The following is a 288,358-nucleotide window of genomic DNA, read 5'->3' on the forward strand; positions in this document are numbered from 1 at the left end:
TGCCATTAAGTGGGAGATATTTCAATTTCATCGGGTAATTACATTAATAACGACGTGTTTAGTGGTTTGTTTACTGTGCTGTGACTACAAAACCAGTTCAGCGGAAAACTCTGGTGCAACTGAATAGAAAAGAATTGTAGGTGCTTTCCTGGGAAGCTCTGCTCTGCTCTGCTCTGCTGAGTATAACTTTCCCCTTTGTCTGCATTTTTAAAAGGGATCCACCATAATATTAATATATATATACGGCTTCAAGAGGCGTAATCTGTTGCAGCAAAAGTGTCTGTTGCGGAAGGCTTAGACCAGGGGTGGGCAGAAAGTAGAGCTTCAGATGTTTTGGATTCCCAGAAACCCCTGTCAACATGGAATGCTGGAAGTTGGAAGTCTGAAACATCTGGAGATGTACCTTCTGCCCACCCTTGGATTAGGGAACACACCACTCAGAAAGCTAAACAAGCGTTTTATTATCACTTCCAAACAAGTGCAGAACAACCACAGGAAACCACTGCCAATATCCAGTCTTATGGCACCTTGAAGATTAACACTGAGAGCCAGTGTGGAGTAGTGGTTAGAGTGTTGGGCTGAGACTCGGTAGGACTAGCCCTGCCTGCATCATTTATGGGGTGGGGGAAACCATAGTTCAGTGGTAGAGCAGGTGTGTTGCATACAAAAGGTCTCAGGCTCAATCCTCAACATCTCCAGTAAAAGAATCAAAGAGTAAGTGATGGGGATGTTCTTGCTGAGAACATCAAGACCTACTGCCAGTCAGAATAAACACTATTATTATTATTATTATTATTATTATTATTATTATTATTATTATTATTATTTATATAGCACCATTAATGTACATGGTGCTGTACAGAGTAAAACAATAAATAGCAAGACCCTGCCGCATAGGCTTACATTCTAATAAAATCATAATAAAACAATAAGGAGGGGAAGAGAATGCACCAAACAGGCAGTATAAAAGTCAGAGCAAAATCAAGTTTTAAAAGCTTTGTTTGTGGTTGTTTTTACTTGAACCCCAAGATCCACCAACTGGAGCCAGGTGAAAAAGACAATTCAGAGCCCAGGAATTTGTTTTATTAGCAGAATTGAACTTCTGTTCAAAAATCTACTCCTAGTTCTACAAGCATTCTTCATCTCAGCAGTGTAATTTGGGTTTTGGGTGGGTGGGGGTGGTAGCGGAATCATTTTGTTGTTGTTGGTATTGTTACATAGTTCAGAATCATAAATCTTTGCCAATCTATTGCCATTTACCTACAGATCTGTCAGTAGCCCCCAATCTACCTGCTGCCTGGTCCTGGGTGAGATGAACAGTTTGTTTCTCAACTTTCTTTAAATCAAATATAACCATAGTTCTCTGGGCTATATACAAAATTAACAAGATTTAAAAAACAAAACCAAAAACAGATGAAAGGGATCAGAATAAAAACAACAACAGAGAACAAAGCAGTGAAAAGATCTAAAAGCACCAAATCAATCTTATGAATTGCTTGGAGGAATTTAAAAGGCTTTCACCCAGCACCAAAATTAGAACAAGGTGGGCACCAGGCAATCCTTTCCTGGTAGGGGATATTTCACAAGTGTGTGTGGGGGGGGCATCACAGAAAAGGCTGTCTCTATTGTAGACACCTGCCCTGCCACTTTGCCTGAGGATACCTGTAGGAGGACCTCAGATGATGCTTTCAGGTCCAGTTAGGTATATTAGACCCTGACCAAGCAAAAGGCCTCATTCTGTATTCCTAATTTATTATCCCACCTTCCTTTGTTCCTAATTTATTCTCTTCACAGTTCTGTCATGGTGCACAATTTGGGCATTATTGATGATCCACTGAAAAACAAGCATCCCTCTTTCCTGCTATTGTGCTGGAAGGATGAGCAAGGCGGTGCCTTTCGTATTCCCGGTTACAGTGCAAACAAGGACATGATACTGACTGGTGATAGCAGAGGGGTATTTTTTAATCCAAAGAAATGATTAACTAGGACTGCTGATCTTTTTGGAATATTTGGAAATCCCCAGGTGTACCTTTTGCACAAGTTTGGGGGGTTTCCAAGCCCCAGAATATCGATAGATAAAATGCAGAAGTCTAGTCTCCAGCAAATGGAAGGTAATAGAATTCACTACTTATGCCAGCTATCAAGGGCATTGGGTGGAAGGAGTTTGGGTCAACTGACCTCTGCTGAACTAGATATACAGAGGCTGCTTTATAGAAAGCATTTCCAAGGGGCTCTGCAGAGTCAGTGAAGCAATTGAGAATGAGTAGAAGATTACATATACAAACACACAAAGGAAATACAAATAAATATATTCATTTCTGTACTGCCCCATAGCCAAAGCTTTCTGGGTAGTTCACAAATATTAAAAACCATGAACATATATTATATAAAGTATAAAAATATGTTTCAGGTAAGGTCATAAAACAGATTGCACACACAACGACAACCTATATTGAAAACAATTTTAAACAATATTTGCAAAAAGACAGCATATTGGAGAGGAAGAGACAGAGGAGTCCATACAGAAGGAAGTATAGAGGGAGATTAAGAAGATGTGTTAAGCCACTTCACATATGGCATTTGTCTTACACCTCTTTTACAACCCAAGCTCTCTTGGAAAACCACCCAGGCCTTGGGAAGGTTTATTACTTCCAACAGCCTTCCACAACCTGGTGCCTCTAGATGTTTTAGACTGCAATTCCCATCAGCCCAGGTTAGTGTGCTCGATGGTCAGGGATGATGGGAATTGTGGTTCAAAACATCTGGCAGCTGCTGACCTCGCAAGTATGATGGAGACCTGAATGAGGGAAGAGGGGGGAGCATGTCTCACCCAGCTCTGTCCACCAGATCATTCCATGGCACAGCAGGCACAGGCTGGGCACCAGGAGGTGGCGTGGCAGCAGCCTCACTAACCAGATGTTCCACCCAACAGTCTTCTCATTTGGAGTGCATGCTGCTGCTGTGGTTGGGTGTCAGGCACAGCGTAGAGGTTCTGTTGGTGTATTGTCCATCCTGCTGCTCAATCGTCTCCCTTCCTGAGCTACCTAGGACAATCTTGGGGCTTGCACTGGAACATATATAGAAGTAAAGTAGGACACATGGCCACCATAACAGCAACAGAATATTCATAACCTTCATAAAACTGTTCTCACCTAAGCAGGCCAACATGAGATCCAGTTAGAGCAGACAAATAGACATTTGTGTTCTCCTGCTCACATTCCTCCAAATGTTGAGTTGGATTCAGAGTTAGTCATGCTTAGAGGAGACCCATTGAAATCAATAGAATATGACCAACTTATCTCATTGATTTCAATGGCTCTGTTCTAAGGATGACCAAATCATGATCCAAACGTTTATATACAATATGCAGTCAAGACTCATCATTCTGAAGCTGATTGGTGGGAGTACTTCTTTACACAGGAAATACTTCACACAGCGCATAGTTAAATTATGGAACTCACTACCACAAGATGTAGTGATGGCCACCAATTTGAATAGCTTTAAAGGGGGGTTGGAAAAATTCCTGGGGGTGAAGGCTATCAATGGCTACTAGCTCTGATGGCTGTCTGCTATCACCAGTATTTGAGGCAGTAAGTCTGTGTGTACTAGTTGCTGTGGAACATGGGTGGGAGGGTGCTGCTGCACTATGTCCCTAGTCGACAGCTGGTTGGTCACTGTGTGAACAGAGTGCCAGACTAGATGGACCCTCAGTCTGATCCAGCATGGAACTTCTTATGTTCTTATTCGCTGGAAATATGTTATAGGACAGCTTTGCCCAACCTTGTGCCTTCCATGTGAGTTGGACTGCAACACTTCCCATTATCCCCACCCAGAACAGTGTGACCAAGTTGGCTTGGGATGGTGGAAGTTATAGGCCAACACATCTGGAGAGTCCCATGCTGCAGAAGGCTGATATATAAATATTTTTGCCTTTCATTTCACATGATTTGTCTTCCCTTTGGTAAAACTACTGTTGTTGCTTCAACCATCGCAGCTGATCATTCATGTATCTTTTGGACAACTCTTGGGTCTGTGATTTTTCTCATGCTGTGCCATAAAATAACATTGCAAAATACCAATGCAGAATCTGTGCTTAGTTCTGTCTCTTTCTGCCATGAGAATCTATTTCCCAGGCTAGCGAGCTAAACAAAAACTGAACAAAAGGGACCCTGAACGTGTGTTGGTGTAACTTAGATCAGAATGATAGTTATGAAGACAAGATTAGAATAATTCTATTTTGTAATGGGAAACTCCATTAACCTTTTAGCAAAGTTCCAAAATATACACAGACATGTCTTCTGCATTGCTTCCCCACCCTCGCCCCGTATGAAACAATGTCAAACTTTGTAGAGTTGAATCTGTGAATTCTCTGACCCTTTTGTCTCATTTCTCTTTAGCCCTGGCATCAATAATAATGACCTCAGAAAGGCAAGGAATATTCAAATTTAAGGTAGCCTAGACATATAACTTTAAGTGGGGCAGGAAGGTGGGAATGTCCTTCCTCTAAAAAGTTCAAAGCAACTAGTACTGCTTGCTTGATTTAATTAGAAAGAGGCAGTGTAATTTTAGCAGGTTAGAATTTGGTTGGTGGTTCTTTTCCACCCCTTGCCATATTTTTTCAATGAATTTATTATTTATTTATTTATTTATTTATTACATTTTTATACCGCCCAATAGCCGAAGCTCTCTGGGCGGTTCACAAAAATTAAAATCATCATAAAACAACCAACAAGTTAAAAATACAAATACAAAATACAATATAAAAAGCACAACCAGGATAAGAGTAACATCATTCTTGGAAAGGAGGCGTTTTGGCAATAAATGTGTGTTTAAAAACACACACAGACCAGAGTCAAAGCTACAGAATGTGTCACACCCTCGAAACATGTTACTATCCCCAGATGATTGTGTACTGGAACTTTCCCATAATGATGCAAATCATAAATCAGTTGTTCAGCCTTGTTCCTGACAGATTTCAGAATCTCTGGGAAGTGCAAATAGGTGCTAAAATCAGCCCCAAGGGAGCAAGTCACCATGAAGCCTTTGAACACCTCTTGCTCCATGTGAACTGGTTGATGGGGTGAATCTCCTCTCTTGATTCCTTCAAAGACCCAGTTTGCACGTAATGAGAAGTCACTGTGGGTGAATTTCCCTGCAGGAGTTCACGACATAGCAGTGGCCACCATTTTGAATATTTGTTACATGGCAGGGGCATGCTGTAGCTTATCATGGGTGAACCCAGCCTGGGTGGGTTGTTGGGGTAGTTAACAAGCTACCCACAATCTTAAGACAGTCCATGGGTTCTGGAAGGCTTGACAACCACTCCAACAACCTACCCTTGCCAGGTTTGCATGTAATGGCAAGCTAAGGCATCACAGTGGCTTATTTCACCCGCCATGATCATGTGAACCAATCAATATGAAAGGTAGTCTACTGACCTGAAGCATCTTGGAAAGGAGCTTTCAGAGGGGTAGTTGAGCTAATCTGTTGTAGCACAAATAAGAGTATTGCAGCACCTTCACAATTCACAAATGTATTGTGGCACAATAAGCTTTTGTGGACTGCAGTCCACTTCATCATATGCATGAGGTATTATGTTAAGTTACACACATGGTTGGTAGTGGTGGTGATGGTGGGGATTGTAAACAGTGAAGTCAGAGGAAAACGAAATGCAAAAAGTACAGACAGCGACAATTGCCTTATTAACAGTGGACATTCACAAAACAGTTGTTGGGTGATAAACGCAGGCATCCTTCCTTGGTAAACTGATTAACACATGAGGTGCCATGATAAAAAAAAAGCAAAAGCAAAACGTGTTCAACCCACAGGAGACAGAGTCAAACCGCTTGATGAATAGTTTCAAATGAAATTGTGTTATTTATTTATAGGAGCCATTTATATATGGCTCCACATCTAAACAGGGTCTGCGGCAGTGAACAATAAAAGGTAAAAATAAACTAAGCACCATATTAAATCATTTTAAAGAATAAAACAACATATTCAAAGTTTTTTTAAAAAACAGAATACAAAAAAAAAAAAAGTTGGTCAATCAAGAAAGACTTCTTGAAATAAAGATGCCCTCAGCAGGCACCAAAAACAACACAATGTTTGTGCCTGCCTGACCTCTAAAGGCAGGGAGTTCCACAGAAAGGGAGCCACCGCAATAAAGGCTCTACTCTGGCTACACTCCAACTGGGGGATAGGTCCATGCGGAACATTTTTCTCCCTCTTTCATAATACTAGAACCCAGAGTCATCCTATGAAGCTGATTGGTGGGAGGTTCAGGACAGATAAAAGGAAGTATTTCTTCACACAGTGCATGTTTAAACTATGGAATTCATTACCACAAGATGTAGTGATGGCCAGTGTCAAAGGCAGTATGCCTATGTACACCAGTTTCTGAGGAACATGAGTGGAAGGTTGCTGTTGCACTCATGTCCTGATTGTGGGTTTTCCATAGGCAGCTGGTTAGCCACTGTGTGATCAGAATGCTGGACTAGATGGACCCTTGGTCTGATCCAGCAGGGCTCTGTTGTTGTTGTTGTCGTTGTTGTTGTTGTTGTTGTTGTTGTTACTATTTCATTTCTATACTGTCCAGTAGCTGAAGCTCTTTGGGTGGTTTACAACAAACTATAAAAAGACAAAGTACAACATAATAAAATAGTCTAAAAATTGTAACATAAAAAAGTTAAAACAATGTAAATAGTTGAAAATAATGTAAATTAACAATGTTTTTCCTAATAAACCTGTTTTAAATCAGCAGACATCATATATCATTAAATGCCTGGGTGTAGAGAGTGGTCTTTACCTGGTGCTGAAAAGATGACAGTGTTGGTGCCAGGCAGGCCTTAGTAAGGAGCTCATTCTATCATGGGGGGGGGGGGCACCACTGAGAAGGCCCTCAACCTTGTTGCCACCTTCTGAACCTCCTTGGAGTTGGTACTCAGTGAGGTAGGAGGGAGATGTTGATCACAGTGTACAGGCATATTCAGATTGGGAGGAGCATTTTGCCAAGTATTGCATACCTAACCTGCAATTATGTTCTTAACCACCATGAGTGTCCCATCAATGACCTCAGTGATTGGGAAGGTTGATAAGTTCCTTCCGTCAAGAATGGCAACCTTAACGTTGGTGTCAGTGCCCTGTTTGGTTGAAATCCTGCCCCACCCCGGTCTCCAATCCCGCCATTGGATTCTGAATATCACCATTTCTGATGTTATTTGTGTCAGATTCTTTTGCATAGAAACTGACCTGTTTGTCCTACATAGAATGTAAAAGGGCATTGTTGACAGATGATGGCATAGATCACCTTGGGAGATGAGCAGGTGTATGAACCTGTGATGCAGTGGATGACATTATTAAGCCCTGTAATCGTGTTGCAGGGAAGATATGGGGACAATGTTGGTACCTGGATTGGTTGCAGGGTCTGATCCTTGTGTTTGTATCCTTGTTCTTAGTAACTTGTTGTTGTTGTTGTTTTGTTGTTTGAGTGTGTGTCTGTAAGCAAATACAGGTCTACCACCCAAAGAGAAGTGTTATTAGGTTGGATACAGATTTTGGAACATGCAACTGAACTGGTTGAAGTGGATTCCTCCTGATAGCAGCTCCTGCAGCCCCCACCCACCCCGGCAATGCTACACAGAGGGTTGGGGGGCCCTACAGAATGGGATGGACTGTGGTGTGGGGGCAAAGTGGTGATATCCCCAAATCAGACAGAGGCACCTTCCATTAACAGAGCTCCACTCACAGAAGGTGCTTGCCCAATATTTGGGACACCCGCCCCTCGGCGTCACAGCCTAGCCATTTCAGCAAGATCTCCTGACCCTCTGTGTAGCATTGGGGGAAGGGGCTACCATGGATGGGCTACCATGGGGATGATGAGGTGGGGGGAACCAGTTGGATGTGCCTAAATATGGTTCCAACCCAATACCCAGGTTGTGCTGCAGCTCGTTCATGATATATTTGACTGGTTTTAGCTGATAACTGCATGTAACAGGAAGTGGTGGCTTTTTGTTGTTTATTCTGAGCCTCTCCTGTAGTGGATTATTCCCCGGGTATCATTCTGGTCCTGTTGATGGTGGCAAATTGTCTGAGAATGAAATTTATCATACTAATGGCTTTTATGTTATTTGTTGTTGTTGTTTATTCGTTCAGTCGTTTCCGATTCTTCATGACTTCATGGACCAGCCCACACCAGAGCTTTCTGTTGGCTGTCGCCACCCCTTCCCCATCTCTTTATTTTTGTTTGCCTTTAAACTGCCCAGGAAAGGGGACCTAAGTGGTTTATGTGTGAAGGAGCAGTTTTGTTGGTCAATGTTAAACAGGATCAGGAGGTGAGGTCAAATCTACATGAAAAAGTTATCTTCTGATGAAGCTTTTACACTTGGAAATTAGATGTTTTCAGGTCTATTTTCTTCTTATTGTGATGGGCTTTAATTTGAATGGCAGAACTTTGGGGTGGGCCGATTGTTAGCTATTCAAATGCACTGAAAAGGATTTAGCTATCTACCATTGGGGGGTGGGATGGAGAGAGAATATTTACTAAGTGTTATTGTAACTGAAATTGCAGGGGCTTGGTTTGTTGTCAGAGTTAAATGATTTTATACCAGCCCTTAATATTTTAAAAGAAATATATCGACCTATCTTGAGCCAAATCTATTATTTTGGATTATGCGTGGTACCTACTAAAATTAATAGCCATTTGACCTGATCATGGCTGCATCTTGGAGCCTCTTCACATCACATTTTTCTTGCAAGGGCTAGGATCCAAAGAACCACAAAACTACTTTCAGTGGACCAAACCAGCTTTAGACTTGCTCTTTCTTGAACAGCAGCACCCCATGCTGCCTGGCAATCTCCTTTGGAAATTGAAGAGCCTTGCAAATGAAATTTGCATTAAGGTACAGGATGTCAGCAATTCAAAGGAGGGAGGGAAACAAACTCTCCTCTGGGCTACCACAAGCCCTTTGCATGAGCCTAAGTAGCTCTTTACATCCAGGCCCAGGTTCCTGGATCATGCAGGAGGAAGAGATTTCCTTTGTATTCTTTGTTCAAGTGTGAGATCCTGCCTACTAACCAGAAATGGCTGCCAAAGGAGCCAGGTACCTCTTCCAGTTTCTAGCTCATGTGGCAGCAGATGCAAGAGGCACTGGGGGTGGGGGAGGTGTTTACATTTGTGAAAAGACAAGGGCACTAGGTAGGGGACAGAGGACTGTTTTGAAGGTGTCAAAGTCTTGGTTAAAGTTAAAGAACCATCAGAAGGAAGCACTGAGCCTTGAAGTGGTCCATCAACAGTGGGCACCTGGACAGCAGACTGAGTAAGGCGCATACATCGCCTGGTCACAATTTTCCACACTATGGTGAGATGTACTGTATTTTGATTTATATTATTATAATATGCAAATTTTATGCAAATTGGTACCCTCTTTTATCTTCTTTTTTGGCGATTTGTAAGTGGCCATCCTGTGCAAGGGTGTTGTGGAAAAATGGTATGCACACTGTTATACATGAAGGTCACATCCATTGCTGAGCGTGCATTCATTCCGAACCTCCTACCACAGCTCCCACTGCGTGTAGACCTGGGGTGGGCAACTAATAGCCCTCCAAATGTTTTAGCCTATAAGATCTCTTGCCTCTCACTATTGCCTAAGCTGGCTAGGGCTGATAGGAGCTGTAGGCCAAAACATTGGGAGGGGCGCAAGTTGACCATCACTGATGTACACACTGAAAAATAGATCTTCAGGGATCACACATTTTGCATACACTTCACATTCTTACAGGCATGTATATGTCAATGTAAGAAAATGGAGTATGTGGTCCGAGGGTTTTGATCTGAGGTCTCGACAATAAAGGGATTAGTGCTGGTTGACTCATATAATGTTCTAAGGAGCTTCCTGTGATTCATAGAGCAGACCTTTTCCTTCCAGGTAATCCAGGTACCAGCCTGCAGCTTCGTAGCAGGTAAGGGCAATGACAGGTTGCCTTATTGCTGTTTATATACATACAGCTTATTCAATGACTGGCCACATTGTTAATAGTTTGTGTTTTTTGTTTTGTCTGTGTCTGTGTGTGTGTGTGTGTTTGCCTTTACTAGATCCCACCTAAGGGTATGTCATTTTCACACTTTGGGTGGAACCACAAAACTCAAAATTTGGGACACAAAATAGCACAAAACTTTGGCACAGTTTTGGAGGTGATATAACAATGTTGGGTTTTAACTATGAACTTGCATTTGATGTATCAGTATACAGTTGTGGGTGGTGAAACAAAATAGTCATAAAATATTGGCATATGTTTAGAGGAAATGCTATTTTGGGGGTTTGTAGTTAACAGAGCTGGTTTATCCATTGTTAGTCTAACTAAAAAAAATCCTGTTCATTTCAGCAGGTCTACTCTAAGTAGGACTAACATTGGATACATTTATCTATCGAATTCCCTTGAACAGAAATGGGATACATACACTGACATCTTGTGACTGGCAGAAGAAATGCAAGTTCACATCGCTAAAGCAGGGCAGGGCAGACTTCAGGCTTGTGGGAGCAATGTGTTTAAAAAAGAAAAAAGAAAAAATAGAGCCCAAAGGGCCAACCAAAGCCAGGTGCAAAATGGCAGTGCAAGGAGGCGGATGTGCGCAAACATACATTTAGAATTAAGGAACAGGGTGCTCAGACCATGTGCCTGGGTCAGAAAATTAGTCTTAATCCTAGGACTGAAAGTCAGAGGGGTTGAGCAGATTTCAAGCTTGTCAGATCTACTTTGTTTTTAAGGAGACCCCCAAAATCTAGGTGAAAAAGACATAGAATTAAAAACAGGAATTCTGAGCCTGGAATCTGTTTTCAGTACCAGAAGTGAACTAAATGCACAGTCCTTTTACACAAAAGTCCACTCATGGTTTCCCCAAGCTTTCTTCATTTCAGCAGCCTAATTTAGATGGAAGAATCATTTTATTGTTGATCTGAAACAATTGGGAGTCAGAAGCTCTTGATGGTCTATGTCAGATCATCAGAAGATCTAGTAGATCCTGATCCACCTTCAATTCAACCCTTTTCAGGGCTGCTGATCTCTCCTCAAACTATTTTCATTATTGTTTTCCTAGTAAAAGGGGCCTCCAAATATCTCTTCAAGGGTAAATGCTTGTCTAAAGAGAATATGCATTAGTGACACTTTTTTTTTTTAGCTCTTGGCTGAAAAGTATAACACTTATGGGATTTTTGTCCCGTTAAATTTGTGGCACTGACTGAGATCATCTTAATCAGGAGTGATTGTGTTTTCATGCACGCAATTGCTAGTTACTGCCAAAGCATTACGACTTCAATAGTGAAACGACAATCCATCTGGATTGTGATTAGTTCCAGCTCTGAGCTGTCACTCTTAGGTCATGCCTCTCCAATTGGTTCTTGCCACTCCCAAATAAAGGGCTATTATATCTTGACAGGACAACAGCCCCACCCACGAACGTAAAGCGCCACATTATGAAATTGATTTCATATGAATTCTACTTACTAGTTCACTTAGCAAATTTTTGTTGTTGTTTATTCGTTCAGTCGTTTCCAACTCTTCGTGACTTCATGGACCAGCCCACGCCAGAGCTTTCTGTCGGCTGTCGCCCCCCGTAGCTCCCCCAAGGTCAAGTCTGTCACCTCCAGAATATCATCCATCCATCTTGCCCTTGGTCGGCCCCTCTTCCTTTTGCCTTCCACTTTCCCTAGCATCAGCCTCTTCTCCAGGGTGTCCTGTCTTCTCATTATGTGGCCAAAGTACTTCAGTTTTGCCTTTAATACCATTCCCTCAAGTGAGCAGTCTGGCTTTATTTCCTGGAGTATGGACTGGTTTGATCTTCTTGCAGTCCAAGACACTCTACCCAGCTAAGGTGAAAACTGAGAATCCTATACATCTTTCATAGGGACTCAAGGCCTGCCCTGCCGTGAATCATTATAGTGATGGCGGAGAGCTTCATACCTTCTGCAGCTGCCACAGACTTATCGGTAGTGACAGGACCAGTTGTGCTCCAACGAGAACTGCACAATCCTGAATGTTTGCTCATAACGATTTTTCACATATAAGTATAAACATGTGTCAGGACTCGAGTTTAGTCCTCTACAGAAGTGGCTCCCTGACCAAAGCATTCTTTTATGTCATTAGTGACAATTGAGCATGAAAGGGTTCGTTTTAACAAAGGGGGAATTTTTATCTTTCTTTGTGGCTGGTTCACATATGCATGTAAACACCACCACCCCACCCTTTTCTCAAGTTTTGATGTCTCTCAGTTGGATGGGTAAACTAACTTTGTTTAAAAGGACGGTAGATATGAATGTTCACTTTGTGGTGGCTCATTCACACATGAAAAGTCACAGAGGGGGCAGGACAGACACCAGCTTTCCCAACCTGGTGCCCGTTGGATGTGAAGGATTGCAACTCCCATCATTCTCATGGTGATGTTGGCTGGGAATGATGGGAGTTGCATCTAACAGACTTCAGGCTTGCAGGTTCTACTAAGGGCCTGTTCAGACAACACACTAAGCCATGATTAGGCTGCTAACCATTTTGCAGCAAATGGTTAGTGAGCATGTTTAAACCGTTGTTACGTAGCCACCATGGTTAGCAATGGTTCACACAACATGCTAAATCATGGTTCACACGACACGCTAAGCCATAATGTTTAGCTCAAAATGCTTAACCATCATGGCTTATTAGCATGTCATCAGAGCAGGGTCTTTGTTTTTTAGTAGAACCCTGAGACCCACCAATCAGAGTATTGGTGCAAAAGACATAAACTTAGAAATGAAGAATGTGGTGGACTTGTGAAGCTATTCAGAGGTTTTGGCAAATAGTATTTAAAGAGATAACTGATATAATGGGATGGAAGGTACTGGCCAAGGATAGCACTGTTATTAATATATGAAGGGGTTAAATGTACACAAAATAGTAAAGAATTAATAAACAACTTATTAACTGCAGCTAGATTAATAATTGCCAAGAATTGGAAGGAACAAAGGAATTGTCAAATAGAAGAATGGTATAAAGAAGTCTGGGATATAGCTATTAATGACAGACTCATGAGTAGTATTAAAGTTAAGAGAGGACTGCTGAAGCAAAATGACTTTGATGAGGTTTGGAGACCATTTTTTAAATTTATATTAGGGAAAGGGAAAGGGAGTAAACCGTCGAAGGATACATTTCAATTTTGTAAAGGAGAATAAGGGTCCAGGGGGCGGGGTGCACGAGATAGTATTATATTATTTCAATAAGTTCTTTTATAATTTTATTATTGTGGTATATTAAGTTGATGTAGTGTGATTATTGTATGTGTTATAAAATTCAAATAAAAATATTATTAAAAAGAAAAGAAAAAAAGAAAAGAAATGAAGAATCTCAAGCTCAGGAGTTTGTTTTGAGTAACAGAATTAAAAGGAGGTCACAATCCTCAAGTGTTTCCACACAAAAATTCACTCTTGGTTACCCCAACTCTTTTTTCATTTCACAAGTATAATTTTTTTTGGGGGGGAGTAATTTTGTTGCTACTATTGTTAAACCGTTGGCAGTTAGAAATCACTCAGAGACCTACCAGTAAATCCAAAGCTACCTTCTGTCTACCACTGGCATAAGACGTAGTGCCCCACCGATCAGATGCCCTGTCTCTTTGAATAGCATTTAGGATGCCAACTTTTTTTTTTATTTGTCCCTGCTCTGTGCATTGAATAGCAACTTTTAACTGCAGCATCAGCCCGTGACAGTGTGCATCTCCATGCTGTGAGAAGCTTTATTTTCCGATTTGTGCTAATCAATATGGTTTTTAAAGGCATGAGAGGATCTTGCTTGTTTCTTCTGGCCAGTTAGCAAACCTAATCTTACTACAGGGTGCAGGTAGCTGCTTTAAGAATCAATCAACAGACACTGTGTTGTTCAGCCCCTCCAAAACCATCAAAAGAAGCAAACCAGCCCTGCCACATTTAAAAGAGTGTGCTTAACAGCCTTATGGAGACTGGTCAAGTGACTGGATAAATATAACATAGGAACCAGTGTCCAAACAAAGAAATGGTGATTTATTTTTTGCATGGTATATCTTGTATTATTCTTAATGTTCCAGAGAAACATTAATACAGGGTGCTGGATGGAGAGTATAGGGAAAGCTACTAAATCTGATGAGAATTGATTACTAGGAGAGGCAGAATAATATGCAGATGATCCTACAGAGTTTTGCCTCCCAATACCTCCACTGATTTCAATGGGCTTTGGGGTATCTTACTCTGCACAGGACTAGGCTTTGCTACTACTACAACCACCACTACTTTGCTTGTGCTGAAGGTAATAACTGCAATGCTAAATTGTATGCTTGTTTTACTTTGGTTAATGCTTTGCTCATAAATTTGAACCGCATGAAATGAAGCTTTCTGAAGTTTTAAAACACTATGTTCACATCACTGTGAACAGTTTTTTTTATTGCACTATGTTTTGTAAAATGTAAAGTAGCGTCTTCCCCCCATAAACCCACCCCATAAACCAAGAGGCAGAATATCAAAGTGCTCATAATAATAATATTTTTTTAAAAAAAACAACTTTAAGGCTGCAATCCTATACACACTTACCTGGGAGTAAATCCCACTAAAGCCAATGCAATTTACTTCTGAGTAGGCATGTACAGAATTGTGCTGCAAATATAGTGCATTTTCAAAGAAAAGGGGGAAAGTGATATAACGTTTGAGAAAAAGAACATTTAAAATTGAAGAGCATGGATAATTTTTCATGCTGATGCCATCAAAGTCAAAGTACAGAAATAGAACACAGTAGGTTGGATCCAGGATCTGCCTTCTGTAGACTGACTAATGGAGTTGGAAGAGTTCATGGAAGGTGCCTGCACCCCTGAGTGTAGGGGATCCTCCCTCTACCTGACACCACAGCTCATCCCATTCAAAAGGGCCCCCAGATCTTCTGTGCAGCAGGGACTGGAAGGGCTGCCGCAGGAAGGAGGGTGCCAGAAGGTCCACTTCCAACAGCCCAGTTTCATGTGCTGGAATCTGGATCCAACCCAGTATCTTACAGTTATCTTTACCCAATACATCTTAGATGACAGTGAGATTCTTCGAAAAGAGCCCCCCCACATTGTGTTTCAAACACAAGTGAAGAAGAGAGTTACAGGCATGGCAGGTGACCTGCTTGCTTTGGTCATTACGTATTTGGTCCGGAGGTGGGAGCTGCCCAGCCTCATTGCACTGTCTGCTTTAAAAGAAAAGCATCTTCCTTAATGAGCTGAAAATGGATTCACAATCTTCATTGACAGGTAGTTCTAAAAAACAAAAACACAAAAAAAGGGGTGGGGAGTGGGGGAGTGGTCAAAACGCATTCGAGACATTTATATGCACAGAGTAATGTTAGCGGACAAGTATTTTATTTCACAGTGGTGCTGTTTAGCTAACCATCCCCTATCCAGTGACATAGCTTTCTCAATGCAGATTAGTATTGAAAATGCAGCTGTTTTGGGACAAATTACTGTATCCAACCTGATCCCTATCCAAAATATAACAAGTAATCCCAGAACAATCTTGCTTAGAGATGCAGTGAACGGAGCAGAATGCATGTATTTTTATTTGTTTTTAAAGTAAGCTTCTGTAGCACTTGTACGCCTTAGGCAAGCCACATTGGCTCTGAGCCTCTGCCAGGACTGGCCCACCCATGGAGCAGAGTGAGGTACCCACATCAGACAGCAGAGTGGGAGGAATGGCAAATTGTGCTGCTAAGCTGTCCCCACCAGGAAGCCCCCCCCATCACCACTACCCCACCAGCTGCTCTCCAGCGATGGCATTTGCCACAGCAAGCCAAATGGCTGGCAGGGCTCTCTGGAACAGCCACCTGCCCTCTGCTCCCCTTGTTGAGAGCTGCACAGCTAGAAGAAGTTCACCTGGGTCACATGAGAGCTCACTTGGATCTTGTGAGAGCTGGGCAACACCTTGTGAGACCCCGGGCAACTGTTGCTTCTGGCCATGTGGCTCTCCATAGAGATAGGTCTTCTCTAAGTATGACCAAATCTGGATCCAGCCCACTGCCTATGGGGTACTTAATCAAGCCTAACATTTAAAAATTATAATCAATATTTAAAAGCTGCAGAAAGTTTTGTCTGTGGCCAGGAGCACCAGTCTATATCCTGAACACAAGCCGAACCAACTTCAGCCCCAAAAGATGCGATGTCACAAGCAAGGAACAATATTAGCAATGTTAAAAAGCATACCGGCAATGAATACAGAAGAATGGCTAAAAATAAGAGCACAATCAGAAGGATGAGGATTCCAATGAAGAGCCACTTAAATCTGCGCCACACAATAAATTTCATTGTCTTGCATGGATTTATGAACCAAAGGAAAGATGTTTCTGGCCGGCTATATTTTGAAAGGGGAAAAAAAAAAGGGATTAGTAACATGAACAAATTTACATCTTTATTGCTAATGGGCTGCATTGTCCATTTCTGATTTGTAGGAAGAAGTTATGGAAAATCATACACAGCACCTCACGGTGACAGAAAGCAGATGCTTTTGAATGAGGTTGGCTCACATTCTTCTGTGGCCCTGACTGAAAATGCTTACTGCCCTCCACCCCCACCCCAGAATCCTGTTTACAGGGGAGTGGGGAGCTTTCAGTCTACATAATTTTACGAAGCTGGGAAAATGTCTGAAGTTGGAAGACTGGTGGCTCCAGTTTTGGTTAGGCTGTGAATACATTACAGGTTTCAGTCGGAACTCTAAAGGAGCTATCCAGGGTGCTGAACTTCAGGTCTAGCGTAGATTCAGCACCTTGGATAGCTCCTTTAGAGGTCTGGCTGCTTTTGGCTAAAACCAGGAATGGATTCTCAGCCTCAACAAAATTGGAGCTACCAGACTCCACTAGGGTAGGCATAGAGAGAAAGGGCACATGTACCACCTGCTTCAGAACCAGGATCGGCCTAAGATATTTTGGTGCCTGAGGCAAGGAATAAGGAGGTGCCCCTCTCCTATTCTATGTACAAAAGCTGACTGCTATGGCAGCTGAATCTTTCTTCAATACAGGTAATGGGACAGTGCCCACCACTACACCTGAAGGCAGCAGGCTATCTTAAGGGGTACAGGGTAGGCCATGTGGAACATCCTTCTCTCTTCCAGCAACGTGCTGCCACCTCCCAACATTTGACATCCAAGGTGACTGCCTCACTCTGCTTCATGATAGGGTCAGCCCTGCACAGACCCTGTTGTCCCAAAAGCCTGGACTGGGGAGACATGAGTTTCTCCCTTAAGCATTTTCCTAGTTACCTGCTGCCCTTGGAATTTTGTCGGCACTGGCAGATGCAGCAACCATCTTTTGCATTGGGCCAGACTTGCTTCTGAACTTTCCACAATGCTCCTCAATTTCCCCCTTCATCCTGTTCTTCCATGTGGTCTACCTTCCTTTTCTCCTTAACCTCCCTCCCTTGATGCCATTACCTGTCCTACACTGATGTCACAATGAGCCAGAGACGTCAGAGATGTCATGGTCCTCTGGCTGCTATTGCCTAATCTACTCTGATGTCACACAAGGGTTAAACAATCCAGAACTAGGTAAACAAATACCAAGGGGGATTTGAAAATCATAGAATTTGAGCATCAAGTTTCATTAACAAAGTCTGTTGAAGAAACTACATTACTATTCCTTCATGTTGTCATAGGCTGTTGACTGACACCTTGCTGGCAAATCAGCAGAATGGGTCTTAGTAGAAGTCAGTCAGATGACACCTGCTGCTTATGGATAAAAAGTTAAATTCTTTGGGGACTCACCAAAATCTAGCATTAAATATCTCATATTTATAAAATAAAATAGACAGTTCAGATTTTTGCTTTTAAGTGCTGCAGGCACTGACTATATCATTGATACAGTCTATATAGCATCCAGCACATGAATGCTAGATAATGTTTAAGAACAGTTTATATAAGTGGGCAACTCATGTTCCAGTCCATTGCTCCTTGGAAATAATGTCCCTTTCTCTACCCCAAACTTCCACCGCCAAATTCCTAAAGAACTTTATAACACAGTCCTAAAAAATAAAATAAAATAAATGCTGGCATGAGTATCCTTGGATAAGGTTTGCACAACCACGGGCGTGGAAGGGGCACAACTGGTCCTAAGCCCCCAGAGATATTTTGCACTGACAATTGGAGGTGAAACAGCTGTAGGAACTTCCCCACACAGATGGCCTGATTATCTTGCTGCAAGGTACGGAATTCCCCCAGCTACAGATCTGTAGTTCTGGTGGCTGCCCTATCACAACAGGGGTGGGGAATTATAAACAAATGACATCTTACTGCACCTAGCAATTCCCTGATCTGTAGATCGAACTATTCCTGGTTAGCAAAGTTCAGTTGACCACTGGCAGGAGAAATAAGCATGTATCCCACTGAAATCAGTTGGCAGTCCTGTTTTCAAGTTTCTTGGACACATGAGACTCACAAGGTTGTTGGGGGACCAATCCACAAGACATCAACATTAATTCGAAGAAACTAAAGTATCTTACTTTGGCATATCCAACTTAGGGTTCATATTTGGTTCATCTCTTCCTTTACCAGCCGGCCTTTCTTCAACGTCCTTTTCAGCAAGGACTTCCAGAGTCATCTCAACTTTACCCTTCAAACGAGTCAAAAAATTATCATTTTTTAACAATAACTTGTGGATTTAAAACACACACTCACACAGACACTATAATTAAGTTTTATAATTAAGTTTTAATATTTGTATTTTGGTGATCAGTTATCTCAATATTCCATCCAGTTTTACATCTCTGCTACTTTGGCAAATGTGTGCTATGATATTTGTAGCAACATACACATATCAGATAGATAGACGGGGAGGATATATCTCTATATCTATCTAGCTATATATGAATGTGTGTTTGTATATATAGACACACACTCATGACAATTCCTTAGGTCTGTCCTTTATCACACTCTAGTGTGACCAAGAAACAGAGCCCACTATGGGCAATGGATACAGATAGAGGCTGTTCACACAATACACTAATCCATACTCAATGATTGAGTGTGGGTTGTTTTGAACCATGAGTTGTTTGTTGAGCCATGGGTTATCAGGTTGACTGAACACACCAAGGGTGGCTTGCTAAGTATGCAGTGTAGCTTATTTTCTCAAACAAGCCACCTTGGCAACCCATGGTTTGTTGTTGGGTTGTTCAGAGTGGTTAACAAGTCACACTGCATAATTAATTAGCCACCCTGGCTGCGTTTAGACAACACGATAACCCACCCTGCGAAATGCATGCTGAGTTCTGACAACACGGTAACCCATGGGTCAATACGGGTCAACCCTCAGTTCAAAACAACCCACACTCAACCACTGAGTGAGGCTTAGCATGTTCTGTGAACAGCCTCATAGCATGGACTTTGTTCGTAATGGTTCCCATTAGTTTTTATGAAACAAATATGAAAATGCGTACATATAAAATTCTTGGAATTATGTGCTGCAATAAAGTGCAATATGCTACAATGCACTAATTATGCTGCTGTACCAAGCCATGTAAAGTGGTAATCCTGTGAACGGAGCTGCAGGTCACAGCCCTTAATCAGGAAATATTATAAATGTGCTAAAATCAATGGAAGATTTGCCATTGATTTCAATGGGTACTGGCTGCAATTACTGAGCCTCTTTGGTCACATCTGGGGCAGGAATCGACCTATAATTATCAGTGCAGATATACATAACATTAGGACAGGTCCATGACTATTTAGCAGAGAGAGGGGTAATGAAAGTGTTAGAAGGCAAAATAAAATCCCAACAACTAATAACGAGTTCGTGCATATTAATGGAAACATACAGCCAAAACACGGGAGCCATCTTTTTCGACGTAGCACGGCCACCATCCCCTCATAGATTTCTGTTCAAAGAGTGAAGCAGTCTTAGGAGTCTTGAGAGCGTTTGTTGGCTTGTACTCTGGAATCATGTCTAAAGTGCACTTTTCCGGCACCTTTGCTGGCATAATGGCATTGTGTAAGTCAAGTTCAACAAAACCTAAAGAAAAAGAGAAGCAGGGTGGGGAGAGACCATCATGAAATCATGTACTCTGTTGATCTCTCAAGGACATCTTGCCACAACTCTCTCCCTTTGGTAGGACTGTGCACAAAACCATAGTAGTTAAAGCATACCCAGATAGTCATCCAAGGAAAACTTATCGTTGTCCCATATCTGAATAAGCAGCTTGGGTGGAATTCTGAATTCAGTATTGTCAAGACTCCAGAAGTGCTCCTAAGAAGAAGAACAAGATCAGTAAAAGGAAATGACTTTGCTCCTCTGCATTTCAGTGTAATAATGTACATTACACTGAATAAATAAATAAAATACATTACAAGGCAATGTGGTATTGTGTCTGCCTGAGCTCATCAAAGCCTTTGTTGCACCCAATGTAGAGACATAATTCCCCCGTCACTAAAAAAAAATGTTTCAATGGTTGCAAAATATTTTTTCAAATCCCTTTACTGTATAAAATGTTATTATGATTTGTTTTGAAGTTTTTGACCCAAAAGAATAGAAAAATGCAAAAAGCATGGCAGTGTTACTTATTGGATCAGCCAAGGGCCAAGAGTCTTTTGAGCATCTCAGAACTTTGCATGAGACAGAATGGGAGGCAATAATAATCAACTCCATGCAATTAGGGATGCAGAAGGGAAAGTAGAAACAAATGTGCCAGCTTGGAGAATGGGTGTGCTAGCCCCATCCCCTCCAACCCCTCCTCACCAGCCATGTCTCTCTTCACGCATTTGAGGATGAACAACTGTAGCATCTCCTCCTCCCCTGGGTGCCTGAGATTTAGAACTCTGCACATTCACTCTCCAACTTGTAGAGGCTGACAGGGCATGCAATGGAGGGGCCCGGGCCCTGAATCTATTTCCCATGGCCCCTGATCTATTCCCCACAGCTGTACATGATATCAATGGAAGGTTTCTTTTTCACCTTAATTGCCATGCAGGGGGCAATTTTCAAGGTTAATTGCAGCAAGGAAGAGAAGGGTTAGCTCTCCCCCTTCATGGCAATTACGTTTTGAAAAAAAATTTCCAATGGTGCCACGGTGGGGTGAGGGTGGGGATTTCCAGGGGGATCAGAGCTGGTGAAGGAAGGCTTAGCCCTCCTTTCCCTGTGCTGTGTGCCCCCTCCACATGACAATTAAGCTCATGGGGGGTGGAATACCACTGCTGTCAAGAAAAAGATTAGGCCCCAAATCTTTTCAGATTTGGGGCCTTCTATCTCTCCAGCATGCGCAAGGTAGAGGTTTTGAAAAAGATCACCTCTGCCCATTAATCAGCCAACCAGCTATCATTCAACTATTACTACTATACAATATTGAAGAAAGGTCTGCCTCACGTGATGCCTGCAATAGTATCACGTGAGCCTGGTCTTCCTCTCTGAGATTGGGCATCTCACTCTTTCTCTGGTCTTGGGGGAGATTTATAAAATGCTATGGCCCCTGGGATGCGCTCCCAGGGCCACACATAATGTATGTGAGAATGGACATTATATAGAATACAGTGAGATACATGCAGGGCCAGGCCAAGTCATTTTGCTTCCTGAGATGAAGGACAAAACAGCACCTCACCCACCATACCTAGGGAGGTCTTGGGCTCTCCCACACTAGAGGCATTCAAGAGGCAGCTGGACAACTATCTGTCAGGTATGCTTTAGGGTGGATTCCTGCATTGAGCAGGGGGTTGGACTCGATGGCCTTGTAGGCCCCTTCCAACTCTACTATTCTATGATTCTATATGATTCAGTGCCTAGCAATGCCTCTGGAGGAGAAGAGCTAGCACACTTGCTCCTCCTCTTCCTCATGCGATTCTAATCACATAGGGGATTTGAAGACCTGTAAATCTCAGGTATAATCACATCGCATCACAAAATACTGGCATTTTAAAACATTCAGAGAGAAAATTGATTAGCTGGCAAGATGGGACAAACACTTTCCAAGAACCCAAGAAGGATTTTCTGCTTGGAGGCATAATGTTGCTAAAGTTTCGTATCTTCCTCTATAATAGGCCATCATCTGACCCGCCTAAGGACCAAACCAGACATTAACTGGCAGGCACATATAACATTTTTCGGAATACTGTGGCTGGTGTCATTGTTGTTGTCTATTCCCAGGTAATTGATGGCATATGATGGGGTGTTTAATGCATCAATCAAATTGCTTATGTCTGTCACTGATATTTTAGTTGTTTTATGGATTGGTTATATTTTAATGGATAATTGTTGCTGTTTTTTGTGTATAGTTTAATTCTATCAAAAATCGCTTTGACTATTTATTTATTTAATTTAGAGAAAGGCATTTAAGAAATAACAGCAGCAACAACAACAACAAGAAGAAAATAGTTGCATGAGATTGCATGTTTCAGTGGAAGAACTGGAACGCTAGCTATTTCCCACTTTAAATCACACACACCAGCTGCTTTTACACCTAGAGAGAAAATCTAAATACTGGTGTTATTTTTTCCTCTGTGGGTGAAAATGCAGCTGGGCAGGGGCCAGAAAATTTTAGCAGAGAAACCACAGGAGGGGAAAGGTTTAAAAGGCTCTTTCCTTCCTCCCATCCCACATGACTCTACCACGACAAACTGCATTCTTCAACGCAACGTTAAAAAGGGCGGGGAGATGTTAGAGAAAAACTACATCCAACTCAGTGTCATGTACAGTTTGGCCATTAGTGACCAACGTTAATGCTTATCTTTCACATTAACAGAGAAAATCACCTTTTTTGAAACTGTGCAGAGCTGTTCGGCTGGAAAATACTCAAAAGGAAAAAGAAATCTCCAGTTGAAGTTCCCTTCCCCATCTAGGGACCTATAATGCACATCTGTTTTCTGCTTATTTTCTTCATAGCCAGGCATCCATCTGAAAGTCAGAAACAAGCAAATTTTGGCTGGCCACAATGAACAGATTGTTGGCTGTCCATAATGCCACACCACTTTACAGCAATTGCATAGCTGCAAAGAGCTAGAAACTGAAACCACTAGACCATTTTATTTCATTCCGATATTGCCAGCCAATCTTAATGTGAAGTGGCTCAAGCTGCCAGTTTAATCCAAGAGCCAGTTTTCAGTCCTAATGCCCCCATTAAACACCCGTGAATCCAAGAGCACACAAAAAGTCATGTGTCAACATGACAAATGGCTCCTCCTCCCATTAATTCACTTGTGACAGTTGTCATATGATCCACTCTTTGGAACTCATAACAAGAATTGGACTTTTAAAAATGATCTAACAGGTGTGTTCCTTGTTAAGATAACTGATAGAGCCCCCTTTACCCTTTGACGTAGATATCACTCATTTCCTCTCCTGTGATACTTTTTTCATCCAAAATGACATCCTTTGTGTTCCAGACCACCACCCGCAGTTCGTACCTGTAGTATAGGTTATAGAAAGAATGAAGAAGTTAGGGTTGTCCTTTTATGGGTGCATCTGGCAGAGTACACATAAATAAATAAGGCTGATGTATTCCAGGGGTGAAATTGGGCAGGAAAGGACTGGGAACAGAGTCACATTCATCGCTGGGCTTAGCAGATTATTATAACTGGCTGAGTGGGAGATAGTTTCCAGAAAAAGGCATGCCATTTGCCTTCATTCTGGCTTACTTACTTCTTGGCCTTGCGAGGAGTGATGTTGAAAGGAGGGCCAGGGGGCCCCAGGCTTTTGGGGAAAACGTCCACCCACATCTGAAGCTTTCCCTGCATGGGTAAGACAAATCACGTCAGGCCATTTAAAAAACAGAATAAACACCTATTGCGTATTCCAATTTGATAGCATGTCCTGGATTCAAAGAACCATGGAACTCATTCTGCAGGCAGTGGATTCCTGTAGTCATGATGGTGCTATGATTTGACTTTAAAATGCAAACTGCTCAGAGTATTATTTTTGTTTGTTCATTCTGGGTTTTTTGTTCTACCATATCCGAAACATAAAAGGCTTGTAAAACTTGGAATGTGGGTGGCAGAGGGCAGGGAGAGAAATGTTAGTTGTGTGTTTTACGCGTGACCATCTAAAGGGAGCCCATAATACCATTTAGTCCAGTGTCTAAAATTACCTAGGTGCACCACTGTCCGCAGGCCCAAGAAGGCTTTGCCTTGAACAGCAGCCCCAACTTATCCCTTATTTGCCATGCCACATGGCAAACCCTGGTGGAAAACCAAGGGGACTTTATAATAGGTAATGGTGGTGGTGGTGATGGTGGGGTGGGAAATGGGGTTGCTTCTACTGCTTCAAAGGGAAGAAGTCAGAAATTCTGGCACCCCCAAAGCAGCTCTTGGGATCCTGGTCTATACATTTGCATAAGAACACTACATGGAAGTGCTATGAGCAGAACATCTAGACCTGATGTCCACAGTGACCCCAGAAGCAGCCTTCTCATGCTACTTCACGCAATGACAAACATCTGCTTAACTTGCATTCTTAGCAACTGGTTGGCAAAAGGCTAGATCTGTTCCACCTTAACAAAAAAAGAGGAGTTTCTACTTAACGGTAGCAACTATGAATACAAAATAAGGTGGTGATAGTTCTTTCCAATTAGTTAACACTGGATCATGATCCAGCCAAAGTAAGGCACTTCAAAGTCCTATTGATTTCAATGGGATAGCTAAGCATTCATTTAAAACTCAGGGATTGAAATCATGGGTCTCAAGTCCTTATCTTTGGCTGGACTGTGGCCATAGAGTAACCATCTTATTAATGGGGTATTACAGATTGTATGCAGAGGACGGCTCAGACATAGACAGGGTGTCCCATATGTTACTCCTCACTTTCTCTACCATAGCCCCCACAATAGCATTTATTCAGTATATCTAGCTATGCCAAAAATTTGCATCTCAAAAGGAAAAGTTAAAAAATTATATAATACTTGTGAGATGTTTGGTTGGAAGGTACTGTACAGCGTCCTTGTCTCAACATGCTCAGGCACCAAGCCCTGAGTCCTGAGAATGTGAAGGGCAAGTCGTTCTTCGCCAGACCCAAGGTGTTCATGCAATTTTTTGTTGGCCTCTGAAGTAAAGAGAAACAATGTAAATCAGTCGGAATTCACAGCCACGTACTGAAATTAGCAAGTGTCCACATCAGCACATTTAAACTAATATATACCTTGATTCAATGGATTTATTTGGGACTTACAACCCATGCTGTCTCCAGGTTATGGTGGGCCTTTGGGTAAGACACCCTCATTGAGCACCCTCCTTCAGTGAGTCTACCATCTCACCATCATTGTCACCAGCTGTCCTTCCTCCTCCTCCTCTTCCTCATCATTGCTAACATATGCTTACTTAACGGGCAGAAAGCCAGTGAGCAAGAAGCCATGGCATCTACTGCTCCTCCTCCTCTTCCTCCCCCATCACCATTGACTGGGCCAGAATGAGAGGTAGGTGGTGAACAAACACATTGCAATGTTAAAGAAGTCCAGGAGGTCCTATCAGTGGGCCCTCGGCAGGTGCCAACTATGCCTACCTTCAACACCTGCCCTGCATGATCTTTTGGACGGTGAGTCCCTGCTAGCTATGAAAAGGCAAATTTCACTCATGTAAAAGTGAAAGTCTCTTTCACTTTCATATAGGCTGGAAAGACCCGGATGTGCATGCTGCTCTGGTCTTCCATATCGGAGCTATTGGCTACAGTTTTAAATTTTAAAATGCAATATAAAATGCTACATTCATATAAATATAAATGTTCAAGGAAGATGCAATGAGGTCAGGACAAACACAAATCACTGAAATTCAGAAACTGTGAGAGAACTCACCAAATTCATCCAAAGTGTAGTCTCTTCCTCCATAACTAATCCGCTTTCCATTTTCAAAGAGGACTGGAGGACGATTGCCTTTAAACCTGGCTATATTTTGCAAGAGTTGTGTCGGTTTCAGTTGGTCTCTCCAGGTATTGATACCTGAACTTTTTAGGAAATAACGAACACTTCATAATAAATGCACTGTATGTAGGCTGTTTCTCGGATATACATACATTGTTTTATTAGTATATTAGCATAGTCTTGAATATTCTGAGTCAGTGGATGGAATTATACTGAGTTTAAAAGTGGAACTGGACTTTGTAACAGGATATTTTGCAGAACTAACACATGTATTGTATGCTGTTCATTGCAAGAAGAATGTATTGCCGTCAATCAAAGCATCACATGAAGGAAGATTGTTTCCTTCTTAAATATGTTTTCTTAATTTGTTTTAATCAGTTCCCCTGATTTGTAGGTTTTCTTATTAAATATGTTTTCTTAATTTGTTTTTAATCAGTTCCCCCAATTTGTAGGTTTCTTGCAGGCATTGAAACTCTGAAGTGTACACGGAACTATTCACAAAGGTACCTGGTAGGTGGAGGGTGCAATTTATAAACAAAAGTTATTTATTTACAACATTTCTATATGCTTGACATCTAAAACAGACCCCCGAGCAGGGAACATAAGCGCAAAACATTAAAAATATAAAAAGATTAAAACACCAAATTAAAATGGTTATTTTTAAAACAGAGTACAAATGAAGTATCTATAAAAACTGTGCCAGGTCAGTTAAGGAATGCTTCCTGGCATAGGACTGCTTTCAGGAGGTGCTGGGAGGAACATAGGCCTCATCTACACCAAGCAGGATATAGCGGTATGAAAGTGGTATATGGTATGTGTCAATGGGCCCCAACAGTTGTCAGTGCACTTCAATACTGCTATAAAGCAGTAGTGTGGCTCCTGCCTTTTATTTACAGCTTTCATAGTGCAATATCCTGCTTGGTGTAGATGAAGCCAGTGTTGGCACCTGCAGGGGCAAGGAGTTCCAAGCAAATGGGCCACCACACTGAAGGCTCTTCTCCAGGTGGACTCTAGTCACAACATAGGTCTGGAGAACCATTAGGCACATGCCCTCTGATGCCCTCAGTGACAAGGCAGGTTGGTAAAATAAATATGAATTATTTTCACAGATGAAGCTACCCCACAGAAAGGCCCAGTTATGCAGGACTTTTATGGGCACTGATATGAGTACAAGATTCTAAACTGGGCTGTTTGGTGTAGCTGATGCTTTAGATAGGCCAAATAACGCCTATCCTATTACAGTCACTGAAAATGCAGCTAATATGAGGCACAATTGAGATGAGGCATATGTTTTTCAGTAGGCATTGTTTTAAAACATGTGTTTAACAGCTGCCATGTTTTTATAGGTATAACAGAAACTTACACGCAGTATTGCTGTGGTATTCCACAGTGAGATCCAAAGCGGGAGAGGAATCTATTTTCCAGATCAATGATGGTTTCTCCAACTTTTTCATCTCGAGTCAGCATATCATAGTCATAGACAGAAATTTTCAGATCCTTCTCTTGAGGTAAGTAGCAACTCAGTTCATACATTCTAAATACAGAAATACCCAGTAGATTTCAATTCCAGAAAACTGACCGCACTGAAAACATTAACAACACTCACAACAAATATTACCAATATTACACATATACCATTCAGAAGTGGCAATAGGAATTTCTGTTTCAAAGTACTTCTCCCTCATTCATTGCATTCTGAAATATGATTTGCTTGTAATCATGGCAGAAGTCTATCAATAGCCACTACTTGGAAGAAAGTGAAAATTTTAATCCTTACACTATTGAATAGTGTAAGGATTAAAATGTCCACCTGCCAAAATCCCCCCCTTTTAAACTTATGTAATTCTAGGTTATTTATTATTCTTTTAGTAGCATTAAAAGAACATATAAGCATTTGAAATAAGAGCATTTTCTGCTTCAGTAATTTGGGGTGATTATTCTATCTCCCTCACCCCATTGTATTATAATCTAATCAACGATGCTCTCTGGATAGAAGTCAACAGAAGTGTCAGAAAACAGCAGAACCACCCTCTTTCCTCACCCTGCACTCCTTTCTTTTTCATAAGTAAAGAATAAGCCCATTTAGTGATTTCCTCAAGACTTTAAGGCTACGATAATGCCCTACTAGTACTCCGTAAGGGAGTTGGGGACATTCTAATTGTAAACATCAACAAATCAAATGGTAGGAAGTTTGTAAAATTACCTGCCAAAAATTGGATTGAGTGTGTTAGGAACATAATGGTCTCTGTCTTCAATGACTTTTTTGCCTACAGTGATTTTAATATAAGGGTCACACTGTTGGGGAACAAGGATATATTTAATTAATGTAAGATGAAACCATTATAAAGAACACATTTTCTACATATCACTATTCAGTGGTCCACATGTGCTGTGACATACATAAGGAGCTCCTATCCATGGACATTTTCTCAGTCAATTCAGTGGAAGGAGCAGGTCTGGGGACACACCCTTTTGGGCCCATAGTGCTGGTTCTTCCATTTGTTTAAGTAGCAGGGGAACCACATTGAAGCTCTTGCTAGCAGGGAGCTCCGTTTCTGCACCAAGTGACTGCTGCATCCATGCTTTAATAAGCAACATGTGCTGCAATCCTTATTCCATTCCTTCCCACCACCCCACTGGGAGGCAGATAAAGATTATTATTGACATTTTATATAAATCGGTTCATCATTATTTTAGAAAACATTTCAGAGTTCCTAGTGCTTTATATCTGCCCATTCCGTTGTACCACATCCCTATTATTATCTTTCCCCAAACCAGAATCCTGGTCCAACAGTGTACTCCAGTCACTGGATCACAGTGCTCTAATCAAAATGAACTCCTAGACACATTCACTCACCAGTCCATTGTTATCCTGAGGTTGGAGTTCTAAGCCTCGGGCAATATAAATCCGTATAATACACTCTTGAGGCACACTGTCTGGTAACTCACGGAACTGCCGCGGAGGAGGAGGTACGGTAGGATCGTCTGGTAATGAGTAGATCCTAAAGGAGCCCTAAGAAATACAATGAAAGCTAATACATAAGCCAAACCAAGCCGTTTTAATTGGTCACTATGTACTTTTTCTGCCTTTCATTTTTTAAAGTTTTTTTGTTTTTTGTTTTTACAAACTCATCAACCTGAGTAAATTACTTAAGTTTTAGTCTATCCTGTTTACCCTGACTTTTTGTGATCTGCCCAGAGAGTTTTGGCTCTCGGGCGATATAGAAATGTAATAAATAAAATTATTTACTTCAGAAATCATTTTGACAAGAATAATTAACTCAGAAAGCAACTTTTCAGAAACATTATTTTTGATAGACCAGGGTTTAAAACAGGGCTGGGGGACCTTTTTTCTGTCAGAATTCACATTCCCTTGGGCTTATCTGTTAGGGGCTGCATGGTGGCAGTGGGCGGGGCTGAAACCAGAGGTGGGTGAAGCCAGATCCAAAAGTGAGCCTTTTTTATCACTTTCTGTCAACCAGTGGGTTGATGAGGAAAATCTAGATCACCTTTGCCAGAGTGGGTTGGAATTAGGCCGAGGGCCCCATGAAATTATGCCTTACCCGCTTTAAAACATTAGACAATGACCCTGATCTAGAGCAGCTAAACATCTTGCACTATCAGCTATGAAATAACTTGTATGTACAGATCCTTCTTTTTCCCACAGCCACCAATAGCATGAGATTGTTCATATCGCTGATGGGTCAATGTCATTGACTTGACTCTCAAGTTCCCTCTCTGGAAGTGGAAGTTTTACTGATTTAAAGTCCATCTGCAGCAGCATTTAGTTCCTGGAAAAACTGCTCTGGATGGTCCCATGTCCCTCTGGAGTAAATTTGCAGAAGGCTAACAGTGGTGCGAGGTGAGGGGGAGGGCACTGGTGAATGGAAGTGCCTTCTACTTGCGGAGTGGCATTTTTAGATCCAAGCCCTTATCTCCAAAAGGGTGCAATTGGTTAGCTCTGAGAATGCATATGCATGCTTTAGTGGATTCTGTTTTATTACTACAGCATACAAAACATGGTCTCACGAGGGGCAGAATCCAACAGGGCCCTTATGCCTCTGCTGATCCTCCTGTGCCTTGCAGAATCCCTTCTGCAAATGACTCCCTCAGCTTACACGAGGGAGATTTAGTGCTTCCGGGACCAACCCAAAACAAATGGAAATCCTTGATTCTGGAAGAAGGCAGGTTGGCACAGCTCGCATAAGAGAGTTCCAGCGACTGGTCTCCTTCCAGAAACGAGTGTTTCTGCTTGTTTCGGGGATCCCTCTAGTATGTGCCAAATCTCCCCTGCATAAGATGTGGATCCCACTTGCACAACAGCATCAGCGAGACTCACCACTTGCGGAAGGGAATCAGGGGGAGAGGAAGCGCTCTGCTGGATTTGAACAAGGTGAGGACATAGCTCATTCTTCCACCAAATAGTAGAAGCATGGCTGGTTGGGGATACTGGGACCCATAGTCCAACACATCTGGAAGACATTAGGTTGGGGAAGGCTGGTGTAATTTAAGGGATGGGTGTGTGAGTTCCTGCTGCTTTTACCTTAAATTCCCCTACAACAGTAGGGTCATCATTTTCTTCAGATTTTCCCCGTTGCAGCTTGAAAGTTTCACAGAAATCTCTTAAACCCCTAAAATCGGGTACATTTTCCAGTTCACAGTTGTAAACCTTCAATAAGTAGTTGAAAAAAAGAAAAGAAAGAATTTACGCACAAATTAGTGACAGGCTTTGATAAATTTAAAATTTTGAAAAATATTTATATTTGTTAACAGGTTTTTAAAAGGAATGCAGTATTTGGAGGGAAATACTCAATTATACTTAAGAATTTTGACATTTGATTAAGATTCAGAGTGTCTGGGATAATAAACCAGTATGTAGCAATGTTATAGCACGCAATTTATTATTTCACATTGTCATTACTGTGCAGACAAGCATTTGTAGCACTTCTGGAAAAAGTGCAAATTATAATGTCAGAGAAAATGGTCAGTTTCAAGTGTTCCATGTGGCAGTTTTGGAGTTTTTCACATTAGGCCTATTTCAAAAGTTTGCCCTATATAAAAACAACATTTCAAAGTACCCAGGTAAGGGACTCATTACATGGAAAAAAAAATAGGGAGGGTGAGTGAGTTGGGCCAAAACAAAATTGATCTAAAGTCCAGTTATAATTCAAGTTGATGGCACTGTAGAAAACATAACCAACCAATGCTGGGTGTGTCCATATCTGAACAAATACCTTTAGGGTATCATATCCTTTTTGAATGTATTGCCCACATTTTTCAGTATCTCCTATTGAAGCATAAAACTTGCTCCACCAATCCACAATTTCTTCTTCCTAAAGTTTGTCGATAAAAAAAGATAAGGTTAGGTGGAAACAATGAACTCTAAGATGATTATTCTAGCCCTTATATGTGGGTGCTGAGCAGGACAGGCCTGTGCCAGAATACTAGTCCTCTCCTCCTGTAGAATGCTGGTCCCAATATGAATCAGGACCATGCACAGGTACACTAAGGTAAAACAAAACGTAACCCTCGGCTATGCACTACATGATTAGCATAATGTGTCCATGGGCTCTCAGCCTCTGTAAGGCAGTGTCTAGGTAAGACTGGGACTTTCCCTTAGGAGAAGCATAAATAAGTATGAATATTTCACGGAAACCAGACTCAAACCTTTGAATAACATTGGTTACCTATACAGCAAAAAATTTTATTCAAAATTATAATTTACTAAGGCAAAAACAGATATATGTGGAAATGTATGTACTACATCCTGTTTTAGTAGGGGCTGGTGTGAAGCACTGAAGTGACAGCGCTATGTGCTTAATCCTTTCCCCTCCCAACACTTTTCCACTCTAAATGACCTCTCCGCCTGCTTTCCCTCCCAGAGGATCCTCCTTCTGAAGCTGCTTTTTCAGAGAAAATGGGTTGTTGGGACTATGCTACAAGTAGTTCAAGTCTTATATCTTGTTCTTCCTGCAGGAAACTCACAAGGCAGGTTTCCCAAGAGCAGACAATCTGACCAGCCTCAGACTGCTTAGTTTGTACAATGTAAAGGGATTATGGGTTTTATCCAATCGGATAATTGGATTTTATCCAATATCCACATTTATCCAAAAGTCTCTCCACTGACAGAATGTTTTTTGAGCCAGGGAACTCTTCCATCAGTGGAAGGGGAAAAGGGAAATTTTTCGCAACTCCTTCTCTCCCTACAGCCCCTGCACACACACACAAAATCTGCTTGGGAGGGATGGGGGACTCTTTGGAACAGTGTAGTAGATGGTGCAGGGGGCCGCTGGGGAAAGGGGGAAATCAATGAAAATGTCCTCCCTTCCCGTTCTTCTAGATCAAAGAGCATTGAAGCCGCTGCTGTTTCAAAGATCATCATAAAATTGGATACATTCAACCATATGTTCTGTATTGCCACATCTTTTAGAAGAAGTTGAGTTTTTTTATTATTATTATTTGAACAAGAGCAGTAGCTCTGATAAGGACTCCAAGGGAGTTCCTGTATGAACCAGCTTCACCATTCAGGTGAAGCTGAATTAGCTCTTTGCACATGTGAAGCTCCCCCACCCCCAAATAAGGATGATCAGGAAAGTGCTTCTCAGTGGGGCAATGCACATCAGACACTCTCATGACCACAAGTAACCCCTGGATCAAGTATCAATAACCAAAATCCCATTCAATTGGTTCAATTACCTTTTCTGTGAGCTGCTCAGAAAGACACATCCAAAGGCCAGGGGTGGGGGGAAGAAAGTAAAAGCAAAGCAGAACAATTAAAGTTTAGTCAAACATCTAATTCAGTATATTGAATAAAAATTATACAAGAGAAAAATGGTGGGTTTTCATGGATATGTTATATTTGCAAATAACACATTTTTATTTGTGTCTCTTGATGTCACCCAAGTACTTCTTTGTGGGATATGTTCATATCGAAATCATCAAACCTGTCATACTCTAGCGGTTTGCTACTCTTGTCAAACGAGGGTAAACAAGAAACTATCTAATGGAATGATCACAAGAACCCAGCCTGATTATTCCGTGACAGTCAAGAACTCATTGATTTGTTCAGAATCTCCACGTAATTAAAATGACTGGTTATTTGCTCCAAAGGCAAATAATTTTCATTTATTACTCCTAGAAAAAATAAAATAGAAACTTTCCAATCCAATCTTATGTATGCCTGCTCAGAAGTAAGTACTGCTGAGTTCAATGGGACTGACTCCTAGATAACTGTGTATAGGACTGCAGCCTTCATTTCTGTTTTGCAACCTCAATACCTATTTTGGAATTTTACTGTGCTTTATTAACCTATCACACAGTTCATATGTAGCAACAAGCCATGGGTTGTCAAGGCCATATGGAAGTAGCTGAGTATGCTTCCTACTGCCTATTTGGTGTTTCTGCTTTCGTTTCTGGTTTATAAAACAACCCAGGAATGGAGGGGTGTTCTGTGATGTGCAAATTTGGAACTATGGGTTGCTGAGAGGGAAACAACCCAGAGTTTTAATCCAACAACAAACCACGGATTAAAACTGTTTTCCCCTCAACAACCCAGAGTTCTAAGGTTATTTCATAAACCGCATCCTGTCTCCCACATTGGCTTGTCAATATCAGATGCTTCTGGAGAGCTTATAAGCAGGTCATGAAGGTAACTCACTTTTTAAATGGATACTGTTGTTTTTATACTGTTTTTATGTGTGTGTGTGTGTGTGTGTGTGTGTGTTTTTAAATTGTATACTTTTAATGTTTACTATTTTTAAATGTTGTAAACCGCCCAGAGAGCTTCGGCTGTGGGGCGGTATATAAATGTAATTAAATAAATAAATAAATAAATAAATAAATAACTCCTCTAATTTCATGACCCCATTATCTGGTATTCAGAGCAATCAGAACATCTGGACTGTGGTTTTCAGTGTGGTAGCTATATGAATGTCACACACAACATGTGAACCAACACTCAGTAGTTGAGTGTGGGTTCATTGGAACTGTAGGTTATTTTGCTGTCTGAACGCAGTCAGGGTGGCTTGATATCAATGCACGTGTGGATTATTTTTCTCAAACAAGCCACCTTAAAAACCCATGGTTTATTGTTGAATTGTTCAGGGTGGTTAATAAGCTACACTGCATGGTTAAGGAGGCACCCTGGCTGCGTTCAGATAATATGCTAACCCACAACAAACAACCCATATTAAGTAGCATGTTGAGAATACAAACAGAGAAAAAATCTCTGTTTTTTTCATGCTGGGGAATTCATTCCTTTTACACTGTACAGCTTTTAACAATGTGAAGGGAATGTGAAAAAAATGTTTATATTTGCTCTTTTTCACCAAAATGTCAAATGCATTAAAATTGGAGAAAATGTAGCAGGAATTAAAATGTCCCTGCTACAGTTCTCCCTTACACCCCCTGGCAGTATTTTAATAAATGTGCTGATTACTTTGCAAAATTCCTTGAAAAAGTTCCCAAAGCAAACTACAATCAATCTCTAGCCATGAATGCAAATGATGATACTATCCACATATAATGATTATGCACCAAAAGCCACTCATTATTTATAATACGTATTATATATTATAATTTTAATATAGCAGACAACTTGAGATTTTGGAGAAAACAAAAATGGTCAGCACCAATTTTCATTAAATATCCAAGTCTTTTTTTTTAAAAAAAAATCTTGTTATATATCTAGCAAGCAATAAGATTTATCAGATCAAATTAGCAAACAAATCCAGACTCCAAATGATCTGCCAATGCAAGTATAGAGCTACTGTGAATGCTGTTTTTCCCATTCTCAAAAGAAGTTGCTGCTCTGGAAATGCCTCACTTTGTATCAATGGAAATTTAGTTCTAAATCATAATTCTGCTTCAATTAGACCTTTCGTTTTTCTCCAAAGCCTCCCTGCAGAAGATCCAAAAGAGAAGTAAATGCTCAGTGACCCACAGCGCATAAGGCCCCAGGTGAATAGTGCTTGCTCATGCATTTTTTCATACATACATACATGCACCGTTGTTGCAGAAGCCATTTTGGTGAGTGCTGTTGACATACTGCTTAAGCACTAAAAATTGGAATGTAGTTTATGAAAGTTCTATATTGATTACTCTATAGCCTGTTCTCTGCACATCCTTATTTTATGCTTGTTCTAATAAGCCTTTATCTGACATGCTGTTAAACCAAGAATGTGGAACATCTGGCCCATGGGGCCTCGGGTGTGATCCCACCCAGAAGCCCTACCCCTCAAAGGCAGGAAGGGATGGGAGAGGGATTGAGCAGCCAATCACTTTGCACTTGACCAGAACCTCCAAGAACTGGCTGAGCCCTGAGGTCAGGGTTCAGGTGGCTCCTGAAAGTGGCAGCCAAGTGGGCGTCACTTGTCCCTTGCCTTCCCCATGCAGCTGGCATTTCCAGGAGCCAACTGAGTCCTGACATCAGAGATCAGCTGAGTCCTGGAAGCACTGATGAGGGCACTTTGCTTATCCTTTGCCTTTGCCATGTGGGGAAAGTAAAGGACAAGTAAAGCCGCCCACCCCCAACCCCCACCCATAGCACTGGCTGAAGATCTCCAGCCAGCACTTTGGTCTGGGATCTGATGATGTCAGGGGACGGAGCTCTGCTCCCTAACATTATCTGTCTATGAAGGAAGGTCCAGGGGGCAATCCAGTCCCAATATGCCCCCCCCATGCTTTAAACATTGGGATATTACATATTTAAAGAAATATTCATCTCTGAATAAAGTAACATGAAAATATACAGAAGTACTTGAGCACCCACTCAGTTTTAAACACTTTTGAAAACTAGAGTCTAGAATTCCATATTTTGATTGGTCACACTTAACCCCTGGTTCTTGGCTAAATACCAACTGGAAAATTCCACATAATATACAAAAATGTAAGGGCTGATTATAGCTACCCACCAACAGGTTAAAGCTATGGACACAGCTGCATGTCTAGGTAAGATGAGAAGTTAACAGGTAAGATATTAAAAGCCACAGACTCTATACCATGCTACAGTCTGTATTCTCGCTGATATTGCTCAACAGTAGTAGTGAATGATGACCTCAAATTACTGATGTCAGATGGGAAGAGTGAAGGCTACAATGAGCATACATTACTAACTGGAAGGACATGGACCTCTGTAGTTTACTTTACCATCGCTCAATGCGTTTGCTCATCTAATTGGCCATCTCCATATGGTACAATTAAAGGGCAGCTACACTACATCAAAGACTAAATGGGATGGCAGTCAGAAAGGGGGTGGATTCTCAAAGCAAGACAAACAGGGTTGTAAACAACCTGCAGTTACAAGGGGTGGGGGACACATAAATCACTGTTCAAAAACGTTAAAGGTTCCATATTTGGCTGATGAACCTCAAACATTTTTGTCACATGCTGCAGAAGCATAAAAAATGCTTTAATCATCAGTATTTGGACTCATATTTGCCTTTGATGAATAACCTTGCAGATCAATTAACTGGCTGGAGTTGGCATGGCAGTGTTCAATTTACAGCGAATAATATGGAATATTTAAGTATTTATAGAACCTCCTAAATGCACATTTCCATCTCAAATTTTTGCTATGTGCATATAGGTCAAACTACTGTTTCCATGCAACTGCCATGCAGAGGAGCAGTTGTACTCACTCTGATCAATTGTCAAATATTTCAAAATTTGAACCTCTAGAACTGCAAGTAAACCAAATATAGCTCTAACATTATTCATCTTTTTATTCACTGAATAATTTTGAACAGCAAATATGTTCAAAAGCTGTTGGCAGACAATTCTCACACAAGATACACAGGAAAGAGAGGATCATTTACACAGATAAAAAATGTTAAGACTGGAAGAATGGTGAAAGCATTATTTGGTTTGTGTTTTCTGCCACACAACCAAAACCCCAAACAACTTTTACAGACATTTTACCTGGTTAGGCTTACGTCCAGTAAAGGTTGTATGCTAAAAGGCAAACCAACCAGCCATGAAAAAATTTAAAAGCAAAATTAAGAAAATTACCTGCGCTGTTAGTAAGGGTTGTGTGTCTTCCACTTCAATTACCACATCTCGCCGAGGTGCAGCTGCTAGAAGACTCACTGCAAATCAAGCATTTTGAAGAAGCCGAGAAACGTGTGAAACAAAAATGTGCAAAGCCAGAACTGTCATAATTTTAGCCTGTATTTTCCCCAGTTTCTTGCTCTTTCTACATCTCCCTTCATATGGAAGAGCTGGAACCTGAATTATATCACCAAAAGCCCAAGGACAGAAAAGACACACACACATGCACATATAACCATATGCACAGATTTATATCCTTTGTGGGGATTTTAATTGTAAGCTACTATGGGAGCCAATCTTGGCTGAAAGGTGGGGTATAAATATAATAATCAAGTGCTCATTTTTTTTTAGCAGAGAACCAAAAAACATTGTGAACTGTGCAGAAAGCTTCAGCTATTGGGCAGTATAGAAATGTAGTAGATAAATAAATGCTGTATTTCTGATATTTAGAGTCTGACTGCTATTTCTTACATAGCCAAAATGGTGCCACCTGGTATTAGAAAGCTTGGAGGAATGCCAAGGTTTTCAGGAATGCAAAAACTCTCAGGGACAAAAATATCTGGGTGGGGGAAACTCCCCCCAAAACAACCCAATGGGGATTGAATGTGTAGAATGCTGCCTATTCAGAAACCAAGGTGGTGGTGGTGGTGGTGGATAGGAGAAATGGAATGGAATGGCTGAAATTTTGAACATCAACACTGCAACAGTTTGTTGCAGGCTCTACTTGTGTACAATTAATTGCCTAACTCAGTGAAGAAGAATTAAAATGGTGGGACTGAGTCAGAGCAGAAGCACCCACATTAATTATTTCCCCACATTGCAAAATCATGATTTTTGTTCGTGTCCTTGCTGCATCTCTCTCTTCGTGAATAATCCTGGTTCCTTAAAATTGGTACTACCAGTGGCATCAGTCAGCTTCAAAGCCTGGAGCACAATCCACTGAGAATATTGCCTCCACAAGCCCCACAAAGAAATGGCAACCGCACAAAAGTTCCGTTGTGCTCATTTATTCCGAGGGGGCTTGTGTTGGAGATGTTGTCAGTGGACTGTGCTGATGGCAGCAAGGCCTTAATCTGATAGGAGAAACACCTTTGTTTTTATGGGAGCTCTACCTTTCATCTGGGGTGCAATGTCTTCTGTAGTAGTATACGGATCACAGCGAAAATGCTCCAGTAAATCAATGGTACATTGTCCCACGATAGGTTTACGGCCAAATTGCCTGTGGTCTATCACTTTAAGAACCAGGGATGGAGTGTACAATTCCTCCTTGGGCAACAGCTAGTAAAAAACAAAAACACCGTTTCTTAAATGAAAAGGAATGAAACTATACAGTTCATAAGGTTCCCCACTTTCGGACGCACTGCAAAAACTGACCTGTTTTTTTTAATTTTTTCAATGCAGGTCTGCACCAATCACGTACAAAGTCAAATGTGGGTGGCCCAATTTTAACAGCAAAAGGAAGCACATTGGTGAGGCACCCCAAGCCTGCTCAAACCCATAACTTGTTTTTCTGCAGTCTGTTCCTCTCTTCCCTACCACTTATCTTTCAACTGGATCCAATAACAGAAGCGGGAACATTTTCATTTTTACCTTAAAGCAGCCATCGGAGACCCAATTTTGACCAGACCAATGGCACTGGGAGAGAGGGCTTTAACCCTTTCCCTGCAACATCTAAACTGGTCCTTCCCTGCAAAGCTGTTATTAGTTAGCAGGGGAAAAGCGTGCAGTGGTGTGTGTGTGTGTGCGTGCCAATGTGTGTGCTGCTGCTGTATGACTAATAACACCTTTTGGGGAATGGGGTTATTTAGACAGTATGAACAGTGGCTAGAGAGCCAGTGTGGTGTAGTGGCTAGAGTGTCAGACTGGGAGTCCGGAGATCCAGGTTCTAGTCCCCACACGGCCATGGAAACCCACTGGGTGACTTTGGGCCAGTCACAGACTCTCAGCCCACCTCACAGGGTTGTTGTTGTGAGGATAAAATGGAGAGGAGGAGGAGGATTATGTATGCTGCCTTGGGTTCCTTAGAGGAAAAAAGGCGGGATATAAATGCAATAATAAATAAATAAATAAATAACAGTGCAGGGTTAACTCCCTATCCAAATACTACTGCTCCAATCAGAATCAGAGCTTAGTTTCTCTAAGATCACAAGGATCCTGTTCAGACAACATGCTAAGCCATGGTTAGGCCGCTAACGCTTTTGCAGCAAATGGTTAATGAGTGTATTTCAACCGTGGTTATGTAGCTACCATGATTAGGCATGCTTCATACAACATGCTAAGCCATGGTTCACATGGCACACTAAGCCATAATGTTTAGCTCAAAACGCTTAACCACCGTGGCTTAGCAAGTCATCTGAACAGGATCAATGAAACTCCAGCCACACAACTCCTGTGTCTTGTAGTTTGGTCCTTAGAAGAAATTTCAAACTATGCATATATTGTCTCTGTCCATACCAGTTTATTTGACCTATAATATTCTGAATAGATGTGTAGATGGAAAAGGAGACTGTGTTATGTCTGCAGGTACCCAGTGTGTATGACCATGTGCAGCATGCTTGCACTAAGTGCTTTGCCTGGCACATGCATACTAGTCACAGAGCAGAAATTACATGCTAACTTTATGTATACTATGTGTTTGTCACCCCAACACACATACTTTTTCACCTGTCCCTTGATGGTGTGCAAATACACGTCCACAACTGATGTCTGTGACACTTGACATGGTTTTCCATATGTAATACTAGTGGCACACAATGCCTTATTGCACACAGGGATCCATGGAAATTTCAGGGCAAATTCAATTAGATTGAGTGCTTTTACTTGATTATCAACATACACACTTATTCTATTTTTTTCTTCCCGCTATCAATACCAAGTGTGTTACATATTTTTTCTATATGAGCATATCAGCGCCGTACCACTTTCATGAAGAGAACAGATCCAGGAAAATTTGGTGTCTTCTTTAGATTTTTGATCACTACAGATTCCACCATTTCACCTCCACACTCTATAATGAGACTAGGGGAAGTAACAGACGCCATTTGGTAGTTCTTCATGTTGCGTAATCCCCAGGCAAGGATCTGTTAAAAAACAAACAAACCCAAAGTCATGATACCACAGACATTACTAAAAGAAAACTTAATCTACTGCAGAATCAACTAAAAAAACACTACTGACAAAGATAAGCAACCTCTGCATACATATTTATATTGCTATAGACATAAATTATTAATGGACTTTTCCTAAAAAATAAATCCAGCATTCAACTACTTATTTTGTCTAACTGGCTAAAATATTCCATTTATTTAAAGTTATAATAGGTTGGATGCAGGATTCGCCTTCCATTGACAGAAGGGCTCTGCCCAAGGAAGGTGCCTCTGTCTATTTGGAGGGGGGGGATCCTGCCCGCACAACAGATCATTCAGTAGGGTCCCCAGACCCTCTGTAGCATTTTCAAGAGGCTGGAGGAGCTGCCATGGGAAGTAATGGGGAGGAAGGTCCACTTCTTCCAGCCCAGTTCCAGGCACCTAAATCTGCATCCAACCCATTGACTTATAGACATAGTTTGAACATCTAAGAGTCTGAGTAAAAATTCAGCAGTATCTACCCTACTACTATATTGATTAATAGATATATGGTACCCATAGTATGCTAGACAATATATAAAACCTAATGTAAACAGGAAATGAGGAACAAGAATAGGATAAGAGTTTATAATGAATAGTGGGACTGGGTTAGGGGAAGTGGAGGAGCCACTAAAGGTAGGGCTACATTATTTATCAAATCAAATAAATTTAGTAATACTGAGCACTTACACAAAACTTAGAAAAAGTTTTGTATAAATGCAGAATATTTTGCATATGTTATTCCATGAATTCTCCCAATAGCCCTGTATGACAGGCCAGTACTGTCATCCCGACGTCACAGATGCGGGACGGAGAGACTTTGGCTAACCTAAGGCCAAGCACATGAGTGAGGTTAGATTTGAACACATAATTCATCTATTCCTCGCTCAAGCATCCAACTACTACATTGCAGCCCCATTCATTTGGTAACCTAGATGTATTTTTATTTTATTTATTTAAAATCATTTTTAGGCCACCTTTCAGGGTTAAATCTAGTAAAAAGGGTAAAAGACTATCACACAGAGATCTTTTCTTTGGGCAATCAACTTGGAGGAGAACCTAACACAAAGAAAAGAAAATATTCAGAGATTTTGTTCCGGTTGCTGAAGTTCGTCTTGATCAAAAGCAGCAGCCATTGGTTCCATGGCTTTGTGTACATGCAAGTGTCTATGAATCATTAAGCATGTGGTCCTTGGATTTCATCCATTTTCCATCAACAACCACAATACCTCAACAGCAGTCAGTTGAACCACAGGTCTGATTCCTTGTGGTACCATATAGAGGTTTGGGGCTCTTTGTGAAGGAAGAATTGGAAGGTTGGTGCCACCCTGTTTAGAGACAGAGAGACAGAGGTATAATTTATATTAAGCCTGATACATGCATAGCAATTGTCTCATCAAGAAGCCTTGAAGTCTGACAGAAATGCCTTTGGGTTATGTTACCTTTTCACGCAGTATGAGCTCGGCTGCTAAGAGGACATCACCACAAGCCTTGCCCCCATTCAGAACAGGATACCAGAGAAGCTTAGGAGTGATGTCAATATCTGGGTTCAGTTTCACCATAGGAGTGCAAGTGGTTCTTCCAAGAAACTCATCTTTGCCCTGAACAAATTGACAAGTCCAAACGGGTGAATCCTTACTAACATTCTGCTACCATTCAAAAATAATGCAAGACAGAAACATGAAAAACCTGCCACCTACCACTTGGTCACTGTCAAAGAGTTCAACCACCACCTCAGGAGGGTTTTGTGCTACCATTTGGGGATCTCCGTAGATTTCAATTTCATCAAATATGACGGTTTGATCCCATGTTGGGTTGAGTGTTGAGTGGATGATCTCAGTTGTTTTGCTTCGATGGAGGAAGGAAACATGAGCATATGGATCTGAAAGAGTATAAGGTGAATATAAATAAACACACACACTTTAAAATTCTGGATTTTTAAATTGCTTTCCCTTCTCTCTCTTAAGGCAGCCCTATCATTAGGCAGAGTGGAGCAATCGCCTCAGGCAGCAAACGCTAGGAGGCAGCAGCGGCAGCGCCTTTAACCATTCCTCTTGAACTCTCTGGCCATCCCCCAAACTCTTGAAGGAGAGAGCTGTTGGGTGCCACACAACCTGTCCTGCACCCCCTAAACATGCCTTCTGCCTTCAGGTGAGTTGGAGGACCCTACCACATTTCAAGTGTTGAAGTAAGGTCCAACTGCTCATCTAGACAGCTTCAGTGTGTGGAATAGAGGGGGCCAAGTAAGAGTGCACAACCCTGGTTCAGACTGGGATTAGTGTGCAGCAGGGAGGGGAGGATTCGGGGAGGGGTGCTAGTGGGGATTTTAAAAAGAAATTGGGGCTGTACACAGATACTCTAAAGTTAAAAAAAGAATAGGCTCAGCCTCACACTATGCAATTAGCAGGTAGGTTGACTCTCACTGCTGTTAGACCAGCAGTCTGGGGTGACAATCTCCATCTCACTCCTTTGTAAATCTTTGCAAGCCATCAAGACTACCTTCATTAACCCTTTTATGGTTTTGCAAACATTTTTACTGCATACCATGAAATTGTCAGCCCAGAAGCGTTAGTGCTTAGCCTTTGCTGAGGAGAGTAATGTATGCAGTGCATCATACAAATCTTACATTGTGAATGAAAACCAGATGCGATTTTTATTGTTTTTACGTTTCAAAATTGCCTCAATGCATAGTAACCAATCCTTAATATCTTTGCTGAGCTCATAACAAATAGAAAGGGATTATTCCATTTGCAACTAACATAATACACTCCACAAACCTAACACATAGATCTGGCACGAGTCTGAAACCTCCTTATTTATGGTCTCCCCTTCTTCTGAAGTAGTGATGAATGATTAAAGGGTTCTAGGCCTACTATTAGAAAGACCTCTAAATCACTGGGGCCTCTGAAGGACGCCTCTGATGATGGTTATTAGCATTTCCTGTACAAATTGCTATTACCCAGGGGCCTAAGCTATTTAAAAGGTTATCTGGAGGTCATCTTCACCAGCTCCCCTAACAAGAATTGGATTGGGAATGCTGCATACTTTTATTTAACTTTCTTCGTTTAGTCATCGATAAGCATAGTAAGAAAAAAAAAGCTTTGGGGTTTAAGTCCAAGTGCATCTGCTATTATGGTGACAGTTCTGGTTTTGCACATATGAAACCTAGTTTTGTCCTAACAAATACTTATTGTTGTGGTTCCCTGAGAGAGGCTGCAATCTGATGGCAAAACTATCATGGAAGTTTACCTAAATGGGGAAAAAAGATGGCTGAATGGGCCATGGTTTTTAAAAATCAATGGAAACTCCCTTAGTTTTGATCATCAGCTAAGCGGGATGTTTTATGCATTAACATTTTACACATCCTACATTGCATACAATGCAATATTTTATATATTAAACCAAAAGAGACACACGAGGCAACACACTGCAGAAGTGAAGCAGATTGACGTTTTTGTATCGATTTGAAATAATCAACCAAATCTTTGTCCGCAGGCCTCTAGTCCTAAAAGATTGAAGGAGATATCTTCAACTACTACAGTCACTAATCAAGCTATCATTCACTATAGAAAAGCAATAACTTGTTTTTAGTGACGCAGGGGTTCTCTGGATTTAATAGATCCCCAGCTCCACCCCCAAATACCTGAAAAGCTGTCTTTGTCCAAAGCCATAAGATTTCTTGCTTGATAGACATAACACCGAAGGTGGTAACTGTAGACTCCTAAATAAATAAATAAATAAATAAAGTCTAATAAATGAGATGGGCATGAATACAAAAAAAAGCAACACTACCTTTTCTGCTATAACTTCATTTTCCTCACTGTCACTGGATTCGCCTCCCCCCCCATCTGTCTTGTCTGCCTACTATAGTTTGTCTGTCTACTACAGGCTGAAAACTTTCTCCATAGGGATCACGCCAATCCTGACTTCTATTTGCATTAATCCACTGTGCATTAATTAAATCTGTAACATTAGGAATGAGAAAATGATATTCTTATTGGTTGGCTGCGCTGAGTTTCTAGCTGGAAACTTAAATCATTCTCATTATTTTTTCCTCTTTTAATTTTTAATGTGGTACAACAATAGATATAAGAGAAATTTTCCAGTAAAAATCATTCTCACTCTTTGTAACAAATGCTAAATGTGACAATGTAAAAATATGGTTCAGCTGTATTATATACACTGCAATACATATAAATCTGGAGACCCAACAGCTATGGCTTCTGTTGTGCAGTCATTTGATCAGCAATGGGCATCATCCAACAAGTGTTTCATTGCACACTCATTACTGGGCACTCACAGATTTTTGTGGGTCCCTCTCACGATGATGTCTGCCTCCCGCACGCCTCCCACCCTTTCTAGCCTTCTTCACGTGACAAAAAAAAGAACCCCTGGTAAGTCTATATTATTTTTAAAGCTGGAAGTTGCCGCTATCTCCTGCTGTGTGCAGAAGTGGTGCAATAAAGATGACCCTGAGTAGGCCACATGCACGTTGTTTACTTCCTCTTTCCCCTCCCTGAAAGAGGAACTATTGATCAACAAAAGTGGGGGCGGAGAAGTGATGGTAGGCAGGCGTGATTTCCCCGTCTGATGGAGCTCAATGTCTCTTGGTTTGAATCCAGCGGAAGGAGCAAATGATGTGCTTCCCTGAAAGAACAGCCAATGTTCTTATAGGAATTAGCCATATTTTTCACCCCACCCACATGATTTCCTGGGTTCAAATGTCACCCGTAGTGTTGTAGGAAGTTGCCAGGAAGGAACTGCAACCATGACAGACTTGTAACACAGGAACTGGTCCTAAGACGGATTGATACTTTATGAAACATTCATAAGCTTAAAGCTAGTGGAGAAGGCTATGAATGGCTACTAGTCCTGATGTTTATGTGCTACCTCCAGTATAAGAGGCAGTAAGCCTATATACACTAGTTGCTGGGGAACTAGTGTATATAGTCCCTGGTCGACAGCTGGTTGGCCACTGTGTGAACAGAGTGGTGTCTGATCCAGCTTGGCTCTTCTTATGTTCTAGTTATGTGCTCCACGATATTAGCTTCAAGTCTCCCCTTGTATTTTATTTCATCCAGGTGGGGCAAGGACAATACTCGATGCCTTTTGCTTTGATCATATGAACAGGGATTACGAAAAGAACAAAGGAAGATCTCTGCCAAAGAACAAAGTAAACTCAAATAAGAATTTCACATGAACTTACTGTCAAAGTTGCAGGAGACTATTGGAGTGTTTGCCCCAAATACCCGTGTTGCTGTATCTTTGGTCTTCTCAGAACTCTTGTCTCCATCATCAGTACTTGTATCTGCTCCCTAAGATGATGTGCATATCGTTATTTACCAGTTATAAAGCACCTAGAATTTATTAAGCACTGTACACAGATTAAATACAAGACAGTCCTTGCTCTCAGGCTTATGATCTAAAAAAACACAATACAAAAAGAAAAAAGGATGGGGAAGAAAAAGGGGGGGGGAAGCCAAATGTAGGGGCTGTCTTCACGGCGCCAGGTCGGCACCGCCTCTCTCTTCAACCCCATGCTTTCCCTTTCCTGGGGTGGCGCTGGGTAGTCCCAATGCCGAGAAGTGAGCACAGGGTTTCTGGGCAGCCACCTGAGTCCTGGAGCCGCTGCCCCTCCTCCTGGTGGAAGGCGACCAATCATCAGGGTCCACCCCCAGGTTGACCCCGGATTGGCTCTGGAGCATCGCCATACAGCAGAAGCGCCATACTGACGTTGAAGCTGAGTGATAACAAACAGGTCAGTCAGTCAGGTTGTTCATACTTACAAGAGCTCCTTCAAGCTTAAAGATGGCTGCTGCACCATATGTGTCTGAAGGAGCCATTTTCCTCCTCCAGCGTCTGCGTCGGAAAGTATCAGAACTGCGCTGCTTCCAGTGAAACTTCCATCCAATCAAAGATGCAAATTCCCATCCTTCTTGATCCTCATAGGAAGTGGTTCCCTGGAAAACAATGCAAAACAGAATCCACAGTAGCTAAACTGTAGGGTTAATTACATGTAATTTATTTATTTCTTATTTTCTGATTCTCCATTATTTTCCATCCCTCCTCCCCAATGACTTGAAACAAATTCCAGTGTTTGGCTACAATGTCTATTTAGTTGTCTTACCCTTGGTGTCGTTGTTTGGTTTGGATCTTTTCTGCGTTTTCGAACCAGCCTTCTTCTTCTATGAGTATGATACATTTTCTCTGCTGCAACCCAGGACTTTGGCTTATTGTCAGGAGGAATGGTAATCCCATATTCCCAACCTAAAACAACACATGTAAAATACATAATAGTCACCATAACTGGACTCTGCCTCTACGACCAATATGGTAGCTATTTATTGAAATCCAAACCCAATTGACTCACAGCCTCAAATGATTCAAATAGCTTATTCTTATATGATGTAGCTCCCAATCAGTGTAATTCTGTGGAAAAGTATTCCCACTTATCCCAACACTATGTTTATCTCCGTGCTTTGCACATTTCCTAGATACCTCAAGCAAATGAGCTTATCTTGTTTTTCTAAAATATTGTTATCTGTTCCTTTGCTTATGAATAAAGAAGACTAAATGCCCACACGGCTATTTTAGGAGTGCCCAAAGTTTTGCATTCAACCAGTGGTTTTTTGTTTCTTTTACTTTTTCAATAGCTGACATGACCACCCACATACCTCACCTCACGCCATCTTCCTAGTTGCTCTGGAAATTCCCTTCCAACTTCAATACAGTTTGCCTTGCAGCCTAGGGGGCTGACAGAAATTCAAAACCACCTTGGGCTGCAGAATGAGTCTCCTGATATTAGCCCACGTGTTAAGAATTTGGTGTGTGTGATTAACATTTTAGTGAAAGATTTCTTTGATGGTATACATAATCGCACAATCCCCATTTCTCCTCTCCCTCTTTCCCTCACCCATTAACTGCCTCTCCCCTGTAACACCCCTGCACGCACAATTTTATGAAAAACAAATACAATATAAAAAGAAATAACAAAATAATGAAAGGAGAAGGTATGTATGTATCAAAAATACAGGGATAGCTACAATTCACATGATAATTATCCTCCACTGGTTTGGTCCAAGTGGCATCTAATCTGTATATAGCTACAAGAATCCACCCCAAATGAGTTTTTCCAAATTTCTTCATCTTCACCACATGGAAACTGCTTGTGTTAGCATGTGACATGCAAAAGCATCCTGTAACTTCTAACTCTCACCTTTTTCATCCACGGCTCGATTGATGTCATATACCCAGGCATCATCATCCCACATCCAACCTGGAGGACAGGATATTTCACCTGGTGGAGGTGCTTTTTCTCCATTCTTTGAAACAAAAAAGGGAACACACACACACATGCAGACACAGCTTGTGATTCTTACAAAGATGTAACGATTGTACAACAAGCGTAACCACAAGTCTAGACTTAACAATATTTCATTAGAAATTAGAACAAAGTTTTGCACTACTTTAAATATCAGTTTTACTACCAGATGTGAAGTGGATCTAGTTCACAAAAGCTTACATCACAATAAATATGTTACAGTGCAGTCCTTTACAGAAGTAAGGTCATTGAGTTCGATGGAACTTCGGACTCACCTACACCAAGCAGATATTCCACTATGAAAGTGGTATGAAAGCAGTATATAAAATGCAGGAGCCACACTGCTGCTTTATAGTGGTATTGAAGTGCACTGACAACTGTTGGGGCCCATGACACATGCCATATACTGCTTTCATACTGCTTACACAGTGCTATGTCCTGCTTGGTGTAGATGTGTCAATGGGCCCCAACAGTTGAGTGCACTTCATTACCACAATGGCCTGGTTCGGACAACACGGTAAACCATGCTGCTTAACCATAAAATGGTTAAGGGAGCATTTCCTTAACCATTTTGTGGTTAAGCAGCATGGTTTAGTGTGTTGTCTGAACCAGGCCTATAAAGCAGTAGTGTAGATCCTGCAGAGTACTTCAATATCACTATAAAGCAGTAGTGTGGCTCCTGCCTTTTATATACCACTTCCATAGTGGAATATCCTGCTTGGTGTACAGTCATGTGAAAAACAAAGTACACCCTCTTGGAATTGTATGATTTTACGTATCAGGACATAATAACAATCATCTGTTCCTTAGCAGGTCTAAAAATTAGGTAAATACAACCCCAGATGAACAACAACACATGACATATTACACCGTGTCATGATTTATTTAACAGAATAAAGCCAAAATGGAGAAGCCATGTGTGAAAAAGTAAGTACACCTTATGATTCAATGGCTTGTAGAACCACCTTTAGCAGCAATAACTTGAAGTTATCGTTTTCTATATGACTTTATCAGTCTCTCACATCGTTGTGGCGGAATTTTGCCCCACTCTTCTTTACAACGTTGCTTCAGTTCATTGAGGTTTGAGGGCATTTGTTTATGCACAGCTCTCTTAAGTTCCGCCACAGCATTTCAATCGAGTTGAGGTCTGGACTTTGACTGGGCCATTGCAACACCTTGATTCTTTTCTTTTTCAGCCATTCTGTTGTAGATTTGCTGGTGTGCTTGGGATCCTGTTGCATGACCCAATTTCGGCCAAGCTTTAGCTGTCAGACAGTTGGTATGAGGTGATTGTGCTGATATGCTGTGTTTGGTTTTCGCCAAATGTGGCGCTGTGCATTATGGCCAAACATCTCCACTTTGGTCTCGTCTGTCCAAAGGACATCGTTCCAGAAGTCTTGTGATTTGTTCAGATGCAACTTTGCAAACCTAAGCTGTGCTGCCACGTTCTTTTTAGAGAGAAGAGGCTTTCTCCTGGCAACCCTTCCAAACAAACCATACTTGTTCAGTCTTTTTCTAATTGTACTGTCATGAACTTTAACGTTTAACATGCTCACTGAGGCATGTAGAGTCTGAGATGTAACTCTTGGGTTTTTTGCAATTTCTCTGAGCATTGCACGGTCTGACCTTGGGGTGATTTTGCTGGGACGTCCTCTCCTGGGAAAATTGGCAACAGTCTTGAATGTTTTCCACTTTTGAATCATCTTTCTCACTGTAGAATGATGGACTTTAAATTGTTTGGAAATGGCCTTATAACCCTTCCCAGATTGATGGGCAGCAGCAATTGCTTCTCTAAGATCATTGCTGATGTCTTTCCGCCTTGGCATTGTGTTAACACACACCTGGATGCTCCAGACCAGCAAACTGAAAAAAATTTGGCTTTTATAGAGGTGGTCATACTTGCTGATGATCAATAATCACGGGCATTTGATTAGCAGCACCTGTCTGCTACTTAGCATCTTAACTCCTATGGAAGCAGTAAGGGTGTACTTACTTTTTCACACATGGCTTCTCCATTTTGGCTTTATTTCTGTTAAATAAATCATGACACGGTGTAATACGTCATGTGTTGTTGTTCATCTGAGGTTGTATTTACCTAATTTTTAGACCTGCTAAGGAACAGATGATTGTTATTATGTCCTGATATGTAAAATCATACAATTCCAAAAGGATGTACTTTCTTTTTCACCCAACTGTAGATGAGCCCTTAGTTCCAGGTAAGTGACAATAGGATCTCTGGAATGAGAAACATTCAGACAGGACATAAAAGAAGTCTGTCGCACAAGAAGCAGATCATAACATGTTTCGAAATCTTCTACATTAGGGCTGTGCTCCGCTTCAGTTTGGTTCGTAGAAGTGATAGTGGAGCGGCCTGAGTCGCCTCTGCCAAAGGCAGAGACAGATCGGGTCAGGGGAGCTACGGATCAAGATGAAGCGGATCAAGACAAAGCGGATCCTGCGCCTCGATCCGGAGCTCTGAAAAAAGGTAAGTGTGGGGGGAAGGGGGCTTACCTGGTGCTGCCACGGTCCGTGTGGTGACGGAGGCAGAGCCAGGTAAGGGGGCAGAGGGGAGGGGGCCTTACCTGGCTCTGCCATCCACCGCCGCTGCGCTCCGTATGGCGGTGGACGGTGGAGCCAGGTAAGGGAGGAGGGGGACTTATTTGCCCCCCATTTTGTCCCTCCTTCCCCACTTACCTGCCATCCACTGTGGAGGGAAGTAAGTGGGGAAGGGGGGGCAAAATGGCAGGCAAATCAAGATCCAACCCTTCGGATCTCGCTCCAGGATCCGATCCGGAGTGGGTCAGAGGAGGGTTGGATCGGTGCGAACCAGTTCGGGCCCGAGCCGAAAGTGCACAGCCCTATTCTACATTGTTTCCAAGACTGCAGCACGGGGTGGGGTGGGGATGTATCCTTTTCTACAAGTACAGTCTTCTATTTGAAAGCGTCCCATATTCGAAGAGCGGTCTAGTCCAAGTCCAGCTTAAAGATAAGGAATATGTATCAAGAAGGGGCCTTCAAAATGCCTATCAATTTTGCCAGCAGACTAAGAACACACACAGGTTGCAGTCTTCCCCACTGTGGTGAGTTGTAAACTATTTCTAAATTTGCATTGACACCTATACATTAGCATATGCAATTTTTATGCAAATCAACACCTTCTTTTGCTCTCTTTTTTGGTGATGCCTAAGTGGCAACCCTAACTGTAGGTCAAAGTCACTCATAGTGCAAGCTAACACCAAAGCACTGGCGGGGTGCTCTTCCACACGATCCTCTTCTGAGAATGTTCCTTCGTTCACTCCTTTTAGCAGCACTAATCTGAATATTGCATTTCATTCTAATACTTGGACCACTTTAAAGATTAACATTTTGGACTGTTGTTTAGTCCAGGCTGAGTGCAGCTAAGTGAAAGGTTGCCTCAGCAGTAAGGGAAAATAGATCGCACCTTTTTACAAAAAGCATTCTTCAAATTACCTTACAATTTCCAAGAAATGTGCATTTTTATCTGCCCAAAAGATCTGCCCATTTAGCCAACAAGAAGAAGAGCAGCTAGTCCTCATATGTTAGAATTTAACTTGCCATTCAGAATTTAAAGTCTTTTACAATCTAATTTATTATCTTTTCAGCATCTGATTAAGAATCTATTAACCCAAGGTATCTTGATTTACGACACTTTGCTTTCTGCCTTTGTAATGGAATTTATTTATCTTTTGCTCGCTTTAACTGTGGCTGTTGGAGGTTAGTTTGCATTATATTATTTTTTTTAAAAAAATATAATAAATACTGTACATTGCCCTGTAAGTGCAGTAAGGAAACGTTTTCAATAAATCAACAATTTACTCAAGCGTAAACAACATGCCACTCACCAAACCAAAAGCAGCTCACCAGCCATGTATTACGGCCTGCCCAGAAATGCCAGACTCACTAGTTTTATTGAGTCCTGGTGGGCCTCCATATAAGGCTGGTAGGCTGAATTTAGTTTGGTGGGTCACAAGGTTATACGGGCCTATTTTATGGATATGTTGCTGTCCTTTGTACAATGTGGGAGGTTGCTATCAAATTTTAATTTCATTTTCACATTGGCTATGCTTGCATATAACAACAAGCCAATTGGATTCCTGGCTTATCTGGCTTACTGCAAACCAGCAATGTGCTGGTGAACACACCCCATTCACTCCGACTTTGCTCCTCCTTTTCTGCAAGCGGGCAAAACCAACCATGAAGGGATAACTTCTCACAATGTCTGAATCCAGAATCCTGGTTTGTGCTCTCAAACAAGCCAGGATCATAAGTGAGCCATAAACCAGCTTTATGTGTGAATGCGGCCATTGTATGCTCAGCTCCTTCCAGCGTTTACTTTAAATTTAGTGATGTGCACTGTGTTTTTATCCTGCAATTTGGATTGTATGTATGTTTTATAATGAAAGCAAAGAAATACTATGGCTTAGATCCAGATATTTATTTATTTATTTATTTATTTATTTATTTATTTATTACATTTCTATACCGCCCAATAGCCGGAGCTCTCTGGGCGGTTCACAAAAATTAAGATATGACTTTGTGCATGCAGAAAGGAACCTCCATTTATGCAATGCAGGCCCGATGTATTGTCCCTGTTTCCCCATCCTGCTGCAGCTCCTCCTGCCATCATACACCATTCCAGAGGATCTCTTGACCCTTAGAAGTGGCTTTCCGGAGAACACAGGGGGCTGCAGAAAACCTGTAGGATAAGTGAATTTCTGCTCGTCTATCTCTGCATCCAACCCACTGACTTGACTTATAAACGTTGCTGCTATCTCTAAAGAGAAACTATAGAAGTTAAAACGATTGGCTCATCAAAAACAAGTCTTACCACATCTGTATAACTGTCTTCAGCTGCTTTCCATTCTCCTCCAGGATAGCGGCTCTCATTTTGATATACTTCATCAGTAAATTCAGAATGACCAGCATCTGCTTCTGTCAGCAAGCTATGAAGCCAGAAGGAGATCTTTTGTTAGGTACGGAAAGGTGTTAACTGGACACAATGCACTGACAGCTTGAATCTCTGGTATCACGCCACACCGTTATTCTTTTACTGAACAGAAATAGAAATTCTTTAATAAATTATAAAAGGCCATGCAGTAGGAAAATTTGGGACATATGAATGGATGTTTTAGACCAGGAAGGCAACTTTGGGGTGGGTGCATCCTGGGGGCAATTTCCACCCTCAATAACCCAACTCCCCTGCAGGGCTCACTCCTACGGCGGTGGCAAAAATATATACGGTGGTACTGCAACAGAGGCTGAAAATACTCTGCTGTGGTATGCTGCTAAAATCTGGTTCCAAACTGTTGCTATGGGGACTGCTGGGAGTTGTAGGACTTTTTTCTGTCTTTTTTTTTATTAGTTACATTACATTAAAATAAAACAACAGTATACCCATCACCAGGATCAACTACACCTTCATCCCTTTTCCAAAAATTGCAATATTGCAAAATTGCAAAAATTGCAATCCAGTCAAATGCTATGCATCCTCAGCGGCTCTTTGCGTCCTTCAATTCTCTTCTGAAGCCTAATCCACCATCTCTCCCCGCCTCTCTGTCTGCCAATGACTTTGCCTCTTTTTTCAATGCTAAAATCCAAACTATTCGCTCTGATCTGGCCAGCTGTTTCTCTTCCAGTTCCTGTTCCTCATCTGTCGGTTCCTCCTGCAAATTTCTCTACATTTCCTTCAGTCTCAGCTGATGAACTGTCCACAATACTGCGCTCTTTGAAGCCTTCCACCTGTTCTAGTGATTCCATTCCTTCCCGCGTCTTTATTAATCTTATCCCTGCTATCCTCCCTTCCTAGCTTCATATTATTAATTCTTCTTTGTCCTCTGGTTCATTTCCTTCTGCTTTTAAACACGCTACAGTCTCTCCTATTCTCAAGAAACCTACTCTTGATAGACTATCTCTGTCTAACTACCGACCTGTCTCTTTGTTGCCTTTTGTTTCAAAGATCCTGGAGCGTGTGGTCTACTCTCGTTGTCTTGATTTTCTTTCTAGTAACTCTGCTCTGGATCCTTTTCAATCCGGATTTCGTCCTTTGCATTCCACTGAAACTGCCCTTACTAAGATTACCAACGATCTTCTTATTGCCAAGTCTAAAGGCCTTTATTCCATTCCTATTCTCCTTGACCTAACTGCAGCCTTTGACACGGTTGATCACGATCTTCTTTTAGATTCCCTTCATGACCTTGGATTTTGTGGCTCTGTCTATAACTGGTTTGCCTCCTATCTAGTGGGTCGCTCTTTCAGCGTGTTGGCTAACGGCAGCTCGTCTTCTTCTTTTCCCCTTTCAGTAGGGATTCCCCAAGGCTCGGTGCTTGGTCTGCTGTTGTTTTCTTTATACATGTTGCCCTTGGGTAATATTATTCAATCTCATGGCCTCCAATATCATCTGTATGCCGATGATACACAATTATATCTTTCATCTCCGGATCTTTCTCTTGATGTTCACGATTGTATCTCGGCATGTCTTTCAGATATCTCAGCTTGGTTGCTTCATCGTCGTTTGAAACTTAATATGGCAAAGACTGAATTGCTTGTTTTTCCTCCTAAACCTTCTCCTCATCTCTCATTCTCTCTTACTGTCAATGATGTTACGCTTATTCCAGTCAAGGAAGCTCGTAGTCTTGGCTTTATATTTGATTCCTCGCTCTCCTTTATTCCTCATATTGAGGCAGTAGCTAAATCCTGTCGTTTTTTCCTGTATAATATTGCCAGGATTCGATCATTTTTGTCTGTCTCTTCTGCCAAGACTCTTGTTCATGCATTGGTTATTTCTCGGTTGGACTACTGCAACCTTCTTCTCACTGGCCTTCCTTCTTCTCACATCAGTCCGTTGGTTTCTGTTCACCACTCTGCTGCTAAGATCATCTTCTTGGCTCGCCGCTCTGACCATGTTACTCCACTTCTGAAATCTCTTCATTGGCTTCCAATTCACTTCAGAATCCAATATAAACTTCTCCTGTTGACCTACAAAGCTTTTCACTGTCTAGCTCCTTCCTATCTCTCCTCTCTCATCTCACACTATTGCCCCGCTCATGCTCTTCGCTCCTCTGATGTCATGTTTCTCACCTGCCCAAGGGTCTCCACTTCCCTTGCTTGGCTTCGTCCATTTTCTTCGGCTGCCCCTTACGCCTGGAACGCTCTTCCAGAGCATTTGAGAACTACAAGTTCAATCGCAGCTTTTAAAGCTCAGCTAAAAACTTTTCTTTTTCCTAAAGCTTTTAAAACTTGATTTTGTTCTGACTTTTTACTGCCTGTTTGGTGCATTCTCTTCCCCTCCTTATTGCTTTATAATGATTTTATTAGAATGTAAGCCTATGCGGCAGGGTCTTGCTATTTATTGTTTTACTCTGTACAGCACTATGTACATTAATGGTGCTATATAAATAAATAAATAATAATAATAAATATTTCTTGTACAGGTATACATCCTTTCCTTCTTAACAAAACAAATTCCAAAAACGGTTTCCATATAATCTCAAATTTATTATAATTGCACCTTCCTTTTTCTATTTTAATATTACATGTTAATTTATCATTGATAGCTATATCCCATACTTCTTTTTACCATTCCTCAATCTGATATTCACTTTGTGTCTTCCATTTCCTAGCTATTATTAATCTTGCTGCTGTTAATAAGTTCGTAATCAAATCCTTAATAGGTTGTATGCAGTTCACCCCATCATATAATGACGACTTTTCTCTATCTAAAAATGCATTGTGTCCTAAATGAAGCAAATAAGTTGCAGAGCAGGGAGCGATCAGGTGGGTCTCACAACCAGCACCATGGGAATGTCCCATGTGATCAGCACCTGCTGAAGCAGGTGGATCATTTGAATGTTCTCCCAGCCACTGGGATTTGAAACCAGCTTGGTTAAGTGGGAACTCTGCAATTACAGCTAACATTTCTACCTATGAAAAAATAGGAGAAATTAGAGAGAAGGAGAGGGAGTTTGTTTCGACGGGCCAGAGAGCAGGAAAGGCAGCATGTACTCCTGATGTCCATCACAGTTAAGAGTATGTTTACAGTGGCTGGGAAAGTTTGGTGTGATTTTTCATTTTTACCTTCTTGATCCATTGACCTGTGCTAGAGGAGAACATTAGGTGAAGAGGTGGCTAGATCAGATGCCCTCATAGGCCCACTTCACAGGCCATTGGAGTAGTGTGGTAGCCATGAGGAACCCTGACCTGTGTAGGAGCCTTTCTGTGCTGTTAACTGATTGGGTAAAGTCATGCCCATGTGACTCAGGCGACCAATGCTACACTTTATTTGGTCAAAAGGATGCTTCTCTGGCTGGTTAGACTTGGCCCAAGTCACGTTGGTAGTTCGTGGGTGGCCTCATTTCCGCACTGTGGGAATCAGCAGCAGCTTTCACATTTTTTTTTAATATTTTCAAATCACAACACTTCTCTAAAGTGTTGAAATCCACTGCTGCAAATGGGAAATGATTAGTCCTTTCCAGAAGCAGATGCAGCAAATCAGGAGTGGGAAGCGTTTTACTGTCAAAGGCCACATTTCTTTGCCATTAGTGTTTCAGTGGGCAACATGTAGGCAATGAGAAGGGCCAAAGCCAGTGATTGGTGGGGCCAGAGCACTCCTGGCTTCCCCTGCCACCTTTTCTCTCTTCCTTTCTGCCACCCCCTATCTCTGCCACCCACCTTTCTCTCGATCTCTCTTCCTCCCCCTCCTCCTCTTCTCCCCACCCCCCAGCCAGTTGCAAGGCTGCTGGGAGAGGGACAGATCACTTGCAAAGGGCTTTTGAAATTAGGTCGAGGATCATCTCTCTCTCTCTCTCTCTCTCTCTCTCTCTATATATATATATATATATATATAATCTCAAAATATATACGACCTGTGGTTAAAAATGCTAAATCATTGAGAGAAATCAGCTGATAGCTGGTTGGTATTTCAAAGAGCCTATAACTGTTCAATGCTGCCATCTCTTGGCCAAATCACATTTTCTTTCCAGTGAAAGGCTATGCTAGCTCAAGTGTTGATAGGTATTTTTTCCTGTGAAACTTACCTGCCTTTAAAAAAGCATTTGAGAGGCATTTTTTTTAATGCAAATAAGCGTCCTGGCTAACACAGATTTTGGATTTGCACTACAAACTTGATCGAAGCGAGAGCTTCTTTAAGTCTTAGATGTAAAAACATCCTAAAGCTGCAATTTTGCCACATAATCAGGCTTCTTCAATATCATTGGGCGTTATTCTTATGGCACGCTTCCACCCCACCCCATTCCCCATTCCCAATATGGAAAGGTGCAGGCTGGACAAAGCTTCCCCAACCCAGGTGGCAGCTGAGTTTGCCAGGCACGCCCTCAGCAGGGGGTGTTTTGCCACTTCGCCCACACCATGTTCTCCCCAATGGGGGAAGTGCAGCATGGGCAAGACCCCAAGTTCTCATAGTGCACGTTGCCCCCATGGGGGCGGCACACAAACAGACTTGGCCAGTGCTGGGAGGAACTGGGAGGAGGAGCCCCCCTCCACCACCCACATTCCCACTTTTATCTCCGAACTGAGATCAGAGATAAAAACACTGATTCCTCTGTGCCTTCCCTCCTCCCCATCTGTGATTGGACATAGCAACAGATAAGATTCTTCCAGGGGGTGGGGCCTGCCAAGCCCCACCCCCTGGAGGAATGCAGGCTCTGCAGGCCAGAGGTTCTCCATTCCTCCATTGGGAAAGGCATCCGTTGCAATCACGTTTCCTCCCCGCCTTCTACTTTCACCTCCTTTTAGGAGTCTCATGTATTAAAACAACTTCCAGCATGATAGTAAACCAACTGCGTCAGAAAAAGCACATATCCTGTATGATTATGATTTCCAATTTGGGTACAAAGGAACAGTGGGACACAGCCAGGAAGGGGGAGGGAACAGTATGAAACGTCTCTCCAATCCAACTATGTGAAAGTTAAAGATGTTGTTAGCTCTCTTTTTTAACTGATTTTTGTTAAACTGGAGCATAATAAGTGGTGCATCCTGGGACACGGTATAGCCTGGCTCACCTCTTCACAAAAATCAATAAGAGGTTGCACAAAAAAATGAACAGTGTGGACATATCTTAAGCACTGACTCTATAATGTTCCTTGTCTTGACCATGAACAGGTTCACTCCAGAGTTTTTAATGGAACTGTTTTGTAATAAAAACTTGGCATTCTATTGTCTTCCTCTCTTCCTGCAAAAGTTGTAAAATTTCCTCAGTGATAAATTATATAAGACACACACACACACACACACACTCCCTTTGTCTTATGGTAAGAAGAATCCAAACAAAAACCTGACCTCCTTTCAGGATCTACGAACCACTCGTCTTCCCACTCCCACCCTTTGGGAGGCAAAAAGTACTCTCTTTTCAGTTTTATTTTTCCTGTGACATCAGAAAACTTGTGGCGGCCAACGAGTCCTGAAGTTCCCCACTTTCCAAACATGAGTGCCTGATTTTCATACTGTCAAAACAAGAGAAGAAGAGAAGAAGAATGAAGCCACTTTAGGAGATGAAGGAAAGTCTTATGCTGGTCCAACTTGGTAGGTTGTCTTACTCTGGCTCTGCAGGGTCTCAGGCAACATGTGGAGTTTGAATAATGTGAGCACATGAGCATGCACATCTATCACACACCACTGAGTAGCGACAATCAGACCCTGCACCTCTCATTTTGGAAATCAAGCACTGGGCTGATCTCAGGCCCGTCCCTACCATTACGCAGAGTAAGATGATCACCTCAGGCAGCAGATGCTGGGGGAGGGGGTAGTGGTGGCAGCCTCCCAGCTGTTCCTCCTGAACACCCCAGCTATTCCCCTCTGTTTGAGGACAGAACTGTGTATGCCCACATAACCTGTCCAGGGGGCCTCTAAACTAACCTGCTGCCTCAGGCATGATGGAGGTTACACCCCATTGCTACTGTTGAAGTGAGAGTCAGCTGCCAGTCCGGCTGGCTCCTGTATATGGGGTAAGAACGGTACACCATCTTGTCCTTCGCCTCAGACAGCAAAAAATCTTGGTCTGTGCCTGGCTGATGCAGTTCACCACATAGAACGAAGGTTGGATAGATGGCCTTCTGACCTGTGCAGCCATGGGGCTCTACAAAATTGCTTCTTACTTTAAAGTGTTAGGTTCTACCCAAAATTGGAAGTATATCATCCTGCGTGACATCAAGAGGGAAATCTGCAGTATCAATCTTGGCACTATTAATTTAAAGATCAATGCACTAAATGATGATAATACTGAGATAAAAAAAAATCTGTTTGATGGAAATGCTGGGACATAGGTTCCTATGTACATCTCATCCAGCATTTTAGGGCACAAAGTATTGAATGGTTTTCTCCACGCATGCGTCATTGAAATGAATAAGAGTTGCACAAGCATTATTGAAGTGGGCATGTTCCTGTATAGCTCCCATTCATTTCAATGGTGGTTGTGTAGGGAACTTCCTGGTGGATTGTAACCCTTACAACTCCTGGAGGGAAACGTAAAAACAAAACAAAACCCCAGAGCCTTGTCTTGGAGTTTTAATGTAAGTATGAGTGGCAAAGTTCAAGCTCCAAGAAAAATATTGCAATCATTTGTACACGTACCATTTCAGCAAAGACACTGAATGTTCCTTCTGCAAAACTATTGAACTTCCTTTCAACTGCACTCAAGCCAAGCCAAAAGTTAACTCGCAACTGTACGGGTATTTTGATGCCATTGTTTCTGTCCTGTGGGTACTGAAACATATATACAAAAAAAAAAAAAAGGAACAGTTAACCTCCAATGTGACATAAAGCATGAAGAAAAGTGTGAATGCCTTGTGCCTCCCTGGCAGCTTGTTGCCATATATGTACCTGCCCAGCATTTTCCTAAACTTTAAAAAAGTGGCAAAACATAGCGGCATTTCGAGTACAGCAGTACCCAAAAAACAACTTTGTCCTTGATTTGCCAATGTGCAGGAAACAAACATAGCCAGATTGTTAATTCTTTTCCTGTTTTCCCATTCCCAGCCCTTGCCCAACAATGCATTTGCTCCTGCCCAATTCTGAGAACTTGGAGATGCTAATCAGTCTTAATATTTCCTTGCCACGAGAGGCTTGAATATCGGTGGTGTTATGTGATGTGTTTCTGCTAATACTAATAGATGAGACATTTCCCTTCCCGACCAGTATTAAAACAGGAAACAGACTTCAATCATACCCCAACAAAGTTGAGTTTTAGTGCAGGTGTGAGGAACCTGTGGCCCATTAGACATTCTTTGACTCCAACTCCCACCAGTCTCAGTCAGCATGGGCAAAGGTCAGGATGATAGGAGCTGTAGTCTAAAAACATCTGCTTTAGATTGTGAAGATTACAAATGACATACTTTGGGAGGAGCCTGTTCCTGAGCTGGTCAACTTTTTTGACAACACCTCCTGATTCCAAGGGGTCAACCCAAGAAAAGCTGAAGGCCCGAGAGCAGGTAGAAGTGCCTGATTGCTGGGTAGTGGCAGTAGAAGTAGTGAGTGCCTCAGCCAAAGCTGTGCAACTATACGGTTGCTGAGTAGAGTGTAAGACTCAAAGATATCAGCAGCTTGCATCCATGCTGGGGTGACTGCCCCCCACTGCAAATCCAGCAACTGTTTTCTTGCACAGTGCAGGCAATGGCACCCACCACCATCACAGCCACCCAGAGACAAAAAGTAAGGGCAAGAAGACCCCTTTTCAACCATGTCGCCACACAGCTGCCAGAGGTTTTGCCTAGAAAACAGCCTCACCATACACCACTGATTTGTTTAGTAAAGGTCGGTCTGAGCAGTCAATCATAGGCCCCATTCAGAAGACACCTTAAACCACGGCTTTAACCACTGTGGTTAAGCCAGAAAGCCAGGCCTTGTTCAGAATTGTATATTGGGGTTTTTAATATTATTGTGATGTTTTCTGTTGTGCTGGTCTATGACCGAAATAAACTAAACCAGCCAACCACCTTAAACCTTGGCTTTAACCAAGGTGAATAAGGCTTTCTGGCTTAACCACCATGGTTAAAGCCGTGGTTTAAGGTGTCTTCTGAACACAGCCCAGCTTTCTGGCTTAACTATCATGGTAAAAGCTGTGGTTTAAGGTGTCTTCTGAATGGGGCCATACAGAGGCCTGTAAAACCTCCTCTACAGAGGGGTCCTGTGGGCCAACTGAAGCCTCTACTTATTTATTTATTACATTTCTATACTGCCCAATAGCCGGAGCTCTATTTATTTATTTCCCACGCCATGTGTCTTGGGAAATACTGGTCTGGGTAAATTAGATTCATACAATCACTGTAAAGTTGTACACACACATATTATGCATTTACTTATTTAAAATATTTTTGGCTGCCTTTCAGGGCAGAAGGGGGCTTACAGTCGGGTGACCATATGAAAAGGAGGACAGGGCTCCTGTATCTTTAACAGTTGTATTGAAAAGGGAATTTCAGCAGGTGTCATTTGTATATATGGAGAACCTGGTGAAATTCCCTCTTCATCACAATAGTTAAAGCTGCAGGAGCTATACTAGAGTGACCAGATTTAAAAGAGGGCAGGGCACCTGCAGCTTTAACTGGTATGATGAAGATGAAATTTCACCAGGTTCTTCATATATACAAATGACACCTGCTGAAATTTCCTTTTCAGTACAATTGTTAAAGATACAGGAGCCCTGTCCTCCTTTTCATATGGTCACCCTAGCTTACAGCACTAAAATATATAAAAACAGTTGAAATGTTAAAAGTGATAAAAACATGAACACAGTAAAATGGCAATAAACCCAGCAATAAAAACCAACAATAAAACCAGCAATAACAGCAACAACAACAGTCAAATCAAGAGAAGGCCACGGTAAAATAATACGTTTTCAATGCCTTCTTAAAAGCCTACAATGATGGAGCATGGCGGACCTCCGATGGTAACTTGTTACAAAGGTGTAGGGCCACTGCAGAGAAGGCCCTCTCACGTATAATCACCCACCTAACTACTTTCATGGGTGGGCAAATGAGAAGAGCCTCTCTTTTTTAAAACAATATTCTGTTCTTTTTCTTTCCAGGCATAAGCATTGGGGCCCTACATTTTCAGCAGAAATGCATACGGATAGGCTTACGTTACCTTTAAAAAGATGGTCTGGGTCTTTCCGCAATATTTTCCAGATCCTCCATCGCATGTCGTGGAATATAAAACCTCATGAGCAGGAATGCGTGCATAAGCGAGCCTCTTTTCTCCCCGGATCATCCAGATGATCACATCAGGCATGCTGTTTTGAGGCTGTTGTTGTCAGTCAGGGAGAGAGAGAAGAATGAAAACAGATTTTGTAAAAAATGTGGTACTATTTTCTACTAATAATTTCCAATATTATGAGAAAAGAATTCCACAAGTAGGTGCTATCAGCAAAAGAGCTATCCCTTCCAGTTTCTACCTGCCTTACCTCAAACACCAGGCGATTTGGAGGGGAGCCTCTGGAGATTAGCTCAGTACGTACATACACACATATACATGTGTACACTCACTCACACACACCCCTAACATATACAATTCTCCAAAATTATGAAACAGTGTGTGTGTGAGTCTGAATGCATGTATACATGCACACACACGCATATAGGTAAAGGGAAAGACAACAAACCTCTTCAGATAGTAGTGTTAATCTATCCAGCCAGTCTTCAAGTTCAGTCAGGGTGGCCTTCACATCCGTGGCTTCGTTCCTCATCTTTACAGCTGCCTCCTGAATCTGGCCGAGCGATTTGAGCCGCAGTTTGCGGATCTGTGTATCAAGGACTGTCACGTTATGCTTGTTCTCTAGGGAAGGGAATTCCTTACTGAAAGAAGATCAAAAGTCTTAGCATTTCTTAATAACAAAATATAGTTCAATAGGCAGCTTGTGGAAATTGCTGTGGAATGAGGCCTCAATTTCCCAGTAATATCACAAAAGCACTAGGGTGCAAGGCCTTTGGTGCCTCAAATCAGTGAGGAACTCTGGCAGTGGGGTTCTGGAGCCTTGCTCCCTCCCTGAGAAATTGGAACACTTTGTAAGCAGAAGGAACTGCTGGCTTGATCTCTGTAAACAGCAATACTGATTTGGGGGAGGGATTTGTGGAGAGGAAAGAGAAGGAGCAACTTACCTTAAGTCCTTCAAAAGTTCATCAATTAACTTCAGCCATATCTCAGCCAGCTGGTTGTCTGACAGCTTCCCCTGTATTCCTGATTTTAAAGTTGCTATGTTTGTTTGCTGTGGATTTAAAGAGTTGGATATGCTGATATGAGCCAGTCATTTGGATGCATTGTTCATTATGATCTGCTCAGTGTTATAGAGAACTTTTTGTAAAGCATTATCACGCATGTATACAAGTTTCAGATACAGTGAGCAGATCCCTGTAGAGCAGGTGTGCAGAACTTTCAGGCCCAGGGTCCAAATCTGGCCTGCCCAGGGCCCCAATCCGGCCCTCTGTGTTTCCTCATAAGGCCTTTCCCCTGACCACAGATCATTTGATGGTTTCCCAGTTTTTATGTTGTATTTTCGCCATTCTAAAAGGTTGAATCACCTCTCCCAAGGCTTTGTTACTGGCACTAAGAGCTTTTTTTTAAAAATATTTTTATTTTCTACACTATATAAACATACAACATTACAATAATAATGATAATAAAAAAAAACATCAAACAACTGCTACATACATATTGAATAAATGTTGAGTACATATATGTTGAATATGTATTACCTATAAATTATCATACTACAACATAATCATTCTTAACATAAAAGTGCACCCCCCACCTCGGGATCTATTCCTGAATCCAAAATCTTATCATTTCTTCTGCTGGCGGTTTCCCACTTCCCTTAGTAAACAAAAATATTAGGAACTGTTTCCAGATTCCTTCAAACTCATTTATTTTAGTTACGCCTTTTCTCCACTTAATATTACATGTCAATTTATCATTAATGGCTATATCCCATACTTCTTTATACCATTCTTCAATAGAATATTCCCCTTGAATCTTCCAGTTCCTGGCTACCATCAATCGTGCTGCAACCAGCAAACTCGATATCAGCTCTATAGTTTCTTTTCCACACTTTATATCTTCAAATAGTGACAGTAATGCAATCTTTGGTGTTTGTTCTATTTTCATTCCCACTATTTCTTCAATTTCTAAAAACACCATCTTCCATAATCTTTGTACATATTTGCATTCCCACCACATATGTAAATACGTTCCTTTTTCCCCACAACCTCTCCAACAATTTGCTGAATGCTGATCATTTATCTTATTCAATCTAATCGGGGTTAGGTACCACCTCCACAAAATTTTAAAATAGTTCTCCTTTATTCTCACTGACAAACTTCTCAACACTCTTTGTTTCCATAGTCCCTCCCATCTCTGTCTGGCACTAAGAGCTTTAAGATAAGTCATACTGGTATTTTGGTCCCACCCTTCTGCCTTTTACTCTGGCCCTGGCCACCACTGGAACACTGCACTTGAAAGCTTTGAATACAGCACTTGAAACTGAATTTGGCCCTCAGGCTGAAAGAAGTTCAAAGGCTCCTGCTGTAGGGCATACACACATGTTAAAGATCTGCAGATCTTTCATCTCTAGAAAATAAATCTTCATGGACAAGTAGAGAAAGAGGCAATTGGAAAGATGACATCTGGAACACAGGTGCATAATTCAGCACGGATGTCAAACTCAAAGCAAATTCAGTTGTAAGAGGGATTTTATCAGAATGACAAGCCATGGATTGTTTCAAGTGAATTTTCTTCACAGAGTTTCCCACTTATTGAAGGAACCTGGAGAGACTGCAGGACTTATGCTCTCTTAGGATTTTTTTTTATATACTGCCAATTGTTATTGTTTATTTTATTGTTTTTAGGATTACTTTAATTTTATTCCTTGTTCGACAGCTTTCACATCCTTAAAAAAGTTGTGTTAATTTTTTATTTAAAAGATAAAATTGTCAAGGAAATGGATCAACTACATGCTAAGCACTTAATGTAGCATGTAGTTTAGTCGTGTGAGAAACCAGAAGTTCAGTTTCACACCATCTCTTTGCATGAGGTCAATTATAACATGTATTCAAGGAGACAAGCTTTTCTTACAAAACAAATATAAATTCAGTTAGAAGGATGATGTGTACTTAACCCTTTTTAGGTAGTCACAGCAGTTGCTTATATGGATTACATAAAAGAGAAACAGTCATGAATAACTTACCAGTTTTTCCATCATGCCAAGAATAAGGTTTAAAGGATCCAATCTGTGATTGATGTCTTCCCAATATGAAGTCAGGGTCACTACTGGCTTTGTGTTTGCCCATGGCAGATAGTAATAGTAGTTTCCTGAGGTGAAACATTAACGTGTGAACAGTTATTCTGCAGGATTTATCCTCATATTAAGGGACATATATACCATCTTGGATTTCAATGTCTTATTCATGCTACTTTGATTAGGGCTGGCAAAGGCATTTTAGCCTTTTCTACATGAGGTTTTTAACCCACCACTTTACCCAGGCTTCTGCTTCCAGATTCTTTGTGTGATTAAGATTGGTTCCTTTACAGGTGTTTTTCCCAGGGTTTTTCTTTCTCTGCCTTTTTATATGTTCCATTACACAACCACTAGGTGGAACTCTGGTATAGCAGAATTGTGAAATACACCAGGGTTTCATGCTGCCATTCACAGAAATGTCAGAATTTCTTTGTTAGACCCCGCCCCCCATAATGGTTGCAAAGCAAAGGAGAGACCCTGGAGGATAACAACGTTGTATAAAGCAACCACAAACTACTGTAAAAGAGGAATTAGGAATTCACAATGAATGCCACATGTAAAAAGGCTCTTTGTTTCCAAAGGCAGAAAATCAAAATGAATGCCTGTGACAGGGTTAAAAACACAAAAAGAAAAGAACTAATTTAGGGTACAATCCTATTGGATCTGCCCTGGGTACTCGTAAGCCTCTGAACTTTCTCTTCCCAGTCTGCATCTCAGCTAGATGGGCATAGCACAAATACCCAAGAGGAAATCACACATTATTTGGCCATTATAAATAATACCCCATTTTCTCTGCTCTAAAAAAAACTCGTGGAAAGTGCTGTTTAAAGCTGAAGTGAAACTGGAGAGCCACATCATCGTCTAAAGAACCTGTAAACAATTGTGAGTAGGGAATGATGAGCACACGACAAATACCTTACATAGAAAAGCTTTAAAGCACAACTGGGCAGCTAGTCATGAAAGGCTCCATCATGATTTGAGAGTTGGGGAAAAGGATTATTTTCCTTAGGATATGGTTGCCTTGGAAGTAAATGCCTGAATTCTATACAACAAATAAGCAATAACTAGGTATCTGTTGTGTTATAAATTGATTGTCTGGAAAGACTCCAAGTTTTTCTCCCTGCTGCCCACTGACAGAGCAAACAGCATCATATATACCCTTTAATTGATTGATAATAAGTCTTTAGAAAAGTACATGTTATTGCTTTGCCCAATGAATACAATGATCATTATTACTGATTTATCTAACCCAGCATTCACCAAACTGGTGACTACAGATGTATTGGAGAACAAATTCCCACAATCCCCCAGGAAGCATAGTTTGTTGGGGGATTGTGGGAATTGTAGTCCATCTGGAGGGCATCAGGCTGAAGAAGGTTGATTTAACTTCTTACAAAGGGACATTATACATTCTTGGATTTCAGCAGCCTTATTTATGCTCAGTGTCCAGCATTTTGCTAACTAAGCAAGGACTAAGAGCCTTGCAGGAAGCATGGAAATTTTTTTAATGAATTTTTTGATATGATTTCGCCTATCATGTTTTTCAAATGTACTAAAAGGACCACATTTAAATCTACATTCATAGCAGTGAAACTTTCTTCATTCAGTTTAATTTTGTGGCTTTAAAAAGAGGAATCAAATAGAAAGGCTTACAGTAGAGTTATAAATTAAAGACACACACACACATTATTTTTGGTCCAAGTTCCATAAATGCAACTAATCACATGGCTTTTTCTCTCTCCCTCCCCCTGCCAAATATTACTATTGCTAGTTTTGTGCAATAACAAAACTCACCATCAAATACAGCACGGCTGTACTGAGTAGTTGATGCCAGCGGTTTACAGGTGGTATCAAATTTATTGCCATAATTCCCAATGCTAACTTCAAACTGGATAGCCTCGCCGATATCTTGCAACATGGTAGCAGAATGAAACACAGCACTGAGGCTGTACTGTCTTCTGCGCTGATACTTCTAAAGGTTCCAACAAATATGGTGACATAATTAATAGTGGCATTTGTAATGTAAGAGCCCATCTAAAAACACATCTATATACAGTTACCATTAAGGAAGCAGGGAATCAAATGTCTAATGAAATCATACATTTGACGTGGTCTTCTAATTACCCATATTTCAAAAAGAAATGCAAAAGTAATAGTTAAATCCAGGAAGTTGACCATTTCTTCCACCCACTCCAATGGTATCACTAAATAAATGCAATCGTATTTTCCCAAATGATCTCTTGAGGTTTGTTCTTAACCAGCTGACATGTGGTTAAGGAAGGCACATGGATTCCCATGGCCACAGTACATAAGGGAATATCATCATCATCATCATCATCATCATCATCATTTTTGTCCCATTCTTAGAATGTGGAGAGGCCAATGGCTCATCCATTCTACTTTGATGCCCCAGCAGCCCAAAAAGAACCATGCTTATCTTGGGGCTAATTTACAGCTGCAGCCCTTTCACAACAGAAGAGGCATGTTCCCAATAGGAACTCTGTCGAATATGCGCTCCAACGCAGAGATATGTTTGTATTAAAAAAAACACTTGGTGGTAAAACACGTCGATACCCATGCACACGCCCCTCACAGCTGATTGGCTGTTCGCAGAGCCTGAACAGCAACAACCTCGGAAGGAGGGGGCACATCGCAAACGTTCTTCGCAATGGAAGCAAGAGAGCCGGAAAAAACATGACGAAATATTCCGGGAACTATTCCGGGAAAAGTGAGAAGTGGAGCCAAGACCACTGCAGGAGCAGGTAAATGTCACCATGTACATTGATGGTGCTATATAAATAAATAAATAAATAAATAATAATAATAATAATAATAATAATGTGCCCTATTAGTGATGACTGCGATACAATCCTGCAATAAACTCCACCTAGATGTAAACTGCATTGATTGCATTTCTTTAGAAATGTATGCTTAGGTTTGATGATATTCACAAAATGATATTCTTACAGCCTTTACCCCGAATGTCTACACAGCTATATACACAATAGTATATATACCTGAAAAATGGGGATAACAGTTTGTGCATACGATGGAGTAGGCTCAAGTTCATAAAAGATTATGCCATAATAAATGTGTCAGTCTTTTATGTGCTCTTGGTTGTTTTTGCTGCAACAGATTAACATGGCTAGCCTTCTGGAAGTTATTCAGATGATCAGTCATTTGGAAAATGAGAGTGATGGTTACACCAGTTAATTGGAATATTTGATACCTTAATTCCATCTTATTTCCCAATGGTAGCAAGCCTGAAATATTCCATATTTATTTATTTCCCATATTGTTTGAGAAACAAAATAGCACTTACTTCCACAACGAGTATGTCATCACTGGGTATCATCTCAATCTTCTTACTGAGGGGTTTACTGTCAAGTAGTGTAGATAGTTCAACTAGGATTCTGCCTCTATAAGCTACTCCTTCTCCCTGTAAATCAGACAGGATACTTCAGCCTACACCTAGCCATTTATGCCTGTAATGTTGTGTAAATTGTTGCTTTATGGTCGCCATTTGTGCAAGATTTGTGCAGGCGCTCACAACAAGTCCAGGTAAGGAGCAGGGGGCACAAGGGAGCACAAGTGGGAACAGCAGCTTGGTGGCCACTCAGGAAACCGCAATATCTGACCCACTTTGGATATCTGAATCTCACTTCAGAGCTGGATCCGAAGTGGGTCAGACTGCGTCTGAAGTGGGCCAAGGTTCTGAACTGGCCTTTAAAGCAGGTTGAGGGGGTCAATGCACAGCCCTAATAAAGCATGCTTCAGCATGAGTCATCAAGTACAGAACTGTAGCCTTTAATCACATTGAACTTGAACATGTTTTAAAGAAAATGGAATCGCACCAGTCAAGTGTTTGGCAGGGAGGAGGGAGATTAAATTCAAGCCCCTGTTGTACCTCGCAAACAGTTTATTGGTGCAATCCCACTTCCATTACAGAGCTCTGTACACACAGTCAAGGCCACTGAATTGGGCTACAGAAACAGGCAAGTGGCAGCCATCTCTCTGTGTGAAACATGCTTCTGCATACTTATAAAGTCCAGTCTATCGAGAAAACATATGCTCTGTATATTGTAAAGAGATATAACTATTGCTGGTTTTAGAGAAATCACAATGTTAAATATTTAACACTGATGCAATTTGGGAATTATATTTGAAGACTGCAACAAGTTGTTTCAAGATCTGACACTACAATCACTTGGGGGAAAACAATTTTCAATCAATGCCTTTTAAAAGTTGTATGTACTTTTGTAAGAGGGGCTTAAAAGGGAAATTCATTAAAGATTCCCCTGACCTCACCCCTTTCCCCAGCCACTGATCATTAATCTATAAATCGCCCAGACAGCTTCGGCTATGGGGCGGTATATAAATGTAATAAAATAAATAAATAATAAATAAATCCCTGTGGGACCCCACTATTTACTTCCCTCCATCAAGAGAATTGACCATTTATTCCTACTCTGTTTTCTGTTCTCTAACCAGTTACTTTGTTTACTTCCTCTTTTCCCTCCAGGCAGAAGAGGAAGTAATGAGGGACAAACACGGGGGCAGAGAAGCGATGTTAAGGAAATGCAATTTCCCCTCATGTGATGACTCTCTAAGGCTCAGTTTGGCATTTTTGGAACCACCCTTTTTGACTTTGGTCCCACCCACCACTGGAATGCACACAGACCCCAAGAAGGTATCTGAAATGGAATTCAGACTTAGGACTGAAAGAGGTTCTGCCACTTCCATTACACCTTCAATGGATAACTCCCTATCACCATTCCTTCTCCTGTCATTACTGTGGGCTGGACATTAGCAGTTTGTTGCAATTTTTGGATATTAGCCCCATTAAGGCTGAAATCCTTTAAAAATATAATATGACTGGTGCAGAAGCAATAATCAAGTAATTACCCTACAATGAAGCTGTGAAACAGGGCTATTTTTGCAGACTTATATAATAATAATAATGTATATATAATATATGTATAATATATAATATAATGTATTACATTATAGTCATACTTAATAAACAATTTTGTATCCCAGACTTTTCATTGAGTTTTCTTCACACCACCTACAATTTCAGAATGTCCACTGTCCAAAATTGGCATGAACGCACAGGATTATAAGAAATTTGCTATATATTAATATTATTGCTTCAATAGATTTTCCTTTTCACATTGAATTTGATGGAAAAAATCAGTGAACCCACATGATGCTCAGCATAATATTTTTTTTAAAGAAATGAAATAAAATAGTGAAGCACTCTTTTCTGGATAAACCTTTAAATCAACTGTTCTGATAGGGGTGGTGGAAATCAGATCTTTTAAAATAATACATTACCTTTGTTGAAACAGAGCTGCAAAAGTATATTTGATTGGGCGGAATCCACTGTAGTGCAAGTGAGCTTCCATTCATGTTACACAGAGTGACGATATGGAAAGGAGGACAAGGCTCCTGTATCTTTAACAGTTGCATAGAAAAGGGAATTTCAGCAGTTGTCTTTTGTGTGCATGCAACACCTGGTGAAATTCCCTCTTCATCACAACAATTGAAGCTGCAGGAGCCCTGCCCTCTTTTGTAGCGTGACTAGATACAAAAGAGGGCAGGGCTCTTGCAGCTTTAACTGTTGTGATAAAGAGGGAATTTCACCAGGTGCTGCATGAATACAAATGACACCTGCTGAATTTCCCTTTTCTATACAACTGCTAAAGATACAGGAGCCCTTTCCTCCTTTTCATATGGTCACCCAGGACTTTCTCCTCTGGCCATGCAGTCTTCCTCTCCCCGAAATCTGCTCTGGGTGGTCCCCCAACCCTCTATAACAGATTTTGAAAGCATGCAGGGGGGGCTGCATAGGGAATTATCCACTGATGGAAGTAGTTCCATCAGTGAAAAAACTTAATTCAATTTCCACCATTGAGATGCATTCAAAAAGATAAACTAACCTTTCCAGAATTTAGCTCATCATATGGATCTGGGAATCCAGTGTATTCTCTTGGACTTCCGTAAAGGTTCAGGTAACAAGGCCCAAATGTTGGTAAGAAACCCACTTCAGTCTCTCCGGTATTTACTGGTAGGCAAACATCATGATTAGAACATACTGTAGCTATTAGGGGGTACTAGGGTGCTAGCATTAAATCTAGTTGTAGCAAACTAAAATGTTAAACGTTAGTAGAATAAGAACATTTTATTCCATGGGTATGAAGAAAGTTTAAATGCCATGTAAGTGATCATTTCCATCCATATATTCACTCTGATCCATCAACTCTTCTACATGAGCATCCTCCAATATGTGCATTGGGGCCTGCTTAGAGAGTTCTGGTTCCAAGATACAATATCAATTTCAGCTTAGTCAAAACTTATGGGAAAAGAACCCCACGGAATAAATAATAGGACTGAAAAATGTATGCTCTGTATATACAATCATTGTCTAAAATCCAAAGAAAAGGTGTGCACGCGTAGGAAAGAACTGCATGTACAACCAGAACTTTGTTGGCTGCAGTCAAACAAAAGTTCCCACTGCTGAATTGGCAGCTCCCTTTTTTAAAACTGAGAAACTGCAGCTAGAAAGACACTGGCTACACTCATAGTCCTCTCGCCCATGTGCCTTTCCTCCCTTTGGATCCTGACCATGAATATTTTATTGAAACTACTGTTATGATAAAAAGATATCATAGGTGAAAGGTTAGTATTCAGCAGCTCAGTGCTGTGATAATTAAAGGCTTTTAGTGCATCAGGTGTTAGAAGGGAGTACTAGGATGGTCAGTTACAAACGATGACAGGGACCTACACTTTTAATAGTTGCATAGAAGAGGCAATTTAGCTACAGTTGCTAATGTTCCCTCTTCTGCGCAACTATCAAAGGCACAGGAGCCTTGTCCTTTTTTGCATCTGGTCACCCTAGATCAGTTGCTATGAAATACTGGAAACAAATATTCAAACAACCTCCCAGGCTCCTAAAGTCACAATTCCAACTGCTCCCCAAACTACAAAATGTAGATGTCTAAGAAGTGAGATAACTGGTGTGGAAAATGAACCCCAGTTTTCCACACATATACACACGCACACACAAAGCGTTGCTGATAGATTAAGGTAATTTCTTAGAAAATATAACAATATGATCTTTTCCCCCCAGCTTATTTTGTTTTAGGTGTAGTCATAGTTGCACAGTTAAATTTAAATGCTGTTGAGCACAGAAATGTGAAAATACTTTGGCTAAGCAGTTCCTGATTTTCTTAGTAAGTTGTGCTTGGGGATCTGTGCTGTGTAGTTTTAAATATATTAGATGAGAAAGCAAAGCAATTATGAGGACAAACTGGAGTCCTTCAGAGGCAATTGCTTTATATTGAGTTCACGTATATGAAACATGTTTTAGTGAATTTATTTGAAAACAGACAAAGAACCTGATACAAAGGCCAATCTTTCAATAATATACTGTGTCAGTTTTCATATATAAGAGCTGTTTATGAACTCTCATTAAATCTAGAGAGCCATTTCGGGCTCAAACCACCAAGCACTGTTCCCGTAGCCTCTGCAGCAGCATATATCTTAAGTATTGCAAGTTAAAGTATATAATAAATTAAACAATTACATGCTAAATTCTGAAATAAAGCCATGCAAAAGCTGGAAACCATTGCAATCATGTTCCAGTGCCCAAGCTGTACAAAATGATGATCATAAACATCAAAAGCATTGTTGTAGCTGTTCACATATACATTTAGGCGCATGGTTTAAATATTTGAATCTATAGGAAATATTAGTTTGGGTAAAGGACAGAGAATCATATTACATTCCAAGATGTGATTATGAACCTTCATATGATGAAGCCCCAGCTCCCGAAGATGAAAGCTCTATGTATTATAAAAAGACAACAGATTACTTGACACGTAACAGAACATGTAGTAAAACTATATAAAGCATTCTGATCGAAATGAATCTTAAAGGAGTCTGGAATTTAACTTAGAAAATAAGTTGTGGCCTGATCCTAAGGCATGCCCTCTAAGTATGTAAGTGCTTAGAATGAACTGTACCATCAGCGTGGTCAGCATGACATGCCATAACAGAAATTATACCAGTATTATAGGGATACTATAAAAGCAATTTTTTAAGAACAAGATTACATTCACACAACATGCTAACCCACACTCAGTGGTTGAGTTTGGGTTGCTGTCGAGTTGTGGGTTAGCATGTTGTATAAACCCAGGACATTTTCTGCAAGGTGACTTGTTAACCATGCAGTGTTGCTTATTTTTCTTGAACAAGCCACTTTGAGAACCCATGGTTTATTGTTGGGTTGCTCAGCATGGTGAACAAGCCACACTACATGGTTAACAAGCCATCTTGTAGAAAATGTCCTGGGTTCAGACAGCATGCTAACCCATGATTCAACAAACAACCCACAATTCAACAACCCACACTCAACCATTGAGTGTGGGTCAGTGTGTTGTGTGAACAGCCCCCAAAGGTGCCCGTTTAATACAGCCTTCAAAGAGAAAAGTCCCCCAGGCTCCCATTTTCTCAGAAGAAAATGTAGCACTCTGTACTGTTGAATTATCTTTTCAAGTAAAGAACCTCAGGAATTTTGCAAGAATCTATGGTGTGTGTGTGTGTGTGTGTGTGTGTGATACCACGCTGTGCTATTATTATGAAAGATATAATGAACTGATCCAGTAGGGGCACTTTTAAGGAATAATAACCATTCGTCCCAAGTGTAGGAAACTTCCCTTGAGAGGGCCAATACATTTTTGTCAGGACATGAATCATATCCACAGTGAGAAGTTGACTGTCAGTATGGAGAGCGAATAACTAGTCTACGTGAATGGTCCATCCAGACACATGGCACTAAATGGCTGCATGATTGATTAATATGAAAGTCAGAAGAAATGGAGATTTCACACAACCAGAATCCAATAGAATCCAATAGAAGAAATAAAGTGATTTAATTGTAGGCAGATTGAAATGAACAAAATGGGCACAAATAACAGGAAAATCCTGAGCAAGTCATATTGAAATGAATAGGATCTGCTCAAGAGTAGAGAGGACCATTTATAAGCAGCTCCCATACAGCTTTCACATACACACACCTACCTTAATAGTATACCATGCGATGTTGTTTTAATGCCTTGACTATTAAATTAAACAAGTGAGAAATTATGCACAACTCTAGAGCCAAGCAATAGTTGCACACTGAACCATATATTCTATATTTGTGGTTTTTACAATCTGTCAAATTAGTTTTTATGCCTCTCAATTTTGCTGTATTGAAGTTTAGGTTTTATATTGTTTTTATTGTAGTGAATATCTGAATCTTGTGTATACTGCCCTAAAATCCTGTTTTTGATTAAGGCACAGCCTATATTGTTTTAAAATAACCCCACCACCACCAAATTAATAAATATTCTGATGTAAGTGTTATCAGGCAACATTCATAAAATGCATAGTTTTTAAGACATAATTCATTTCCCCCCATAATTTCAGACAAATATCACATTGCTAACTTATTGTACTGCTTGTGTGGCAGAAATAACATTATAATGATTTAATGTTTGGATGTTTCTGTGCATTCTACAATGATACATATTTAATTATGCCTGTTTATTTCTACTTAAAATTGCCTTTATGGTTTAGAACTCCAAGCCTATTTCGTTCTTTCATTCATTCTATCCCTTCCTGAAAGGATTATTACTGTAGGACTTGTAGAAAATGTTATTGTTTTACCAAAAAGGCTTATTTCTCTTATATAATAATGGTTCTAGACCCTAGACTCTAAACTATGTTTTTGCCACATAAACATTCAGAAGTTCAGTCATTATAATATATATATATATATAAAAATATAGGGCACCTATTTCAAATCAAGCCTCCTATATTCCCCCACAACATATATATATATATATGACTTCAAAAAGAAATATTTCAAGGAGATAGGAACTTTTGTATGTATTTAATCTATTTAATTTTATTTAGAAAGATGTACCGCAAAACCATTAAAAATAATGAAAAAGCAATACTGACATTAACATTAGCAGAAATATAAAAGCATTACCAGCAATATAGATAGCTAAATGAAGTGAAAAGATATCATTAAACACTGCTTTGAAATATTGGAGGATTGGGCTCCACCATGTTTATTTGGAGGAGTTTGATAATATGGGGCCAAAGAAAGTATTTAACGTCCTGACTGGTAAACTCTAGTGCAAAGCACTTGCTAGTAGCTTTAAAAGCCATTTTTCACAGGGAAGGAAGTTTTTGCACTTTTTGCTCTTTTCTTGGGGACTGCAAGCCCGAGCCGGAGCTCTGTGTCTGTAGCCTCTCCATGTGGGTGCCTAGCTCAGGGCTGGCTCCTGCTATCACTGCAGATGCAGAAGTTGGAGTATTGTATCAAAAATCTGTGATCATATCACCAAATAACATTCCATGCTCTAATTGCAAAGCAACTGGTAGTCTAATTTGATTCTGTGATCCTCCTTCAGAAATAAGTTCCATTGAAATCAACCATCCTTTTCCCACATACATATTTAGGATTCAAATGCATATTCTATTGACCTCTAAAATGGATTTAAGTTAAGAAACCCAAGAACTCCAGATAAATTGATTTGAAATCAAATATGAAACCTGTGGAAATTCAAACACCATTTTCAGCTGAAAGACTGGTCTATTATAAAACTGAAGTCTTGTGCCATTATCTCTTGGTTATGACCAACATGGTATAGATGTACATAAGTATGCTAATGTAGGCATTGCCATAAATTAGATTAGCTCTGAATTAGGCATGTTGGAGAAATGCACAACGCATTCAGGTTTCTATGAATCTGACCTGCAGATTCTGCAGCAGACCAGTTTTTTCTGAGTCATGCAGATTGTGTGGATTTGCAGACCTTTTTTTGTTATTTATTTTGAGGGTGGATTGCTAATTCGCACTGGCACTAATGCACATTAGTGCAAGTGGAACAAAATTCTCATACATCCCTAAAAAAATTCAATTCCATCGATGAAATGAAAGATGCCCGGTAATCCACGAAACGCAGACAGAACGGATTTAACTAAAGCCGTACATCCTGTTCTGGATGTGTTGGGACTAAGTTCGGAATAAGTGATTTGAGTATTGTCACTCTAACTCCATGCAGCATACATCAGTAGCATGTAGGTGTTACATGTGGGGATGGACTGATCCATGAAATAGGCATGAAAAAATTCACTGTAAATGAGTATGATGATCACTGGTGTCATTGCAACAGTGTCTACATTCAATATGTCAGAGCATTTTTTGTATGGCATTGCCCTGAATTGCTTAGTTCTTGAGTGAAGAAATACAGTCTGTCTCTGTCCTCTTAGCCACCTGCTTGCTTTCTTCTGTTTTGAACTTGCAGGAGTTCCTTTAGAAAAAAAACAACCCATTATCTAACAAGAGACTAGCTTACCTTCAACTTCTCCCCCAGAAGCAGCAATTTTGGAGAGACTTAAGTATGTGGTGCCCACAACATCGTTCCTTGTAAGGCGATCCCTGTATGAAATGTAATTAAATGTATCAGTACTCATTTTAACTATTTGCTAGTGTCTGTGGTTTTTAACCATGTACTAAATCTGTAGTACTGCATATATCCTAATTTTGCCATGTACTGTATTTGAATATTGGGAGTGATGGATGTGTCAATGATATATTTATTATTATTACTGCTGCTGCATTATTTACTGCATTTATAAAGGCCATTGGAAAAGTTAGCAAGTTCTAAAAGGTTATCCTATTGCTCTAGTGTCCACATATGTCTGTGGCAGGAATTCAGTTCCACTGGTGGCCATCAGGTGGTGCAATGCGCACTCCTCAAAAGGATGTCAAAAGGAAGTGCATATATTTTTACAACCTTTTAGAATGTATTACCTTTCTGTATTTCCCCCTCCCACTACCGTCTGACCAACCCTAACAGGAGTAAACCTAATGGCCATAAACAACTACAAAAACAGTTCTAATGATGTCTATAATGATACAAGCTGAGTAGCTAAGGAGTGACAAGATTTGTCATACTCTGTAGCAATGGCAATGAATAAGATCACAAAACCATTATTACAAATAAAGGGAACATCGCTCTGTAAATAGCATTTGATTAACTCCATGGTTCCTCATACAATGCAAGAAATCAACATCTGTTGGCACTTCATGTTAAAACAGTTTTCTCAGCATTGTCATTGTTGTTTTGTATGTGACTGTACACATGGTAAGGAAGAACTCACCAATCATACACCATCAGTCTAATTTTTTCACACATTGAAGGGAACTAGGGAAAAAAAGATTACTTATTATTCAAAGTCTTATTTCCAAAACAGAATATAAGGGCGTAATAGTTTTTGGTGCAACAAGAAACAGACCTTGATCTGGAGATTAACAAGTTGATTCCACTCTGGGTTAGCATTTTTTTCAATTATATTTGTGCAAACCTGCAAAACAAAACAAACAAGACCTCATATAAGACTATATATATATATATATGAGCAGAATCTAATGCTGCCTATCTGCTAGCAGAGCTGGCCACCAATTCCGGTCCATGCACAGCCAGCCTCACCAATTTTGTCCTGCAAGTGGCCCCATCACTTCTGAAACAGCGATTTAGAGCTTCCAAAGGTAAGCCCCCAAACAAGTAGAAATTCTTATATTCTGGAAGGCGAAAGGTTGGCAGAACTCCCTTATGCAAGCTCAGACAACCTTCCCCTTTCCAGAAGCAAGCATTTTCACTCATTTTAAATTGTCCCCCAGAAGCACTAAATCACCGTTGTGCAAAAGACACTTGCAGTACAGAGTTGGCAGGGTGTAAAAGAGTCAACCATAGGCATTCTGTTGGATTCTGACCTATGAATTCAGTTGCTGGACGTATTTGCTGCAAGTTACCAAGGACAATCCATATGAAAGAGGAGGCTTCATGCACAGGTGGCAGCTTGGTGCTGGTTGCTGGAACGGGGCCATGAACCTGCTACCAAAGAGATGGTTGGCGTTGTCTATAAGCACCGCACCAACCACCAGTGTGCAGAGTTAGGCCCAATTCTAGGCACCCCCTAATCCATCCTGCAACGAAGCTGGCAGCACCAACCATCTTTTTGGAGAGGGAAATCTTATGCAGCAGCATATCACCTACACTACTGTGATGCACAAGAATGAGAGAATGTGTATGAATTGTGTACACTGTCTAAAACTTAAAGCATCAGAAATTATATGTTTTTATGTTATTTTATTATTTGTCTTCAGCAGCTAATTTATCAGTTACACAATGAATTCCTGAAAATAGATTAAAACTAAATAATAATAATAATAATAATAATAATAATAATAATAATAATAATAAATAGGTGCTTCATTCATTCTTGTGGCTACTGTAATGTAATATTACGACAGCCACTAGAATATACAGCACAGATTCTTGTTACTTAAACCTACGTGCAAACATGTTTATTCAAAAGGAACTGTCTGAAACTTCCAGCCGGGACACTTTATCATATAGTTCTGTTATTAGCACAGAATACCTTTTTCCCAGCAAAACAAACTTCCACAAATGGATCCACAAGGTTTTTTTTGTCTGCTTCTCCTCCAAATATTTCCTTTACAGTCTGTGCAAAAGCATCATCCACTGGACAGAAATAATAAAAAAGAGAATAAAATTCTCCACAATCAAAATCTTGTAGCCACAAGGTTTTTATATTTCATGAACATACCACATTGCAGTTGAGTGCTGTATTGTGCAACTTAAACAGTATGATAAAAAAAATCTACTCCAAATCTCATCTTTGGTTTTCCTTTCCTTTTCCTCCAGCAGTCTGTCAGCATTCTAAGAGCCCTGAGATTGCTCAATACTCATTGGGCAGTTTTTTGGGGGGGAGTTCTTCATTTGGGGGTTTTAAGTAGGTGGGTGTGGACACACTTGTGCCCAATCACAGCTATGTTAAATTCTTTGAACTCTCCACTGATGTCATTGGGCAGCTCTCACTTTAGTCTCTGGGAACATTTTACAATACCTTCTCAGTGTGAATCAGAAAATCACCTATCCAGGCAATGAGACTGTGCTGCCTAACCATTTTATATCTATGTTTCCCTTCTTTCTTCCTCCTTTTCTTGCCACTCTATTCCATACTACCCTCCCTCTCCCCGCCCCACCAATTGTCCCTGCCACTCAGTTTTCAGGTTTTCTTTCTCTCAATCTTTCAACATTCCATGCTACAGAGTTTTTATAGGGTGTTTTCAGAGTTTCCCTCCCTTTAGGGTTTTTTCCCCTTAAGATTTTTTTGTACTAAATCCAAGTCTCCTGATTATTTATTTATTTATTTATTTATTACATTTATATCCTGCCTTTTTTCCTCCAAGGAACCCAAAGCGGCGTACATAACCCTCCTCCTCTCCATTTTAATCCTCCTCCTCTCCATTTTATCCACACAACACCAACCCTGTGAGGTAGGTTGGGTTGAGAGTCTGTGACTGGCCCGAAGTCACCCAGTGAGCTTCCATGGCCGAGTGGGGACTAGAACCTGGATCTCCTGACTCCTAGTCTGACACTGTAGTCACTACACCACACTGGCTATCCCTCTTATGTGTGGATGGTGCTATTTTGACTATGCTCATGTGAGCAAAAGAAGACTTGAATCAGTATTTGAAGGAATGATGACTGAAAACTGAAACCAAGAAACCAGGGATGACCTAATTAACCACCCAATTAAGAACTATGTTTTAAACAATCTCCAAATCTCTCTCTCTAACTCTCCAGCAGCTAACAGTTATAGGGAAAAATGCAGGTACATACATTTCCAAGTTTAATCACACACAACACAGAAATAAAAAAGTTTATACTCTGAGGAATATCTTCAGCTCTGTAGATCTTAAGAATAAAAGTGACCCATCGGAGTACTATCCCAGCTGGTAGCAAAAGATTACTCTCTACGTCATCATTTTCATTTTCCCGTTCTCTATTTTCCACCTGTTGGAGACACATTCAAACATATTATCACTTTGCCCACAGCAAAGGTAGCAAATAATATTTATATAATGAACACCTACAAACATTGCAGAGTGAATGCAGAGTTGTTTTTCCTAATCTGAGTTGTTTACACACGGAATCCTAACCTCTCCCTCCCCACTTACTTTTGCAGTTCTATTTATTTCTAAGTGATTTTCCTGTGTCTCTGCACAACTGTAGGCTGCCGGGGCGGATGGGTGGGCTGTCTATGTGCAGGGAAAGCCTTGCAGTGGCTGTGGAACTGCGCCCCATCAGTTATATGACGCAGGCACAGGTTCGCAGCCACCGCAGAGCTTCCCCACGATGCTGCGTTTTGAAAGGGAGCAACGTCAACATGGGACTTCCGCCATGTAATGTTGCTCTGTGGCCAATCTGGGACCAACCCAGGGGCGGAGCCTGGTGGAAGGTGAACAGTGATTGATTGTCTTCCACCAGGAAGGGAGGGCAGTTCCAGGACCCAGATGGCCACCCTGAAACCCCGCACTCCCTCCTCGGCGTCAGGATGACCCAATGCTGCAATGAGAGAGGGAAAGCACAGGGTTGAGGGTGGGGGTGGCACCAACCCGGAACTGTGAAGACAGTTCCCAAGCTGTGCCTTGCACAAAACAATAGAATGTTGGGTTATGGGCATGTACTGGAATCATGCAGGCATTTATGCCTTAGAAGACAAAACCCAACTTCTAAAGGTGTTTTCACACATGTGACTTAGGTTACCAGCCACCTCACATTTCTAAATGCCTGGCTTTTAGGAGGTGATGATTTGCATAGAAGCAAAAGTGAGCAAAGATGCCACCTGCTTTCCTCTTGCATCTCAAATGTAGCTGGAGGAAAAGCAGCTGGGGAAGGAGTTGCAGGTTGAAAGTGACAAGCTGGGAAAGGGTTAAGCACCCTCTTTCCTTCTACGATGTTTCCCCTGAAAAGGGGTCCCACTCTAACCTGTCACTGTCAATTTGTGTGACCACTGTGATCATTTAAGGGGGAGGGAATGCAAGGGAAATCAAATGTATTTTAAGACTTCCACTACATCATTCTTCCTGACCATGTCAATTTAACTTCTCATCTGAAATTGACTTTGGTTCTGGCCACTGCAGAAGCTTCTGTGGTTGACTTTGTAGCATATATGTGCTTTTATATTATATTTTATATCATGTTTTTATACTGTTTGTTTTATACTTTGAATGGTTTTAGTTTTTGTGAACTGCCCAGGGAGCTTCGGCTATTGGGCGGTATAAAAATGCAATAAATAAATAAAATATAAAAGTGATAGACAAAAAAATAAAATGTGAGCTATTAGTGGATCACACTGAACACTGTCAGATCTTTTAACATATGGATCTCAAATAATTACATAGTACTTAGCCACAAAAGGTGCATTGGACCATTTGCCACCCATCCAATATGCTGTCATCCTCCCAACACCACTTTAGACAGTGGTAGGCAGTTGGAAATGAACGTTGGCTTATAAGATATAGTTCAGGCTTTAAATGGTCTTTTCTTTAAGTCAATCTCTAATGTAGATGTACAACGTCCATTGGCAGGAATGGATGTTTTACTGCTCTTCTGCATTCTATCCGGCATTATCAACACACATACTGTATATGCTATAAATACTGTACAAGAAACTCAAAAGCAATGCTTAGTGTCTCTTGTAACAATGAGGTCTAGAAACAAAGCCCTATGAAGAGAGACTGAAAGAACTGGGCATGTTTAGCCTGGAGAAGAGAAGATTGAGGGGAGACATGATAGCACTCTTCAAATACTTAAAAGGTTGTCACACAGAGGAGGGCCAGGATCTCTTCTCAATCCTCCCAGAGTGCAGGACACGGAATAACGGGCTCAAGTTAAAGGAAGCCAGATTCCGGCTGGACATCAGGAAAAACTTCCTGACTGTTAGAGCAGTGCGACGGTGGAATCAGTTACCTAGGGAGGTTGTGGGCGCTCCCACACTAGAGGCATTCAAGAAGCAGCTGGACAACCATCTGTCAGGGATGCTTTAGGGTGGATTCCTGCATTGAGCAGGGGGTTGGACTCGATGGCCTTGTAGGCCCCTTCCAACTCTGCTCTTCTGTGATTCTATGAATGGTCTAAGTATTGGAGGCAGTGGCGTAGCGTGGGTTGCCGGCGCCCAGAGCAAGGCAAGTATTGCGATCCTAATCCGTGGACCTTTAGCACTCCCTGAGTCCCTTCCACCAGTTCAGTATTGAACCCCTTACCTCCCCCCCCCAGCATATGTATTATATTTTAAGAAAATACTGATCTATTTAAAGTAAAATTAATTTAATACTAAATTAAATTAAAGGGGATGGAAATACTAGTATACCAGTACTTACATTTATTTAAAATCGCCTGGTTTTAATATGTGCAAATTTTTCAATAGTATTCAAATCTTCATTGAAATCTCTCTCAATTGACAGTATTGCTAAGTTACTCAGTCTTTCTTGGGTTGATATGATAACAGATCACCTTGCAGGCTGCATTTCCTCCCAAACGAGCCTCTCTAGCATACGGGTCCTGGATGACTTAGAAGGTAGACAGAGCAGCCACACGTGTGCTAGAGAGGCCCGTTTGGAAGGAAATGCAGCCTGCAAGGCCTTCCTGACCTGTGCGCAACAAGAAAAATGCTGTAAAATGTTACATGGCAATGTCTATTTGCCCCGTCTACATAGTTGGATCTACACAGATTTTAATTTTTTAATTTATTATTACTACTTTCTTTCTTTTTTGACATTTTTGTGCCTCTAAGAATTTTGCACCCAGGGCAACCGCCCCTGAGAGGGAGCCCCCATGCTATGCCACTGATTGGAGGTCATAGTATTGAGGGAATCTTCTATTGAAAAGACAGTTTCTACACACTACCCAACTTTGGTTCAAAAATGTGACATTCAACAGTATGAATACATAACTTGGCAGATCTACTGCCAATTTTGACGTTATCTACATAATTAATTATGACATTTCATATTTACTGCAGGACTACATAAGAAAAAATATACAGCTTTGAACATTTCCCCATTTTAATAACACTTCTAAGGATATTTGTGAAAAATAACGCCTTGGTCGGATCTACACAACTGCTTTAAAGCGCTTTATAACAGTTTTGACAACTGTATATGGAGTGTGTCATGGGCCCCAACAGTTGTCAAAACTGTTATAAAGTGCTTTAAAGCGCTTTAAAGCAGTAGTGTAGATCCTGCCCTAGACTGCCTTTTTTTTTTTTGATAGAGAGGGGATGGAAATAAATCAGACAAATAAATAATAAATGTACTGTTGTGGGGGAACAGACATTCCCACAAAAAAAGTCACAATCTTCTCTGTGACTTATGAAACATCTGAGAACAGCAAGAAAAAGCAGTATTATTAGCAAGGAGAAGCTACACCCAAAAGATGAGAAACAGGAAAAAGCTAAGAGGAGATGTACCTTTGAAAGGCAGCGATGTAGAAGGCCATGGAAGAGAAGCACTGTGGCAATAAGATGGAAAGTAGCGGAGCAAGCAGAACTGGGGAAAAGAAATACACAGTAAGCCTGGTCACTCATCCTGGTTACTTCTAATGCCAAATACAATTCCTGGCATGGACATTAGGATGAACTAGCCAGTGTAAGCGCATTAGTGGGGGAGGGGTTGGGGATCCATTTATTCATTATTAAACTTACTGGTGGCTCATCTCCTGTTCCGAGAACAAACATGCTGACTTTCAAGTACCCTTTGGCACCTGAATTCGAATCTTCGGGATCATTTAGAAGGAGCCATTTTCTCATGACTGTGTGTCCTGGAAAGGGAAAGATGAAGCAGACATTCAAGCAAATAATATTCTAATCCTTACACATAAGGTGCGATGGTTTTAATTTTTGTAAGATGGAGTCACCTATAGGTTGCGATGATGGTGGGGAAAGGGTGTGTGGGTACTTTGGTGTCAGCGGGACCACAGAACGTGGAGCTGGTGTGATGCAGCATAGCAGTACAGCCCTGTTACAAAGATTGCAGTTGAAGCTACACTAGTAGTACCTGCCACTTGCTATGCTATCTCAGCTACATAAATATTTAGAATTGTGATGTTACTTATACCAAAAGCTGAACATCTGTAGGTAATTTTCATTACCATGCTATAGGTTGGAATGCCTTCCTAAGTGCAATCCTATACATGCCTACTTATATGTTCCATTGATTCCAATGACACTTCCAGGTAAGTAGATATAGGATTACAGTTTTAACTGCCTCCTTAATGGCCATCGTGTCAAGAGATGTTCTTTTTTCCTGAGGTAGGACAATACAAGTGGCTGGATCCAGATTTAGTTATACTTAAGAGTAGATCCATTCAAATCCCATTTATTTCTCATACTCTTAGTATGACTAAATCTGGATCAATGGTGTAATGAAGTGCAGGCACTCATCATGACAGTCCCCATATCTATGTGTGTGTGTGTGTGTGCATGTGTGTATGCATACAAAATTTATTAGGACTAGCTCATGGTCATAAAATTGTGAGCTGATAATGTATTGATTAGCATGTTGGGGAGACCTGAGACTGTAGAAGAAAGCAGAAGAGAAGAACACAAACAGCATAAGACAACCAGCTCAAGATTTTCCAGAAACATTTCATCTCAAAGCCAAACAAACCAGGCCTAGCAGTTTTAATCTCCATCAGGAGCAGGGCTGGTGCCAGACGATTTTGCGACCTAGGCAAGGCGAGCTACTTGCACACATACACACACCGAAAAAATTGCCAACTTCAATTCAGCTGTTCAAGAAGAGTTTCTGAACGATTATATTTTCCTTTTATTATGTTTTTTCTTAAAAACAGCTAATTTGTATAAAACTGTGACCCTTAAAGGGCAGTACTGCACCACTCTGAGGTCAGCGCCCTAGGCGGCTGCGTAGTTGGCCTAATGGTAGCCCCGGCCCTGGTCAGGAGCAAGTCTTTTGTAAAGCTAATGAGTCTTACTTGCCCATTCAAGACCAAACTATCCAGGAATACTTTGTATTACAACAGGGATAGCTCATAACAAATACATTATTACTTGAAAAACTCATTCCCCTCCCCCAGCTACAGTGAGTGTTACAGCTAAGCTCAGAGAGAACAGGAAAGTTTGAGGGAGATGTTGTTGGCATATGACATCACGGTTCCTGCTAATCAAAAAGTCCAGGTGCTTCAATCCTGTGAGCCCTACACCACTGGTCTGGATCCAATGCAGGAGACTGTGCCTAAAGAAAAAACACTTACCAGGTTCATCGTAGACATAACCAATGTCAATCTGAAATATTATAATTATTAGAATATTATCTCTCCAGAAATAACACACTATGTTCACAAAAATAGAATATGTATTTGGCTTTATGGTCTGCTTGCTTTCAGTCACATAACCAAACCCACCCATCCCCATGCTGTCTTGTAATGAATGCATATTCCTCCATGTCCACTTTTAAACGGGCTATTAAGGGTGATGTTTACCCAGTAGACATGTTTTAGTGAGGCTTTGGGATTATATGGTTCAGTTTGCTGTCCACTGCTGTATTTTCATTATGCTTTATTTTTCTTACTGCTATGTGTTTGTTTTATTGGCAGGTTTGTTTGTAATTGATAGTGATTCATTCCATTGAGAGCTGTAATTATGTGCTTCCTTATTGTTATGCTATTTTGCTTCTCGATGTTGTATTATTTAGCTTCTCTGAAGTTGTGTTATTTAACTTCTCTAGTTTTTAGAGAAAAAAACAGATACAAAACTATAACTCAGTGATAGTTTGGCAGGGTGTTCTCACAGGGAGCTTTCAGATCCTGCCCAGGATAACTTGGGATTTTTCCTTCTTCATGGAAAAGTGGCCATAATGGAGGAAAGGGGGGTGGGAGCTATTACTCCCTGACTTTGCTGGAAAGGGGCAAAATTGAGCTGGTGGGGTGCTTTCATAAGTAGCCTTCAGACTATGTCCAGGATCACTGGGGATTTTTGCTTTCTCAAGGAAAATGGAGCAGTTTCCCCCCTATCACCCCATTTCTCCCTCTTCAACCATTGCCTCTACTCCACTCAATTTTTTATTTTTCCTTTGTACATTTCTGCATTTCCGAAAGTGTACACTTCCAGAGTCACAAATAGGGAGCTTTTATTCCTTCCTTTGCCATTTCACAGCTGCACATTTCCAGTTTATCGAATTAGAGGTCTGCCGCAGGACAGCAAAGACACCTGTCACTGTATGCAGGGAGAAGTGGAGAAAAGGGGTTGGAGCGATACTTTTTGGAGCGGGGCTTATTTGTGCTTACGGGGGTGCTCCCATGGGACCCAATATTGTGGATTAATTACTTCCCATTCCATTCATAAAACTATAGCAGTGGAGGAGGTTGGAGATGGGTGGGTAACAAGCCTCTCATTGATGTTGGTCCTACTTGCCCCCCACCCACTTCCCCGGAAGTATGCTTTTTCCCTGCACTGAAAAGCCAGGTTTTAGGGACAGCTGGCTCCACAGTGTGACACTGTCGAAGCAAAGCCAATTTCTTCATACTGCGGAGAAAAACAACAATCCGCTCTCCTTCCATGTCCGTGAAGCTGGCCCCTATGTGTTCGCCTTCTCTCACACTATTTGCCCAATATCAAAGTTTGTTTACATTCCAATGGGAAAAGGGTCGACAGAGCACCAAAAACGTTCCAAAGCGAACATGTGGTGGAACATCAAGAATGCTTACCTTAAATTCCCCCATTAGACTGTCAGCACGTAAAGAATAGGAGTCGTACACCTATAATCAAATGAAGGGGACAGAATAATGTAAAACTTTTACACAACAACAGTGAGGCAGTTAAAATGAACATTGTGAGTTTTCCTTACCCGAATGCTTATGGTTTCATCAAAGAGCTCTGAAGGGGTCATGTGGACATTGTAGAAAAATATCTGTTAAGAAATGGGGGTGGGTGGGGGAGAATAACTTAGATAATAAGTCTGCAGAAAGAAGGTGGGAGCAACACAGAACACCTTAATTGCAGCTCCATCAAAGCAAACAAGATTTAAGTGTATGGCTAAACTCTTCAGTGCCACTGATTTAAAGTCAATTTCATTTGTTCATCTCGCTTATATCCCACCCATCTTCCCAGAAACTCATTGGCATTCTGATTTATCCATCCAACTCCAGTCCATTCATTTCTGCCCAACCGAACCACAGGACGGTTTTCAGAAAAATATTAATAAAAACTATAATAAAAAATAGTGAAATATTGTATCAGACACCAAGAGCCAAACTACATATTACTTAAAAGACATAGCTAGCATAGTTAGATAAATTTTCTTTCTTTTTTACTCTAATGCAGCAAAGGGGATGGAATCAAGATTGGGACTTGGTCATGGGGGTAGAGGGACCTTGCTCCTTGCTATGATCTGGATTGGGGACACTACCCCTGCAACTTAGGCTGCCAAGAAGTGATCCATTAGTTTTCAAGGATCACTTTTTCTGGTCAAAATTACAGACACAGGAGAGATTTGGATTGGGTCCCCTGCACTTATCTTAGAGGGTAAAAACTAAAAGAAGACTGAGCTGCTAGTTGTGTTTAGCATAGCATGTAGTTTGGTATAAAACCAGCAACCCTATATCCACATACCTGGGATTAAGTCCAACTAAACATGTTAAGACCTTTATCAGAGTATAAATCCACACATTTTTTTTAGTTTAAACTACTTGATTTGAAGATATATTTTTGCTTATATGGAAGGCCTTATCATTGCTTGAGCAAAGAGTTTATTTCCAATCATGCAGCTGCATATGAATATTCATAGAAATACAAGAGAGCAAGAATATAGATGAAATGAGGAAATTTGTCCATGACGAAGAAAAATGTTTGAATCCAACACACATCCTTTTGCTCATATGACTTTTATTCCAATCCAATCAACATCTTAGGCTACAAACCTATGGTCATTTACTAGGGAGTAGGGTCCATTGAACTCTGTATGAGTTAGGCATATATAGGATTGCGCTGTTAGTTGCTTTTTTTCTCAATCTGTTTACTCATTTATTCATGATTCGGACCTAATCATGTTGAACTAGAAGTAAATCCAATAGATTTCAATAGTGGTGTAATGGTTAGAGTGTTGGACTGGGAGTCAGGAGATCCAGGTTCTAGTCCCCTTTTGGCCATGGAAGCTCACTGGGAGACTTTGGGTGAGTCACAGACTCTCAGCCCAACCTACCTCACCGGGTTGTTGTTGTGAGGATAAAATGGAGAGGATGGGGAGGGTTATGTATGCCGCCTTGGGTTCCTTGGAAGGCAGGATACAAATATAAGAAATAAATAGAATAAAATTTACTTCAAAGTCCACATGTTTCCATACCTATCATAAAATAAGGCATCTAGACTTATGTCATGCACTGCAGTTTTGTTACAATGTTTTTACTGAAATTGCCTAGCCCACTTGGTTGTTGTTGTTAAAGAAAGAAAGGCCTTTTTATTATTAAAACAGTTCTATTTCTTTTCAGGTTAAAAAAAGACACCTTTAACCTAGACAACTGGCAAAGGATGCATTACACTACTTACCTCATCAAAATAGGGATTGTTTCCTCTTTTGATTCTTGTTCTGTGTGTCTGACCACAAACATGTACTTTTACAACTGGCTTTATGTTATTCCCATATAACTGACGGCCTTCAATGACCCTAACACGAATCTGACACACACACAAAGAGAGAGAGAGAGAGAGAGAGAGATGCAGATATTAGATCAGTGATGTTTTCCATCTATTAGCTGCCTTTCATTGTATAAACCAGCCTTCCTCAACCTGGTGCCCTCCAGATGTTTTCGACTACAACTTCCAATACTACAATTCCCATCAGTGCCAGTTAGCATAGTCAATGGTCAAGTGTGATGGGAGTTGTAGTCCACCAATGTTTCTGCAGCACAATTTTTTCAATCCTGCATTACAACTTAGTGACTATTTAGAGAGATTTGCATCCTCATTTTTAGCACAGCAGCTTATCAAATATTGCCTAGGTACTTAAAAAAAGACAAATATTTCCAGACTTTACTCTTAGTCCTGCAATTTACTCCTACCACTCCTTTGTTATTATGAACTGGAGCCAAAGCCTTTACACCAGGGAAAAGAGTCTTCCAAGATTTAAACAAGAGCCTCTGAAAGGTCTGGAGATGCCTAAACACAAAAGTAAATCTGTTTATCATGCATCAGCTTTCCTTCTAGCTGACATTTACAATACAATCCTATGCATTTTAATCAGGAGTAAGTATCACTGCATTCGGTAGGGCTTACTCCCAGGTAACGGTACGTGCATGGTATTGCAGCCTTAAATTATTCTAAAAACTAGCACAACATTTAGCCTATTGTGCAGTACATAGATACCACACAATACATTATCCTGCAGTTCTATAACCTGGAAGTCTTGAGGTTTGTTCGACAGCACTCTCCGACTTTTCTTTCCTTTGGTAATACGATGAGCAAACTGAGCTTCACGGGTGCCACTTGGACCACTTTGGGGGAGAACACCGGTTCCGTTATCAGGTACATCCTCATCACCTCTGTCTTCTTCTCCATCTATCAAAGACACACATCTGTATGTTTAGTAGCCTTACTTGCAGGAGAGCTAGGAAGGAAGAGCTGGTGAATCCCAATAGACAGCGTACCAGAAAATCTCATCACAGCTATGGGCTTTGGTGAGTGCTGTCTCTCAGTCTCACTTCCACAGCTTATGATAAAATTGTCCTGCTTATAAAGCTATTCTGAGGAGGAATGGGGGTGGCAAGGTTTGCAAAACCTTTTGAATGTGAAAAATAGGTCTGCCAAGGAGGAAAGTCATAGGTATGCCAAGGAGGCTTAATCTATGCTATTTGAGACTATGAAAGATAACTAAGCAACCTTTTTAAAAGAAGGACAACAACATGGCGTTGAACCCCTTGCAATTATTTCTAAACGGTTTTTCTACCTGCCAGATGTTCAACAGTTAATAGAATTTTAAAATAAGTCTTAAATTATTATTATTATTATTATTATTATTATTATTATTATTATTTATTTATTTATTTATATAGCACCATCAATGTACATGGTGCTGTACAGAGTAAAACAGTAAATAGCAAGACCCTGCCGCATAGGCTTACATTCTAATAAAACCATAATAAAACAATAAGGAGGGGAAGAGAAAGCAAACAGGCACAGGGTAGGGTAAACAGGCACTGGGTAGGGTAAAACTAACAGTATAAAGTCAGAACAAAATCAGGTTTTAAAAGCTTTAGGAAAAAGAAAATTTTTTAGCTGAGCTTTAAAAGCTGCAGTTGAACTTGTAGTTCTCAAATGTTCTGGAAGAGCGTTCCAGGCATAAGGGGCAGCAGAAGAAAATGGACGAAGCCGAGCAAGGGAAGTAGAGGCCCTAACAGGAAAAGCAATGCATACATAGATATTATTTCTTCAAATCTGAGATGCTTGAGGAATTCAATTTTTTGTACAAATTGATCTGATCTGCAATTGCTTGACTAATGTGCACATAGAACTTACCTATCCACCATATTTGCACTATTCTGAATGCTGTTGTCAGCTGTTTATCAAATACATTCAGAAATACATAATTTGAGAGAAATGTGTTTTAAAAGCTATTTAAATGTGAATAGTTGTATAGAATTTTTTAATTGCTGCAGATTAATGCAGAAATTATCTTGAGAAGTATCGAACACTGCCCATTTCACCTGCAGGAACCACAACTAGCGTAACATGAAGCTAACAGATCCTGAGGTAAACAGAAACAAGCAGAAACAGTTGTTTCCTGACCTGGGCAGGTCAGCAGAACTTGTAGAAGGGAGCTCTGTTGACCCATTCCATTCTGGAAATGAGTGTTTCCACTCATTTTTGGGGTTGCCTTAGGTAGCACTAGCTTCCTGTTTCATTAGTGGTGGATCCTGCTGGCACAATAGAACCAAAAGGGCTGCAGCAACAGTATTGGATACTGCCCACAGAATGGACTTATGAGTGAACACATGCAAAAATTACATGGGACTGTAATAGACTGATCTGCCAATCCCTACCTCAAACTACATAGTGTGGCACTGACCTAGACACAATTATATTGACTGCTTGAAGTGTTTAAAGTACTGCAAAGTGGAATTAGGCATGAACCTCACTTATTTATTTGTTTTTCTATAAGAGGATATTCATCATGGTTCACAGACAAATTTTAAAGAAGTCAAAGACCAAAACACTATAATCAATGCATTAAAATGACAATTAAAAAACCTTATACAGAACTACAGCAAAAGTAGCTTCACACATTACAATAAAAAAACACAGCTGTTTTTGATTAGCAGACACAAACACCAAAGTTGATTGGAATAGCCTTGTCTTCACATGGTGGGTGCGCCTCCTTTAGGAGGGTTTTCCACAATGTGTGTCCCACAACTAGAAGACCCTTTTTCTCATGTTCACTTGGGGTGCAATCATGTGCATGTTTAGATAGAAAATAAGTCCTACAATGTGTGTGTGGGGAACTGCTGGAACTTGTAGGACTTTTTTCTTGTCTAAACATGCATAGGATTGCATCCTTAAAAACTTCCAATGGTGCTGGGAAACAGAGCAGGGTCTCTGATATTGATCTCATGGTTCCAGTAAGTTCATACAAGATGACATGAAAACCCAATCTAAGGTCATTTAAGAATACAAGAAGAGCCAACAACAGCACCTTGAATTGGTCTGGAAACAAACCGGCAACCAGATAAGATGAAATAATAGCAGAGTGGTGTGATCTAGTTAGCTAGCAGGATCCAGTCAACAATCTGGCAACTGTATTTTGAACCAACTATGGTTTCCAAACTGTATTCAAACTCAAACACAGCCCCCAGAGAGCATTTTACAGTTCTCTCTCAGGCATGAATGACAATTGCAAGAGCATTGCAAGAGCATTGCAGCAGCACTCCAGGTGAAACCATTTTACAGCACAATCTGATACATATCTTCTCAGAAGTTAGTCCCATTGAGTTCAATGGGACTTACTGCCAAGTAACTGTGTATTGGACTGCAGCCTTAATGAGAGTAGAGTAATGAGAGTAGATTGGTCTTCAACACAGAAGTATAATTTACTTCAGGATCCTCTCTCTTTGATATAAATCTGATATTGTTTCATCTTTAAGCAGGAATTGAAACTGTAAAGTTCACTATGGCGAAATAATATTTGGTTAATCTTCAGAAATGTGAATTGCAAAACTTTACCACAGATAGTGACATCGCAAAGGGGTGTCTACCATAGTGCCAATACATGTGCTTCCTAAATAGAGGATTCTGGGGGGAAAAATAGTAACCAGTACTAAACTGTTTCAAAGCTGAACTCAAACTTTACAGTTTTGTGATTACTTTCTCTCAAAGTATCTTCCATCTTCAGATTCTCCATCAATCAGAAAGCAAATTGTTTTAAAAAAACAAACACCTGAGCACCTGTTTATAAAGATACAGGTGTCTGACTTATAACTTCTTAGCCTAAACAAATAGCTGATCAAATGATAAAACTGTTCATACACTGCACTACTTCAAACTACAAAAGCTGGGGTTGCATGTTGTGCTGTAAAAGTGGAATATATATAAGAAATTCTGTGCCAAAGGGCTAAATTTTGCATAAACTATTATTCTGGTTTTGAGGAAATTAATCAAACTTTTCCTTTGTTTACACTCAGCTCCTACCTTACAGCCTGTTCCATGCCTGGTTAAAAAAAAAACACCATAAGAGCCTGGTAGATTCACTTTTTACAATACAATTTAAAGTTTCAAGGTGACCTTCCCTCATGAAAACTGGAGGAACAAGTTTTTGTAGCTTAGGGGAAGGTTACACCCTAGCCTTTAAGCGTATTTATTGCTAATAAGAATCTCCATTCTTACCTGGGAGTTAAGGCAGTATAATTGTACAGCACTTTTTTTGAAAACTAACAAATCAGTTTTTATGACATAAACAGCTAACATTTGGGAGAGGCTTTAAATCATAACAGCAACTGTCTTGGGCAATATTTACTGGAACTGAGAGCTTTAGGCATTAACATGATTTACAGAGGTGTGAGGTGAAAGTGACTAGCCTCTTTCATACCTTTAAGCAGCAATTGTGAGGCGAAGGCAAATGGCCAAGGAGCGTGTGTCAGGACCGCTCCCTTTGGGTCTCCTTTTTACCTCTTTCTATAAAGGATCCCAACCATGGACCCAGTCGGAATATTGCTGCTCACTGGTTCTGTGTTTCACTGACCATTCTTGACCCCACAGCAACCAGCCCAGCACTCTGTGCTCCACTCTATTCACTCTTTTACTTCACCACTGCCACCACATCTCCCAGTACCTTACTTCAGGTACTTTAGGAATCCAATCCAGTTTATGAAACAAAATAATTTTTATTTAACAATAAATAAGTTCATGTGGTTTCATTTGTTACAATAGTTTGTTACAATACACAATATCTCATGCATCCTTGCCTACTCTACCCACTAGTCAAATCTATCTCCCCTTGTTCCCTCTTTCCCCAAAACAATAAAACATTTGGTCCTCCTTTGATCTAAACTCTTTCAGCAGACAAACCCAGATCCTCTCTCCCTCTGTCAACTCTCCAGACACAACTCTCAACTGCTTCTAACTGCTGTCACACACTTGAACCTCACAGCCAATCAGCATCCACTCCAAAATTCCATGCACTCACTCCCCATCCCAAACAGAATTAACCACTTACCATCCTTACTATTCGAAGTCCAAACAGCACTTACATCATAAACACATAACAATAAAGGGCCAAGTAGCATGGCAAACCTGTTTGTTTAAATCCCAGTCATAAGAACATAACAGAAGAACATAAGAAGAGCCATGTTGGATCAGACCAATGCTCTATTTAGTCCAGCATTCTGTTCACACAGTTGCCAATCTGTTGTTGACCAGGAACCCATAAGCAGGACATAAGTGTAACAGCACCCTCCTCTCCATGTTCCCCAGCAACTGGTGTACATAGGCTTACTGCCTCTGATACTGAAAGTAGCATAAATGCATCAGGATTAGTAGCCCTTGATAGCCTTCTCCTCCAGGAATTTGTCTAACCTTGTGTTAAAGCCATCTAAATTAGTGGCTATCACTATGTCTTGCGGTAGTGAATTCCGTAGTTTAACTATGTGTAGTTAAACTATGTGAAGAAGTATTTGCTTTTATCTGTTCTGAATCATTCACCAATAAGCTTCAAGGGATGACCCCGGGTTCTGGTATTGTTTTCCTATCCACTTTCTCCACAACTGTGCATAATTTATAGGCCTGTGCAAGCCTCGGATTCAGAAATCCAAATCCCAGAGGCCATTTTCTTGTACAGGCCTAGGCCCCCATACAGCCTACAACTCCCAGCATGCAGTGCCTGGCAGGGCTGTACTTACCAGGGCCCAAGAACACAGGGAATAGATAAATTCGCTGCTGCCATCGCCAGCTCTTCTGCATGATCACCAGCTTCCCAGCATGATCCCCAGCTTCCCAGGATGAATGGCCGCTGACCAGGACGATTGGCCACTGCCACCACAATTTGGAAGATTCCATTGACCCGAAGGGGTCCACATGACTTCCGCAGGCGTCATGCAGCCTCCTGCATGCAGGGCACCTGTAGAAGTCATGTGAACCCTTTCAGGGTCAATGGAGTCTTCCAGATTGTGGCATCAGCGGCCGATCGTCCTGGGCAGCAGGCGATCGCGGCAGCAAATTCATCTATTCACTCTGTTCTTGGGCCCTGGTAAGTACAGCCCTCCCAGGCACTGCATGCCTGTGCAAGAAAATGGTGCATCCACCATCAAATGGCCTCCGTGATTTGGATTTCCGAATCCGCAGCCTGAGGCTTGCACAGGCCTACTAATTTATACGGTGTCATATAGAAAGGGGGAGGCAGCAGAATGTCTGCATGTAATTTTAACAGCAAAAAGGTCACAGAGGCCCCTCCGCCTACTCGTAGCCAATCACAGGCTGTCCATCCTCACATGTGCTTTTCTACTTGGCCAAGCTCAGCTCTGTTGAGGAAAAATGTCTGAGGAAAAGGGCTGTGAGATGAGGGAAGCAATGAGGTAGTGGTAAATTTTAAAATGCAGGTGCTCATCATGACAGCTCCCACAGCCACGCCCCCAAGGAGGGTCCAAAAATCCAGGCAGTGTTGACCCATATCAACAAACCAGTTCTAGCACTTTTATCTCCACCAGGAGCAGGGCTTTTGTAACATGATGGGGTCTTTTGCCCATTCAAGACCAAACCACAACAGGAACAGCTCAAAACTATAAATTGCTGAGAAAATTCATCCCCCTGCCCTGCCCCAGCTACTGAGAAGATTGCAGCTAAGATCAGAGGGAAGCAGTGAATTCTGAGCCAGGTGGCAGGTGACATCATTGTCTCTGCTAATAAAAAAAGTGCAGATACTCTGTCCCTATGAGCCCAGGTTCCACTACACCGCTGGAGGGAAGGATCCCTTCCCTTCATCCATATGCCCCTTTTGCTGCAAATATTGGACCCCACCTTGTAGTTATATATGACTAGGTCAGGCAGAGGTTTACACAAACACACCAGCATCTATCATGTGTCCTGTATAGGGCAGGAGGACCACCTTAAAAATAACTTAAGATAATCTTTTTTGTGTCATTGGACCATTTCAAATGTAATGCTAAACTTATGATGTAGCATTACATGCATTAGCCTGCAGAAGCCTTGTGCTCACGCATTTCCCCAACACCACTCCCTCCTTCTCCGGCACAGTCACAAGGATAACAGAAGTATGCACTTCCGCTTTTAAACTGGCCAGCGTTCCTTGTTACGCCCAGGCTCAGGGGAACTATGATTACTATAAACTATGGTTAGTTCAAACAATCCAATATTAAACCATGGTTTATGGGCCTGATTTGTTCACTAATCAGAGTTTAAATTAATTAGAGTCCCCCACACACCCCTGAGTTCAGATGTAATGGATATTTCTAGTTAGCTTAAACATCAGAGATGCTTCCAAACTCCTCATAGCTGCATCAGATGAGGAAAGGGGACAGGGTAGTATACAAGTTCTTGCATGTAACACTAACCCATGTTCAAACATGCTTATCTTTCTGGTGGATAATTCTAACTAATCTTTGCCTGGTACTTTAAAAAAAACCTTGTGGGAGGACAGAGAGGATTCTGAAAAGTTACGACATACCTTCAGTGCCTTGTGCATTTGTTCCGCCTGGGTCATTTGGATTTGGTGGTCCAGCGGGTGGTTCATATCCTACCACCAAGTCAATAGTTGCCTAAATTAAAAGAAAAGAAAAATCACATATGTTGCCCAGGATCTAAAAACCTACTTCAGTTCATGCAAGGGCTTTGTACCAGACTGGTGGGCATGAGCTCAGAAGTAAGCATAGGGTTGCAAAGCACAGTGTGCTGTTTTAGACTTTAAAACAAAGCTTCTGAGTGACCACACTATTAAAAGTGCTTACTCAGAAGTAAGTATCTCTATGTTCAATGGGGTTTACTCAAAAGTAAGCATGTATCAGATTTTAGTAAGATTTGGATGAAAATGCAGTTGAAATCAATGGGATTTACTCTTGAGTAAGGGAACCAGCAGATCTCTATTTTATGAACTGGAGAGGCACAGCTTTGCATGATCGAAGTAAAAGAAAATAGATCCTTCGCAAATGCAAGGAGGTGGAATTTCGCATTGGTGGAGTATCAGGGAAATGGTTTAAGGGGGGATTTAAAATTCCTAAAAAATCAAGGGATGAACCAATCTGATTCAAACTTGGCATGCTGAAAGCTCTACTTAAAAGCTCTTAAGGTCCCAAATTTCTTCTCCTTATTTTTAAAAATGAGGGAGCTGTGGGCAAGGAAAGTGGGGTTGGAGCAGTAAAAAGTTCATTCATTCGAACATTGGACACTGAATGCTGACGGAGGAAAACCGCCCTGCCCTCCCCTTTTGTCAGCAAGACTCCATTCAAAGCACACACACCCAACAAAGGAAAAAGCCAGGGGACAGCATACACGGAGGCTTAAGGGCACATTAAAGTCACTTGAGGAAAGTAATCCAGACTTCCCCCCCCCCCCCAGCACCAAACTAATATGCAAAACAAAGGAAAAGAGGTGAAATGGGTGCGGGACAGGGCCGACGTCATGTGAGTCCCGTGCTGCAAAACCAGATCCCAGATATGGGATCACACCGCTGGTGTGATGGAGCTCTCTCTCTCTCTCTCTCTCTCTGTGTAACATTTTTACCAATCTTTGCAGCTTTCCTATGCAGATACATTGGTCACATGTTTCCTATGCTGTTTGAAGATTTTATCCAGTAAAACAATACAAATAAGGAAGTTACTCACTCCAGAGTCCAGTCCTTTTTCATTTAGCAGGGGAACAAGCTTGTATGGAAGTGATCTACTCTGGGTGCCTACCAGTTCCTTGAGTGCAACTGATGCTGTGCCAATTAACCTGAAAGGCAAGAGGGAAGTTACCCCAAGTGTATGCTTAAAGCACTAAATAAAGAGAAGTCCTTTCCTTTGATCAGTTGCCAGTTCGTGTCCGATGCCCTTGAGAAAAAAAACATGTTGATTGTTAAAAGTCACTGTTGAACATGCATATGGCCCCATCTGTATTCCCTGTTTATTCCACTTCCTTTCCATTTCTGTGTTGTGTCTCTATTTCAGTTATCGATTGCAAGCTCCTCAGTACCGAGACCCATCCTTTTGTTCTCTGCAAGACACATCATGCATATTGGTACAATTTCCACAAAGGTAGCCATCTGTTGCAGAAAAAACAACAGAGATTTATGGAACCTTAAAGACAAACACACTTATTCTGGCATAAGCTTTTGTAGCCACCTTCAACTTCATCAGATGCAGGAAGCGTAAAGCTCAAAGTAGCAGATTTATATCACTGGCCATGCTAGCTGAGAGTGATGGGAATTGCAGTCCTAAACATCTGGAGGGCACCAGGTTGGGGAAAAGCTGTTCTAAGAAAACCCTAATACCCATTGTAATGGAATTGCTCTGTTTGGCTTTAACAATTCCCCGGCGGAGAAGGGGGGTCTGACTCAGCCAGCCCAGACACACGCCCCTTCGCTGCCGCTTGTTAACCCCTTACAGTCTAGGTTCTCAAGGAAACCACACCACAATGCAGAATATGGACCAAAAGGCTTTTATTCTTTACACACACACTTCTATAAGGGTCCAAACATTAGGATTAACACTTAAGAGGTTTGGGGGAAGAACACGAACAAAGGAATAACACACATAAACAGCAGAGACTAACACTCTTCCCTCTCAAATGCTCAAGCTTAACAAACTTCACACTCGCTCCCCGCTTAACCACCCCCACCAGCCGTTACTCCAGCAAGGTCCCTTGCCCCAAAATTGTACCCAAACCTAATCTAAAATAAAACAAACACCTAATTTCTATGACTCAACCTTTGCTGCTCACCCCGACTTTGCTTTTCGCCACTCAAGCTAAACTCCTTCCCTCAGCAGCCGCGTGGAGCCTCCGCCATCCAGCTGGTCCGGCCTGGATGCCCTAACTTACCACGCACACGCTGGACTCCTAATACCCACAGGAAAGAGGCCGGACCCTTAGGTGCCTAAGCCTTTTATCCCTTTCTGGAACCCCCTTGTCACCAGACCCACCTTGACCAATAGAAACCCCATAGCAACCCACACCTCTCCCGAAGGGAGGGGTGAATGCTCCCAGACATTGCACAGCTGCAACTTATTACTCTCCCCGGTTCCAGCCTGGGGAGGCATTATCAGATGCCAGGCACTTCTCACCCAGCGTGGCCTTGGCATTTGGACCTACTACTCCCTTTTCAGAGACAAGAAACTTTTCTTCTCCCTGGGATGAAGCAAAAGATGTTCTCTTAAAGGGACCATGGGCTCAGCCCATGACACCCATGAGATAAGAAGGCACTTTATATAGGCCTGGCTTACATTATCGTAGAATTTAAGTGTTGCTGAAAATGTAGGCAACATTCAATTAATTTCATAACTTGAATTTGGTTAGAGAAGCCCTCATCCTCTGAGGAAATGGAATCACAAGTTGGAACATTTCAAAACTATTCTCATTAGGAATCTTCTCACAGAGCTGTCATAAGGTACAAGGGTGTGGTTGTTGAAACTGTCAACCAGATGAGACGACTCCATCGTTTTGAACATTGCCTTCCAGTAGCATGTTCACATTCACAGATGTAGAACTGATGTAATCGTTTTTAATGGGGGGTGGGGGGTGAAGAGAGAAATCATTTCAAGTGCTCCAAATCGAGCTAGTATTTATATCAATTATACAAGAAAAAAGAAGCCCACATCCTCTATAGCATTCACTTGAGGTGTAAGGGGAAGTATGCCAGTTTCACTTTTTCTTGCATTCATTTTTTAAAATCTCAGGTTCTTTCCATTCTCTGCATGAAGAAATTTGTGAATTTTGGTAAATAGTAAAAACAAACCAACAGATTAGCATTTCAGGACACATGACGCAGCTGCCCATTTGTCGCTGTGCCGGGTTTTTAACGCCATAAAGCACATGTCTAAGTTTGCACTGCATTAGAGTTGTGTGTCCTTGGGGAAGTTAAATCGTATTTTGACATATGGGCATAACTTTGAAGGCAGGACAAAGTGATTGGCTGATTTCCCGCCTTCCCACCTATCGCGTCCTCTGGCTGTGTCGATCCTTCCTGCCGTTTTCATGTCTGGAGATGGAGCTTTTAAAATTAAAACAAAGAGGGGGGAATGGGCAGCGAGAGGAAGGAGATGTGTTCAGTCCCTCTTTCACATCCTCTACTGCCTCGTTCCTTTAAGCTCTCAGTTTTCCTCATCTATGAATTTGCAGAGTTCCGCAGATAAAATTTATAGCTTCACTAGTCTATACTCCATAGCATCATATGTGCAATAATGTGATAATGTGCAGGTACGCATTAATAACTATACTTCAAAAAAAATTCAGGAGATAAATCGCTGTTGCTGTTGCAGTGTGACGCTCGTTACCTAGATTCGAATCAATGAAAATTCAGTTTTATATTCAATGAGGAGCAATCCCGTTGTCATATAGATGGGGGACAGGACAGTTGCCTTCTGAACAAGCCCAGAAGGTAGAAGTGGCTTTTTTTCTAAACTGGCCTCCGAATCACAGAACTGAGTCAAGCTATTTCTCAATGCTCAAGAAACTTGTACATCTTGCTTCACTTCCTCCTTTTCAGAGCAGGAACTGCTCTTTCCATTTTGGGAGAAGATTGTTTGAAATTTTTGAAGATGCAAATTCCTGTCAGTGTTTATCACGCCACTGTACACAAGGAAGTGGGGAGGGTTAGTGAGAGGAATATATTGGGTTTGGCTGGATTAACTGACTCACTTCACATTATGCATTTCCTTAGGTTTATCTATTGGTTTTCCGCTGCAGAAGTGAAACCCAATTGCTTATTCCATTTTACAGTATAATTACAGCTACTTAATTATGCTTTTAAAAGGCTGTGTTTCTAAGAATCCACTTCAAACAAGGGGAAAAAACATACTGAAAAATGAAATTCTAGAATGGAGTCCTAGCAAGGGATGAGAGAGAAATTAATTCAGTTTGAACTGAAATGCAGTTATCCTTGCTCTTTTCCAAATTTTGAAATACAGTTTTGCAATCAAAAAAATGCATACAAAAACATATATTAAGGGGGAAATGGGCACAAAAATGTGTTTATTAGTGAAAATAATGTACAAATGCATTATATAAGGTGGAACTGTTTGCAAAAAAAAAGTATATTAAGCAAAATGAATACAAAAGTGCTTATATTCTTCAGTTAGGAGAAATCCACATTAAAAGTGCAACATTTTTAGTAGATTTTTTTTAAAAAAAAACCCTGCAAACTTGTGTGGAAACATACATAACGTTGGAAAAATGGATAGATTGATCCTTCCCTGGTTTGAAACTAACTACTTTAGATATAGCTTTCCCCTAGGGCTCCAAGAGCAGCAGCTATTTCAAGGAAATTCTTTTAAAGCTGTGATCTTATCCTTGCTTACTTAGGAGCACGCCCCATCAAACTCAATGGGACTTATTTCTAAGTAGAAATGTATAGGATTGCACTGTCAGCTGCATTCCAGAGTTGTGTATGTCCATTTGTTTCAGAAACTGTTCTTCAGGAAAACTGCTTTTACGATTTAAGGAAGAAAAAAAAAAGACTTTAAGGCCTTTATCTAATAAACACAGCCTATCTAATAAACACAGCTTATTCCTCACAGAAAAGAATAAACTCTTCCTTAAAGGGTATATTTTGTATAGCCTTGTTTTATTCGGCTTGCAATGTGTTGGGCCTCACATTTGTCCCTTCCCTGCCACTTATTCTGCTTGATACTCATCGGTCTGAGGCAATCACTGCGCCAGTAACTTCTAACCTATTTTCCTTCCTGCTAATCAGCTCGTGTCCCCTTTGCCCTGTAGCTGCATGCTCTAGATTATGCATAGGCAGGATTGATTTATCTATCATATTCCAGGCTGGGCAGTTGGTTTAAAACAGTGTCTAGCATAATAGTTGCATTCTTGTAAACCTGTTGAAAATAATAAATGTCCTCGGTCAAACCATAGAGTCACATTGGCTTCTTGGCATGCTGAGGAGCCACAAGTGATGAAGCAGCAAGGTCAACAGCTAGGATGCAGGTGGCAGAAGACTCAAAGCAAATATGGGCCGATGCTGTGGTCATGATGGTGGCAGGAGGAAGGGGAAGCTTATTTCCACCACCGTTGCATCTGGACAATGGGTCAGCAAGTTGTGGAACCTTCAAAGACCCGTTGTGATTTATTTGCATTACATTTTGCCAATAAAATTGTTCATACCTGCTCTGACTTGGATGCCACGGTTTTGATGCAAACAGAGATGGATGTACCCATAGCACTGTTTGGTCCTGTTTTTCTGGATAATTTTCAGCTTGTGAGGCCTGAGGATGTTGACAAACTGCTTGGAGGACTGAGGCCTACCACTTGCTTTTTAGACCCTTGCACCTTCTGGCTAATGGAATCTGCCAGGAATGGGCTTAAAATATGGATTATCGGATGTGGTCAATGCCTCATTAATGGGCACAGTAGTTCTGGTGGTCCTGAATGAGGGAGTAGTCATGAAGCCACTGGTGCAGAAGCCACGTCTGGATCTCTTGGCTATGGGGAATTAGTGCCCTGTTTCAAGGCTACCATATCTGAGCAAGAAACGAGTGAATCATGCCAACTCCGGGCAGCTTTGGATGAATCATATTTAGTTCCATTCTAGTCTGGCTTCCAGTCATTTATTTTGGACTGCATTTGCTGTTTTAAACAATTTAGCTGCAACTCCATGTGTATGTCTTTAAACTGTAATTGTATTTTCAAGTGTTCATAACCTTCTAAGCCACCTTGAGAGGGCAGCACACCCTGAAAGGCAACTTTAAACTCTTTTAAATAATAAATAAACAAATAAATAACAGAACCATCATGACAAAACAAGTAGGAAGAAGAGGATGATAACCGCTCAGTACAAAATTCTGGCTATAAATAGAGATGTTGGAGGAATCCGTCTAGGGAGCAAAGTTTGCCAAGCTTTTATCAGCTCAGTCCCTTTGGATCTATGCTCATTGAGCTAGGCCAACTCATGGATTTTCATTCCTCCTCCCTCCCTCCTTATTTCCCAGTTTTTTGGGGAAAGCCCACAGCTCGGCTCACAAATGCAAGCCAAGCCAGGGCTCCAGGGAAATCCAGCAAGCCCCCAAAGGGCCAGATTTCTCCACAATGGCCACCCCTAGCTATAAGTGGCATTAGCAATGTTCATTTTACGAGATTTTCATTCTCAAAAGATTTTGTCCATTTCAAACAGGCTGAATTTAAACCAGCCTGCCCAAACCTGATACCCTCTAGATGTTTTGGACTACAACTCTCGGCAATCCCAGTCACCATAGACAATGATCTAGAATGACGAGATTTGTCATCCAAAAGATCTAGAGAGCCCTGTGGAAATCTGATTTAAACTACGGCACCTTGTACCAACATGTGCCTACTCCTGCTGCCTCATGTTGTCAGGCAAAATGTTTTCCTCCTACCTCCTGCAGCCTGTGACATTAAACAAGTAGGAGAATATCCCAGGTAAGTAATTCATATGGACAGCCAGGGCCAGCATCAAAAATATGCATGGTCAGGCTCCTGCCAAGGCCTCACACCCAGGCAGGGGTCTAGTGACAATACTTGCTCTTTCACTTCATTATTGCAGACTTTTTGTTCACCTGCCTCTTTCTCTAGCTCAGACAACGGTGGTGAGAAGAAGGAGAAGTAGATGCCACAGCCTTTATTACTCCTTGGCTCTGTGCCTGCCAAGCAATCAAGGGGTAGCAATGAGGAGAAAGAGGATGAGGAAGAAGAGGAGCAGGTGGAAATGGTCGTGAGAATGTCACTGAGGGAAGGCCCCCATTGAGGTTGCCTCACCCTCAAAAACCTGGTGCTGGCATTGAGGACAGCAATAGCATAGGCCTCTCCCATTCACCCTGCTATTTTCCACGTGGTTGACGATGACAAAGGATTGCACTAAAACCAGCCCTTATTAGAGCGAATAGAAAACAGGCTCCCGTTAGGCTCATGTTCTGTATTCAGATCAATGCCACGTGGGCCTAGTGACTGTGAATTGTGCTGAGAAGGGCATGGGCTCAGAAGTACAGGGACACAATTGGTTTTATAGAAGAGAGCTCTTTAGGGAGCAATGTGTATTACTTCAAAAGTGGTGGTGTAGTGGTACCTTCTGAAGCGCAGGCATTCATTATACTAGTCCCTATAGCCAAGGAAAGTCCAAAGATTCAAGCAGCTGTGTGGCTCCATAGCAAGAAAAGAGTTCTAGCAGTTTTCATCTCCACCAGAAGAAGGTCTTCCGTAAAGCTCATGGGTCTTAATTGCCCATTCACAACCAAGCAACCCCAAAATACTTTGCATTGCATTGCATTGCAGGCAATAATATATTGTTGTTGAGAAAATTAATTCCCCCCCAGCCACTGTGAGAACTGCAGCCAAGCTCAGAGGGCACAGGGAATTCAGAGCGGGGTTGCAGATGATGTCAGCATCCCCACTAATAAAAAGAAGTGCCAGCACTGTGTCCCTGTGTGAACCCTGGGTCCACTGCATCACTGTTCAAAATGTGATAAGCCAGCCCTGCTCCATTCCCCATTCTTTTGAGTGGAGCGGGTTTTCAGTCTCCACTGCATAGATCTTTCCCCAACAGCCTACATCCCCCTAGAAGATATAAAGAACTCCATGTTAGGCATTATAAGAAAAGGAATTGAGAATAAAACGACCAGTATCAAACTGCCCTTATACAAATCGATGGTGCGACCACACTTAGAATACTGTGTACAGTTCTGGTCACCACACCTAAAAAGGATATTATAGAGCTGGAAAAAGTGCAGAAAAGGGCAACTAAAACGATTAAGGGGCTGGAGCATCTCCCCTATGAGGGAAGGTTACATCAACTGGGATTGTTAAGCTTGGAAAAAAGGAAGCTAAGGGGAGATGATAGAGGTGTACAAAATTATGCATGGTATGGAGAATGTGGATAGGGAGACATTTTTCTCCCTCTCTGAGAATACTAAAACCCAGGGTCATCCCTTGAAGCTGGCTGGTGGGAGATTCAGGACAAATAAAAGGAAGTACTTCTTCACACAGTGCATAGTTAAATTCTGGAGCTCAACACCACAGGATGTAGTAATGGCCACCACTTTGGATGGCTTTAAAAAAGGGGTTGGATAAATTCCTGGAGGCAAAGGCTATCAATGGCTACTAGTCCTAATGACTCTCTGCTACCTCCAGTATCAGAGGCAGTAAGTCTGTATGCACCAGTTGCTGGGGAACATGGGTGGAAGGGTGCTGTTGCACCATGTCCTGCTTGTTCATCCCTGGTAGATGGCTGGGTGGCCACTGTGTGAACAGAGTTCTGGATTAGATGGACCCTTGGTCTGATCCAGCATGGCTCTTCTTATGTTCTTATGTTCCATCAGATGAGTGTTTTATTACACACTTGTTACTGGGCACTCATGGATTTTCGCATGTCCCTCTCATGATGTCATCTGCCTCCCACGTGCCTCCCGCCCCTTCCAGCCTTCTTCATGCCACAAAAAAACCCCAACCCAGTAAGTCCGACTTATTATTAAATATGGATGTTGCCGCTATCTCCTGCTCAGTGCAGGAGAAGCAGCGGGATCAAAACAGCCCACTGAATGGGCCACGTGCAAGTTGATTACTTCCTCTTTTAAAAGAGGAAGTAATGAGGGACAAACGCGTGGGCGGAGAAGTGATGGAAACAAATGTGATTTCCCCCTGCGTGGTGACACTCATAATGTCAGATCAGGATTTCTTATTAAATATATATGGCAGAAAGAATTGAAAATTATTTTCAGTTGGATCTGTGTACAAATCTAAGGCTGCAATCCTATGCATACTTATTTAGCAACAAGTCCTATTAAATGCAGTGGGACTTACACTGGAGTAAACATAGGACCAGGGCTGCGCAAGAACTGCAGATGTTAGCTGCAAATCTATATTCCTCACTGGAGTATTGCCAGGTTTCTTAAATAATAAAAACTGGCCTACCACTTTTCTCCTTAGTTGCTAGGTTACCAAACAATTTGATGTCTGGAAAAAATGTGAAATCTCTCCTCCCACATAGGGAATACAAGCACTTCACACAGACTTTGGTGGTGCAACTTACTTCCTCTAACATGAGAATGTATTCTAAATACATAGCAGCAAAAGACCATATTCTTCAGCTATTACACTTTCAACATTTTGTAAAGAAATGGTGCTGTTGTTTATAAAAAGCTTCAGTAAAATCAGCGACATCAAAGACTAAGCTAACATAACAGAAAACAGATGTCTGCCCTCTCTCCCCTCTTCCTTATAAGGGAAAACTTAGCCATGCAGTTAGTCATGGGGGTTGTGCCTCCTGCCCCGATTCCACTAAACATTATGCAGTTGTAGAGCTTTTCAAAATACTTTTCCAGGGGGTTTAAGCCTTTGCTACAGCAACTGCACATTAAGCCTAGTCTGATCTGATTGTAGGATAAGGTTTCTGCAAGTCAAAGCAAGTTTTAGTTCAATGAGAAGTGGAAAAATACGCAGTGCGTGTTAGCTGTACAGACTGGGACAGGCATGCCACAGCAATGAGTAGTCTGCTGGCAATGAACAGCTGTAAGGAAACTTCAACCACACTTATTCTTCTAAAAGCAAACTCAGTGACTAAGGAAGATGGGGGAGAAATAGGAATTGAATCCTTCCCATCCACCCATTCTCTCTCTCTCTCTCTCTCTCTCTGGAATCCCTCCCTATTTATTTTACTTCAATCACAAATGTCATTTGCCTTTTACCTGGTATGTTCCTCCTTGGCAGCCCCACTGAAGTAAGGCAGTCAGATACAAAAGAGGGGGGATGTCATTTACCCTTAATAGTTGTATAATACCTCTTCTACACAGTTATGGCCATGCTAGCTAGGAATGATGGGAGTTGTAGTCCACCACATCTGGAGGGGACCAGGTTAGGGAAGTTCTCTCCCTTCCACATTACTAGAACTTGTGGTCACTCCATGAAATTGATTGCAGTAGATTCCAGACAAGGAAGCCCTTCACACAACATGTAACATATGGAAGTCACTGCCACAAGAAAAAGGGGATTGGACAAAATTCCAGAGGAGGGGCCTATCAAATACTATTAGCTAGAATGACTGTATGGCTTCTCCAGTTTCAGAGGCAGAATACCAGTTTGGGGAAGAAATGGCAGGAAAGGGCTTCCTGGTAGCACCTTCTTGTGGGCTTACTGCAGGCATCTGGTTGGCCACTGTGAGAAGCAGGATGCTAGACTTGATGGATCCATGATCTGACCCAGCAGGGCTCTTCCTTTGACAGCCCCTCATTTTGTTTCAAAAGTTTCCTTTCTGTTGAGATCAATTTTCTGAGATGTGACATTAAGCATCTATTTCTTCCATAAAGTCCATACTAAACATCTGACAAAGGGTGGTTTGGAGGAGAGAAAGGAGGGTTAGAAGAGAGTTCCTCAAGTCTCCCCATACCTGCTCCTCCTCTCCTGAATTCCTCTCCCCCAGCTGTTCCAGCCTCATGGACAGCACCCTGAAACTTTAATAGTTGTATAAAAAAGGGGACTTCTGTAATTGCTGAGCTGAAATTTCCTCTCTTACAGAGTTACTAAAGGTGCAGGAGCCCGGTCTTCTTTTTCGCCTGGACACCCTAGTAAACAGTGAACTATGTAAGATGGGAGTTCAACCTGTACCAATCTTGTATTGCAGGTGTTTCCATCTCAAATGCTACATTGCTCAAGCACATAGGCCATCCACATGAATTATTAAATGTGCAAATAAGTGACTGAACGTTGTAGCCAACATTAGGTTGCTTTTCTAAGAATTTAGTAATTCCATATTTTGTGTAACATAGAGAGGAAGGAACCTTTGGCTGTCCACGTGTTTTTGACTACAACTCCCATTATCCTTGACCATTGGCCATGCTGGCATGGAGTTATAGGAGTTGTAGTCCAAAACATCTGGAGAGCCACTAGTTGCTTACCTACAGTAACAGAATTTGACAAGACAGAATTACAACGCAGTTCTATGCACACTTAGAAGTAAGCCATAGTGAATTCAATGGGATTTACTTCCAAGTAAACGTGCTTGTGATTAACCTATTAGATAAGCATTTTGATACTAACCATTTGCCTTAAGGGAATGACACCCACCAACTGCAGTTTTCTAAACTCATAATGAATATGTTCCCAGAGGAATAAATTAGGGGAGCACTAGTAATATACACTGCCAGAGAACCAGAGGTGCTGGTTATGGTTTTGCTCTCTCACTACCAGAGGTGATATAACACCCATTAAATGGTTATGCATATGGGCTATTTGTTACCATTAGTGCAATCTGAATGATCATAGATATGCTTTCTAGGAAGCAGAGTACTTACAACTATCATGCCATTTAGTTGTTATCATCTCCTGACAGCACTTTGAAACACCAGCAGTGTTATAACTAAGATTGCCAACTTTTTTGGCTGCCCCTCTTCCTGCGTCTATAACAACAGTTTGCTGTGCAGACAGAACAGGTGAAAATGTTTATTTTTCATGTTATGAAAAAAAGTCAGCTACAAATCAAGTTGCTGGTGAAATCACTACACCAGGCCAGTATATGTTTATCCCCCCACGGTTCACCTCTGATCAGTTGGCAGTCCTAGTTATAACTACTGCAAAAAGAGAAAACAAACGAAAAAAGGGGGGTTCTACGAGAGGCTTAAGGAGCAGTGGCAAGCCACTGTTCGAAGGAGGTTTTATTTGTTCGCTCACTATTTGTACTTAGCATGGATAACTAGAAGCCAACTCCCCACTCATAAATAAAAGAATCAATATTTGCAATGATCATCAGCACTGGCTCGTTATGTGAAACGCAAATAAAAACACAGCAAATATCTGCAAACACACCACTAGCCTCCTGTTTGGGAGATCTGGTTTCAGATGAAAACAAGAACCACCTGAAATGCTAGCCCAGATGTTAAACTCTACACCTGTTTGAGAGTTTAAACAAGGATCAATCTACCTTTTGGGGATCTCATGAACATTCCCCCACTCTGTTAGTCTAGTAAGCACGTGTCTGTATTTCTCTCACCAGGCTGAATACACCCCAACAGGGCTTCCGTGAGATCTGACACACAGAATTACATTCCAAGTTACAGGGGAGGCTGAACCCTGCCTTCAAGGTACAGTGTTGGTGCTGTTCTCCCACCAAACCCCGTGGTATCGCTGCTGCAGGCCCGACCCCTGCCCCTCACCCGGCTTCCAGTGACCAATCAGAGGTTGCCTTCTGCCTGGGAACGCCTCTGTGAAGAGGTTGCCTACTGGCGAAAGAGCCGTAGTGACTTTGCTCTGGCAGGAAAAGTTGGAGTAAGTCCCCAAGTTTTGCAACGTGCAGCTTTGCAGGAAAAAGCCATGGTGACTGTGACCACACAGCCACCATGGGGCTTTTAAGACGTAGAGACAGCCCCCTGGTAAATCAGAAACCCTAGAGGGATTCCCCCATCCTGGCTGGCTTCACAATGTCACAAGTAGTTTTTATCAGAAGTGAAACAGGGGGGGATGTCTTGACGTCTTCTTTGCCCCGGGGTGGCTCTGAATGTGCACGGTGTCGGTTAGATGATGCAGCCGCAGATTCAAAGCCACCCTGGAGCAAAGAGACAAAGATGCACAGCTGAAAAGTTGGGGACTTACCCAGAGTTTTCCAGTGAAAGCGAGGGCGGCCCCCAGGTCTTGCGCTGGTCTGTCCTCGCTCCGGAGCTACTCTGCAGCTGCTCCAGGGACATTCCCAGTGGATGGCAACCCCTAATTGGTCGCTGTCCACCCAGACAAAGGGTGGGCTGGCAGGCCAGTGGGCAGAATGGCCGCCGGAATGCCCCATGCTGCCTTGCCACTTGCCGTGGGGACAAATTATTTTCTTTCCCTGAGTGGCCGCTACTGCCTTGTCTTCCTCCTCCTCCTCCTCGCTCTACATTGCTTTTCATCTTTTCTTGTATCAGGAAGAGTCAGGGGAAGGGACAGATGACCTCCATAAACCCCACACTTGCTTCTTGGTGTGAGGATTATCTGGGGCAACCCTGCAGGAGTGAAAGTGTGGGGTTTGGGAGGAATGGGACACCAACTCAGCACCGTGACGGTAGCCCTAGGAACAAGGTAAGAAGTTAATGCAAGGAAAGTTTCCTGTCTCGTTCTTCTCCCTGCTGCAGCTACCTCACCCTGGAGAGTCAGAAGGGGTTGGAAGTCCTGAACAGTTTTGGATGGTGTGTAGAAGAGAGAAAGAAACAGCAAACTTCCCTTCTGTAATAAGCAAAACTGGTAGATGTGTTAAAAATACAGATGCAATGAAAAATATCTCCATGTCTGTCCCCATGGATTATAAACCTACAAGTGCCTTTTAATCCCAGGGATTAAGAGCCTACAAGTGCTCTTTCGTAAAAAAAGGCATTTTGTAATTTAGCTCCGTAGCAGCAAAAATGTATGCAGTTTGCTTGTATGTTGTAAAGGGAGTGACAGACAAATAGAAAATTGCTTGCAGGAAATGCCTTTCCAAATTAACTTTGCTTGGTCAACTTTTAACAATTCCTAGGGACAACATTTTTATGTATGACTCAGAAAGTAAACAGCACAAAGTGAGCAGGATTCGAAGTAGCCATCTGTGCTTTCACTTCCTGAATTTCTGAAATGAAATGAGCACTAAACCCACCTGTATTGCACACCTACTCTGACATTCTGAGATAACAATCACAAAAATTTATGATGCCTCTAGCATTGTTTAAATGCACATCACCACAAGGGGTGGAGTGGAAATATGAAGAAAAGGACATTACACTGGTGGCTGTGTTTGGCTGCCATTCTTCACATAGAGCTCCATCACACCAGCAATTTATCGCACTCTCACTATGCCTGGAGGCAGGGGAAACCATGGACTCAAAGCAGGAGAAAAAAGTAGAGGCGATGGAGCTCATAATTTGGTTGCTTAAATTCTCTTGAAGACTCTTCATGACCTCGGCTAGTCTGAGTGAATATCGAACAAATTTATAACATGAATCATAAACAAAATAGTTTGTTTACTTCTATCTGGGAAAGACATCCAGCTGTTACATCTACAATCCTGAGCAAAAATATACTGAAGAAATTTACCCTAGCATAGCATTTTCTCATCTTCCAACTCTTTTTGTTACACATATGCTCATCAACTTTGGGGCTGCATCTATTATGTGACACAGAAGCCATCACGCAGGCATCCCGGGACTTCCTGAAGCTCCAAAGCAAAAAAGTTGGGAACTTACCCCGACTTGTCTGGAGTGCAGCAAGGACGGCGCATTGCCATCTGTTGCCATGCTCCAGGATCATAGCAGAGGCGTGACCCCTGATTGTTTTGCCATCCACCTGGGCAGGAGGGTGGGCCAGTGAGCCAAATGGCCACCGGAACGCCCCTGCGCTGCCTCTGGGTGGAGAGAAGAGTCTCCCTTTTCCTGGGGGGAAGTTTTCCCTTCCATTGGCTTCAATCCCTTGCAAGGTAAGGGGGGGAAAGCTGGGAAGGGATGGGTAGCTGTGGCTCCCCCCGCCCCCGCTATGATCCCTATAAACCTTGCACTTGCTCCTTGGCATGGGGATAACATGGCACAACCCTGGAGGAGCAAAACCACGGGGTTTGGGGGGCTCACGGCGCCAATGCACCGTCGTCAAGACACCCCCCTTCTTTGTTGACTTTCCATCCCATTGCAATGCCTTCCTTTGTAAGTAAAAGAGCCTACCCATCCCTCTCACAACTTATTTCTTCCAAAGTCTGCTTCTTCAAAACCTCTATTGAAGCATCATAGCCTCACTTTCTCTACACTTTTTCAGTTTACTCCCTTCTCAGTTACCAATTAACTCTCCACTGACTCATCCTTGCTACAACTTCATGGAATCGAATCTCAGCATTACTGTCGCCTTGGTCCCTTATATTATAAGATTTCTGGTGTGGGCTACATGACTATCATGTGGAGTACAACACCCAGGACTGTTGTGATGATAAATAAGAAATGCAAGAATAGAAAAACAGATTTACAAAGCTTTTGTCTTCACACAATTCAGGTGATTCCAGATGAGGCTTTTATCCCACAATTTCTCTGCCTCGTTCACAGAATTTTACAGTGGAACCAGGGGTCATTGCCATCTTTCACCTGTAACCCTCCCATGTTCCCCCACCAACACTTCTTCCATCTAATGCATTAAGGAGGAAAAGAAAGAATCTTTGGATTGATACTGCTAGGAGCTGTTCATCTGGAAGCACCCCCAGAAGATGAAAGGCCAGTTGAAGTACAAAGCAGAAGAGCCAACAGTAAATAATCCTGTAACATATCTGAAGGGTTAAATATGTAGTTATTGCAAAATTATTGGACTTAATTATTAAAACTCACTTTTTACTTAAAGTAAAAAAATGCACCAAAGTGGGTTTAAAAAAAAGAAAAAAAAAGAAATCAACATACTTGTTTTGCCCTATAGTTTCAAAGTCTTTCACAATAATCTGCAGAGATGAAGAAATATCCAGAGGTATTCCTTTCAAATCAAATTCAAGAATCTGTGCAAAAAAGAATTAGAATAACCATTAAATCTGGAATAACAACTGAACAGCACAACTTAAATGAATGTACATTTTTAAACATTTTAGGAATAAGCATTTTAATCAGTAACACAATTATATAGATATGTGCAGACATTGGGCATTATCCAACTATGCCATTCCGTGAACACAGTGTCATTCCACTAGCAGAAACTACGTTCTGAGCCATGCACAAAGGGAGAATCCAACTAAAATTCTCTTGCACAACTGCTGTGCAAGAGGTTGGGCAATCACTTTCGGAAAGGGGCCTTGGGCTCCACTTGCACAACTGATTGGGAGGTGCTCTACTAGCGCCATTTGAGTTTACGAAATAACACTCTTGGATACTGACACAGGGCTCCTTCAGACAGGCATTTTTCATGCGATCATCATTGTTTGGCCACCAGTTTTCCCGCGAGCTTCACACAACACTTGCCATGCAGCTCTTGTCTCACATCTCCCCACCCCCTTTTCCCGTGTTATTTTGGTACGGGGAAAGTGTAGTATTTTGTGGTCAAGCAATGAAACTGCCATTGTCTCCCTCTCTATTCCTCCCATCATGCTACGTCCTGCTTTGTGTATACTGGTGTTGGGCGATGCAGTATTGACATTACTACTGAGGAGGATCAGTTGGAAGTGTCTCCTCCCACACCTTCTTTGACCTCCTGCCCCTCTGCCATTCTGCTTCTGGGGACAGCACTAGGAACACTGGAGGTACAGCCTGCACGCGTTTCACTAGTACAACATGCTCAGCTCCACATCTCATGGATGCCTAAGCAGATTGGCAACAGGGAGGGGGATGGTGATTGCAACTGCCCCTACATGATACAGGCAAAACGTGAGCACATGCAGCCCTCTGCAGAACTGAAGCGAAGCTGAAATGAAATATCAGTAGAAGGGAAATTCAATGCTATCCACCTACTGATATAGGGCTTCTTTAGTTTAAGGGAAAATCACATTGCTTCCTGTTTCTCTTGCGCAATTGTAATGGACTGCATTACATGGGCAGAGAGTGGTAACCATGCGGTCTATAACTGAAAACTTCCCCATCTCATAGCTTTGAATGGAACAGTGCCCTTTAGTGGGTGCTTTGCAGTGCAACTTTGGCTGCACACAGTAGGAAATCCTGCGCTATTTCAGAAGGTGTTTTTTTAAAACAAAAAAACAAAAAAACACCAGGATTATTGGGGGAAAGTGTGGGAGATGTGCAGGAGGATGACATCATTGTCAAAAGGACCTGCAAATTTCTGTGAGTAGCCAGTCACAAGCGTGCCATATTTCACTCGTGTGAAGTATGCCATAAATAAATTAGGAAATGCATATGCCTCAGGTGACACACATCCGTGGAGGTATCCACATGCTCAAAACAATTCATGTCATGTTTATTTACGCATCTGCTCACCATATTTAACACCCCTTTAAATTATAAAGCATTTCACTTTCCTTCCCATTCCTGAAGTAGCTGCAGAAATAAGGGAACACAGGGAGAAAAGAAAGCTCAAGCACTTTCAGCATATCATTTGAAGCAGATGTTTTGCATCCCCTGTTGAGGTTAAAAATGCTAGCTCTTCCCTGTCTTACATGTCTCACATCAAAACAGCCTTCCCCAACCTGGTGTCCTCCAGATGTGTCCAACTGAAACTCCCAGAATCCCCCAGTCAGTTTGGGGAAAGCTGCCTTAACGAGACATGCAAAAGTTCTATTCCTGGAAGCACGTGGAACAGGAAGCCGTCGGCACCCATATGTGTTTCTTGTTGTCAATAATAATAATAATAAAATATCCAGCATAATATATTAAAATATGTTTTCATGCAACCAAGCAACAAGAGCAATGGGTTGAACTGTGCTTCCATACACTATCCTTTATCATATACTATAGAAACAAAAAATAAGAGCAAGTCACCTCATTCCAAACAGGGTTGAGTTCACTATCAATTTTCTTTGTTTTCTTTTTTTCATCTGGAAATAAACAAAAAAGCAATTACTTACGTGAAAAAATATTTTTGAAATATATCAATCACAATAAATTAAACTATATTTTTCACGCAACCAAACAACAAGGCTGAATGGATTTATTTTTTTCCTTCCCAACCCCAATTTTTATTGTGAATATTAACAAAACAGAACAAAAAATTAATAGTGAAAAATGAAAGAAAAGAAATATTTCATATATAGGAATATTGTTGCTTTTTCCCATCAAATATACCACTTGTTTTTTGAAAAGGGGGGGGAGTTATGCATAGGTGTCAAGGAAAGCAGACCAAATATCCATGTATTTATCCACTTGCAAGTTGCACCGATATAACACCCGTACAAATGTTGATAGCGTTCTCAGTCCATTACATTATGGGAGGTGAGCATTCATCCTTCCAACATGATAGTATAAATCTTTTAGCTGTCATAAGGGATCTGAAAATCCATTTACACTGACAATGTGTTAACTTCCATGAAGCCGGTAGGTAATTTAGGAGGACATGCACATCGTTCCATATTAAGGATTGTTTCAGTACAAAGTTTATCCTTATTATAATCTCCTCCCAAAAGGGGACGACTACTTGGCATTGCCAAAACATATGAATTAAAGAAGCTTTAGGTGCATTACATCTCCAATAATTGTGCAAGTTAGACAAACCCTTATTGAAAAGGCGTTGGGGCTGAATGGATTTATACAGATGCCAGCCAGGGTGTCTCTATAGTAAGATGTTTTTAAAATATTTTAAAAGTTACAATACAAGCATGCCTTCCATGGAATCATAGAATAGCAGAGTTGGAAGGGGTCTATAAGGCCATTGAGTCCAACCCCCTTCTCCAATTAAGAAGTTTTGGTTCTTAGGGTACTATCCAATGGTGTCATTCTGCAAACTCAAATATTGTTACTGGAGCTCCACCAAATCTTAGAATCATAGACTAGCAGGGTTGGAAGGGGCCTACAAGGCCATCGAGTCCAACCCCCTGCTCAATGCAGGAATCCACCCTAAAGCATCCCTGACAGAGGGTTGTCCAGCTGCCTCTTGAAGGCCTCTAGTGTGTTCTGTTGTACAAGTTGTTGAGCGTTATGCTTGCACAACAAGTTGCACAAGGGGTTGCACAACATTATGAAAGCATGATACTCAACTGCTTGCACAATTGGTTGCATAATCCATTGTAAAATGAATTGCACAATGGGTTGCACGAGGATAATGCGCAACCAGTTCCACAACAAGTTGCAGACCAGATTCTGAAGTGGGTTGCACAAGTGTAATGCGCAACTGGTTGCACACGTATAATGCACAACCAGTTGCACAAGGGGTTGCACAAGCATAATGCATAATTACTTGTGCAAACACACTTGCGGAAGTGTAAGTTTTTTTGGATTCTAGCCTTGAGCATAGTTCTTAACCTAGTTTCTATGAGCACAATGTCATTTCCACTAGCAGAATAGCACAATTGGGTACTGCCATTACTGTATTACCAACTGCCTTCACACATGCAAACACCCCACCCGTGCCATCTATCTAAGCTGACATTTTGGTGTATCTGTGGTGAAGCTACTGTCAGAGGCACACTCTGATTTAGAGCTTCATCCCACTTACCTGTTTCCCTTGAATTATCCCCTACAGCACTAAGCTGTCACTATTGTCGTTGTTGTTGTTGCTACCAGGTGGCTAGATCCTTTGCATACCAGGAAATGGGTTTAAGGGGGGAAATGTTAAAAAATCATAAAAAATCGACGGATTACTCAATCCGATTCAAATTTGGTATGCTTAAGGCTCTCCTTAATATCTATTACTGTGCCAATTTTGATGTCTTTATCTTTAAAGCTTACACAGATGTAAGCATTTGTTTAATTTTTCTTCAAATCCTGCTCATGCGCCCCAGTGGCCGCTCGGAAAACAACAAATGATACACTCAAAAACTATAGCAAAATATTGCACTTCTTTTGGTTAAGAAGCGCAATTAAAGCAGGATGCATGGGAGTACTTCACAATAAAAGCAGATTATAAACTGGAAAACTTCGGAGTCCTTTGCACACAATTCGCAGTGATTGCACAGTATAACGCTGGTGTGATAAAGCTCTTAAAAGTCACCAAAAACAATCCGGTGGTAGTGTGTTGTGTAAAGGTGAGAGCTTAGTGGTGGAGCTACTCAATGGTTGCGTGCGGAAGGTCCCAGTTCAGTCCTTAGCACCTCCAGGTAAGGCTGGGGAAGACTGCAGTCCGGAACCCTGCCAACCAGTCAGTGTTGACAACACTGCGCTAGTTGGACCAGTGGTCTGATTCAGTATAAGGCAGCTCCCAATGTTCCTATCACTCTCTTCCTGTCATTTGAGAATCAGATTACTCAGCCTTCCCCAACTGGTGCCTTCCAGATGTTTTGGACTACAACTCCTAGCACTCTTAACCATTGCCCCATGTTTGTCTGGGGCTGATGGGAGTTGAAGTCCAAAACATCTCGAGGGCACCAGGTTGGGGAAGGCCGAGATAATTGCCTTACCCCAATTGTGCCTGAATCCAGGTCAATGAAAAAGTTCCACCCAGATGTACGCTGCCAATCATGCATCTAAGAGCCATACGAATTGCCCCTCAGTCTGTTTTTCCATGTGATTGCAGTGCCAATACCTTGGGGCTAGATCAAGAATTTTACATCACACCATCTACTGTGGCTTCTAATTATAGTAATCATCGCTTTCTGATCATCTGAAGGGTTTGTCGTTTGCTCTTGAGGAATGTAAGATTAACTTAAAAATGCCTCTTCTATGGGAAAAATTCATGGAAGTTATGCTCATTCTTAAATCTAATACACACTCTTAACACGTACACTCTCTGGCAGAAATATGCAGAATCAAATGTGTTAGCATTTACATTGCACTGAATCTCTCAAAACACATAATGATGAATCATGATGGATTTTATAGATGGTGAAAACAAACGACATGGAGCATCATCACACAGGGAAAAATCACGATTGCTTACTGTTACTTCTACACCCGCGCATTTGTCCCTCATTACTTCCTCTTTTGAAAGAGGAAGTAAACAATGTGCTCGTGGGCCATTCAGTGGGCCATTTTGATCCTGCTGCTTCTCCTGCACACAACAGGAGATAGCAGCAACTTCCATCTTTAAAACTAAGTTGGACTTACTGGAGTGTTTTTTTGTGGTGCAAAGAAGGCTAGAAGGGGCGGGAGGTATGCAGGAGGCAGATGATGTCAAGAGAGGGACCCGCGAAAATCCATGAGTGCCCAGTAACGAGTGTGAAATAAAACACTAGTCTGATAGAGCTCATGGTCTCTCATCCCCCTTCCTTCTGACCCATGTGTGAATCAGAGCTCCATCACACCGGGGGGGGGGGGGACACGCTCTCTACCGTCGCTTCTCAGCCAGTGTTTTCGTTCCTCAGTTACTTCTTCTTTCAAAGGAGGAAGTACACAATGAGCACGAGGCCCGTTGAGTCGGCTGTTCTAATGGCGCTGCTTCTCCGGCACACAGCAGGAGAAAGCAGGAATTCCATGTTTAAAAATACATCAGACTTAACCAGGGTTTTTGGTTTTTTTTGTCGCGCAAGGAAGGCCAGAAGGGGCGGAAGGCATGCGGGAGGCAGACAATGTCATGTGAGGGACCTGAGCAAACTCCGTGAATGCCCAGTAACGAGTGTACAATAAAACGCTTGACGGATGGAGCTTTCAGTCTGCACAGCTCTGATATATTTTGAGAATTCTTCTTGCCGGCTACATGGGAGAGGCGCTAACAATTAGCTTTTATGCCGGGGTTGGGGAACTGACTCACGTTCCTGTAACTGTAACAGGAATTTAAAAAAAAAAAGGGGGGGGAGAATTAAGTCTACACAGGATACTGACTCAGGACACAGACCACAATAGATTGCAGACCTGCAACTCTCATAGGAAACTATTGACTATCATGCTTTTGGCTCAAACCGAACCATATTTTAATTCTGTGTGCTTTAAGTTTAATAATATTTAATCATATATTTAATATTCCCATATTGGTACCTACAAACTAATTGTCCCCAATATTTTTCTCAACCCACCCTGAAAAATCGAATTGTATCCTATCATGAAAAGCTACTGTAATAATTACTGTTCTTTCTCTGAAAGGCTTTGTGGCTATTTAGCTAATTCTCCTAGTTTTAGACGGCAATTCTATAGACAATTATCCGAGATTAAGCCACATTGAACTCAGTGGGACTTAGTTCTGAATAGACATGCACAGGATTGCATTGTTGGGCTTAAATCCAATGCCATGCCATGCCACTTCGCCATCTTCCACTCTGCACCTCCCCTTTACTCATCTCTGCTTCAGAGGGTCCCCTAACCCTAACCCTACAGAGCAGATGTGAGGGGTGTATAGGGGAGCACTGTCTTCTGTTAGAGGTTTCCATTCTGCTATTGTAACAACACCATTGGATCCAAGCCTTAAGGCACAATCCTCTGCATGTTTAGACAGAAAAAAATCCTTGTAAACTCCCAGCATTCCTCAACCAGCCATGAAGGACATTTTCCTATCTAAACATGCATAGGGCTGCTCCCTTAGTGTTTCATCAGTTTGTTTTTAATTCTTTCCATTTAAATATTTATTCGACTTGCCTTTATTTTTAATTGTGTTTTATTTATTTATTTTTATTTATTTAAGGATTTTTATGCCGCCATTGAGCCAAAAAAGGCTCTCATGGCGGCTTACAAAAGTATTTCTTGACAGTCCCTGCCCACAGGCTTACAATCTAAAAGACATGACACAAAATGAAAGGGGATTGGGAGGGAGGAGGAGGAGGGGGGAAAGGAAAGCAAATTCAGGCACTACAATCTCAGTTGGAAAGTTCAGCAGTTACAGGTGACAGCAGGAGGGAGGGGGCTCTCAGCTGGAGCTGGACCCAGGCACGGTGGAGAGGTGCCTGGCTGCTGCTTCCTCTCTCACTGGTGGCCTCTGCAGAGACAGTTGGTAGCAGGAGGGAGGGGGCTCTCAGCTGGAGCTGGACCCAGGCACGGTGGAGAGGTGCCTGGCTGCTGCTTCCTCCCTCACTGGTGGCCCCTGCAGAGACAGTTGGTAGCAGGAGGGAGGGGGCTCTCAGCTGGAGCTGGACCCAGGCACGGTGGAGAGGTGCCTGGCTGCTGCTTCCTTCCTCACTGGTGGCCTCTGCAGAGACAGTTGACAGCAGGAGGGAGGGGGCTCTCAGCTGGAGCTGGACCCAGGCACGGTGGAGAGGTGCCTGCCTGCTGCTTCCTTCCTCACTGGTGGCCCCTGCAGAGACAGTTGACAGCAGGAGGGAGGGGGCTCTCAGCTGGAGCTGGACCCAGGCACGGTGGAGAGGTGCCTGGCTGCTGCTTCCTTCCTCACTGGTGGCCTCTGCAGTGATAGTTGGTAGCAGGAGGGAGGGGGCTCTCAGCTGGAGCTGGACCCAGGCACGGTGGAGAGGCGCCTGGCTGCTGCTTCCTCCCTCACTGGTGGCCTCTGCAGAGACAGTTGGTAGCAGGAGGGAGGGGGCTCTCAGCTGGAGCTGGAGCCAGGCACGGTGGAGAGGCGCCTGGCTGCTGCTTCCTCCCTCACTGGTGGCCTCTGCAGAGACAGTTGGTAGCAGGAGGGAGGGGGCTCTCAGCTGGAGCTGGAGCCAGGCACGGTGGAGAGGCGCCTGGCTGCTGCTTCCTCCCTCACTGGTGGCCTCTGCAGAGACAGTTGGTAGCAGGAGGGAGTGTTAAGAACATAACAACATAAGAAGAGCCATGCAGGAACAGACCATGGGTCCATCTAGTCCAGTACTCTGTTCACATAGTGGCCAACCAGCTGTCGACCAGGAACCCACAACCAGGACATAGGTGCAATAGCACTCTCCTGCCCATGTTCCCCAGCAACTGGTGTATATAGGCTTACTGCCTCTGATACTGGAGGTAGCACATAGCCATCAGGACTAGTAGCCATGGATGGCCTTCTCCTCCAGGAATTTATCCAGCCCCCTTTTAAGGCCATCCAAATTGGTAGCCATCACTACATCTTCTGGGAGTGAATTCCATAGTTTAACTATGCATTGTGTGAAGAAGTTCTTCCTGTTATCTGTCCTGAATCTCCCGCCAACCAGCTTCATGGAATGGTTCTGGTGTTACGCAAGAGGGAGAAAAATGTCTCCCTATCCCCTTCTCCACACCATGCATAATTTTGTACACCGTTATCATGCCTCCCCTTACCCTCTTTTCCCCCAAACTAAATAATCCAAGCCATTGTAGCCTTCCCTCATTGAGGAAATGCTACAGCCCCTTGATCATTTTAGTTGCCCTTCCCTGCACTTTTTCAGTCCTACAATATATTTTTTATTCTTTACAATATCAGTTTTTAATTCCGGAAGCCATTGTTGAACATGCTTAATAAAAAATAAAAATAGCCTCATGAGTACCCATTAAGACATTGAAAACGCCATTCCCTTTCTATAACTGCCAATCTTTCATTTCTTTTAGCAAATACTGTACAATAATCTTTAGTATATTCATTGGTCAAGGAAACAACACCAATGCTTTGCAGAGTTTCCATTCCAATTTTACAGCAGGCAGCTGCACTTTACTAATGAGATTTTTCTAGATACCCAGGGGTGCCAACATGCTGGCTAGTGCTCAGGTAAGGATATGTAAGAGAGGGAGGGAGTGGAGATCAGAGGATCATTTGCGTCTTGTCCCTCTGTAGAAGGAGCTGATGGTAGTACCTTTTGCAGTTCTGCTGCCCTTGATGTACCCTTCACTTATGCCTCTAGCCTATAATTACTATAGGTAAAAGCTCAAGCTACAAGATATTCCTGCTAGTATTAACATGGGGTGCAGGGAGAGCTCAAGGAGGATTTTCCCCGATTATTAGCCACAATGTTCCCACCAGATGTTCACTACGTGTGTCCCCCCACAGTCAGCATTTTGGGACAGCCATGGCTCAGTGGTAGAGCACCTATGCGGCAGGGTCTTGCTATTTACTGTTTTACTCTGTACAGCACCATGTACATTGATGGTGCTATATAAATAAATAATAATAATAATAATAATAATGCTTGTCATGTAGAAGGTCCCAAATTCAATCCCTGACATCTCCAGGTAGAGCTGGAATAATTCCTGTCTGAAACCTTAGAGATGTGCTGCCACTCAGTGTCAATGGTACTGAGTTAGATGGACCAAAGGGTCCGACACGGTAGAAGCCAGTTTCCCATGTTCCTATGTGATTACTGAATATCCTTAGTTTTTACTGCACTGTTTCGGGACAGTGTTTGTTTGTTTTTGGACTTCTGCCTTGTGCGTGGACAGTGCTATTTCTGCTACATAAGGATCTACGCAACTCTAAGCTTCGGATTATATTGATGATGATGATGATGATGATACTGCTTCTAAAATTCTATTGAAAGATTACGCATCCATGTTTGTTTCTTAGAGGATGTTCACCTGGTTTTTTAACATCTATCTCGTTTACTCTTCACTTCTACTCAGCTGGCTTCTACTCACACATACTTTTGGCTCTGATCCTGTAAATACCGCCCACATCCCCGTCCCTTTGCAGCACTAGAATTATTGCAACTTTGAACTACTTTGCTTCTTCCCTGCCTGGAAAGTTTGTGCCATTGAAGCCATTCAATTAACGTGTTCTGGGAGAAATATGGCATTTGAGGATGAATCATATGGTAAACTTTTGAACTTTCTTCCAAACATCTGCTCCAATAATCCAATTCAAATTTACACATGGAAAACAAATTGTCTGACCAGTTCACCATAAGCACAGAAGTCCTGACAGCCTGAAATTCTGTAATTCTTTACATAAACCCAGGAGTGGTTCTATCTTCTTCTTCTTCTTCTTCTTTTTTTTTTGGGGGGGGGGGGAGAAAACTCATGCCTAAAGAACACTGAAAACCTCGTAAACAGGCCAGTACATTTATGCTGCTTGGATTTTCAGTGTCCCATTTTCAGCTACACAACTTTATATGAAGAAAAATAATAGAAACCTATTAACCTATTTCAAACAGGATGAAAACATTCACTACTCCATTAAGGATATTTAATAATTCACTGTCTTCATATGCTTTTATATAAACTAGAGCAGTCTGCCTAGCCTTTAATCTATTACCAACCCATCATGGATGCAAATGTTCCATTCCTGGGCAAGGTCCTTGAGCGGGTGGTGGCGGGCCAGCTCCAGACACTCTTGGATGAGACTGATTATCTGGATCCATTTCAGTCGGGTTTCAGGCCCGGCTTTGGCACGGAAACAGCCTTGGTCGCCCTGTATGATGACCTATGTCGGGAGAAGGACAGGGGGAGTGTGACTTTGTTGATTCTCCTTGATCTCTCAGCGGCTTTCGATACCATCGACCATGGTATCCTTCTGGAACGTCTGGCTGAGTTGGGAGTGGGGGGCACTGCATTGCAATGGTTCCGCTCCTACTTAGCAGGACGGCTCCAGAAGGTGGTGCTTGGGGGACATTGCTCGGCCCCGTGGACTCTTCAGTATGGAGTTCCGCAGGGATCGGTCTTGTCCCCCATGCTGTTTAACATGTACATGAAACCGTTGGGTGCGGTCATCCGGAGTTTTGGAGTGCGCTGTCATCAGTACACTGACGACACGCAGCTCTACTGCTCCTTTTCATCCTCATCAGGTGTGGCTGTGGATGTGCTGAACCGGTGCTTGGCTGCGACAATGGAGTGGATGAGGGCTAATAAACTGAAGCTCAATCCAGACAAGACTGAGATGCTGCTGGTGGGTGGTTCCTCTGATCGGATGGGGGGTGTTCAACCGGTTCTGGATGGGGTTGCACTCCCCCTGAAGGAGCAGGTTCGTAGCTTGGGGGTTCTCCTAGAACCGTCTTTGTCACTTGAGGCTCAGGTGGCCTCGGTGGCACGGAGTGCTTTCTACCAACTTCGGTTGGTGGCCCAGCTACGCCCCTATCTGGACAGGGATAACCTAGCTTCAGTTGTCCATACTCTGGTAACTTCCAAATTAGATTACTGCAATGCCCTCTACATGAGGCTGCCTTTGAAGACGGTCCGGAAGCTGCAGCTTGTGCAAAATGCGGCAGCCAGATTGATAGCTGGAACAGGGAGGTTTGAGCATGTAACACCGATTCTGGCCCGCTTGCATTGGCTGCCTATATGTTTCCGAGCCCAATTCAAGGTGCTGGTCTTAACCTATAAAGCCCTACATGGCTTGGGACCACAATACCTGATGGAACGCCTCTCCCGACGTGAACCTACCCGTACGCTGCGCTCAACATCTAAGGTCCTCCTCCGAGTGCCTACTCCAAGGGAAGCTCGGAGGATGGCAACAAGGGAGAGGGCCTTTTCAGTGGTGGCCCCCCGACTGTGGAATGATCTCCCCGATGAGGCTCGCCTGGCGCCAACATTGTTATCTTTTCGGCGCCAGGTCAAGACTTTTCTCTTCTCCCAGGCATTTTTAACAGCATTTTAACAGCATTTAACAACGTTAAGTTTGTTTTTAATGGACCCCACAATTGTTGTTTTTAAATGGATACTGTTGTTTTTATACTGTTTTTATGTGTGTGTGTGTGTTTTTAAATTGTATACTTTTAATGTTTTCTATTTTTAAATGTTGTAAACCGCCCAGAGAGCTTCGGCTGTGGGGCGGTATATAAATGTAATTAAATAAAATAAATAAATAATAAATGCCTCCAGACAGAGGGCTCCTGCACTACCAATCAAACAGCATTATGCTGTTCTTTCATTTCCCCTCCTTAACAGTTTTTGTTTGTTTGTTTTGTTTTGGTAGTAGTAGTGGTAAGAAAAAGGAAGAAGGAAAAAACATTGTGAATCACAGGACAGTTAGAAATGGAAGATGCCATCTGCCACCCTACCTCACCTGTAAGATACCATATTTGGGACAGGGCGATTGCACAATAACAGCCTCATCTGGAAGCATAATAACCACACAATATCATCACTGAAAGCTCTCCTCCCCAAGCCGGAAGCACAGAATTACATAGAAGCAGCACAAGGCTAATTATCCCCAATATTTTTCTCAATTCACCCTGAAAAATCCAATTGTATCTTATCATGAAAAGCTGCTATAATAATTATTGTTTGGTCCTTTGCCCTCCTGTAAAGCCATCCCTATACAGAGTACATCATACAAAATCCCAGCTAGCTGAGATTTTAAGAAAATCCAATACAACTTGAAAACAAGGCTCGTGTGAATCATGAAGGATTCATAAATAAATTACAAATATCATATCAGTCTGTGTCTTTCCACAGAGTGAAGTCCTGGATTTTGAAAAACAAGAAGTCTAGAAACATGCAGGGCCGGCGCTTCCTTAAAGGCCAGTTAGGCGGTCACCTAGAGCGCCAAGTTCGGCGCCCCCGGAAGTCGCCCTCCCACTCCCAGAGCCGCTCTGGCCGAGTGAGGGCAGCTTCCGGGTGCGCCGTTCCGAAGCCTTCCGCCCTGCTCCCCAGCGTCCCTGGTTTCGCTTCAGCTGGACGCCCGCCCAGCAGCCGAAGCCAACCTGGAACACTGGGGGGCGGGGGCGGGCGGCTCCACGTTCTGACATCTGGCGCGCGCCGAACGTCAGAACATGGAGCTGTCTGACCGCCCTCCCCCAGCTTCCTGGCTTGGCTTCGGCTGGGGGCGCCCAGCCAAACCCAAGCCGGGACGCTGGGGGAGGGGAAGGAACGGCTCCACGTTCTGACTTCCGGTGCATGCCGAAAGTCAGAACGTGGAGCCGTCTGACTGCCCTCCCCCAGCTTCCCAGCTTGGTTTCAGCTGGGGGCTCCCAGCCAAAGACAAGCCAGGACGCTGGGGGCGGCAGCGGCGAACAGACGGATGGAATTGGAGCTGCCTGCCCACCCCACCGCAGCGTCCCGCCAAGCCAGGAGGATTTCAGGCGAGGGACAGGTAACCTGTCTCCGCCTACCTGGGTTGGGGGGGATACGGTGTGGGGTGTGTGTGAGAAAGCAGCTCACCTTGCCTAGGGCGCAAAAAAGCCTGGCACCGGCACCGGAACCATGTAGTTTAGCTTCTAACTTCTGAATAAAGCAAGGAATAAAACCTGTTTAGCTCACAGCCAGATCTACACCAAGGAGGATATAACCCTTTGAAAACAGTATATATAATGTGTCCTGGGCCCAAACAGTTGTCAAAACCATTATAAACCCTTATAAAGCAGCAGTGTAGATCTTGGTCATTCATCCAGGAATTCCTCTTTCACAAGACATTTAAGAAGACTCTTATGCGGATGTTGAATTGATGGATTGCACTGAATGTCCTAACCAAGGCAAGTAGACAGAAACTTTACAATGCCAATGCCACTTAAATCTTCCAGTAATCAGTTTCCAACTGCCAAACAACAAACCAATTCTCTCATTACACTGTAGAAACTATTGTAAACTCAGGCCCCTGCAGCTATTTGTCCACAAAAACTCTTATGACATATTTCCAGTTCAGCACACATTTCCAAGTAATGATGCTCTCAAGAATAATATATTTAAACTTCAAGTCATGTTCCAACGTGACACACTTAATGAGCAATAGGGTATTAGACTCTTTCATACCTAAATGTAACAGTACTACAATCAATTAACTGTGTGGAAAGGGAACAACACAACCTGAAATCCATTGCAAAATTTACACCAAAGTAAAGTGAATTTCAATGTAATGATAAATATAAGCGAACTGCTTTTGTTGGCTCCCTCAAGCTGTGGTTGTTAATATGCTAAGCACAAAGCTTTATTCTAAAAACCAAAAGGAAAAAAAAAGGAACCTGTGGTAATGTTGATAATCAGTGTTGAAAATGTTTTTAAATATGAAAATTTTAAGACAAACAGTAAGTGGAATTCCTACTTTCAAAAAGGTCTTAAGAAAGCAAATGGAAACTAAGCAATCAAAATTACTTTCAGCTGTTGCAGCCAAATAATTTATAAGCAAAAGTACAGCTCAGTTGCATCTTCACCAAAACTAAAGGTGAGTTGTCTTATCTCCAGGTGCAGATAAGACAAGCCTGCACAGGAGTTTTGAAACAGGTCCTGAAAATGCCAACATACTACTTTTCAACATTGTTTTAAAAAACAAACACGTCGTATAAAGGTTGAAATTTGTTTCTTCAGATGTTTTTCAAGTGCAGTTAAATCACAATTGTAGTAAAAATTTTTTTTTTTTATTGTGCCACCTAGACAGACAGAAAAATATCATCTCTAAAACAGGATTTCACAATTTAGATTTCCTTACCTTTAAAAATAATCGACACAATAGGGTCTGGTTTCCCAAACTTATGTTTAGGTATATTTGCAGCTGATTCCACAATTACACGAAGCATTGTTTGTGGCACTTTTTAAAACTGCAGCAGTTTTCCAAGAAGAAACTTCAGTTGCTCTGCAGCCTCTAGGCTGAAATGCCAGGAGGAGGAGGCAGCAACAGGGAATGGCTCTATTGCAGTGAAATGTAACTAATGGGTGGATCTATGACGAGTTAGTTCCAAAGAGTTATGCGTAAACTGACACCCACAACTCCTGTGGCATTAGACAAAACTGGTATGAACTTGTGGATTCTGGCATACATAATAGTTTAAAGGAGAAAATTCCCTCTTCATATAGCTTACAGGAAAGAAATACGAGTGCACATACAATATTGACCATAATTCTAGTTAAAGCACATCACATCGTTTTCTTCTTTATTCCTACTGAATGTAACTAAATTAGTACGACTTTTGCAGTGAAACGTAATGATGTTCTTCCTTCTTTTTTTCTTCCTCCTTTCTACGTGTCCTCAGTTATTATATTTCTCATCTTTTCCTTTTTAATTCAGGAACTCAATCAAAACAGTCTTAGATTGCCCCCTTCTGTAGAAATAAAAAATAACCTTCTAAATAAATGTCTAAAACTATATGCATTTTTTCTGCAGCTAGCGTTTATATTCTAAAAGGGTGGGAGGAAAACCACAAAATTTTAACCCAATAGTTATAAATTGTGAAACAAAGAGCCACACCAGATCATATCAGTGAAATAAATAAATAGCACTTCATATTAGTGTAACATCCTATGTGAAGCAAGAACAACACATTTATTTATCCAGGTTGGGTGCCATGGTGTCAGAGTTCCAGAAAGCTCAAAACAATATTGAGTTTGGGGTTAATTGAAATGACCTTTTAAGGAGTCCTAACAAATCAGTTGTTCTGAATGCAAAGAGAGTCAGGATTCCTTCCAACTCTTTAATTCTTGACTCTAGAATTTCTGTAAGAAGCACTATCATGCAGATGTTGGAGGGGAAAGACTTAAGCTCTGATGAAAGACTTTTAATAACCAGTAACATTCTGGTGATGCGTTTTAATGGGAGCTAGGATAACCCAAGAAGGCACAGGTGATGGAAAGATTACTTGTTTTTCTCCCCACCCAATAGACAAGGACGGGAGGAGCAAGGTCTGTGCACGTTGCAGGAGCCCATCTGTGCTGGAACTGGGAGCATCATCACACGGGACGGGGGCACATTTCCTTACCATCGCTTCTTCGCCCCCGCTTTTGTCCCTCATTACTTCCTCTTTCTGCCTGGAGGGGAAAGAGGAAGTAAACAAAGGCCATGTGTCCCATTCAGGGGCTGTTTTTATTGCACCACTTTTCTTCAACACAGGAGATCACGGCATATTCCAGTTGCTTTTTTAAAAATCAGATTAAAAGGAGTCTATTTTGCGATGGAAAACAAATGGGAGGAGCAGGAGGAGAATGCGAAGCAGACATCATCTAAAGGACGCATGCACATCCGTAAGTGGGCAGTAGCGAGAATGCGATAAAACGCTCGTCTGATGAACTTCTCTATCAAAAATGGAGGCAGAGAGCTGATTTTGCTCTCAACAGGAGATCCTATGGATTCACATGGGTTTTACAAGGAAAATCCTCCAAACCACACACACACAAAATCATGGAGTACATCTGCCACCACAGACTGAACCATGAAATTACAGCTCTGCCACTTGTGGGCACCTTCACAGCACAAAAACGTAGATATAAGACCCAGATCCTCATCGATTCTCATGATTTTTATATGGAAATTCCCCCAAACCATCATCATATCACAAAGCACATGTGGATGTGCCACTTGGCACCACTGCAGCACAAAAACATGGATCTGAGGCATGGCTCCATATGGCTCCTTTTGGTTCTTATAAAGGATTTGTCCCAAACCATCATCAGATCACAGAACACATCATTCTTTATGGATTGCACAGTAAAACCACCCAGGGAGTGCTATTAAGTGGTATAGTAATGTAGTAAATAAATAAATAAAACTCACAAATTCACTACGTCATAGCACCATCATGGCACAAAAACATCCATGTGCAAAATAATGCATGTATTTTACAGATCTTCATGAATCCACATGATTTTTACATGGGATGCATAAAAACACTCATCTCTCATATCGCATGCACAGCCATAGATCAAACCATAAAATCACAGGTCTCGTATTCATGGTGCCACTATGGAACACAATTATGGATTTCAGGCATAATCATCTCGGATCCTCTGGACTATATCTGTGTCAACAACTGAACCATAAAAAAAATACAGAACCAGTACTTCATGGAGCTAGCAGAGAACAAAGACATGCATCTGGAACATGGAGCCTCATGAATCTTCTGGATTTTTACAGGGATTATCCCCAAACTATAATCAAATCACAGAGCACATCCATGTCAAGGGAATGAACCATAAAATCATAGATTTGGGGCTTCATGACACAATCATGGTATAAAAACATGGATATGAGGAAGAATTCAATATGGATCCTCTGATTTTTTATGTTGGATTCCCCCTCTCATCAACTCCCAGATTTGCTGCTTCACATCATGGTGTGAACCATCTATGGGAGGCATTGATCCTGATGGATCCAAAATCACAGCTGATTCACAAAGTACATTGATGTCAGTGGCATAGATCCTATACCGCTTAGAGGTAGGATGGCAAAAAACAAACAAACATGGATTCAAGACACAGATCCTTATTTGCCGTCTGGATTTTAACTGAGTGTCCCCACAAATGCACCATTAATTCACAGATCATATCCATGGTCTGAATACATATACAATATAATCAATTGTGAGGTAACCCCACAGCATCCATTACAGATGATTCAGGACAATGCATCTGGGACAGAGTTGGCATCAGGGATTGGTACTGTAAGGAACCTGCTGAGACCCATGTCCCAGTAGGGCACCCAGTGGTTCCAATCTCCTTCCTGGACATGCGGCTTCTTGTCACTGCTGCTGCCGCCTGTTAACCTGCCCTCCGAAAGCAAGCAAGGAGCAAGAGAAGGAGCAGGGACCTCCTCCACACGTCTTGTCCTATCCCTCTGGAAGGAGGTCCAGATTTCGTCCCAAATTGCCCCCGCCCGCTCTGGGCAGCACGGGCGCACCCTGGGACGGGCTCCCACCGACAACACCCCACCCCCACCCCCCAGACCTGGAACTGATCTTGGAGCACCGCTAAGAGGTGGCAGACCGAGAAACTCAGTGGCTAATCCAGTCGGTCACTTCGATCTAATTTAAAACCGACCATTCTGTTAATTAGAACTGCCAAGGGAAGGGAATGCAGCTATGGGAGCTCGCAACCCGCGCCCCGCCCTCTGGTTCTCTCTCCTCCCATTCGTCCTGCCGCCAAGTCAGCTTCGCCGTTTTAAGCTTGACCCCTCACAGCCACCATAGCTTGGCAACGAAGCGGAAATGGCGTCAACTGGAGCCGCGACATTCAAACTCCCGGAAGCAGCGATCGACCGGGGCTGGGTTCGAAAAGGAGCGGTAGCGCCGTTGCTTCTTGCTAGCCCTTCGGGTCTGTTGCCGCTCCTCCCTGCGCGGTGGAAGACGGCGGCGGCGCGACTGTTGCCGCCGCCATCACCACCCCCATCCTATCATCTTCAAGCTCCCTTCCCCGGCCGAGCCCACCGGTCGCTCCGGCTTCGGGAGCACCGATGAGCACAACCAGGTGTGTGTGGGGTGGGGGACCCCGGGTGGTCGGGCGGGGGCATATACTGGACCCCATAAGCACAATGTTGTTAGGAAGGACCCCTTGAGCCCCTTCAGGTGTACGTTATGGGGTTCTCATCCATGCCCGCTCCCTGTAATACGTAGCTGGTGGCGAGGGAGGAGATAGAGGGGAACGTGTTGAATAATTGCCGCTGGTACGACGTTTGGGGCTTCTAGTTACCGAACTGAGAGGGGCTTGTGTTCTTCTTTCTGTGCAGCTCAATAGGTAATTCTGCATCATCCAGCTTCTCTGTAGATGGTACTATATCTCTCTTCCCAGTCCCCCCTCGCTTCCCTGCCCTGCAATCAAGTCATTGGCACCATTCAGAAGACACCTTAAACCACAGCTATGGTGGTTAAGCTAGAATGCCAGGTCGTGTTCATAAGATACTTTAAACTAAGGCTTTAACCACGGTGGCTAAGGCAGAAAGCCTTATTCCCTGCTGTTAAACCCATGGTTTAATGTGTCTTCTGAACACGGCCCAGCTTTCTGGCTTAACCACTGTGGTTAAAGCCGTGGTTTAAGGTGTCTTCTGAATGGGGACATTATTATTGTTGTTGTTGTTGTTGTTTGCCATAATTTTTCAGCCACCTCAGCTTAAAATAAAATTATTGGCCAAACTGAGATCTGATCGCCTGACGTTTGGGGTTTTTTAAAACTGTTATTAGGATTTCAGCTGATGCTTACCTGATGGGGAGAAATACAGATACCTGTAACTTCCTCTCTCCAGCATAATCAGCAGTTGGGGAGGGCTTGATTAGGAAATGAGGGGAGTTCAAACCCTTCCTCTGCTATTGCTCCCTAGAAATTTTCCCTGGCTGCATTTCAGGGTTTGCGTGTGTGTTTTGTTTAAGCATTTGGAGAGCCAGTCGTAGATTTCCTATGCAATATGTAGTTTGGTCCTTGGATAACATAATCTGATTTAAAATACTTAAATTCTGTATTTTTATGTATTTATTTTTCTATTTTGTTCACCACTTGGGAATCTTGTTAGTCTCTCTGAGACAGGTCTCTTTTCTTTTCTGCATTTGGTTTTATCTGCTAGTTCAGGACCTTTGACAGCTACACATACTGTGCTGTCTCTGCTTCCTTCCTTTCAGGTGCCCTGTCATCAGGTCTTAGGGAGCCTATATGTCTGCTAGTAGTATTTTTAATATAATCAACTTTAAAAGACTTTGTGAATTCTCTTACATTTCCTGTTTCCTTTGCCATACCACTTCTAGCTTCGCATGATGATGTGGTAGAAGGAGGTGCATTTCATATAAATTCTTGGAAGTAATAGTTGGCAGATTGGCTATTTCATTTTACTGCAAAATGGACCTTAAACACTTCAGAATTATTATAACAATTGTGCTGTTGGTTCTGAGGAGTTACATTCACTTTTAATTTTGCTACTGTTACATCTGAAAAGAGTACCGCCTATTTTATAAAAACATCCTGTTGCCTTTGAAAAGGGATATTATTTGCTGTTCTTTGGCTTATTTGTGAGTTGGAGTGAGGTTACAGTCCTATGTGTACTTACTTGGAACCAAGAGCCTGTTCAGATGTGCACAGAGGGTGGGTGGGGACGGGGGACAGAACCATGACAAATGGACCCACTGCACACTCGTGGAACCACACCATGCTCGTAGTTCCGCTACACAGTTTTACCCCACCTCCTGCCATTGCCCACTCACTGAACGGGTGGCTGGCAACTGCTATGTTGGAGAAATTCTGTTAGCCATAGAAATGTGTGCGGCGGCAAAAGCATCACTGGAAGTGTTGGTCACTCTTGCCGGTGGACTCTATGGTTGCCACTATTTTCCCCTCCTCCCAGTGAAATGAGCTGAAATTCCCTCAGAGTTCCCATCACATGACACGGGAACCACCATGGAAACTTGCTAACCACCTTACAGAAGATGGGTAGTGGGCGTGGTAGTCTGCCCACCGTGGGGAGCAAAATCTCTTGCCACATGACACTCTAATCCATCATGGATCATGTTTTTGAGTAATCCACGGTGGGTTCGCATGTCATCTGAACAGGCCCTAAAACTGTAATCCTAAACATACCTGGTAGGACATAAATTTCATTGAATGCAATGAGATTTACTTCTGATGTCCTATCAGATTTGTGGGTGGTTTACTTCTGACTAAGCATGCATAGAATTAGGCTATAAAACTTTGCTTATCACATAGGTGAAGAGACCACTTCTTCAAAAGTCCTTGATGATTTTCTAGAAAACCTGACGTATGACATAAAAGGCCAGCAACAAGATGAATATTGGCAAGTGGGGATTAAAGTCTTGTGATTCCAAATCTGAATCAGAATTGCAGGTGTATAAGAAGGAGAATGCAGCCCTAAAAAAATCCTTGGAAGAAATCATTAAGGGCAAAACCAAAATGACACCTGAAGAAAGGAACAGGCTCCTGGAGGTGATATCAGCATTTCTATATTTAAACCTTCCTTTCTTGAATTGTTGACTAACAATAGGTCACCTAAATATTTGACAAGTGGAGTGGCTTTTGTCTTGCATCTTAATTAAAATCTGAATGTTAACACTGGGCCTTTAAGGGCAAAATACTTTGAATGTTTAGACAGAAAAAAAAAGTTCTACAACTCCCAGCATTCCCCAGCCAGCCAAGCTAGGAGTTGTATGATTTGGGGAATTGTTAATGGGAGTTATAGGATTTTTTCCTATTTAAACATGCATAGGATTGCACCCTAAAGGGTCTGTACACACAAAAGCCTCCTGTTTCAATTCAATCCAAAGAGAATTTTTTTTATTTGCAAACCACAGAGCAAATTTAAGCTTATATCCTAATTTCTACTTTAATTACTATTCAGATATCCAGTTGCTATTCAGATATTGCTGTTCTGTTTTATTTTATTGACATTTTAAGGGTGCAATCCTTTGCATGTTTAGACAGAAAGAAGTCCTACAACTCTAAGCATGCCATGCTGGCTGCAACACGCTAGGAATTGTAAGACATTTTTCAGGCTAAACATGCATAGGGTTGCACCCAGAGTCTCTCTGATTTCTGAAAATATTCTGGTCAGCTGTGGCCTTTGTGTTTTGTTTCTATTTAAAAAAAAAGTTTGCTCAAATATATACATTCTGGCCTGTCTATTTTTTGCACCTTCAGGCTATCTAGGCAGACTGCTATTCTAGGCACACAGCCTATTTGAAATTAGAGCTTCATGATGGCCTTGACGCTGGTGATTAACTAGTTTCCAAATCAAAATAATCTTCATAAGTCATAATTCTGTAGATTGTTGTTACTAATAGTTGTAGCCCCATCTGTACTGTCCTATAAACCCTAATTTTACCATTCTGCTTGATAATAGTTCCCAGCATGTTTAACCTTCCTGTATAGTTCAGTATATTTGACATCAAAACTGTCTAGCTTGCTGCTGTGGTAAAATGCTTACTTGTGCTTCATATAGAAAATACTTGCCCTTGAAACTGAAACTGAAAAATATAAGAATATCCTTGGAGAGAGGGACCAAGAAATCCAGGTCCTGAAAGCCAAGCTGAAGAGCAAAAGCAAACATGGTGACATTGCTACTCTACTTGGTCAACTAGAGGAGAAGACAAAGGAAGTGGCAAAGAAAGATCAGCAACTTAATTCCCTCTCAGAAGAGGTGGATCGGCTGAAAAACATGTTATCTGCAATTTCTGCAAAATATTCAGACCTTGAAAACAGAACCAGTAATGTCCAGGCTTCCCAGGTAAGTTTGCATTAAAAAAACCTAATATGTTTTATTGTTTTCGTTAATAGCATGCTCATTGTGCAAGGTGTTTTTTTTTTTGCAAATAGATGATCTTCTCCTAACCCTACTCCCTCTAATACAATTTGGAAGCAGTAAAGGGCATAGCTTCTCGTGGAATGGATTCCAACTCAAAATAAATTAAATTGGACTCATTTTATGTTGAGACATGGATTGACTCATTTAAGCTCTGCACTGATTTGAATTGGGCTGCATTGCTACCCTAGTCCTCTTTGCTACTGTATCTCATTTCCCCCTTGCATTGTTGAGTTTGTGAAAGGTAGGACTGGTGGCAAGGAAGGCTAACATAGAGGGATGATGGTGGTGAACTGAGTGCCTCCTGAATTGTGGCAAATATCAGCTCAGGACTCATCTTCCCCCTGCTACTTTTACCAGTGTATTGCCAGTGAATGCCTTGGTTATTACCAGAAGGCACAGATATTAGTACTACCGTCATAACCTAGTACAGCAACAACAAAAGGAATAACAGGTTTGCTGTTGCATGAGAATTCATTAAACCCACTTCATCAGATGCACAAATACATATCATAGCTAAAGAGAGAACGTGTAATCAGCTAGTCCAAAAGGCAATGAAATGCAAGTTGTACGTACGTTCTGTGACACTTCCATATAAAGGTCAATCTTGTACAACAGGGGTGGGCATGCAGCCCCTATTGCACTCGACCATTGAAATATGTGGTGGCAGCAAAAAACACACCTGGTAGTTTGTCACCAAAATTTGCAGCAACCAGCTCCGGAAGGCTAAAATACATGGATTTAGTTTGGGCACAAGCTACATTTGGCGGTGGCAGGGGTGCAGCCTGGTGGGGGAGGGTTGAAAGTGGCCCTGGATTCCCCAAAGTTGCCCACCTTTGTTAGACAAGTTAAGTATAAAGGCCGTTGTGGGCTCTGTTGCACAACAGTGGTAACTGGAAACAAATTAGCAAAGTCAAGGAAATTATCACCAATTTCTGCTGTTGTAAATGGAATGAATAGTTTATTTGTTTGTGGCACAAAGACCATTACAAAATGCAAAGTTGCTAACATCGCAACACACATTTGTTTGTGGCCAGGGAGCCGGGAGCCGGAGACGGTTGGGTTTGAGTGAGCTCCGTGATTTTGCTTACTTAAATTCCTTTTGTGTACGTATTTTCTTTTCTTCCCACCTTACGTACTTTCAACTACCTTATCTTAATTACTTTATCTCAGGGACTGGTTACCCTGAGCAACTCCCACTGAAAACTAAGATAACCGTTGTTGTTTTTAACGCGTATAAATAATTTTTATTTTGGTGCCTCTGGTGGAAAGGAAATTGAAGGGCTAGCTGTTGTAAATGGAAACAGCGTGTTGGCTAATGGCAGCTCGTCTTCTTCTTTTCCCCTTTCAGTAGGGGTTCCCCAAGGCTCGGTGCTTGGTCCGTTGTTGTTTTCTTTATACATGTTGCCCTTGGGTAATCTTATTCAATCTCATGGCCTCCAATATCATCTGTATGCCGATGATACACAATTACATCTTTCATCTCCGGATCTTTCTCCTGATGTTCACGATCGTATCTCGGCATGTCTTTCAGATATCTCAGCTTGGTTGCTTCATCGTTGTTTGAAACTTAATATGGCAAAGACTGAATTGCTTGTTTTTCCTCCTAAACCTTCTCCTCATCTCTCATTCTCTCTTACTGTCAATGATGTTACGCTTACTCCAGTCAAGGAAGCTCGTAGTCTTGGCTTTATATTTGATTCCTCGCTCTCCTTTATTCCTCATATTGAGGCAGTAGCTAAATCCTGTTGTTTTTCCTGTATAATATTGCCAGTATTCGATCATTTTTGTCTGTCTCTTCTGCCAAGACTCTTGTTCCTGCATTGGTTATTTCTCGGTTGGACTACTGCAACCTTCTTCTCACTGGCCTTCCTTCTTCTCACATCAGTCCGTTGGTTTCTGTTCACCACTCTGCTGCTAAGATCATCTTCTTGGCTCACTGCTCTGACCATGTAACTCCACTTCTGAAATCTCTTCATTGGCTTCCAATTCACTTCAGAATCCAATATAAACTTCTCCTGTTGACCTACAAAGCTTTTCACGGTCTAGCTCCTTCCTATCTCTCCTCTCTCATCTCACACTATTGCCCCGCTCGTGCTCTTCGCTTCTCTGATGCCATGTTTCTCGCCTGCCCAAGGGTCTCTACTTCCCTTGCTCGGCTTCGTCCATTTTCTTCTGCTGCCCCTTATGCCTGGAACGCTCTTCCAGAACATTTGAGAACTACAAGTTCAACCGCAGCTTTTAAAGCTCAGCTAAAAACTTTTCTTTTTCCTAAAGCTTTTAAAACTTGATTTTGTTCTGACTTTATACTGTTAGTTTTACCCTACCCAGTGCCTGTTTACCCTATCCTGTGCCTGTTTGCTTTCTCTTCCCCTCCTTATTGTTTTATTATGGTTTTATTAGAATGTAAGCCTATGCGGCAGGGTCTCGCTATTTACTGTTTTACTCTGTACAGCACCATGTACATTGATGGTGCTATATAAATAAATAATAATAATAATAACAATAATAATACATTTTTTGCAAAGAAACGTCAAAACTGTACTTCTTGCCGTTTGGCTTCACGGTTTACATCCCGCACCCCCACCCACCCCTGTGTATGTGCGCGTGTCTGCCTGCGTGCCATCAAAGGCTACAGTTCATACTTCTGAAGGAAATGGGTTCTGTTGCACAAAGCTCACCCTATAATGAATCTGTTTCGTCTTTAAGGTGCCACAAGACACCTTTTTTGTTTACATTATCAATTATTTGTTTGGCGATAACAATTTCATTCCTGTGTGTGTGTTGTTGTTGTTTTTAAAAAATCTAATTAAATCACATGACTGGAGCCAGTTGACACAATCAGAAATCCTGGCAAATTAGGATTCCCCACCCACCCCTTCACCTCTTATGTCTTGCCAAAAATGACTGTGTAAGCATATTAGTTGTTATCCTTGGATATGTAGGAGTTGCTGGAATGCAGAGTTTTTTGTGAACACAACCTGTAACTTAAACAGGGAAGTCATTAATGGAGTAAGTGCTACAATACTTTGTGCTGAACAAACTAGATATGCTCTGGTTAATCTGTGAAATACAGAGAAAATGTGGGTGGTTGACATGATTTCTTCTGAGCAACCTGTCCTGTTTCATAGAGCCCATTTGCTCCTTGGTATACACCTGAGCTGAGGGCAATGAAGCTAGAATGCAAGTGGAAGAAAACCTGTAGCAAGTACAATCGAGCACAAGTAAGAGTTCAACCCTTTCAGCTCTGGAGTGTTTTCCCAAGGGCAGCTTACCTGGCGGCCACACTGCTATCTTTCCCTCACCAGGCTAAGACTTACCTGTTCTTCCTGGCTTTTTTTTTTAAAAGGAAGTTTTCAGAAGTATCTTTAAATATTTTAGTATTTTATGTTTTATTATTTTAAGCCCTGTAATATTTATTAAACTAGTACAAAATATGGCAGCCAGGTTGGTCTCTGGCACATCCCATGGAGACAATATCATCTTTACACTAGCTGCCAATTCCTTCCCAGGCAAAATATTATGTTCTGGTTCTTTCCTTTAAAGCCCTACATGGTCTAGGCCCAAGGTACTTTAGGGAGCACCTTCTCCCCTATGTTCCAGACCGCCATTTACGGTCCCCAGAGGGTCATCTGCTGCAGCTGCCTAAAGTGTGATTGGCAGTCACACACCAGAGGAACTTTTCCTTTGCTGCCCCTCAGCTGTGGAATGACCTACCGGATAAAATGTGCCTGCTGATGTCTTTGAATGTCATTAAGCAGGCATTAAAGTCTATGATTCCAGCAAGCTTTCCCCTTTTTAGAATCTTATTGCTGATATACTGTTCTTATATGCTGTATTGTTTTATTGATTGATATATCTTTTTAAATTGTTTTTAACATTTTATCCTGCCTAGGGTATTTTATTGTTTTATCTTGTGCCTAGTGCCAGTTTTGAGGCTTTGTACCTTGTCCTGGGCCAAAGAGACAGAACAGGTATGCTGCTGGTGTACTGCCCACCCCGCTGCCCAGCAGTTTCCCTTCCCGAGCTGGCGAGGGTGGTCTCAGAGGTGGTGTTGGAGAACCCGAGGACTGTAATTCTGGGGGATTTCAATATCCATGCCTAGGCTATCCTGACAGGGCCCGCTTGGGACTTCATGGCTACCATGACAACCATGGGGCTGTCTCAGTACATCATTGGCCTGACACATGTGGCAGGACATACCCTTGATGTGGTTTTCACTGTTGGTCGGATGGGGGATGATCTGGTTTTGGGGGGTGGTTTCAGCAATCCCATTGTCATGGACAGATCATTTCCTTGTGAAATTTGGTTTGCCGGTAGCAGATCCTCCCTGCAGGTGTGGGGGACCCATTAAGATGGTCCGCCCCTAGAGACTTATGGAATCTGAAGGATTCCTGAATGCTCTGGGGGATTTTCCGGCTGATAGGGCTGGCGATTCGGTCGAGGCCTTGGTCTCAGTATGGAATTGTGAGATGGGAAAGGCCATCGATACAATCGCTCCTAAGCGCCCACTCCGGTGCTGTGGAGCTCGTAATTCACCTTGGTTTACAGAAGATCTATGGGCAATGAAACAGGCTGGACAACAGCTAGAGTGCAGTTGGCGTAGGTCTCGGAGTGAGTACGATCAAAAATCAGCAAAGACTCTTCGTTGTGCCTATTACGCGGCAGTGAGGATGGCAAAAAAAATCTTACTATGCCTCCTCAATTTCATCCTCAAAATGCCGCCCAGCAGAATTATTCCGGGTGGTGAAGAGCCTGTTGAGAGGAGGCTCGGGCTCTGGGAAACCAGAACTGGAACCGTCGGTAACCTGCTGTGATAAATTTGCTAGGCACTTCGAGGAGAAAGTTGCTCGTACTTGCTCGGAACTTGATGCCACAGTTATCACAGAGTCTGGGGAGGTGTACAGTGCCCCATCTAATCATGTTTTTTGGGATCAGTTTCAGTTGTTGCAGTCTGATGATGTGGACAAGATGCTTGAATCGGTCCGTCCCACTACATGTAAGCTTGACCCTTGCCCATCCTGGCTAATTCGATCTAGCAGAGGTGGATTGGCTGGGTGGGTCCAGGGAGTGGTAAATGCCTCCCTCTCTCAGGGAGTGGTGCCTGCTGCCTTGAAAGAGGCTGTAGTGCGCCCTCTCCCGAAGAGGCCCTCCCTGGACCCAGAGGTATGTGAGAACTACTGCCCTATTGCTAATATCCCCTTTTTGGGCAAGGTGCTTGAGCATGTGGTGGCTGGGCAACTTCAGACATTCTTGGAAGAAACAGATTATCTGGACCCATTTCAGTCTGGTTTCAGGCCAGGGCACGGCACTGAAACAGCCTTGGTGACTCTGACTGATGACCTACTCCGGGTGAAAGACAGAGGGAGTGCTACCCTGTTGATCTTCCTGGATCTCTCGGCGGCTTTTGATACCATTGATCATGGTATCTTACTGGGTCGGCTCTGCGAGATGGGAGTAGGAAGCACTGTGTTACAATGGTTCCGCTCCTACTTGCGGGACCGATTCCAGAGAGTGGTATTGGGGGATTCCTGTTCCACCCCATGGCAATTAAGCTGTGGGGTGCCACAGGGTTCTATTCTGTTCCCCATGTTGTTCAACATCTATATGAAGCCGTTGGGTGGGGTTTTGGGGTTGGGTGTCATCAGTATGCTGATGATACTCAACTCTACTTCTCCTTGTCGTCGGAGTCAGCTGGGGCTGTGAAGGTGCTGGACCAGTGCCTGGAGGCTGTAATGGGCTGAATGAGGGCCAATAAACTGAAGATGAATCCTGATAAGACGGAAGCTCTGTGGATTGGTGGTTCCCGAGTCCGGAAATTGGGTAAGCAACCTGTTCTGGATGAGGTGGCGCTCCCTCCAAAGAAGCAGGTACGTAGCTTGGGAGTACTCCTTGATGCATCATTGTCACTGGAGGCCCAGGTGGACTCTGTGGCACGGAGTGCTTGGGGTCAGCTTCGGCTGATCCGCCAGCTACGGCATTTCCTGGACAGGGACAACCTAGCCACAGTAGTGCATGCACTGGTAATTTCCCGATTAGACTACTGCAATGCACTCTACGTGGGGCTGCTCTTGAAGACGACGCGGAAATTGCAGCTAGTGCAAAATGAAGCAGCTAGACTGCTGGCAGGTACATCTTACAGAGCTCACATAACACCGGTTTTAAAGGAACAGCATTCTATTCTGTTCCCCATGCTGCCTATACGCTTCCAGTCGGAATTCAAGGTGCTGGTAATGACGTTTAAAGCCCTAAATGGCTTGGGACCTTGATACTTGAGAGAGCGCCTCTCCTTATATATGCCTGCCCGAGACCTTAGGTCTGTTGGAGGAGCCCTTCTCCGCATCCCACCAATGCAACATGATTGCATCCCACCAATGCAACAAGTGCTGATTGAAGGAATGAACACCCATGCTTTTTTATAGTGGTGCTGTGGGAACATTAGTATTGTTGTTGAGTGTTTTCTTTGTATTTGTTTATTGTATTTGTCCTTACTTGAAAATCAATAAAAATAGTATTTTAAAAAAAGAAAAAAAATTATTCTAGTCCCAGATATGTGATATTGGCGGCGTTCAGATGTCATGATAACTCAAGGTTCAACAAACAGCCCAAATCAAAACAAACTCAACCACTGAGTGTGGGTTAGCTTGTTGTGTGAACAGCCCCACTGTATTTTATACTGTGTTGGCATATTTATTATGTTGTTCATTAGTTCTATATTATTGTGATTTTATTTCTCTTTTTATCATTATTGTAAAACACCTAGAGAAATTTATTTTATGAGGCATTTAATAGATCTAATAAATAAAGTGGGAGACTGAGTCAGGGTTTTCTGATTTGATCTATAGCAACCAAGCTACAGTGTTCTAATCAATACATAGTGTTGATTTGTGAGCAGAAGTCAACTGTAAGTGTCAGGGTGTATCTAACATGGAGAAAATACTTCTTTCTACTCACACTTGTAGAAGCTACCTAACCAACCTATAACAGTTCTGAAGCTAAAAATCCAGATTTGGGCATTACTAGTGTAAATTCACAAATAACTCTCTAATAATCCACAAGTTAATGAATGGGGTGTCTGCTAAATCTGATTCCATGGACTTTTGATTAGATGTAGAATATTGTGGAAGACAGTTGTAGCAGTTCCACTTGCAGAGGGCAGGTGGCAATAGAATATCAGCAGTATAATGCATAAGACATCAAATATGAGTGACAGGCTTGTTCTGTGTGTTCTTGATAGTCTAGCATTTACAGCCTAGATTTTGTTGTGCCAAAGTAGTGACACTTTAAGGCCTTGTTCAATCTACAGTGTGCAGTACTAGAATCCTAACACAATCCAATGTGGTGTTAAGTGCAATTAAACCTGTTGGGCTTTAGTTCAGTGGGCTTAAGTTTATGTAGGATTTTGCCCAAAGAGTGTGAACATCGAAAATGTCTCTTCAATACAGACTGCATACAAAGTTGTAGCATCTTATATGTCTGGAACAACTTTCTCTCGTAATGCACAATATATTCATTCTAATAGAATTGGAAGGCTTCCAACGTTATACATGTGATGTTTAAATTGATAGTTCCTGTTGGAAATGGTGTCTGATACTTAGACTGCAATAATTTTGCTTAAGCATTTTAGCAGGAGCTAAAGTAACATAGTCTCAATGACTCCTTGTCCTTTAAATTAAAGGTGTCAAAAGCTCCATATATTACCATTTGAGTATGGAGCTACATACTCTTGTCTTGAATGTATATAACGTTTCAAAATACGCAGCGTGTTATGAGATAATCCAAGTAATATATGTGTTTCTGACATATTCCTATATGCTAGAATAGTCTAGGAATAGTTAATCAAATAAGACCTTCTTTTTAGCCATTAGCTCAGTACACCTTTTGATCTACAATACAGAAGAAAACAATTTGGCAGCAATTTATGTAGAGGTAATGCCATGTGCTCTCATCTTAAGAAAACAAACTGTTTTAAATGTTCTTGTTTTGCAGGAAACTATTGCAAGCTCTTCAAGAACTACAATAAATGTAAATGAAGTTGAAATCCTACTGAAAGATGTAAGGCTTTCTAAAATATAAGACTCTGTGTGTGTGTGTGACCTACACTACTGCAGAAAAATATCTAAATATAGACAATTCAGACTGATTTTATGTGTATTTACTTGGAAGTAAATCTTACTGGCTTGAACGGAGCTTTTTCTTAATAAAGGTGCATGGGAAGCTGTCTTAACACAGTAAACAAAAAGGCATAAGAAACAGAAAAAAGATGTGGGTTCAGACCAAAGTCCATAATCTAATGCAGTTGGCTGGTCAAAGAATGACACATTCTACTGGGCAGAAGCCTTTTGCATGGATCCAAGTAGTTTTTTTGGATTCTGGCCAAAGTTAGTGAAATAAAGGTGAAATCCTATGCGTGTTTAGACAGAAAAAGTCCTATGTGGCTGGTTGGGGAATGCTGGGAGTTGTAGGAGTTCTTTCTGTCTAAACATGCATCGGATTGTGTGCCCTTAATAGTCTTCTCAGATGGCATTTTTCCAGATGCTGACAGTTCAGGCTGCATATGTAGCCATACATTTTTATAGGTTTGACTATAAGAAATTAAACTTCTTGTCAAGTTTTGTGACTGCCTTGCATATCCATGAACACCTTTGCAGCTTGATCTTGTTGTGTCCATATTTTTCCTTGACATGCAATATAAGCATCTGTAAAGTTAGATGATCAAATAATGAAGCGTAAAAGTACAAAAATGGTTTCTTTAGGAAATGGTGTCTCTCTATACTGGTGTTGCATCTTGCCTGAACAAGATCTTTAGACACGTGGTTTCAAAAATTCAATTTTCAAGACCTTTCCAAGTTTCATGCTTTGGAGACAGGAGACAGGGCTATCTGCCACTTCTCCGAGACGCATGTCAATCCAAGAACAAAGAAGCAAGTAAGAGCAGGCATCTTATGGCAGGCCAAGTTCCAGGAATTCTCAAATTTCCTGGGTCCTGCCCTTTGGTCTTTTAGGGCGATGGAAAAACAAACCCTCTTTTGGAACTGGGTCAGTCTGACTTGGGCACAACTTATTTAGGACCAAGCTTGTATTAGAAGTTGGCATTGCTTAAGTTCTCTGCTTTTTGTGCAAAAGAAAAACTTGAATTAAGAGCTCTTGAAGGGTTGAGCTGGACTAGGAAAAATATAGCAGCCTTTCTCAGCTTATACCCTCTAGACTATAACTCCCATCTTCCCCAGCTAGGAGGCACCAGGTTGGGAAGCGTGAAATATAGGAACACTATAGACACATCCACAATATGAAAGTGAGATAGGGGAGTATTTGAGGTTCATTTCCTATAAAGGAAATGAAACACAAGCCACCAGAGTGCTTGAGAATGGGTGGGTTTTTTTGGTTAAGTTAGAAATCATGCCAATTTCCACCACAGTGCTTGCTTGTCCAGCTTATACATCCCGTTCCATTAACTTCCTTAGTTTATGTAGCCTCTGGGCCTGTTCAGATGACCCACCAAGCCATGGTTAGGCAGTTAACCCTTTTGCAGCAAATGGTTAATGAATGTTTTAAGCTGTGGTTATGTAGCCACCATGGTTAGGAATGGTTCACACGACCTGCTAAGCCATAATGTTTACTTCAAAATGCTTAACTTCTGTGGCTTAGTGTGTCATCTGGACCGGGTGACCGAGAGCTCAGGTTAGAGAAATGGTGTGAGCCAAACACTCCAATTATAAACACATTTCCTTGGAAGTCTCTTCACTTACTTGGTAGAGGCTTTCCCTTCACTAAATGTGCCTCATAACTTAAAAGCAGGTCTCAAACTCTCCTTTGGCTAAAATACTTCTGTCTATTAACCACATTGATACAATGGAACATTTCAAACTGTTGTAGAACTGGTTAATAGTGGATGAAGATCATGATAACCAGCTCTCACTATGCCAAACAGAGGCAAATATACTAGATTTTGCAGCTCACAAGGCCTTTCTTTTAGAAACACGTTTAGAATACGAATATAAGAGGAGTCTTGATGGGTCAGACTATAGGCCTATCTAGCTCAGCATTCTGTTCTCACAGTAGGGAGCCATATGCCCATGGCAAGCCCACAAGCAGGACCTGAGCACAATTTTACCCTCCTGCTCATGCCCCGTGAGGGTATGAGCAGGAGGGTAAAGAGAGCTTCTTCCTCTGATACAGGAGGCAATGTATAGCCATTGTGACTAACAGCCATTGAGGTGCATTTCAAGTACTGGTAGCAGCATGATTTACTGAAAAGCAGGGTATAGAACTCAAGTCTTACTACTTTTCCAATTCTCTTCACCTTAAAGGCTTTGGAGAAAAACCAGCAGTGGCTAATGTATGACCAGCAGCGGGAGGCTTATGTTCAGAGCCTCTTGGCAAGGATCTTTGAAACGGAGCAGCAGCTGGGAACTGTTAACCAACAGCAAGCAAAAGAAACCAGGGCAGAAGGTATTGGCTGACTACTATTCAAACTGAGCAGAATTCACAAAAAATAGTTTAAATTCAGAAGATTGCCCAGATCGGTTTTCTATTTTAAGTCAATGAACACTTAAAAATGTGAAACTGTGAAATCTTACTCTTTGTCTGATATGTGGACCCATGCTGATAGAAAAACTCTACTAATCATTGTTTAACTACTATGCTGCCAATCATGGAAGTGTGCGTGTGGAGGAAATAAATTCACGTTGATTTGGCTTGTCATTCATTCTAATCAATTGCTCAAGATACCCAGTGTTGAATTAGCAGACATGTAAAAGTTGTTTTTGGGTGTGGATTTTTAAACACACTTCATTTAAAAAAAAAAAAAACCTTTCATGGAGCTGTGTGCATCTCCAAGATCTAACTACTTTAGTAGTGCAGAAAATTCTGGAGAGACTTTTTGATAACAAGTTCATTGGGGACTTTTTACTTACAATTTGTTTGCCTGTGTTGATTGCCTAAGCCCATTAAATATCTGGTTTGCACCTGGACAACTACCAGTATTAGTACAATGTATTTAAAAGCTGATTCTTGCTATAATCCTGCAGGTGATATGAGCTGAAGCACTCTGAGAAATTCTGTCCCATTATCTGTTCCTCTGTGGTCTCGTGAATCCAGACTTCAAGGAGTTGAGAGTTCATAGAACCACCTCTAAAGGGGGGAGTATAGCAGAAGAAACCATGTTTTCAATTTCATATGCGATGGGGATGGCCTTTCACCCAGTCAAGTTGTTTGGAAGCTAGAGCCTGCTCCTCCCAGCTTTGTGATGTCATCATTGCTATCGAGCCTTAGCAGCTTGGCTAACAGAGCTTGGAGCCTCCAAATTGCCAAACCTCGACAGCTCCTTGCCTCCCAGAAAAAAATTACAGATTTCTCTCAAAGGCATATGCAATAATGCAATAGATTCTGGGGTGATTTCCCAATTTAACACTGGAAGGGCAGCCAAGAATACTTATGTGCTGCTCTTGGATTAGCTAGCCGGTTCTCTGAGCCTAAGGGAGTAAAGCTAATTGAGCTCAGAAGTGCTGCTTCTCTTTGGGATGCTGGTTGCCTCTTCCATAAGGAAATTGCCCCACAGACCCGTGCAATGATATTGCGACCTCTGAAGCAATCTGGTATTTCCCAACAGGAGGGGCAGACAATGGCAGTCACTGCAGCCCACCATGGCTTATTTAATCCATAATGGGTTGCACCAACTCCTGGCCACCCTTTTGAATATTCAAGCCATAGTCGCCGGTCGCGGTGGCTTATCATGATGTCTGAACCCAGCAAGGGTAGGTTGTTGGCATGGTTAGCAAACCACCCAGAACCCATTACTTGTTTTAGGCTTGTAGGTGGCTTGTTACCACAAAACAAACCACCCTTACTGGGTTTGGATGTCCCCATAAGCCCCGGTAACCACTCACCACGGCTTGAATATTAAAAATGGACATTTATTCATTTACAATATTTATATACTGCTCCCCATTCAAAATTTCGGAGTGGTGTATAAGATAAAATCAAATAAAAACAGAATAAAACACGTTAAAAGAGATTTTAAAAGAAGCAAAATGTACAGTGAACCGTGGCTGATAATTAAGGAAAGGCTTCCTGGAATAATGACGTTTTCAGGAGGCGCCGAAAGGAATACAAAGTTGGCGTCTGCCTGTCTTCCAGAGGCAGGGAATCAGCACGCGCCACAATTCACTGTGGTTTAAATAAGCCATGGTAGGCTGTGGTGATCATACAAATAGGCTCTGTGGCCTTGCCTAACAATGTTGCTTCCAGGGAGAAGTAATAGTCCACTCTATTCTGCACTGGTCAGGTCGCATCTGCAGTTCTGTTTCCAGGATTGGGTGTGATATTTTAAGGAGGCAATTAAGCTGAGGCATGTCCAGAGGTTGTTTGGACAGGATGGTGAAGAGTCTGGAAACCTATAAGGAGCAGTTGAAAGAGCTAGTTATGTTTTAACTAGAAGAAAAGATACATGATAGCAGTCATTAAATATCTGAAAGGCTGCCATGAAGAATATGGAGGAGACTTTGTTTTCTTTTGTTCGAGAGGGCAGGACTCAAACGAATAGTTGGAATTTACAAGGAAGCAGATTTCAGCTAAACATTAGGAGAAATGTCCTAATGGTAAAGACTGTTCGACAGTGGAATAGGCTGCTCTGGGAGATGGTGGACTGTGCTTCACTAAAGGTGTTTAAGCAGAGACTGGACAGCTATCTGTCAGGGATCCCTTCTGTCTCTAAAACTCTATGATACTACTGAGGAAAGGTTTCTGGCCGGCTCAGAAGCAGCATACAAACAGTACCTCTTACATGGGAAATGAGATAATCTCTCATTTTCTATTCAGAGGTACATGTCTGGTAAGAAGAAGCATCTTGTACGTCAAAAACTGTTGACACTGATTGGTTTTGGTGACTTGTACTGTAATTGTGCTCCACTAATGTCAAAGGAGTCTTGTTTTGTACTTGAGTAGCAGTAGGATGGCACCCTTGGAGTGTTGTTGTAAAATATGGGTAATGTCATATTGGAAGCTATAATGGGTGTTGAAATAAGGATTGATTACATATCAATGATTTACATCTTAATTAAAATCAGCAAGAAAATGGCCAATTTAAATCAAGTTTTCTACTGATACTATTTATTTCCTAAACAATGGTGCAAATGTGACCACTCCACCTTGCTAATTTTGAGCTATAATATGTACGCTGTACAGAAAGGGATACATTCTATAATTATTCAGGTAACCAGATGTCTACTAATTTAGAATGTTACAGAATACAACACTGCTTAACTTTGCTGGTTACCTGTAAAGCAAACTGCAGTTCCTTAGGGTTAAATTATTCAGATTGTATAATATTAACCAGGTTATTATTTTAAGAAAAACTTAGTATTTGTCTGTTTTAAATCGAAATCCAATTTAAAGTTTTTTTAAAAAATCATGGATTTTTATCAACCGTGATTTGAAATGACTGTACTGTTTGAAATGACTGTACTGTACACACAGGGGATGTGTACTGTTTTATGGATGTGAAGCCATGAAATAGCCCTTGAGGGGCTGCTGTAGCCATATTTTCTGGAGTTGTTCTGAAGTTACACAAGCATGTGAAATTGTAGTGTTGGCAACTTCTGGCAAAACTGCCTTAATACTTCTGAGGTACGGTATACAAATTTGCTGAGCATTTTTGTTGAAATATTCTCTCCCGTCACCCCATTTTTCCATTCCATGTCTCTCTGCCTTGTGTGGGGTTCCTGAAGAAGACAAGCAAAGATATTACGAAGAGCTGTTGGCAGCTGCCAGGAAAGCTCTTGATACAGAAAGGCATACTATAACCCAGTTGCAGTCTGACCTTAATGAATTCAAAAGGAAGTACGATGAAGCCAAGCAAGAGGTGTTGAATTTAAATGGCCTGGTGCAGCTGCACAAGCAGGTTGATGTTCAGACTCTTCAGGATGAAAACCAGATCAAAGGGCAGTTATTACAGAGGCTCACGCATGAAAATGAAACTACCCGGGGAAAGCTGCATGATGAAAGGAAGCGAACACAAGCTCTCTCGTCTCAGGTGAGCATAGGATGGTTGCTGAGATATTTATAAACTCTCATATTTATAAACTGTGTCTGCCTGAAGGCTGAAGATGCAAACAGAACAATTTTAAATTGTAAAACTAAGAGCACAATAACACTGCCGTTACGAACGAGCAGTAAGAGAGGCTGTTATAATTAAACCAGCAGCATAAAAGGACCCAAACAATAAAAGCCACAACCCACAAAATCCCTCAACAGTAACATTGGCCAGCGATAAAACATGCAATAAGAGCAATTACGATAAAAGTGGTAGTAGTAGTAATAATAATAATAATAGATCCCTGTAGAATTGTAATCAAATTAGCAATATTTCATTATAATGTAACTTAAATACACCCATGGAAGTATTTAATATTGGTTAGTGATCCAAATATAGTTGTGTTGGCACTTTTGGTGTTTTAATGTCCAAGACTGGATGGGCTGCTCCTCCCGATTGCACATCTATGTCGACCTCTCTTCTAGAATATCAGACTAATGACAGGCAAAACGTTCACTGCAGTGTGCCCACCTTATCTAGGCCCACCATGGAAGGCTGCATTCATGTCTGGATCTCCATGTTTGGATTAGGCATGGGGACTGGGGGAGAGGGGAGAAAGGGGGGGAATTGACGTCCTTTTCCTGTAGCAGAAGAAGTCTTGCATGGGCTGCTCCACCCGCTCGTTCCGATAGACAATTTACAAATTAGGCTTGAAGCACACTTCCCCTAGTGGCGGAGCAATTGACTTCCAGTTTCATTCCCACTGAACTGTGAGGCACATGTTCTAGACAAGATCCTGAGACCTCTATCAAAAGAAACCAATTTCTGAGGAGATTTTTTTAAAAAACGGATGATGAGCATGTGTGACATTTGGCTTTTGATCTGAGGAAAATCTTGACTGGGAAAATACAGCCTAGGAGGACTGAGAGGAGCCTAGCTAAGAGGCTTCAGTCCCCCTGTGCGGGTGCGACCCCGCCCCTTCAGAGCTGCCAGCCGAGACCTCACCCCCTCTGTCAAGACTATTTCCCACCTCTACACATCTGGTGTAGCCCATGGGAGCAGGGTGGTACTTGTGGAGAGACAGTTTCCCATCCAGGTTGAGACCATTTTGAACACTTGTCATGGATCTATGCGTATTGGTTACTTGGAAGCTTCTTATGCAATTGTTTTGATATAGTCTTCTGCATGTGTTTACAGGTTGAACTACTTCAAAAATCTTTGCTAAAACAGCATGAAGAACACACAAGGTTAGCAGCTTTGGAGCAGCAGGTACCAAATTACACTGAGCTATTTTGGTGGCACATTACCATTCCTGTCATTTTTCAGTCTGAACTAAAATCCATAGGCATGCTTTTCATTGTAATACGTAAAAAAAAAAATCTTATGCAGCAGAGACAAATTAGTTGTTTTTCCTACTATTGAGATAGGTAGTGCACACTTCTGATGGCAGCAATTTATCTTGGTAGCAACTGCTGGTTATTTAAATTCTGAACAGAGTATAAATTTAAAACACATTAATCAATGTATTGGCGTATAGCCTTTCTCTATTTCTTTTATCACCGAATTTTAAAATTAGTTCTTTAGAGACAAAAAGGGCTAAGCATATGTAAATATTGCCAGATATGTATAGAAGCCATCAGTTTAAAAAAGGCGTTGCACAAGCACTTTAAAATAACCTTTATTTATAGCATTTGTGAAGGAGTCCCTCTCATTTTTCACCCCATGCTTCTTGCCAGATCCAGGCCTGCACATCAGACTTTGAGAATGAAAAGCTTGATCGACAGAACTTACAGCATCAGTTGGATAAAGTCCTTAAGGAGCTGCGCAAAGCACGGGACCAAATAACTCGCTTTGAACCCTCAGTGAGTAGTACGGTGTTTCTCAATGTATTCTCTCTTTTCATCAATAATGTGTCCTATTGGAGTGAAGTGTTATATCTGCTCTTGTTCTTGAGCTAGAATTGTATATTCTGCTTGTCTCATGTTTCTGTCTGTGGCCATTCTCTGCTCCCTCAACCAACATGAGCAGGCATGTACACATGTACACATAGCATTTGGTTATCCGCTGCAAAATGCACTATCCTGAGAACCTTGACCTTCAGTTTTAAAACAATGTCTTGTGGATAAGTTTGAAAACATGTTGCTGTAACTGAACATTCAGGCAAACTGCTCTTGACAGGTCACCAATAGATGGAACTTACAGTAGATGTCCTTGTGTACACACTAGTACTACTACTACGAACTCCAGTTGTCCCTCCTATATCCAACTACAAACCTTCCATCCATGCTGCTGTCACTGCTGCCACAGTGGGAGTCCACACTCTTTGAAAATACAAGCACTGTAAAAGTACATCTATGCAATCATTGCCAAAGTTATCAGCTCAGTTGAGCTATTTTGGTGTTGCTATGTACCCAGCCCTTCTCACAGGCTCTCCTGTTAACTCCATTTAGCATCAAGAAAAGCAGGTGTATTTACCAAATGGACTTGATTTAGTTTTGAGAACAGTTTGCAAGGTCCAATAAAATGGTAAATGATGCCAGTGATCCTTTTTTTCATTCTAAAAAGACTTATAGCAGGGGCAGACTTATATGTTGTACAGCAGATTCCATATAGTTGTCATTCATATTGTATGCCTCTCTATAGTCTTGTGGTTTTATTAAATAACTTAACCTGATACTAGGGCTCCATCTAAGCTTCATTTTAGTTGAATTTGAAATGCTAGCAAGGCTTGTGCTACTCAGAGATGTTTCCTTCTAGAATGTGTGTGTATCGATTGCTTTGTCTTTATGTATATGTAACCATTGGCTATTTACTTGAAAAGTATCTTCTATTTTGAATAAAAATTAAGAGGAGCAAAGTAATTTATACTATTCTGGCAACTTGTAGCCTGTTTAATAGCGGATTGTGGACTTGCATCCCTAACTCTTTGTGAATTCCTGACATCCCAATGCGAACGCCATAAAGATGCAGACACTTGGTCTGCCTTCCTGGAATTCTATGCATCACCTTCCCTGATGAAAAAGCAAGGACAGGCAATTATAGCCTTGGGCATTTTCACTCTTGCGTATCTAGCTATTTTATCCTATAAACAAATACTGCAATTTTGCATTGTAATATACATATAATATGCACATTTAACTGCACCAATTCAAGTTGGATTTTTCCTCCTACAGAAACTTCCAGAACGTGGAGGATGTATAGAAGTTTTGCACAACTTCCAGTCTGCCTTTGAAGACAAACTGATAATAGAAGACAAACGTTCTTCAGCAAAACGTTCAGATCTTCTTGATGAAAGTTTCGTGGAGTGCCCCAAATGTAAAGCACAATATCCTACAAACAAGCATAGGGAGTTACTAGCCCATATTGATTTCTGTGCAGATTAAGTACATGGTCAAACCTGTAGGTATGTCTTATTGCACCCAGGTATTTTAAGTTAAAATAGTGGCACTTCAAAAATAACTGAGATTCTAAAGGATCTTATTCCAGCTAAAACATTGTACTTCCATTCATGTTTATAAAAAGAACTAGTTTTATCAAGGTCCACAAAGGCTGTAGACAATTTTATTTCAGACACGGTATCTTGAATTCTAAACTACTGATTGTATTTGCACTGTCAGAGCCAGCAGAGATGTTCAGTTGGTTTGATTTATTTTCCATGACTCAATACTCCATGCAAATATTCAACAAAATTACTGCCAAACACTCCTGTTCCAATCTTGATGATACCTGTAGCTTATTTGACTGGATTCATATATACTGCTTTGTATTGTCTATCCACAGAAAAGCATTTCTGTTTTTCAATCACTTGAGGCCCTCGTAACATTTGCAGAAAGGAAAATGTTTTTAATATAGGACAAATTGTGAAGATGTAGTCCATGTGAGGGAACGTGTGGTGACAATATAAAAAGAAAGTAGAAAATGTGTAAACTAATTCAATTTCTAACTTCCGTCGAACTTTTTTTTTGTGTAGAGAAAAAGCACACCCAAAATTAAGAGCATCAGGATTCCTCTTAAGACTTTTTTTTGCAGCCATTTTGTTTGAAGTACACTCTTGTTTGCACTCTGTCATCCCACAGCTAAAAGCTAGGGATATAACTTATCAGGGAATCTGTATAAGAAAATGCTTTTTAAAATAATAAAATGGAATTGGCTCTTTTTTAAATAGTTTGCGGCTGACTAGGCAAATCAACTTCTCTCTGTGTGCAATGGTGTGTTCCTCAAACCTCATGAAATCATGCTCCCTCCTAAATGTGCTTGATCTCCTGTGCTTCCCCTCAGTACGTAATCACCATTATGCCACTTCTCCAGTCTGAGGTAACTTGGACTGCAATCATCATTTCTCACTTTCAGAAATCACATCTCACACTTTTGGAAGCTCTGTGTCTTGATAGTTTGTAGAGCTACTACCAAATTAGACATGCAAAATTGTTCTCGGCTAACCACCTTCCAGGTATCTCATGTCAATCTGAACGTAAATACTGCTGCTAGAGAGGAGGGGCATTCCAGGGCCTGAGAATGAAGATCTGTCTACCTCCTGAGCAGTACTTCAAAGACCTCGTCACCAGCACACCTGTAACTGAGCTCCACTCCTCAACCAGCCCACTCTGTATCACCTCTATAACAAACAAACCTGCAAAAAGCAAAATTTTGGATAACTTTACAGATGTGTTGGTTATGTTGCTGTATTGGTGTTCATATTTTGTTTTTAATAGATTTTGAATTGCCTCACTTTAGATGGAGGGCTCCAACAGCAGAGCCCTCCATCACCCAAAACCCTACTAGCAAAAGACATGTGGGACAGGTGGAATGATGGAGCTCAAACTGTGGGATAGGCGACTGAGAGGCTTGTCTCTCCCCCCCTTCCCCCTTTTCTCTCTTGCTGACCCTTTTCCAAGGTCACAACAACGACCTTGGAAGAGGAGCCATCATGGAGCTTTCCATGGGGGCGAGGGAAGATCCCCAAGCCATTGATTTCCTTAAGAATATAAGCACAGTGAGGACAGAAATATTAATATTTAGAAAAACTGCTATGAGCTCCTGGGTGAGAGCAAGATATAAATTAAAGGAAGTATGCCATCTAAGTAGCAAAGTAAATAGTAACAGTACTCCCTACTAAAGATTGATTTCATGAATTGATTCTGTATGTCTGTTGTAATACCTGTTGTCAGCATACAGAGACTCATATTAATCAGAAATGCAGCATGGCTAGTAGGCTTTTTTAAAAAATCTAATGTAGTGGGACTAAAGGACTACTCGTTCTGGTGTATTTTCAACTCATGCTTCTCTGAAGAAAGATGGGACACTGAGATTTTTGAGTGGAGCTAGATTCTTCAAACATACATTGAGGTATCAATTCTCCCCAGTAGAAATTAAATCTTTGACTTTAGCAGGGGATAGGGAACCTCTGACCCAGGACCAAATCTGTCCTCCTAGGGTCCTAATCCAGCCCTCTCTAAGTGCCACACTCCCTTTCCCTCTAGTACAGCTAAAGTTGCTTGAGAGAGGAAAGTTTCCTGATGCCCCATTTCTACACCCAGCAATGAATCTGCTTGTTTCCAACCTTAAGAGATGGGAACACCATTTGGTGTGGAGAATTGTGGCATGTATGAATTGTGTGTGAAACTTGAGCACATATGAAGGTTTGCTTTGTCTACATGAAGAGCTGTATGCCACCAGTCTTTATTTAAAGTGAACTTCTAGGACAGATTTTGTGAAACTCCAGTGCTCTACTAGGCTTCTGATTCATTGTTTTCTCACTTTGCTCCTCATTGCAACAATTACTGAAGTGAACTCATGCAGCATCTTGAAAATTGACCCGAGTATGTCTTTGTTTTTTCAGCAGGTGGGGTTCTGGTTGTGGGAGGGATTCGGGGTTGTGTGGGGGTGGATTTTACATCCATCTGTGTATAATCAATGTTCTCTAATGCTTTCTTGCCAGTATTGCAATAGCACTCAACTCTGTTTCAACTTTTACACAAGGAAGTATACCTCTGTATATCAGTTGCTGGGAAACCTGAGTGGGAGGGTGCCGTTGCGTTCATGTCCTGCTTGTGGGCTTCGCAGAGGCATCTCCCTGGCATTGTGTGAACAAAATGCCAGACTAGACAGGCCTTTGGGCTGATCCAACACAGCTCTTCTTATGTTAACTGTTATAATGCAGTGTTGTGTTCATTTTGATCTTCCCTGTGGATTGTTGTTAACTCTTTATTATGCCCTTTGAGCAACAATTTGTGCAATATCCTATTTGCTTTAGTATTTTAGCCCAGATGCTAAACCTCATTTCGCCATGCTTCCTCGCTTTTGTTCATCTGTGATATTTTGAAGATTGACTGGAGGCATAGCTATTGTTTGCTGGTTCTAGGTGGGAAATTTGCCTTGGTTTTGCACATTTTATTATTGTATCCCATCCCATTATTTCTTGCAATCATTTTTAAATGCTTCATTAATATAGCATTAGAGAGGTATAGCTTTGTCAGTCCATTGTGACAAAACATGTTTTGTCGCACCTTAAACACTTAACAAATGGACTGTAGCATGAGTTCAAAAGTGTGCATTTGCCTTGCTCAGGTTGGACTTCTAGTGTGCAACACTTTCTCCATTTGTAAGTGTGCAGACATCCTACGCTCTTGTGACTAGGATTTGGAAGAAAGACAAGAAATATGGCAGTTCAAAATCCAGCTGCTGTGACTAACTGGGACCAGGCATTAGGAATAACTTTGCCAATGCTTAAACAGTTGTCTACTGGCTTCCAAGTCATTTCTAAGCACAATTCATTTACCTTTTAAAGTCCTACACAGGTTCGGACCTGAAGGAACGCTTACTGCCACATCAAACAGCTTGCGCATGTAGGCCATCATCCAAGACCCTTCTCCAGGTCCTGCTGTCTGAGATGAGTGCCAACTTGAGAGACAGCCTTCGCAGTTATGGTGGCCAGTTTATGTAATTCCCCACTTCACCTCTGGGAGGTTTACCAGGCCCCTATTTTGACGTCTTTCCAGATCCAGTTAAAAAAGCCTTTGTTTTTACCCAGGCCTTTTAACTACTACTGAAAATTTCAATCTGTTGTGTTGTTTTATGACTATATTGTTTGCTTGTTTTAAATAAGCCACCCTGGAAATATTTCTATGGAAAGGTGGCAAATAAACAACAGCTGAGACAGCAGGCTGTCGGTCCATAAGGCTGAGGTGAGACAAGTGTCTCATCTTAATACTGAAGTCAATCTGCCCGTAATTCTTGATCTAGGTTGGCCAAGCTATTTAGTCTAATAACTCACGGCCTTTTAAAAACATCTGAACATAGCGTACCTTCAAAGGAACTTAAAGAACAGAGAAATCTCAAAATCTGGTGACCAGAGCCTCCCACCCTTCAGCGGGTTTGAAGTTAACCATCACTGACTTTAATTTCGGTCAGGCTGAACCTGTTTGTGGTTGTGTTTTTCCCCCCAGCCAAGCAAACAGCACTAGTGGGTTACTAATGTATGTCATTGTGCAGCGCAGCCCTAAAAAAATGTTTAGGCCTCTAAGATGTAAAGTAAACTTTCCTTTCTAAAACCATCTTGAGGGAGAAAAGCATGCTCTCATCTTCCATAAAGCTTTCCCAGCTGAAACACCCTTTCTTTAGGAATGTAAATAAAGATATTTTGTGTAGAGCCCATTATGATGAATGTACGTTCCATCTTTCAAAAGACAGAGCACTCCCTATTAACAAATTATTAGTTGTATTTGAAAGTAATCCATACCATTCCCTTAGTAGAACTTTAATGCAAAGACTGTACTTTGGAAGGGTGGGTTGAAGAAACATGCACAGCTTCTCCCAAGCAACTAACTGTAGGAGAGGACACACTCATTTCCCCTCTTCCTATATTAGTGAGCTCCTTATTTTCAAATGCAGTCAGCCCACCCCAGTCACCATGTCAACTGCTAGCCATCTGCTTCTTCATTTAAACCTATCTCTGCCATCTGTTTGCCTAAACATAGTGAAAAGAATTAAGTCTGCTCTTATTTGCCACGTGCAAATAAGAGAATGAATACCTTCGTGCAAGCAATGCAATAAACAATTCACAACTGATCCGTTGGGCTACAGCTGAAAAAAATCACACTGTCTTCCATATGGGTCGAGTTTAACAACTCATACCGCACAGCACAAATATTTGAAGATGCTGTACGTCAATACTCACCTGTACAGGAATGTGAAAACACAAGAACACTGTGTCTTCAAGGGTTCAACAGACTTATATCTATAGATAAAAAGATAAAATGGAGGCTGTGATCCTATATGTACTTACCTGGCAACATGTTCCATTGAACTCAATGGGGATGACTTCTGAGTAGGAAGCACTGTACAGTTGCAAATGTATTCTGTATCAAAGGGAACCCTTTTTATATCAAGAACCAAGATCTCCCAGGGCTAAACTGTTGGGGGCTCTATGATAGCAGCAGGCAGAGCCATTCTTGTGTCACTCTCTTTTTCTATCACCCCCTTTCTCCTCCTTCTTCTCCACCCCGCAAGCAGCCAAGGTAGAGCCAGGGCTTTCTTGTCATAGGTCTGAACTGATCACTTACAGGTCTTTTGAAATCAGGCCAAGGGCTGCCCACTTATCTGGGTGTAAATCCCATTGAACTCAATGGGGTTTGATGAGTAGACATGCATAGGCTTGTACTGTAAAAGTGTGTGAATAGTTCATATTAACTTGCCGTACACAAGCCCCTTCATTCGTTTCCACACTCTTTAAAAACACTTTCCTCACAACTTTGCTGTAAGAGAGAAGTAAGAAAAAATCCCCCACCATGAGCCTTTTAGCATTTAAGGTTGGCTACAGAGTGGAATGTTTCAAACTATAAAAACATAAGAGCCCTGCTGGATCAGACCAAGGGTCCATCTAGTCCAGCTTTCTGTTCACACAGTGGCCAACCAGCTGTTGACCAGGAATCCACAAGCAGGACACAGGTGCAACAGCACACTCCCACCTGTGTTCCCCAGCAACTGGGGTACATAAATGGCCATCACTATATTGGTGCTATAACTACTACATGTATAGCACATTGAGAATATATTTATTCTAGCTGCTTCAGCATTCTCATGGAATGTTATATTTCAAATGTTTGGGGAGAGAGGAGAATTGATATTCACAGTAGGGTTGCCACCTTTGTTTTTAAATGCTGTAATTAACTGAGTAACAAGATTTTTAAAAAACAAATTCAGTGGTGTTCCTTAAAAAAATATCTTGTAAGGTAGGCCTGGAGAAGAATTTTGAGTAACTTAGAAGTTTTCTTTTTTTTATTCGAGTCAATCCCAGGTCAATCCCAGGTAAAGGTTATCAGCTGGTAGGGCTGGGAAAGAACTCTGCTTGAGAGGCCTTGGAGAACAGCTGTCAGAGTAGATCAGCCTGGAGCCATCCAGATATGTTTGGACTACAACTCCCACACATCTGGAGGGACCCAGGCTGGGGAAAGCTGCAGTAGATAACACTGTTTTAGTGGAGGCTGGTGGCTCCAATTGTACTGGGGCTGTGAATTTGCTCTGGATTTCAATCAGAACCAGCCAGAGCTCTAAAGAAGCTATCCAAGGTGCTGAAATCAAACCCCCCCCCGCCTTGGGTTCAGCACCTTGGATATCTCCTTTAGAATTCTGGCTGAAGCCCAGAGCAGATTTACTGCCCCACCAAAATTGCAACCACCAGCCTCCACTGACAACATTACTCTAATAAAAAGATACTGCTCTTTTCCTCTGTTTCTCAAAAACTAAATTGTTAATCTTAACTGCTTTCTGAGTGAACTCTGTTGAAGCCTCTCTTGCTATGACTAAAAATCAACATCACAAATACAATGATGAAAAAACACTTTGCAAACATTAAATGGCACCACACACCTGTTAAGGTGACAACTCTTATGTCAACCTATTATATGATTGTCTTAATCACACAGGGTTGGGTGCAGTAAAAGATATGCTTCCGGTCCCCAAACGATAGAATACCAAGATTACCTATTCTTGTAAATGCCACTGATGATAATGTTCAGAGCTGGTGTGGCTTCATGCTGATCAAGCACTCAGATCAGTTCTTCAAGCCAACTACAAAAGCTGAATGGGAAAGGGAGGGGGGGGGAGGGAGATCAAAGTCCTTACCTAATTGTATTTTTAAGCTTTGCAAAATTTTCAATGACATAGAACTAGAATGTTAGGGGACACAGTACAAACGAGTTTGGGGTGGTGGTCAAGCTAACTTCAGCACCCCAGACTGCAGAACTGCACCACCTTGAGAGCTAAATGAAGGGGCTTGAAAAATTTGATGGTTGGGTAGAAAGCTTAATGCTGGGATAATCTGGATCCGCTGAAGGTAAACAACACAAATTCAAGGTGTATATCAGGGTACACTTTGTGTGTGAGCGGATAGCCTGGATCTAGCAACCTAGAGTCAACTAAGCAGAGGAATGACAAATTGCAATTGGTGATATTATTATTATTATTTATTTATTTATATAGCACCATCGATGTACATGGTGCTGTACAGATAACACAGTAAATAGCAAGACCCTGCCGCATAGGCTTACAATCTAATAAAGTTGTAGTAAACAATAAGGAGGGAAAGAGAATGCAAACAGGCACAGGGAAGTGTAAACAGGCACCGGGAAGGGTGAAGCTAACAGTATAGAGTCAGAACAAACTCAAAGTTTAAAAGTTATAGGGAAGAGAAAAGTTTTTAGCTGTGTTTTAAAAGCTGTGATTGAGTTGGTAGTTCTCAGGTGTTCTGGAAGAGCATTCCAGGCATGAGGGGCAGCAGAGGAAAATGGACGAAGCCGAGCAAGGGAAGTAGAGACCCTTGGGCAGGCAAGAAGCATGGCATCAGAGGAGCGAAGAGCACGAGCGGGGCAATAGTGTGAGATGAGAGAGGAGAGATAGGCAGGAGCTAGACCGTGAAAAGCTTTGAAGGTCAACAGGAGAAGTTTATATTGGATTCTGGAGTGAATTGGGAGCCAATGAAGAGATTTCAGAAGCGATAGTAATGCAGTGCTCAGAATAATTCTTTGCCACATGTGCACTTGAATGTCAGTTCTCCAGCTGGATAGAAAATGTGATTCACCACATATAAAGTAGGATCAGTCTGGAAATTTGCCTGGAAGTGTCCAATATATGACAGACTCCAGTCCCACTATGCTCGAACTTGAACTGAAGTGCAAAAGTTTCACCACATAATGAGAGAACCTGATCCTAAATGCATTGTAGTCAGGGTTGGAGTGACAGTGGCTAGTGTGGTACAGGGCTGCAGAGTAACTGAGCAGAGCAAAAGGAAACATGATCAAATTAATAACCCTTGAAAGTAGATGGGACAGAGCTCCTCACAATACTTTGTATCCTTATTCCATCTTCTCCTTAACAGATTTTCCCTCCTGGTAATCACACCTAGTAGTGAGACCCATTGAACGAAACAGGGCTTACTTCTGAAATGGAGCATAGGATTGTGCTGTAAATATCCCCTTCTGTCCGCAATGTTTCACCTCATTTGGGGGTTCTGCAATTCCGTTGAACTTCCCTATTTTAGATCACCTTTCCCCAGCCTGATGCCCTCCTCCACATGTTGAACTACCACTCCTGTCATTTCCAACTAGCATGACCAATGCTGGCTGGGAATGATGGGAGTTGCAATCCAACACATGCGGAGGGCAACAGTTTGGGGAAGGCTGGTTTAGTTATCACCAGCTCACTTTGTTGAGGACTGGCGTTTCCCTCCCTTCCTCTCGTTGGCCATTCATCCCACGCCAGTCCATCATTAGCATCCTCTGGAAACGTTCGCCTCAAGCCCATTTCCACGGAGAGTCGGTTGCGGCAGTTTATGGATCGCAGCTAGGAGGCAGCGATGCCTTCCTGTGATTGAGTCACTAACTCGTAAAAATCGTGGGTTGTGGAGTTTTTTTGTTCGTCGCGGGACAATCAGCCTTATTTATCCTCCGCAGCCTCCTGCCACTTCCTCCTTCGTTGCAGAGGCAACCTCAAACAAGCCAGGCAGGTGCTCGCGCCAATCCCAAGTTGCTCCCGGGGAAGGAGGAGGAGGCCGCGCTGCCGCTCGTCGGGCCTGGAGGTCGGGGTCGTGCTCCTTCGCCTGGCGTGGCCGCCTGATGCCCTGGACGCCACCATCCCGATGCCCGGGCCTCGGGCTGCCGGCTCCGAGAACTACACGCTCTTCCCCTTCTTCTCGGACTTCAAAGGCTCCAACCGCGTGGTGAGCAGCGCTCTGGAGACGGCCGCGCTAGCGTCGGTCTTCGTGCTCGCCTTCGCGGCCAACGCGTGCGCCATCCGTCTGCTGGCGCGCCGGCCGCGCCGCTTGCGCGCCGCCAGCTGCCTGGTGCTCAACCTCTTCTGCGCCGACTTGCTCTTCATCAGCGCCATCCCGCTCATCGTGGTGGTGCGCTGGACCGAGCGCTGGACCCTGGGCGCCGCCGCCTGCCACCTGCTCTTCTACCTGATGAGCCTCAGCGGCAGCGTCACCATCCTCTCGCTGGCCGCCGTCAGCCTGGAGCGCGTGGTCAGCATCGTCCGGCTCAGGCCCACGCGGCCCTACAGAGGCAGGCTGGTGGCCGCCCTGGTGCTGCTCATCTGGGCCTTCTCGGCCCTGGCCACCCTCCCGCTCTGCCTTTTCTTCCGCGTCGAGAGGCTGAACATAACGGGCCAGGTGGGTTGCAAGTGGTGGGGGTGGTGGTAGTGTTGATCCCAGTCAACTGGCAATAGGAGATGGCCAAGGTGGTCACTTGCGTTGAAGGGGTAAAACGGGGTGGTTCTCCGGATAGTTTGACCTACATCATCCCTCACTATTGGCTAGCTGGGCTAGGGCAGATGGGAGTTGTAAGCCAAAACATCTGCAAGACCACAAGTTGCTCATCCACTCCTCGGAGTAAAAGTGTGTGCCATTATTACCCAGATCCTAAGCACTTTTGCTCAAAAGGAAGTTCACTAGGTTTTGTTTTTTTACTACTTACTTACAATTATACTGTTTTTATTTGTTTGCATCCTGGTTTTCCTCCAAAGAGCTGAAGATGGTGTTCATGGTCTTCCCCGCTTCCAATTTTATTTTCACAACTCCTTAGCTTTCCTTTGCTGGAGCCATTTAAGCAAAGGGTGCTCAGCCATTTGTCAGTGATGCTATAGCAGTTGCATCATGCATTGAGTCTTGATGACCTCCAAGACCCCTTCCAGTTCTATGATTCTAACATTTATAAAATCAGGATGTGCATCACTGTAAAGACTATAAAGATATTCATTGATTTGGAATTAATAACATCCCAGGCATCATCCTGACTAGCAAGAATGTTCACCAGACTCTCTCAATCACCCCTAAGCATGCATTGAAAGGGGAGGGGGGAAATCCACCTGATAGTTAGTACCTTGGAGTGTTTAAATGGGTGTTAAAGGATAATTGATCCATGATAAGGTATTCCCACAGATACCTGGATTTATTGATTTAGATCACAGCCTATCTAAAGGCTCAGAAAGCTTAAGTATCTAATTAAAAACACAATGAAATTCAGTTGGATCAGAATACAACTAAAAGTGCACCATAACCTCCCAGATCCCAACTGATTAGGTAAGCCATGCAACACATCTGAAAAAAGTATTCAAATTTGGAATATGGAGAATCTCCGGAGGAGATGAAGAGTGAGCTCCAAGGCAGCATCTACACTACTGCTTCAAAGCGCTTTATAACAGTTTTTGACAACTGTTGGGGCCCTGGTCACACTCCATATACAGTTGTCAAAACAGTTATAAAGTGCTTTAAAGCAGTACTGTAGATCCAGCCTAAGTAATTCAGTTTTGCTATCCTTGATTCCCGGCTCTCGTCTTCACGACAAGGATAATGCTGCACCTCGTGGCGTGAGCCGCAGCACAACTGCATTGACGCTCCTTTTGACCATCTACATCAGAAGGAGTGCAGTTGCGGGCTTTCCCAGTGCTGCTGCACTAGCCCACCCCAGCACGCACGCAGCTGGTCCAGGGGCGCCTGGGAGCATCCATGCCCCCTCTTCTAAGGGTAGAGGGTGTTTTTTTCCTTAATGGGACTGACTTTTTTGTTGTTTTGTTTTTAAAGCTGTAAATGCGAAGGATCGCATTTACAGCCAACTGGAGGGGAACACGGGAGGAGGAACGGGGTGCTCCATCCCTAGTGGGATTTCCAAACCCACCCACCCTTATTTATTTTTTTCTTAACAGGGCTCCGCAGAGGTGTGGAGCCTTGCTCCAAGCTAAAAAAGTGGGGGTAAGTACCCGACTTTTTTAGTGCGGAGCTTCGGGGCTTTGCCCCTGGATTGCTTTGGATTGGCAGCTGCATTGTGTAGATCACCTACCACCACTCCAAAACAATCCAGGGGCAAAGTGCCTATGTAAATGAGCCCCTGGCTTCTTTTTACATATGAACCAGCAGTTATGGTTTAAAATAAACTCCACTTTGTTAAAGGAGCCAGATTCATTATCCCATGGTTTGAATTTGGCTTGCTTAGCAATTGACTAGATTGTATTTTAAATCATGATTCCTGGTTTATACATAATGACAGGCCAAGTATTGAAGGAAGAGTATCTAGGGCTGCTATTAAATCTCTTTAACTCTGTTTGTCTTCTAACTGGTAAATCTTCCATGGTGTTCGCTGAGTTTGCCTATAATCCCATGCAAACCCTCCACATGTGAATGGCTACTGGGCTATGTTAAATATATAGTGTGTGGCCAATTTTAATAATTTTGTTTATTTTAGTATAATTACATCCAGGTTCAATCTACACTGGGACCACTGTGTGTGAGGAGGGGACCCAACCATTTCCCCCACCCCAAATCACCACTATCATGGGGACTTAAAAAAAGAAGAAAAACCTCCATTGGTGCCAATGGAGCCCCCACCCCCAAATCTTTTTTAGTCCCTATGGTGGGGAAGAGCAAATTTTGAAAAACAGAATAGCTGGGTGGGAAGGTTTAAACCTCCCTTATCTGCACACAGTGGTTCAGATTGGTGGCCCATGCATTTACACTAAGGTTACACAAAATAAGCTCTCTCCCTTCCTATCTTGTCTTGTGTGGCTGGCTGGGTGGAGGAATAAACCAGGATTCAGTTTCACTTCCCCAATTTCTGGCTTGTCATCATATACAAATCAGAAAACATTGTTTAAAATAAATTCTAGCTTGTTAAACAAGCCCAATTCATAACCCATGGTTTGAGGTTGGGTTGTTTAGCAATTGATTAGAGTTTATTTTAAACCATGATTTCTGGTTTGTACATAAAGACAAGCCTGGAATTGGAGAAAGTGAAGCTGGATCATGGTTTAATTTCTCCTCAGACTCAAGCAAAATATAGGGAATGAGGCTCCAGGAAGTAGCTGTTCAGGCATTGCAAAGCCAGGTGTGTGTTCTAGAAAGGTGAGGCAGGTGTTGGTTCTTGGAGTGCCTCACCACAGAGCACACGGTGTAAGCATATCAAAAGAGATTGTGTAGGCTGAAATGTACTTATTTTCATGATTTTGAATGATGCAAGCTGCCTTGAACACTTGGAGGGACAGCATACAAGTGGAGCAAGCCATGGTGAGAAATTAAAAATATATCTTGGGTTGGGGGTTTGGTGATGCACAGCAATTTGAAGGAAGACCTATGGCTTAGAGCTGGAAAAAAACTGCAACGTTTTGTAGTCCAGCCTCTTGCTGCAAAGCAAGATCAAGTAAGCTGGAACCCCACCATCCAGGTCAATTTATGCCAACTAGAGAACATCATAGCGTGAAAGGGTTTGAGCAGGTGGACTGCAGGTGCTTCTAGGCCCTGCAAGCAAAGTGAGACACATGCTGCAAAGGCAGTTTAAATATAGCCATCTCCCATTTGGAGCCATTCTGATGTGTTGGACTTGGGGATGTCAGAGGAATCCATTTTGGTGGTGGACCTCGGCACATTTTTGCCACCTTGGCCTCCTGGATGCCAGTATGCAGATCCCTGGGCTGGCTCAATTCAGCGCGTGCTGAGTCAGGCAAGCTTGCAGTTTCTTGCTTTTTAAAAAAATGTCTGCAAATCACGATCTGTGCAAATTCGAGGCTGGGAACATTTACAGAAATTACAATTGGTGAAAAACCGTGGCCATAAATAGCAGCATTTGTGCAAAATTGCATCCGCAGATTTGCGCAGATCACAGCTCATGGATAAAAAATAAAGACTTCAGCTCTTGCGGGCATCCACAGACCATCTGGCAGCTTGCCTTGCACGCACGCCAGGGTCAGGCAGCCGCTGGGAGTCCGGCCAGCAGAGAGCAAACAGGACATGGGCGAGTTCCCCTGTCCTTAGTTGCACTACAACTCCCATCCCAGTGCTTTCTGTTGAAAGGGCATTTACAGTATCTGAGTAATCCTGAACAAGCTGTGTACTAGTTCAGCCCATTTATACCCTTTTAGATACTAGCCAGCATCACCAGGAATCAAAAAGATTCCCAGCTTTGCGATCCTGGCTTGTACAGAGCACCACAAGCCAGAAACCCAGGTTCAGATGGCATGGCAAGCTTTTAGTTCCTAGTTAGTTAGCTGGTCACATTAGCAGGAGGAACCAAGCAGACCAAATTCGAACTAAATTAACTGCTGTAATGTCTGCCGTAATTCTTAACTTACATTATTGTTTTTGTTTAACTGACACCAATATTGTTTAAACTTGGGCTTTGTTTGCAAAAGGAGAGCAAAAAAGGTTCCTTTCAACTTCCCTGTTAAGCTTTTTTTTCCCAACTTTCAGTGACCATGACAAAACACAGTATGGGCAAAAGTGTGTTTATTGATGATTTGGTGATCAGCCTTTTTTTTAAAAAAAGTCTTCATTTCCCAATGATGCAGATTGCATCATTCACATGTGGGATTACTCAAATGCTGTTGCAGCCATGCACTGTACAAGAAACAGACGTATACAGAAATTCAAGTTTATGTGTAGACCACAGGCGATAATAAGAAAATATAATCAGAGTATTGTTTTGGCATTCCAAACAATGTGAGTTTACGTAGCCTTTATTTGAACATGGTCCAGATTGAAATAATAAAATATATTTTGCTTATTAACGATTTCCAATAGTTCCTGTTTGGTTAGTGATGTTCCGTTCTTAGAACAGGCACCAAGCCAGACTAGGAAATTTAATGACCAAAGCAAATATCCAAGCTAAATGCTTACGGAGGTTTTGTTCTTTGCTTACAGACAGAGAGCATCTGCACCTTGATTTGGCCCAGCGGTGCAGAAGAAATTGCTTGGGACGTCTCTTTTGTCACTGTGGTCTTCCTAATACCAGGATTGGTCATTGTGATGAGTTATTCAAAGATTTTGCAGGTATTTCTCTATGGTTTCTATGAATATTTTTTTAGCTATATTAAGAGAATTGCCCACAATTAAAACTCAAAACAGAGATATAGCAAATGGATTTTTTAGTTCAAGGGTGGGGAACTTATTTCAGCCCAAGGCTGAATAATTCAGTTTCAGAGACGCTCTCATACATTCTAGTAGTAGGCAAGGCTGAAAGCAAAGGGGAGAAATGCTAAAATACAGAAAGTACTAGCTTAAATCTCTTGCTGTCAGGATGTAAGCCTTAGGAGAGGCATTTCAACCTTTTAGAATGAGGGAAAAACTGCCCCAAAGTCAGAAAACTACAAAACTAGGCTGACATCTGTTACCCAGAGGACCTTTTCTTCTGTCGCCCCCAGATTGCGGAATGGCCTGCCGGAGGAGATTCTTAAAATTAACTCTCTCTGTGATTTTAAGACAGCTTTGAAGACTAGCCTTTTCTGGCAGGCCTACCCAGATGAATGTGAAATCAAGAATTTTTAAGATTTGTTGATTCTTGTACTAATGTTGTTCCCCGCCTCGATCCAAAGGGAGAGGCGGGTAAGAAATAAATAAATAAAATTATTATTATTATTATTATTATTATTATTATTATTATTATTATTATTAAAATGATTGGTGGGTGGGGCAAAAGGGGCGCCTCACCTCTGTTTTATAGACATTGTCCCTGTTCAGACGACATGCTAGGCTGGGCACCTTGGATTGCTCCTTTAGAGTTCTGATTAGTTCTGACTGAAACCCAGAATGGATTCACAGCCCCACCAAAATCAGAGCCACCAGCCTCCACAGAGTAGACAGGTATCTGTTTGTACTGTGATTGTATCTGATTGTTGTTGCCAGTGGCCAGGACATCTTTTGTCCCAGTACATACTGGAAGATATAGAATTTTATATGAGTTGCATTTATTTCATTTCATTTATTATATTCCTATACCGCTCCCTAGCCAAAGCTCTCTGGGCAGTTCACAAAAATTTAAAACCATTAAAACAGATGATACAAAGTACAAAAAAAAAGCATTTACATAAAAGCATATAAACAAATAACACAGACAACATATATCTATGAACAATTTGTTAAACCAATCCAAGTACTCAATCCAAGTACTCATTGTATGCTGCCAAATGCCTGAGAGAAGAGGGCAGTTTTAACCTGGCACTGAAATAACCATGTTGGCACTAGGCGGGACTCATCAGGGAGATAATTCCAGAGCTGGGGGGCCAACACTGGGAAGGTCCTCTCCCTTGGTGCCACCATCCAAGCTTTCCTCGGAGGAGGCACCCATAAGAGGGCCTGGGATGCTGAACGTTATGTTATGAAAAGCAATAGATCGCCCGTATAATAGCAGTTGTTGTTATAGGGCAACATGGTGTGAACCCCCCCTCCCAAATCAATCCCCACAGTCAGGACCAGCAGGAGATAGCTGACTTTCCATGGTAAGCATCTTGAGGTGCGGGGGGAGCAAGGCCGAGTGTACTTTCTATTAAATTCTGTGCCAAGAAATGCTTCGTTTTGCAACATGTCATATTATTTCAAGCCAACACGTGTTGCTCCTTTTACACATGTCATTCTGCTTTGCTTTGTTATATGGAGGTACAAGAAGCTCTGTAGCACAAATCCCACGCCCTGATCACTAGAAATCCTACACATGAGTATAAGCAAGCATTTGCGATTCGACTAGGCATTGCCCCTCTGTGAACGCTGGGATCCTCTGTGAACGCTGAAATCTCTGAGTCCAGAATCAAAATGTACCCTTGCATGGAATGCATATTGCCCTGAGAAAAAGCCCTGCTCTTGCCTGTGCGTACTGCAGTGGCCAGTCAGGAGTGTGAAAATCTGCTGTCTCGGAAGTACATTGGCAATATTCAACATTCCCATGATAGATGGTGCTAGAGAGCCATGGACAGCTTAAGTCCCCCCCCCCCCCCAATGGCCACAACACTTCGGCCTTCTTTGTAGAACACTTTGGAAGAGTTAAAAGGAAACAAATGTGTTTGCAATGCAACAATTTTCTGTGGATGTGGTTAGCAGGGCCAGTGCCAGACTATTTTGCGCTCTAGGCAAGGCGAGCTCTGGGCGCCGGCAGGGAGGGGAGGCTCCCTCACGGTGGTGTGTGTGAGGGAGTGTCACTTGCACTGTCCCAAAGCTTATTGAGGGGCAGCCCGTAGGCGCCACTTCTTCCACGCCTCCCAGAGGGCCACCCCCCCTTGCCCAGCTCTGTAAGGGCAGCCCGTCTGAGCCTCCTTTGGGGCGCAGCAGCAAGGCCGGGCACACTCCTTCTGCCCCCAACCATGCAGCTGCTCCTGCAGCTCTGAGTGCCCTGCGAGGAGGGGCTGCGAACGAGCCCTGGCTGGCTGGCTGGGCTGTGTGTGTCTCTGCCCCGCAGTCCCCACTTGGTATCCAGTGGCTGCAGCCCCCAACGGGGAAGGCAGCATGCCAGGCTGCCACTGCTCCATGGGGGCTGCCTGTCTCTGCATCTTCCTTGCCTGCCTCCCCAGCCCACAGAGTCTTTGGCTGTCCCCCGGCCCGCTCCTCTTCCGTCTCCGAGGGTTTTGCAACAAGCAACCCACCCACCCCCTGCGGACAGCGAAAACAAGCGACACTTCTCCAGTGCCTCTGATTGCAGCTGCAGGAAAAGGCTGGCCACACAGGGGCACACGCAAGACAAGCCCCCACCCCCCAAAACCTCCAACCCCAGGAGTGTGGAGAGGGGGCAGTCTGCACTCCTCTAACGTCTGCGCCCTAGGCAGCTGCCTAGTTGGCCTTAATGGTAGCGCCACCCCTGGTTAGGAATATACGGAAACGGTTTTATACCTATCCTAGTCAGACCATTGGTCCATCTAGTATTGTCTACAACAGGAGGTGGAAAACCTCATGTCCTGCCAATCTGATCTCAATCAGGAAAGATATTTGGACCAGGACTCTTCTGAGGGTATTGGTATACATGGAGGCTTGTGTGGGAGAGATAGTGACCCTTTATGTAATCTGGACCTATTTAGGTTAGACTCTGCATTGAATTGTGCCCCAAAATTAATTGGCAGCCAGTCCAGTTGCGTTAGTGCTAGTGTATTATACAACCTTCAGTTTACACTTATAATGAATCAGGCAGCCAGGCCATCTTCAGAGGCAGCTTCTCTGCACTGTGGTAGCATTCCACAATAGTCCAGCCTGATGGTTATCAAAGCATTTGTCATAGTGACTGGGTCGTCATAATCTAGGAGGAGCCATAGATGGTGTGCCAGCCAAATCTGATAAAAGGCACTTTGCCACAGCAGCCACCTAGAAATCCAGAAGGATACTGGGTTCAATGATAACCACATGCTACACACTTGATCCTTCCTCCTGACCAGATCTGACCCCATTGAGACCAGATCGCACCCCCATTTTGTCTGCCTTGAGCTTTAGTTATTCACATGAATCATTTCCATTGCTGTTCTGAGGGTTTCGTTCAGTGTTTCCATCAGCTCACCCGGTCCTCTGGAAAAGCACAGATGGAACTGAATGTCATCAGCATAGTGATGACACTTAGGGATGTCCTGTGTGTCTCTCTCTTCCCACCACAGGTCAGGCCCAGAGTCAGAGCAGGCGGTCTGCTCTTTGTGGACTGTGCTCACCTCAGTTCAGCTCATTATAATTTGAGCAGAGGTGCTATCATAGTTGACACCTCAACCCAAACTACTAGAATGCCCCTCCTGGCTATACGTAGCAGTATACAAGACAGGACTGAACCCCATGGAACACCTTTGGATAAATCCCCAGCAATCAACTAGCAAATCCTAAACACCACCTTTTGAGATCTATTTGGAGATAGGAGTTGAACTACTGAAGCACAGTGCCATCAACTCCCAACCTAGCCCAGCAATCTAGAAAGATACTATGGTCAATGGTAGCGCAAATTACTGACTTAGCATAATCACAGACCCCTGTCTATCCTGTGGAATAAGTCATACGACAGAGTAGCCAAGGCAGTTTTTGTTCCAAAACTAGGCCTAAAGCCAGGCTGGTAAGAACCTAGGTAAGTTTATATTCAAAGGCGAAGGAGGCAGAATGACCAGTGATAACCAAGTGTTAGATCCATCATACATTAGTACCTAAATTACTTTAACTCAATAAAAATGGGTTGGTGTAAGAAAACTTGTGGATCTTCATTTCATTCTTGAGGGCAATCTGAATTGTTGCCAGATGAGCAATCAGAGAGCTGTTTCTGGCGCTACAGGCCCTAGGTAAGTGTTGAACCTGCACAGATGTGAGCTAAAGATGGGGGGAGGGAGCTGGGGGGGGACACATGCCAGCCTTACCCCCATTATATGCAAGCATGCAGGCAGCTCTAAAGACCTTCATGTGTTTAGCACTAAGTGGTGATATTGGGGATGGAGCTTGCATCTGAGTCCTTGCCCTCACCATAAATTTAACTCTTGCACATTCAGGTTGAAACCAGCAGAGAGTTAATGTTTTCAAGCTGATTTTGAACAACCACATTTTCAAGTTTATACCAGGGGTGCTGAACTCCTGGCCTGCAGGCCTAATCTGGCCCAGCAGGTTCCCTGATCTGGCCTGCAGAGCTTCTGGGGTTCCTACAGGTAGCAGGGCAAGGCCTCATCTCCTGGAGGAACCCCAACCCCGAGACGGAATCCTCACTGTTATCTCCAGTCTGAGACTGGAGATAACAGCAGGGATGTAGGGGATTCTGCCAATGCCTAGCAGCTACTCTTTCCCAGGCTGGCAGGATTGATTTGTGCAGTGCACGCTCTGGGATGCCAGGTCCCATGTAAAGCCCGGGAAACTGCTGGTGTGGGAAAGAGCAGTCACAGAGCCCCTTTCTCTGTGTTGAGAGAGGAGAAAAACTAAAATGACAACGCACACACACACACACCCCAAAAAGAGGTTCTGCACTCCTGGTTTAAACAAATGTTGTGTTCTTTTCTCAGGAAAGTAAGAGTGGAAATTGAAGAACAATGTGATTGATGCAAGACAAATGAAAAGCAGTTTTTTAAAAAACTTTTCATAATAGTCAAACAATATGCAAATTACATTTCAATGGATTTAAACATTTGAATTCCCAAGAGGAAACAAAACTGCCACTTTCTGTATGATGGAACTGGGAAGCATTTTCCACTTGTTATTTATTTTTTTACTCTCTTTCAATTCTCATTTGAGAGCAAGAGCCTAAATTTGATTTGCCTTATTGATTGATTGTAAGCCTGAATTCTGTGTCCCACATTATCGGATAGATTCTTCTTTTGATGCTTGTAAGTAAATCTGCCCTTTTCTGTATCTGGTCACACTAGGTGTAGGGCTCCTGCAGCTTTAACTGTTGTGATGAAGAGGGAATTTCACCAGGTGCTGCATGCATACAAATGACACCCATTGGAATTATATTTCTATACAACTGTTAAAGATACAGAAGCCCTGTTCTCCTTTTCATATGGTCACCCTACTCCAAGGATACCTGGTCATCTTCCTCCTCTCCATTTTATCCTCATAACAACTCGGTGAGGCAGGTTAGGCTGAGAGGTAGTGACTGGCTGACAGTGACTGCCCAAAGTCACCCTGTGAGCTTCATGGTCAAGTGGGGACCCAGATCTCCCAAGTCCTGGTCCAAAACTCTGCTACACTACGCTGATTCTCTAATTTGGCTTGCTTAGCACCTTGATTTGGACCTTGATTTGGGTGGTAGATGGGGTGGGTGTGATCCATTTGCTGCTTTGCCCCAGGCAGCAAAATGTCTTTGGCCAGCCCTAGAATCTTGTTTAACAAGGCTGGGACCGACCTTGAAACTCTGTTGTCCATTAAGCTGAGATTATTAAATAGGTCAGATAGGCCAGTGGACTATGTTCTACTATCCACTCTACCCGTGAAGACTTCCAGAGGAGATTCCCATACTCATTCTAGTCTGCTTTTTTCATAAACATTTCTAATGTTTAATTGATACCTAACTTATTGTGATGTAAACCTTGTTGACATGTCACAGTAAGCCAGAATTGCTGAGAGCTCTGGCTTACTGTGACCAAGAATGCTGGTGTTCCTGCCAGTCAAAGCAGGAAGCTAAACAAACTAGGGAGTTTCTGTCTGTGGCTGGTTTACTGCTATGTCCAAACTGGGATCTCTGGCTTGTTCCACTCCTAACAAACCAGAAACATGTCAGTGTTTGTCCTTAGCTTATGATTCTGGCTTGTTAGAAAAGCTGATGTACACCATATGTAAAATGGGTAAAGACAGGCTGAAAAAATATAGGTGCTTCATTCCCTGATAATATCCCACACATATTATGTGTCGTGTGTCTTTTGGTAAGATTGTGTGCTTGAGTTATTGGCTCTGCACATATTTTGTATTCTTTTGTGCTTGTGTGGCACATGGTACTGGTCTGGATTGTGGTAGATTGGTAGTGGTGGTCTCATATCAGTGGGATGCCTACGTTCTTCTGAGGTTAGAATTCTTCTCTCAGCTATTCATTGTTTCTTCTTCATTCCACTTCCATCCTTCATCCTTTGCCATCTTTGTAGTTCTCCTCTGAAACTTTTTCTATTTGTCAGTTATGTTATCTGAAATGTGATACACTTAGCACTGAGCATCATATTCCAGAAGATGGTCTTACCAGGACACATGAAGCCATTGTGACTGACAGGGTTGAGGGCCTTCTCTGTGGTGGTCCCCCAACTGTGGAACAATCTCCCTGACGAGGCCCACCTGGCGCCGACATTGTCATCTTTTCAGTGCCAGGTCAAGACTTTTCTCTTCTCCCAGGCATTTAGCAATATGTAATGACCCTGGGAACCTGGGTCTGGTTTTTGGCTCATCTTTAAAGTTGTTATACTGGTTTTAAACGTATGTGTATTTTGCTTGTTTTTGTGAGTTTTTTAAAAATCTTTGTAAATTGTTTTTAAGTGTTTTTATCTTATGTGAACCGCCCAGAGAGCTTTGGCTATGGGGCGGTATGCAAATGCAATAAATCATCATCATCATCATCTTGTTGAATAAAGCCTTGTGGACTGAGTTGTCAATGTGTTGCTATAAGTCTCAGACATGTTGCTAACACATATTAACATGGTTGCTATGGTTGCAGTAGTGTGAGCTGAATTTTTTGCTCTTGTGCATCCCAGTAATATTACTCAGGAAAAATGGTTTCAATCTCAATGTAAAGAAAACAGATATTGGAGGTGGGGGTGAGGGTGAGGGAACCATAGCCAGTGTGGTATAGCAGTTAGAGCAGCCTTCCTCAACCTGGGGCGCTCCAGATGTGTTGGACTGCATCTCCCAGAATGCCCCAGCCAGCTGGCTGGGGCATTCTGGGAGTTGTAGTCCAACACATCTGGAGCGCCCCAGGTTGAGGAAGGCTGAGTTAGAGTGTTGGACTGGGACTCAGGGGATCTGGGACCTAGTCCTCACTCGGCCATGAAGTTCACTGAGTGATTTTAGGTCAGTTACTGACTCTCAGCCTAACCTACTTCACAGGATTGTTGTGAGTATAAAATGGAGAGGAGGCGGAAGACCATGCAAGCAGTTTTGGGTTCCTTGTAATGATAAATTTAAAAAATGTGAGCGGGGGAAACCCCACACAACCCCACAAGGGTTGTGAACAGATAGAAAAATATCACTCTATTGTTGAGAAATCTTAAGCTTGAAATCAAAAATATCATTTTTATTAGTCTTTTAGAGAGAGAGAAAATGTAATATACACAATTTAGCTTCCAAAACTTTGTAAAATTCTTGACTGAAAAGTTATTTTATCATAATGTTTTTTTAATGCAGATTGCAAAAGCGTCAAGGAGACGTCTGCATGCTGGCTTGGCTTACTCAGAGAGTCACCACATTCGAATTTCCCAACAAGACTTCAAGCTGTTGCGGACTCTGTTTATACTGATGATTTCTTTCTTTGTCATGTGGAGCCCAATAATCATCACCATTCTCCTCATTTTAGTGCAGAGGTTCAAACCAGATGTGCAGATTTTGCCTTCTTTTTTCTTTTGGATAATGGTCTTCACATTTGCCAATTCAATTGTCAATCCAGTTTTATATAATGTAACCCATTTCAGACGTGAGTGGAGGAGAGTCTTTTTCTGTTGCCCAGGTCCTCCAGGGAAAAAAGAGACTGTGACAGACACTACTCTGAGACAGCAAAACCATGGACATCTCAACGTGTCTGTCATTTCCAGATAACCGTGTGGTGTTCCTGATAAAGATAATCTCACCTGCTCTTTAATGCTGTGTGCTAAAGCAAGCAGTTGGGAAACAAAACAAAAGAAACTATCATATCCACAGATTGAGCAGACCTCGTTACTGAATGCTGAAGTCTTGGGAAATCAGTTAGTGCTGCAGAAAATGACCCTGCTACTCTCGCCATAGTAAGATACAAGGAATACTAAAAGTGATTGTGATAAACAGAAGTTAAAGTATAGTTGAGAGCAAAACTGAGCCCTGCATTTTACCATCTTATACTAATTAAAATCTTTTTTCATGATCTTCAGCACAGGTGGGAGCTTTCTTGACCATGAGCCAAGAGGCAGGTTTTAGAAATACAAGGCTAGATAGGTAGAGCGTAGCCAAATGTTCACATGTGATTGCTGGGTCCATAATAAAACATATACAAGTAAATGCCACCTACTGGGATACTCAGCCATTCAAACAGTACCATTTTTAAAGTACATTTTGAGCATGCATCTGGGGACTTCCTCTCACACTCTGGCCTAATCTACACCTACCACCTTTTTGCAAGGAAGGAGGGGTGGTTGCGAGTTTTCCCTGCTTGCGCGATCGTCGCTCACAGGGCACACGCGAGGGAAGTTTCCCGCAAGTAAAGGAGAGCCGTTGCGGGAGATCGTGTGTCCCCTGACGGCGCTTCCACATGTAGATCGGGAGAGGTGGGCGGGGATACGCAGATGCCGCGGCTATGGGAATTTTTTTTTTTTTTTTATGAATCGGGAGGGAGGTGCACAAACGCAAAATCACATCTACGAGTGAGGTGGATAGGAGGTCCAGCAATTATGCAATGCTGCACAGAGATACATTTGGTGTTTTTTTTTAAAAAAAATATACACATGGTTGGCGCCACAACACGCTGATAGCCAATCAAAAACTCTGCAGAAAATGGGAGACGGTCCACTCCCGCACACCTCCAAAACAGCTGGATAAGCCCCTGACAGTGGGTTGACTGTTTGCCAAGCGGGGAGGTTGCTCCGAACAGCACCAGCTTCGCGAAGGAGAGACACGCCAGCCATGTACGCCAGTTTTGTAGCGAGAGAGCCGGAATAACCGCTACCAAAGCAGTCAGTGATATTCCTGAATAACTGAGGGGTCAACCCGAGATCACAGCAGGATCATCTGTGCGTCATGTGGCCTGTTAGGGACGACTTTGATATTATTTAGGAATAAACGGCTGGTGTAGATACAGCCTCTGTGCTGGCTCCAGGTTTTTGAGGGCCCTTGGGACAAGGCACCCGCAATGTACTCTTTCCCTCAGTGACTCTACCTTCTCACCGCTATTCTCACCAGCTGCTCTTGCTCCTCTTCAGCCCTCCTACTCCTCATCCCCACTGCTGTTGTCTGGGCCAGAGACAGATGAACAAGCAGGATGCATGGTGAAAAGGAGGAGCAGCTCCAGGGGGCTCTTGTCAGCGGGCTCTCGGCTGGTGCCCAACCATACCTACCCATGATGTAAGCCCTCTTCTGGATATATGCCTAGTATACCCCCCAGAAGTGCAGAAATAGGGTTCCTTCTGCAGATCTCTATTGCCAGTGTAAAAAGTTGCCAGGGCACAGGGAATGCACCAGGGCAGCACATGCAGATGCCTAACATGTGGTTAGCACTGGTAGAACCCCATCCATCACCTGCTAGTCCAGGAGTGAAAGGGAGTGCACGAGACTTTGCCTAGCCATCCTTTTTCCCAACCAACATTTGTACAGGTGGGCAGTACATGCTGTAGTACCCTTAAGGAAGCAAAGCAGGCCTGGATCTGATCAGAGCCTGGATAGGGAATTGTCTAGGGTGACCATATGGAAAGGAGAACACGGCTCCTATATCTTTTAACAGTTGTATAGAAAAGGGAATTTCAGTGGGTGTCATTTGTATGCATACAGCACCTGGGGAAATTCCCTCTTCATCACAACAGTTAAAGCTGCAGGAGCCCTGCCCTCTTGACCAGATACAAAAGAGGGCCTTTAAAGATGCAGAGGTTCTGGGTGTAAGTTAAGGGGTGTAGATATAGGGTATGGGTTTTTTTAAAAAAAAAAAACACCAAAAAAGATGCTCAGTATAGAATATGTGATGGGTCACTGTGGCCTTGTGGCCATTGGCATGGGAGAAATGCATGTCCCCTGGGGAGGCTGCCATTGACTCTACAACTTTGTGCCAGTATGACAGTATTTGTGGATCACTTATGAAATTTCAAGCCATTGCTTCAGTTTAGGGAGGGGGAGCTTTTAATGCCACTGCATTAAAAGGATTTGTTGAAAAAAACAAAAACAAAATATATACTTTGCATTATTTATTTTATTTTTAAAGCAAACTTGAAAACCTGAGATTTGTAAATTGGAAAAATTTAGCACTTCAACCCCAAAAATCAATATAAGCAGGGATTACTCATGTTACTACAATTTGGATTTATAATTCTAAACAATCTAGTTATAGAATGTTTTGCTTATACAACATGTTTATTATGTAACTTATGTGCACAAATACATGTCTGTAACACAAGCAATATGCAGTTCCACAAATCTCAGTTTGTTTCGTTCCACTTACTTGCTGGCAGGGTAAATGCAACAATATATTCAAAATTGAAATGAATCTGAAGGACTTTCCACATAACAGTTAGTTTATAAATTTTACAACTACAGAATGGTTCCCTTTCTTCTTAAGGACAGGGTTCTAAAAGAAAACAGACAACAACAAAAAGTTGATTCAAATTTATAAGCCAACATTAGAAAATCGTTGTAGTTGTAATAATATAGTACTAGAAAGGATTGTAGCCAAAGAACCAGCAGGCTGGTTCAAATCAATATCTGAAATTAGGCCAGCCTTGTGTATCAATTTAAGGCCTATAATCTAAACCAAGCAGGATATTGCACTATGAAAGCAGTATATAAAAGGCAGGAGCCACACCAAGCAGGACATAGCAGTATGAAAGCAGTATATGGTATATGTCAATGGGCCCCAACAGTTGTCAGTGAACTTAAATACCACTGTAAAGCAGTGTCTTTTATATACCACTTTCATAGTGCAATATCCTGCTTGGTGTAGATTAGGCCTAACTCTCACCATAGTAAGCAACATTACCAATTGCTTCTTGGTCTCTTTGTTCTCATATCAAGAGTTGCCAAATTACAATCCTTCGGTGACAGAATTCAGAACTGGCAAAATTCCGTTTCTATGCAACTCTAAAAAAAATACATTAATCCACCAGGGTCTAGATAAGGGGTGGACAACACACAGGTCTTCAGGACGCATGCAGCCCCTGCCAAACCCCTGCTGCCGCTGTTACATGTGAATTGGGCCATAGAAATAATATGGAATAATTAAACATACTGAACTTCTCAATGCTGGCAAATAATTTTACAAAACTTTGCCAATCTGTTTCTTCTAATTGAATTTTGTTGTTTGCTCCTTGTATCCAAAACCTATGGATATGTGATTGAAGACTGGACAATCTAGGCTATTGCATCTAACAGAAATAAGATGTTAAAATCTATTGCATGTATTCCACAATATTTGGTCACTCAAGCTTTCAATATTTTAATTATTTTGATGCACTAAAACAGCAGCCATTGGCTGGGGAATGCTGGGAGTTGTAGGACTTTTTCCTGTCTCAACATGCATAGGATTGCACTCAATTTCTAGACCACTTGACTATATTTAAAAGACATCTCAAAGCAGTGTACAACATACATTTTAAAAATTACTTTTAAAAGAGAGTTAAAACATTTAAAAATAGAATATAAAACATCGCTGTTAAAACATTTGAAATAATAAAAAAATAAACATCCCCAATGAAAGCATTACAGTAAGACAGCTAACAATCAAACTGGGCAACACGGTCAAGGAGGGTCTGGTTGAAAAAGTAAGCCTTTAAATGGCGCTTAAACCATGCCACAGTTGGTGCCTCCTGCATGCCTAGGAGGAGGCCATTCCATAAAGTGGACACTACCACAGAGAAAAGCCCTCTTCTAGGCTGCTGCCAGATGGCAGTCTGCAGGTTGTGGCACAACCAGAAAGCCTCTTCCAATTGTGTTAGTGTTTGAAGAGTTCTATGTTGGGGAAGGTGATTCACCGGGTAACCTGGTCCCAAGTTGTTCAGAGCCACGAACCCTTGAATCTGGCTTGGGTTTCCAACTGCCCCTTTTTCTACCCAGCCACCCTGACCCAGCTCTTCTATAAAATTCTAGTGAAAAATGCCTTACCGTCATGAGCTATCAGCTTGTATTGTCTGTCTAAGCAGAGTTCTGTTTGCTTTTGCCTGACAATTCTTTGGTCTGATTGAGAGAGCCCATACGGAGATCGGGAGAACACAAAGGAGTAGCTATCAGCACAAGTGCCATCGTCATTGAGCCTACGGCAGGAGTAGTGTAAAGCGAAGTTCGTATAGTCTGTAGCTATTACCCAGTGAGGATCATCTAGGAGAAACCATATAAAAAAATCAAGAAAACGCAGTCTCACTGCTGTGCATTTCAAAGGCTGTTTCACATTTTATTTTTCTGTGAAATGAGAATTGATCTTTAGAAAGATCAGGACACCTGACAATCTGTATAAGGTGAACAAGATGACCCATTGCCATTCAAACATTTAAAAATACAGAGAGCATCTCTATATTAAGAGGAAATCACATTGCTTACCTGGGACTTTAGGGCTTTCTGCTGTTTGGTGCAATTGTTATGGGATGCATTGAAAGGCTGGAGAGGGGTGATCACTTGGTTTAAATTGGTTTAAACACTTCTTCCCCCCCCCCATTCACTTCAATGGAACAGTGTCATCTAGTGGCAGAAGATCCCTTTTTTCTTCAGAAATTTACATTTTAAAAGTAGTTCTTTTCATGTAGGAATTTCCAGGGGATACCACAGGACATATCCTGGTCATTGACCACATCTTGTAAAAGACCAACAAACTTTCATGAGTGGCCAATCACGAGCGTGCAATAAATCACTCATTTAGAGGAGCCCACAGAGATTAATCTTCATATTGTAAAGTGTTGATTCAAAAAAGCTGTTTCATAGCTGTTTCTTTAGATGTACATTTTAGCTTGTGTTTAAGTGTATATTAAAAATGTAAGTGTAAAAAAAAAGAATTGGCACAATTGAATGGGGATCTGTTTAGACAAACATGTACTATGTACATAATTAAGCCCACTGTTGAGTGTAATTTAATTGGCAACTGGTAAGCCCAGATGTGTCACTTCATAATATGTGAAGAGGAACCCTGTGATCCACAAATAAATAAATGTTGAGTAGCACTCTCTTGTCAAAACAGGGCCAGTGCAAGATATCTTGTCCTTTGCCTGAGGTAAAGAACAAAATGGCACCCTCCCTGACATTAATGGCAGTAGGACAGGCAGAGAGGCATGCACAGTTCTGTGCTCCAAGAGAGGGGAACAGCTAAGGGCTCAGGTGGAATGCCGTTCCACACACAGCCCTGTTCCAAGCCATCAAAAAGAGGTAGCTGTTTTTAGAGCTTCTTCCTTCACAGAGGCATCCTGCAAAACTAGCATTTGAAAACATCCAGTACAAGGGATTCACCAAATTCAGGTATTTAATGTTTAACATAATGACATAGATAAGGATAATGGCCCTTTGGACTCTTGAGTCTTTGGAAAGCTGGGTATTTTGATTTCGTTGCAGCCAAAGGTTGAAAACCTTGTGGGAAAAGGGGGGGGGGTAACTTCCCCCAAAGATATGTTACAAATTCCAGATTTAGACTGTTGAAGCCCCATCTCCACTCCCAAAAACAGATCTGTTGTGGCATAAGCTTTTTATGGGTAAAAGAATCTGAAAATTCTCAATAATAAGGTGGAGGGTGAAAATTATAAATATGACTAATCCACCAGGTTATTTCTGAATCGAGGAAAGCCCTTGTCCCATGCCTACTCAATGTTAACAGATAACATCAAAGGCCCTTCATGCAGGCACTGATTGGGCATATCTTACAAATGCTACCACTGCTCAACACTCACTGAGCAACTGTCATGGTTCATCAGAGTTCCACCCAATCTTCCATCTAAATGTCCATCGCAGAGGAAGCGTGAGAGAAGCCCTCCTGGAGGGACTTTCCAGAGATGAGTTAAACCAGAGGTGGACAATCTTTTCAGGCAGGGAGGACCACCTTTCTTTCTTTATTTATTTAAAGAATTTATATCCCGCCCTATATCATTAAGATCTCAGAGCGGGGTACAGATAAAAACATACAGTATAAAACAATAAATACGCACAGTTAAAAACAAATTAAACGTTGTGGAAAAGTGGCTAAGAGCTAATATACCAATGGTGGTGTGCAGAGCCAAAGGCAAACGGGGTTGGAGGCAAAGCCAGAGCGGGTGGGATAGTCCCTTTTCTCTTCCTCTTCCTCTCTGTCTTTCACATCCATCCATTCACACAAGCATACAAGCATTCCCTCTTTCATCCATCTATTCATCTTCTCTTCATTCCCTCATATACACATACATACATTCACACAAATACATAAGCACAAACATCCTTTTTTCCCTTCATTCACCGATTATCTATTAATAGTCTTCCATTCATTCTCCCTCCCTCCCTCCCCCCTGTCTCTCTCACACACATCAATTCACACAAGCACACACACACACAAGCAGAAGATCATACACATCTTCCCTCGATTCATCTATCATCCATTCATTCTCCCTTTTTTAAATGTTAAAGCAAATATTACACATCACTGGGGTTCCATCCAATTTTCCCTCCTTTTTTGGAGGTTAATATTTTGGCCTTTTTAGGTAGAGCACCATCAACACAAAGTAAACTAAATAGCAATCTGAAAACTGGTTCTCTCCCATGTAGCAGAATTTGACATAAGCAACAAGTCAAAAGTAATAATAATAATAATAATAATAATAATAATAATAATAATAATAGTAAAGGATGCTGTGTTCTCTAAATGGAAAACAGAAGAATGGAACCCAATATTAATATGCCTATAATGTGGGGTCTACATATGTATGAGAATGAGGTGCCACTCGAGCGGATAGGTTGAGATATAACTTTTGAATGCTCCCATACACATAACCAAGTCCCTGAAAATTAAAAGCTCGTAGGGAGGGAATTTCTAACAGCAATTTCCTACTATGCCAGTTTTCTATTTGCAGGGAGTTTTTAACACAGGGGAGCATTCAAAATTGAGCCCCCTTCACTGAGTCCATTCAGTGAGTCAATTTCACCACCCAAGCATTCTACTATCTCATTCTGATGCATGCATAGGCTAGACCCGAGTTAGTGACAGGTGAACTCTCCAATCAAACCAAAAGAGGAAGTTCAAGCAGTGATAAAGTCTTCCCGCGATAGCCTAAGAAAAGTAAATTTAGATCTCTAGAAAAAGAAAAAAAGAAAACCACAAAAAAAAAGAGGCAAATTATTTCTGAATATGTTATGGAGGAGGCCATGACCTTTGCCAGCAAGTACACTCCCTATTTGATACATCTGAGGCTGCTATCCTATACCCTAGGAGTAAGCCCCATTGAATTCAGTTGGGATGTACATCTGAGCAGATTGCGTCTAGGATTGCGCTGTTGGTTCCTTTTCTATGCTAAAAAAAGCTGATAATGGACTTACATCCTTTCTGGAGAAAGGCTGCTGTACCGTGATATTGCATCATGAATTTGGCAGGATCTTCTGTGTCCATGAAGGTGCCCAGCATAGTAACACACATGACCTGGCCTCTGAAAAGAGGGAGAGAGATGGATGCAGTCAGCTTAGTAGATCTGAGCAGATCTGAGGGTGTGCTTGTGCTTACAAATGGGAGAAAAATTGTCAAATATGTAAGTAATAGATATCCAAGATCCTATGCAGCAGGGATGCTGAAGACATGTATCTGCATCCGGTGGAACAGTAAATGGTGCCTTCAACCCCAACCCAGAGTCAAGGGTACATAGTACCCAGGTCTATACCCAAACATTTTGCTGCTGGAGGTGCAGGACAAGATGGTGCCTCCCAATTCCACCAACAGAAGCCAATTGGACAGGCAGGTAACCCTGGTGATGGGACAACATTCCACCTCACCAGAGGGCAGCAGATTAGCTTAGAGGGCATATGGAATGCACAGTTCTGTCCTCCAACAGAGGGGAGCACCCACGAAGCTGCTGCTGCTACCCCCTCCACACTACCCTTCATCTGCTACCTGAGGCGACTGTATCTCTCTGCCTAATGGTAGGGCCGGCCCTGATAGTACCCAAGGCCCTGAGTAACCAACTTATTTTGGCACTTGAGTTAGAAAACCCACAAGCACCTGTACCCCACCTTGGCAGTAAAAATACAGCAATAATACAGTTTAGAAATGAACAACTTGCTGCTGTTTCATAACACCCTCAGCTGCCTGAAGTAGTCACCTAACCAGGCCTAATGGTAGAGCTGTGAGGGAAGCAGCAGAAACAGAAAGAGGCCAGTTGACTCACTTCCAGACTTCAACTCTACCCTTGGCAATAGCAGTAAAATTCCCACTCTCATCGGCAGAAAACTGGGCTATCACATTGCTCTGAAGAAACAGTCCTTCTGGGTCTTTCTTGGCTATGGCATACCAGACTCCGGAGTACTGCAGAAGGAGAAGGAATGTTTTTATCAGGCCTGCTTAGAAAAAGAGGTTAAAAGGAAATGTGATGTGCGGGAAGGAAACACATGTGCAACCTGCTGGGATCATGGCTGCTGCAATCTGTCCTCAAGTTCTAGAGTTGGCAACAAAATTTAATCAAACAAAAGTAGGAAGCAAATTGAGGGGCAGAAAGCCTTCCTGTAAGGAAAGGGGATTGCTGGGACATGTGCCTCTGTGTGTGTGTGTGTGTGTGTGTGTGCATGTGCATGCATGCATGTGTTTATATGTGCATGTGTGCAGATGTGCAGCTCCCAAATGCCAAGCTGGCATCACATTCAGTCCTCATTGCTGAAAGGGTTGTTCACCCCTGTTGTAAACGGAGAAATGACACAAATTGTCAACGGACTCTATATGAAAAACAGATGCGAGAGTGTAGGCTAAGGCCCTTTCTACACCTAAGGATTATCCCAGGAAAATGGAGGGATCGTCCCTGCCTGCTCCTGGGATCCCCTGTGTGTTATTTGCATGCACAGGGATGATCCTGGGACGATACCTGGAAAAAAGGCAGGTGTAGAAACGGCCAAATATGAAGCCCAGGCTACTTGCTTGTTCAACAGGGTGGGTGCTAAGAAGGTCAGTGGGGGTGAGGAGGGCTTGAGAGGAAAGATGCGAACTACAGTCATTGACATGATGATGATGATGATGATGATGATGATGATGATGATGATGATGATGATGATGATGCATAAAGGCAGCAAGAAATGTGACCTGGAGTGAGGGGGGCAGCTCAGGGGTAGAGAGGCAGTCTTATTCCCCTGTGTGGAAATCTCCAGAGATTTTGGACTGCAACTTCCATCAGCCAGTGGCTGGGAATAGGAGGGAGTTGTAGTCCGAGACATCTGGAGCGCACCAAGCTGGGGAAGGCTGGACTTGGATGTCATTTGCACAGAGGTAGCATTGAAAGCAAGGATGTTGTGGAAGCATTCATGCTGGCATCAGATCACAAACACTGCCTGGCTTGGCTTCCATTGCCCCAGCAGAGAGATCCCTAAGGGAGAACAGCCTTTGCCTTCCTGGTACCCAACACATGTTTTGGACTACAACTCCCATCATCCTGTCATGCTGTCTGGGCTGATGGGAGTAGTAGTCCAAAACATTTAGAGGGCACCAAGTTGCAGAAGTCTGAGGTAGAACATGGAATCTTTGGTAGAATAAGAGATCTTTCAATCCAAATTATGTTTTCAAACATTTAAATCAGCAACATCCAGTTTTTATAATATATCATTTTATAGTTTACTAGCTGACATGCTCGGCGTTGCTCGAGTCCGTGAATAATGTTTATAAAATTTATTTGATAAATAACACATTTCTTTTGTTCGGGCCGCCTAAAATATATGTCTGTGAGGTAATCATCTTCAAATTACAGGCAGGTGCTAGGCCTGTGAGTTAACCTTTAAACAAATTAAATTCATTTCTTTTTTTCCTCTCTTACCCTCATGACAACCCTGAAAGGTATTTATTTATTTATTTATTTTATTTATTACATTTTTATACCGCCCAATAGCCGAAGCTCTCTGGGCGGTTCACAAAAATTAAAACCACAGTAAGGTAGGCCGGTGCTAAGAGTTAACCTTTAAACAAATTAAATTAATTACTTTTCTTTCTCTCCAGGCACTCTCTCTTCAGGCCCAGGATGGCGAGCCACTTCCAGATGATGGCTGTCACAGCCTGATAAATCTTCTCTTCCACCCAATGTATGCTGGGAGTTGTAGGCATAAGCCTAGGTCCCTGAATAACATGTTAATCTTTGAACACCATCTGAGGTGTGGTGGGAGACAACTGGCGAGCTTTGCATTTACAGATTTTGAAAAAAACCTGGGGCAGGGGGAAGGAACAGGCTCCGTTCCTCTCCCCCACCCCATTTTTATTTTTTTTTATTTACAGGGACGTGCGTGGCTCTCCTGAGCTCCCGGAGGTCCGCCCCCTTCCCTGTCCAACTGACCAATCGGGGGGAGGGGGGTGACATGTCTCCGCAGCCAAAAAAGTTTGGGCAAGTGACCAACTTTTTTTAAGCAGAGTTTCTGGGGTTTGCCCCTGGCTGGCTCCTCAATGGCAGCTGCGCCACGTGGCTGACCTGCCGCTACTCCGATTCCACCCCGGGCAAACCCTTCATCAAGACAAGCCCCTGGATGCCTTCTGCTCTGACCATGCTAGGAACTGAAATCCCAAAAGAGTGAATTATAGGCAGGGTACAATACTGACATGCAGGGATTGTAAGAGGAGGAAAGAGGGGTTGAAACACCTACCTGGTACTTGTCGAAGTGTAACTGCGGTTTGAAATTTCTCACTCGGCAGTCGCGCTGCGCTTGGCACGGGCTGGCCAGGAATGCCAGGGCCACCAGCAGCAACCAGGCAAGGACTCCCCTTGCATGACCCATCGTGCTGCTGTGTGCCTGCAACAAATATGAAATGTCAATTGTAATAGAGAAGAAAAGGAAGCGTCTCTCAACACACTCTAAAGGAAAGGGTGAATGACGCATTCTTTAAAGCTGCAAGGAGTAGGGCTCATAAACCCCTTTTAGGACCTTAGCCATGGTCCTAAAAGCCTTGTAAAATGACCCCTCTGTGGAGGGGAAGACACGCTTGGGCCTCCAAGCTGCTGTCTTCTTTCTGCTATAAGAGTCATAATCACCAAGAAGTGGGACTCAAAGAACTGAAGAGAATTCTTTTCCGTCTGGGAGTAATGTAGATCCAAACAGCCAGGCTCCGCTACAAATGGGAGAGGAAGCAGGGGGTATGTGTTTTATAGCACTGGGTGGGCGGAAGGAGTTCTTTGCTGAACCCAGCAGGCAAAAGATCAATATTGTTAGGGGGAGGTGGCGAGAGACAAGAGTTTGATCCATTCCAGCTGCCGCTCAAGCTCTTCTCACAACAAAGTTCTTGCATAACTCTGCAGAAGGGAAGCAGAGGGAACTGGAGTGATCTTTGATCTCGGCCGCTGGCTTTGGGGGTGGTGTGTTGCAAACACATGATCCTCCCTGGGTTGCTTAGAGCAGATGATGCTTCTCTAGTTTGCGTAACACAGACTGAAAGATACGCAAGGCTGAGGAGGCAAGATCGGCCCAGTGCTCGGAGAGTGAGAGAGGCCAGCAGGCTGAGGGAGGCTAACAAACAATCCTTTCTGATGGTTTTTGTTTGTGAGTTCTTTCTGCCTCTGTAAAAAATAATTAGACTTCACTCTGTTAGGGCAGAACTTTATTCGCTAGTTCAGTCTTCGCCAATCTGTTGCCCTCCAGATGTGTTGGACTGCAGCTCCCATGATGCCCAGCCAGACTTCCAGCACATTTGGAAGGTGCCAGGTTGGGAAAGGCAGCTGTACAGTAAATTATTATCCTCAAATTGCAGATGATGGCCTGAGGCTCAGAGGAAGTGGCTTGTCTAAGACCACCTGATGAGTTAATATTATAGGCAAGATATGAACCCAGGACATCGCCAATCATAATTCAATAGCTTCACCATTAGCTTTCTAGTCTTCTGTGATATCCCTTTTAGCCCAAACTGACATTTATGATCTTCTTTTGCAAATGTCTTTCTGAAGTTCATAACCTATTCTGAAAAATATTTTTTCTTCATTTCTATAGGGTTTTTTCAATGGATAAGCGCTTTCTAGACAATTCATTTATTCTTCCAAAACCTCTATGAGGTAGATTAGGCCTAGGGATAGGATGCCTCGTGACTGAGGGCTGCTTTGTCCATGCCATTCTTCTAAAAAGGTTATAGCATCCATGTAGGAAAACCACATGTGTGTGAAGTTTATACTAGTGTTTGTTTTGCTTTATGCTGCGAAGCTAGCAGCAAACATCAACAACACTCACACAGGGGAATTCACTCAAGACCCCTCCCCATGTTGCATTTTCACATGCAGTAGTAAGCAGCCTCTCACTCTGGCCCTGACACATGTGCCAGGATTGGGTGTGAAGGAGTCCACAATAGTTGAAATGCTGATTACCCAGGATTCTTGCCCATGTGGAAGAGCTGCTCTGTGCATACTGCTGTATGTAGGGTGGCTCCTTTACACTGACACAGAATGCGCAGCCGCTGGGGATGCTCCCCACTAACGTAGTCATGAATGCAGGAAGCCATTTGTGTGAACAGACCTAACATCTTTCCATCTCGTGGTGAACTTGTTTTCTTTTTCCTGCATGAGGGTTACCTTCAGTCAGCTGTGAAGTCTTACATATAGCAGCCCAGGCAAGATATTTCAATGAGGTCTTTCACAATTAACCCTAACAGTGTGGCTTGGCAAAATGATGTAGTAATGGAATGGAGAGTCCTGAATGCACTGTATCATTTCAGACTGAGGAACTCAGGCATTTTCTTTTGAATCCCCGTTGTTACATAGATGAGGAAACCATTTTCAAGTTTCTAGTCCGAGCACTCAGTTCAAGTGAGAACCAAGTTACGTAGATGAATAACAAGTGCAGCTAGAATGTGGTTTTTGCTCCAAGCCTCCAGATACAGGAAGAATATAATGTATCATGGTGGTACCCTTGATCAAACTCTTTTTATTGTTATATAAAAGGTTCATCCCCCCCTTCCCTATTCAAGCAATTTGCATTGCCTCATAGCCAATATTTGTTCTGAAGTTTCAACATCTCTAGGAGCATTAGAGAAATTCTGTTAAATATTCTCCAAATATATAAACCAGGACAGGGCAAGATGACAGTGCTGGTCAGGCTGAAACAAGATGAGTGCTCAAATCGCCCCACCACCTTCCCGCAGGTAAAAAAACAACTTAGGGTGGGGGTGATTTTGCAAACATAAATGGTCCGATGGGGGGGGGGATTTGAGCACTCATCTAGCACTTTTCTCTATTCGACTTGACAGAGAACCACTTTTTACAAGAGAACTGACAGGGCCTTCCATATGAAGGGATTTATCCCCTGGATCCAGAGAAGAACTTCCATTTAAAAAGCAAACAACCCCCTGCTGATAGAGCTTTTAACAGCAGTTTGAGCTGCAGACAATAAGAAGTGATAATGCTTATCTCTATGTTCACCCACTGATCATTGCACATCAACTTGCTTTTACAGGACCAAGAACAGACCAACTATGTCTTTCTGGTCAGTTGACAACCTGGGTCTAGGGTAAATAGAGTCCATTAGTGTCTTCCTTAGAGGCTCCCTAAGTCTACTAGAGTTGAGAATGCCCATCATTTCTCATCAGAAAGGGGAAATGAAAGCTGTCCCTTGGAACGCTGTTTGTTATGAGAAAGGTAACTATTAATTATTCCTAGGAAGGAACGTAAACCACCAGGATAACGGTATCTATCTTCATTTACACAGTTCTTGCAACATTGCTTACAAAAGGATCAACTAAGGAGACAGAAGAGGTGACACTGTGATTTCTGTCTGGCCAATAAAAACAAATACTTAATACATGTGTAGAAATGGCTTTGGGGGAGAAATGTTCAGTATAAAGGAGGAAAAATATATCATAGAGATCAAAATAACTTCATAAATCACCATGAAGCAACTCTTGGTCTCCCCACCCCACCCCCGCAATATCTCCTTAATCATCTCTCCAATCTAAACATGCTTCAGAATGGTCTGAGAGCACTTGGGTGATTATGCTGCTAAAGCCAAGCAAGTCCCTGGATGGGAGAAAGCCTGGCAAACCCTGGGTGGTGAGACCTTTGTTATGAATGTAAAGGAGACTGGACCCAGCCAAGCTGGCCTTCCACTGGTTTTTGCACAGATCCCCGGAAAAACGCACACAGCTCACAATTTGGAGGGTTAAGCCCAATTTATTTTATTAGGAAAGAGACAAGCAAACAGGATTAGCAACTAAAACTATGAATACATGCAGATATATATTGAACCCCAAAACCAGCAAAACTAAAACGATGTTACAATATCATACGTCACCCAGCCATGGAGTCAGCCAGCTCAGGACAAAGAACCTATTTCAAAAGTATCCCTTTATAGAAACTATATCCACTCTTCCCCCCACCCTTCGGTTCTCCCTGCGATGAGGTCTTTCACACTTCTCCTGAGATGTTAATTTCGCTCAAGGTCGCCTGGCCTGGCCCCGAGCGGTTCCAGGATGTACCCGTACGCCCACATGCAGCTGGCCGATTATCTCCCCGCTCCTAAAAATCATAACAATGGGACACTTTAACATTTTTACATTTTTTAAGAACAGCCATTCCATGCATGATGTACCCCTTCCTTACAATGAAAACCTCCCTGTACATCATCGTATTGGATAATTTTGTTCGGAAAACTTCCCTGAACATCACCATATTGGATAATATTGGCCAGTCTTCCATATTCCATTTCTAAGCAAAGTAGTGGAGCATGCGGTGGCATTTCAGCTCCAGGGTTCATTTAGAACCACTTCAATCTTGCTTGAATCCTAGTTTAGTGACAGAGACAATTTGGTCACCTTGATGGACAACATACACCAGGAACTGGAAAGAGGGGATGTGTCCGTGTTGGTTCTGTTAGACCTCTCAGCAGCTTTTGATATCATCGATCATAGTAACCTTCTGAAGTGTCTCTCTGGGAAGAGACTTGGAGCCACTGGCTGTTCTTGGACAGGCAATTTCAGAAGGTGTGCTGGGGGATTACTGTTCAACACTGTAGCCATTTGCATAAGGCGTTCCTCAGGGTTAAATTTTGTCCCCTATGTTATTTATTTAATATATACATAAAACCAGTGGGGGAGGTTGCCTGGAACCTTGGGGTTTGTTGCCACAAGTATGTTGATGATCCCCAATCTAAATCCAAATAAATTGTTCTAGTTCTAAATCAGTGTCTGATGGTGTTTATGGAAGGGATGAGGGAGAACAAATTGCAGCTTCATCCAGGCAAGACAGAAGTGTGTCTGGTTAGTCAAAAGGCAGATCAGGGAACAGGGACTCATCTTGTTCTGGTTGGGGTTACACTCACCTTGAAGACTCAAGTTTACAGTGAGGGCTCACTTGACTCAGCCTTGAACCTGGATACCCAGGTTTCAGTGGTAGCTCGGAGTGCAAAAAATTCGCCATCAAAGAGGTGATGTAATTTTGGAATTGTGCTATATTGTAGAAATCTTGCAGCGGCATCTACTGGTTAAATAAATGAAACATATGGAGCATGCCCACAAAGGAACCAGGAAAAACAAGGGGGGCATGTGTATTGTGCCCATTGTAAAGCCGCAAAGACTCAGGAAGACGAAGCCCTGGTAAGGCTGCAGGATTTTTCTGGAAAATGAAGCCCGATATCATTGCATTAGCACTTACCCACTCATCCCAATTGACAGCCGATGAAGTGAGGTGGGGGCAGGGAAATGCTAATTCTATGACATAACATTTCATATGATTTTTCAACTACATATTACCAGTGAAGAACAGGTATGTGTCACACCAACACATCTTCCAGTTATCTATAGTTAAGGCTTCAGTGTGCCAAGTTTTCTCGTTCAAAACTAGGGATATTAGAGAAATTTGCAACACATTCAAATGTGTTCAGATTTCTGTGAATTCTGCAGCAGAGTGCTTTTTTATGAAATACGTGGATTCTGTGGACTTGCAAACTGGTTTTTCACTATGGAGGGGGATGTGTACTGATTTGTATTAGAATTCATGTGAATTAATGCAAGCAGAATGAAATGCAAGCAGAATGAAAAAACAAAGATAAAAAACCATCCGATTCCAGCAACGAGTGGACAATGGAATAAAAGACACCTGCGAAACACAGATGGAATGGATTTAACAAAAGCCATGCATCCCTATTAAAAACCTATTTACATGGAAGCTGTGGTACTGAATTTAGTGGGACTTATTTTCATACATATCTGTGTTTACAATGTGATATTAAGTGAAGCATTCCCAATTGATCAAAATTATTGAAGTCTACAGTTAAAAATTTGTTACAATTTCAAAATGACTTAATTTCCTACAAAACAAAAAGTACAGAGCAAGGTAGACACCAGCTTTCTTCAACCCAACACATTGTATAAAAGATTATACAGAAACCAGTGTAAGTCAAATGCTCTCATTCAGCATTTTGAATATAATTAATAGTCCCCCTCAACGTTCTTTATTTCTTTTATATATATATCAGTCTTTTTCTTAAGGATTTTTATTATACACCAAACATAACAAGAAAAGATATCACATAATAGGAAGGGAGGTCACATGGTGTAAACTCTATGACACATATACATGAGATGCAAAAGAAAATCCAAGATATTATCTAGGTGTATCCTTTTCAAACTGTAGATAAGGTAAAGGCAGTTTAGGAATAAAAGGGTCACTCAGAGTTGCTCAGTATTTCTTGATTAAGCACATCAACCTTATATACTTTGACAAAAGCTGCACAAATATACCATCGCCATAGTCCACAAACTTTTCTTCTATTTTTTGGGGTGATAAGTCTTGATGAATGAGCAACATCACGAAGAAAAAGCTGTTATCACCATGGCTACACTCAGATGTAAACACAAGGCTGTACAAGTAGAACCTTATAAATACCTTTGGCATTTACATGCTACTTCAATCTATTTAAATAGCCATATGTCTGTCAGTTATCCTTCTTAGGAGTTTCCATGTACTGTAGAAGCTCAAGGCTGGTGTATTACGAAGAACTATTCCATAAATAGCTGTATTTGCTGTAGTAACTGCAAACGTCAAAGGAAACCTACGTCATGCGTGTTAAAGTAACAAACCATATGTATGTCAAAAGTACTCTGAAATAGCAACACTCACATCAAGAAAACACACACGTAGTTCATCACACCTATACAATGCATTCATATTTAAATAGAAGAGAAATACTAGCTTCTCCTTTTGTGCTGACCTGAAAACAAACAACTAGTTACTAAAAGTTAATTTTTATTGTACATTTCTAAGAACATGTTCATAAAATATTTGTTCACTACTGCTGCTTATTTTATTTCTTTATCTATTTTCATTGCTGCTTTTAGTTGCACTATTATTCATTTAAAATTGTTTGATTATATTGATATAATTGTTGTATTACATTGTTGTAAGTTACCCTAGGAATCATTTTGGCTATATAGAAGTGTACTAATAAATAAACGCCTGGGAGTGGTTTCACTGAATTCAGTGGGACTTAGATCTGAATAGACATTGGATTGGGCCATTGGTGAAAATCTATAAATACAGATGCAACGTGTAAAGTAATTTATGAGAAATTTATGAAATATTGTGTATGATCATGAGAAGCTATCCTATGTTGTCAGACCATTATTACATCTTACACGGTATCATCTACAGTAATTGGTGTCAGTGCTTCAATTTTTCTGAACTTTTTGAGATTTGATAACTGGAGACGATAGAAATTGAACCTGGGTCCATCTACATGCAAAGCAGACTTCCCAAATCTGGTGTCCTCTAGATGTTTGATACTACAACTTCCATCATTCCTGACAATTGGCCATGTTGGCTGGGGCTGATGGGAGTCAATATCCAAAACATCTGGAAGGCCCCAAGTTGGGTAAAGCTGATGTAAAGTATGTATTTTATCAGTAAGCCATACAGAAGCATCGCTTTTGAATATCAGCTTACATGGTTTATTTATTTATTTTTATTTGGTTATTATTACATTTATATCCCACCTTTTCTCCTCCAAGGAACTCAAGGTGGTGTACATAATTCTCCTCCTCTCCATTTATCTTCACAACAACCCTGTGAGGTAGACCGGGCTGAGAGTCTGTGACTGGCCAAAGTCAACCAGTGAGCTTCTATGGCCGAGAGGGGACTAGAACCTGGATCTCCCAACTCCCAGTCCAACAGTTCTCGTCACCACACCTAAAAAAGGATATTATGGAGCTGGAAAAAGTGCAGAAAAGGACAACTAAAATGATTAAGAGGCTGTAGCATCTCCCTATGAGGGAAGGTTACATCAACTGGGATTGTTTAGCTTGGGAAAAAGGAGTCTAAGGGGAGACATGATAGAGGTGTACAAAATTATGCATGGTATGGAGAATGTGGATCGGGAGACATTTTTCTCCCTCTCTCAAAATACTAGAACCAGGGGACATCCCATGAAGCTGATTGGTGGGAGATCCAGGACAAATAAAAGGAAGTACTTCTTCACACAGCGCATACTTAAATTATGGAACTCACTACCACAAGATGTAGTGATGGCCGCCAATTTGGCTGGATAAATTCCTGGAGGCAAAGGCTATCAATGGCTACTAGTCCTGATGGTTGTGTGCCATCTCCAGTATTTAAGGCAGAAAGCCTGCGTGCACCAATTGCTGGGGAACATGGGTGGGAGGGTGCTGTTGCACCGTGTCCTGCTTGGTGGTCCCTGGCCGATGGCTGGTTGGCCACTGTGTGAACAGAGTGCTGGACTAGATGGACCCTTGGTCTGATTCAGCATGACACTTCTTACGTTCTTATGTTCCTAACACTCCAGCCACTATACCACACTGTTCTGGATTATGCTACCCTAAGCCAGGACCTAGTGAATATGAAGTACTAGGATTGTATTACCGGTGTAGTTGGCACAGTGTTCTATATATCATCAGATGAGATTTGTGAAAAGAAGCTTTATTGTCTTCAGTCCCATCCATGACTGGAATGTAGCTCCCAAAAGCTTCTCAAAAATTGAATTTGTCCCTCTTGCTGAAGTTCCCCTGATTTAATGCTTCCTTAAATACCCTTGAACATTTGAAATGAAAACATGTAATAAAAATAGTACATGAAAGGCGCAATCCTATGCGTGTTTAGTTAGAAAAAGTGCTATAATTTCCAGCATGCCCCAGCAAGGATTGTTATGCTGAATTGTATTTCAACTGAAGAACTTTTTAAACGTCTGTTAAGGAAGCCCAAAGTATGTCAAATATATACGGGATGTTTCAAAAAGGGGAGAGATGGCATGATTGGCTTTTAAAAATGGAAAAGCTGCATGCAAATCAACTGATGAGGATGATAGTCATTAGGCAGTACCTTTATACTTATAGGCCACATTCAGACAACACGCTAAACCATGCTACTTAACATTCCATTAACCATTTTGTGGTTAAGCAGCATGGTTTAGCATGTTGTCTGAAAGGGGACAATGCGTGCTTCCCTCTTTTTGTGTTCTGCATACACTGACATCTCTTCCTCGGTATACCTTGCTTACAGTTATGCTACCCTGTGTCCTGATGCAACAACATCCCATTTATTTCAACAGCATTCCAAGGCACAGTCCTTGAAAATGTAGGTCTGTTGGTTGTGAGCTCTGAGCAGGCTTCATCCTCCCTTAAAGCTGCCTGTGACATAGCTTGCCTGCCAATAAAAGTGTGCCAGGATGACTAATTCATATATCCTGGCATGTACTTGCCAAGCCTGTTTGAGAGGCTGTGTGTTCAATCTGGACCCAAAATGTAATTGGAAAAAGCCAAGTATGTGAGTAGCTCATTATGAGCACAAACTACCATTTTGTATGCTACAATCTCAACCTGATTCAGGGAAGGAAGAGGGTTGGTGGTGTTAGAAATGCGATTTGAAATAAAGATTCAAGGACAATGGTGAAAGCACTTTGTTCCTTTTATTGATACAGAATTGCAAGTCTGGGTGTCCTAGCAAAGTAGGCACACCCTCTAAGCACATGTCAAGACATCTTATACCCTACACCCGCCCGAAGAGGTCCCTCCCCGTCTCGTTATTGGTTAGAGACTTGAGGGGTTACAGCCTATCCCGGCACGCAGCTTTGTCCCGCCTTTGTTGACTTGCCTTTTAATTTCATTTAATATTCCACCCATCCCTATTTACTTATGCCCAAATATAGGTTTGATTTATCTGGGCCTACCCACTTTATTGCTCTTGATCATCCCTCCACCCATCAGGTAACCACAAAAGTCATGAGTTTAAAAACAACAGATGGACATTTCAGTTTTGTTCTATTTATCACCTTTTCTGACCATTAGCCCAACCGCAAATTCCGCTTGGTTCCTTTACACCTGTTTGGGCCTTTCCCTTATTAATTATGCTTCAGCGAAGATCACAGTGCTTTCAGGCTGAAGCTATTTTCAACCACATATCTTCAGTAACAAGACCCTGCCCCATAGGCTTACATTCTAATAAAATCATAATATACATTTTGGCATTAGCTTTATTGAATATATATTGGCATTAACTTTATTGAAAAAGTAACATATTTCTCTATTTCTCACAATCCCTCCCCTTTATTCACCCTGTGTTATCTTTTTCACCACAGTATATAAATATGTATTCTTCACTGGACCACATGTTCTTAGACCATTTCTTATCTCTATGCACACACTCTCACTGTTAAAGAATGCCATGGCGTTGTCTTAAGTCGTTTTACTTTTCGTTGCGAGGATTATTATGCCTCGTTATCTCAGGAATATCTCTGATCTGAGTTTACGAAGACAGCCATGCTGATTGACCAGATGTCGTTCCATGGAGGGGGCTCTTCAGCACTCTCCTTCCACTGGACACCTGTCTTTAGTGCTCACAGGGGGCTTTTCAACTTCCTCCTGGCAGCTTGCTTCGTCTTTTAACTTCTGGATCAGATTTGGACAACTCTCAGTCTCTGGTACAGATGGGTCATCTGGATCACTTCCATGACATCCAAGGTTTAGCTTTTCACATATGTTGCTTGGACTTTTTAGATTTGGGCTATCAGTCTGTGTAGGCTTAGAACACAACAGATTATTTCTTCCTTGATAGAGACAGTCTTACAGCTATAGATTCTCTAAACATTTCTATATGTGTTGGACAGTCAAATACTTGCCAGTTGTTCATGTGCTTTGAACAATTACAGTGGTCAGTCAGGAACAAGGGTCCAAACTCTCTTGCTTCTAGCTCATAACCTTTGTTGTTTTAGTTTGGCATCAGGCAGCAGACCTGTGGCTTCTAGGTCTGGTGCTGTGAAAAACCTGTGAAGAAATCTTCTTGCACACTCATTAGTTTGGGATTTCTCGTCGAACAATCTTATGGTTCTAATTATAAATCACTCTGTTTTCTATTCAGTCTATTTTTAAGACTTATTAATACTCAGGAAAGAATTAAAACTAGTTTATACAAAGGTGGTACAAAAAAAAATCACTTTATACGAAGGTCTCCCCCCCCCCCCCCCGTTGGCAATGTAAGGGAAAAGGCTCAGAACAGTGCTTGTTTAGATCGTCACAACTGATCCTTCTCTCTGCCCTCCCGACATGCCCAGATGGGTGAGTGAACCCATCAACCTTGCAAACTTCACCATCACATGATTCTCCTAGCAATGAATCTTGAGACCTTCTTGTCACATACTCCACCATCCTCAACCAATACCTGTTAACCACTCCCTCCCCGGTTTCCCTTTTGGGCGCTTGACTTTCTTTCCAATGGGCAAGCTTCCTACCTCTTATTTCTCTTCCTGGTTTCTCACTGAGCTGTGGGGAAGGAGAAACAAGAGGTATGTGTGTGTGTCAAGTGCCTGGTGATTTAACCAGCAGCTAGGGCCTGTCCCCAACCCTGAGCAACCGACCCCACCCAAATAGGCAAATGGGACCCCTCTCTCCCACCTGGGAGCAGGGGGTCTATTTTATTCATTTTAAATCACTTAGAAATAACCCAAGGGTGGCATTTTGGGAAAGGGAAATGAGGAATCTTGGAAGAAGGATGGGAGAGAAGAGATTGGGCGAAGGGAGTAGTGGGAAATCAGTTATTTTACCATAACAAAGGTAGTTAAGGTAATTGAACAGTCAAGTCTCTCTACAGCATTAGTAAATTCAATTACTTTTAAAAACTCTATACATGTTACATAATTCTTAATTAAGTCTCAGGATGCAATTGGCTTAACACCATAAGATATCCACACACTATTTTTCCATCTTTCTTTGACAACTATATTTTTGAAATTAAAATTCTTTCAAACAATTTCTCAATAAGAGGGCTATTTGGCCATTGGGCCTCCCACAGCTGTCTTGAAATTCTTGGGTTTACAGATTAGTAAAAGGAACATTAAACATTAGTGTGGATATTTATAGATAAGCCCTTTGCTTTATCAAAAATAATCTATTTTATGCTTCACACCTGGGACAGAACAAACACAATCTCTATTAGGGAGGTTGTGGTCTCTCCCACATTGGAGGTATTCAAGAGGCAGCTGGACAACCACCCGCCAGGGATGCTCTAGAGTGGATTCCTGCATTGAGCAGGGGGTTGGACTCGATGGCCTTGTAGGCCCCTTCCAACTTTGCTATTCTATGATTCTCTATTACAAGTATTTACTTCCTCTTTTCTGTCAGCTTGAAGAAACCACAACATTTCCTGCTGTAATTTTTTTCTCTGGGTATGCTTTTTGCAATCTGGTGTTATCAAGGCAACCTCAATCCTGCCTGGGAGTGGTTTTTAAATTTCAACTTTTCAATCATGTGGATCTCAGATATGTTGCTCTCAACAAAGAAAACAAGATACCTGGATTCAAGGTAACAGATTTATCTGGATTCTCCATGCAATATCTATTCCTATCAAGTCAATCTCTGATTTGATAAAAAAAACTTTTTACACACAAAGCAGATGCAGCACCTGCTCCCAGACAAGGCGGAAACATGCCACTGGCTGCTGCTGAACAATCACACCGCAGCCATGTCAATAAATCATTCTCTGCAAGTTGGTAAGCTCAATGTAGGGGTTTGGGTTGTTTTATTTCAACTTCAATTTCACTTTAACCCCGTTAAATGCTAATACTCTAAACTGGAGGGTGTAGTTTTTGGGGTTCGGGATTATTCATCTCTAGGCTCTGGGGCTTGTGTCTCAGGACAGTATTTACTTTGACCCCACTTCTCTGCCCCAGCCAGCACTGGTTTTGGAAATGGCTTTTCTTTTTACACTAATAACATTTAGGTCCATCTCCTTGGTTTCTTTGAGGCCCCTCTTTCCTCGCATATCTTCCCAGCACCTGGGCAGGATCGACACCACTACTCCAAAGCATTCTAAAAGTTCTCCCTAACAGTTCTGACAACTGCTGGGGCCCAGGACACACTGCACATACAGTTTTCAAAAGAACGTCTCATTCAGGAGCAAATCAGTTATTTGCTTGATAGCGCATTTCATCCAGATCTGTTCTTAGATGTACTTTCATCTTTAAACCGTTTTGTATCTAGTCAGGGCTGGTGCCAGACTAATTTGCGCCTTAGGCAAAGAGAGCAACTGGCAACCCCCCCACAATTGGTAACTTTGATTTTTAAGAACAGATGTTTTATAGAAAAAATAAAAAGCACAACATTTAAAACATAAGAACATAAGAAGAGCCATGCTAGATCAGACCAAGGGTCCATCCAGCAGCACTTCTGTTCACACAGTGGCCAACCAGCTATCAGCCAGGGATGAACAAGCAGAACACAGTGCAACAGCACCCTCCTACCCATGTTCCCCAGCAACTGGTGCACACAGGCTTATTGTCTTGAATATTAGAGATAGCACACAACCATCAGGGCTAGCAGCCATTGATATATTATTATTATTATTATTTACTTCCAGGAATTTATTCAACCTGCTTTTGAAGCCATCCAAATTGGTGGCTATCAATACATCTCGTGGTAGTGAGTTCTATCCTGGATCTCCCACCACTCAGCTTCATGGGATGACTCCACTGGGTTCTAATATTTTTAGAGAGAGAGAGATGTCTCTCTATCCATATTTTCTATACTATGCGTCATTTTATACACTTCTATGCTATCTCTCCTCAGCCTCCCCTTTCCCTTTTCCCTTTTCTAACTAAACAATCCCAGTTGATGCAACCTTGCCTCGTAAGGGAGATGCTCCAGACCCTTCATCATTTTAGTTGCCCTTCTCTGCATTTTTGGCAGGAAACATATCAGGGGAGCAGGCATTTCCTTAGTGGTGTCTACTTTATTGAAAAAGTAACATATTTTTCTATTTCTCACAGTGGGCTGAGGTTTTGGTTTTTTGTGGTTTTGTTTGTGTTTTGGTAGCATGCAAAAATTGAGTCTGTGCATCATAAACCATTTGCATGATCAGTTAACTTCAAAGAAATGTTGAGCCTTTATTGAACATATGTGAGTTTGTTGGAAGTGCACTGGTTGTATAGCAAGGCAATGCTGTGCCCGACTTTAAAAGCCTTCTGAGAAGACTGGGAGACTATACAGCTCTGTATCTACCCAAACTCATTTTCCCCAATGTCTGTACCAGACCTTCCTCTGAGTCCTATACAATGCCAATCTCCAGTATTGCTTCAACACAGTCATGGGAAAAAGATAGACATAGGAGGTATTTGTCCCAATTAGCTCTCGGTTATCAGAGTTGACAGTTTCCTGAAAAAGAAGCTGTCACTCTTTAAATTAATTTATAGAAGCATTGTGCCTTTTATAGCTGTAATAACTGTAATCAACAGGTGCAGCTTTTCCTGCCATGCAGTTGTAGTAATGGGAAGAGCATTGCCTATTAATAATAATAATAATAATAATAATAATAATAATAATAACAACAACAACAACAATAATAATAATTTATTTCTTACCCACTTCTCCGATTGGATTGAAGTGGGGAACAACAGCAAGCATAAAATACATAAAATACTAATTAAAAACATAGTATACAGTGTTAAAAAACATTCTAAAATTCTACTAAAAGTATCCTAAAATTCTACTGGATAGGCCTGACATGATTTCTGTCATACAGTTGATAAACTTAAAAAAAAAAGTAGCAGTCTTTTCCTTCAGATTATTTTAAGAGTATTGTCCCACAAAGAATTTCATTATAGGTTCATTTTATTTTGGAAATTCTGCTTTAAGGTACAGGGCCAGTGCTGCCATAGAGGCAGCTCAGATGGTGGCCTAGAGTGCCAAAGGGGGAGCGCCAAACGGTGTGCCCGGAAGCCGCTCTCCCACAGCGGCTCTGGGAGAGCGGCTTCCGGGCGCGCCGTTCCGAAGCCGCCCCCCAACCCCAGTGTCCTGGCTTCGAAGCCAGGAGCGGCTTCCGGCCGCTGGGGTTGGGGGGGGGGCCGAGGGGCTTTGGAACAGCACGCCCAGCTGGAAGCCGCTCACCTGCCTAGGGCGCAAAATAGTCTGGCACCAGCCCTGTTAAGGTAATAGTCATATAGGAGAGCCAGTGTGGTGTAGTGGCTAAGGTGTTGGACTGGGAGTCGGGAGATCTGGGTTCTAGTCCCCACTCGGCCATGGAAACCCACTGGGTGACTTTGGGCCAGTCACAAACTCTCAGCTCAACCTACATCACAGGATTGTTGTTGTTGTGAGGATAAAATGGAGAGGAGGAGGAGGATGTACGCCACCTTGGGTTCATTGGAAGGGAAAAAGGCGGGATATAAATGCAATAATAAATAAGTAAAATAAAAAATATAGGAGCAATTATATAGGGTCCTTTAAGGGATTTTCTACATGCGGCTTTACTGCTTTACCAAGGCTTCTGCTTCTGAATTCTTTGTGGGATTAAAATTTGTTTTTTTACATGTATGTTGTTTTTTGCTGGAGTTTTTCTTTCTCTTTCTTTCCATATGTTCTATTACACAACCACTAGGTGGTGCTCTGGTATAGTGGAATTGCACATATGCACTGGGGTTTCATGCTGCCATTCAAAAAAATACTAGACTTTTTTGTTAGAGAATAAATGCCACATGTAAAAAGTCTCCCAATGTTCAAAGGACTTCCCATACATGCTCTCAGTAACTCTTGCAATAGCCAGTAAGGTAAATCAGCATTATGTTCATCCCCATTTTAAGAATGTGGCATACCAGATTTCCTAAAGCATGGCTCAATTTGTACCAGGAACTTCTTCCCACTACACTTTTGTAAACCGCCCAGAGAGCTTCGGCTATGGTGTGGTATATAAATGAAATAAATAAATAAATATACTATGCCAGTTATCAGTCATGTGGGGTAATGTAGCATCAGGCTGATTAGGGGTGAAATTCAATTACGTTTTCCCACTGATGGTCAGTGGAACAGGGAAGAAAGCAATTGTATCCCTCCTGCAGCCCCATCAAGTTCTGTTCCAGAGGTTGGGCAACTTCTGAAGCAGATTTTCAGTGAGCTGCAAGGGAACACTGAGATCAAGGCCTTTGCTAGACCTACCTGTTGTTCCAGGATGGATGAGGGGAGAGCCCACGATACAACTATTGCGGGATCTCGCCCTCGTTTACACATGAGGCGCGACGAGCTTTGGAGAAGAGCCATCGCGCCCGCCATTTTTCTTTACATTTTTAAAGGGGAAGCAGCACAGGAGCACTCCAGTGACTGAAGGGTGAGTTTGTTTGTTTTTTTAAAAATACTTTCCCCGCTCCCCCCACCCTGCACTAGATGGGCGCAGCTCCCAGCTACGTGCGAGTAATCGCGTAAAGCCGGGGAGAAGCCGCTTCAACGGGCCACACACTCATGGTCTCGGGCTCAGCCTGAGACTGCAGGAAAAACCAGGCCTAAAGTGGTGCCCATTATCCCAGGGCCAGGGAGGGTTGATCCCTGCCTGAGCCTGGGATCCCCTGTGTGTCATCTGGATGCACAGGGGCGATCCCGGGTATCAGCCTGGGATAACCCCTCGTCTAGCTAAGGCCTAAGAGAGCCCCATTGCATAAGTCATCTTCCATTTGTATGGTGTTGGCCTCTACCCTAGGTTTGCTGCATTTCAACCAGGACAGAGCTTCTGTTTGTTCTCGTAATGAAAACAGACTGGAAGCCTAGAGCACTTGTTCCTTTGGAACAATTTGGATTTTTCCACTAAAGAAAAAGCTTCCACTAAATTTGTCAAGCTTTGTCAAGCTTTTTAAAAGAAACTTGGGGTCACAAACGTTTTGTGAATAGCAGAAGGTGGTTTTGAAGAAACCTGTCTTTCTTAAACAGTACACCCTCCTTTCCCAACCCATGAGGAATTGCTTCTGAAAATAAAGGAGGAAGGAATACAGCTGTCCAAAGGACAGAGTGGGTGGGTAAGGTTTCATGAAGCTAGCCCTGTCCATTGCGTGAACCGAAGGAAATCTTTGGATCCTGGTTTATAAATTTATATTTAATTACCAGACTTTTAAAAATACATTAATTTCTGTTACTCTAGGACATTTTGATAATAATAAATTGCACAATAAATATATATTACTGAAATTTCCATAATACATTCAAATTTGATATATCCCCTTTCCTTAATATTATTATAAATACCAATTTCATTATGACTAACTATTGGTGAATTGGAAGTGCATCTTTCAACATTTTGTATTTCTGCTTTGCTGATGATACCAGAAATAACTTCTCTTTCTTCTTTCTAAACAGAATATATGCCAATGGGCTTCTTCAGAGGCTTTTTATCAGGCTTCTGCTTCCAGATTTTTGTGGAATTACGATCAGCTGTTTACATGAGCTTTCCTTGTCCCCCACCCACCCTTTTCTCTTTATCTGCGAGTTCTATATGCTTCATTATGTATTCACCAGCCACTGTTGTTATAATGTCACATTCTCTTTACATGGACAAACTCAAAGTGATTCAAACTGCTTCTTTTTATTACTTCATTATTTCAATTTCAAATTAACCTGTGGAAATGGTTGGAAGGCACAGAAGAGGAGCTGAAGGTTGACAACATCATGTAAAGGACGTACAAATTTCCATGAGTAACCAATCTCAATTGTGGGATAAAAGCCGTATGAAGAAAAGCCCAATATCATGTCTGTATCTACAGGTAAAGACATGCCCAGAAATTTACTCATCTTCATACTTTAGTCCAAATAATGATCATTATTGTGTACATTGACCATGTTTACAGTTAAATTTATGAATCACACTCCTTACAATTTCTGCAAGTATATTAATTATTCCCTGCAGTCCCAAAAAGGTATTATACCATTGCATTACTATCTTGTATTGCTTTTCAATTAGCTTACCATTTAAACTTGTTTTCATGGCTGTTTTCATATACCCTTACATTTTTCTAGTTTTACTGAATCAAATCAAGTCTACTCAGATATGAGAGAGGGAGAGAGAGAGAGTATATGTCTACTCAGATGTAAGTTCTATTAAATTCAGTGGGTTGGTTAGTCATGCTTAGAGTAGACCCACTGAAATCAATGAGGCAAGTTATTCATGACAAATTTAAGCCCCATCGATGTCAATGGGCTTGCCCCAAGCCTGACTAAGTCGGGACCAAACCCCATGTGTGTATAATAGAATTGCATTTTAGTGAGACTTCCCCAAAACTATGTCTCACTGAGTGGAAGCAGTTCATCTGTGTGCATAGATGTCACTATTTGATCCATTTTACACATTTGTGCTACTATGTTTACAGATATTTAGTTTTTTTTCAGCACCAGTCATTTATCTTGGAGGAGAAAAGCATTTCCAAGCATTGAGTGGCTTTCCAGCATGCTGCCGTTTATCTAAGTCATAAGTATTATTTATACTGAAGAGTGTGCATGTGCATGTGTGTGCACGTGCAGGCATGTGAAGTACTTATCTGTATACCTATGGGGAAGGAGAGAGGCTTAAGAATTCCCCACATTTCATGTCCATGGAAATCCAGCATGTCAAAAAATCATAAAGAGAAAGACCATAAAAAAGCAAGTCAGAATGTATATGTACACACTTTCATGTACATTTTCTTTTACACTGTTGCACAGCATAGGAATTGTTGGGGTTAGTTTATTATCATGCTAGAAAGACTCCCTTTGGATTTATGAGCTAAGAATGCTCAAGGGTTTAGTGTCCTGACATCTCTTTAATTAGCAGTCTGCTGGATCCTTCACTAAGAAGACATTAAGCCAGTGGACTGCTGTCATATCTCAAGGGTTTTAGAAGGTTGGAAAGCCACAGAGCAAGCCTACAGGTCTATGCCTATGGGAGTTACAGAATGTACAATCAACCATTTTCCCTTTAGAAACAAAGTAAGACTTGTGGCTGCTTCAACTGTAATGCAGGGGTAACAATACGACAACAACAACAACAACGACAACAACAACAAAAAGCTGCCAAGGAGGAGGGAAACAAAATGGGTGAGATAAATAAAGATGATGTTGAGAAATATCTGGAGAACAACCCACAGTTTGCAAAGGAATACTACGACAGAAAACTGCGGCTAGAAGCAGTGGGAAGTGTCTTCAAAGTCAACCCTGGGGATGTGAAGGATGGAGTCTCCTTCAAGGATATGACTAGGCTAGAGGAATGTCAGATGCTTTTTGAGTTGCTGGTGGAAATCCAGGAAGAAGCAGTCAGTGTAGAAAAGACAGTACATAAAGTCCTGCAAAGGTTGGCACAGTTGCTGGCAGCTGATCGATGTAGCATGTTTACTTGCCGTTCCCGCAATGGTACTCCAGAGATGGCTAGCAGGCTCTTCGATGTAACCCCTACCTCCAAATATGAGAGCAACCTGGTGCCTCCTGAGAAAGAAGTTGTTTTTCCTCTGGACATTGGGATAGTGGGTTGGGTTGCTCATACCAAAAAGCAATTTAACATACCTGATGTAAAAAAGGTAAGTGGTAATATTTTCTGGGTTTGGGGGGTTAAGTCTTTTTTGACTAAGGCTAAAGTCCTTTTTGAAATCTGGAGTATGAATAAAGTCCCATCCTGTAAGAAAGCCTGTAAACATGGTAGTAGAACACCCAAACAGTGATGACTATTGTAAAGTTCATGGGTTGCACTAGCTATGTGTAAATTTCTACCTGTACTTCTCATAGCCATAGAAATGCACAACTCTCATTCATTTCCATATGGCAGGAACAATGCTGGCTAGTTTGCATCTGTATAGGGGATAAAATATCTTAGTTGGATTCAGACTAATGTTAGCCATGCTTTAGTCCCTTTAAGTCAATTACAATTTTGTTAAATTTATTTCAATGGGACCAGTAGATGATGACAAATGTTGCATAGATACAGATTTCATGTGCAATTGACTGTGCGCAGAAATATTATTTAACTAAGAAAGCCAACCTTCCCCAACCTGGTGCTCTCTATATGTTTTGGTCTACAGCTCACTGCATTTCTTATCATTAGTTATGCTGGCTGGGCTAATGGAAGATGAAGTCCAAAATATCTGGAAGGCATCAGGTTGACTGAAGTAAATGTCCAATGTTCCAATATGGAAAGCCTTTCTTCGTGGTGGTGGGGGTGGTAAATGTCGTCAACAACAAAAACAAGATAAAAATTAAGAAGATTAACAATAGCCATTTCAAATGAACATCTTACATAAAGTGCACACTCATACTCAATCCTATGTATAATTACAACAATCTTGATTTTTAAAACTGGAGTTTATAAAAGCTTTAATACAAACGCCTGTATTTTTATGTGTGCCTGCTACACAAACAGAAATAAAACCATATCCCTATATTGCATTTGCTGTCCCTCAAGAGCAACAACCACATTAAAATCTTTTAAAAGATATATGAATCTGGTTAGCCTATGATGTAAATTATACTTAGAATTCACAAAGTATTTCCTGTCCTTGAAACCTCTTTTTCATCCTGTTTGTACAGAACAGGGTGTTTTCAATCTCTTAAGAATAATGTTAATGTGAAAATGCAAGCCTGGTGGGATGCATTCAGTTTACAAGCTGATCCTGTGCAGGGTTAAGCATAGATGTGCCCATTTTACATTGTATTGGCTTGTTAGTGGGTCACAGATAGTGCAGGCTGGCTGGAACCACATCCACGACCACTTTGGAGCAGTCCCATAGATTTTAATAGAATCATTCTGGAGCAAATGGTTGCTGCTGCGTCAGAGGTAGACTTAGCATGAGGAAAAGTAAGGCTGCTATATTAGGTGACTGATTTTGGACGCCATTTTAATGGGGCTTAACAGGGCAACTTTCCTGATGAATAGTACCCCAGATTAAATAACAGAAGAGAGGGTGCCAGATGGCCCTGTGTCCTATTAAAGAATCACCCAAATTGCAGGGTAGAAAAGAACACTTGATTGTGAAATGTGAAATAATTCAATGTAGCAGGCCCAGTATTTTGGTATTGACTCTGGCTTGTGCCCATATTGTGTGACAAGCAGTATTTGCTGCCTGTTGCCCCCAACAAGAGAGCATGGTAGGTAACCCTTTTAAATTCATAAGGCAGATTACAGCAGGAAAAGATCAAGGGGATCAAGAAAGATGTGCATCTCATCAGACTCACCACTGTTCTTCTAATATGAATGAGTTAGGATTGCTCCTCAAATTAAAACAGACTATATTCTACAGAATGTATAGGTATAAATATTTACCTATGTTACAATAGATACACCAGGGGGCATGTTCCAACCCAGTACAGCTCCAGTTGAAATTAATGGGACTAAAATCTGCTTAGCTTTGACTGTTTCATGCCAAAGGCTCATGCACCAACAGGGGTATTGGGTGTGTTGCTCTGTGTAAATTAAATTTGTTAACACAACATTCATGTGGTGTTTCGTTGTTGTTGTGTTTTGTTCCTTTTAATATTGCTTCAGTAAAGCAAAACAATTGTCGATGGTAAATGTGATATCAAAGAAAAAAGAGGGGTTTGCCAGTAACTGACATTTAATTACAAATCCACTTTTTAAAATAAGGTGATAGCTTTAATGTATACAAACACTTACTTTTGTAATCAGGTCATTCCAAATAGCTCTGAAACTTTTGATGCCAAACGCTGACCCCAGAGTTCCTACTTGAAGATTTCTAATTGACATCACTATTGGGGTATCAGTATTATTCCCTCTGAATGTAGCTTTGTATTCGCAGTACCATCATTGCTAGTTTAATTTCGCTGGTTTAAAAACATGTGGGAAAGCCCCACTTCAAACACCTCATTCCTCAAATCAGAACTCCCATTGACGTCATTGGGAAGTTTACCTAAGGGAGGGCTGCAAATACGGGCCTTGAATCAGTTACATATCCATTGCTGTAGGTTAGTTATATTAGGAGTCAGTAATAGTGCTTCTACTTAAAATCCTTATGATAGTATTTTTAAAGAGAAAGTATTCGCCATGCAATTCATATTGCATATGCTTCTGAAAAAGTAGGCATATTTTGCCAAGTATAGTATTTTTATCCATTTCTTATACCACAGCTGACAAAATTGTTAAAACTGATTCCATTGCCTTGACTTATTTATGTGCAGTAAGAAACTGTTCGTGTGTCTTTGTGGAAATTCTTGCGAGAATGGTATTTTCATTCTCGTAAATTCTATATGGCAATCAGTTTCACCAGCTTAACCCAATTTAGCTGGGCCAGATCTACACTACTGCTTTAAAGCGCTTTATAACAGTTTTATAGCGCTTTAAAGCAGTTAAAGCGCTTTATAACTGTTATAAAGCGCTTTAAAGCAGTAGTGTAGATCCGGCCCTGTTCCTTCTCTCAAAGGAGCAGTTTGCATTGGTCCCTGAGTGAAGTGCAGTTCCCTGAGGTGTCACCTAGCCTCCAGGCCACAGCTAGCCAAAGGTGAGAGTAGAAGTTATCATGGCAACAGAACCTGTCAGTAGGTCACTTGAAGGGTCTTGACCAATAGCCATAAACCATTCATCATCTTGGTCCTCTGACAAAACTAAACTCAAACTAGATTTCAAAACCCATGTCAGGAGAGAATATTAATATGAGGTAATTCTTGCTTTCTATGTTTTGAAATATTAGTTGCCATAATTGCAAGAATTACACACACACTAGTTTCAATTATATTTTTAGAATTAATTCTACTTTGGACAAAGGAGAAAAGATGCAGTGGATGACTATTCCTGAAATATTCTGTGCTTTTAAGGAGAACCGTTTTAGAATTTAAAACTGTTTTATCTGCTCAAAATTGGTTGCCATTTATTGGTTGCTCTATTTTACCAAAGAGACCTGTGTCAACTTAGATACTAACAAGTACATTGCAGCATTGGTTTTTGGCGGCAAAAGCAGACTTCATACATGTAGAAGTCTCTGAATCTGTTAAGCCTTTGAGGAACCACACAATCTTCACTGTTGTTTTTACTGCAACAGGCTAACATGGTTACCTCTTTAGAATTTGCCTCTATTTTGAGTAATTAATAGCATATTCCTGTATTTCTCAGAAGTAAGTCCTGTGGATTTAAATGAGGCTTACTCATAGGTAAATGGATAATGGATTGCAGCCTAAGACTGAATAACTATCCAAGAAAAACAGTGTCTTTAGTGCAATTCTGTTGTCTTTGATGGGGGTTATTCATGTGCGAGTGTGTAGCCCCATTTATACATTCCTCTCACATATGGGGCATTTTTTTGTGTTCAGGCAGAAATGGGATACATTTAGCACACAAAAGTGGGATACATTTTTAGCACCACCAGTCTCCGTTTTCCAACTTCTTCATGGTTACCTGCAAAGGAAAAGTGTAGATGCAGCTGTTCACCGGGAGAGCTTTGCAGGAGTGGAATACCATGTCCCAATTGCTCAGAGCCCCTATATGCACCAGCTGGGTTCAATGTACGGATGTCAGAGGAAGGAGATGTGATGCTGAGGCCAGGCCTAAAAGCACAGCCCCACTCTTGCTTCAAAATGGAAATGTCAATAGAGCATCCCGTTGTGGAATCTGGTCTACTGAAACCTTTCAGAATGCGGGCTGCTCAGTAACAATATAAAATACAAACAAACAAAAATATAATTAACTCAAAATTTTGTCTTCCTACTCCTCGTGTTGGCCCATTCCAGCAGTAGGGATCTTAATTCATCTATATGCCACCCATTAGTATTTCTACTCCCACAGTAGCTCATAGAATATTAATAAATAATTGAAATGATAAAACCAATATATTAAGGCAGAGGACCCAAACCTTTCTGGACCTGTGCCACACATGGGAATTTGAGAGCATGCTGTGGGAATCATCATAAAATGCCTAATTAGTGGATCGCTACTTTCGAACTGTTGCATTTATAGATGTTAGGCTGAGTTTTGTTCAGCAAAAACGTTTGATTCATAAATATTGGACACTGCAACATCTCTTTGAAAAGGGATTGTCTAATTTAGCTAATTGTTCAAGGTGTAATACACCTAATGCTTCTGATAAACATACGTTTTGGCAATATCCAGTAGCTGCTTCTTTTGGGAGGAGGGTATACACAGATAAATTTTGCACTGGAACAGTCTTTAATATTCACTGATGTACATGTTCTTTTAAATTATTTACCTACTTCACAGAAATTAACAACATTCAATGTAAATTGTTTCTCTGTGTCATTTTGACGGCTAAAAGACATATATTACAACATTGGAAGGATAAGCACTGACCTCCTAAAATTCAATGGATTGAGGACCTTACAACACTTTCAATATCTGAACAGGTGGCAAATAGATGCCACCTTCAAATGGATACTTCTTTGGATATTTGGTCCACTTTTGTTGAAGTGGACCAAATATCCCCTGCATTAAGGAACTGGGATGACCATTTAGCTCTATTTGAAGATATCCTCTATTTGAAGGGCTATCCAGGCCAAGTTTGGTTTAAAGATTTATTTATTTTATTTGTTACATTTATATACCGCCCCATAGCCGAAGCTCTCTGGGCGGTTTACAAAAGTTAAAAACAGTAAACATTAAAAAGTATACAAAATTTTAAAACATAAAAACAACAGTATAAAAGTAACAGTATCAATTTAAAAACAACAGTTCTGGGGGTCCGTTAAAAAACAAACTCAGCGTTGTTAAATGGTGTTAAATGCCTGGGAGAAAAGTCTTGACCTGGCGCCAAAAAGATAACAGTGTTGGCGCCAGGCGAGCCTCATCAGGGAGTTCATTCCACAGTCGGGGGGCCACCACCAAAAAGGCCCTCCCCCTTGTTGCCATCCTCCGAGCTTCCCTCGGAGTAGGCACTCGGAGGAGGACCTTAAATGTTGAGCGCAGTGTACGGGTAGGTTCATGTCGGGAGAGGCGTTCCATCAGGTATTGTGGTCCCAAGCCATGTAGAGCTTTATAGATTAAAACCTATAAAGATAAAAGAATCATAAAGAGGGAGAGGAGGGGTCTTGAAATTGCCCATCAGCAGTTAGCACGGATAGCAGACTGAGTAGGCACACAGGTCTCTTGGTCAGTATGGTGATATGTATTTCTATTTAAATTATATTAATTGTTTCTAAATTTTCTATACATAAAAATCAGAATATGCAAATTTTATGCAAATCTGCATCCTCTTTTGTCTTAATTTCCTCTTTTTTGGTCATGCTTAAGTGCCCACCTTATGAGAATCTGAACAGCATTTTTAAAGCCATGTGGAAATAATTAAAAGATCCAAAAGACATCAAAGTAGATCCCAGTCAAGCCTCCCTGAGGAGAATGTTTCAAAAGCCTGGCACCACACGTGGCAAGGGCAAGCCATTTTGGACCTTAAAGATTAAAACCAGCACTATGAACTGAACTTAGAAGCAAACTCTGAACTAGTGTATTTGAAGGGCTAATCCCCTTCTCCTTCCTTTTGGTTATGGGATGTTGTACTAGTAGCATCGGATCATTTTGTCTGGAGTATTGCAATATAAATTGTCCACTCCCTGGAGCCTCTTGGTCCTCTTCCTTACTGCCACTGCTTGTTCACCTGCTCTGTCGCCAATCATGTAAGCAATGACAAAAGTGAGGAGATGGAGCAAGCACATCCATTCCCCTTTCTCTCTCTCTCTCTCTCTCTCTCTCTCTCTCTCTGGGCAGTTGTGCTGATTGGGCCCAGAGGGTCAACTCAAGGCAAGTGAGTGAGCAGAATTGATTTGGAGAAGGAGAGCCCACTTAGGACACCTCACCCAAGGGCCTGCTAAAACATGGAATTGGCACTGGCAGCATCCATTGTTAACAAAGTGAACATTGTTGTGCTTTTTTTTTCTCACAGAGTCATGGCAGAATACATAGTCCATTAAGGCCAATGGCAAAACTGATTGTAATAGTTTAAAATAGCATGGGGTCTGAAGCAATTCTAGACTGTTCCCAAGTCTTGTCTTGGCTACTGTATAGAAAGCTGACTTAAACTGAGTCAAAGCAGCACCAAGGTTTCACACAGGATTCTTTCCAGTCCTACCTGGAGATGCTGGGGACTGAACTTGAGAACTTCTGCATGCAAAGCAGGTGCTCTACCACTGAGCTATAGTCCTTCCCTCCATTAGATACTGAAGTAAGATGTTAATGAAGAAGCCAAAATATTGTTAGACTGACATTGCTTTTGCGGTGTCAGGATTCCATCATAGGTATTTATTATTTCAAGTGACTTCCATCACCTTGTTAGGAATGAGTCAAATGGAAATCAAATTTGGTTGCAAGTACAGATAGCTTGATGTTATTGTACACCTTAATATTAATATAATTCATTAATATAATTCATTGTTTAGTTGTAGTAAATATATAAAAATCATCTACTACGTACAGCATAAATTGGCTTACTACAATACAAAAATACAATGAAAACAGCAATGAATATCATAAAACACATTCAATTAAATAAAACATTGCTTAATTTAAATTAAATATTGTTTTATTTAAATGCCTTTATTTAAACATGTATTTATCTAATTGATTATACATTTCATGTCATTTCCTTTCCTTTCACTTATTACATTAAAGGCATTTTTATGGTATTCACAAGTAGGATTTTGCAGTGTGGAGTACTCCTAGTCAGTATTCTAGCTGGTGTCATTTTCCAGGATACTCCATTTCGTTCCACTTTCCCCCAGTTTTGTTTGTTTCTACCCAACAAATAATCAGCATTCTCTGGGCTTGGTCTGTATTGGGCTGTTCTTGGGGGTTTCTCCCTCTCTTTGTATTTCTGGAAATCCTAGGCTTCCCCAACCCTGCTAATATACCCCCTTCTTGTTTGTGGATGGTGCTGTTTTCGCTATTTTAGATTAGTACTGGATGAATGAATTTGCTATTAGAATATATGGTAGCTGGTTTTATTCTTTTATGTAGGGCATGTCTACACCAGCCATTTATCCTGGGATCATCCCTGTGCATCCAAATGACATACAGGGGATCCCGGGAGCAGGCAGGGATGATCCCTCTGTTTTCCTGGGATAATCCTTAGGTGTAGAAAGGGCTTTAGCATAATTCAATATTATGCTTTTGGTATAAGCTAACCATTTTGGCTTTCTTTAAACTTATCAGGCTTTTTGATAGTGGGGAAAATAGGATTTCTACCTTTTCCCCTGGCAGTGGACTCTGTGCCTTGATGTAATGACTATTGGCCAGAAATGCAATGTGTTCAGGTTTTCTGGCCCCAAGATGCCAAGATGTGTGGAAAACTGCAGTTCCTTAATTTGTGCCTATCATGTAGCTTTTAAGATACTCTATCAAAAAAAAAGTTAGCAAGCCTAAGGGAAAAGAAATAAGAAAAGGAACTGTGGAATGGGTTGAATATCATTTTTAAAACACCAAGGCACTCCCCTTCCAGTATCTTTATCCCAGGATTATCTCTCTAAAACCTGGAAAGTTACCAATATACGTGAGGAAGCACCTTACCCTGACTAAAGGTTCAGAAGATTAAAGCAGAGGGGAAGATCTAGACCTTCATTAATTAGCTTAGAAACAGCATCTGCTCCCTTCCCCCAACTGGGATTAGCAGAAAAACAGAGCTGTTGATCACAGGAGCTAATAGTGTTTAATCCTGGATTTAATAGTAGCAAGAAGCGGAAAGGCAACCAGGCCAGCTGACCTAACAAATTTTTAGTCAAATTGAACAAATGAGCTATTACATTAGTTGTATTTTACTTATACACAGTAGGAAAATTATCCCAAAACACCAGAATAGCACTTGGCTATGGATAGTTTTATCCTAGAACCTTCACATCAGGATTATTGCGAGAATTCAGGAGCTTTAGCACAGTTTAAATACAAGTATATTATCCCATTTACCTGGTGGCAGCATGCAAATTTGCAGGATTATGTAAATCTACAAGCTGCTGAAAAGACTTCAATAAACAGGTGTTTTGTGATATGATCTCTAAATATGAACAGGTATTTTTATACATCATGGTAGATGAGGAAAAGAAGGAAGAAAAAGAAAAAAGGAATGTGATATTTGAGTATTATGTGTGCATATCTTCAATGCCAGGGTTGTTGGGGTTGCTTTTATAATGCTGCTTCATCTGACTCATTCCAAATTTGAGCAAAACATCCCTTTCCCCTTACAGGTTTCAACCTCAACACTAAGCAATATGTAATATTTATACCTACATATATTTCAGGGAATTAATAAGGTAAATGTCCCTCTTGAGATGTTAATCATGGCCTATTAGATTTTCTGAGTGCTCCAGTCAATAAGAAATTATCCTTTGTCTTTTCATCTTTATTAATGTGTATGTCTTTTAAATTAGGATATTCCACGTTTTGTTATAATTACATTGTTTATTAAAAGCAGGCCATTTTACTGGAAATGAAATGCATACAAATAAATAAATATTTAAATTACAGTTTCATAAGACAGATGGAATATATGAAGCAAAGTGAAATTAGTATAATATGATTTAGAAGTCAGTATTTCTATTCAACTTTTGGCAGTTGAAAAGAGAAAGGGTTGCAATGTTTCTAATTACCACAGTATTACAGTGAGGACCATCTGATGCTGAAGGGTGAATCTTAAACTGATCTTTGGAGCCTAGAAGGGGATTATGAAAACAGTGTTGGGAAGGGAATTTCCAAAGAATAAGGTCAGGGTTGTTAAGATTAGTAAAGGAGGAGGGATTTATATGCCTACTTCTGTATTAGAGCAATTGTATCTTCTTGAGAACCAAAGGGCAGGCCAGTGTCATCAGCTGGCTTACTCACACAGCTACTAGGCCCAGCCTGCCTTTGCTTGTCTCCACTCATGGAGGGCACCACTAATCAGCCCCCCTCTGATGACAATGCTATGAATTCCCTGCTGGTGGGCCTATGCTGCACCATGCTAGGAGGCACTGCATTCTGGAAAATTTAAAATGACAACCACCTCCCACCACTGATTGGTGCCAAGCAGCTGCTTGGCTTATATAAGAAGTGTGCCAGTACTACTGGGTAAGCCTGCTGAGGAGAAAGAGGGCCCAATTGGTGCTGCTGCTGGGTGGGACCCAGTGGGGGGGGCAGGGCTGGGCAGAGGGGGGCAGTGGGGGCAGTTGGCATGGGCCTACAGTTTTGAGGGGGCTTACTCCGAGTCCCCTTAGTAGAGGCAAAGGTGTCTTATATACATCTTGAATAAAAGTGCTTGCCATTACCTTTTTTTATAAATCATTCTAGTTCATATGTATTTAGAACTGATTAAAAAATACTTAATAAGCAGTTTGAAATGGGGCCTACATTTCCCATCTGGCCCAGGCCTATTGCCAGCTTTGCCCAGCCCTCGGGGGCGTGTGTGTGTGTGTGTATCAGCGGCACTCAAACCTTGGTGCTCGCCCTGCCAAGAGTTGAATCCCAAGACCTGCAATCGTAATGTAAGATCAAGTTGATGATCCAAATCCCAGTTCAGGTCAAATAATTCCATACTGACGAATAGCTGTTGAATGTGGTGCTTTATTTCTTAATTAATATTGAAGTCACACTTCCTATTTATAGCCAATAAGGTTTAAAACGACTGACCCACAAGCCTTGCACCACTATTTTTGTATGAGGTATTGATCTGAGTGTGCTCCCTAACTGAAAAGAGGCAATTCCTAATCAATGACATGTCGAGACTGGGGAAAAAAGCCTCCTGTCATGGCAAGTCATTTTGTTGAGCTTCTCATTTGGGACTGAATAGAAAAATGCAAAGATATAACATATGCTGACACAGCAGGAAGACATGGCAGAAGATGTGACATTGCCTCATAGAAGATGCCAAAACATAGCAGCCACCCAGGAGAGACTGATTGGAAGGAGACACCCTAGTATAGGGCTGCTGCACCTTTAACTGTCGTGATGAAGAGGGAATTTCACCAGGTGCTGCATACATACAAATGACACCTGCTGAAATTCCCTTTTCTGTGCAACTGTTAAAGATATAGGAGCCCTATCTTCCTTTTCATATGGTCACCCTAAGTATAATCCCCTTATTCATGTAGATTGAGCCATGAAAATAACAGCTTGCTTTCCTGACTCTGCTAATTTCTTCCAAACTCTTTGTGTATTTTACACCAAATATAAAGAAGTTGCTGGGAAATACTCCTATCTCTGTGCTCTTATGTAAAGACCATTGCTATATTGGTGTTCTGAATTAAATAGAGTTCCCTTAATCCAGTGCTACTAATTCTTGGTGGCAGCTGGCATTTGTGAGGAGATTCTCCACACCATTTCGAAGATTCACATGATATGCTAGATTCTTGTATGTTAGATTCCCATAATTTAGAAATGTTTTCCACATAAAATTTCTTTCTGGCATAAGCTCCCTTATGCTTACTAGAAATGAAACAAGAAGTACTTCAAAGAGTAGGCACCTGTCATTATGGTGGGTGGGGCTACCAATTGTACCATTTAGTACAATTGTACTAAAATTATTGTGTTGTTTCTGCTCGTCCTGCGCAGTATCCATTTGGATTGGAAATTATAAGGCACACAGAATCAGACTACTTGTCACATGCAAAAAACAATATGAATGTGGAGAAAGTTGACCTTTGAAAGCACCGAATAGCTCAAGCCTCGGGTGTTTACTTCATCAACCTTGATGACAATGAGGATGCCAGAATTTGTCCTCCAAGTTGTTTAACGTAGTATAGAAGTCATCGGGGGATACCAAGTCTGAACATATAACTGAGACATCATCAGCCCCTGAGTACAATACCTCCAGACTATTCTATCCTTGACAACTATAGGTTCCTTAAACTTGCTAATTACCTCTCTTCTGATAGTTATCACAACTCCACAAGCATGTGTTTCCTTTACACTTGCAACCTCCTGGGGTTTCCTTTTCTGCTCTGAGGCAGGTGATGTGGCTTTAGGAGATATGGCATTATCTCCTAAAGCCAATGTGGTTGATGGGTAGAGAGTTCCGCCTTCGGTTTGCTGAGGGTGGGCTGTTCCCCTACGTACATAGTAAAATAAAGAACCTCTGTGTCTGGACCGGTCTGGAGTCTGTTCCTTCCCTACTGGGTTTAGGGAAATTTCCCTAACAATCTGCCATTTTGGGCAGCTGACTTTCAGGTAGCCTAGCTGTCCACAGTGATAACAAGTTTTATCCCTATAGATAGGGGTGTCAGGTACATTTGAGACTTCTGTGTAATCTTTAGCTGGAGTGTTCTGTTCCTTTCTTGGAGGCAATTCCCCCTCTCCCTCCTTTTTGAAACCTCTTTTTCACTTCCAAACCTTGCAAACCTTGGTTGAAACTCATCTCTGTTTAACATCAGTTGGTCAGCTATTTCAGCTGCCTGCACCACACTCACAGGACTTTTATCCTTGATTTTTAGTTCAATTTCCTTGGGGATCTGATAATAAAACTGGTCTAATCCTTTCAGCTCCAGAACCTTTTCTTTGGTATCTCCTTCAGCCCCTTCTATCCTTTTGTTTAAGAGGTCTTTTAGTTTCATCCCAAACTCCATTAAGGATTTGCTAGACTAAGACAACAAGGTTTTAAACTGTTTCTTGAAATGCTTAAGACCCCTTTTGTACATAATATCTTTAAACACAGCATACATAACCACCTCTCCTTCTGGCATGCTATTGTAAATCTCTGATAGCTCCTCTCTTATTAAACTGGGCATATATTTCATATACTCGCTCTCCTGAAGTCCCCATTTCTGCATAGCCCATTCAAAGGCGGACAGAAACAAATGAGGATCCTCTCATGGAGTGAAGGCTTTTATGGTAACCTTGGCTGGCTGCTGCAACCATCTTCTTTTGAGCTGTGCCTCCTGCTGTTCATTCTCTAGTTTGAGATGTTCCTCCTCCAGACAATGCTGAGCCTCGTGCTGCTTGAGATGTTCTTCCTAGTGGTGCTGGGTCTTCTACTGATAAAACTCAACCCTCTGCAACTTCATTCTGCTCAGGAACTCCAACTCTCATAACTCCATCTCTCTATCTTTTAGCCAGATAAGCAAATGCAAAGTTTAAATAACAAAAGTTTAAAAGTTTACTGGGAAAGTATTATTATTACGTAAAACTTTTAAACATTTGAATAGCTACAGCACACACACAAAACAAAACCATAAGATCGAAAGGGCAAAACTCAGGTGCCAAAGAACAATGAGCAACATATAATCCAATATCAGATTCATGCTTTAGCATTTCACACTAAATAAATATCCTGTATAAATCAGGGATGGGGAACCTCTAGCACGTAGGCCTAATGCAGCCTGCAGAGATTATCTAGCCAGTGGAGCCTCCTTGGATTGCTCTAGGAAGCATAACAGTGGGGATTCCCATGATATGTGGGGGAATGCACAGCAGGGATGCAGGCAGCAGGGGACTTGGCCAGCACTGGGAGAAGGCTGTATGTGTGCTGCACACTGCCCCATGGGGATCCTGAGCTGTGTGCAAAGCCCCACCAATGCTATGCATTCCCCCATTGGAAAGGATGCAGGATGGGCAACACATCCCCTGGCAGAGCATTCGCATGGCACTGAGTGTTGACTCCTTGCCAAATGCCTATCTCTAACAAGTGGTCTTCCAAAAGTTTTATTATGAGCTATGCTATTATATTGTGACAAGGAAAAGATAGCCTTCTCTTTCTAAGTTCATGTTCATGCGTAGCATGCTAGGTAATGGTGAACAATAAGTGTTTTCTTAATGGTCCATTAGACAATTATTTATTACAGTCACAGACCAGCAAAATCAATGTAAAACATACAAAAGATAGATAAAAAGTGACATGAAAACAAATACAGCTTTGTAGAGTTCTTTCTCTCAGGAGGATTGCAACTCCCCCCCCCACCTAATTTGTGTTGAGGTCGTAAAAAACTTAGAGAGCCTTTCAGTAATATGGGAGGACACATCCCTTAAACAAATTAATACCAAAGTTGTGGGGTTACTTCCAGAAAGGGCTGTTAATATTGGAAAGATTAGCTTCTTTCTGCATTCTTTATACATGTTACAATGCAAAAGGACGTTTGACAGATTCAATTGTTCCAGTGCCACAGGGACATATCCGTTCATTAACCGGGATTTTACTAAATCGTCCCAGTAGTGCTGATGGCAACACATTAAAGTGAGCAAGGGTAAATGCTCTTCTATACTTTGGAATGGTTATCGTATGCAGATACGAAGCTGCAGTGAGCCCGTACTTACTGAAGTTATTATAGAGCAATGGAGAGCAAGATTTGTTAGCGACAGTTCTTAAATGCTGCAGATCTAGGTCTATTAATCTTTGAACAACAAGAAACTGGCCTTTCTGAAGCCCATAGTTCCCATAGCTTCCACAGAGAAGCCTAGCCAAAGGCCATAGCTAGACCTAAAGTTTATCTCTGGATCGTCCAGGGGTCAAACCTGTTCATCTAGGTGACACTCAAGGGATCCAGTGCTCAGGCAGGGGCGAACCCTGGATGATCCCAGGATAAACCTTAGGTCTAGCTATGGCCTAAGTAATTTCTTCTCCATATCTCTCATCCAGGAACTCCCAGGAAGTGTAACCGTAGCCATCATTTAAAGGCCAAGTAATTTCCTAAGAAATACAGACTAGACTCTTTCAATTGGGGCATTAAATCCCAATATCAAAATAGGAATACCATAAGTAACTTTGGCCAGAGTCTTAGCTTTGTAAATTTGAATTGCAGAAAGGATGAAATGACCACCTTGCATAAAAAAGAATCTGGGGAAAAACGCTGGCTACCGTGGCTTCTCCGCTCCTGGTTTTGTCGCTCAGTTACTTCCTGTTTGAAAACAGGAAGTAAACAATGAGCACGAGGCCCATTCAGTCGGGAGTTGTAATCATGCTGCTTCTCCTACACACAGCAGGAGAGAGCAGCAACTTCCAGTTTTAAAAGCATTTTGGACTTTTTCTGGTTTTTTCTTGTGGAGCAAGGAAGGCAAGAAGGGTCATGTGAGGGACCTGTGAAAAATCCATAAGTGCCCAGTAACGAGCGTGCAATAAAACGTTCATCGGATGGAGCCCTTAGCATCAGCTGCTGACTAGAATTTGTTGTATCAATTGCCTGCCTTCTTTGTTCAGACCAAGCTCCAGTGCTCTGTATATGTATGCCTAGATATTTTATACGAGCAACTTGCTTAAAGATATTACCATTTAAAGTCCATTTGTATTGCTTCTGAGCTTTAGAGAACACCAAATCTTTTGACTTACTATAATTGATAGTCAAACTATTCTCAGAGCAATAGGTCCCAAATGCAGAGAGTAAGCGGTTTAACCCAATTCTAGAGAGTGATAACAGTACAGCATCATTAGCACGCAAAAGTAAAGGTTTTGGGAGCATGGGAATCGACATGACAAAGATAAGAAGCCAGATCATTTAAAAATAAATTTAAAAGTAAAGGGGCCAAAATACAGCCCTGTCTTACACCTCTTGTAGCGAGGATTGAGTTGGAAACTTGTCCCTGCTGCCCACATCTGACTTGACTAGAGGTCTGATTATACAGGCATCTAATGAGAAACAATAGGCGCTTGTCCATAGAACTTTTGTATAATTTGACCATAGCAGTTCCCTCGAGACTAAGTCGAAGGCAGACTTACCATTAGACTAGCCTTTATCCAAAACACATTATAAAACACTACTTGTTCCACAAGGGAAAGAGGCTAGAAGAAATAGTTTGTCCAGTTTGAATCTGGCTATAGAAAAAGAAGACAGTAGTATGATGTTTCTAGAGTTAATAGAAATGTTCTCAGGGGAATTTCAAGCGTTCTGCCATTTCTCTTGGGAATTCATGATGCTTTGGCCTTAGCAGTGTCTGTTATGTGCTAACTTTCTTCCCATCTATCTGCTCATCCTGCGCCTTCACTGTGATATTGGGATTAGCCGCTGCCACCGCCATAGCAGTGAAAGTGTGGGGTATGAGCTCATCACAGCGGCAACCCGCCACCGTATAGACAGAGGTATTCCTCTCACTCTGCATCAGCTTCCTTTGCCCTCAGTGAAATTGTGTTCATTATGTTACCCCTGGTTTTCTATGAGCATTGTGGAAAATAGAAAGTAGTGCTAATTAAGATAGGGTACCAGAAGGTAGGGTAAAATAACAATTTACAGCTTGGAAAAGGTTTCACATTATTTGCACTATTAAAGGGGTTTTCAAGAATTATTCTCCCTCGCCATGTAAACTTTTGACAAACTTTTGGGACAGGTCTATTTAACAAGCACTTACATGAGCCTCGCAACAGGAATGCTTTACTATTTGACTCAGACAATGCCTACAAGATATTCTGATAACTGTTCTTTTAAGATATGCCTAAAATGCAGTAAAATCATAATGATCTGCCCTGTTTAATAGAGTGGGAACAAATCACTTTGCGAGATCTGTAGTGTTGTTGGTGGAGTGGGAAGACAAACCGCTACCCTTTTGTTTCCCTGACACAGAGCATGTTTTCTTATGACTATTTTTACTTATATCCATCTTTCCCAACTGAGACGGAAAAAGAAGCAGAACCTGAGTTGGCTAAGCTTTTCCCTGGCCCAATCAATTGTATTTCAGAGGCCTCTACATAGTCAGACTGCAGAAACCTCCTAGGGCATGTCTACACCATGCCTTATCCCGGGGATCACCCGGGGATCATCCCTGTGCATCCACATGACACATAGGTGATCCAGGGGGCAGGATGTGTGGGTGGCCGTCCCAGTTTCATCCCAGCTCCTCAGAAGTAAATGCGAGGAGCTGGGAACCAGGCACAGGGCACAGAGCTCTTTAACTGCTCCGTGCCCATCTAGGGGTGGAGCAGGGTCAGGGCTTTTTTTTCTTTTAGAAACACTTATGTTTGCGCTGGAGCACAGGTCCTTTTCCTTAATAAATAAAAAAAAAGGTGGGCGCGACGTCCTCCTTCCGCGTGTGGACTGAGGGGAGGATCTCGAGATCAGTATATCGTGAGATCCTACCCCCTCCACGGGGTGGCGTAGACATGCCCCTAGAATCCTTCTGGTTATGTATGCCTTACAAGCAGGAATTAGGTCTCCTGAAGGGGAGCCAGTTGTGATTGGGGGATGACCCACAGGGGGCGTGGCCAGCGGTGGCAGGAGGATGGGAACGAGTGGCATTGTTGAGTGGCATTGACAAGGCTGGAATGCTGTCATTTGCTTTTGGGGGTGATAACAGGCATACTGTGATCCAAGGACAGTCGTCTGCATGGACATTTTGCGCCTACATATCCCATCACACCTCTGAGTTTTGCCGGCGATGACTGGCCCTGTGCCCTTCCCCCCACCATCCCAACGTCCTTCGCACCACATGTATTCAATAACATGCATTCAAACTGCACGACGTCTAGTCTTCCTGAGTCTACCCCGAAGGGCAAACCCTGCTCATTGGCATCGTTAGCAGAAAGAAGGGGGGCTCGTCAGTTTCCGCACTGGCAGAGGTGCGAAACTGGCGTAAGAAGCCTGCCGCTGTCACTCCCCCCCCCCCCAGCAAATGCAGTCAGAAGGATAGGGGAGTGTATTGACAGTGCAAAGGGGCCCCAGGGCACGTGCCCACCCCTGGGCTGATGCTTCCCTGGCCTTCCGCCTGCCGCCGCGTGGCTGCTGGAAAATGGCCACCCACCCTCGCTTGTTGCCCCCTTACAGCCAGCTGCGGCGTACCCACACCAATAGGCACACAGCCCTGCATGCCTCTACCATGCCAGTCATTCCCCGCTCGCCTTTACATCATCCGCGCAGCCTAAACCACCGGCATGAGGACGGTACCTGTGGCTGCCCCCCACGGCAGGTCACCAACTTTCCATTACAGTTGGATGGCCGCCTTCCCAAAAAGTGACCCACACAGAGGTACCGAGCTGCACATATCCCACACATCCACCACACACACACACCCAACAGCTCGCCAGACAGTTTTTCGGTCCTCCATTCGTGCGCAAAGCGGACCTGTTGGATTAAAAAAAAAGGCGCCGCACAGCTGCAGACGGGGCGCGAGGAAATTTCACCAGGTGCTGCCTGCATACAAATTTCACCTGCTGAATTCCCTTTTCTCTACAACTGTTAAAGGTACAGGAGCCCTGTCCTACTTTTTATAACATAGTTTGACGGTCTCTGCATAGTTGTGTTGGTTGTTGCCATTGCTTCCATTGGATCATTCTTGACCCATTACCTATTAAGTATGGCGGTATTTGCTGTGGGGGCCATGCCACGGGGGCGGCAAAGGCTGCATGCAGCCCGCACGCTGCATGTTACCCACCCCCTGCAATAAAAGATGATAGTTAGTTTGCCCATTTGTATTGCAGTAATATCAAATGAACTTTTATTAGCTCAGCATTTTTATTGGCTCAGCAATTCTACAAGCAAGAGGGATCTTGGAATTGTTGTAGATCACAAGCTGAATATGAGCCAAAAGTGTGATGTGGCTGCAAAAAAAGTGAATGCTATTTTGGGCTGCATTAACAGAAGCATAGCTTCCAAATCGTGCGAGGTACTAGTTCATCTCGATTCAGCACTGGTTAGACCTCATCTTGTTCTGGGCACCACCCTTCAAGAAGGATGCAGACAAGCTGGAGGAGGTTCAGAGGAGGGCAACAAGGATGATCAGGGCTCTGGAAACAAAGCCCTATGGGGAGAACTGAAGGAATTGGGCATGTTTAGCCTTGAGAAGAGAAGATTGAGGGGAGACATGATAGTACTCTTCAAGTACTTGAAAGGTAGTCACACAGAGGAGGGCCAGGATCTCTTCTTGATCATCCCAGAACGCAGGATACGGAATAATGGGCTCAAGTTACAGGGAGTCAGATTCTGGCTGGACATCAGGAAAAACTTCCATGGCTGTTAGAGCAGTACGACAATGGAACCAATTACCTAGAGAGGTCGTGGGTTCTCCCATACTAGAGGCATTCAAGAGGCAGCTAGACAGCCATTTGTCGGGTATGCTTTCAGGTGGATTTCTGCACTAAGCAGGGGGTTGGACTTGATGGCCTTATAGGTCCCTTCCAACTCTACTATTCTATGATCTATGAAAGATGGTAGAAAAGTGTGCTATGGTCTATGTAATTGTTGCATATAAACTATATTAAGTTGAATCAAGACGGTACTGTGTGGAGCTACTTAAACCAGTTCATAAAATCCGCTTGCAAGATCAATCTTCCCTTCCCTCCTTATTATTTATTTATTTATTCATATAGCACCATCAGTGAACATGGTGCTGTACAGAGTAAAACAATAAAATAGCAAGACCCTGCCGCATAGGCTTACATTCTAATAAAACCATGTTTCTAATCATGGCAACCTATGTTCATGGTGGAAGGAAGGTTCATCTGAAAAATATGTCGTAAGCTGCAGTTTGGCTTGCTATGACCCCTCAACACATATTCAGATTTAGAAATGTTTGCATTGCTGAACAAACTAGCCCATTTGTGCTTACAGATAATGTTTCAAACAAATTGTTCACCAGGATAGAATGCTCACAATTATGAGGAAGTCTACATCTACAGAAAGTGGTACTTTTAAATAAGCACATAGCACAGGAATTTGCTACCGAAAAGCATTATGATGGTTACAGGTTTAGAAGGCTTAAAATGTGATTAGACAAATATATGGAGGACAAGTCTATCAGTGAGTATTAGTCATGGTAGTTAAATTCAAATTCAAATTCAAAGACAGTATTCCCCTGACTACCAAATTCAAAGACAGATTCAAAGACTACCAAATTCAAAGACTACCAAATTCAAAGACAGTATTCCCCTGACTACCAATTGCTGAAAAGGACTGCAAACCGCAGGGGAGGACTTTTGCTTGCTGTGAGCTTTCCAAATGTAACTGGCTGACCACTGTTGCAAACAGGAAGCCCTTTAGATTAAAGGGAAATCACATGTGCTTACCGTTGCTTTGCTTCCTGATTTTCTTCCACATTTGAAATGAGTTGAATTACACAGGAGGAGAGCAGCAACCACATGGTCTATAATTTAAAACTTCCCAGCTCATATAGTTGAATGGGAAAGTGCCCTCTAGTGGATATTTTGAAGCACAACTTTGACTGCACATGGCAGGAACAATCCGGATATTTCAGAAGAATCGGGTTTTCCAAGGTTTGTTTTTAAGCAGAATAACCTAGCGAAGAAGCGGGAGACGTGCAGGAGGCTCAAAATAACCCGCAAACTTCCATGAGTGGCCAATCACAAGTGTGGTACAAATTGCTCATTATTGCTCATTTAAAGATGACCTAAATGAACACTTGGTCTGAACCACTTGGATTATTCAATGCTGTTATGAATGGCTAGTAATGATACTTGCATCTACTGGAAGGAAGCTCTGTTTGCTGCTGTTCTTTTTTCAGAATCCACTTCTGTCAGTGATTTTTAAAATTGTTATTAGTGATATCAGCATAGGGCAGTATCCAACTGTGTCATTCTGCTAGTGTAAATGATGTTGCACTAGTGGAAACTAGGTTCCAAACTATGTTCAAGGGGAAAATCCAACTAAAGTTCTACTTGCGCAACCATTTTCAGTGTGGGCCACGTGCTTCACTAGCGCACATTCTGCTAACACAATACACAAGCATTTGAGTTTGCAGATGGAATGGTATTGTTGTATACTGCCCTATTTCAGGATTAACTATGGTTTAAAAGAAAGATTGGTTTTAAAGCTGCAATCCTATACTTACTTACCTGGGAGTAAACCCTATTGAATTAGAGTTATTTCTGAGTGGATATATTAGAATTGTTGTGTAAATCTAAATCAGTGGTTCCCAAAGTGGGCGGTACTGCCCCCTTGGGGGCGGTGGGATTGCATAGGGGGGCGTTAAGAGGCAAGGGGGCAGCAGGGGGGCACTCGAGGTGATCTTTTCCGAGAAGCGCCTCTCCAGAAGGTCTTAAAACCCAGGGATATTTTTATGGGAGAAGGTAGTTTGGTCCCAAGCCATATAGGGGAAGAATCCACACATGTATTAATACTGTTTAAGAAGAGTCCTTTTAAAGGTGAATTGAAATGTTTCAAAAGCACCAAAACGCTAATGAAGAGACATGCCCTGCTTGGTGTGCCCTGCCACGCCGGCTGCGAAATAGAGGCGTTCGCTCTCTTTTCCCTCCCTCCCTTGGCAAGCCTATGGCCGGTGCTTCAGATTTTGAATAAATATTCAATTCATTGTTACTGTTTTGAATTTTATTCTTATTATCTTCTTTAGTGGGTCATTGAAAACCGCTATTCTGAATAATGATTTTTATAGTGTAGGGTAGGGGGCACTGGGCAAGAGTTTATGGAACCAAGGGGGCGGTGACCTGAAAAAGTTTAGGAACCACTGATCTAAATAAAAGGACATGTTTGATGTAAGCAGATTTATAATTAAAATGAAGCATATAATGTAAAACACAATCTATAGACACCTAATATCTCTCATCATGAAATTATACAATTTGAGAGTTGTATCACTTAAATGATCAAGGAAGAGTAATTACAAAATACTGGCACCTGTAATAGATAACATTCACACTGGACTTAAAATGCAAAAACATCTCAGTATAACATAAACTATCAGCTCAGTTCTAAACAGATTCATTTGAAGATAGATAGCATCACATTCAGGAAGTGTGATCTTGTGCTTTGTTAATGGTGGCAGCATTAATGGTTGTTCCTGTGACAGCAATGGTACCACCATGTCTGTCCGCAGCGAGAGGATAACATCTCTGCAATTCCAGTGTCTCATCACGTTTTGTGACTGCACGGGACAGGACACTCTTGTTGAATGTGGTGTGTGTGTCTCCTTTTCCTGCTACATTTGGGGTAGGTTATTTCTCCCATAATCATTGTTTTGAGTAATTTTAACATTCATGCTATAGCCATACAGGGCTATCTCTTGTATTTTGGTTGAACATATAGAGCAAGTCACATGTTGGGCTGATTATTTTGCAGTGGTCTGGGGACAGGTGAGTTGGTTAAGGAATATTATCACTGCTACATCATTACCTAGTTAAACCTCAGATTTCTGTTGCTCATACTCTATGCAGCATAAGTGGGCCAGCTCAGATGACCTGTCTTTGGATTCTTACAGAGTCAATATTTCCAGAATATTCTAGGGGTATTGCTATTTACTTTGATAAGTATGCTGTTGATAAATTCTAGCATGGAGACACAGCTGACCCTACTATGAGGCAACATGAAGCAGTTGCCTCAGGCAGCAGATTTAGGGGAGCAGCAGAATGGTGTTGCAGATCAGAGCTGTGTGTGCCAAACAGCCTGCTTTGCACCCCCTAGTTAGCCTGCTCACCTCATGTGCAATGAAGGACATTGTCCCATGGCTGCTGTTGAATTGTGACTCTACTGCCAGTCCAGTTGGCTTCTGTACATGGAATGGTGGTTGTGGTGGTGGTGAGGCACCACCCCATTCTTTGTGGCAGGTAGCAAAATGTCTTGGGCTAGTGTTGAATTTAAAAATGATATAGGCCATTGATACCGTGTCTTCTAACTTCTCTCTCCCACTGTTCTGACAGCATGAAACATCTTCACATGAAGGAGTGGAAATGTAGAGACTAAAGCAGCAGGGTATAATATGGCTACAGCAGACTTGCACAACTTGTAACCTTCTGTGGCAGCATCTCAAGACAAACGGGGTTAAATAAACCTCCTTGGTGGGTCACAAGTTGTGCAGGCTTGGGCTAGAGCATAGGTGGCAGGAAACATAATCAAGCGAATCAGAAAGCCCACATGCTGTAGCAGTCATGGCAGAGAGGAAGCTTTATTCTCCATTACATCTGTACAATGTTATCCATCATAACTCTTCTAGGTTGTTAGAGGGCTATTTCATCCTAGTGGTTGTACCCGTCTCTGGTGTCAACATATCTGTTGCTAAGTGTGTCTGATTTGTAAAGTACTTCTCAAATAAAATCACCTACCTCTAATCCAACTTTGACACCACATTCCAAGCTGGAGACATTCTTAACACTTTCCTGTTGCTAATGTTTGGGTCAATTCAGATGTATATTTTCAGAAGATGCATGCAGGTTGGTTGTAGGGGCACACAGGTATCCCTATGTGCTCTGAAACCTATTGTGGCAGATTAGATCTTGCCACAAAAGTACAGACTAGTGGTGAATGGTGTGTGTGTGTGTGTGTGTGTGTGTGTGTGTGTGTGTGTGTGTGTAATACAATAATATCACTTCAGGGATGAAGCCGTTAGAAGGGTGGCTTAAGAAGCTCAAATCATTGAAGTCCCTGGGAATAGTTTGAACTGACAGCCTAAGAATATTGTACACTGCCATGAATTCCACAATGTGTATGTCTACATGTAAGTTTGTGCGTGTATAAATGTTAAATAATGAAACTTCTTCCAGGAAAAGCAGTTCCAATGAACCCATTCGTTACAGTCAGTGTCTTCATACTATGATGTCAAACCATTGTCACATTCACTGACTGGGCAGTTACCAAAAGTGGTTGAACAACACATGCCATTTTGTTTGCATTCACACCACAAAGTTTAATACCCTGTTATTCAATGACACCAAATCATTTTCAGGAACTGGAGTCAAATCAGACATTTTTGGGCAGTACATCTGATCTTCCAGATACCAGCCTCAATCATCAGCATTGCCTGAATGTTGCATTGACTTTCACTGTATGATTTGGAAGTATGTGCAGAAGCTGTTCCATTTTGTGGGTGCTGCTGTTGGAGGCAAACATTCAGGCATGACAAAGGATTTTGAACAAAACCCACAATAATGGGAAAGATGCTGATATGCCCATACCATGGAATGTAACTTCTCCATTAAGGGTGGTCTACATGGTCTGGAGCCAAAAAATCAGACATACTCCCTGATGTATCAGTGAAATTGGTACCTATGACAGCAGCAGTTCAAATTCTTTTGAACTGAATCGTTCAAATTCTTTCACCTCATTGTATGATGCGCATAAACCAGTTTAATGAAAAGTATCAATCAGGTATCTTAATCTAAAATCACAATGTGACTGTATCACTAAACCAAGCTGTAGGAGAGCTTTCATTGCTTTTGGCCACATAGCATGCATGATGCTTTGTCCAACTAAACCAACATTTTTGGACACATCCTTTCCTACAAAGAGCTTCATGCAGTGACATTATTTAGACTGGGGTATACATCTTTAACATTTGATGACTGAGATGGGCAGCAATGTTCTTTTTAGAATGCAGTGGTTTCCTCCTGGCTATCCTCCCATGAACACCATTCTTGTTCAGTCTTTTCTGATTGAGTCATGAACACTCACATTAACCAAGATGACAGTGGCCTGCAGATCCTTGGATGTTATTCTGGAATTCTTTTTGACTTGTTGGATGGTGCACTGATTTGTTCTTGGAGAGATTTCGGTAGGATGACTGCTCCTGGCTAGAGTGATTATGGTTTTGAATCTTCTCCATTTGTAGATTATCTGTCTGACAGTGGATTAGTGCAGCCCCAAATCCTTAGAAATGGTTTTGTAACCCTTTCTAGATTGATGATAAGCAATAACTGCTTTTCTGAGATCCTCAGAGATGTCTTTTGATCGTGGCATGACATGTTTTCACACAACCATATGCTGAAGCTCAAACTCACAAAGTTTATGATCTTTTATGGGCTTCTTTGCCCATTGTACTATTGTTGGTGTTTTTCCTATTGTGGAAATTTGCACTCCACATTTGATACAGCATGAAGGTTGGTATCTGAAAGATCAGATGTACTGGCCAAAAATGTCTGATATGGCTCAAGATCCTCACTGGTTTGTGAAAATGATTTGGTATCATTGTGTAACAGGATGTTCAGCATTGCGCTGGGGATAGCTTGCCTTTTCAACCACTTTTGATAACTGCCAAATCAGTGGATGTGACAATGGTTTGACAGTGGAGTATGAAGATAGTGATTGTGATAATAGGTTCATTAGAAGTGTTCTGCCTGAAAGAAGCTTCATTATTTAACTTAGTTGTGTTTGTTTATTTTTAGTTACTATATGAATGCATCCAGTTTCACGCAGCTCGGAATAACCCTTAGTTTGACATAGCAAAGCCATCAAGCAAACTTATGCAGCTGTCCAAGTTGTGCCCATCCCATCTGAGTGAAGCCATGCTCATTGGCACCCAGAGGCAATGGTGTGCCATAGTATACCCCTATAGCCCACTGAGGGAGGGGGTCTGTCTACTCCATTCCCCAGAGGGGGGCACAATAGGGGAAGAAGGAGAAGCCATATAACTCCGTCTCTTGGCCTACTAATATCCCTTGGCTTCAAACGGTAACAAATGCAAAACTGTGTCTGGTTAGGGAAATGTCCCGCCTAGTGACTGAAGTTTGCACTTCAGGCTTCAAACATATGGAAACATTTACATTAATTAAAATTAATTAAAGCATTTCAAAAACAAAATAAGCTGGAAATGCACACCCCTAGGATCCCCTTAGAATGCACGCCAAGTTTCAGGTGGTCTAACTTTCACCGTCTTGTAACTATAGTGCCGACAGACAGACATCTTTTATTATTATAGATTATATGGCTATTATGCATAATAAATGCTATACCATGTTCCTGGGCCTGCATATTTCTTAGACCTTTACAGTTCGTTATTAATCACTGGGACATTACAAAATTGAAAACTAAAAGTTTAAGGAGCAATGACACCAGCAGATTTTAAAATGCAAACCTGCAGGTGTTTCGGTGCCTTAATTTGGGCAGGTTTTGAATATGTTAGTCTAGGGTGAACATATGAAAAGGAGGACATGGCTGTTATATCTTTAACAGCTGCATAGAAAATGGAATTTCAGCAGGTGTCATTTGTATGAATGCAGCACCTGGTAAAATTCCCTCTTCATCACAACAGTTAAAGCTGCAGGAGCTATGCTAGAGTGATCAGATACAAAAGAGGGCAGGGCTCCTGCAGCTTTAACTATTGTGATGAAGAGGGAATTTTACCAAGCGCTGCATGCATACAAACTTGCTGAAATTCCCTTTTCTATGCAACTCTTACGGATACAGGAGCCCTGTCCTCCTTTCCATATGGTCAACCTGGGCTGATTATGTTAATCAGCAATTATTTCTGAATGGGAAACACTTTCAAACACAGTTCGGCCATATTCAGGGCTTTCCCACCATATCTTCCCTAACCATTGTTTGGGCCGGAGTGAGAAGCAGGTGAACAAGCAGGTTGTCATGATGAAGAGGAGGAGCCAATCCAAGAGGATCTTGTCGATCGGCCCTTACTGGGGAGTGGTTCCTTGGTAGGTGCCCAGTTATACCCACCTTTGATGCTGGCCCTGACTAATACCTGCTCTTAAAATCTGCAAGAAAGCCGCTTCTAGTGCAAAATGGCCCCTATTAAAGGTGGGACACAGGGTGTTGTGTTCAGAGGTCTGGTACTCTTAGAAATATGAACCTGAATTCGGATGAAGCATAGCAGATGTTTTATTTTATAGTTCATTCCTTACATGCAGCCACATGCAGAATAGTATTCTTCCTTTCCCAATCCCCCTTGCCTTGCCAATTTAGTATAAATTCTGAGGTAAATTTGTCTGTGGTTAACCAGATTATACTGAAATCCTGTCCTGATGAAGGAATGGATCTACCAATACCTTTCCCCCACCTCTGGTATGAAACCACAAACATTACAATTTTCACTTCTGGCCACAATTCAAGATGCTAAAGATACATAAAGCTCTGCATGACTTGGCTTCATCATCCCCTTGATAACATCTGTTGCCTATAATCTCTCCCATTAAGATCTATTACTATCTTTATGTCACCAGCGTGTGAAATAACATTTGTTAGAGTAGACAGAGGATTCTTCTTGGGAATATTTATACCTATTTTTTTTTTTTTGTTTGTTTATTCGTTCAGTCGCTTCCGACTCTTCGTGACTTCATGGACCAGCCCACGCCAGAGCTTTCTGTCGGCCGTCGCCACCCCTAGCTCCCCCAAGGCCAAGTCCGTCACCTCCAGAATATCATCCATCCATCTTGCCCTTGGTCGGCCCCTCTTCCTTTTGCCTTCCACTTTCCCGAGTATCAGCATCTTCTCCAGGGTATCCTGTCTTCTCATTATGTGGCCAAAGTACTGTATTTTCTGGCGTATAAGACTACTTTTTAACCCAGGAAAATCTTCTCAAAAGTTGGGGGTCGTCTTATACGCCCAGTATAAGATGACTTTTTAACCCAGGAAGATCTTCTCAAAAGTTGGGGGTTGTCTTATACGCTCAGTCGTCTTATACGCCGGAAAATACGGTACTTCAGTTTTGCCTTTAATATCATTCCCCCAAGTGAGCAGTCTGGCTTTCTTTCCTGGAGTATGGACTGGTTTGATCTTCTTGCAGTCCAAGGCACTCTCAGAATTTTCCTCCAACACCACAGTTCAAAAGCATCTAACTTCCTTCGCTCAGCCTTCCTTATGGTCCAGCTCTCGCAGCCATAGGTTACTACGGGGAATACCATTGCTTTCACTATGCGGACCTTTGTTGTCAGTGTGGTGTCTCTGCTCTTAACTATTTTATCAAGATTTGTCATTGCTCTCCTCCCAAGAAGTAAACGTCTTCTGATTTCCTGGCTGCAGTCAGCATCTGCAGTAATCTTTGCGCCCAGAAATACAAAGTCTGTCACTGCCTCCACGTTTTCTCCCTCTATTTGCCAGTTATCAATCAAGCTAGTTGCCATAATCTTGGGGTTTTTTTGTTTTGTTTTTTGAGGTTTAACTGCAACCAACTTTTGCACTTTCTTCTTTCACCTTCGTCATAAGGCTCCTCAGCTCCTCCTTGCTTTCAGCCATCAAAGTGGTATAATCTGCATATCTGAGATTGTTAATGTTATACCTATTAGGGGACTTATTTCTTAGAAGCCCACCAAAGCCTGGCTTTGTATTCTCTTAGAAGGCAAGAGCAGTCATTTCCTTTTAGATAAGCATTTGTGATTTAATATCTTGCTTTGCTGTTTATAATATGACATATATTTATTGTACTTATGGTAATTTGCAGCTCAGACGGGAGTTCCTTTATAGCAGTTCAAGGAAGAAAAGTGAACAGGCAGTTGGTGTGAGTTCAAGCATGAGAAGCTTCAGAGATGTGCTATGGTTTTGGAAGGGCGGCTTCATACAGTGAAGTAATTTGGTTCATTGTTGAGGGGGAGGTAATATTGTGTTGTCACCTTGGGGTAACAAAGCAAAAGTGTTTCTTTTAGAAAAGATGGAACTGAGCGTGCTCCAGGCCTGAGCTTTTGGGTGTGGTGACAAGATGGATGCCAAACTGAACTGAATGAAGAAATAAACCAGTTATTCTTTCATCTTATTGATGTAGGCTACCTATATTACAGGAGAGGCTGTGATTTTAATGATATTTTGATTTATAATTTGATACTGAAGTATAACCAACTAGGCTTAGGCCTCTGCCACTAATATCCATTGAACCTTTCCTTCCAAGTGAAATCCATTCCAGCACACTGTTATCAGATTACAGCTATATTGTGCAGGGCTGAGTGGAGAGAGACAGACCAGGCCTAAGCATGTGCTTGTGTGTGAATGGAGATGGGTGAGTATAGGGAAGCCTGCTGTGTGGGAGGAAGAGGGCAGGAGAGAGAGGAGGAGGAGGAGGGAGCAAAGGAAAGAACTGGGTGTGAAAAAGAGAGAAAGGTTTGGCTGAAAGAGAGAGAAGAGAGTGTAAGCCCAGCCACAATCCACTGTAAGGAACTCCCTCATTTTAGGTGCCTGCTTAAGACATACTGTTCATTCAGGCTTTTCCTGTAACTTGACCCAGCTGTGTGCATTGGTTTTATTGATTATATAATGATATTGTTTTATCTTTATGGGGGAGGGTTTTGTTGTGATTTTAATCTTGTAAACCACTATAGTATTTTTATGTTCAGCAGTATATAAATTTGTAAAAATAAAATCAATAACATTGTGTAATTCCATTTAAATTGCAAAAGAGATTTGGTTAGGCTAATTTCTGTTTGTTTGTAATCTTTCTAATACAGTAAATGATTACTTTTACAATGGTCAATGTCAGCTCTTCTAGTCTGAAGTTTGAGGATTGCTTAATCAATTAAGAATCCTTCATCTTTTCCTCTATAGCATCTAGGAAATAATGTAATAAGAATGAATGCTGGCAAATGTTAGCAGTTATAGTAAACTACATAATCTGTGTAATACTTTGTGAACATGAATAACAATAACATAGATGATTATACTGAATAATAAACTAGGAATGTGTCCGATTGGGTGGGAGAGGCATGATTTCAGAAAAGTTAAGTTTTTCAAAAGATTTATGGGTCACTTAACAATAGCAGCAGATTACATTTTTGCATTTTTGGTACTGGTTGCAGTGGATACCTCTGAGGGGCTTCTGAGGAAAGCTGCCATTTTCTCCTAGAAATACCTATTGAATAATAAAAGGGGTGACTGCTGGGGAAAACTCTTTGGGGGAGGCTGCCATAGGCAGTAGTCATTCAAGTGTCCCTTTCTTTGTTCTGCCTTTCAATAATTACTTTATGAAATATTATAGAAATGCAGCTTCTTACTTTAAATTGGGCAAATTGTACCAATGTTGGTGCACACATGCCTGAGTCAACTTTTCTTTTACTTCTTTTGGAAGAGACAGAAGCCCTGTATAAAAATGAACACAGACTGAACATATAGCCTCTGAAAACTATCCATGACTACTAGTCCTGATGGCTATGTGCTACCTCCTATGTGCTACCTCCAGAGGTAGTAAGCCTATGTGCACCAATTCCTGAGGAACATGGGTGGGAGGGTGCTGTTGCTCTCGTGTCCTGTTTCTAGGTTCCTCATCAACAGCTGGTTGGCCACTGTGTGAACTGAGTGCTGGACTAGATAGACTCTAGTCTGTTCCAGGATGGCTCTTCTTATGTTCTTATGACCCTGGAGAGGAATAGGTCAGGATCATCGATACTTGAGGGAGCGCCTCTCCTTATATATGCCTGCCCGAGACTTCAGTTTTGTTGGAGGAGCTCTTCTCCGCATCCCACCAGCGCAACACATACGCTATGGTGGGACATGGGAGAGGGCTTTTTCTGTTGTGGCACCCCGACTGTAGAATACCCTCCCCTTGGAAGTCTGACTGGCGCCAACGCTGATTTTATTCTGGTGCCAAGTAAAAACATGGCTTTTTAACAAAGCCTTTAATAGTTAAATTCACCAAGTTTGCACATTGTTTTAACTGTTTTAATTGTTTTTACTGCTTTTAAATTATATACTGGTTTTAACTTGATTCATGGTTTAATTTGTTTTTAGCTGTGTATATTTATTGTTTTATATTGTATGATTTTATCCGTATGCCGCCCTGAGATCCTAGTGATATAGGGCGGGATACAAGTGTTTTAAATAGATAAACAAACAAATTAATTAATTGTGCCTACTTGCCCCACTTTCAGCCTTCACACACTGAAGGAGCCATTTGCACAGGAGCCTAGACAGGATCCACACATTCCATTTTCAGAGGGTACAGATTACATAAAAGGAAGCCGATGCATGTTTGAGTATGTGCACGTAGACTCCTGTGCAAATGGCACTTTCAGTGTACTGGGAGTCGTAGGGTAACTAGTGGGAATAACCTCAGTTCTTCTTCTCCATATATTCCGTTCTAAACATAATGAATGTAAAAGGCATATGAATTGGGTGATCCATAAATATATTGCTATGTGCAGATGCAGGATTTACAAGCTTGGCGTTTCCCTCTGGTTGTGGTGACTTCATGCACCACTGTGTACAGAAAATGTTGGTATCATTGCGTCACCTTGTGGGAAATATTCTCTCTGACTCCGTTCTCCAGGCTGAGGGAATAAATGTGATCTTCCTTTGGGAGACCATGGACAGCAATCATTGCAAATTAAAAGTGCCAAATAAATTACTGTGAGTAGTATTTGAAAAGCTAATGAACTGTTCCTGTTTGTTTCAGAATAATCATTTCTCCGACTTTGTGGATAAACAAACTGGCTTTACAACGGTCAATATGTTGGCAACACCAGTGATGCAGGGCAAAGAAGTTCTTGCTGTGTTCATGGCGCTTAACAAGAAAAATGCCTCAGAATTTTCTAAAGAGGATGAAGATGTAAGTACCAACATCCTTTTTAAAAAGGAACACAGTGTTCCTCTGAACAATAAGATGTAACAGAGGCACCTGGGCTGCAGTAGGGTTCTGGAATAGCTTGTAACCACAGTAAGGTCATCCTGCCTGAGTTCACACATCACAGCTGCCTGCCGTGACTTGAATATTCACAATGGTGGCTGGCAGGCGCTGCAACCCACTCTGGTTTATTTAAGCCACGATGGGCAATGGCGATTATGCAAACCATCCCACAAAGTCCAATGAGTGACTTGTGATCATCTGATATTATGGGTGTTTCTACACAGAGGGGGTCCTAGAGCTAACATTCAGAAGACAGCTATTCTATCTTTTCTCCCTTAATGAATTTTCTGTGAGAAGCAAAAAGACAGAAGAAGTGGTAGGAAAGCAAGTGGATGATGCTGACATCTGAAAACCCCTTAGATTTTATGAATGTGGCAGGGTGGTTGCATATTAAAACCCTCATCTGGGAGCAATCTGCAACATTGGGAACAGTGCAATCCTTATACTTGGCTCCTCAGAAGTAAGTCCCACTGAATTCAGTGGGCTTCCTCCCAGGTCAGCCAATGTAGGATTGCAGTCTTAGTGGGTAGGCGTCTATTGGAAACCTCAACCTTTGGTCTTTCATAGAGCATGATGTAAATCTAAAAAAAGTGTGGGCTATAATCCAGCCAAAGTTAAATATTCTTGAGGCCCATTGATTTCAATAGTAGCAAGACAACCATGTGGTTAAGTATCCCAGGAAATCAGTAGAACTTGAAGTATTTAACTTTGTATGCATAACGTCCTTTATAATTTGACTTACATATGATTTTTTGTTATTTCATTGCAGGTCTTTAATAAATACATTAATTTTCTTTCGCTTGCTTTAAAACAATACCACATTACATACATGTACAATGTTGAATCCAGGAAAAGTCAGGTAAAGTATTATTTATTAACTTAACTAAGGGTGCAATCCTATGTATGCTTAAACTGAAAAACACCCTATAACTCCAAGCTGACTGGGGAATGCTGGTAATTGTTGGACTATTTCAGTCTAAACATGAATAGGATTGAACCCTAAATATGAAGTCAATGAAAAACCCCATCACCTATTTTTATTGCTATGATAAATGCTTTCATATACCTATCAGAACTTTAAGATCTTGAGAGGCCATTCTCCGGATGCCCAGTCCAAGTCTATGATACCAGGGACAGAGCCTTTTCATTAGTGGCCCGACAGTTACGGAATGTTCTCCCTAGAGAGGCTTGCCTGGCACCTTTTCAATGGAAATTTTGGTACCAGATGAAGACCTTTTTATTTTCTCATGCCTTTTAAAATGGTGACCTTAATCCACTGTTTTTATTTGTCATTTTTTAAAACTAATTCTATATAATTAGGTTTTATCTTCCCTTCTGCCAAAAAAGAAAGCGTATGCTGCAATTTGCTTGTTGGCTACTGTATTTTATGTTGAAGTTCAATATTTTACGTTTTTTTCGTTGCCAGGAGAATATTGGTATTGGGCAGCTTATATAAATATCACTGTTACTGCTACTAATAATAATTCATAGTGGCTTCAGCAAATGTAAAAAGAAAAAAGAAAAAAATTGCAGATGGCTGTGCCACATTCTCTCACATATAGTTTCTGTGTTCTGTCAAAAATGTCACTCAAACTTTTAAATATTGTTTCCACTTTATCTCTTTATCTCTCTTTCTGAAATAGATGCTTTTGTGGTGTGCCAACAAAGTATTTGAAGAACTTACAGATATTGAGCGACAGTTTCACAAAGCACTGTACACTATTCGAGTGTATTTAAACTGTGAAAGATATTCTGTTGGTCTGCTGGACATGACGAAAGAGAAGGTCACTATAATTTTAATTGCCATTAGGTGGAAAAACGTGACTTGCCCCCGCACATCCCCATTGCTAAGCCTCTGTCTTTCCTTGAATGAAAGGAATAGAAATTTAAAATATGTCTGCAAGCTGTGCTTACTTGAAAGGGAACTCCCTCAAAAGCAATAGGACTTGCTTCTTAAGATAAAATATATTTAGTCTGAGAATGTTATTTCTCTTTCAGAAAGCTGACATGTGAGACAAAGTTTGCCCATTCAGAAATGCCATTTGTCCCTTCTATGAGCATCATCAGACAGATGGATTTTCGCATTTCCCTACTGTCGCTATGGCCTCCTGCTGTTGTCCCACAATAGTGACGATGGGCATGTCTAGACCATGCCTTATCCCAGGGATCACCCCGAGATTATCCCTGTGCATCAACATGACGCACAGGGGATCCCGGGAGCAGGGAGGGAAGATCCCTCCATTTCCCCGGGATAACCAGGATGGCTTTTAGTCCAGTTTTTCCTGCAGTCTCAGGATTGTCCAAGAATGTGGGAGGTGTGGGCGGCCGTCCCGGTTTCGTCCTGGCTCCTCGCAAGTAAATGTGAGGAGCTGGGAACCAGGCACAGGGCATGGAGCTCTTCAAGTGCTCTGTGGGAGTGGGGTCGGGTTTATTAATATATATATTTTAATTTGCAAATTTAACCCTGTGTATGGTTCAGCTACTTAAATCTAATTAAACTCCTTAGGATTGAAGATGCCGAAGGGCTGTCTATATGTGGGGAAAGCCCCGTGGTGGCTGTTTAACTGCTGCGTCAGTTAGATGACGCAAGCGCAGCTTTGCAGCTCCATGGGGCTTCCCCACGATGCTGTGATTTGAAAAAGTCGGGGATTTACCGTGACTTTTTCAAATGGAGCGATGTCAATATGGCACTTCCTCCGTCTGACATCGCTCCAAGGCCAGACCAGGGGCGCTACTTGTTGGAAGGTGACCAGTGAAACTCTGTGCTCCCTCCTCAGTGTTGGAATTACACAGTGCCACCCCGGGAAAGGGAACATGCAGGTTTGAGAGGAATACAGCACCAACCAAGTGCCATGAAGACATTCCTTAACAGTGTACAGGATCAGGGGCCAAATCTCTGTCTTGGTCACTTTAGAAGCCATTTTAAAGTAGCTGCTCCTATTGGAACTTCTTGATCATTTCTATGTCATTTTTTCCAGGAATTCTATGATGAATGGCCAATTAAGCTGGGAGAAGCAGAGCCTTACAAAGGGCCAAAAACACCTGATGGCCGAGTGAGTAAAATTCTTTCATCTGTCCAAAACACAGTTTTTGCAAGACTGAATGCTTAAAAATTATCACATTGCTTTCTCCCCTTGTATTTAGGAAGTCAACTTTTATAAGATAATTGATTACATTTTACATGGAAAGGAAGAAATCAAAGTCATTCCGTGAGTGTTTATTGTCACTCTGTTAGATAGTAGTTGTTTGTGCTTGCCTTATGCTAAATGTACTCATTTTATCTCGTTCTCTTCCTCAAGTTCACCTCCTGCGGACCACTGGTGTCTTGTTAGTGGATTGCCAACATATGTTGCTGAAAATGGATTTGTAAGTGTCAAACTTTAATTTTCTATAACTCTGTATGTGTTTGTGTGATGCATGTGTTTGAATTTGAATCAGTGCCTTATTTCTCTGCTGGGTCTATATCTGGCTCCTCCTGTAACATGTTCTGTATAAGTCATCATGTGAACCATCTGGCTCGTCCTGTAACATGTTCTATACATGTGATCATGTGAACCGGGTCTGTATCTGGCTCCTCCTGTAACATGTTCTATACAAGCAGCCTCAAAGGAAACTTAAAAATATAAATAGCGCAATACTATGAATGTTTACTTTTAAGCAAGCCCCACTGACTTCAAATGGACTTACTTCTGGATAAGGGTGTATTGGATTGCCACCTAAGGCTACGATTCAATATTCATTTACCTGGAGCAGGCTCATTTATCTGGAGCATGCACACGTGTTTTGCCTTTTTGTGTGTGTGTAGTGTGTGTGCTTTAATTGGGTTTTATGGGGGGAGTTTCTCTCAGTATCACGAGCTTGCCTTCTGTGATATGGATATGTTGCTGTACTTTGTGGGTTAGGGTGACCATATGGAAAGGAGGACAGGGCTCTTGTATCTTTAACAGTTGTAGAGAAAAGGGAATTTCAGCAGATGTCATTTGTGTGCATGCAGCACCTAGCAAAATTCCCTCTTCATCACAACAGTTAAAGCTGCAGGAGTCCTGCCCTCTTTTGTATCTGGTCACTCTAGCTGAAGTTCATAATCACCAACCTGGCCATGGCTTGTTGTTTGGGCCGAACTTGGGCGGCATGGCTTGTTTGAGGGGAAAACAACCCTCAAGTAACCCATGAACTGATGTTGGGTTTTTTGAAGATTGTGTCCCCCTCAAACAAGACACCCCTTTCCTCCAACCACCAATCATTTGTTGTTTTCCCAGCTTTGGTGCAGTTTTTTTCCCAGTTGCAAAAGGTAGAAATACCTCTTCTAAGGCTCTCGTAGCTTTAAGAGCTTTAAGCTAAAACCTGCTGGTGTTTGGGGGTTTGTCCCCACCCTTTTGATCTCTAGCCCCATCTACCACTGGAATGCAATTCCTGAGAGTTCTAGAAAATGGAATTCATCTTTTGGGCTGACAGGTTCTGCACCTCTGGTCTAGGCTAACAAGGAGGTTTCAATGCAGAGGGAAACAGCAACCGTAGCACACAGCCATCATACCATCACAGCTCACCCTGGGGAAGCAGTGCCCAAATAGGGGTGGTTCCATACAAGGCTTTTATTGTGAAGAGAATTTCACAAGAGAATTTTATGGGATGGCCCAAATGACATAGTCTTCCATTTGTAACACTTCTATTTTTTTTTCTTAAAAACAAAACAAAAAATACCTCTAAGGAGGAAAAGCCAGAACAACGTATTTTGGACAATGTATTTGGATTGGTATTAATAGCAGTCAACAGTCTGGAAACATCCTAAGATAGAAGGGCAAGCCCTCATCTTGGGTCATCTCCTGTAAAGGCCACCATTTAAATGTAGGACCTTCTCCTTAATTAGGGTGACCATATGAAAAGGAGGACAGGGCTCCTGTATCTTTAACAGTTGTATTGAAAAGGGAATTTCAGCAGGTGTCATTTGTATATATGGAGAACCTGGTGAAATTCCCTCTTCATCACAACAGTTAAAGCTGCAAGTGCCCTGCCCTCTTTTAAATCTGGTCACTCTAGTATAGCTCCTGCAGCTTTAACTGTTGTGATGAAGAGGAAATTTCATCAGGTTCTCCATATATACAAATGACACCTGCTGAAATTCTCTTCTCTATGCAACTGTTAAAGATACAGGAGCCCTGTCCTCCTTTTCATATGGTCACCCTACCTTAATATATTTCTTCCTCTCTCTAGATTTGTAATATGATGAATGCACCAGCAGATGAATACTTCGCTTTTCAGGTAACATGTTTTATTTTATTGTGTGCACAAACAAATAAATGATACTATGTTAACGGTAATTTAGCACTTATTTTAGATGATTTGGGTGCAAACTTTTACTTTTGCAGTTTTGATGCACGCAGAGACATACATATTATCTTTTTAAAATAAATATGTGGCATTGCCTTTTCTTTTGCTTTTGTGCAGAGAGAAGCTTTCGATGAGACAGGCTGGGTTATTAAAAATGTCTTGTCTTTACCTATTGTCAACAAAAAGGAAGAAATTGTTGGTGTAGCAACATTTTTCAACAGGAAAGATGGGAAACCCTTTGATGAATATGATGAACAGATTACTGAAGTAAGCTTAAGTTGACTGATATTACTAAGCTACAATTAGGCACGAGATGGAGAAATAACTTTTTATCCTGAATAGGTTGTAAGGTTGGTTTTAATAATTAGATTAATCAAATAAAGCTAGTTTTGACTAGTGGGCTTACGAGTTAAGGTAGTGCTTGTACATACTGGTTCTGGTTTGTTACTGTAGTTAGAAACTGAAATATAAAATATCAAGATCTTACATGCCTTTGGTAATATGCCAAATTTATTTATTTTAACAGTCAATTGGCTAAAAGACAGATAGTTAATCAACTAAATATTCTGATTTGAAATATTTGTAATGATACTATATGCCTGTGATGTCCCTGCAATGATAGAATAATTTTGCATTTCATAATTCATTGGAATAGTAGTTGGCATAATCCTACCTTTCCTAGGTATTTAATGTGCTGTCATAGTAAGTTTGAAGACTGACTGGGATATCAAGGTCATTTCTGTTAACAGGAACAAGCAGGTGTTGGTTCTTATAAAAGCTAGTTCCCCTGATTTGGATCCAAAGACCTGAAAACAGAATAAGTTTGCTCATTAGTGCAGCTCAGGCACAAGTGAGGACGTAGCATTACAAGTATCTGGAGTTGCATCACGGTGCGCAAAAGGATCACACAGCTGCATATATGGAGTTAATTCTGTTCCTAAATGGAAACAATGCCCTCATGGCTGCAGCACAAACAATTCCCAAGTGGAATAAGTGATTTTTGTGAATCCAGCCGTGTGGGGATTGGTACAGTTCACTTTTCATTTGCAACATTCTCTAATGAAATTGGCTTATTGCTCACAGAACGGTACCTTTGGAGCCAAGCCACTGACACTGTACAGCAGCTATACAACTAGGCAATTAGAGGTAGCCATTCTTCCAGCCCTAAGCATAACGGGCAACATCCAGTGTCACATGAGCTGACTTCTGCTCATGCAAAGGGACTTCCCCTTCCTCTCCTCCCCGCTGTAACCCACCAAATCTGCTCCAAAGATTTGTGGGGCATACAGAGGACTGCAAGGTGGGCAAATCCATTCTAGCAGTGGTGTCAATTCTGCTGGCAGACAGACAACATTGGAAACAACCCATAATATATACAATAGGGGGGGAAACCCACTCCTGTAGTGTTAGGGACTCGGACTAATTATGACCATCAGGCAAGAGCCCACTGCTGTTATGCTGGCCTCATCCAGCAATATGTTGATAGACATTTAGATGCTCAACTTCTATGGGACATCTTACTGGATGATTGGGGTCCAAGGAGGTTTTCTGACAAAGGGTGAAATGCAATTATTATATGGTTGCCTGGATGGGGCTCTAGAATGTAATTTTTCGCACTCTCGCCATGCCTGGTATGTGTTTTTTCAGCACAGTACTCACATGATGTTGTCCCTGTCCTGCTCATGTCGCCTCTTCCCCTCTGTTTTATATCTTATTTTGGAGTGGGGAAAGTCTATTTCCCCTCCCCCTCTGAATGCAATAAAGCTGCTGCTCCCTCCTGTGTATTGCTGTCCTTGTGCTATATCGGACCATCCCGTTTTTTGTTGGGGGCATGTGTGTTGAAGGGCAGTCTCGCTAACAGAAGAGGAGGAGAGAGGGTGCCTGAACACCCTGCAGAGGTGAGCAAGGCCGCCTTGTTCCTGGGACTCGGTCCCATTCAACTCTATGGTTCTTACTCCTGAGTAGGCATGTCTAGGTTTCCTGACCAGAACAATATTGGCTTCCCTTTGTCATGCCACCATTGGCCACAAACTTCTCCAAAAACTAATTGCCATACTTTCTCTTCACTTGTATTGTTTAATATGATCTTAGGGGAAAGCATAGTGTATTGTTTTACCGTAATTGCACTGATTCAGGTTGCCGTATTGTTATATTTGCACAGAAATAGAAATCTATAAAAAATTAACTGCAGGGGGAAGGAGAACGTAGGGAGCAGAGCAGATTTTGCCAGCATAGTAATGATACAGGTGAAAAGATACATGAGCTGAAATAGCACAACAACGCACAGACATGAGAGTGCCCAACGCTCAACTCGCTAAGGAAACAGAGGGGGAAACCGCAGACACAAACAAGGGGAAAAAGTAGATGTGATGGAGCCCTGCGAGTAGACTCTGATTGCTGTGTAATTAATATTATGACTCTCTGAATCTTTTCCTTCTTGAGGAGGTCTGTTATTGTATTGTTCAACAAATCACATGCTTATTCACAAATGTGTAACATTTGTTTATTTATTTATTGCATTTAGATACCGCTCTGTAGCCAAAGCTCTCTGGGTGGTTTACAAAAATTAAAACCAGTAAACATTAAAACAAATATACAAAGTTTAAAAACATAAAAAGCATAAAAACACTGTATCCTTATAAAAACATTTTAAGTGTTGTGCATTTTTCTAATTCTTGGAATAAACTGTATAAAACACATTGAAGTGTCTTAATAGTTCTATTTCTTTGCACCTTTTCAGATGCTTACACAGTTCCTTGGATGGTCTGTTTTAAATACTGACACCTATGATAGGATGAATAAGCTTGAAAACAGGAAAGACATTGCTCAAGAAATGCTGATGTACCAGACAAAGGCAACAAAGGATGAAATCCAGACCATATTGGTTAGTTTCAGTCCAGTTCTGCAGAACAGAAGTTGCAGGACCTTATTGTAGGATCGATTGAACTCAGTTTCTTTCATTTGCTTTTCATTGTTAGAAATACAAAGAAAAACTGAATATAGATAATATTGAAGACTGTGATGAGAAGCAACTTATCAAAATTTTGGTAAGTAGCTAAATGTATACTTACATTCATATTTTGATATTTGTTATATCAAAAGCATTCCACCGTGTGTGTGTGTGTGTGTAAAATACCTCCAAGGAACTGCAGGTCAAGGCATGTGATCTTAAAGCAGTAATCCATGCAATATTCATATAACTCAAGGGAAGCAACATGACATAAAATAGCACAGGGAAAAGCGTTAAAATTTGTTTGGTTATAGTATTTATATAGCAAATTCTTGGATTGGCTAGACATAATGGAGTGGGTTTTTTTTCCTGTTTTCCTTTTGCAAGAATATAGTCCTAATTAATTTATCTGGAATTACTTGCTTTGCAAGGACCTTTCTGTGATATATCTGTTCTCTGCCTGTAGTATATTTTAATCTGGATTATATAGGTTGGGGTTAAGAAGTACCTGACAATGCAAATTATCCTGGTGTTGGGCAGTGATTTGACAGGATAAGTTTAGTTTTTTCCAACTGTACAATTTTGTGATGTTAACTACCAAGGGATCAGTTATATTTTTTAGACTTTACAATCCCAATAAGAGGCTACACCTATTGCTACTTATGAGTAGTATAGCATTATAGAATGAGCCCTAATCGGCTTGTTGCTCTAGCTGTGATAACACAGGTCGTTCAGTCTGCATCCCAATAACATACCTATAAGAAGTGTTTGAAGGGCTTGTATATTTCAAGAAGACTCCAGGCCGCCACTGAAAATAGAGTCCACATGTTGCTTTCTTTCCTTCCCCATCATGTACATGTTGCGCACATGTAGTATAACATACATTTCAGGTTTTCATGATATGTGTTTCCCTACCAGTGCCAACCAAATGTGTGGCATGAGAGTGGGGAAATGTATAACATGTTGATATAAAGGCATGGGGAGAAAGCACTCTTACGAGTGAGAGGAGGTAGATTTGACACAAGAATGTCCTTTTCAGCAATAGTCCATGCCTTCTTTAACAGAGGTGGGTGACTTTAGGCTTGCAGGATCTACTTTGGTTTTTACTAGTATCTCAAAATTCACCAGCTGGTGCCAGATGTAAAAGAAACATACATAGAATTAAAGAATTCTGAGCCCAAGGATTTGTTTTGAGTATCAGGTCTGAACAGCATTCAAGGTCTTTCCACACAAAAAAATCCAAGCCTGGTTAGTTACCCCAACCGTTTTTCATTTCAGAAATATAATTTAGTATGGGGTGGGGAATCATTTTGTTGTTAAACTATTGTTAAACAATTAGGTGTCAGAAATCCTTACCAATCTACTGCAGATCATCCAGAGCTCTCCCAGTACCTCCAATACCTACATTCTGACCATTCTGTGTATTAAATCAACGATAATCTCATTAGAACCTTTTTATCACCAAATATATTACATTTCTCCATTTTGGATATGTAAAGTTTGAATTGTAATACTTTGGGCTGCTTTTACATTGCTCCTTTCTCCAGGATGCCCCTATTTTCTCCACTTTCAATGCAACATTGGGTTGAAAATCTCTAGAAGTGAATGTAAATAGATTCCTGATAGTGGATGGCATCTGCACGTACGGTCTGATCTCTCGTGTACTGCTACATACAACAACTTCATCCTATTAGAAAGCTTGGAATCCGAGCTTGTTAATGGGATAAAGCAGGTGTTAATTCTTAAAAATGCCGTTGCTCCAGGAGTGACTGACTCCTGCCCTTGACCCCGGAACCAGAATAATTATAAGAGGGAACCAACTTACTTGCAAAAATGATGATGAGCATTTTGACATCATTTCTGTAATTACATTTGTAATTGTGCTTTGCACGCAATATACCAACTGCCAAACAATAGACCTACTGGTGCGGAATAAACCACTATAAAATATATGTAGATTTTAGTTTTTGATTTTAGTTCTCCTGGACCTCTAAGGGCTTTTAGTACCATAAGTTATGGTATCCTTCTGGATAGGTTATTTGGATTACAAATTGGAAGTACCATCTTATGGTGGTTCTGCTCCACTATGGAAAGCTGATTCTAGAGGGCAGGGCTAAAGGACCATTGCTTGACTACTTGCCATGGAGTCCCGTAGGGTTCAGCCTTCTCCGTTACGCTTTTAACATGCACATGGAAACACTTAGTGAAACACTCACCAGAGATTTGAGGTGAGGTACCATCAATATGTGGATGACGCTCAGCTCTATTTCTACTGGAAGTATGAAACCAGTGGTTGAACATGGAGGACTGGATAAGGGTCAACAAACTTTAGCTCAATAAGACAGAAGAGCTGTTGGTAGCTGGTTTGTCTGCCTGGCTGAGTCATACTCCCCATTTTGGACAGTTTGCATCCTCTCACATTCACAGTTTGGGGTGAACCTCCACTGTGGCGTGGAGCACACAGGATGGTTTGCCAACTATGACCCTCTCTGAACTGAAATAGCCTGGCTTTGGTGATCCATGCTCTAGGAACCTCCAGCTTAAACTACTGCAGTGTTATATGTGGGGCCTCCTCAGAAGACTTCAGTTAGTTCACAACACAGTAGCCAGATTGTTAACCGGAACCCTGTGTTTTGTGCATGTAATGTTGGTGCTTCATCTGCATTGACTCCCAGTCTCTTTCCAAGCTCAACTCAAAAGTGTTGCTCTTGACTTTTAAAGCCCTTTAAGCTGCCTGTTTCTACATGTTCCTGGCCATACCGTGAGATATTCATCACAGACTTTACAGTGGAGGCCAGTAACTCCAATGCCAGTGGGGTGGTGAATCCGCTCCAGGTTTCAGGCAGAACCAGTCAGAACTATAAAGGTGTGAAGCATCAGAGCCACCGGCCTTCACTGAGCCCTTCTCTGGGTTTTCTCACCATCTGAGGGGTGGCACAGAACTACCAGGGAGAAGGTCTGTTCTGTGGCAGTGTCCCAGCTTTTGAATGCTTTCCCCAGAGTAGCTCATCTGTCACACACACACACACACCTCTGACATTTCTTCAATGCCGGGCCAAGACATTTTCATTGTTCCAAGCTTTTAAAATTTTGTTGATCGGTTTTATTTGGACATTGTTTTTATAGAGTTGCTATTTTCAGTTTATTCTGATATTCTTAAGTACAAAAGTAAATTCAAAATGCCACAGCTCAGTGGAATCCGTAGGTGTCAGTAGAAATGAATGAGATCAGAGTCTGTGATATTGAGGCAGTAAACCATTTCTGACGGTGGAAGGACATGATCAGAATGAACCACCATGGCTGCAACTATTCCTTACAATAGCGTCCTCTATATCTTCGAGGTTATGCACCCCTTTGCAAATCATCTATTTTAAGGCTAGAGAAATCCAATAGATCTTAAGAAAGTCAAAAGTGGCGTTTAGCTTCCCATGGTAGGTATATCCTCTGGGGTGCCAAATCCAGCACTCCTCGGGTCCCAATCCAGCACTTCGGGGTTTCCCAGGTGGCCATGCCCTGGCCCCACTCTCTTTCCTCTGTTTGCCTATTGTTTCCTGGCTTTTGCAGTTTTTTCACATTCTAAAATGTTGAAATGCCTCTACCAAGGCTTAATTAAGCTAAAGTATGCTGGTATATTTTGTGATTTTGGCCCCCACCTCTGGAATGCAGCTCCCAAGAGCTTCTCTGAAATTGAATTTGGACATCAGACTGAAGTTCCCTACCCTGACATACACACATGCACAATCTTTTGTCCTACTATTGGGTCTAGTCAAGGAGCTTTTATAGGTTTTCGAATGAAAGAAAAACCTGTTTGACCAGAGGTGGAAATGGGAAAATGAGCAGTGATGATCTCTCTTTCGCCTTCATCTCTCTCAGGGGTAAAGTATCATGTTCCAAACCAGGCCTGCACAACTTGTGACCCATCAAACTCACCACCTTCCACCTCTGCTACTTTGACTGGGTCTGCAAAAATGTGGGCAGGGATCAAGTTGAAGTACATGGCAGGGCACAATGCATGTTTGGTGAGCTACAGTCTGGAGTGTCACAAATTGTGCCTTGATCTATACTGTATCATCAACCTTTAACGAATAATGTACATCAAGTTGTCAAACTGGAGTATATACTTCAGCTTCTTACATGCAACTCACCAGGGAACATCATCCCATAAATGTAAAAAACTACTATTGTCTCTTTAAAAATAGTTTGTAAGTATTGAATGGCTTAGTACGCAGTGCTAATTTTTCTAAAAGTGTTGTTCGAAACATGAGATCTGCATGTACGCAAGGTCTCGATTCCAAGCTGTTGGCACAGCAACACTCCCACACTAAAGTTAAAAGCTGAAAAATTAAACCTGATTTATCTGTCGCATGTCAAACAGAGAGGTTCTCATTTTTTTCCCCCAACAGAGAGAGGAATTGCCTGAGCCAGGCAGTGTAGAACTTTATGAATTTCGCTTCAGTGACTTCCCCGTTACAGAACATGGGTTAATCAAGTGTGGGATTCGACTGTTCTTTGAGATAAATGTTGTGGAAAAGTTCAAAGTTCCAGCAGAGGTCAGAATTATTTTGCCTTGTTTTCATAAAGCTTGTTCCATATGAAACAAATGACACATCATCAGCTTTGCATATCTATATTCATTCCTCAACAGTGGTGGTCAGTGTTTCTGGCAAATGTGCCCACAGATTGAGTCCTAAATATGGGATAGATCAGTTCTTGTAAGAACTACGGTATATATTCAGCCCTTGTGCTTTGGGATGGACTTGCCTCTAGTCTACTAAGCTAGGCAACAGCCATTAGCACAACATAGAAAAAGCAAGCTGGAGTATGGGCTTGACCCTATGCCAAAGACAGGCCCATAGGCTGAAGTTAGAGATGGTTGAAAAATGATGGCATGTAAATGGGCATTTGCAAAGCTAAAAAAATAAGGCAAAAAATGAAAAACAGTAAACAGGGCTGGTTCAGACAATCATGTTTTCACTTGCATTCCTGTCTGTTCCAGATTCTGCATGTATGTTGACAATTATAGCTTCGGCTATTGGGCGGTATAAAAATGTAATAAATAAATAAATAACTATAATGTGTGAGTGGGGAGCTCATAGATCTTGTTTGTGACAAATTCTGCCTATGAGAGGCATATCTTCTAGGTCTAAGTCACAGTATTGCTACTTCCGAGATGCATGAGTTCCTAACTCATGCAGAGGCAACCCTATAAGGTAGTCTGAGCTGATAGATCTGACCCATGCGACATGCCACCAGGAAGTTATTCTGTGCAAGCCTTGTGGTAATGAACAGGAGCTGTTCAAAAAGGCTGTGCTTGGGCGTAACTCACATGAATTTCAATAAGGTTTGTGCAGGTGTAGGAAGAGTAAATGTTACCTAAGCTAATTATTGGAGGGTGGGTGGTACTATTTGGACTTTCTGTCTCAGCCACAAAAAGTGTTTGGGGCAGTTACTTTCATAATGACAAATAAAAATGTAGTCTGAACCCATCTTCAGGAGTACGATTAGAAATCACCCACCATTTATAAACTGTAAAGAAATTGTTTTTCATACAGTGTTTACAGGACTTAAGAGTACAGAGAATGAAGTGCCTTCTATTTCTCACAGGTACTTACAAGGTGGATGTATACAGTCAGAAAAGGGTATCGTGATATCACATACCACAACTGGAGGCATGGATTCAATGTCGGACAGACCATGTTTACCCTTTTGATGGTATAGTTTGTTACTCTGGATCTACAACTAAGATTGCTTTTCATTGTTACACAAGTTATAAAATACATGCAGATATGAAGAGTGAAAAAACAACCCACTTCTCTTTTTACAGACAGGCAAAATAAAGAAATATTATACTGACCTAGAAGCCTTTGCTATGGTAGCTGCAGCTTTTTGCCATGACATTGATCACCGAGGAACCAACAATTTGTATCAAATGAAGTAAGTGGTACATTTGAATATCCATGTTTTTAAATGAAGGAAAGGGGATTTCACAGCAGTGGAAAACAATCATATCTAAAACAGCCAGCTCAATGTAAGCTTTGTGTGATGTGCCTTCCTTTCCCTAGGTTTACACATACCTAGGGATTGTCAGGTTTCCTGGTCCCTCAAGCAAGCACACATTCTGGCAAACTGACACGGGACACCGAAACAGTGATACTTCTTTATTGCAAAACATCTCCAGGCAAAAGCTTAATGGGTACCTGCTTCAGAAATCATTTAGCTGATGGCCAGTAGCTGTAGGCTCTAAGAAATTCCTCAACAGTCAAAAGCTAATCACTACAACTGTGACAGAGTTCTTCTTTAACATAGTTTTCCTGCTACTGTTTCTACGGTTTTGAACACAAGGGAAGGGTCAGTCTATACGCAGGTTCTAAACTCGGACAAGGAATGGGGATGACTCCTGGCATGATCTTTCAGGCAATCAATGGGGCAGATTCTTGAAAGGCTTAAAGAAAACCCACACCCACAGAGAGTTAAAGCTCCATAACACCAGGGGGAAACACACTCCCTACCATCGCTTCTCCACCCGTGTTTTCGTTCCTCAGTTACTTCCTCTTTTCAAAAGAGGAAGTACACATCTGCTGCTCTAATGGCGCTGCTTCTGCACACAGCAGGAGATGTTTAAAAAAGCATCAGACTTAATGAGGGTTTTTTTTGTCACGCAAGAAAGGCCAGAAGGGGCACGGGAGGCAGACAATGTCATGTGAGGGACCTGAGCAAACTCCGTGAGCGCCCAGTAATGAGCGTGCAATAAAACGCCCAGTCTCTCGTCCGTATCAGAGTCTGTTCTTTTGGTTTTTTTCTTTTTCATGAAAATTCATGCAAGTTTTCGTGCATATTTTTCCAAATGTATGCATCAATTGTGCACAACTTTGGAATGTACACAGTTGTCTCCATTGATTAAAGAATATTTGTGTACATTTGTCAAAAGCACACATTTTTTCATGGACCCCCCCCCCAATGTACGCATGCTGTCTAAGGCTGCTTTTTTTTTTCCGCGCAAGCCTAACTCCTTTCTCTAATAATGGATTTTTTTAATGATCTGTTTATTAAAACATTTTTTGTTTTTTAAAAAAACAATATAAAAGGACTTGTTATCCTTCCCCTTTACTGCCACACACTATCCTTCCACCTCCCTCACTTAAGTATAGAATTTTAACATTAGACAAAACAAAGTATAAAGAAGAGTAAGAAAGAAAAAAAAGAAAGAAGGAGTACTGAATGGGTTGAAGCTAATCCTACAGTTCCATCACTCAGATAAATAGATCACTCAGATCCATTATTGTACATGAACTGCAGGTGTGTGTGTGTCTATCCCTTCTTCTGCTTCTTGCAGAGGATAGACAGCAAGGGTCATTTATAGATCTTGAATTCTACATGCCACTGAATTTTACTCCTCTGCTGTTTTAAATTGGTTAATGCTGTATATTTTTATTCCTCTGTTCAGTTTCTAAGCAGGGTATTTTGATTTATTTCTGTGTTTTATGTGTTGCCTTCCTTTGCATTTTATTATAATTGTGGTTTTAAATTTTTCCCTCTTTAATGTAAGATGCCTAGAGAATTTTTGTTATTAGGTGATCTAAAAATAATCTAAATACACCTCTGCAACAAAAACCATCTTGTCCCCAATGTTATTTAACATCTATATGAAGCCGTTGGGAGCGGTCATTAGGGGATTTGGAGCTAAATGCCATCAATACGCTGATGACACGCAGCTCGATCTCCCTGTGACAACTAAATCAGGTGAGGCTGTGCAGGTCCTGGACCAGTGCCTAGACTCAGTAATGGGCTGGATGAGGGTCAATAAACTGAGACTGAATCCTGGCAAGACGGAAGCCCTTTGGGTGAGTGGTTCCCGAGTCTGAGAGACAGGCTCATTGCCTGTTCTGGATGGGGTTGCTCTGCCTCTGAAAGATCAGGTTTGTAGTTTGGGTGTACTGTTAGAGCCATTTCTGTTGCTGGAGGCTTAAGTAGCTGCCACGGAGTGCCTTTTACCAGCTTTGGTTGGTTCGCCAACTACAGCCTCTCGTGGACAGGGATAGTTTGGCCACGGTGGTACAGGCATTGGTAACCTCAAGATTGGATTACTGCAACGCGCTCTATGTGGGGCTGCCCTTGAAGCTGCTCTGGAAGCTGGAGCTGGTGCAGAATACTGCAGCTCAGCTGTTGTCTGGAGCTGCCCCTTTCCAGCATGTAACTCCTCTGCTGAGGGAACTGCACTGGCTGCCTATTCGCTACCGGGCCAGGTTTAAGGTTCTTGTACTTGTGTACAAAGCCCTAAACAACTTGGGACCAGGATACCTGAGAGAGCGCCTTCTCCCCTACCAACCTGCCCGGGTCACTGGGGTCATCCGGGGGTCTGCTCCTGGTGGTTCCACATAGATCCATCCTCCGATTGGAGTCCACCAGGGAAAGAGCCTTCAGCGTGGTGGCTCCTCTCCTCTGGAATTCCCTGCCTCTGGAGGTCAGGCAGGCTCCAAACTTGTACTCCTTTTGGCGCCTCCTGAAAACATCATTATTCCAGGAAGCCTTTCCTTAATTTGCAGCCTTGAGTCTCTGTATTTGCTTCTTTTAAAATTTGTTTAGTGTTTTATTGTTTTTATTTTTTTAGGGGTGTGATCCACTTCTCCTCGGATCGGAGAAGCAGAAGCAGATCAGGGTGATCCGCCTCTGCTACAGGTGGAGGAGAAGCGGATCGGGGGGCTGGAGAAGCATGGTGAAGAGAAGCAACCATAAGCGGATCACTTCTCTTTTCGCGGAGCGATCCGCCCGCCATTTTGGATTTTTTCGCCCATAGGATTGGATTGCAGAAAAGATTAGTGGATAACTTTTTTCTTTTTCAAGCTATCTATTTGAAACTCGCTGTGCTTAGAGAGTCGTGGGTGGGGGTCATTTTGAGCCTATTTTCAGCACTTTGCTTGCTGCGGTTTGCTTGCTATGATTTTTTTTAAAATAGGATAAAAATAGTGGGAGAGGTACTTTTTTGAAGTGCTGAGAGGCAGATTCAACTCCCAATCATGATCACCTGATGAAGCATCCTCCAATCCCAAAGTTGGGGGGGGGGTAAGCAAAATGGGATACTTAGTAACTTGGGATACTGGGAAACTTTTCTTTCTTAGTCTCTGAACGGACTTTTCCCAGTGTTTTTTTAAACAGTAGCCCCACCAAATGCACAAACACAACCTGAAATCATATACTAAGCAAATAATTTTTTGTGAACCGCCCAGAGAGCTCCGGCTATTGGGCGGTATAGAAATGTAATAAATAAATAAATAATAAAAATAAATAACAGATAGGAAACGCAGCACCGCTTCCCACCCTAACCTTGGTGAACAACTGAATAGATGTGGTGCAAGGGGATGAGGTCCCCTAGGGCATGTGGACGTGCCCAGTGCACACACTCCTGTCCTTGGAGGGTCATCAGAGCCCTCCAAATATAAACCAGTGGAGAAGCTATGCCTGTCATGAGTTGAAGTGTCATGTAGCTTCTTAAAGACTGGTACTTACTTAGGGCCAGTCAAATTGGCATAATTCCCCCTCCCCCTGGGCACGTCCACTTTCCTCTTACTGGTAAAAGACAGACATAGCCTTTTTTAAAAAAATCTTCTTGTTGTTTATTCAGCAACACTGCTTCTTTTAATTCCACCCCTCCTTTGTTTATTTATTTATTTATTACATTTTATATTTATACACCCCATAGCCCAAGCTCTCCTGGCTTTTCCTCTTCAGTGAAGTCAGGCAGGCTTTCATTGTGGTTCAACTCCTTATTGTTGTTATTATTATTGCTATTAATATTAATTAGTACTGCTATTATTAACATTATTATTTTGTTGTTGTTTAATAATGGCTGTGATCACAATGCAGTCAGTCAACTCTGAAACAAGGATCACAAAGCTTTACTCTTATCCTCCTAGCCTCCTAGTTATGGGATGCAAAAGAAAAGGCATCTCTCTGTGCTGCTCCCGCCTCACAGGGATGGTTAGCATTATTTGCTTTGAAACAATCCTTGGCTCATTTCGTTGTGCCCCCAGAAATGTCTGCTCCATGCCTGCCTTCCCGCCTCTGCCTGGGTGCTGTTGTTTTGGGGTATCTGCTGGGACTGACTTCCCCATAGATCTGTGGCATCTCTGCCTGCCTCTCTGCCCGCCTGGTGCCTAGGAGCTGTACTACATGATGGGCTTTGTGGTTCAACCCCACAAGCCTCTGGCATGCTTGCTCCCAGTGCTGCCTGTCCTTCTCTGTGCCTGCCTCACAGGGATGGTTTGCATTACTGGCTTTGAAATAATCCTTGGCTCACTTTGTTGTGCCCCCAGAAATGTCTGCTCCATGCCTGCCTTCCCGTCTCCACCTGGGTGCTGTTGTTTTGTGGTATCTGCTGGGACTGACTTCCCCATAGATCTATGGCATATCTCTGCCTGCCTCTCTGCCCACCTGGTGCCTGGGATCTGTACTACATGATGGGCTTTGTGGTTCAACCCCACAAGCCTCCGGCATGCTTGCTTGCAGTGCTGCCTGTCCTCCTCTGTGTTCGCCTTGCAGGAATGGTTTGTGTGTGTCTTGCTTTGACTCAGGGGATAAGTCCTTCCTGTGCTCACTTAGACTTTTTGAAGTTCCAAATAAATTTTTCAAGTGTGGAAGAAGATTCATATTTAGGTTTATCTACTCCCCAATTCATGGCATGTTGGGATTTCCTTTGAAATGGCCATGAATAAAGCCCATTGAGCTGTCTGCAGCTTTAAAAATCCCTGAGATACTGGGGTGTCAGATTTTCAAAAATCCCCCAATAATTAGGGGAGGGTTGGATTTGCTTGAGGCTTGGCATGCATGTGTATACATGGATCAGGTGTCATGGTGCCTAATTTGAGGTTTCTAACATGAAAATTGACTGAGTTCTAGCATGGGACTTGAATTGGGGTGAGTTAAAAGGGAAAACCCCCACCAAAAATTAGGGGATGATGGGATTTGCTTGAAACTTGCCATGAATGTGGATCTAGATGGCATCTGTGAGGGTGCCCGTTTCAAAGTTTTTATCTGTAAAAATGTCGGAGTAAATCCCATTTCTGAAAATGGGGTGTCAGATTTTCAAAAATCCCCCCAAAATCAGGGGATGCTTGGATTTGCTTGAAGCTTGGCATGCATGTGTATACATGGATCAAGTGTCATGGTGCCTAATTTGACGTTTCTAATGTGAAAATTGACGGAGATATCGAAAGGGGTGTGAATTGGGGTTAGGGGTGATGCTTTAAAGGTTAAAACCTCCGCCAAAAATCAGGGGATGATGGGATTTGCTTGAAACTTGCCATGAATGTGGATCTAGATGGCATCTGTGAGGGTGCCCACTTCAAAGTTTTTATCTGTAAAAATGTCGGAGTAAATCCCATATCTGAAAATGGGGTGTCCAATTTTCAAAAATCCCCCCCAAATCAGGGAATGCTTGGGTTTGCTTGAGGCTTGGCATGCATGTGTATATATGGATAAGCTATCATGTTGCCAAGTTTGAGGTTTCTAACGTTAACAGAAAAAAAGTTGTAGGCGTTTTTGGATTTCAATGCAAGTCTATGGGGGGAAAGTGGAGCTCTGATCCGGATCCGGAGCTCCGCAGCGAAGCGGAGCGGACCATAGGCGGAGCAGACCCGATCCGGAAGTTGTGAATCTGGAAGAGAAGCGGATCGGGGGGTCCGTGCACACCCCTATCTTTTTTCATTTTATCTTGTACACCACTCCAAAAAATTTCAATGGGGAGCGGTATATAAATATTCTAAATAAATAAACCATTTACAACAATCCTGGTTTTAAAAGTACTGTTGTAAATATTCTTAGATTAAGATTCGCTTCCTATTGTTTAAAAACAAATGAGTGTGGATAAGTGTACAAGACCATGATTCAGAAAGAATATTGAATGAAATATTTTAAACTATAAAATTATGTTTCAATAGGTCAGCAGCTCCATTGGCAAGACTTCACGGCTCATCCATTTTAGAAAGGCACCATCTAGAGTACAGTAAAACATTACTACAAGATGAGGTCTGTGTCTACTTTTGAGTTAGTTATTTTTACTTATTTTGTGCAGAAAGTATTTTTATTAGCTACAGTAAAAACAGTACAATCATTAGATTCAGGTCTCATTTTCTAACCTTTTATTTTAATTTTGGATAATTTTGTGAAGTAATAAGCTCAATGTACCAGTATTTTGCACCAGTATTGATTTGCAAAAACCTTCATCTTGCAGAGTTTAAACATCTTCCAGAACCTAAATAAGCGTCAGTTTGAAACTGTTTTACATTTATTTGAAGTTGCAATCATAGCAACTGACTTGGCTTTATATTTCAAGTAAGTGCTAAACTCTTTCCTACTAAAATATTACTAACACAAATTTAATTTGCAGCTATTATCACCATTTGCAGAAGGACCTCCACTTCCCTTACTCGGCTCCGTCCTTTTTCTTCTGCTGCCCCTTACGCCTGGAACGCTCTTCCAGAACACTTGAGAACTACAAACTCAATCACTGCTTTTAAAACTCAGCTAAAAACTTTTCTTTTCCCTATAGCCTTCAAATATTGAGTTTGTTCTGACTCTATACTGTTAGCTTCCCCCTACCCGGTGCCTGTTTACACTTCCCTGTGCCTGTTTGCATTCTCTTTCCCTCCTTATTGTTTACTACAACTTTATTAGATTGTAAGCCTATGCGGCAGGGTCTTGCTATTTACTGTGTAATCTGTACAGCACCATGTACATTGATGGTGCTATATAAATAAATAATAATAATAATAATTATTATTTTGCTATATACAGTTTCTCCTTCTTTGGCTTACTAGATTATTATTTTTTTGACAAAAAGTAAATCAAACACATGAAATGAAACAAATTTATGGTTTTTTTCTAGTTATGTCTGATATGAATTTTTGTTTCGTCTCTTATGAGAAAAAGGGAATTCAAATGCACTGGATACACTGGTGTATATTTATGATACCAGAAAACCGGTAATAATGGGATTCATTTGGAAACCTTTTCAGGATTTTCATAACATCATTACTGCCATTAGAATCACAGCACCACCATTCATAAAACAGTAAACAAAATGTACATAACTTGATACAGTAATTCATTGAGGGGGTTGTTAATTTCAATTGATTGCTGAGACTTAATTGCAGCACAGTCAACTTTAGTGCTTAATTTCCATCAGTTTTTCTTGTTGTTGGGCCTCAGAATCTAATTTTAGAGGTCTATATTATTGCTCCTGGAAATTAAAATGCCCAAGTAGGCAATAAAAGAGCCCATGTATGCATTGTAATAGCCATAATATGTTTACAGGAAAAGGACTATGTTTCAAAAGATTGTGGATGCAATTGAAAAAATGGAAAAAGAAGAGGATGCAATTAAATATATATCGATGGACCCAACCAAAAAAGAAGTAGTCATGTATGTCATTTTAATTTTCCTCTTCTTCTAACATGGCATATACTGGGGGGTTTTCTTTCTCTTTCTATAATCTATTATTTTTTTATTTAAAGGGCTATGATGATGACTGGCTGTGACTTGTCTGCTATCACTAAACCCTGGGAGGTACAAAGTAAGGTGGGTATTTTTAGATAAAAAATATTTAGGTATTTTTCTAAAGTTAAAAGGCCCAAATATGTTAGACTTTCCTTGTAAGAAAGGTGTTTCAACTTCCTGATCATTTTCGTTGTCTTTTTATGCACCAGCTCTACACTATCTTTTTCAGACGGGGCAGCCAAACCTGTACAGAGTATACATGTAGCCATGCCAATTTATAATCCTGGCCATTTCATTTTTTTAATCCCTTTCCTAATAATCTCTGATATGGATTTTGACTTCTTTTTACCACCACTGCACGCTGAACTGGTGGTTTCATTAACTATCCAACAATTCAGTATTTTCTTTCCTGGTTTGTAGTTCAACCACTTCAGACTCCATCAGTGTATGTAAAGTTTAGACGTTTTGCTTCAAATAGGTATCCCATCCAAAACAAATAATTATTTAAACGGAATAAATATCTAAATACTAATTCTGCTCCCTTCCAGGTTTCCTTTCTTTAATAATTAGCAGCTTAAAAATAATGTTTTTATAGTAAGGATTTTAAATATTGGTGATAATTATATTATATAATACTTAATGGTAAAGTGCCATTCCAGTGCTAAATTTATATTAGTTTTAATTGTTTCATCCTCTGAAACAGAGGGTAAACTAGGAGATGTGTATGCTCCTAGAGGTGACCAGGGCCATGCTCATTCCAATCAGTGGATGTCAGCTGAGAGGGAAACTGATGCATCTTTAGAGAGTGAGCAGAGTTGAATGCTGTTCTAATTTACAATTAACATATAATCCTGAATCTTAAATAATATTTATTTATTTCCCAGGTTGCCATCATGGTTGCAAATGAATTCTGGGAGCAAGGTGATCTTGAGCGAAATGTCCTACAGCAACAGCCAATTGTAAGAATTTTATCATATAATACAATTTTTTTTCTGTTTTAAAAAGAAGTCATTGATCAAACGCCTAGTATTTCCACTGAATATTTTCTTCTTTCCTTTATAGCCTATGATGGACAGGAACAAAGGTGAGGAACTGCCCAAGCTTCAAGTTGGTTTCATAGATTTTGTATGTACTTTTGTGTACAAGGTAAGTTGAAGTGTTTAATCTTATATTATTCCATTTTAACTATATGAAACAATTTTTAGAAATTATGTGTAGCGTCCAGTGCTGTCAATCCAACAGCCCTAAGCATGTGGCACTAGCAGGAATGACTGCTAGTGCAACAAGAAAGTAGCGCTTGCTAGCATAACCCAAGAAACTACCCAAAACTATCACTTCCGGAATGGAAGAAGTCAGCAGAGCTCCCTTCCATGACCTCTGCTGACTTGTCCCGTTCCAGAAGCGGTAGTTTCCAGTAGTTTCAGATTACACTAGCAAACACTTTCTTGTTGCACTAACAGTTGCTCCTGCTAATGCAACAGCGGCAATGGATACTACCCAAGGAATTATAAGAGTTAGATATGGATCTTAGGTATGCATTCATATTGTTGTGAATGTCTTGAAATGTTGAGTATCTTTATATACCTCCCATAAGTATAACTCAGTGTTTTTCATATCAAGATATCTAATCACACGTTTCCTTTCAGTAAAGATAGCAGTAGCTTATCCTATACTCCTACACGCAAGTCAGAACTAGACATTCGTAACAAATGCAAAATTTCAAATCCTGTATTTGTCTCTTGGATGCAATGTGGGCATGTGCAAGGCATAAAAGATGGGGTGGGGCCAGGGCCGGTGCCAGATTATTTTGCGCCCTAGGCAAGGCAAGCTACTTGCACCACCCCCACCCCCAAATTGCCAACTTTGATTCAGCTGTTCAAGAAGAGTTTCTGAACTATTATATTTTCCTTTTATTATGTTTTTTTTCTTAACACAGCTAATTTGTATAAAACCCTGACTCTTAAAGTTCAGTACTGCGCCCTTCTGAGGTCTGCGCCCTAGGCGGCTGCCTAGTTGGCTTAATGGTAGCGCCGGCCCTGGGTGGGGCGGTATGCTTAAACTCTCTGCAGGCCACTTTCACACATTTGATTGGGAAATCCATTTTCAAAGTCAGGCTGTAGATAAGGTGGCAGGTGGAAGAAGGACTAAGTACCTCCCCACTCTGATCCATCACTTTTCCCTGAAAATGCTACCTTCATATCAGAAGCAAACACAGGGATCAGAATCCAGTTTACCAGTTTATTATCCAATTACTAGTTACCATCTAATAACTAGATCTGGGATCATAAAGCAAAATCAGTCTTGTTTTGTCAGTGCACCTGTGAAACTAAAGGTTATCTGTTCATGTCAGAAATGTCTGTGTTACAGTACAGTGCACCATTTTCACCACGAATGGTCAATGTATGGATCTCTTCTGTTTACTTAGGAATTCTCAAGGTTCCATAAAGAAATTACACCTATGTTTGATGGTCTTCAAAACAATCGGGTGGAATGGAAGTCACGAGCCGAAATATATGACGAAAAGATGAAAGCTATTGAGGAACAAAAGAAAAAGGAGGAGGAAGAAGCTGCCAAGAAAGGTTAGGCATATGAAAGAATATATTTCTATGAAGCAACCCCATTGCTACTAAGGAGAAGACCTTTTCAGTGGTGGCACCTGGTTGTGGAATACCCTTCCCAGAGAAGTTCACCTGACGCCTTCATTGTGGGCTTCTTGGCGTCAAGTGCAGGCCTTTTTATTTTCCCCGGCTTTTTACTCCTTTAGTTTAGTTTTTAATGTATTGTGGTGGTTTTCAATCTTTACACTGCTGCTAGCTTTTACTCTGGTTTAATTCAGTTTAATTTTTTAAAAAGATTTTATACATTATCATGTTGTCTTTTGGGGGTGTTAACTTTTGTTCACCGCCCAGAGAATTTTGTCTATTGGGCAATATAGAAATGTGGTACACATACATGCATATGCTTCTGTAATTTGGGGGGATTTTTGGCTTAACTTGGTATTCAAGGCAAACTTCCGCTGAACTGCATGTAGTGGTAAGTGAGGACAGGACATAATGGACTGGATCCAGGGATCCCATTAGTGGAGTTCCACTCATTGCAGGAAGGCAATTTTCATCGGTTTCCCCCTTTCACCTGTAGTATCCTGTACCCCATGTAGATATGCTGCAGAGGGTTGGAATACTCTCCAGAATCGTGTGGGAGGTCATGCAGGTGGGAAGTGGTAAAAATCCCCTCCCCTCCCCCATCCACTTGATAACCAGCTCTTCTTTTCCACATCCAAGCCAATATATCCAGTGCAAAGAAAATTACTAAAAGAAAGAAAAAAGTTGGTTGACAGTGCTATTCTATACATTTCTACTCAGAAGTAAGTCCCATTGAGTTCAGTGGGGGTTACTCCCATGTAAGTTGGTATAGAATTGCAACCCAAATATAGTATACTTTAGTCAGAAAATGCTGCAATCACAGAGTGGAAAATCAATGAAGCTGCCTTGATCAAGAATGTCACTTTTGAACAACTTTAGCAAACTCTTCCATTATCCAATGCAGAAATTACCAACATCAGAACTACTGACAAATAGTGTTATTGTGTTAAACCAGTTGCACTAGCCGTTTTATAGCCTTTACGATATTTCTGGCAGAAATGTTAGGAAAATGACACTAGCTATTACATCAACTCCATTTTGTCCTGTTTTGATTACTAATAAGTTTTTTTTTTAAGGAATCATTTTCTTGCAGTTTCTTGCACAAGCCTGAGGCCAAAACCAAGAGTATCGTTTCCAGAAACAATAAAAAATGTTGTTGTATCTGTTACACCAGCTGTAACTACAAGTTCAAATTCAAATCCATGCTTTGCCTTCTGGAGTTGATATCTCTCAAGCTGTTAGCATAAAAAGGCAATCAGCCCAATCCAGCTAAAGAGATCCACATGAATAAATAGGCTTATCACTTACTAGATTTGGAACTAAGAACATCAGATGGACACAACTGAGAATCAATTCCCCTGCACTCAATTTATTTGAATGAGATGCATATTCCAAAGTGCATTTTATTGTGTGCCTTTGTTCACGTTCTCATGAAACTAGCCATCATACTTAGTAAACAAAGACAGATTTTTCTTCCATGAATATTTGCCTCATCTTTTAAAGCTACACAAGCAAGTAGCTGTGTCACTTGCCTTTTCCATTGCCATTGCACACTGATTTACCCAGAATATATGACTTACATATTCCCCCCTTCCCTGCCTTTCCCTCTCATTTTCTCTCTCACACACATTTGGAACTAAAACAAAATCAAGGAGCTCTAGCTATAATGTTAATCCTTGTGACATTATTAATTTATTTAATATTAATTTTGAAAAGAAAATCTGTTTTTAATAAAACATATTTTAAAAGTATATAAATACAAGATACATGGAAATATTGTTCCACTAAAAGCATTTGAAACATTATTTTTGAAACCGTAAGTTCACAATATATAACTAAAACATCAAGACCAGGGCCTTTAAACAGAGAAAAAAAATCAATGGGCTATTTGTAGAGTATTATAAACTCTATGCATGCGAGGCTATTGAATTGCATCACTGAATCAATGGTGCTATCTAGAACCATGAAATAACTTGCAGTTTGCCATTGGAGTTCAATCTGATATGACTTGTATCTATTGCTATATTACATTATAGCATTTTGTGTTGTATAGTAGATAATCTGTTGACTTTCAAAATAAAACAAAATACATTTGCTGAACCACTACAGTGGAAAGTTCAGAACGGGATGATATGCGATATTACAAATTTAAAATCAACATTTTGGATATCATGCTGTTAATTATAGCTAAGAATTCCAGAAGGTAGGATGCTGATCATGTGACATGTTTCAATGCAAGTGGAAAGGGTTGAAAATAACCTAGTAACATGGTGATCCACAGCTTTCAAATGTAAGTTTTAATTCTAATGTTGGTATGTTAATTTAAATGAACCAGAAAGCAAAAATTTGCTCTACAACAAATATATGAATTTTGTCAAATGAAAAGCTGTGGAATCATTTGAAAGACTCTGGAAACATTAGGAAAAATGCCTCTGGATTTGCCAGTGGATTTTTAGAATGGTTAATTTTCTTTAGTTCTAGACATATTTAGGACAAAAAAATACTATACTTTCCCCCCGAACCAGACTGGAGAATTATTGACCTATGACTTAATTTTCTTCTACAAGACCTTTCACCAATACACCTTTGTGTGTACAGTTAAGTATACCTAGTTGCTGAAACTTTCCAGTAAGAGTGGTTCAGTGTGTATTTGTCCTTTGAGAAGTTTTGTATTACGTACGTATCATACCATATAGTGAATAAATATTTGGTTATCAAGGAATACAAAATTGCTGAAAATCTATTGAATTTTCAGATAGTCAAACACATGTATTGTTCATGCCACAAAGGAAACATCTTTAAAGTGCCTATTGAATGCTATTAAAATAAATGTACATCTTATCTTGCTAACACTTATTTTCTGATTTTTATTTGCAGAAGGAGGAGGAGGAGGTGGCGGTGGAGGTGGTGGTGGAGAAGAAGGCAAATCAAAAACATGTACAATTTTATAATTAATTTCAATGGCACAAAGATATTCAAGGACTATATTTCTGCTACAGTGGAAGAAATCTAGGAAGATCTTCAGTGAGCCCGAAGATTTCTGTAAAGCATAAAGTAGCACAGACTGTTCAGTCCTTACACATCTGCCATTACTAATGGAATTAAAAGTGACAGCATTCTGTGAGAACTGAAAAATTATGAAGAAGAGATGGAATATAACCTGAGATTACTTTGGAAAAGTGGATTATGGGTTCATTTCTTGGGTATTGGTTGCTGTCATTCTCAATTTATACAGAGTGTTTTTTATTTATGTATGAAAGCTGTGAACTGTCAGGGAATTATGATTTTTACACTACTTTCAGTCGATTTCATATGATAAGCTCTATGTTGCACAACTTGTAACACCATAATTACTAAAATATAGCAAAGGGTTTTATATTATGTTTAGTTCCTTCATTGGGAATAATTTACATTCCTCCCCTGTACTGTTACTAATAAATTTATAGCATATGCCATTTTAGAAGCTGTAATTCTAGCATCAGATTTGTGCCTACAAACAGGCCTATTGCACATGCACCTTCTGGTACAGTAAAGATAGCAAAACACACACACACACACCATACAGGAATTTTTAAATAATTTTTAAAAAAGCTATTTTTTGTGACAACGATCAGACTAGCATAAGAAGCAATACACTAAACAATGTCTAGAATAAGTTATTTTTTTAATCCTTCATAGTCAGATTAACTTTATTATAAGGCAGTTAGGGGAGACAACTGCAGGCTACTCCCATGTGGGGTTTTCAAAAGCACCATGTGGTCCTCTCAGGTTCCGACAAGGGTACAAGCCATGCTCCAACCAAATAGGAAGTGGCCCATTGACAGTGCAAGCCAATGTCAGGCATGGCACCCCATGCCAATAACAGCCAATGTATATACATTCTTACGTGCCCCTATGCCAATTATAGCCAATGTATATAGAAATGAATAAGGAACTGGGGGTGGACACCCCACAGAAAGCTTTGAGCCACTCCCAAATTATACACCCACAACTTCAAGAGTGTCTTCTATGAGAAGGCATGGAATTTCATCTGGCTCAACGCTTGATCTGAGTACATGACACTTTCAAGGCTCAAAGCTGATAGTGAGGTTCACACACACACGCATTTCCTTATTCATTTCCATCCACAGTTCTATTATTAGCAAGGAGGCACTATGCTTGACTGTGTCTTACCCCCACACAAAGTGCTGGACTGGATGTGGCAATATGCCAGAAGATTATGACAGTGACTGTTAACATCAACAGGTCTTAATGCTAATAAAACAAAGAAAATGTACAAAGTTAGCTTCTAGAAGTATTAGAGGGTTTTTTCTCCCATTATTATTGCGCTGATATTAAAGAGACACAAATGGCTCTATTAAATGTTCATTTGATCCCAGAAAAGCAGAGATATTACATTGTTATTCTTTAGCCATTTCCACCAAAGGTGACGAAAAGCCACATTTTCCATCGAGCTGGTCTTTGCAACTTTCAGTATGTTGTCCCTTAGGCTAGTCATATCGAGCTTTCAAAAATAATTCCTTTTGCAATTATTGTACAGTTCAACCTTATTTTTCAGTATTATTGATCCAGTGGTTTTCTTTGCATGCAGGAGCTCTAGTGCAAACGTGGGGTAGTATCCAATGGCTGCCCAGGGCCGCCACCGCGCACATGGGTATTTGTGGCACGGAAGGAAAGGTGCTGAAATAGCTCCGATACCACAAAAATAGCATGAGAAGGGAGGCTGTCTGTATACCAAATCACACACCACACAATGTTCCAACAGGCAGGTGCGCTGAAAAGGATTCTCCCCCAGCAAATGCACAGTTCAGTCCTTGAGTTAGCAATAGTGCTCCCTCAATGGAAAAACAAAACCAAACCTCTCCAACCCATCCTAAGTGTCCTGACTGCAAACTAGAAACCCCGAATGCAGCGCACTGGAGCTTGCTTCTTAGTTTGTTCCGGCACCAGCTCGTCTTTTTCAAAAAGAAGCTTCAACAGCTGCACAAGTCAAGATAGGAATTGCTAACAGGGGACCTCCAGGTGAGTACACAGCTATTGTGTGCATGTACAAATTGGGGAGTTGTGGCCATTCTGTGGGATTTCAATATAGATTGTTTCCATGTAAAGGTGTCTAAAATGGCAGCTCAAATTAAAAATCACAAGGTGGTAGTGTTTTCATTTGAAATCCTGCTCCCACAAATAACAAGTAATACTGGAAGGAAGATGTTCTGTATTTATTACTCCATTTCCCATGAAATCTAAGCAAGTGTATACAGTAATGGGTGAAAGGATTTTCTCCATAGATTCATATTGATTAGACTCACCATCCAATCTATATCTTCAGAGTCTGCTTTAGACCCCAGGACAAGGGGAAAATGTATCATCAGGATAAATGTTAATCTGATATATGTTTATCAGCTGTGCGCTAGGGTTCTGAATACAAAACAAGATTGCAGTAACTTTTCAGAATGTGCTGTGATTATGATGCCCAATCATTTTAGCATGAAATGCTTCATCAAGGGTGCAGGCCTATACTCATTTGTCTGGGAATACGAATTCAGTGGGACTTACTTCTGAGTATAGATGTTTAGGATCGCACTGTAAGTCTGCCATTTTCTTTTTCTATCTCCAAATACTTTTAGAGCAGAGATATAAATAGAACTGTAGAGTACCTGCTCCCACGTACTTCCAAGAGTAAAATGCTTTTAAGAATGTTCAGAGAAAATGTGCAAGAGTAACCAAATTATATAGTGCTCTATTAAATTGCTGTTTTGTTTTATCCTTGATTACTGGGCCAAATATGTTGTGCAGACTTTTAAAATGCCATAAAAAGATATAAATATTTTTTCTGTGCTAAATATAGATTCAAGAAGGAAATACAAAGTGAGCTGTTAGTCAAAATCTTTGTATTAAACACAATTCAGCATATTAAATATGTACAGTACAATTTTTTTTATAACTGCATTGTGAAGATCTACAAGCAAGTTAGCCATCCATAGAAGACACTTTACAGTGTTTGAAATAGCAGATATAGCAGTGGACTCTTCTAAAGCCCTGAGAGACAAGTTACACAGATGTAAGCTGATTGCTGCTTATTGGATTTGACTCCCAATGAAGCTTGCAAGATGACAAAGAATTAACCTTTAAATCCACCCTCTTACCTAAAGAAGCCTTCACTCACAGAAGGCTACCTTTCAAGGACACCCCAATGTTTATCTTTATACTGCCCTTCTTTCTGTATGCATGAATTGTGGAACATGTAATTATTTTAAGTAACATTAAATGTACAGAGAGATGTATTGATACTCATCGGAGCTGTGCATGCAAAAATCTGTTCATGAATATATTATGAATATGTTCAATTAAGGTTAGGGTTTTTAAACTTCAGATCTTGTATTACATGGGATGTCCAAGCACCAACTTTTAAAATTGTAGGCTACTTTATATACTGTACATTGTGTTTTCCCAGATGGAAAACATGTACATTTTACTCAAAATTATTCCAATGAAAACTGTCCATCTGATTTCACTTTGCTCAGGGATGAAATAATAGAATTATTTTGTGCAGATTATTAAGAAACATAAAGTAAAATGGGTTAAACTGGTGCTGTAAGCTGGAGGGAAAACACACATTTTGTGTGTGTTCTTTTCTTGTTGCATGCTCAGAATGACATTCAAAAGCAAGATTACTGTTCATTCACTGCTAAGGGTACCAGAAACCATGGACAATGTGTAAACTACATGTAGATTTACCCAAGGCAAGCCATCTCTCTTGTTTATTAAAACAAAATGTGATGCTACTGTATCACTTCACTATCAGAACAAGAAGTAAAAATCAGGGTAATTTGACAGAAACAAAAGCAAAACCTTAAAAGTACTTTTTGTAAAGAAAACACTGTTTTAGATACAAAAAAAAATCAACTGAAATGTTTTTAATTAACATTTAATTAACATTTAATTAATTAACATTTAATTAACTCAGTGGCCCTATTCAGAAGACATCTTAAACCACGGCTTTAACCACAGCAAAGAAGGCTTATTCACCATGGTTAAAGCCATTGTTTAAGGTGACTTCTGAACAGGGCCACCCTGTTCATAGATGAATCATGCATCTATGATTCAAAAAGATTTATCCACATGGATATTTATTAAGGTGTCACTGATGGTCATTATTCCCTCTAACAGCAAACTCAGGTGAATGACTGTCATTGGAGCCAAATGGAACAAAAGATATGGTGAATAGTTCTTATGTAGCATAGCGTGGTGGGCAACCTTCAAGGGCTGGGGTATCCCACTACCTCACTGGCACCTGCACCCCACCGCTGCTGAAACCGAAACGGCTGCTGAATTTGGTGCTATGACGGCAGCAGCAAGAAAAACAAGTGGCCATTTTGCAAGGAAACAAGCAGAAGGAGGCAATGTGCATTGCCCAGCCCATATTTAAAGAAAAATGAGGTGTATGACATTTGAAAGCCTGATGTGCATTTACAGACGTTGATGATTCATGAAGCTTCAGATTTCCAAATCACATTTTAGAGAAACAAGTCCTGGAAGTACTCATCAAATTCTTCCTCCCTGTAAGACAAAAGTAAATAATATTAAGAATCACTGCAAGAACATGCAGTCATTTCTATTTAGTCACTGAGGGCAATTTGTGGCACACATTCACAGGTATACTGGCAAGGGTTGGGCTGCCAACAGTTGTATGGCTAGAGTATATCGCTATGTCAGCAGAGGATTACAAAATCACCCTGTGGTGTCATTGCACAGGTGTGCCAATACTGCAAGCAGATAACAATAGCACAACTAATAGCACCAGTATTGTTAGCACAATCAAACGTGCTACATGTTTGTAAAAGAAAAAGGGGGGGGGATTCAAACACCAAAATATCCATAGGAGGTCTGGGTTGCAGGGGAAGTGCATCCAAAATAGATACCATACTGGCTCAAGGAATTTTGCTGCTGTTTAGGGGCCAATGCTTTAAAAAGTCTTGCTACATTGTTCAGATACCAATTTCTGCCTTCCCTCTATCCTCTCCCCCGAAGCAGGTAACTTCACCCTGCTACATGGCCAGTCTGTGGGTTGATTAATTTTTTTAACAAAATGATTTGCCCATCTTTTCCCCTCTTCAGGCACTGAGCAAGTTTTACAATTTAATTTTACTAATACTACAGTAACAAGAGGAAATGTGGGGCTATAGCTTGGATTGCTCTTCTGGAAAATAGAAAAAACACAGATTTTTTTTGTTAAAGTAGCAATCATTCCTATCATTATGTCAATGCCCCTGAGCATACCCAATGGGAAGTAAGTGCCTATAAACTCAGTGGAACTTACTTTTCTTATTACATTATGATTTATTGCTTTTCTATACCGCCCCATAGCCAAAGCTCTCTGGGCAGTTTACAAAAGATTAAAAAATTAAACATTAAAACTCAATATACAAAATTAAACACATAAAAAGCATACAAAGACAACATCCATTTAAAAATGACTGAGCTCTCAGCCAGACCTAAAGATAGATCTGGGGTCGATTAAAAAACATATGCTGTTAAATGCCTGAGAGAATAGAAAAATCTTGACCTGGCGCCAAAAGGTAACAGTTGGTGCCAGGCAGGCCTTGTTGGGGAGATCATTCTATAATTGGGGGGCCACTACTGAGAAGGCCTTGTTGCTGTCCTCTGAGCTTCCCTCGGAGTAGGCACCCAGAGAATGGCCTTAGATATTGAATGTAGTGTATGGGTAGGTTCATGTCAGGAGAGGCGTTCCATCAAGTATTGTGGTTCCAAGCTGTGTAAGGCTTTAATAGGTTAAAACCAGCACCTTGAATTGGGTTCAGAAACTTACAGGCAGCCAATGCAAGCAGGCCAGAGTTGGTCTTATATGTTTGAAACTCTTGGTCCTTGTTAATAATCTGGCTGCTACATTTTGCACAAGCTGCAGCTTCTGAACCGTCTTCAAAGGCAGCGTAGAGTGCATTGCAGTAATCTAACTTGGAGGTTACCACAGCATAGACAACTGAAGCCAGGTTATCCCTGTCCGAAGTTGGCAGAAGGTACTCCCTGCCACCGAAGCCACCTGAGCCTCAAGTGACAGATGGTTCTAGGAGAACCCACAAGCTATGAACTTGCTCCTTTAGGAGGAGTGTAACCCCCTCCAGAATAGGTTGAACACCCTTCATCCGATCAGAAGAACTACCCACTAACAACCTCTCAGTCTTGTCTGGACTGAATTTCAGTTTATTAGCCCTCATTCAGTCCATTGTCGCAGCCAGGCACTGGTTCAGGACATCCACAGCCTCACCTAATGAAGATGAGAAGAAGAAATAGAGCTGTGTGTCATCAGTGTACTGATGACAACACTCTCCAAAACTCTGGATGACCGTACTCAACGGTTTCATGTAGATGTTGAACAGCATGGGGGACAAAACTGACCCTTACGGAACCTTGAACTGGAGAATCCATGGGGTCAAGCAATGTTCCCCAAGCACCAACTTATGGAGCTGACCCACCAAGTAGGATTACCTCCCAGTACCTTTTGAGTAAATGGACTTGGGCTCAGGTTGTTAGTCGCCTCTTTCATTAGTATAATGGAGCCCAATGTAAATGAAAGAAATTTAATTATTAAACTGACTTTCCCCATACCTGCAGGTAATCAGTAATGTTGCTTGTGCAGCAGCTTCAAGGGACACACATATTTCATGTTTTAAAAGCCTTCTTCTCAGAGTCACATATTACCTGGGCTCCTGTTCCTTATTTCTCTGAGGGACTATACTCAAGAACTTTGTCCATAAACAGTCACTGTAAATGTTACCAATCTTGAGGGAAATCATCATCTAAATACGAAGTAGTCATAATCATTCTAAAGCAGGAGAACTATTAGACACAGAACTGACCGTGATTTTTCCTCTAAATCTTCGGGAGGACCCTTCCAAAAATCAGCATCGGAGGGGCCATCTTGCTGATCACTATTGCCTGAATCTGTTAAACAATGTAACAGTAATTTAAGGTTACTTAAAATAATTTTACTTTAATAATTGTCACATTTTAAACAATGCCTGATTAGCAAGGTTTATTTACATTAACAAAGTATATACTGTACGTAAGGTCTGATCCACAACCCAGTTAAGTTGATGTTCATGGTCTCTAGCCAATGTAATTTTTAAAAAAAGTTGAAGTGGGAGAAGAATTAAAAAGATAAAGTAACAGGTTCATGGATATGTTGCAACTCTATTCAGTTAGTTTATATTCTCGTACACGAGTAGCATTATGAAAGTCTCCTTTTTCAAACCCAGTCTTTTCTAATAACTGTGTGTCTTTCTTCTATAGCAGATGTAGACTGCAAACTTATACACACTTACCTGGGAGTAAGTCTCATTGAACTCAATGGGATTTACTTCAGAGTAGATGCACAGAGGATTATACTGTTACCATGGCATAAGATTTTGTGGCCAAGAATCCACTTTATTAGGCACATGAAGACATAAGAAATGAAAAGTGAATATTTGTCACCTCTCTCCCTAACCCAATATTTTGGATATTTTAAACAAGAGAAGGATGTAATGTTAACTAAAGAACAGTGTTCCAGCCCAAAATGTTTGGGTCACTGGAACTTTGAGAGTGTCATGGGTGAACTTACAAAATGGTTGCCATGAAGAAACCTTCCTCATTCATAAAATGGCTGTCAGAGCGGACATAGGCAGTTACAGGACACTCATTTCCCAGAAGGCAAACTGGTGGAACTAAAAGAAAAGTAACTTGCCCAAGTATCTGAGTACGTCTGAGGTCTTAAACACAAAGCCACTCTTTTGAACTCAAATAAAAGGTGTCAATGGGGCAATGGAGGGCAGCACTTTGCTTTGCAACAAGCCAGCCTCCCAGTTAAAAAAACAGTAATTTTTAAAAATATCTTAAGAAAGGAGGGGGAAAGAGAGGTGCCCATAGTAACATTACTGCCCATGGGCACCACCACACTGGAAAGACCCTAGAGCTGAGGGGTGCACCTGTGTCTCACTTACTGCATTACTAACTGTGGATCTTCTGCTCATCTAAACAAGCATCACAAGGCATATCCGTATCCAAATGCCATCTATTCACAGGGCACTGTTTTCAATGGAACTCACATTTGAATACATATTCAAAATATACCTTCCCATCCACCTTCCAGTGCATCTAGTAGTGCTAAATTGCTTTTTTTACCGTGCAATGAGCATTAGACTATGGTACCGGGATATTTCATACTTATTTTGTGTAGAACATTTTCTGGTAAACATGAAGCTGCTTGCAGCCATTTTACAGCTAGGGCAATATACACCTACATAGACTGGAAGCACTAGGAGGCCATCAAAATGCTTATTACAGATAAGGCAGTTAATAAAATTTATTCATACCAATAGCACTTGTTCATTTATAGTAAGCCCAGGGAAGCAAAAGATGATTGAGCAAAATATTTAGGACCAGAGATGTACCTGAATACAGCAGCTGGGAGTGAATATGGGGATGTGCAAAATAAGGGGGAAGATTTCTACCTGTGTGCCACATATCGATCTCAAGGCTCTTTGGGGCAGACCAGTTCCTTTCTAAAATTCTGCAAATCCTAGCTTTTTCATTAAACACTTACTCTGCCATCCTTAGCAATTGTGTGTCTGAACGTAAGATGGGTGGCATATATTTCTGAGGGACCTCCCAGTTAAGGTGCCACAAAAAGCTTTGTTCTCTCTGTCCTTACATTCTTCTTTTCACAACACCGATGCTTCAAAGAGCTTGGACACGCCAAGCAGGAATTTAAAAAGAAAAAAACCTAAATCTGCAATCCTACGCATGTTTAGACAGAAAAAGTCCTACAATTCCAGCATGCCCCAGTCCACATGGCTGGCCAGAGGGATGCTGGGAATTGTAGGATTCCCCCCCACCCCCGATCTAAACATGCATAGGACTGTGTCCTTAGATTCTTTGGACTTAAGTTTCTTTGAATAACAGACCCGCATGTTGGGTCACAATCTGCTTTTGAAAGTCCTCTTAGTTTTAAAAGCAGTTTGTCATGTGATAGGGAAGAGGCTGCTTTTTGAAGAACAAAAAGGCTTCCATGGCCGTGCGGAATTAATTGCACAGTTCTTTGGATCTCAGCAGAAGTCAATGTAGCTCCTAATTAGTTTTTTTGTAGTACTGCCATAAATGTTCTTCTATCAAAATCAATAATATTTTCTTTCCAAGAATGGAGATCAATCACCCATTTTAAACTTTGAGATTTCCTTTGAAAGCTTTTCACATTATCAGTCTTTGACATTGCTAATGAACAGAAATGCACTCTAGATCAAAAGAACTGAAATAGTATTCATACATATATATATTCCCTTCAAAATACTAAATGTCTCTTAAGAGAGTTATCCTGTGGTCCATAGGATATTTTGGAGTTCCCATCCTGAGGCTATACACACTCCTACAACCTCAGGACGGGGAGTTTGAGATCCAATCCCTCCCCTTGCCACCTTGCAGTCATTGTAGAAAGAACCACAGTGCCTGCTTTTGAGGTTGCAAAGAAGTGGCCTTGGATGGCTTTGGAGAGGATGAAAAGAGGGTGGGACAGTGAGCTGGGAGAGAGAGCCTTGGATCTGAAGTATCCTATGGCCTCTCTGCTGCCCACCACCAATAAGTAAGGATTGAGCCTACCAAGGCTCAGGGGCCCGTCTAGAGGGTTTAAAAAAAAATAGAGGAGAGGCAAAATCACTTTCATCCTTCTCCCATCCTCCTGATAAAGGCCATAGGATTTCTGTAAGCTTGCAAGCTCAAAGGCTTCCATCTAACAGGCTGCAATCCCATAGGATTGCTTTCTAATTATTTACCTTCATCAGAATTGTCAGATTCTTCTAACAATGCCGGATCTGGGGAAAAAACCATTTTTAAACATAATTAGTTACATGTGTAGTCATTCATATATGTACATAAATGTTATGCCAAATGTCAAAAGTTCAACATTTACTAGCAGTCCTTGACGTTTCAGGAGGTCAGAGAGAGATGCCAAAAAGTCCTGATATTATATGTAGACCACATTAACTATCACTAATCCTAATCTGGGTATGATCTTAACCCAGATTTGGTTTCAAATGCCAAGTCAGAATCACCCCAGGATTAAGATTTAAAGAACAATTCACTTCCAGAGGTTATAACTATTGATGAAACCTTCCTGCCTGTGGGAAATCATCCAGCAAATTCTCCCTCCTATCACCTATGTCTGGCCTTTCCTCTCACAACTAAAGGAGAGCCAGTGTGGCGTAGTGGCTAAAGTGTTGGACTGGGAGTTGGGAGATCCAGGTTCTAGTCCCCACTCGGCCATGGAAACCCACTGGGTGACTTTGGGCCAGTCACAGACTCTCAGCGCAACCCACCTCACAGGGTTGTTGTTATGATGATAAAATGGAGAGGAGGAGGATTATGTATGCCGCCTTGGGTTCCTTGGAGGAAAAAAGGCAGGATATAAATGCAATAAATAAATAATAAATTACAATCCTGCATGCACCCAAATCCTACTGAACTGTCAGTTTCCGGCCTCAGCAAATGATTTTCCAAAATATAAAACACATGTTATTTTTACAGTGTTAAACATTCAATTATTCATGTTAAAATTTAAAAGGACCCTTACTTTCAAATTTCAGTGTTCTTTTTACCTTTATGGCTCTTTTTCTTCTTTGACTTGTGTCGGTGTGGAGTAGACAATCTTGACCTCTTACACGTTAACCCTTTGGAACTTTTTTCTGTGCTCTCTTTCTTCTTTGTTGGTTTGACTTCCTTTCTCCTTTAGAACCAGAAATATTTTTTAAAAAAAATTCTACCAAGGTGTCCATCCAGCTACAATACATTTCAAGAATTCCTCAAAAGCTGACTCCAAAAACTAGTAAACTTGAAGCTTTTAAGGAGAGCCAAGTTGAACTGTGGTATGAATAGATTTCATATAAGGAAGATGCAGTTCCTACATGCACTATTAACAGAGAAGCATTTGACCCAGCTACAATTAAGAAATACAGATTTCAATTATGACACCACCACCCCCTTTTTTCCTTTCTTTTCTTACAAATCCAGACTGCAGGCATGTATTATATTAAAAATGCTGATTTGTAATAAAAACGTTTTAATAACTGACATCTCATATTTGAACTGTAGGATTTGTTAGTTGTTATGGTGTCACTGATCTAAAAAAATTATATGAATTCAGGTTCTGTTGTCATTTCATGAAATTCTTTTCGCATGGATGTGTGCGTATGATAGATAGATAGATAGATAGATAGATAGATAGATAGATAGATAGAAAGATGGATAGAGATAGATAGATGATAGACAGACAGATAGATACATACACAGACACATATAACTATTGTACTTCCAAGTGGTGTGTTACCTGTGATGAAAATTTAATTTGTAAGAGCATTCTGGACAGAGCCCTAAAAGAAAAGAAAAGACTAAATTACTTATTCAAGGAAAGATGTGACAGCAATTATCCCCCTAATGTTCCTTTCAATTATTTTTGGATTGCTATATATAAAATTTCACTTCACATATATGTATACGAACCAAAACTACCAGTATTAGTTCCACCTTTTAATAAACAAGTTGGAAAAGCAGCAGTAAACAGCACTTGGGCTGCAATGATTTACCCAGTTTCCAAGTAGTAACCTCCACTGAACCCCTCAATAGGCAGTGTGGTGTAGGGCAGCCAGTGTGGTGTAGTGGCTAAAGTGTTGGACTGCGAGTCGGGAGATCTGGGTTCTAGTCCCCACTTGGCCATGGAAACCCGCTGGGTGACTTTGGGCCAGTCACAGACTCTCAGCCCAACCCACCTCACAGGGTGGTTGTTGTGAGGATAAAATGGAGAGGAGGAGGATTATGTACGCTGCCTTGGGTTCCTTGGAGGAAAAAAGGCAGGATATAAATGCAATAAATATATAAATAGGAATTACTTTTTAAGTCGACATGTATTGGACTGTGCTGCTGGCCTACCAAAAGAATGCTATAAAAACATGTGATGGCCCATTTACTCAGACCATCCCTTTCTTCAAGCGTCACTGGAACCACCAAAACATATTTCAGTTTGCCCAGTTAGTGGATTTAGTATGGGACTTCCTGTGCTTCCAACGCAGACTATGTATTTAAAAAAGCAGTTGATGTTCATCTGCAGTGCAGGACAGCGAATGACAAACCTTGGCTTACAGAAGGCCAGAATTCACTCAAGGAAATTTTGGAATCTCCTTCTATGAATATTTAAGATGAAAATATATTAATGATTTTGATATATTAATCATAATGAGAATATAATTAGAGAAGGGGAGGGGCTGAGCTAGATGAATGTTGAGGTATCTCTAAATGCTACGATCTATGGAATTAAGTCCTTGTGGGTAAATTAAACCTCCACTAATATTCTTAATGTTATATAATAAGTGACAGCAAATTCTCTTGGTCTAGCTAATAAAGTGGTTCTACTGAGTGAAAGACTGCTGTCGCTTTATAACCGGGGTGGGGAACCTCCATGCAGAGGGCCAAATGCGGACCTCCAGTTCTCTTAATCCGGATCTCCAGACTCTCCCCGGTCACTCCCTTCACATCATTCTGAGTGATTTATGTTATTCACTCCTTCCTCCACTGTCCCCAGCTACAAAGCTGATGAAGGGAAATTTGCAGAAGTTGTGGAAGAAGTATGCCTCTATGCAAATACCTCCCCACCCACAGCAAGTCTTTCCCCATTGCAAGGTAAGAGTCACATCTGTAATTCTGCCCACTTTTGCCTCTGGCCATGCTCACTGCTGGAATGCAGACCCCCAACAGGTCTCAGTGGAGCAAATCCGGGGGGGGGGGGGAATATTTGCCAGCCCTGCTTTATAAAGTAGACCAAGGACTCTCCTGGCATCCGTGGTCAGTATGGTGACCATTGTTGGATATTTTTTTCGGCCCACATTCAACAGGAGGCACAAAGCTGATCAGGATCTCAGAAATCCTAGTTCTTCTGGTTCGGGATCTTGAGGTCAGGAGAGAGTGCTGAATTGGGCCATATGGGTGCAGTCCACATTTCTACAGAAACTGCCGGCCAAGCTCTGACTGGTCTTAATTAAATGGAGCTGATCTTAAATGGCACTCATTTTGTGAACTATGTGTTTAAATTCTCCTAGGTGATTTAAAATGTCGTCTGTACTTTTCTACCCTGTGGAAACATTAAAAGATCCATTAAAAATTACACAAGTGTCAAAACTAACTTTATGAAGGACTCACTTAATTTCACAAGTGCGTTTTTCTTTACACCGTGCTCAACGTAACCAAAATTCACCTCCCAGCTCTTCAAGCCTTCTTTTTCATCACAGCGCTTATTTCCACAGGTAAACTGACCTGGAGAAAGGTCAAAAACAGAAAACAGAGCAAAACCATGGAGGTTTGTTTTATTGCAGGACATATTTATTTATGTATTTATTTTATTGCATTTCTATACCACCTAATAGCCGAAGCTCTCTGGGTGGTTTACAATACTGATTAATAACATGTCAGAAGTAAGTTACAGGTAATGAAATCTATTTTTAAGGCTACTACCAGTATATCATTGCACCATATTTGAACTGAAGAAAAAACAATTTAACAGATTCTGTTTGTACAAATCAGGTTTAATCTCTGGTATTTTGCATAGATAAGGGGCAAGGGGTGGGGAGAGACAGAAAGGAATATATTATACACAGTCAATGATCAAACAAATGTGATGAGGTTGTTTTGTAGATTCTACATGATTATTTGCTAAGGAAAGCGTGATGGTCTTGAGAAGCCATACACCTAATTTTATGAACCCTATCTAAAACATTTTAAGTGCAATTAGTACATTGAAAAATACACATAATAATATACTGATCACATTCCATTACTTATTATTAGTACAGATATTGCCCCTTTCGGCCCTGACCCAGATGGCTCCTATAGGCATGCTCAAAGGATTTTTGAATGCTTTTTTTACTTGGAACATCAAACCCTCCCCATGCTGCAATGTAAACTATTTAAAAAACTTCACTGAGCAGTTTGCCAAAAGCAGAGTGCTATGTTGTACTGAGCGAAGGAAGGGCTGCTCTTCAAAACCAAAAGAATGGAAAGCCCTCGTGGGCCAGTGGAACTAATAAATGCAGTTCTCCAGATTGCCATCATTTCTTACTTTCAAGTACTGAACTCGGCTTCAGTAACAAAATGAGCATAACCTGTGGCACCATTGTTTAAGAACGTCCTGCTAAGTAAAACACAAACATTTCATATTTGCTTTCGTTTACACTGTCATGTTTCTAATGCTATGCATTGTACAAGTGCTATGCAGCCTCCCGGAGAAAGATACATCCACATGTCTAGCTGCTGGTAACGATCTGTATTAATAGGCTCACCTCCAGTACTGTTTTTGAAAGATTAACCTCAGAATGTTCTGCCTAAGCTGCTAACCAATGGATTGACAGTGTCCTCAGATACTTCAGTTCCGCAGTGTAAAACCAATTGTAGTGCTAAAGCTTGAACCAAAGAACACTGAACTGCTGCATTCCATACACTTCTACAGATTCATTAAGGCTGCAATCCTGCGCACACTTGCCTGGGAGTGAGTCCCATGCAACTCAGTGGGCCTTACATCTGAGTAGACATGCATAGGGTTGCACTGCACAAGATGCACCATAAATCCTTACTCAAGGAAAAATCCGTGAAACCAAGTCTCTTGTTGTTAATATCGATAAAAAAAAAATTAGTAAGGAAAAGGATTTAAATTTATGTAAGCGACAGTGAACATGTTATTTTAATTATACTTATCTCAATCCTATGCCAGTAATAAAACTCTCATTGATTTTAATGTGTTGGAACTGTATTTATTTTATCGAATGGTAGCAAATATAGCCAAACAGCAATATTTCAGAAGAATTATGTCATATTAAAACTAAATTAAATATCTGTATGTTTAGTAACCCATTTTTAATCACATATATAATGGGGTGAAGAGCTTTAAAAAGGTCTGTGTTTGTTTTCATAATTAAAAAGGTAGACTAGACTAGAGGGTTCTACTCCATACTGAGATATATGCAAAAACATTATCATAACTGACTGATTTGGGAAACGCTAGTAAAAATATACAAAATGTGCGTTGCAAGAATAAATTCAAGCAAAACATATTATACAACTGCATCTAGAAAACTGTAGAATCCTGTTGAATGCTTGCGCCCCTTAGTGGTGAACTATGTTACTGATCTGTGCCATGACTGCAGCAAGCTTGAGGTTTTTAAAATTCTAATTTAAAAAATAATTAGAACAAACACATAATATATATTAGTTATATCTTGCATCATTAGAACAATAAGCCTAGTCATTTACTATCAGGAGCACAACAGTGAAAGCTGTACATTTTCTATCTCAAGTTGATCAGAGATATCTTTAAACTAAAAATAGCTATAGCTATATTTCCCTGGATTCTGTCATTTGGTCATGCTGTCCTTCAAATGTAGTACCGTGAGACCTCGTCTTCTTCAGGAGGGAACTCAAAACAAGGAAAGGACAAGTGTGACAATGTGATAGTGAGAGTCAGTGTGGTGTAGTGGCTAAGGTGTTGGACTGGGAGTCGGGAGATCCGAGTTCTAGTCCCCACTCGGCCATGGAAACCCACTGCGTGACTTTGGGCCAGTCACAAACTCTCAGCCCAACCTACCTCACAGAGTTGTTGTGAGGATAAAATGGAGAGGAGGATTATGTATGCCGCCTTGGGTTCCTTGGAGGAAAAAAGGCGGGATATAAATGTAATAATAATAATAATAATAATAATAATAATAATAATAATAATAGAGGCACAGGAACACAGTACACTGCCTTATATCGAGGCAGACCATAGGTCCATCTAGCCCAGTACTGGCAGCACTGACTGGCAGCAACTCTCCATGGTTTCAGGCAAGATTCCTTCCTAGCCCTACCTGGAAATGGCAGGGATCAAACCTGGGACTTTCTGCATTTAAAACAGATGCTCTGCCATTGAGCGACAGCCTCTCCCATGTGGGACAATGATTCTCTATACTGCATAGACAGTTTGTCTCCTTGGCAAACAGGCTCCAGCAGTTCCACCCTGTTTCCCTTCAGATTAGGTTGAAAATATAGTGAATATTTCTTGAAACTATAAATCCCAAGCTGATTGTTTCTTCAGCCATTTCCCATCTAGATCAGAGATGGGCAACGTTTTCAGCTCCAAGGTCCCATGCAGTACAAGGTGGCAGGATGGAGGCCACAGAACAGTGGACTTTTTCCCAAAGCCCAGCTGTGGGGAAAAGTCAGTGAGGCTCGTCGGACTAAGAGGAGAATGGTAGAGGACTGCATGTGGCTTGTGGGCCGCGGGTTGCTCACCTCTAATCTAGAACAGGTAGATCTCCAGATGTTTTGGACTTCAATTCCCAACACATTCCTGACCAGGGGCTTCTGGGAGATGAAATCCAAAATGTCTGGAGATCCTAACTTCTGCCCACCCCGATCTAGCTCAATTAGCGCTGTAAAGATGTTAACAGCTATGATAAAATAAATATACAAGATAATGTCACAATGCATTACTGGGAATATCCTGAAAAAAATTAGTCAGGGGGGGAAATCCCATATATATGCACAGACCTGGTTTGCATGGGTTAATTTACTTATGGGGGCTGTTGTGTTGTGCTGTTGTGGCACCTTCTTGCAGTGTCTTGTCGTGGGTTGTTTGAGGATTAGACAACCCTCAAGTAACCCTAAAAACAAGCTGTGGGCTATTTGAAGGTTGCCTCAAACAACCCCTGTCACCTGGATTCACACAAGACGGCAAGCCAAGAGCCCACAGGCACCTGGTTCAATGCAACAACCACCGCAGGTAAATTCAGCCACAGTGGGGTGTTGTACCGTGTAAACCAGGTCACAGGCTTGGATCCAAAGGCCCACTGCATGAGGGGAAAGGCCCTTTCATTCACCAAGGAAGGGTTCTCAATGTTTGCTAACCCCCCATCTAGCTGCAGCCCTCCGCAACCACCTCCCGTACTGTTCCAGAAGGCTCCCCCATCCTCGAAGACCAGTTTTTTAGGGGGCTGCATCGAGAAGGGGAGGAAAGAAAGCCACATACCTTGAACAAACCTCTGGTCATATAAGTTAGGATCCAAACTATGATAAGTTAAAAAGAAAAAAAAAGGAACTTGCCTTTTCCTGATACAACCTCTTTCTCATGTCTCCACCTAAATCCAAACTGTTAAAAAGATAAAAAAAAATGTGCAGACCAAGTCACTGTCTATTCTTAAACATGACCAAAACACAAGGCAAATCCAACTCTTTCATGATGTCTTATTACAGAAGTCTACAACTTATTCAGCACAATGTTTACATTGGAAATAAAACTAAATTTGACCATCCATATACAGAAAAAGGATTTTACCTAATGTCAAAGCTGGTGGCATCACATAAGAAACATAATGCACTATGAAAAAATCAGTAACACGATGTTACAAAGAAAGGAAAGGAAGGAAGAAGCACATACTCTTAGGCTTGTGCTCCCCACTTTTGTTCATCCAGCATTTATATGGGGCGGTCAAGGATCTGTTAACATTAGACTTTTAACTGATAGCTTAACTCAAAATAAACAATATCTGTAGTTATCAGCCAGTGTGGTGTAGTGGCTAAGGTGTTGGAGTCAGGAGATCCAGGTTCTAGTCCCCACTTGGCCATGGAAACCCACTGGGTGACTTTGGGCCAGTCACAACTCTCAGCCCAATCCACCTCACAGGGTTGTTGTTGTGAGGATAACATGGCGAGGAGGAGGATTATTTCCACCGCCTTGAGTTCCTTGGAGGAAGAAAGGCAGGATATAAATGTAATAAATAAATAAATCACCTCCTTGTATGGTAAGAAAGCCTTTGATACGGTGCACTAGGGTTTTCTGTCACATGTTTTGACTAAACATGAATTTCCTCAAAGTTCTGTAACTTGGATAAGTGGGTTATAAACTGTTTCTTGATAAGGAAGTTAAAGGATTTGAACTGTCTGTGCAGGAGGGGTACAAAGAGGTGAACAGAGAACTTGTGCATTCCAAGGATCAACCATTCCCTCCTCCTGCCCTCCCGCCCCACAATACTGCATTTAAAAGCCCTGTGTAATGAGTAACCCTACTACGTGTACCACCATTCAAAGGCATTTTTCTCAAATCCCTCTTTGAAAAGGAAGAAAGACAGCAAAGAACATTGTACAATAAAGTTGGTAGTTCCAGGATACTGACCTAGATCCAACTTTCTTAACATTAGGCACATTGGAAGGTTCACACAACATTTTCAAGTAACAACCAAAGGTGAAGAGGCATCCTAAACTTTTTAACTCAGAACAGTGGTATGACTAAATAATAGGCTCAAGTTACAGGAAGCCAGGTTCCAGCTGGACATTAGGAAAAACATCCTGACTGTTAGAGCAGTACGACAATGGAACCAATTCCCTTGGGAGGTAGTGGACTCTCCCATACTAGAGGCATTCAAGATTATTAGCATTATTAAAGCTTTTGTATCCTGCCCTATATCACTGGGATCTCAGGGCGGCGTACAAATAAAGTCAGAACAATGTAAAAAAAGTATTAAATTGTTAACAAATCAAAACCAGTAGAATTTTTTTTAAAGTAATGAAAACAATTAAAACTATGTGTGATAATGGAGAATTTAGCCCTCAAAGTCTTTGATAAAGAGCCATGTTTTAACTTGGCGCCGAAATGTAGCCAGTGTTGGTGCCAGTCAGGCCTCCAAGGGAAGGGTATTCCACAAACAGGGTGCCACAACACAGAAAGCCCTCTCCCATGTCTCACCATAAATAACAAATGTCTCGCATTGGTGAGACTCAGAAGAGGGCTCCTCCACCAGATCTCAAATCTCAGGCAGGCATATATAGGGGGAGGTGCTTCCTCAAGTACTGAGGTCCCAAGCCATTGGACAGCTGGACAGCCATCTGATCGGTATGCTTTATGGTGGAGTCCTGCACTGAGCAGGACTCGATGGCCTTATGGGCCCCTTCCAACGCTGCTATGCTATGACTACATTTATCTGTGCCAAAGGCCAGTTGAGCCTCTGTACATATTGCAAGGACCAACCAGGAAGAAATTTAGCCCACAGTCACATATCATCCTGCTCTCTTACTTTATATTATGAGTGAACAAGATTGAGTTCCTTGAATGAGTTTGCTGTATTGTAATTTTACTTCTGCTCATAGAATCACTATTGCACAATGTTATTTATTTTAGAAATGGTTAGCACTACGTAGGTGCTCATCTAGTACAGATGATGATGATGATGATGATAGGACTTTATTTTATGGGACAAGTTTACACACGATGTTGGCTTTGTGTGACTGCCTCAGAAACAGATCCACAAATTTCATGCTAAGAATGATTGGTCATGGAGTCATCATCCATCAACAGTCATTAGCTAAAATAACAAAATAGAGTCTCCAGGTTCAGAAGCAATATGCCTCCGAATAGGAACAGTGGGAGAGGGCTGTTGCATTCAGGCCCCTCTCATGGGCATTCCAGAAGCACCCATATGACCACTGCAAACAGGGTACTAGACTAGATAGACCTTTGGTCTGCTTCAACGGGTCTCTTCTTATGACTAGAGCTTAGAGAGCATTTAAAGCCCTAAACGGTTTGGGGCCAGGTTATTTGAAGAAACGCCTCCTCCATATGTACCTGCCCAGACCTTAAGATCATCTACAGGGGCCCTTCTCCGTGAGCCCCTGCCAAAGGAAGTGAGGCAGGTGGCTACTAGGAGGAGGGCCTTCTCCGCTGTGGCACCCCAGTTGTGGAATGAGCTTCCCAGAGAGGTCCGCCTGGCGCCTACACTGTACTCCTTTCGTCGCCAGCTGAAGAGCTTTTTATTCACTCAGTATTTTGACACTTAATTTTAACTTAAATTTAAATTTTACTGTTCTAACTCTGTATTTTAATCTTATATCAGTTTTGCTGCATGGTTTTATCCTGGTTGTGCTTTTTATACTGTATTTTGTAATTGCGCTTTTAACCTGTTGGTTGTTTTATTATGGTTTTAATTTTTGTGAACCATCCAGAGAGCTTTGGCTATTGGGCGGTATAAAAATGTAATAAATAAATAAATAGCCCCAATGATTCTCTAAAGTTTATGGGAGATAATAAATACCCTAGGATTGCAGAGGTGGGGAGTCGGGTCTCATCTCTGATTCAGAGATGGACGCTGAGCCCCTGCCTAGTTCCTAGGAAATCCAGTCCTAAAGCTGCAGGCTCAGCTGGCTGCCAGATGAAGAAGTGCCTGTGTAAGAACCAAAACTCCTTGTGAGTAAAGGGCTGCTCCTGTGTAAGGCTCTCCGCATAAGTAAGAACTTTCCAAGGCTTCTCTGATGATTTGCAACTGATCCCCGGGTCAGTCTCTAAGAGTTCATGCTTAAAGAAGAAGGTGCAAGGGAGACATGAGCAGGCAACATGAACATCAGGACTTGCTCTTTCAAGAGATGAGTGGGGGGAGCAGGGCCATCAAGCAACCATGCTGAGAATCCTCATAATTCTCTCCCTCTCGCTCTCTCTCCCCACCCCCCTCTTCCCTCCCCAACTCCTTTTCCTTGTGTGTCATGCCTTTTTCAGATTGTAAGCCTGAGGGCAGGGACTGTCTTCTTTGCTGATCGATTCTAAGCCACTCTGGGAGCCTTTTTGGGCTAAGGAGTGGGATAAAAATATGATAAATAAATAATAAATAAAAGCCCTTCAGTTCTGGGCAGATGTTCGCTGTCCTCCAGCTCACAGTCTTCTATCTAGGATTCCCTTGCTACCTCGTTCCCCTTAGGGCTCTGCATGCTCTGATCCTTCGATCTCCTTCAGACCGTACCTTTGAGAAATGCCCAGGCCTGGACTGATCTCACTGCTGTCTCCTAGCTCCACTACCCCAGTGTGCTGCATCACCGCACAGCCTAAAACATTCAGTCAGCACAAAGACCAGGTATGGCTCTGCTTGAAGCAGCACAGTTGGAAGTAAACAATAATGGATAAATAAGGCCACTCTATAAATAGTCCTACTTCCAATACTTATTTTCTAGAGTATCCTTTAATGGCCATAGAGGGTGGGGAATCAGGATATTGGTTGTTTTCATTTATGTATATATTTTTCAATGGCCTCAAAGGGAGATTAAATTTAGTTATGTGAACATATACAGCCCCCAAATCATAACGTTTAAGTTAAACATGTACCTTGTTCTCTTTGTATTTACTTAGATCTGCTATGCAGTACTCCTTGAATAATTTATCATAGTATTTCTTGCTAAGCCTCTTCTCCCTGAAAGAAGACAGAATTATGGGTGATCCCACTATTAGGGGGGTGGGGAGGTGGAATGATGGGGGTTTATTCTAGTTAAGGCTGTGGAAAGGCAGGAATTCTGGCATGTTTGTTTTCCATAATTACTAGCCGTAGCACAATATTAGGGACAAGTCATTAATTCAATGTGAGTAACTTAAAACACATTAACATCACAAGCCTATACATGTTTACTCAGGAGTCAGTTCCACTGAGTTTAATGGGGCTTGCTCCCAGGTAAGTAAATAGAGAATTGCAGCCTATTTATCAGCAGTCATAAATAGCTGCTTGTGCTGTAAAACACAGATTAGAAACAGTTCTGGAAATAATTTGTTTTGTAAGCTTAAACAAACAAAAAAGCTTGCTTGGGCACTTCACAGCATCATTTTCTCTTGTGAGTGTACCTGGCCATGGAGGTGAAGTATTAGTCTGTCTAAATGTTCCAATCAAGTTTAAATGATACATACAAATTAAAGAAAGAGATAAATGAATGAGTTCTATCACAGCCCAAGTTACCAGTTCATGTCAACTTCATCTTCTTCACTCCACAGGAATCTGTGGTTTTCCCTTACAATATCCAGGTCACTCTTGTCATTTTCTCTGTTAAGAAAAAAAAAAAGCTTGTTCATCTCTTACTATCAAATTAATATTTCTTAAATGAGAAAAATAATTACATCTGTTTGGGGTTTTTGTATTTTACTTTAGAATTTCTTTAACATATTTATTTAATAACTTCCTTTTATAAAAGCAATCTATGAAAGGAAGGAAGGAAGGAAGGAAGGAAGGAAGGAAGGAAGGGGAAAGGGAAGGAAAGGAAAGGAAAGGAAAGGAGAAAAGAAAGAGAAAGAAAGAAAAAGAGAAAGAGAAAGGAAGGTAGGTTGTGCCTACTGTGGCACATAATGACCCCAAAACGAGCTTTGGCCTGGCTGAGTGTTTAATTTTTTAAAAAAATGTTAGCTGTTTTTATGCTTTTGTTTTTAAATTTTGTATATTGATTTTTAATGTTCAGTCTTTTAAATCTTTGTAAACCACCCAGAGAGCTTTGGCTATGGGGCGGTATAAAAATGTAATAAACAACAACAACAATAATAATATGCATTAAAAATACACACACACACCACGGTTTGTCCCTGCCCTTGTACAAAAGTAACTGGATGGAGAACTTTGCATCTGGATAAGGAGGTGGAAATGGGAAAGACATCAACGGCCAGTCACAAGCCCAACATTGCCCAGCTAGGGGAGAAACAGGCTTGCGCTGATTATAAAATGTCTCTTACCTTAGAAAATCTCAGCATCTACCCTTCTTTCCACACCTGTGAACTTAAATTGGTCACAACTGGCAGGAACCACGTGGGTAGGTGCGGCGGAAGAAGTGGAGAATATTTATGAGCACACAGAGGGTGAAGGGAGCTTCCCTAGACTAGCCTTTCAAGACTACGTGGCCCAAGAACAAACATTCCTTTGGGCAGGCGCAATTTCTAGAGTCTCCATTGTGTGCCACGATGGAGGCTCCGGGCAAGGGCGAATGGCTGCCAAATGCACGTCGGGCTTTGTGGGCACATAGACTGTGGGTCTGCAAAGCACTGTGGGCACCGACTAGGTCCGGGGGAGCCAGTTGCAGTGAAGTCTGTTACACTCCCAGACCCAGTCAGGCACCCACAATATCCCTATTTGAAACACACACACACACACCAGATTCAAAAAAGAAAAGAGTTTCCATCACTGGGCATGTGGAGCTAATCACATGGTTCTCAAGATTGTGACCATGGCAATTCATAATAACCTTTGTAACAGGGTTTTTAGTTTCAAATATAGTAGTAAGATCACAAGAACAGATTATTGCACACATTTGGTAATAATCAGCTAACGAAATGAAAAATCTCACATTAAGATTTTTCACATGGTGTTTTATTATTGAAATTCCCAGTGAAGCTGCTTTAGCAATATGTGTGTGTCTCTCTCTGTGTGTGCATATATAATGCATATGCATATCATATATAGAGGTTATTAGCTTACTCATAACAAACAGAACACTTGCCACACAAGTAGGTTTTTGTTGCGAATAAGCTAATTCAATATGGAATGAATATAATTAAACTGTAATCTGGAAAACAGCATTGTATCTATTTATGCACAGCCCAATCCTATAAATAATTACTCATAAGCATGTCCCATTGATTTGAATTTGACATGCTTTCTACTATTAGTGCATAAAATTGCAACCTTAGTACCCTTAGAAGCAGCAAGACTACTGTAATTATTCTGTACTCACCCTGAACGTTTGAAGTCTTCTTTCTTACCACCATAGTATAAAATATAGTCATTCACAAATTTCTTATGTCTTGCAAACTAACAGAATTAAGGAATTCACTTGCAACGTTTATTAGCAATGGTTGCTTAAGAGGCATTCATTTACCATCAATTCATACATATTAAGCAAACAAAAAAACTTTTTAACAATATGACGAATTGTAAACGAGACAGATTCTAAAGTAAATTTTATTCTTTGTACCTATAATTAAATGAAGTATAATACAAGGCAGATGATCATGCAAGACCAGTCTTTCAGGATTAAAGGCCCAAGAACAAAAATCCTTGGGGCATGCCTGACTCACCACCCAATGCTAAAGAGCCTCTGTCCAATGGTAGGTGATTTCCCCCTCTCATCGCAGCCCCCTAAGCTACAGCCCAAGCTCTTCAAGAGGGTCCAAGACTCCCCAGTGAGGCTTCTTGAGGGCTGCAGAGGGAATGGCCTTCCACTTATGCAACTTTAAATATCCTTTGTATCTGAATATAATCTGAATAGAAAGGCTGAAGTTACAGGAAGTGAGATTCCGGCTGGACATCAGGAAAAACTTCCTGATTGTGAGAGCAGTACGACAATGGAACCAGTTACCTAGGGAAGTTGTGGGCTCTCCCACACTAGAGGCATTCAAGAGGCAGCTGGACAGCCATCTGTCATGGATGCTTTAGGGTGGATTCCTGCATTGAGCAGCGGGTTGGACTCGATGGCCTTATAGGCCCCTTCCAACTTGACTATTCTATGATTCTATGAAACTATTAATAGGAATACACCACAATTTTCTTTACTTTCATCATGGGTCGCATAGTAAAAAGATGGATCTTCATCGTCAACGTTGGAAAGTCTAAATCTTCCTTTTTTAAAAAAAAAAATTCAATGGAGGTGGTTAGAATTTGAGCCCTATTTCGTAGGAACAAAAAAACACTGCCTTGTTCTGAGTCAGAACATTGATTCCCTAATCCAGTCTTGTCAACACTGCTTGGCAGCGGCTCTCCAAGGTTTCAAGGCAGGATTTGTTCCTAGCCATTCCTAGAGACGATGGGGGGGGGGGGATTGAATTTGGGACCTTCTGCATGGAAAGCAGGTGCTCTGTCACTCAATTACAGCCCTCCTCCCACCCACCCCCATTGTTTCTGGCTGCTAAATCATGGCCAAATCATAGCTCAGAGTATGAGTGAGGAAGGAGCTGCTAGTTAGAAAAATAAAACTGCGCATGAGTAACCACATTTTAAAAGTATTATAGTAGGGATGTCTGAATTTTGTGAAATCTGTCCCATGTACATTTCGTAGATTGTGCAGTGTCGTTCATTCCGGCATTCATTCACAGAGGAATTCAATTCCCCCCCTCCCCCACCCCGTTATGCGGAAAAATACACAAATAATTCTGTAAGAAAGTTTGCAACAATTTACATAATTTATGTTAGCATGTAACATTTAGCATTTTATCCCCCATTCCATTGGACTTTTCCCCACGTATATTTTCCAACATGGCATATGTCTCAGCAGAAATGTGTGTACTTTTCTGAGAATGAATTTGCATAAATTTGGGGAAAGTAAAAAATAATAATCCGGAAGTCCAAGGAGTTTGCACGGCTTCAGGAGGCCAGTTCGCAGTGGATTCTGCAGGTCGGATTCTTAGAAATCCAAACACATTTTTGTCCATCTCAAATTTCTTCAGCATCCGTATATTACAGTCACAGTTAACACCATTCCATTTCCAAATCTTCTTAACCTTTCCTATATCCAAACTGGCTTTTGCCAATTTCCTAATGAATGTCACTAGCATGCTAGCTCAGTTTGGTTTAATTGTGACATTGCACAACATCACTACTGATCACGGGGCACTTCTGTTAAGGCATGAGCCTTAGCTTCCAATTTCCTGGCTTTGTGGACCTTGAGCCAACATGAAATAGCCTTTCTAAACCAGCAGGGGGTTATTTGTTTTTAATCATTGAATCAAGTTGATGAACGGCTGCTGCTTGACTATGTTCAGGAAAAATCACTGTGTCAGAAGAGGAGATCCAGGTTCAAAAACTTACACAGCCACAAGGCTCAATGGGCCGGTCGTTAACTCTTAGCCTAACCTACCTCACAAGGTCATTGTGAGAATAAAATGAGGAGGGGGGGAACCATATCAACCTCACTAGAGGAAAGGTGGGCTATCAATGTAATAAATAAATAATGGAATAAAAAAGAAACCTCACTCACAGTCCCTAAGGCGAAATCTCCCAAACAAATGGCTCTTTCAGACAGATTTTTTCAAAATAAAAAAATAAAAAAAATAAAATCAACATAATACATATTTAAAGGATACAGCATCCATTGCTATTAAATGAAATCTTCGATTTCTTGCTTCTTCCCTAGTAAAATAAAACATTATTCTAGTTGTACATGCTGTGTGCTTCATGCTGTTCTAAAAACATCCCATATATGTGGCAAAGTACCTGTCCCATTCATCTGTCGCCACCTGTCTGTGGGCCACTTTGCTGTGTTTTTCTTTCTGGAAGGGCTTTTTGAGTAATGCATCTTCATTACTTGTCAAGTAGAACGGAGAAGAAAAAGCAATAAATTAATCATAATGAAAAATACCATACAGTATCTCTCTCTTGAATATTCAAAAAATTGCATATGAAACTAAGTTCCCCCCACCATAGTAGACTGCCAGCAAATCCCCTTGCCACAGCTACTACTTCTTAAATGCTTATATCTGGATCAACAATTGGAAGATCAATTGATTGTCAGGGGTGGGGTCAGATCTGAACCTGGGGCCTCCAGGTACCATTCCCTAGTTTATAGCGAGATTGTGTCAGTGGGCCAGGTTGCATGATCAAAACAAGCCACCATGGCTTAAAAAAATATCATGGCTTGTTGAGAGCCACGGCACATGGCAGGTGTGATTTGTATATCTGCCACCCGGCTGCAGCTTATTGTACCATCTGAACCCAGGCAGCATGGCTTGTTGGAAGATTAAACAATCCTCAAATAGCTCTGTAACAGGCCATGGGTTTTGATCATACAAACCCTATCAGTGTGTTGAAATTGGCAAGTTTACTACTGACACATTTTGCATTAAGATCACTTTGTTAACAGATGTTTATCCTACTGCGGATCAAAATGTACTCTAGTCACTAACCAAGCTGTGAAAAACAGTGGCTCTGAATAATAGACACTGTGAATAGAGAAGACTGGCATAAACCCTAGAAACGTTGGACCAGCCCAGCATGCAAAAAATGTGATGCTAGAATTGAGCTTTAGCCTAAATCAGGTAGGGGAGGAACAATTTAGACAAGCAGTCATGGCCGTGGACTATTAAAGTTACCAAAAAGCCATCTTCTTTGATCCACATCCCAGTTTTCCTAATGCTAGGCAGGCAACCCAAGCCTATGTTCTCGTAGGTTTTACTGAGATAGTTTTATTTGGTTTTTGTTACATGTACACTGCCTCCAAGTATTGGAAAGGCATCAGGGAAAGCAATCCTATGGTCCCAGGACAGCGTCCCAGGGACCAGAGGATTCTTTGGAAGCTCCCTTCCAAGACCACAGATACTGCTACAACCTCAGAAGGTGGACTCAGATATCTGATTCCTCCCCCAGCCTCTGCGCAGCCACTGTGGAAAGAACTGCACTGACTGCTTTCTGAGGTTGCAAATGTGGCCTTGAAGGACCTCAGAGAAGTCTCTAAGGGGGTATTCTGGTGGGTGGGAAGGGTAACAGAGAGAAGAGGCTAGATTATGAAGGATCTTATGGCCTCTCCAGCTGCCACCACCACCAACATGCCTCCTTTAGACAGACTCCGATGCCTGTCTAGAGGAAAAGCAAAGCAAACGAAGCGCCAAGAGGTGAAAATCGCCTCCATTGCTCCTCCCACACTGCTGGAAGCAACCTGGCAGGGCACTGGATTCACAGAA

General features: G+C 41.6%; 6 protein-coding genes across 8 annotated transcripts in view; 3 read left to right on the forward strand and 3 right to left on the reverse strand.

The window, feature by feature from the left end:
• Positions 1-14,691: 14,691 nt before the first annotated feature.
• On the reverse strand, positions 14,692-125,932 carry MYOF (myoferlin). Its single transcript, XM_063132884.1, has 54 exons — positions 125,820-125,932; positions 113,546-113,601; positions 111,530-111,621; positions 96,845-96,953; positions 95,692-95,782; positions 88,921-89,081; positions 88,074-88,202; positions 86,377-86,439; positions 86,237-86,287; positions 84,785-84,815; positions 83,217-83,332; positions 79,399-79,525; positions 78,084-78,187; positions 76,938-77,006; positions 76,803-76,846; positions 75,995-76,077; positions 72,386-72,424; positions 70,520-70,644; positions 67,900-68,016; positions 66,372-66,549; positions 64,527-64,651; positions 62,446-62,552; positions 61,950-62,142; positions 61,436-61,591; positions 58,928-59,059; positions 57,638-57,801; positions 52,173-52,287; positions 47,219-47,324; positions 46,130-46,269; positions 45,789-45,962; positions 45,209-45,317; positions 43,646-43,723; positions 41,703-41,884; positions 41,445-41,603; positions 41,232-41,330; positions 39,796-39,957; positions 37,990-38,155; positions 36,839-36,915; positions 32,528-32,539; positions 31,066-31,164; positions 30,375-30,500; positions 28,689-28,844; positions 28,035-28,126; positions 27,195-27,365; positions 25,766-25,914; positions 24,881-25,020; positions 23,626-23,714; positions 23,295-23,390; positions 22,740-22,881; positions 20,148-20,247; positions 19,820-20,013; positions 18,509-18,618; positions 16,223-16,370; positions 14,692-15,283 (listed from the first exon to the last, which is right to left on the reverse strand). Exons 1-54 carry the CDS (start codon positions 125,905-125,907, stop codon positions 15,239-15,241), a joined length of 6,186 nt encoding a protein of 2,061 aa, XP_062988954.1. The 5' UTR covers positions 125,908-125,932; the 3' UTR covers positions 14,692-15,238.
• A 3,557-nt stretch (positions 125,933-129,489) lies between these two features.
• CEP55 (centrosomal protein 55) lies at positions 129,490-151,521 on the forward strand. The gene is made up of 9 exons (XM_063131610.1): positions 129,490-129,562; positions 131,780-132,016; positions 133,029-133,313; positions 141,378-141,443; positions 143,699-143,840; positions 147,116-147,420; positions 148,618-148,689; positions 149,157-149,282; positions 150,594-151,521. The coding sequence occupies exons 2-9, from the start codon at positions 131,858-131,860 to the stop codon at positions 150,801-150,803; spliced, it is 1,365 nt and encodes a 454-aa protein (XP_062987680.1). The 5' UTR covers positions 129,490-129,562; positions 131,780-131,857; the 3' UTR covers positions 150,804-151,521.
• An 8,032-nt stretch (positions 151,522-159,553) lies between these two features.
• Positions 159,554-173,210, forward strand: FFAR4 (free fatty acid receptor 4). The gene is made up of 3 exons (XM_063131611.1): positions 159,554-160,084; positions 164,600-164,728; positions 172,487-173,210. Exons 1-3 carry the CDS (start codon positions 159,554-159,556, stop codon positions 172,892-172,894), a joined length of 1,068 nt encoding a protein of 355 aa, XP_062987681.1. The 3' UTR covers positions 172,895-173,210.
• Positions 173,211-175,205: 1,995 nt separating this feature from the next.
• Positions 175,206-184,274, reverse strand: RBP4 (retinol binding protein 4). Its single transcript, XM_063132885.1, has 6 exons — positions 184,168-184,274; positions 183,782-183,928; positions 181,342-181,478; positions 180,503-180,609; positions 177,128-177,340; positions 175,206-175,598 (listed from the first exon to the last, which is right to left on the reverse strand). Exons 2-6 carry the CDS (start codon positions 183,911-183,913, stop codon positions 175,585-175,587), a joined length of 603 nt encoding a protein of 200 aa, XP_062988955.1. The 5' UTR covers positions 183,914-183,928; positions 184,168-184,274; the 3' UTR covers positions 175,206-175,584.
• Positions 184,275-202,426: 18,152 nt separating this feature from the next.
• On the forward strand, positions 202,427-260,798 carry PDE6C (phosphodiesterase 6C). 3 transcript variants are annotated; one of them, XM_063131613.1, is made up of 22 exons: positions 202,427-202,906; positions 233,206-233,358; positions 234,206-234,295; positions 235,080-235,220; positions 236,415-236,489; positions 236,581-236,645; positions 236,736-236,802; positions 238,648-238,695; positions 238,882-239,031; positions 241,505-241,648; positions 241,743-241,811; positions 246,118-246,264; positions 247,319-247,426; positions 247,539-247,648; positions 253,648-253,735; positions 253,941-254,041; positions 255,023-255,130; positions 255,223-255,286; positions 256,090-256,164; positions 256,268-256,351; positions 257,631-257,784; positions 260,725-260,798. In XM_063131613.1, exons 1-22 carry the CDS (start codon positions 202,427-202,429, stop codon positions 260,796-260,798), a joined length of 2,595 nt encoding a protein of 864 aa, XP_062987683.1. The 3 variants fall into 3 exon arrangements, with proteins under 3 accessions (XP_062987683.1, XP_062987684.1, XP_062987685.1); XM_063131614.1 differs by having other exon boundaries at positions 260,731-260,798; XM_063131615.1 differs by having other exon boundaries at positions 260,752-260,798.
• A 4,026-nt stretch (positions 260,799-264,824) lies between these two features.
• The window catches only part of LOC134402938 (protein FRA10AC1), a 27,993-nt gene continuing 4,459 nt past the window's right edge, over positions 264,825-288,358 (reverse strand). Inside the window, exons 3-14 of the mRNA XM_063132887.1 lie at positions 286,896-286,985; positions 286,766-286,811; positions 284,422-284,498; positions 282,666-282,749; positions 282,047-282,131; positions 278,008-278,053; positions 274,081-274,194; positions 272,219-272,261; positions 271,491-271,618; positions 270,669-270,707; positions 267,723-267,807; positions 264,825-265,404 (exon numbers count right to left, since the gene is read on the reverse strand). Of these exons, the coding sequence (XP_062988957.1) occupies positions 265,362-265,404; positions 267,723-267,807; positions 270,669-270,707; positions 271,491-271,618; positions 272,219-272,261; positions 274,081-274,194; positions 278,008-278,053; positions 282,047-282,131; positions 282,666-282,749; positions 284,422-284,498; positions 286,766-286,811; positions 286,896-286,985 (880 nt within the window). The 3' untranslated portion in view covers positions 264,825-265,361. The remainder of the gene's footprint in view (positions 265,405-267,722; positions 267,808-270,668; positions 270,708-271,490; positions 271,619-272,218; positions 272,262-274,080; positions 274,195-278,007; positions 278,054-282,046; positions 282,132-282,665; positions 282,750-284,421; positions 284,499-286,765; positions 286,812-286,895; positions 286,986-288,358) is intronic.

This window comes from Elgaria multicarinata, chromosome 8 (assembly GCF_023053635.1).
Source record: "Elgaria multicarinata webbii isolate HBS135686 ecotype San Diego chromosome 8, rElgMul1.1.pri, whole genome shotgun sequence".
Lineage (NCBI taxonomy): Eukaryota > Metazoa > Chordata > Lepidosauria > Squamata > Anguidae > Elgaria > Elgaria multicarinata.

What these genes read in the sequence shown, in the direction of transcription:
- MYOF (XM_063132884.1), bottom strand. Translation starts at nt 125,907, where the DNA reads ATGCTTCGTGTAATTGTGGAATCAGCTGCAAATATACCTAAACATAAG. An exon ending in TGTGTCGATTATTTTTAAAG is followed by an intron (nt 113,602 to 125,819) that starts GTAAGGAAATCT and finishes GTTTATTTCCAG; the next exon opens with ATGAAAAAAAGAAAACAAAG. An exon ending in TTGTTAATCTCCAGATCAAG is followed by an intron (nt 76,847 to 76,937) that starts GTCTGTTTCTTG and finishes TTTTTTCCCTAG; the next exon opens with TTCCCTTCAATGTGTGAAAA.
- PDE6C (XM_063131613.1), top strand. Translation starts at nt 202,427, where the DNA reads ATGGGTGAGATAAATAAAGATGATGTTGAGAAATATCTGGAGAACAAC. An exon ending in TGGACATGACGAAAGAGAAG is followed by an intron (nt 235,221 to 236,414) that starts GTCACTATAATT and finishes CATTTTTTCCAG; the next exon opens with GAATTCTATGATGAATGGCC. An exon ending in CCATGTTTACCCTTTTGATG is followed by an intron (nt 247,427 to 247,538) that starts GTATAGTTTGTT and finishes CTCTTTTTACAG; the next exon opens with ACAGGCAAAATAAAGAAATA.
- RBP4 (XM_063132885.1), bottom strand. Translation starts at nt 183,913, where the DNA reads ATGGGTCATGCAAGGGGAGTCCTTGCCTGGTTGCTGCTGGTGGCCCTG. An exon ending in GGTAGAGTTGAAGTCTGGAA is followed by an intron (nt 180,610 to 181,341) that starts GTGAGTCAACTG and finishes CCCTCTTTTCAG; the next exon opens with AGGCCAGGTCATGTGTGTTA. An exon ending in AGCCTTTCTCCAGAAAGGAT is followed by an intron (nt 177,341 to 180,502) that starts GTAAGTCCATTA and finishes GGTTTCTCCTAG; the next exon opens with ATGATCCTCACTGGGTAATA.
- CEP55 (XM_063131610.1), top strand. Translation starts at nt 131,858, where the DNA reads ATGAATATTGGCAAGTGGGGATTAAAGTCTTGTGATTCCAAATCTGAA. An exon ending in AAAGGAACAGGCTCCTGGAG is followed by an intron (nt 132,017 to 133,028) that starts GTGATATCAGCA and finishes TGCTTCATATAG; the next exon opens with AAAATACTTGCCCTTGAAAC. An exon ending in TTGAAATCCTACTGAAAGAT is followed by an intron (nt 141,444 to 143,698) that starts GTAAGGCTTTCT and finishes TTCACCTTAAAG; the next exon opens with GCTTTGGAGAAAAACCAGCA.
- FFAR4 (XM_063131611.1), top strand. Translation starts at nt 159,554, where the DNA reads ATGCCCGGGCCTCGGGCTGCCGGCTCCGAGAACTACACGCTCTTCCCC. An exon ending in GGCTGAACATAACGGGCCAG is followed by an intron (nt 160,085 to 164,599) that starts GTGGGTTGCAAG and finishes CTTTGCTTACAG; the next exon opens with ACAGAGAGCATCTGCACCTT. An exon ending in GTTATTCAAAGATTTTGCAG is followed by an intron (nt 164,729 to 172,486) that starts GTATTTCTCTAT and finishes TTTTTAATGCAG; the next exon opens with ATTGCAAAAGCGTCAAGGAG.